The following is a 243,793-nucleotide window of genomic DNA, read 5'->3' as shown; positions in this document are numbered from 1 at the left end:
CCTTCAAAAAGCCACAGGGTGCTTCTTCCTTTCCACGTCCTGCTGTGTGTCCCTACAGAAGTTTATATCCACATGTGGGGTATTTTTGTGTTCAGGAGAAATTGTTGAACAATTTCTGTGGAGCAATTTTTTCTTTTGCCCCTTGTGGATGCCAAAAATTTGGGGAAAAAGTGCATTTTTGATGGAAAAATATTCATTTTTTCATGTTTCAGCCCAAATTTTTGAACTCCTGTGGGGTCCAAATACTCATTATACACCTTGATAAAATCTCTGAAGGGTGTAGTTTCCAAAATGGGGTCCTTTGGGGTGATTTTCACTGTTATGGTACTTCAGGGGCTCTCTAAATGCATCATTGCCACTGAAAACTATTTTGGTCCAAATTGCCTTCAAAAAGCCACAGGGTGCTTCTTCCTTTCCACGTCCTGCTGTGTGTCCCTACAGAAGTTTATATCCACATGTGGGGTATTTTTGTGTTCAGGAGAAATTGTTGAACAATTTCTGTGGAGCAATTTTTTCTTTTGCCCCTTGTGGATGCCAAAAATTTGGGGAAAAAGTGCATTTTTGATGGAAAAATATTCATTTTTTCATGTTTCAGCCCAAATTTTTGAACTCCTGTGGGGTCCAAATACTCATTATACACCTTAATAAAATCTCTGAAGGGTGTAGTTTCCAAAATGGGGTCCTTTGGGGTGATTTTCACTGTTATGGTACTTCAGGGGCTCTCCAAATGTATCATGGTAACATAAAAGTATTTCAGCTAAATCTACTATGCAAAAAACCTGGTTGTGCTCCTTCCTTTCTATGCCCTGCTGTGTGCCAGTACAACAGTATACCACCACATATTGGGTGTTGGCATATTCAGAAGAAATTGGGTATTAATTTCTGTGGAGCATTTTGGTATTTTAACCACTGAGGATGTGTAGATTTTTTGAAAAATACATTCATTTAGCTATAAAAAAATTAAATTTGATAATTGTACCTGATTTTTTTTTAACTCCTGTGAAACCATTAAAGGGTTAACAACTTTCATAAAAGTTGTTTTACATTCTTTGAGGGGTACAGTTTCTAAAATGGGGTCATTAAAGGGGGTTTTCTCTCATTTAGGCCTTTCATCGTCACATCAAACTTATCTAGCCCTGCAAAATATAGATTTTGTCGATTTTCACAAAAATCTGAAAAATCACATGTATAGTTATAAGCCTCCTATCTTCCAAAAAAAAGCATAATATGCTTAAAAAATCATGCTAACGTAAAGAAGACTTTAGGGTGATGTTAGTTAGTAAGTTATTTGGGGGATATGACAATCTGCTTGAAAAGTAGAAATTTCCAAAGTTTGAAAATAGCATTTTTTTCAAAATTTTCACCAAATTTCCATTTTTTTCATAACCAAACGCAAAAGTTAGCACCCAAATTTTTCAACTAACATAAAGTACAATGTGTCACGAAAAAACAATCTCAAAATCAGCGGGTTATGTTAAAGCGTTCCGAAGTTATAACCATTTATAGTGAGACAGTGCAGATTTGAAAAAATGGGCCGTGTCAGGAAGGTGAAAAGTGGCTTCAGCGGCAAGGGGTTAATGCAACTCTATTAGGACTGTAGATTACTACCTGCTTCTCATAATTTTTCATGTGGTTCTATTATAGTTTATGTAACTGTCAGAGAGACACATACATCTGGTGCAACAGACCCCAACTCACACCACCTATCATACATTTATGATCTTTATTTTATGGCAGAACTTAGATGCAATGTATAGTCCTTTTATGATGCCATGCCATACCCTGAGGCAATCACTGGATGAATGGAGTGCTAGCTATGAATTTTTGGTCCCAGTTATGCCCATTGCTGGGGATTCTAGACATTGGATCCTATTAATAAGGGTCAAAAACTTGAAGAAACTTGAGGGTCTTGATAATAAAAAAAGGTGCCACTGCCAATCTTGATACTGACTACTACCTACCTGCCAGGGGTGGATTAAAGCTGCCATGAGCCCTGGTCTGTATGAATATTATAGCCCCACAGGGCCGGATTAAAGGAGGGGCTCCCGGGGCTCGAGCCCCGGGGCCCCCACCACTTTCACTTTTAAAGGGGCCCCCACCAGTTTCCCACAGTCAGCTGAGTCGCTGACTGTCTCTGTGTGATGCGCAGCATCAGACATAGGGGTCTAGGATGTCATCTATGTCAGTGAGACACAGCTGCTATCACTGGAGGAGATCGCCGATGCACTGTTTACAGTGGCTATATACTTCCAAAAACATTATTGGAAGGGCCCCCACCAATTTGCGCCCAGGGGCCCCCACCACCCTTAATCCGGCCCTGTAGCCCCAACAAGTACAGCTATCACTTCCTACATATGGTACTTCTCGGGGAATGGAGGATGTGCCCCTTCTGCCAGCTTTCAATCTTTGGTTTCAGGACCTTTGGAGGACCTTATGTACATGTGTATTTAGAACAGGAACAGATGTAAGAGGATTTCATGTGTGAAGCCCTTCTCTGTATAGAATTTGGTGGGTGTTTTGGGTGGCTATGGGTCCCCAAGCTACCACCGATGTGCCTATATTATAATCCACTACTGCTACCTACAACGCTGCAGAACATGAAGATGGAGATGTATACCAGGGCCTGCCATCACAACAAATACTTTGCCTACAGACTACACTGACTCCTCGCCTGTTCGCCCCATCCAATTGATGACACCCCAATATACACTAAAACAAGAGCCCAGCTGGGAGGGGGAACATAGCAATTATAAAGGGACAGGGCAGAGGAATGAAGCTTTGGCTGAAGTAAATCCTATGTGGGTCTCTCTGTTGCCTGTCCACCTCCCGCACTATCCAGCGCCTGAATAGCCGATCCTCTCTTCTCACAACTCCTCTATGTAGACACAGCGCCCTCCATTCTGTACCGGGGGGCGCCGTACAAGACCGTGCTGCAGTAGACGCCTCAGCCATTACTAAGGACTATGAAGTGGCCAGGTTTAGTGTCTGTCACCGTCCAGCCCTATCATCCCGGGTACAGCGGAGGTACACGAGAAGCCTGTCCCCGCGCTGAGCATTTTCCTGCGTGTGAACTCCCCTCCCCCCTTTCCTGAGTTGTGAGGACCCTCCTCCCCTGTGGTGGCCATGTTCCCCCAGCAGTCAGTGAGGTTGTGTGCAGTATCTCTCTCTGCAATCCTTCCTTCTTCTCCTCCTCTAGCACCCGCAGGACAGCAGCATGGCAGTGGCAGTGGGCAGACAGACTGTAAGTTGGCACTTATTTGCATGACATCTCTGGACATGTTGCATTGTGATTGTATTTCCTCGCCTCATGTGCCTGTATCAGTGACCAGTGCTGCTCCCAGGGCTCCTTTGTCCTCCTTCCATCCCGTCTAGTAAATTCCTCCTTCCCCTCCATCCTGTCATGGAAGCCGCTAGGATGAGCAGAGATGTTATGTTCCTATGAAGCGTGGGAGTGAGTTATGTAAGGGCTGCAGCGGCTGGCATACACCGAGATGTGCTGCTAGGTGCCAAGGATCACATCAGTAACATATCAGGAAGGCTCGTGTGGCATGAGGATTTACCAATGACATACACTGTGGTGTGGTTCTGTATGTGAGGAAAATGTGTGTGCAAATTGCTGCATAGTGCTCAATACAACGACACTGAGCCCAAGAGCTAGCAATCTATAGAGCGCCTGCTACTGGAGCATGCACTGTGACAGAGACATCACCTGCCCCTTGTATTGTCTGTGTGCTGTGGAAAGTTCTTTTCTATTGTTATTGTTTATAAATACCTTATAACGTTATAAGACAACCTTCTGTATTCTGACTTGCTATCACAAATCTGATGCTTATTTACTATGTTTAGTATTTTATAAAGTGAAGCAAAATATCTCTGAAAAATCCAAATCCACAAACATTCCTGGTCGTGTCTTGGTGAGGGGAATATTTTATGAATGTCCTATGTTTCTATTCTCCCCTTTCAAACGTGACAAAAGATGTTCATAGTTGTAGTAAAAGGGTGTGGTTCTTTCTCCTCTTCATTGGTCCAAGACTTTGGAGTTTGTTAGAGGTCTCAGTAAGATGATAAACCCAGGACACAAGGGGCTCTTGTGATTTGGCATGGGTTTACCCGCTTGCATGCTTCTAGTATTACAGCCAGAGGAGGTGTTAGAGGTTACAATACAAGATCTGAAGGCATCTCTTTGTTGGCTGCAATGGCCGGATGGAGAGGCCTCACCCCATCCCGCTCAGCTTCCCCCCCTCATCCAGCCTTTGGACAAACAGTTATCATTTCCTCCCCGAATACAGTCTGGCTATCTCTGCAGTGTGGGCAGAGCAAGTAAATGGGCGCCAGCCAACAGATTCTCTTTCATTTCTACAGTGTAAAGTTTCTGTCTCCCGACTAATGCAGAGTCCAAAAAGTTTTTTCAAGCTGTCACTCCAGTTCTTAAAGGAGCACTAACCTTCTGCAGCCTATACCGTAACAGCTGGTTATATAATTGATGTGAAAATATTTCTGGAATAAGGCTGAAAAAATCATAGGACCTGTTAGACAGTGAACCAGTGAAAGGTGCCACTGTAGGATATCTTTTGCTTAGTTGGCCAAATAGGGAAAATTCCCACATGGCAGATGTTGAAAAATTTTTTATTGTCCCATTCATCCTAAAGGGTTTTTCAGGAGGTTGAAAAACCCCTGTTTGCTTTTTTCATAAACAGGACCACACCAAATCATGGTTTGCAGTGTTTTTGGTAGAAAGCAGACACTTTTTTCATCCTCCAAATACCCCCTATAGAAATCCATTTAGTTGTAGAAATAAATGTGTGGCATGTAATATACCCTAGAAATGCGCCTTCAGTGATGTAAGAACTGTGCATAAAAGGGCAGATACATCTAAAATTCAATGTGTGACTCATTCATTGTTTCAGGCACTTAGCACCGCTCTAGATGCTTTTGTGACAAGAATAGTTGTGGCTGCAGGACTCCTAAAACATGGTTTCTAATTGAAGCGTGACAGTTTTCTGGTACAAATAAATGTAAGTCAGCCTTGAGCAGCCAGCAAAGTATGTAAAATGTTTTAACTCTGTCACACAGATTGACCCATAGAGCACCCTTAGCAATGGCCCAGAGCTCATGGACTGGGGCACACTGACTTCCTCAGGACTCAAATACATATACAGGGCAGGAGGCATTTGGGGGCCCCAGGTATACTATATCAGGCTTTGCATACTGTGTTTGGTAGGTTCTCTTAAGACCCCTGTTAAATTTGGCTGTAGATGAGGGAAGCATTGATGTTTACATTCACCTTGTTTCTGTTAATATGTACTCTTAGAAACCCTAATGCAGGTGTGAACTTATTGATTAGGTAGACTTAAAGAGGACCTGTCACCACCCCAGACTTCCCATTGAATGGTGTCAGAATATTTTAGCATACTCACATCCCCCCACCCGTGCTGCAGCTCCTCCTTTCTGACGATACAGACCTCAGAATCGTCAGATCACGGGGGCATATCTTGGGAACGGAGGGGGCTAGAACAAAAATTCCAAGTGCCCCAGAATCATGATACTAGCGCCTACATGCCGGTATGTTCAGTTTGGGAAGTCTGGGGTGGTGACAGGTCCTCTTTAAATACGGTAGAACTTGCCACAGGTCCTTTGGTTTAGTGTCCTTAATCACCCATTAGTTTATTTCCCTCTGTTTCTTTTTAAAAAATCGCCCTGTTTGAGGTCTCTCCATGGGCTCTTTTAATCCATTTTCCTGAGGATTTTCCAACTTTTTTTTCGGCAATTTTTAAAAATTCTATTAGTAGTAATACGTAGTTGTAGTTTCTTTTATTATTTATGTAGTTCAAGCAGTTAGTTAGAACCAGAACAAAACTTTAAAACACTTGTTGATGGGTGACTGCCATTCAGCTCCATTTTCTTGAATGGGAATGAGCTGCAGTACCACAGTCCATACATAATCCATGGACAGAAGCGACACAGTTTTCCTTTTGAATTAGTTTTGGACAATCCCATTTAACTTAAATTGTTAGCACAGGAGCTGTGTAATGCTTATCTTGCGTCTCTGGGAGGCAGTTTCCCACACTAATAATGCACAGCTGTTATTGGTAGATTTCAGTTTGAGAAATTGCTTGTCACTTTAATGTGGGAATGTACAGCACTCCATGTCATATGGGGTGATATCTCTACTAATTTGTTTCTAATACTGTACATTTCCCAGCTGCTACATACAAGCAGGGTTGTCATGGCCACTTAGGGCTTCAAAGAGTGATGCAGTCTGGTCATGGAATCATGTAAAAAACTTCTTCCTTTCTTTGTCTGTTATTCTCTCTCCATCTTGTTATGAAGTTGGACACTTATGTTTAGAGAATACATAGAAGCTACAGTATATGGAGAGAGGCAGGAGAACAGAGAGTAACAGCAGCTAGGTCTCGGTCATTGAGAAGGGAGTCAGCAGTTATTGCCTTACCTGGGAACGTTTTTCGGCACCAGATGCACTATAAAATATTTTCTTGTTTCATTGTATTAAAATAACATACGATATGAAAAATGACCAAGGTGGAATGGAGGCTGGTCTACGTGTTTCAAGCGTTTGTCACGCTCTTAATCATGCCTAACATAGGTGTGACTAAACCTTTAACATATACCTTCTACCTCCCTCCGAACCTGAATTTGTTAATTCGGAGCATGTGTACAGAGACAACATACTTGTTTTCCACAGATCCAAGTCTGGGAAATACCATTCTCTGCACATGCGCTATAAGAGGGCACAGAAATACTCTCCAAAACTGGCATTATAAGCGGGGCACAAAATATAAAATCGAAAATTACTTTAAATTATAAAAATAGAATTGAAGTTAGCTATTTTAGTTCATTAGTTTTTGGAATTCTGTAACGTTAGTTCATGTCTTAAATTCATTCCAGTTGGTAACCTAAAAATCCAATAGGCTTCGTGATACTCAATACTAGGTTCCCAACTGTTATGAATTTTGGACATGAACCAATGTTCCAATATTACAAGAAGTAATGAACTAAAATAGTCCTACAAAGTTCTGCATTGAACCACTGCAGTCCGAATGAAATGACCTGCACCTATTATATAGGGAGACCGGTGAGCTGAATAGAACTTGTTGCATACAGATTGCTTTTCCTACCTCTACAGAGCATCTTCAGGAGAACAAAACCAGGAGATATCGGATGTTATGTTTTTTATTTTACATCATGCCTTACATTTTGGGAACAGTAAGGATACCCCCACATTGCCTGGACTGTAATCAACCAGAGTGACAAGTTGTGTATGAAAGATGGAAAATGATTTCAACTTATTAAGCAATTGTGCTGATAGCATGTAGTGTCAGAAAAGACTTTGATGCTAAGTAATACCATATATTCTCTGCTTTTGTAGTTAATCACCAAATGTATTTTAGTGACAGGAAGAGGGACACAGGGTTTGACAGGATGTCATTGCTGATGTCATCAGGCATGCCCGGAGCAATTTGTTCTTCCTTCCTCTGCAAATGATAGATCAAACAAGTGGGATGTGTGCTGTAATAGTTTTACCCATTTTTTTTTTAGGATTTTTTTAAGGATTTTGTTTTGTGTTTCCATGTGTTATTTTTTTTTATAACAATAGAGAATAGAAATGAGAACTATTATTTTGGAAGTTTTACCTTCCAACCTTTGATGCTTAGTAGCATCAAAATGTTGGTTTGCGTTTTTCATATTAAAGGGGTTGTCCAGGGATTTAAAAAAGTAATATATGGCTGAGGAGGCTTAAAAAATAATAAACTACTTATACTCACTTCATTTGGCAATTCCGTTGTCCTGCGACGACGCCTGTCACTACCGAATGTAATTTTCCATGCTGAGCCTTATTACTGTATACAGAGAACATTGTCACCGCATTTCACAAATACAACTAGGGAGAGGTTCTCTCCCCCCCCACTTCAACTTCTCCCCATGTCCCAGGCCTCTTCTAAGTATTCATGTCATGTGACTAGGTTGATATTGTCCAAGGTCCTGTTATATATGCAACGTCTACCCCATTGTTAAGGAAACCATGACGTTTCGGACCCCTCAAGGGTATGCAAGATCACTTAGTTATCATTTTTAGACTCAACCAGAACACACAGGTTCTGAGAGGTGCAGGAAGTGATTTAAAGTTATCCACACAACTTCCGGATATGACACAACAATAAATCACAGCCCTGAATGTCTATAAGACCCCTTTCACCAGACTCCGTGAAACTGAATCTTATCAAACCAGATAACCTGCCACCAATTCTCCTTTAATATAAGCCTGGTCCTTAACGTGATTATATAGGGTGAGGAACCAACCCAGTTGCATGTATATGAGCGAGACACGGACGTTTTGGTTCAAAATAAAAGAGCAACACAGATTAGATTTTATATTTAATTGCCTTAAGGTACACTAGACAAAACAATATGTACATTAGAGATGTATATAGTTAAACAAAGTACAAAATACAAAGGTAGCACTAAAAGTATCAGAAGTTCAGTAAGTTAGTTACCTTGTGTGTGGGCCTAATGGAACCTGATAGTCCACACCTTAAGATCTTCCTCTGCACTTGATGGTATAATGCGTTCCCAGACAAAGACAAGTGACCTCAGAGGTGTCTTGATTATATCAGGTGCAAACACACCTCTGTCCACCCCCAGGAAGGGTCATGGGTCCCTCCTACCTGGTATTAAATCCATAACTACCTACCTGGTATTAAAGTCATAGCTTTTCAAGGGAGAGGCGTAGGGTCAGGGTTCTGGTATCATCTGGTATCCATGCAGGCTGCTGTGATTTCATGTGATCATAAACATACATGAGGTAGACATTACAGATGTAACAGGACCTTAGATGACATCACCCTGGCCACATGATATGAAATGCCCATTGATGTAACAGAACTCTCTCTCAATGTTCCAGCAGCATATCATAACACTGAAACCTGTCAATCAGGAACAGGGAGAGCATTGAGAGAGAGAGAGCATTAGAGATCATTGCCTCTATCCCTTTATTGTCCCTCTACATGCCTGTAAACCTAAGCAATAAGGTCCTAAAGCTGTATGCAAATGACCTGTGAAGCATTAGCATATTCAAGCTGTCCACTCTATTCATGAGTGGGAGGCACAGCCACACCCCCAGTGCTTGACTGACAGCCTGTATAATGGAGTGAGGCTGTATAATGATGTGCTTCCTGGTTCTGGTGGCCACGCCCCCTGCAGCCTGTGTGTGCATGTGTGTGTGTATAGGAGAGATACAGCAGCTCCAGGCAGCCATGTTACAGCAGAACATGTCAGATTCATGTGTAGCTGATGTCTGTGTCTCTCACCTGTATATTAGGAGGATGCACCATGTCAGCAGATGCAGCACACACACTAGCCATGCTTTACTATACATTACACACAGACATGAGCAGGGGGGGGGGGAGGGGTGACATCGCTGCCTCTGACCATGTGACCAGACTCATTTACATGATAAAGAATAGATGATTTTATCATGAATAATGTATGAAATAACTAGATAAAGGCTGGGATGGGATCCTTGTGAGCTGCTCCAACAGGTAGTAGTGACAGGACAAGTGGCAGAGACCTGATGACAGGTGTCCTTTAACTTTTTTTTTTTTTAACTATCCCTATGTGTAATAAAAAAATGCAGAAAATATTTTTACGGTATTTCACAAAAAAGAAAGTTATGAAAATTCATTAAAAATGGTCCTGTCATTAAAGCCTTTCAAGGCCTGGTCACAAAGGGGTTAAGGGCAACCCCTTAGATCTAATGGATGTTTTCTTTTATTTCTTCCCAGACATTGGCCTAGATAACAAAGAGGGAGCTTATTATCCACATTTTATCTTTCCAGTGCACTTAACAAAATGGTAGTGGATTGTTAGCTGTAGGAAGCGAAGCAATTTTCTTTGTGATACAGAAGGCTTTGTATACAATACTGCATTTCAATTGCAGTAAAGTATATCTCACTTATTTCACTAGTATGTAACATCTACAGAGAGGTACAAGACCGTAATATATTCATTTCTCTTTATTACGCTCACATAATCTCCCTTTTATCTTGGAGTTTCTGCCCTGCTTTTTATGACAATTTATTTTACTTATAGAAGCCTAGCGTTGCTTTGCGTGCATAACGTGACGCTAGTGCACGAAGGGGTGGGTGGGGGATTGGTCCTCAGCCAGATCGCATATACATTTCCAGGAAAACGCATGTGATCGGTAACCAGGCCCCAGTGTCTTGTATTGTTTAATTACATGTGCCCCACCCCCCAGCCTAATTGTTCTGGTTGCAAAATCCCCACTAATTAGTCAAATCAGGTTTCAAAGAAATGGAAATGAAAGGATTTAGTGAAGATACCATGGTAAGAACCTTTAGATGTATGAATGCAAATGAGGACTGGGAGCCCTTGATTTAACATTGAGTTGATTCCTCTTAAATAACCCTCTTTTAGATTTATATTTTTCCCATGAATAATCATTTATGATCTTTTATGTAAATAGGTGTGCATATTCATCTGACCTTAGGAGTTCAGACTGTCTTAGCATAGCTCTGCCAAGTGTAACCTACTATACACGAACAACTGTAAATGCAAGCTTTTTATCATTTACAAGATATCTCATTTCCTGTACTGGCCATACACCTAAGGTATTAATGGCAAATCCTTCTGGGTTGTTGGGTGTTGAGATGTTTACTTGACCAGTAGTACACTTTGGATACATGCAGGATAAAGCCCTACAATTGCTGGATGTATCTCACTATAATTGAAGGGTCCCCCTCACCCCTGCCCCTAGCCCATTCTTGATAAAGCACCTTGAGGTTTTTTACCATCACTTCATATCAAACTATTACCATAGTCTTAGATCTTCTATACTTTTAGAGCTACAAACACTTGTCTGGTACTTGCAGTACTGTACCTCTTTCATATAAAGGTTAATTCCCAGTTGTGGACATTTATACAAACTGAATGAGCAAGTTTTCAGAACGATGAGCTTACTGGGCATAAACCACCTCAAGAAATGTCCAGACGCAACTTCCTCCGCTATGGGGACAGTGAGATGGGCAGGTCCACAGTGTAGTTCAAGGCACGTAGCTTTTGACTGCTATCTAATCCATTCTGTTCTGAATGACTACACCAACCAGCTGTCCAAACTTGTACAATGGAAAGAGGACCCTCCACAATAGGTAAAGGTAGAGGCCACTCACGGTAGTAGAGCAGCAGAGATATTATGTATTGTAATACAGTTTTGTAATATGTATTCAGGTTTTGATTTGTAATGCTATGCCTGATATGTTGAGACTGTTCCAGAGTTTAGGTGATGCACAGAAGTTTTTGAGACTTTAAAATTTACCATCTCCCATCGTAGCATTTCCAACAGCAGTAGCCTAAACCATAATGTTAATAGAGTCTACTCTATTAAAGAGTTTGGCCTGGGTGAGATTGTGACTTTAGTCACTAAATATATTTATTGTATATTAATGCGTGACTTGTCTTGTATAGCGACGTAGTGTAGACACACATTGTTGAGGCATTGCGCGTATCTCCAGTTTCCATGAATGAACAGTAGGTTTTCTACAAGATTTCGTGGTATTTGAGTAAGTTTTATTGTGCCTGTTCTCGATGCCAATTTTTTACATTAACCCTTTCTGGACGCTTTTCTTGTGGTCTGGAGCTGTAAGCTGCAGATGTGTGCAGGGATAAATATAACTGGTGAAAAGTGCAGGTTATTGATTTTAAAATCTCTGTTAGTAAATGACCTTCATGTTAATAGCAGAAGCTGCTCCCAATTATTCTGTTTAACCACTGCTAGGAAGAATAACACATCTACATTGCCATTATGTCTGACCGCATGACATGGTGTATCGCTGTTGGTGTTAAATGATTCAGCCGCTGGACACCATTAGCTCATGAACCCCAGATGAATTCAGGGTGAACAACACATTCTTTATCTGCCTCTCTTTAGTATTTTCTTTTTTTTTTTAGTGAGCATATAGCAATATTCTGAATTGTTGAAAATGCTCAGCTACAAAACCCTAACTTTCCGTGTTCTAGAATAGAATATGACTTAATTGACCCATAGGGGGAATTAGAAGTGTTACAACATCTGCTTTATAACCCAAGTAAAAAACACCTAGCACAAACAATTATACACACATGTAATATAAATATAATTTAAAATTTTGTGCGTTGTACACAAACATTATATATGACCATATTTTCATCCTGCTCAACATCGTAGATTCACCAACAACCACAGTACAGCACAATATGCGTACCCAGAAGTTCTAAAGGTCACAGTACAACAATTTATACTACCCTGGAAAACAAATTTGCATTCAGAGCAAATAATAATAGTGCTGGCGACTGCATAGCACGATTAAAACACTGGAGACCCCAGAGCATAAAATTGCAAACACTGGAGATCCACAGAGCAGACAGAAAATAAAAAAATCGTCTCCTGTCATGGCTCTTCCTCTGCAACCTTCACCACCCTGCAGCATCTTCTCTCCTCCATGTTCCACGCTGGTTGTACGCGGTGGCATGAGGACTAGGAGCACAACTGGAGCAGGAGAGGACCTGGGAACAGTACAAGTACTTGCTACTCCTGCGTACTCTCCTGCAGGGGCTTTGCTCTGTGTCCTGACCTTCACACATATGACCTATGTTAGAAGTCAGGACACAGAGCAGAGCGACAGGAGAGGACCCAGGATTAGTGAAACGTCTCAGCTGTACTTGCTTCTACCTGGCCTCCGGCACTAATGAATGCTTCCATCAGATATGTTACATCAATTATGGAAGTGCTCATTGGACTGTCAGCAGGGTGCAGACCACAACTCATGGCTTGACAGGCTGCATGTGGCCTGTCAGTGCGGCTTGTGCACCCCTGATCACCCTTTTGAGATGAGTGTGTGCTGTGCTTATGAACATGCTCCGTAGTGAAGCTCCTCTGCTATAGATAAGAATAATAAGGCACTGGGAAGGAGTGCCCACATTTACCCCCCCCCCCCCATGTGGAATTGAATATACATAACCTTTTGCGTCCAAACAAGCTTGTACTAAATATGATGATTTGCGGTTGAGGAATGTAAACTAGTACTATATTCCAATTGCTTTTCTTTTAAGTATGTTGTGGTTAATCTGTTTTTCTTGATTTTATTCATAGACTGTATTTATTTCACAGTAAATTTCACCAGATGTTTATATATTAGAAATGCAAGCAACTACATGGTCAGTTTTCAGCTGTGAATCCATCATGCTTTGTGTTGTGTACATATGTGTGAAGGGAATAACCCCTCTGCTTGCTTCAGCTTATATCAACTTGGTGTAAACCTTTCTTTGTGTACCTATCCGGCCTTGTTCCTGGTTCTAGTGTTACAGTGGTCTTACGGTTCTCTGGCATATCACACTAAGATGGAGTGAAGTAGCTCTCGGAACAAATGATTTAATTGATTTCGAGCTGGCAGTTCTAGAGAACCAAAGAACACTGGATCCAGGGCCTAGTGAGTCATAAGTACATATTTTTTTTCTTGCATCTGATCTGCCCTAGTTAATAATAGTATTGCTTGTATGTACACCTAAAATCTTCAGATAAATTAAAGTGAACCTTTCACCACAATTTTACTAATAAATATCACCGGTTCCTATAGCACTATACTACCTATCGTCCACACTGTATCTAGCTAAAAAATGCTTACTTACTATACCAAGAAAATTAACTTTTTAAGCTTCCTGGCACCCTGCCAGAAGGAGCAGCAAATCCAAAAGGTGTGTGTTATTCATGTTAGTCAGTTTGTGACTCAATCCACATCCGGTACCTTCGAAGGGAGGCGGGAATGAAGAAAATGCTGGAGACCTGGGCTGAGTCACACAGTGACTGGCATGATTAACACACACTTTTTGTGACTCGCTGCTTCTTCTACACTCAGGATGCCAGGAAGGCTTACAAAGTTCATTTTCTGGGGATAGAATCTATGCATATTTTTTTTAGCTAAAACAGTGTTGGCAATAGTTGGTATAGTGCTATGGGCACCTGTCGTTTTAAAGTAAAATCTTGTGACAGGTTCCCTCTAAGGATTGTTGCTGGAAGGTAGTAGTATTAATAGAAGTATTTTTATCGACCGCAGCTAACAGTGTTTCTGGGATTGATCAACAGTAGAACCTTGGAGATGTCTAGTGAATGAAAACACTTTTTGATTGTAACATTTTATGTGTTTGTACCAGCTATGAGATAGTCTTAGAATACCATCTTATAGACACCTGCATTAGCATCTTACATAGTAGACATTCAGGCCTTCACTTTGAGCTTGATAAAATGCATGTGCTGGCCATGGTTTGCGTTGCTTAGAAACAGCTTGAACATATTTTGACTGCTGCCTGGCAAATGGTGATTGCAGAAAATAATTCTTAAGGGAATAAAGATGATTCAATAACTAATAATTCTGTTGGGATTTGGCCTTCCTTGGAGTTTCCGTTCAATAGTAATTTATACACCTATTTACTACATGTAAGCAAACATTAGTTTCTGGTTGTCCTCTGTACAGACTCCTGTGTACTGGAAGGAAAGATGTAGAGTTGGCAGATCCCTTCTGTTTTCCCAACATATTCCTAATTCCAGTTGTTGCAGATTCCTGCCTATTGAAGCAGGGGATAGCTGGAAGTGACCTGCTGCCCACAATGAATGTGTATCCTGTGTCAGAATACAATGTGGGCTTAGAAAGGCTTTTTTCTTTGGTTGAGACAGTGTTGGTATTATTAGGTATTTATTTAAATTAAGGCCGGCCATTCTGTCTTAAATCTAGATTTTTTTTTTTTACTTAATCAAAAAGGTAATTCTGTATTGTGATTGCTATTTTCCTGCTTAACTGGTTGGTGGTGGTTTGTGGACAATAATCCTCCTGGCTTGCACCCTTTAAAATAGCATATTGGCCAAGACATATTGTCATTATATATCACATATTATGTAAATGGTGCTTGTAGCATATAACAGACTGGGTTGTCACAGTCTACATATCTTACCATTAGTTATTTATAAGACCTATGATTTGGTAACAGACATGGTTTGTGTGGGTGATGACTATAAGAGCATTTCATAAATTACTCTATTATATCATCTGTTTCTAGATTACATTTGTAGGCTGATCCAAGTTGGCAAAAATAGACTGTCTGGGTGGTTCTGAATTATAGCCTGCGGATAGATTGTTGAGGCTTCTAGGGAATCTTCGCCTCAGTGTTAAATGTCAATGTCAGCAAAATATGTTTAGTAAAATAAGATGTCATTGTGTATGGAAGTGCATATTAGTTGTACTGAGTGATTTGAATGGGTCTCATGAAACATGGACACATAAATGGAATGTAAAAAGTTCCAGGTGACAATAGAGCTTGGTGGCCTTTCAGTTGATGGATGTAGTAGGGTTCTCTTTGCCAGTCCTATAGAGGTGGCTAGAATGCCAGTGATCACACACAACCACTTCCCAATGCAAACAGGGGCTCACTCAACCCCCCATTGTTGCAGCTGGTTATCAGATTACTTCTATTAGGCGGACTATTTGGTCCAGACCAGAGAATAGAAAATTGAATACAGTTGTGTGGAGAATACTTTCAAGCATACGTCCAACTGCCACATGAGCTTTACTCTGCAGGATGTTTTATTAGAATGTTTTTTGGCATCATTTTAGGAAAATGTTTGTGCTTTAGGTTAATCATCCCTTCAGATCTGTTTTTCGTTTAGGTATGTACATGTTTGGTGTTATTTCAGGACATGCTATAATAGTTGGGCAGGATTTTTCTCTAGCTTTATATTTCTTGCTGATTGGAAGTAGGGCAGAGCTCACTCTACTGTAGCTTGGTGTGGTCTGGTATGTAGGCCTGTGTGTGTATGTAAAACCTTCACTTTAGTATGGAATCTGGAGTATTCTCCCACCCATTAAACATTGCATGCCTAAAGCTCATGCAGGCTGAATGCATTGCTGCATCATGGCATCAACTCACAGCTTTGTCTGCAGAAGAGATCATACACAACCATGTGTTTGGTATCCTTCCAGAGTGTAATTCCACTGTATTACTGTATTTAACTGTATGTTAATAAAACATTCTCTTTATTTACATATTATAGTATACACATACACACATTATTTTATTTCCCCATAATTGGCCTAACACTATTCCTAAACTACATTGTAGTGGAAAGTGTTTAAAGTTTTTAAAACTACCAGTTACTATACCAAAAAACAAACCAGACATGCTCCTGCACCAGAGAACTGCACTCCTCTTCATTCCGATCCTGGTGGTGGTTTATCATACTGGGAGAGTGAGATGGCGAGGGTGTGCATAATTAGCAGCCCAGAGTGCTGGACATCTTGTCCCCATGCTCTGGCCTGCTAATTATAAGTCTTTTTTTTCCAGGCAATCCCAGCGTGTCAACATTAAAGAAGACGCCCACTGGGTTCGGAATGAAGAGGAGTGCAGATATCTGGTTTGTTTTTTAAGCTATGACTGATATGCTGAATGCAGGAGGAGCTGCAGAGAGACAGAGATGACCGTTAGCTGAAGTACTGGCACCCTCAGCATATTTTGGTGAATTCTAGAAAGAAAAAACATGTAATTAAGAAAATTATCCTGATAACTTATAAGTCTCACATGTCATGTAATACATGTTATGATATAAAATTGACCTGAACATTCAGGTACCGATTGTCCCTGGTCATGAAACGGTTAATAAGGACTTATGTTTGACAGATGTGTTAAAGGTCTTTTCCATTAAAAAATGTTTTTCAATGACGCAGCAGAACATGCTCCCCATACCTTCTGTCAGTAGTGGCACTGGTCTGAGATGCCTATGAATATTAAACACAAATTATATAGATGCATATTTGAAGATCTATGAACATATATAGTGAGAGAGATATTTCCATATACCATTATTATATGCTTGTAATAAAGAAGATTTTATGAGGCTTTTAGACTATGAAAATCCACACTGCGGTTACAGGTTGTTTTGCTGCCTCCGATGCCAAGGGTTATGAGTTCAAATATTGTCTGAGAACATTATAAAATGACACTTCGATGCAAAGGCATCACATTGTCAGTGCTGATAGGAGACTGCCCCTGGGTACAGAAGGTAAACTTACTGTCAACATAGAGGAGGCAGAAAAACTCATGTAAGATGCCAGCATTTTACGAGAAAAGTGATTTATTTAGTTATTGCTATCATTTACAACCTTTATTCTTTAGCTGGACAAACCCTTTCCAGAAGGATTTATTGCAGCCTAAACACCCATGAACCTGCCATGTACCTCAAAAATACTATTCTGGGTGTCGTAGTTACAATGCTTTGTATTTTCTAAAACCAATGCATTTATAGGAGACTAGTTTGGTAAAACAACATGCAGTTGACCTTGCCCCCTTTTTTTTTCTCTGTTGGTTTTGAGTATAATGAAACTATATGAATTAGGAGGCATATAGAGCCGTAAGGCACTGTGCAGCAATAAGTCTCGGTGCTTTGTTGCAGCTGCGTTATACCTCCATATATATGAGGCCTACGGGTAGCCTGTTATATTTATTAAGACCGTAGCAACTATACAGGCATGAACTGCTACCAGAGGTGTAGGCAGCAGCAAATTCCCCTCTAATTGAAAACACTTGTACATGTATGAAAGATATTCATGCAACAGCCCTTTCTACACATCCAATGCTTTTGGACAATGCAATAATCTGTAATGAATTAGTGTACAATGAAATTGGTTGGTGCATTGCTCATTTACACTACTGTTGGCTTCAAGGAGATTCTACATCCTAGAAACACCTCTTTTAAGGTGCCTAGAAGATGCTGTGAGCCAACGGACTTTCACAGCTCAATCGTTTTGATCTTTTCAATATATACCTTGGCTAACAGTGGGGATATTTATGGTCCAATAATTGCTTTATTTGTAAGGCATATTAACAGGTGAAATGAGTAACCACAATCACATTATGTAAGTAGGAACCTGTATGTCGAGGGAACAGTGTGGATATTTAAAGGGGCCTTATGGTGTGTTAACATGTTTAGGCTTCCTGGTGCAGTTTTAAAAGACAAAATTAGATGTGGATCATAAAAGAGGAAAGGCCTTCAAAGGGATTTCTGGGAAACATTTCCATAAACTGCTCCACAACTTGCCATGGTTTGTGTATGGATTGCGACTTTAATGTATAGAAATAAATGGAGCTATATTGCAACTACACTATACTTGTTTCTGGATGACGTCCTTCCACCATGATGTGCATTACTCCTGCAAATACTTTTCTGACTGGAGGTCCGTTAGCCCAAACCTGTCTGAGACCACGTTCATACGCACCATTTGTAGGCAGATTAACAAAATTCAGTGGAGCAAAGGGTTGCGCGGTGCACTTTTGTTGGACCGTGCACGTTCTTCATGGCTAAAACTGCTTGCACAGGTATTTAAGTGTCTATGCTGGGATTGTGTCACACACAACCCTTTTGTGGTACAGCTGTGCAGGCCTCCATGCGATACAAATTAGGAGACCATGCCGTCGGACGGTCGAACTGATTCGGAGCAAGCGCTGTATTTAACTTTTAAATTGTGTTGCATGCCCAAAAAAAGGTGCACCAGAAAATAATTGGTAAACTCTGTTGGACCAGTGCAGGGAAGCAGCACATTCATGATTTCTGGCGCAGGATCTCAGGGATTTGGCGTGTGCAACATTCTAGATGGACAATACACTTTTAGTGGTCTCTAGTGACTTTGTAAGTGAATGTGCCCCAGTGTGTTAACATTGCATTTACAGTTACCAAAGGACAGAAAAAAACATGCAGTACACCAAGTTATGGCCTCTTGGGGTGCTGTCACACAATAGCATTTTAATTCTACTTTAAATCTAAATCAAAAAGCACCCTCAGCTTGTAATGGAGAGGAGAGTGTTAAGCGCTCTACCCAACTGTGTGCCACGCTTGGGAGATCGATCTGGACATGTGAATGAGGCTATCGACAATGTTTTATCAGTCAAAGGCTTTGTTGAACAATCAGTATACATAGAAACAAGGTGATGTCTCATACTATGATGTGGCATTAGTGAGATGTACAATGAGCAAGATGAGATCAAATATATCACCACAAACCTCCATAAGCATAGCAGCATATGCATACAAGGTAATGTCTTATACAAACAAGGTATCTTGAGCTATACTATTATGTATAGATAAACAACCCCTGAACGTGGAAAAGGGCACGGAAGGGGGTGGGGGTAGGGTGAAGGTGGAAGCAGTTGAAAATAGAAAATTTCATGGGAGGGCAATCAGACTCATGCATCTGGTTTCTACGAGGAGGTAAGTTCAAGACTGGATCTGGGGGACGCTGTGGATGTTGTATATCTGGACTTTTCCAAGGCATTTGACACCGTGCCACATAAAAGGTTGGTATATAAAATGAGACTGCTGGGAATAGGAGAAAATCTGTGTATCTGGGTAAGTAATTGGCTTAGTGATAGAAAACAGAGGGTAGTCATTAATGGCACATTCTCAGATTGGGTTGATGTTACCAGTGGAGTGCCACAGGGGTCAGTATTGGGGCCACTTCTTTTTAATATTTTTATTAATGACCTTGTAGTGGGTTTACACAGTCAAGTTTCAATATTTGCAGATGATACTAAGCTGTGTAAAGTAATAAATACTGAGGTCGATAGTTTAGCATTACAGAGGGATTTGTGGAAGCTTGAGGGATGGGCAGAGAAATGGTTGATGAGGTTTAATGTAGATAAATGTAAAGTTATGCACTTGGGCCATGGAAACAAAAAGTATAATTATGTTCTAAACGGTCAACTACTTAGTAAAACTGAAGCTGAAAAGGACTTGGGCGTATTGGTGGATGGTAAACTTAATTTTAGTGACCAGAGCCAGGCGGCTGCTGCTAAAGCAAATAAAATAATGGGATGTATCAAGAGAGGAATAGATTCTCATGATAAAGACATAGTTCTGCCCTTATACAAATCCCTGGTCAGACCACACATGGAATATTGTGTATAGTTTTGGGCACCAGTGTATAAAAAGGATATATTAGAGCTGGAACGGGTGCAGAGGAGAGCAACCAGGATTATTAGGGGAATGGGGGGACTAGAATACAATGACAGATTACAAAATTTGGGATTATTCAGTTTAGAAAAAAGACGACTGAGGGGAGACCTCATTACAATGTACAAATACCTGAACGGACAGTACAAGGATCTCTCCAAAGATCTTTTTATACCTAGGCCTGTGACCAGGACAAGGGGGCATCCTCTACGCCTAGAGGAGAGGCGATTCTACCATCACCATAGACAAAGGTTCTTTACTGTAAGAACAGTGAGACTATGGAACTCTCTGCCGCAGGAGGTTGTTATGGACGACTCTATGTACATGTTCAAGAGAGGCCGGGATGCCTTTCTGGAGAGAAAAAATATCACGGGTTATGGGGATAAAACATTTATTTAATTCTTGAAGGTTGGACTTGATGGACTTGTGTCTCCTTCCAGCCTTATATACTATGATACTATGATCTGACAGCCTGGAACGCCGAAGAGTGCTGACAGGGGTTTTAAGAAGTCAAAGCTTGTATAACAGGGCAATATACTGCAGTGAGAAGCAGAAAAAAATAACAGGTGGGGAGATTAAGGAGCAACAGAGGGATGGGAGAGGGGGATATAAAACGAAAGACAAGATACTGGTGGATGGAAGAGTCTAGGAACTCATCTGGTGCACACTTCGGTAAAGAGAAGAAAGGGCATTTATGTTGCATATTCAAACTCGGGAGATGGTTGGAAAAATATCCAAGGTTTCCAGCATTCTTGTTAGAAGTCATACGTGCTGGGAAGCTCAGCTGTTCTCCTCCGTTCTCTGGATACGGGAGAACTCCGCAAACCACTCGCCAATTGAGGGGCTTCTACTATCTTCCACCTTCTCAGGATCGCGGTCCTCGGCGCCACCATGAGGTGGCTAATCAGGGAGTTTACTGGTTTTCTAAATGGAAAAGAGAACAAGCAAAGTAGGGCTATCGCGGGATGAGTATCCAATTTGACATCCAATAATTTTTGTGTGAGGGCAAAGATTGTATCCCAGAAACCTTTTCAACAATGTTTTAACCAATACAGAGCTTTACTTGTCGTACAATTTATAATAATGTTTTTCTTTTTTGGTTCCTGTTTAATAAAAAGTTGTTTTTTAAGCCATCCCGCCCACCCAAGGGTGCAGGAGGAGCCATGTGAGCAGGAGGAATGATGGAATCCATTGAAATTCTTACACCAAAATATGAAATTAGTCCGCTGCTCCTGTGAATTTTAAAATGAACCCCCAAAGGATTGTAATGTGAGTCAGCCGGTTGTTCCTGAGCTGAGTTGGGCTGCAACATCTCCTTCCTCTTCCTGCACACCTTCTGCTAAGCTGCATTATAGAAAGGGGTGTGCATATGTGCAGGGAGCGTGTTTAGCATAGGACACGGGAGGAAGGGAAGTTACAGGGGGGTGGAACACCCAGCTGACTCAATTCACAGAATTACAATTCAGACATTTTATAATTCACAGGAGCTGCTGACTCATTTTAAATTTATCATCACGCAGAGCAGCTTACTACGGTAAATGAGCTAGGACTTTCAGTGTGGGGGATAGATGTGTCTGAGAGGTTTCCTTTATGCTCAACGCATTTTACTGAACTTCTATGTCCGATAAGGAAGCTGTAGAATAAATTGTTTGTATAAACATCAGTTGTGTTATTTTATCATTATGATCAGAAGATAACCTTGGGATGTATCAATATATTTTATTCCAGTAATTGCTATCCAATATCCCAAGCTCACTCTCCCAATGCTTTTGTGTTCTAAAACCAGTAGGGTCCCGAAAGTGATCCAGGTTTGTAGACTGTATGCTGCCAATCACTGGCTTTTGTTCATTAATGAAACAAACAAAATATTACCTATAGGTAGAAACCATATTGCTGTGTATTGGGCGTTGCTATGATTATAGTGAGTAATGAATAAATGATACAGAAGGGTTTCTCCTCAGTGAATGAGATCCATGAGTTCTGCTCTGAGGTAATGACAGCAGTCCAGCATTTTTGCGGCCAGGAGTTTTTGGCATGCATATCTGTTTATGACCAATACATTCTGCAGAATAATACCCAATAAACACTGGAGTCAGGACAGAGCGCTATTAAACAGATTAACTGCTAAGATTTGTTTCTATGGAGCAAAAATACCCATGGTTTTGGAGCGCTCCTGTCAATATCATATATTAGAAAAGAATATTTTCCCTCCAGAGGAACAGTACAAGAGTCCTTAAAATGCCTTTTAATAGAAGGCGATTGCTCTGGCACCTGACGTTTCTGGCAAACAGCTGATTTAGCAAGGACGCCTCCAAAGATATTAAGGGAGCAAGTGAGAGATGTACATGGAACATTGGGGAGATGTATGAATGTGTCCCACATTAAACCAGTGCAGAGTAGAACTAGACAGTACTCTGCTGCACCAGCTTTATCAATGTGTCTGAAGTTGGACGATAAAGTTGGACGTTGAGGTGTACTTTGCACCATCTATTAGAGGATCTGGTTCAATGTACCACATTTATTAATTTTTTGGAACACTGACTTTTTCCACATCAGGCCAGCCCCCTTTTGCCACAGCCATAAAACTTTTTCATTCAAGTCGAAGAAAGTGCCTAAAAATAATCTTGAACTGTTAAAGGAAATCTACCATTTACGTGGTAGTAATTTACGCTAAATAGACATACCGGTCGTTGTCTTCTCCCTGATGCCAAGACGTACCTTCATTAGTCTTGTCGGGCCGGAAATCCTGTATTAAAAAATGAAAATTGAAAATTAGCCTATCAAGGCTAATAATTATGTGCACCTCCAGCAGCGATAGTCACATCATCCTACTTGCTGGAGACATCACGCAGAATGTGTGCATAATTATTAGCCAATAGCGCAAAGCAACCTGTGTGATGTACACAGAGCGCCTGAGGCTAATAATTATGCTAATAATAAATACTGTTATTACAGTACATCACACAGGTTACCCGGCTCTCTTGGCTAATAATTATGCACACCTTCTGCATGACGTCTCCAGCAGAGGGGAAAGGAGGTAATTACCACAAAAGTGGTAGATTCCCTTTAACTCTTTAAAACTCACTGACAGGTATATCTGTCGTAAGACCCAAGGCAGTATGGTTTACTGGAGATTTGCTACAATGTGCCTGTAGCACATTGTAATGAATCTTATGTAAAAACGCTGTATACAGCAATACAGTAGTATTGCAATATATTGTAGGAACTATGAGAACGTTTAGGGTTAAAGTGCTCTAGATGGTCTAAAAAAAATAGTAATAAAATTTAAATAAATTCTTATCAAGGTTGTTCTGAGATTTGATGACCTGTTACATAGAGCCTGTAGTTTAATAAATGCTTTTCTAAGCATTGCATGATATACTTGCTTTCAGGGTTAATATCCGTTGGCTCTTTTCTTGCCCATATCACATGTTAAACATATGCTGATACAAAGCGTTAGACCCGGACATGCTGAACTAATGTTCAATAAATCCAGCCATTGGCAAAGTGACCTGAATTCACTGCTGTTCAGGGCTTACTGGGCCTGAAGGTCTGAAAGGTGCAGTGCTCTATCTGGAAAGAAACCTCACTTAAAGGGGCTGTCGATTTGACAAATGTGGGTTCACGTAGTGCTCTAGAGCAAGAGAAGCTTATAGTAACACTTATATCTATGGCTAATACAAGGCAGACAGAAATGGGGCTGCCGTCGATTATGCCTGTAGGGCTATGTGCAAGTCCTCGGAGTTGTTATCAGACTATTCTGACCCATATGAGTGGTGGATGGTGGTTTTGGAGCGATGGAAATTGGGTGAAGCTTCCACTGGCTTATGTTAGTATATGGGGAACATAAAACGTATACAGTTTAGTCAGGTAATTACCAAAATAGCACAAAAATTACTGTTTCAACACTGTATTTCTGGATAATGATGAATCTCTTGGATTGGAGAAGGACATCATTCTTTCTGTTGTAAGAATATTCTTGAGCTCTACTTAAAACAGAAGGCTGTAAAAATATACATCTTTATAGGTATTTAGTGGGATAAGGCTTCTTATTTAGCATGTCTGTTTCCAAAGGGTTGAGGGATGCTCTTTTGATATTAGAGAGTAGAAGTAAATGGACATGTTTAGTGTGTATGTATATATATATATATATATATATATATATATATATATATATATATATATATATATATATATATATATATATATATATATATATATATATATTGGTGCCTTCCTGGCCTACATGCTGAATGTGTCCAAAAAACAAGTTGCAAACCCAGGCAATATGTGTGCATTTTGCAGGCCTAATATAGGAGAATGTGCTCCATTGTTTGCTGCCAGTTTGACATCCGCAGTGTGACACTGCTGATGTCAATAGACGGAATAAGACAGACAGGAATTGGACCTGATAATATGTGTATTTAGATATTTTTGGCACAGACAATTGGTGTGCCAAAGCGCAGTAACGGGACCTTGTATTAGCTGCAAAAAAGGCTAGCATGCAGCCCCATTATGGATTTCTGTGCATGATGCCTAAGTCCTGGAATATTTGATCTCACAGGTCTATTACCTTGCCTCGTGGAGTGTTTCAGATTAGTATTCAGGATTTTCATATACCATACAGCATCCCTGCATTACTTTACAAGGTATGCACAGATGCTCGTATGGATGGATGTTTGGCACATGCCTTCACATTACTCTGTTGCTGAAGCTGTTGTGGACATGTAGTTTAGGCACATGGGTGAATGGGAGCAGTTCTCGCCAGGCGTGGAATGCAGAGCAGCTATCCGAAGAATACACAATTGTGCAGAAGAGGCAGCTATGATATTTGCAGATGAGTACTAGCAGAGGCTTGGCCCTGCACTTGGGGTTGACATATGTTTTTAGTTTGAATCCGCATCTCAGAATTCTTTTTTTTCCTTTAACTTCCTTGTTGTTTTGGAGGAAGTTTATGAGACGCCGAAGAATGCACAGATGTTCCTTGTCATTTGTGTGCAGTGTGCCTTTAGTGGACAACTGTCTTGAATTCCCCCTGTGAGTGAGATAGAGATGTTCTCACAAACTATCTACAAGGACGAGACAGGAAATGTCCAAATTAGCTTTTGGTGACTAGTAAGAATGGTCTCTCTGTCATAAGCAAAACCCAATCTTATTGTTTATTATCTTATTGTATTATTGTACTGTATTGACAGTTTTCTGTCTGTGTAGTGGAATCATGGATCAATCAGATCTGTGAGGTCAGTGTGAACAGTGCTTTGGTTCCCTGTATTTAGGTTCCACGGGTGTTTTTTTTTAAGTGTTTCAAAACTGTTTCCATAAGGTCTTGACTGATCATGAATATTAGAGATTAGTTCTCTTTCTGTCTCCTTTTCACGCATTACTCAAGCAGAACTAATTCTATAATATGGTCTCCTACACCCACGGGTTATGAAATCAATGAGCATCTTTTTTTTTTTTTTTTATCTTCGTCAGTGAAAATTGACATGCCCTATATTCCGAACAGAGTCTGCCTGGAATATGGGGCGTGTTGTCAAAAAGACTGACCACAGATTTGGAACTGGTATTTGAGCATGGTTTTCCAATGGAATACAAAAGTAGATCTGCTAAAAGAAAGTGTAGATCTGTGGAAATGGACATCTAAGTCTATGTAGGCACTGGCTTACAGAAGTATCACAATGATCTATCCTTATTGTATATCCCACAGGCAGCCATGATCCCAGGCTGTGGAATTGGTAGTGTCTGAGTCATAACTTTGTATGCAAGTGCTTATCTTGTGGCTAACCACACAGCACGCAGGAAGGGGAAGAGTAGTGCCATCTAATTTGGGGAAAGAGGAAGGCTTTACATAGTGGCCACATATTGGATTTCTGTGGGCAGGAAAGAATTTCATTATCACAATAAATATCACAGAATAAGCACATCAGAGCCAAATGTGAAAGCTTTCTCGTCCAATCCATGAAAAACAAAAAGGTAGAGTTATGCAAAAGTTTTTTAACATAGAAATGCAAGTAAATAGGTCCTCTTATTGCTTTTTACTGCGGTCGGTTTTCATATCTTTATTCCCATGGAAATAAAAATGCCCCCTGTAAAGATTCCCTGTAAAACCAAGTTTTAATACAACTGAGGAATTACATATTAAAGAGTGTTAAGTAAAGCAGACCTGTAAAGAGTCGTGCCCAGTCCTCATGTGAGTATATTTGTCAGTAGAACATGGTGCTGGTACCACAAAAATAGGTCTCTTAAACTTTTTCAACCATATTTTGTAATTTAGGGAAAATCATTGCAGTTTGCACAAACAATAATGCTACAAAATGGGGTGTCTGGCTGTGTCCCTGGCTGTCCTAATCTGACACTGTCAGGGGGAGATTCATCAGAGGTGCCTGAAAGCAGAACTGTCCCAGTTGCCCATGGCAAGCAATCGGAGTTCGGCTTTCATTTGTCAAAAGTTGTTTTAAAAAAATTATCTTAGCTCTTATTGGTTGCCATGGGCAACTAGAACTGTTCTGCTCTTTTCATAAATCTCCCCCATCAAAATATTTACCTGTTCCATTAATCCCAGCATACATTTCTTATTTCCTGCAGTGTTTGTGCATACAGGCAGTCCCCGGGTTACATACAAGATAGGGTCTGTAGGTTTGTTCTTAAGTTGAATTTGTATGTAAGTCGGAACTGTATATTTTATCATTGTAATCCCAGACAGAACTTTTTTGGTCTCTGTGACAATTGGATTTTAAAAATGTTGGGTTGTCATAAGAATCAATATTAACACTAAAGCTTCATTACAGACACCTCTGATAACTGTTACAGCTGATCATTGTAGCCTAGGACTAAAGTACAATAAATTACCAATATCCAGAGGTCCGTTTGTAACTAGGGGTCGTATGTAAGTCGAGTGTTCTTAAGTAGGGGACCGCCTGTATGCTGAGGCTACAGTTCCATTGATGTGTTGCACAGAAGGCTAGGTGTAGTCAGCTACTCCCACTCCAAAAAATGAACTTCAGCACCACCAGTGAGTCCCACATCACACACAATACTAGTGATGTGAAGTCCAGCTCTTCATAGTGAGCTGGATCATTAGGCTCCGCTCATTATAAAGAGCCAGCTCTTCTGGCTCCTGAACGGCTCCCTATGTAATTACATAGGGAATCGTTATTGGGCAGCCAGTCACCCATTCCCACTCCACTTTTAACCTGACATTTTCTGGTTAAAAGGGGGGATGTGGGTGTGGCATATGGGTGGTGTTATTTGAATCGGGCGGAGCGAAGTGATCCGTCGGGTCTCAGGTCAGAGCCGACTCCTCCCGTTTGCCTGAAAGAGTTGGCTCTATGTGCCAACTCGTTTGCGAACGACCGAACACTACTTCTTACCTGTGTGGTTTCCCAGGTAGTTCAGCTGCTTCTATCAGCCCAGTATCCTTCTATTTCCCCCATAAACTTTCTTAGCTAAAGACCCAGTTAGGTGAGCAGAAACAAAGAAGCATATTCACTATAGGGAATCCTCTATTTAAATTGAATTCTCCCTACATTATTTAGCATGTAACCCTGTCATATTGTGTAAATTGTTACATGCCACAATGTAGCTATTATATTGTGTTCCACCATCTAGTCTATTGTGAATACAGGCTGCTAGGTTTGATCTTGCACACACGTTTCTAATGCATCTGCACATCTGCTGTGGGCTTGTGGTTTTTGGCATACCAGACATTTTCTTTATAGTATGCAGAAGCTATGTAATGTGCTGGTCAGCAGAAACTGTTAGCTAAGTAATGACTCGCTTTACTTTACGCCTTCCAGAAACGTTACACTTTGTGTTTTCTGTTATGGAATGCTGTAGTGTGAACATAAGTTTTTTTTTGTTTGATCTTTTATTTTATTTGAGTGCAGATAGCAATAGTTGTAATCTTGATAAGCCTCCTGCACAGTTTTCTTATCATGTAATTGACTTGTGAGCCATAAATTGAGATTAATGACCTAGGCAAGATCTAAGCCAAATATTTTGTAACCTGGCATCGCTAGTTAATGGTATCGGTAGTCTTTGATTTTATGGCACAGTACAAGACTACTGCCGAGAAATTGGTTTTTAAAGATACATTTTGGTATTAAAATTTAAAATCTTTTATGTAAACTCATCATTTACAGACAAGGGTTTCTTTCTAATACTTTGTGTATCTCCAATATCAAACCTCAATGGAAGTTTCCTATTTGAAACAACAAGGAAAAGCTCACTTTAACTGGGTAGCCATTTTTTTTTCTTCTTTCTCAGTGTACAGTTTTCTGTACAGTTTTCTCCTTTCTCAAAAATACCATTGACAAATAGATGTGTCTTCAGCCTAAAAATGTATTACATGATGAGTATAACCCATATGGAACTCCAATGACCTGAGTGAAGTTGGCCCCCCCACCTTGTTCAAATCAAACAAAATTGGTGTCAAACGTTTGTGCTACGTTTGTGCTGGTTTGTGCAGCAGAAATTTTTGTTTGTGCTGCCATAGTTTTCGAGATTTTAATGAAAGTTTCCAGAGGTCATTAGAGGTCAACCAGCCCCCCCACATTGCCCAAATCAAACAAAACTGGTGCCGAACAATTCTGCTACGTTTGTGCTGGTTTGTGCTGCGCAAATTTTTGTTTGTGCTGCTTTTGTTTTGAATATATGAACAAAAATTTAAAGTTCAAAAGGTCAAGCAGCCCCCCCACATTAACCGAATCAAACAAAACTGGTGTCAAATGTTAGTGCTACGTTTGTGCTGGTTTGTGCAGCAAAAATTTTTGTTTGTGCCGCTATAATTTTTAAGGTATGTTCAGGTGTTTGAGGTGCTTAGGATGAACTGGTAAAAAACAAACCTAGTGACACTTCCCTGGTTTGATCACCAGGGGGAGCTGGCAAACACATTATACTTTGGAAGAAATGAACTCTGATGACCTCTGCAAAAAAGTATGAATATATTAAAAATGATAGCGGCACAAACGGAAATTTTTGCTGCACAAACGTAGCACTAATGTTTGACACCCGTTTTGTTTGATTCGGTTAATGTGGGGGGGCTGCTTGAACTTTTGAACTTTAATTTTTTATTCATATATTCAAAACAAAAGCAGCACAAACAAAAATTTGCGCAGCACAAACCAGCACAAACGTAGCAGAATTGTTCAGCACCAGTTTTGTTTGATTTGGGCAATGTGGGGGGGCTGGTTGACCTCTGATGACCTCTGGAAACTTTCATTAAAATCTTAAAAACGATAGCGGCACAAACGAAAATTTCTGCTGCACAAACCAGCACAAACGTAGCACAAACGTTTGACACCAATTTTGTTTGATTTGAACAAGGTGGGGGGGCCAACTTCACTCAGGTACTCCAATGTCATTGACGTGGTCCATTCTTTGTTATGGTGGTATAATTTTGCCAGACAAAAAAGGTTGTATGCAGAACTTATTGTCAGTGGTTTTTAACAGAATATTCGATGGCGATGCCATACCTTATAGACATCCTGATCAAAATCATAAAGCCAGAGCCACAATTTTAATGTAACTACTCTGTTCCTGGCAGCATTACACATAGTACATTACAGTACAGTAATACATAAAGGATAAGAAATCATGGTAAATTATGATTGAAGCTTTTCTGAAAAATGTGATAATTGATATAATTCTCATATCTAGATTGGCCATGGAGTAGATGAACATTTATAGATACATTAAGAAATCCATTTCTTTCTATAGTGAAAAGGGCCTGGTTAACACTACAGCCTTGGGGTCCTGGGTTCAAGTCCTATCCAAGTCAACATCTGCAAAGAGTTTGTATGTTCTCTCTGTGTATGTTTCCTCTGGGTCCTCCGTTTCCTCCTACACTCCAAAACATACTGGTAGGTTTATTAGGTTGTGAGCACCATTGGGGACAGGGACCGATTTGGCAAGCCCGGTGCAGCGCTGCATAATCTGTGTGCGCTATATAAAATAAAAAGAATTAAAAGAAAATGATATCTCTGCTTCCCAGATTCTCTAGATAGAGATGTGCGCTGACTATTTAGCATATAGTCTAATGTAGTGAATGCGTTGGCTTCAGATGTGGGCTTTGACTTGAATAATGGTCAAGTGTTTCCTTAATCTGTGTTTATAAAAGGATAATAAGAACAAAACCATGAGGGACTTGTACATTTCCTTTATTGTCGTTTCTAGTGTGTGAAGCGTGGCATAGAGTACAAATCGGTATCATCTAGAAAAATTATTTTTTTTTTTTTTTCTTTTTGTAATTCCACCACCTGTACTGTAAAAAAGAGGCCACATGTAGTCCTGTGAAAACCCTATCACAGGTCATAATGACTGTACTGGAAGAAATTGTACAGCAATACTGGTCCTGTATACCTAGGATTAGGGAAGGGTGGAAGATTTGTATGGTGTTGCAATGATTTGGCGATGGAATCCAATCTCCAGAAAGTGATTTGATTTGTAGTAGCTATGTAGCCATCTCCTTTTAGATCAGGAGCACAGGTTGAATAAGCAATACTTTGGACTTGGCATTCACTTATTTGGATCAACGTATCCAGCATCCTGCCAGGAAATTCTAGTTTATCTGGCTTGCCAGGAATCATTTTGCAGTAATAGCTTTAGTGTGTGGATGTGTACGCCTTTTAATTACTTTGAATTATATGGGTGACCAATGTTCCTTGCACAATAGCTGAAAATATCACACAAGTTGAAATATTTATAGCAAAAAATTGGCATAAAAGAGCTGTTTCCTTGTTGGATCCACTGACCGTGGAAAAATACTGGGATTTCTATTTCAGAATTGTGCATAATGCGTAAATTGGCATATAAATAATATTATAGAGGATTTGCCTGACTGTATCCTACAAAATAATAAAAGATGATTTTTTCATTTTTACGTGTACAGAGCTGTGTGAGGGCTTATTTTGTGCGTAACAAATTTTACTTTCCTGTGATGTTATTTATTATTCCATGCAGTGTACTGAGAAGCAGGAAAAAAATCCAAATGTGGAAAAAAATTTTAAAAACGCATGTGCGTCACGTTCTTGTTGGCTCAATTTTTATGACTTTCACTCTGTGCTCCAAATAACACCTCTGCTTTATTCTTTGGTCCGGTACGATCTTGTTGATACCAAATTTATACAGGTTTTAATGCCTTTTAATACATTTTCAAAAATTAAGTGAATGTTTACAAAAAAGAAAAAAAAAATCGCCATTTTCTGACACTAATAACTTTTTCATACTTCGATGCACGGAACTGTGTGATGTGTCATTTTTTGCGAAATGAGCCGATGTTTTCTTTACTACCATTTTTTATGTCATGTAAAAAGGTGTAAAAGTCTTGTTTTGGACATTTGGGCGCCATTTCCCGTTTTGGAGGTCACCGCCAGCAATAACTGTTTTCATATTTTGATAGATCGGGCATTTTGGGACTCGGCAATACCTTATGTGTTAGTGATTCTTACTGTTTATGATGTTTTATATCAGTTCTAGGGAAAGGGTGGTGATTTGACCCTACATTAACCCAAGATCGTCAGATTGTTCCTTCCATATACTGCAATACTTCTGTATTGCAGTATATTGTATGGTTCATTACGAAGACCTGACGAAGACCCGAGGCTGTCATGGCAACTGATGGCCCCCCCCCCTGATGACGTTCGGGGGAGCAACGATCTGAAGAAAGATGGCGGCGTCCATGGCCGCCACGTCTCAAGTGCCGCCGGCGACTTTGCAGAGAAGAGGTTAACACCCGCAATCAGTGCAAGCACCAACTGCAGGTGATTGCGATGGGTCTTTGCTGCAATATGCAGCAAAGCCCATCTCTGTATGAAGAGGGCTCAGCCCATGAGCCCTCTTCATACACTCTTCATAGCTCTGCGGCGAGCATGTCTGTAGCCACCATGAACATGAGTTCATTCTCTTAGTTATGCTTAGTTGTCAAATGAGACAGGATACCTTCACCCTGTTCCTGGGGAATTTTTGATGAACACGGCAGATAAGCTTTCCAACATCTTAGTGGAACAAAGACACAAATATGTGACTGCACCATAGTTATGCAATGATTTTCTGTTTTTCTAACTGAGTGACCTGGTATTACGTAGAGGCAGGAGTACAGAGCCTTTCATTTTGAGAATGTTAATGCAGATATTAAAGAAAAGTTTGGTAAAGATGGCAATATCTGATTTTAACTTAAAGGACATCTACTTTAGGTGGGTCAATTGCAGTCTTTTTTCTTTTTTTCTCCCTTGCGGGGGTCTGAAATACCAGGACTATAAATAACTTTATAAAAATATTTTTATGCCTGAGGCGGTCAGAAACAGTTGCGCAAAACGGGCAGATCGTCTCTTGATGACGTCTGCAGGGTTTGTTGATATGCTGGGTGATGGGCAGTTTTAGAAGTTTGAAAATGACACAAGGAGGAGCAGTTTCCTGAGGGTGGTGGAATCACTACTTTTTTAAATTTTACAAAGCCAGTTTTGCAGTGTATGTACTCTGCTCTATAGGGACTGGGGGGTGCTGAAAATGGGTCTTCCGGTAACAGGAAGCTGATATATGAGCTATGCTGTTTTACGTAACTCTGATTAACTTTTATGTAAACGCTATTACAGACTGTGAGCAGTGATGTAGAGCCATGGGTAGTGCTGCTTTATTTTAGATAAGGGTCCCAATGTTGGTGTACCGTCCAGTAGACATTTATGGCCTATGCTTGTTGATATGGGATGAGAGGAACAGCACAATGCAAAAAAGATACCCCGAGATTCTTATACAATTGTAAAATACAGGTATTTTTCCAAGTGGCAAATCAGGGGCTATAATGTTTCCGATTTTTGTTGCTGTGGAGTTCCCTTTTTTTTTATTGGTCCTTTTACAAAAAGATGTAGATTTACAGGCAAACACATGGAGCTCATAGCACTCTTAAAATACCTGTAAATGAAAATAATACACCTATGCCTATTAGCCTGTGGACCATAGTGATAAACACCTTTAAGCTGAATAACACTAGTCAGCTTTGTGTCATGAGTTTCTATGTTCATATCTCCTTATATCTCAGTATTTATGTTTTATTTTTCAGTCGCCCAATGATGACCTGAGAAATCTGGCCCTCTCCGGACATGTGGGTTTTGACAGTCTTCCTGACCAACTGGTGAATAAGTCCACCTCCCAGGGATTCTGCTTTAACATACTATGTGTTGGTGAGTGAACTCATATCAACCATGCTACTGTTACAAAAAAACTGAACAATATTTTTGTCTTTATCTAGGTCTTCAGGTTGGTCTTTTCGTTAAGTTTTTGTATCTATTTTACCAAAGTTTTAGAATGAGTAAAAAAAAAAACAAATGTAGCAATCATTACCTCCCATTCTGCTACTGCACACGGCTTCTTTTGGTCTCCTCTATTTTGTCCAAGTAAAATTGCTGTTTGACTGCAATAGTGATTTTTCATGTGTGAGAGGACAGATGGTATACTGACAAACTTTAAATAACCTTTTGCCTGTGACCTATTCTGCATTGCATTATATCTGAGTGATAGATGCATAAACACAGATGCAATCCTTTCTATTCTTCCTTCCATGCTGGTATTTATATAATGGACATAGACTGATAAATGCCTTTTGGATACACTTTGATCACTAATTTACAGCAAATTGCTAATTTGTGTACAGTATGTGACTTGGCTAGAAGTCAATTACAGCTTCCATATGGTAGTGTTTGACAGCTAGAACTAGAAATTAAAGGCTGCAGAGTATCTATTTTACAGGCCAAAAATGAAGCTTTGGCCTGGAATTTTTACAAGGGCATCTTCCAAGTTATACAGCTATCGTGCAGTACAAGTTGACACACTAGACCTGATGCCTTTGAAACCAGCAAAATCATAAAAACTAATTGTTTTTTTTTTTTATGCTCTCAGTTCATGTAAAAAAAAAAATGTACCCACCAGAGTTGAAAGCAGTGTACAGTCCAGTATTTCACAGGACTGCTCTGTGAACAACACCCAAGCCAGGATGTGTATGCTCTTGTATGCTTTTAGTTAACATGAATGTGTTCTATCTAAGTGATTTTGTTTTAGTGTAACGTATACACAATTCTGATTGCTGGGCAGAGTCCCAAATGTTTATGTGGTTGTTGATGATTCATTCGTAAGTTTACATTGAGAAACCAGAATTGTAAAGATCCCTTTGAAGTATGCTTATGAGACAGTTTTACTGCCTGTTTATTTCTCAGATCTGATGAAATTCAAGATTTTAGAGCTAGGTAGGCTTTACTGTACTTAAATATGTGCTTTCTGATCTTAAGGCATAAAATAGCAGTCCCATAAACTGGTGCCACTCCTCTTCCTTGAGTCTAAATCAAGCCACCTCGTCAATGATAGAATTGCCATTACTACTTGTACATATAACATAAATGCTATCAGTAGTACAAGTCTTATAACCAACACCTGGTTAAGTTGTTCACAGAAGGCCATACAGACATTATTGCCACTGATATGTGGCATGCAGATCAGAGCTTTGTACAGCTGGGAGGGGCTTATCCCAATCACATATGCGATTTAATGTAACACACCATATGTTTGCATTGTTTCAATGTTTTTATCTGAGACACTTAGTGGTGGTTGGAGAGTTACACAAACTGCTTAAATAAGGAAGAGAGGCAGGGAGAAAAGATGGACACAAGAACAGATTTCTTTAATAAACTATATTACAAAGTTTACTTTGATCATCTGCACTGATTTATAATATTTTGTTGAACGTATAGTTACGCTTTAAGAACCACATGTGAATTCCACCTTAAATGGTAATTTACACTGTAAGTGATTTCCATATATGTTTATTTTCAGGTGAGACTGGCATAGGAAAGTCAACTTTAATGGACACTATATTTAACACAAAATTTGAAAGTGAACCTGTTTCTCACAGTGAGCCTGGAGTAAGATTAAAAGCAAGAAGCTATGAACTTCAAGAGAGCAATGTGCGGCTGAAGTTAACCATAGTGGATACTGTAGGATTTGGGGATCAAATCAATAAAGATGATAGGTATGTACAGTGACTAAATTCATTACCATAAATGTGTTGTCTGTAAGCCATAATAAACCATCTCCCAACCAAGTTATCTTCAAATAGTTACAGCCTCCTTATCCTGACTTTTAAAATGTTCTGAAGTAATGTATACTTGCTTTGTTGCTAAAAGTTTACTTTTTAAGTATTCAGAGTGATACTGTAAAATTTGTGTCATGTGTCAAATTTATTGCATATAACCATTTAATGTTCAGTAAAGATCGCATCCTGTCAAAATCATATTGATACGAAAGATCCAGTCCCTGGGTTACATACAAGATAGGGTCTGTAAGTTTGTTCTTAAGTTGAATTTGTATGTAAGTCGGAACTGTATATTTTATCATTGTAATCCCAGCCAGAACTTTTTTGGTCTCTGTGACAATTGGATTTTAAAAATGTTGGGTTGTCATAAGAATCGGGATTAACAATAAAGCTTCATTACAGACACCTGTGATAACTGTTACAGCTGTTTATTATAGCCTAGGACTAAAGTACAATTAATTACCAATATCCAGTGGTCCGTTTGTAACTAGGGGTCGTATGTAAGTCGAGTGGGACCGCCTGTATATTCTGCACAAGCATATGGCACTTTTCATTCACATTCTTGGAAACGCTTGCCCTTTTGATAGGAGCTGATGGTTACTTGCGCCATCTAGAAATGGATCAGTAGAAAAACCATAGGCGGCTTTTATTTTCATAAATAAGTATGAATAGAATAGCGCTGTGAATGGTTATAACAATTCAGACAAAATAAAAACTCTCTAAAATTCTGTCTTGACAAGCGTCTTTGAAATACAGGCAGTCCTGGGTTACATACAAAATAGGGTCCATAGGTTTGTACTTAAGTTGAATTTGTATGTAAGTCGAAACTGTATATTTTATAATTGCAGATCCAGACAAAAATTTTTTTTTGCTGTAATGGGACCAAGGATTGTCAATAAAGCTTCATTGCAGACACCTTACAGCTGATTATTGTAGTCTGGGACTAAAGAAAAGCATCCAGAGAGCTTCACCAGAGGTCACAGTGGGCAGAGGGGTTAACTATGGGTCGTCTGTAAGTCGGGTGTCCTTAAGTAAGGGACCGCCTGTACTATATCAAATTAATTTTTTGAGTATAATTTTTTTCATGTGGTGTAAGGCAGAATGTGACCAAAGACTAAGCTTCTTTGCACCACAATCATTTCTTTGTTTAAGGCCTGTTGCATACGAACATGTGCAGCCTGTTTATGATCCATATGGTGGCATGATCCCTCGGGCTGCGCACAGGTCCTGCGCGGCAAGCAGAGGGAACATGCCTGCATTATATTTATGTATAATGCAGTGATTCCCGTCCACTGCACTTTGTGCAGCCCGTGGGATTGTGCCATCATACGGCACAGATACACGGGCTGCACACGTTATTGTGTAACAGGCCTACTGATGTACAGGCGGTCCCCTACTTAAGAACACTCAACTTACATACGACCCCTAGTTACAAACGGACCTCTGGATATTGGTAATTTATTGTACTTTAGTCCTAGGCTACAATAAACAGCTGTAACAGTTATCACAGGTTCTGGGATGACAGAACGAGGATAGCAGTGCACAGGTACTTCTTTCTTTATTAATGCTTTACCTAATCTCCATTAGAGTGATCGGGAGGGCCTGGAGGTGCTGGATCCTCTCGACCTTCGGACCATAAGATTTTTTTCTTGTTGAAAAGTGTGTCTATAGTCAATCAGGTATAAGCCGAGTTGGATTTTTTTCTTTAGTTTTTCAGCACATTTTTTGTGCTGAAAAACTCTGCTTAGACACAACTATAGACACAACAATTTTTAATTTGTAAATATGTTTTTATTTGTAAGATTATGAGCCGCGACCTGAAAAGAATGCTTAACCTCTTTGACCCCTTAAGACCAAGCCACTTTAGGGCTTCCGGATCAAGCCCGATTTTTTTAAATTTGCCCTCTGTTGCTATAAGTGGTTACAACCTTCAAATGCTTTAACCCCTTAAGGACGCAGCCTGTTTGCAGGTTAAGGCTCGCAACTTTTTTTTGAAATTTGACCTGCGTCTCTTTATATGGTTATAACTTTTGAACACTGTTACTTATCAAAGCGATTCTGATATTGTTTTTTCCCCACATGTTGTACTTCATTTTAGTGGTAAATTTTGGCTGATACGTTTTGCGTTTATTTACAAAAAAAAGAAAAAAGTGATGAATTTTTAGAAAAATTTGCCATTTTCGAAATTCAAAATCACCGCGTTTTCAGGCAGATAGATTTACCACCTAAATAACTTGCAGAATAACATTTCCCATTTGTCTACTTAACATTTTCATAATTTTTGAAATGTTTGGATAATTTATTTTGACGTCACGCGGCCTACAAATCGAATAGCGATTTTCCGTATTTTCGGAATTGACTATTTTGGGGATAAATACTGTTTGAAATCAAATTTTACATATTTAGCAACAAAACCCCCTATATAACCAACCCATTTTCAAATCTGCACCCCTCAAACTATCAGAAACAGCATTTACAAAGATTGTTAACCCCTTGAGATCTTCATAGTAATTGAATCAAAATGGCGGTGAAATTTAGAATGGTCAAATTTTGTCGGTTATACGTTCATCTAGCCCTAAAATTTACACATTTCCAAAAGATAAAAAGAGAAAACTCGCCATAAAATTTGTTCTACAATGTCTCCTGAGTGCAGCGACCCCCCACATGTGGACATTACTTGTGTTATGGGGGCACAGCAAGGCGCAGAAGGGAAGGAGCACCCTGCAGCTGCCAGGATTTTAGTTTCCTCGTTGCCCCCTTTTGAAGGCTATAACATTTTCGCTTTTCCGTTATTTGGGCCATGTGACGGCATTTTTTTTGCGGGACGAGATGCTTTTTCCAGTGTTACCATTTTGGGGTTGGTATCACCTATTGTTGAAAATTTTGGAACTTTTTTTGAGGTCATGAGTAGAAAAGCATCAATTCTGTACTGGATTTTTTACTTTTTTTTTTTTTTGTGTTCACCGTATAGCCTAATAATCATGTTATCTTTATTCTATGGGTCGATACGATTACGGGGATACCAGACATGAATATTTTTTCTTATGTTTTACTAAATTTGCCAAATAAAACCCTAATGTGGGGAAAAATCTATCATTTTTGCATCGCCGTCTTCCAAGTGGCATAACATTGTTACGTTTTTGGCTACAGAGCTGGTTGATGGCTTGTTTTTTGCGGGACATGTTGTTCTTTGCAACAATATCATTCTGGAGTACATATGTTTTGTTGATCACTTTTTATTGCATTTTTAGTGGGATATAATAGGTAAAAATCATAATTTTTGGCGGGTTTTTAACGTTTTTTTTTTACGGCGTTCATCATATGGGTTCAATAGTTATTTAGTTTTATTCTATGGATTGTTACGGACGCGGTGATACTATATATGTGGGGTTTGTGTTATGATTTAGACTTTTTTGAGTGTTATATGTCTCTTTATATGTTTTGGGGCTTATGGGCATTTTTAGTGATTTATAAAGTAATTTTTTATTGAAAAACATTTTTTTTACATTTTTTTACATGATCCACCATGGGATATGAACAAGCAATCATCTGATTGCTTGTTCTTGATAATACTCTGCAATACTAATGTATTGCAGGGTATTATCAGTGCCAGCCTATGCAGATGCATAGGCTGACACTTTGCCTTTAAGATGACGTCACAGACGCCATCTTAAAGGTAAACCCTCAAGGCTTCTCTGGGGTCCCGATCGGACCCCAGAGGTGGCAAAACAGCAATCGGCCCCCCCGAAAACGGTGCAGGGGGGCCGATTGTGATGTAAAGACCCCCAGAAGGCATGTTAAATGCCGCGGTCGCGTTGACCGCGGCATTTAACGGGTTAAACACCCGCGATCGGAGCCCACTCCGACCGCGGGTGTTAGCCGGGGATGTCAACGGTAGATTACCGTTGAAATCCCGCGGCTAACGATGCCGGTTCGGCTGCTATACAGCGCTGAACCGGCATCGTCTCTGCGCAGTAGCTGTACTGCGCTGAGCGCTATTCGCGGGACTCAGCGCAGTACAGCTACGGCGCAGAGCGGTAAGGGGTTAACATACCCAGGTCCTTTTGAGATTGTTTTTCGTCACACATTGTACTTCAAATTAGTGGAAATATTTGGATGATATCTTTTGCGTTTAATTATGGAAAAAAAATAGAAATTTGTAAAAAATTTGGAAAAATTTAAATTTTCAAAGTTCTAAATTCCTTTTTTTAAGTAGATAGTCATATCACCCAAATAACTTTATAAATAACATTTCCAAATGTCCGCTTTATGTTGGCATGGCTTTTTCCGCATCCTCTCGGTTTCCTAGGTTGTAATGGGACTTAGAATTGTGAGTGCATTTTATCACATTTTTATGAAAATCCCCAAAACCTATATTTACAGGCACCTGCTCAGTTTTCAAGTAACTTTGAGAGCCCTAATAATATTAAAACCACATAAACTACCCCATTATAGAAACGGCACCACTCAATGTACGAGAAACCAACTTTAAGAATTATGTTAACCCTTTAAGTGTTTTACAGGGGTAAAAACAAAGTGGAGGTGAAATTTACAATTTGTAACTTTTTTTGACAATACATTATTTTTGGCCCAAAATTAAACATTCACAATGGATTAAATGACTGAAAGTTCCACAAAGTTTAATACCCAATTTCTCCCGAGTACATTGATACCCCATATGTTGTGGTAAACTGCTGTACGGGAAGCGGCCGGGCACAGAAGGGAAGGAGGCGCCATTCAGAGCAGAGTTGCATTATTACATTTTACAGGCCATAAAATGTTTATTTTATCTTAACATGTTTATATGGGGGCTTATTATTTCCTGGATAAGATCCACTTTTGAGTTGAATCATTTAGAGTATATAATCACAGAATACCTTGAGCAGTTGCTTTCCAAGACCTATGAAATTCTGGGTGTGGTCACATTTCACCTGCAATGCAACCGGAACAGGGAGGGACTTGTGCTGATCACATCTATGTTTCCTCTGAATGCATTTAAACAATGCAAAACTTGGAGCTGATCCCCTGTAGTATACAGCCTGCCTGACCCCCTGTAGTATACAGCCTGCCTGACCCCCTGTAGCATACAGCCTGCCTGCCCCCCTGTAGCATACAGCCTGCCTGCCCCCCTGTAGCATACAGCCTGCCTGCCCCCCTGTAGCATACAGCCTGCCTGCCCCCCTGTAGCATACAGCCAGCCTGCCCCCCTGTAGCATACAGCCAGCCTGACCCCCTGTAGTATACAGCCTGCCTGACCCCCTGTAGCATACAGCCTGCCTGACCCCCTGTAGCATACAGCCTGCCTGACCCCCTGTAGCATACAGCCTGCCTGCCCCCCTGTAGCATACAGCCTGCCTGCCCCCCTGTAGCATACAGCCTGCCTGCCCCCCTGTAGCATACAGCCAGCCTGCCCCCCTGTAGCATACAGCCAGCCTGCCCCCCTGTAGCATACAGCCAGCCTGCCCCCCTGTAGCATACAGCCCCCAGCAGAATTTAGCCGTCCCCTGTGGAAAATGGCCACAAAATAATAAACTTGATGCTTACCTTACCTTCCCTTCCTGTGATCCCACAACGCTGGCTCTATGACATCATCAATCCCCGCCGGCATCCCATCACAACCTGCTGCCGCCAAAACAGTTCATCGGCAGCTCCCCCAGCAATGAAGCTGTGTCTCACTGACACAGCTGAAATCCTAGACCCCTATGTGCGATGCTGGCGGCCACGGGCTGCTGCGCTTCACACACAGAAGCAGTCAGCTGAGACAGCCTTAAAAAGTGAAAGTGGTGGGGGCCCCGGGGCTAGAGCCCCAGGAGCCCCTCCTTTAATCCGGCCCAGGCTGTACTGTGGTTGTTGGTGCTGGTAACTGATGTGGCCCCTTAAAGTTAAGCAGTATATTGCAATATGGCCCTTGGACCAATAAATGTTGCTCTCCCCTGGCCTAAATCCTTAGATCAGGAATAGAACAGACACTTAAAGTAAATGTCGACATTTTTATAATGTGCTATATGTTTGTGAGTCGGTCCATTTTATCATTAATCTGACTTCAAAATTGTCTCCAACTACACTGCCTTGATGCTACGTTCAGAAAATCTTTTTTTGTGATGCGCTGAATCTCCCAGAATATAGAAGAAATCATTGTGATCTGTTCACTGTCCTGCATAACAGGATGGTTATAACTCGTGGACCCAAATCCTCATGACAGGGTCTTTCTTGCTTTATTAGACCAATTAAGTTGGGCCATTTATCTTAGATACTTTTCAGTTACATGGATGTCCTCCAGAAATCCAATATGCATGCACACTTGACGAGAAACGGTGTAAGCTGTTCCCAGATGATCAGACTTGTTGATACCACATCCTCTACCTTTCTGGACTTTTACATCTACTTACCATTAAAGGGTTAATATTCTGGATGCCATTCAGTTGATAGAATGTTATGAAGTACGGTGGCTGGAGCTTCACCGTTGTTCTCTTGAGATTGTGGCTTTTACTGGTTTTCGGTAATGTAGACATGTGTTAGCCTTTATGCAGGCCCGGCGCCAGCACCCGGCTAACCCGGGCAAGTGCCTCCGGACACAGATCGCGATGAGAAAATGTGCAGTCACTCACTGCTTTCCCCGGCAGGAGCTGCAGCATCAAAGGTTGAAGGACCTGTGATGACGTCATGGTCACATGACCTGCCGGGGAAAGGAGTGACCACACAGAGAGACCTGCATCAGTAAGGTGAGGGGGAGACTTACAGGGGCCAGGGAATATACAGGAAGAGGGGGGGGGCAGAGTGTATAAAGGAAGAGGGGGGGCAGAGTGTATACAGGAGGGGGGGGTGCAGTGTGTATATAGGAAGAGGGGGAGGCAGTGTGTATAAAGGAAGAGGGGGAGGCAGTGTGTATATAGGAGGAGGGGGGCAGTGGGTATACAGGGGGGGGGCACTATGTATACAGGGGGAGGGAGGGCAGTGTGTATACAGGGGGCGCACTATGTATACGGGGGGAGGGAGGGCAGTGTGTATACAGGGGGGGCACTATGTATACAGGGGGAGGGAGGGCAGTGTGTATACAGTGGGGGGCACTATGTATACAGGGGGAGGGAGGGCAGTGTGTATACAGGAGGAGGGGGCACTGTGTATACAGGAGGAGGGGGGGCAGTGTGTATACAGGAGGAGGGGGGCAGTGTGTATACAGGAGGAGGGGGGCAGTGTGTATACAGGGGGAGGGGGGGCAGTGTGTATACAGGAGGAGGGGGGCACTGTGTATACAGGAGGAGGGGGGCACTGTGTATACAGGAGGAGGGGGGTGCAGTGTGTATACAGGAGGAGGAGGGGGGCAGTGTGTATACAGGAGGAGGAGGGGGGCAGTGTGTATACAGGAGGAGGAGGGGGGGCAGTGTGTATACAGGAGGAGGGGGGGCAGTGTGTATACAGGAGGAGAGGGGGCAGTGTGTATACAGGAGGAGAGGGGGCAGTGTGTATACAGGAGGAGAAGGGGCAGTGTGTATACAGGAGGAGGGGGGGCAGTGTGTATACAGGAGGAGGGGGGGCAGTGTGTATACAGGAGGAGGAGGGAAGTGTGTATACAGGAGGGGGGGGGGTGTACATGGGGATGGGGGGGCAGTGTGTCCATGCGGGGGAGGGGGGGGCAGTGTGACTACTGGCGGCCCATAAAGGGGCCCACTAGAGCTCTGTCGCCCAGGGGCCCACTAAAACCTGGAGCCGGCCCTGCCTTTATGTGTATACATATATAGATATATAGTAAATCTGTTTTATGGAAATTGTCATTACCATAAAGATGTCCCGCTTTCTGTTGTGTTCAGTCCTGCGTGAACGTTGGTTTTGATTTGATCTTTTTATGCAAAGTGGTTCAATGAATAGCAGAATAATGCTTACTCCTAACAATAGCATCGCAGGTGTTTGTGTCAAAAGCTTTCTGTTAGTGTTCCCAATAGTGTGGATGTATCGGCTGTATATAGGGTGTACATGTTTATTCGCTCTTGCAATGGTGGTTTAGTGGAGCGGTTTATGGAGATTCGCAATATCTTAGTCTTGTTCTTCGATACTCTTGAAACCATGTAATATGAGTAGTACAACAAAATAAGATCCGTTCACATACAGTAAGGTATAGTAATGTTCCATTATTTTGCTGCAACATTCATGTTCCCCTATAGCAGATGAGGTTACAATCAATGAGGTTTGTCGTCGGACAGTAAGGTCTACCATAAGATTAAATTTATCTTTTAACAACAGTGGTAAATTGACTTCTCAGGCCTACATCCCAAGCTTACAAATCAGATTTCATTGAATAAAAATATTACATTGTGCTCTTTTTTACTTCCTCGTGACATTCAGACCTTCAGTAACCTATTTTATCACTGTGTTCTCTATTTATGGGCAAAATGATCACACAAGGCTGAATCAATCACAGCCCTTTCTTCTACTGTGCACTCCCATGAGATTGAGCTTGTTGAAATATAGAGTCCATGAGGAAGTCTGGACAGGAAAAGATGAATATATCAAAGCTCTGCCGTATGACTGGACTGGTCATTTCTTAAACTTGGCACTGGCCATTCTCTAGTGAAAAAAACCTTGCGCCTGGTTAATAAAATGCCACAATCATACAAAAAATTCGGTTTGGTTAAACTGTACCCACACGTTTTAGTGTATTTTGTTGCTTTAAGGTCCTTGTTCCTTGATTTGAAGTTGCCAAAGTTGTCAGACGTTTATTTAGAAAGGATCCAGTAGCAAACTATTTGTAGCAAAATGTTGCAACCTTTATTTATTCATCTAAAACAATACATGGAAGCTGCCTCATCTTCAGCAAACTGGCAGTAGCAAATCAAAGTGTTTCAAATGCTCTTGGCATACTTACTCATGGCTTAAGCCTTTGCTATTGCTAAATGTTGTTGTGAAGATGTTACTAGTTACATTGTTTTACGATGACTTCAATAAAGATCACAAAGTTTTGCTCCTGATAGTTTGGTGCTGGTATCGCTCTAAACAAACATGGACACTGTGGATAGGGATTGGTGAGTACCAGTGTTTGTACTCTCAAGAAGAGTGGTGAGGTGATCCTTTTCTCTTATTTATTTGAAGTGTTCGAGCCCACATATCCGATATTGATGCTTTCCTGTGCATAGGTCATAAAAATCTTTAGGGTGATTTATCCCTACGTTGTCTGGTTTCTTTTACTATGTTTTGTCTCAACGGAAACAAAAAAAAATCTCAAAAAATAAACCCGACAAAGGGGTGTTAAATCCCTCATTATCTTTCAAATTTCTTTCAGTCCGACATTTTCTTAACAAGAAAACTCCCCACTTCCACCAAATCCAACACACGCTTTTTTTATTTGGTGTCATTTTACTTTTTTTCAGAATAGCTAGTATGTTTTTCTGGCCTCACTGTTTGTTAGTTTTGGCACCCAATATGCTAGTTAAGCTCCTTAGATGGGGCAGTGTCATGGATGCCAAGACTGCCCACCTAACTACAGAGTTTAATTAGCAGATTGGGTGCCAAAACAGCATGGATAGCTGAGGAACGCTGGGGGATAGAGAAATAATACATTCCAACTGCTCCAGCATCGGTGGAGTGACAATATTTATAAAAAAAATAGGCTCTCATTGAGGGAAGAAAATGCCCTCTTTAAGTGCGTAGGTAAATTTATGTGCTTTTTACAGTGTTCTTGGATAACTTGTGATAAAGAAAAGGCTAGTTTTAGAAACTTGCTCTTGCTTTCCAGGAAGTTTCTAATGGATTTCCTTATTTATTTATTATAGAAATGTTATATAAGTATGTCAGCAGTGAAGGTGAGAAATTCTTAAAAGGAACCTGTCACCAGGAGACCCATTTTTAGCACTCCCCCAGTCCCCACAGAGCATAGTACATACACTGCCAAAGTGTTTTTGTATAAAAAAATTGGTTTTACAGAAAAAAAGATATGTTATATTGTACCTTTCATTAGCATCTGCTGTGTGACTAGGCAGTTGGCAAAAGGGAGGGTCTTGAAAGGAGCAGTCCCCCCCACCCTTGGGGAACAGCTACTCCAAGTGACCTTTTCAAATATATGAAAAAAACCATCACTTGGCTTAGCGACGCCCCCTGCTCCTCTACAGCCAATCCCGAGTGTGGGGAGTTATTCATATATTTGAAAAGGTCAGATGTTTCCCAAGGGTGGGGGGGGACTGCTCCTTTCCAGCCCCTCCCAATTGGCAACTGCCTAGTCACACAGCAAGGTACAATATAACATATCTTTTTTTCTGTAAAACCAATTTTTTATACAAAAACACTTTGGCAGTGTATGTACTATGCTCTGTGGGGACTGGGGGAGTGCTAAAAATGGGTCTCCTGGTGACAGGTTCCCTTTAAAGTATTTGGATGACACATCCTACACTGACACATTATTACTGGGGTTAGTAGAGACCCTCCCATAATCACGATGAATGAAAAATGTCAAAGCATCTGTTCCAGTTATACTCAACCCTTTTGATTCATCATACAAGTTAAGGTTACTAGTAATAAAGCTGTACTATGGATATTTCCTTGCAATAAGGTTTCTCTTTTTCTAGTGGCTTGATTAGTTTCCCTATATGCTCAATAACATCAGGAAAAACCCTGCAAAACTAATTGAATGTTATGCCACTTATTTGATTTCAGCTACCGGCCTATCGTGGAGTACATTGATGCACAGTTCGAGGCATATCTACAAGAAGAACTGAAAATCAAAAGATCGCTTTTCAACTACCATGACACAAGGATTCACGCCTGCCTCTACTTCATTGCACCCACCGGCCATTCATTAAAATCTCTAGATCTGGTTACAATGAAGAAGCTTGATAGTAAGGTACTAGCCTAGAACTGACCAACATTAAATTATGTACAGCTTTTCTATAATGTGGCAAAGCACAAACAATACATGAAATCTCCAGGAGAGAACCTTATCTTTCAGTAAACTTTAAATGTTAAAAACATTGCTCGGCTCTTATCGATAGTATCCTTTTATTAAAACCAATACTTCTATATTTATAGCTGGCAAGGGAGTTTTGTGTCATTATTTTCATTAAAGAGTTACTGTAAAGGTTATTTTTTTTCCACAAATCAATGGCTCTTGGGATGTAAAACAACTTTGCCTATTATCTTTATTATCTATATTCAGTAGTTTCTTTGCTATCCCCCTCAGATTGCTGCTTCCTCTCCATGTGCTGACGTGGGCCGGCTCACTAAACATCGCCCCTAAAAGGCTCACAATGCCCCCTTTCACGCCACCTCTGCTGGAGTGATTGAACAAAGAAACGGTTTTTGTATATGAAATATCTGGGAGCTACTGCATGTCGCACAGTCGTCCTGTAGTAATGATTGGTGAAGCCAGGTGGTCAGGCAGGGCTCAATAGCACATGTCTGGCCACAGCTGCCAGAGTGCAGGGTGGTCGTATCCGAGGAAGCCATCTTGTTTAAGAGAAATTATCTTAACACAGAAACATTTTTTTTAATAACATCCAATTGAAGAAATGTTTACATATGGCAAATGAAGTAAATTAAATGTGGATGCCCAGATGGGAATACCCCTTTAACCCTTTATACTAAAGATCAGGAACAAGTAAGACATGTTTGGCCTGTAAACTATGCAAAATATGTGTAAGCCTCATTGTCAATGTTAAGACAAGGTACTTATTGAGCTCTTTTCTTTTTCTCTACTACTTTAGTACTAGGCTGTTTAACTGTCAGGCTACATACAATTTTGAAGGCCCGAAATGGAAGGTTATTATACAAAGCTTAAAATGCATGTCAGGAAAGTTCCCCTTTTATAAAAGCCAAAAATCTGAAAAAAAAACTGCAGTAAACCTTAAGCTGACATCGGTTTGTTATTTTTAGACTGGTGACACTACGTAAAACTTCTTCAGTTTAGGGAGGAGGAGAACATGGAATTTGTTTCCTGCTTTGTTATATAAATGACTGTACCACATTTCCTGACCGAATATTTGTACTTACTGAACTTGAAGAGAATCACATCTGTTGCTACTGTATGTGGACTTTTATATATCTAGCACCCAAATTACAAATTACAAAAATAATTTTTGTTAAAGTGTACTTTCTTAAAATCTTTAAAAGGTCTTAGCCAGTCACCTGAGCCCCTCTCACCGCTGCCCTCTTTTAATCTATCCCCCCTCACGGAGGCCGCCGCACTGATCAACTTGATGCACAAGGGAGATTCTAAGGCGCATGTGCGAGATTTACAGACAGCCGGGTGACTTCACTCTGAGTGCAGTGCAACAAGGCAAGCCTCTGAGAGGGGCGGCATGAATAAATTAAAAGATCGCTGCGCCAGGAGGGGTTCAGGGGACTTGAGCCGGAGCCCCGCTGCCTAATAAGCATATTTTTTAAAGTTTTTGGGGGGGGGCTAATTGAGGGCATTACTGCTTAAAAGAAACACAATTACACACACAAAAAGAATTACTGATTCTGATAGATTTCCTTTAATAATTTTTCCTTTAATAATCAACTTCTAAATAAGTTATAGAACTATGTAGAAGTTAATTTACAAAATATATTGTGTTTTATTCAGAGCAGAAGTTGTGTGGGGGCTATTGATTTGTTAGATGGCTTTTTCAAAAACGCAGTATTGAGGTGTGCATTGAGTGTATGTGATCCACAATACAACAATGCCACAATATTCTTCCTAACCAGATGTTCTCAATATTTAATTCTTTTAATAGAAGAGGGTCTTTATATCATCCATCTACAGAAGTAGAAATAGAGCAGTGAATGTTTGCCTAAAGGGATTGTCCAACTCAAATGTAAAACTCAATCCGGTGACAGACCCTGGTTCACTGTTCTGCATTTGTCATGCTACCGTTGTCTTTTGGCTTGCCATATGAGGGCAGATGCATGCTTCAGTCAGTGCTGCAGCCAATCACAGGTCTGAGTGTTGACCTGTACACAAACGCAAGGCACTTAAAACTACCTTAATGTTCTTACAGCAGTTATGAAACGGTCACTACTGTAGTCATGTAGACAGTAATTGAGTGTAGTACATTGCAATTGACGAAATGCTGGGAATGGTGTATGTACAAATTTTTGGATATGATGCTCCTAAATACTAATACTGAATACTAAAAACGTATAGGTCCTCTTTAAATTAATGTTACTCAGTTACATACAGCTCCGCATATACAGCCCACTATACAAAATTTGATTCCAATTACTTAATAAGTCAGTGCTTTTCATAGTTCAGTTTGCTAAAATGGTTTTTGAATTTTAGGTGAATATCATCCCCATCATTGCAAAAGCAGATACCATTGCCAAAAATGAGCTCCACAAATTCAAAAGCAAAATTATGAGTGAACTGGTCAGCAATGGAGTCCAGATCTACCAGTTTCCTACCGATGAAGAGACCGTAGCAGAGATCAATGCCACAATGAGCGTAAGTTTCTGTTTTGTTGGTGTAAACTTCTGCCCCTTTAAAGTTTGTATATTGGATTTAACTTTGTTTTAAACCTTTTGTTGTCTAAAGATTAAATGATTTGTTTCATAGGTAGAGAGGCTGCAATTTTTATTCATCAGGAAAATTTCAACAATTCTACAGCACTGTCGTGTGATGAACCTGATCCTTATGACTTAAAATCGGTTCAGAAAGGTTTTGTTTAATTAGAACCCTAAATCCCTGATATCAAAAGTACTAACTAATTCATAAGTCTAGTTGAAAGTATTTAGGCGATTTAAAAAAATAAATAAATCCGGGTCAAATGGAAAATGCAAAAGTGTGTATATATATTCATTTTGTATATGTAGCACAGTCTATGGCTTAAAATGCTTCAATTTGGCAGCATTATTTATAAATGCAGAAGAAAAAGCACTTTCAAGGCCAATATAGTTATTTCCTGGGGACTTAAGTTGCAGGTCAAAGGTGCAAGCAAACAGAAATGAACCAAAAGGTTATGAAGAAACCAGGGCTACACTGGAAATGCTTGCGGGCATTGTATTCCTCCCAGTGACCATGTGATTTATAGCCTGACGTCCAGCGGTGGTCTACAAATAAATACATTTTTTTTTCTCTGTGTTTAGAGCATTTCCAGTCACATCACTTTCTTACTGCTACCTCTATATTTGTGCATGTTCTTAAAAGAACAAAAAAATTATTAGCACTACTTCACTCTTTGACTACTGGTGGATTACCATGTCCACGTCACTGCTCCTCTTGTGTTTTTTTTGTTTTGTTTTTTTCTAGTATTTTTCTAACATATATTTCAATATTTTGATGCTTATGAGCTACTGTTACTACTACTTTTATTTTATTGTAGGTACATCTTCCATTTGCAGTTGTTGGAAGTACTGAAGAAGTGAAAATTGGCAACAAGATGGCTAAAGCAAGGCAGTATCCATGGGGTATTGTCCAGGGTAAGTTTCTTTCATATTACATAACTGTCTGTCTCACAGTTTCATGGAGGTGCCAGATCCTGCTAGAAAAATAACATTGTCAGTTGTCAGTGCACTGTTATTTTTTCAGGTTGTCACAGAATCTTTTCTATTGTCATACAGTTGAGAACGAGAACCACTGTGATTTTGTGAAGCTAAGAGAAATGTTGATACGAGTGAACATGGAGGATTTAAGAGAGCAGACTCATGCCCGTCATTATGAGCTGTACAGGCGCTGCAAACTGGAAGAAATGGGATTTAAAGACACAGACCCAGACAGCAAACCCTTCAGGTAAATCTGAATGTAATATGAATTTGGTAGCTCTTATTCACCCTTGTTCACACTAACATCTTTCTAGTTGCAGACTGATTGCAAGTATTTACTGATACTCGGATAGTACAGGGTACTATGTATTTGTAGAAAACTAATGCCCAAGTTGAAATGATACTGTATATACTAGTGCATAAGCAGAGTTTTTCAGCACAAAAAATGTGCTGAAAAACCTCACCTCGGCTTATACATGAGTGAATTAAAAAAACCTTATACTCACCTTCGAGTGGTCCCAATGTTTGGTGCGGCTCCCCAATGTTGCCGCGACTCCTCTTTGTTTTCTCCACGATGCTCCGGTCCCCGCTACTTCTCTTCTGTCTGCTGTAACAGCCAGCAGAGAGGCGGACATGAGGAGCCGCGGTGAGCATCTGGACCACCCATAGGTGAGTCTGTAAATTTAATTTTTTTAAGTGCTGGGAAAACTGGGGGGTGGCTGTATACTACTTGGGGCTAGCTGTATACTACTTGGGGCTGGCTGTATACTACTGGGGGTTGGCTTCATACTACTGGGGGCTGGCTGTATACTGGTAGGAGCTGGCTGTATACTGCTGGGGGCTGGCTGGCTGTATACTGCTGGGGGCTGGCTGGCTGTATACTGCTGGGGGCTGGCTGGCTGTATACTGCTGGGGGCTGGCTGGCTGTATACTACTGGGGGCTGGCTGGCTGTATACTACTGGGGGCTGGCTGGCGGTATACTACTGGGGACTGGCTGTATACTACTGGGGACTGGCTGTATACTACTGGGGCTGGCTGGCTGTATACTACTGGGGGCGGGCTGGCTGTATACTACTGGGGGCTGGCTATATACTGGGAGGCTGTGACAATGCATTTCCCACCCTCTGCTTATACTTGAGTCAATAGGTTTTCCTAGTTTTTGGTGGTAAAATTAGGGGCATTGGCTTATACTTGGGTCTACTTATACTCGAGTATATACCGAAAGTGCTTGGATGGGGCAATCACTCAAGTTAATGCATCAATTTGTGCATTGCTATGGACGAAGAAATAAATATTTAAGTTAAGCCACAGAGATAGCAATTTCCTAAATTCATTTGGTTCATGTGTCTATGTGAAATATATGTGGCATGTTGGCTTGGCTGTAACACCCCTATTATCTCACAGCGATCTTTTCTAAGTGAAATCACATACTTGTAATACAATCCTGTCAGCTGAGCGAGTGGCAAACCAGATGATTCGCTTCTCAGTTTACTCGAACAGCAGATTATACGTTGTTTTACCACAGCAGATTTTAGATATGTCTTTTCAAGTATTTAAGGAATTTCTGACTGACTTCCTGCATGCCTGAAGCCCCCATCTGTCCATATTAGGCCTGGAAGGAGATATAGCGTTTTTTTTGTTGTTTTTTTTTTTATAGTTGCATTTGCACAAGTACAGATTGATGTGAGAAATGCACACATGTGATATACAGAAATAAAGCAAAATAATGAGATGTAACGGTGTTTAAGTAGAGATGATGTAAAATATCTTATTTCATTTACCCAAACTATAGAAAATAAAACAGGATATCCTGTTCTTACAATTGTGGGAAAGTAGTATCTATGTCACACACCAGTAAATGTGCATTTATCCCCTCCTTAAATACTTCATGCTGAGACAATGCAGTGAAAAAGCATCCATTTTCTCAGCCATGTCCTCAACCGATCTAATCTGCTTTCTTTGTTTCTATGAGAATCTGAACTGTTCACAGGCTCCAGGCAAGGCTTTGTTATGTCTCATACATGGCCTTCAAATGAGCAAATTCTATCTTGGTCTTGATTCAGTCCCTAAGTTATGTAAGACACTGATATTTATTATATTTGGACTTGTAGAATGTTTTGGGGACTGTAAAATGTGTAATATACAAGCTGTACTATGGATACATTACACCTTGCTTCAGAATTTATCATTATTGATGTGAATCTTAGATGTACAGGCACCATAATGGTGTTTGTGTGATTTGAACAATGTGATTTTGGAGAAACCAGCATGAAGTATTAAAAAAAGAACAAATTCCATTACTCACCTGATAAATCCCCCACTCTTTTGGTGGTACTTCCTGTAGGGTGAGTCCAGTGCTTGTAAACAGCAGTCACATGGATGTGAGGCACATCACCATTGAAGCACAACGGAGACAGATTTACCAGATGATTATTATTATTTTATAGCATTCATTATTTAATCCACTCAGCGTTATCGTTCTGATTGAAGGGATGCCTTAAAAGGGCTTCCAGTAAAGTAGAATTATGTGTTAGAGGGCTCTGCTGGAGGCAGACGTTACTTACTGCTCCCTCCTGACTTTGCACAGCAGTTCCTTGGTGTCTCCCAACAATCGGTGGATGGAATGGTGACACGCCTAAGCCAGTGATTGGCTCACCGGTCTCCACTAGTGCTTCCTGTGGTGTCGGGGAAGGGGGTATTTGTAATTTTGGGGAGTGTAGAATAATGGGACCCTTTAAAATCTTCTTTTGGTTATTTAAATAATTTTCATTTTTTATTTTTTTAACTCTATGCAAATTTTACATTACCAGCCTTCAGGAAACCTATGAAGCAAAGAGGAATGAATTCCTTGGAGAACTACAGAGGAAGGAGGAAGAAATGAGACAAATGTTTGTCATGAGAGTGAAAGAAAAGGAAGCAGAGCTGAAAGAAGCTGAGAAAGAGGTAAGAGACACCAGTGTCATCCGGAAAATAGAGGGGACTGCCTGTAAGTAGTTAGGAGTATTTCTTTAGTCTTCCATGACTTCACTGTTAAATATTAAAGGGGCAGGGTAACACAAGAGCATACACTAGCTTCTTATCAAGCTTGCAAATAAGTTATTATAATTTATGCACCTTTACAACCGGACCATGTCACATACAGTGCCAAACTGTGTATGTTTACAAACTCTTAGCTCCATGAAAAATTTGACCTGCTCAAAAGAACTCACCAAGAAGAAAAGAAGAAGTTAGAAGACAAAAAAAAGGAGATTGAAGAAGAAGTGAACATGTTCCAAAAGAAGAAGGCTGCAACGCAACTTCTTCAGTCCCAAGCCCAACAAGCTGGATCCCAGCAAACCAAGAAAGACAAAGACAAGAAAAAGTAAGCAGCCTTGTGTAACTACTCCCTTTTCAGTCATTGGCTTATGGCATGCAACTACTTGCCATCTTCTCATCTTCATTAAGGGAAACTGGTCTTCTATTTTTGTTAATTTTTTTTTTTATTAAAATATAATAATGTGTTGTGACATCCTATAGTAAACGTCAGAGCTGTTTAGGTTTAAGTTGGTTTTTTAGCACAAAAGATTCTTTTGATACTTAAAATGTAGGTATAGAATGAGAAAAGGGATGATGGGTAATCATCTCAGTTGCAGTATTGCTAACTAGTCATACATATGATATTTAAAGACTTAAATTTCATTTTATTATTACATAGGAGACTCAAGAAACTTTGTGCAATGCACATCTTTGTTGTTTTTAAGAACTTCAATAGAAATATAATTTATAGGGGAATTTTAAATAGTCAATAATATAATCCAGAGGGGTGTGGTAGGGGATTGCATGATATATATTTTACACAGTAAGCCAATAGTGTAGTTATCCAAATACTCATTTAAATTATTTTGGAGATATCTGGTGAAAGTTTCAACTCTTAAGATAGATCAAGCAATATAATATAATAAATGATAGAAGCAGGGTTATATAACGCATTAAGAAGCTTAAATTATGAGCACATATTTATGGGGATGGAGGCCGTGTTGCGTTATTGCAGTATGTGGAGAAGACTCTTTGGACAGCTCCCCCTGGCTTATGCCTACAGGTCTCTAGTTATTTGTGTATAATAAGAGACCTACCAATTACTTCCTAAACACAAATAGAAGAAATTTTATTGACAGGATCCCTTTAATGTATGTCACTGGTAGTCTCTGTAGGTAATCATTTAATGGACACATTTCAGCCAAGTACCGTATATACTCGTGTATAAGCCGAGTTTTTCAGCACAAAAAATGTGCTGAAAAATCTCCCCTCGGCTTATACACGAGTCAACAAAACACAAAAAAACTTCCATACTCACCCTCCGGAGGCCCGATGGTCCGCGTTGCTCCCGATGTTCGGCGGCTCCTCTTCTGTCTTCCCCGCAGCTGGTCTTCGGTCTCCGGTCTTCTCTGTGTTGTATCAGCCGGCAGACACGCGTCCACGCGATCTGTCGGCTGGCGCACAATATCACGCGACGGTGTCGCCGCTGATGACGTCATCAGCGGCGACACCGTCACGTGATATTGTGCGCCAGCCGGCAGATCGCGTGGACGCGTGTCTGCGGCTGATACAACACAGAGAAGACCGGAGACCGAAGACCAGCCACGCGGAACGGAGCATCAGGGAGCCGCCTGTAAGTGAGTATGAAAGGTTTTTTTTTTAATGTGCTTGGCGAATGGGGCTGGAGGCTGTATACATAAGGGGGCTGGAGGCTGTATACATAAGGGGGCTGGAGGCTGCATACATAAGGGGGCTGGAGGCTGCATACATAAGGGGGCTGGAGGCTGCATACATAAGGGGGCTGGAGGCTATATACGTAAGGGGGCTGAAGGCTGTATACTTAAGGGGGCTGGAGGCTGTATACTTAAGGGGGCTGGAGGCTGTATACTTAAGGGGGCTGGAGGCTGTATACTTAAGGGGGCTGGAGGCTGTATACATAAGGGGGCTGGAGGCTGTATACTTAAGGGGGCTGGCAGGCTGTATACTTAAGGGTGCTGGCAGGCTGTATACTTAAGGGTGCTGGCAGGCTGTATACTTAAGGGTGCTGGCAGGCTGTATACTTAAGGGTGCTGGCAGGCTGTATACTTAAGGGGGCTGGCAGGCTGTATACTTAAGGGGGCTGGCAGGCTGTATACTTAAGGGGGCTGGCAGGCTGTATACATAAGGGGGCTGGAGGCTGTATACATAAGGGGGCTGGCAGGCTGTATACTTAAGGGGGCTGGCAGGCTGTATACTTAAGGGTGCTGGCAGGCTGTATACTTAAGGGTGCTGGCAGGCTGTATACTTAAGGGTGCTGGCAGGCTGTATACTTAAGGGGGCTGGCAGGCTGTATACTTAAGGGGGCTGGCAGGCTGTATACTTAAGGGGGCTGGCAGGCTGTATACTTAAGGGGGCTGGCAGGCTGTATACTTAAGGGGGCTGGCAGGCTGTATACTTAAGGGGGCTGGCAGGCTGTATACTTAAGGGGGCTGGCAGGCTGTATACTTCAAGGGGGCTGGCAGGCTGTATACTTCATGGGGGCTGGCAGGCTGTATACTTCAAGGGGGCTGGCAGGCTGTATACTTCAAGGGGGCTGGCAATGTACTACTGGGGGCTGGAAGGCTATATACTGGGAGGCTGTGACCAATGCATTTTCCACCCTCGGCTTATACTCGAGTCAATAGGTTTTCCCAGTTTTTGGTGGTAAAATTAGTGGCCTCGGCTTATACTCGGGTCGGCTTATACTCGAGTATATACGGTAACTGGTGTTTAGTGGTTAATGAACAGGAGTTCAGTGTGGAGGTCCTCTACTTGGATGATCTGAGTCGATGGCCGGAGTGGAGTGCAGGTATCGTTTATAAGGACGACAGGAGTGGATTGCCAGGATCCTATATAAGGACAGCCAGTGCGAACTGTAGGGATCCTTATAAGGACAGAAGGAGCAGAGTGCAAGGATCCTTTATTAGGACAGCAGGAGCGTAGTGCAGGAGTGGATTGCCGGGATCCTTTATAAGGACAGCAGGAGCATAGTGTGGGTGTCGTTTATAAGGACGACAGGAGTGGATTGCCAGGATCCTATATAAGGACAGCCAGTGCCAACTGCAGGGATCCTTATAAGGACAGCAGGAGCGTAGTGGAAGGATCCTTTATTAGGACAACAGGAGCGTAGTGCAAGGATCCTTTATTAGGACAGCAGGAGCAGAGTGCAAGGATCCTTTATTAGGACAGCAGGAGCGTAGTGCAGGAGTGGATTGCCGGGATCCTTTATAAGGACAGCAGGAGCGTAGTGTGGGCATCCTTTATAAGGACAGCAGGAGCGTAGTGTGGGCATCCTTTATAAGGACAGAAGGAGCATAGTGTGGGTATCCTTTATAAGGACAGCAGGAGTTGATTGCAGGAATCCTCTATATTTCAGGGGGTGTAAAGCAGGCCTGTACTCTCATGTCTCCCTCCTTCTTATATGGCCAGCACCCCCATCACCTGAAGCTTTTCATATAGCATGCACCTCCATATCCACTGTTTTACTTTTCACACAGATGAAACCTTTATACTTCCATTTTTACACCCAATGTCCCATTACACCCCTTATTTCTCCAGTCTAAACCCCTTTAAAAGAAATCTACCACAAGCATCACGGATTGTAAACCAAGTGTACTTGGTTTACAATTCTTGATTGTGGTGGCAGATTTCCTTTAAATATTGCTAAAAATGTACAGTTGCTAAAAAATCTTTTTCCTAACCTATACTTCCCAACTACTTGGTGGGTAACTGCTAGCTTAGCAGACAAATACTTTCTAGCCCCATGCAGCACAGTACTGGCAAAGCTAATCTGGATGGCTTTAAGTTTCCAAAATTATGCCCTGAGTACAGCATCTTTAATTTCTATGGATAATTTCTGACAAAGAAAACATAGCAGTGTTTAGTAGTTGGAAAAGATCCTGAATTATAATTAATTGTATGGAGGTGGTTTTTGCTAAAAATTATTAATAGTAATGAGGAGAGCCAGCGAAAATAGTAAGCCAGGCAAGCATTAACAATAAAACGTCCATTAGAACAGGGATCCCATATGCTATCAATAACACTCAAAGTTATCAAGTGCTCATTTTCTCTAGGCCTACAAGTTTCGTTGTAACTCTAAAAGTATTTTATTGTCCAGTCGGAGCAAATCAAGTAGAATTGAAGTCCTTGGTGCAGCACTGCATCCCTGCCGCCATCCTACTCCCACTGGCATTATTGACTTCATAGCATTTCACATCGGGGCTACAAAGAAACTTGATGATTTGTAATACGTGCATCCAGAATATACAATATAATATAATTATTATATAATAAGTCTGATTTTAGCCAATATGAATATTATTCTATATGTCTGAAAAAGCTGCGCTGTGCATTACATAATAGTTAGCCATCTTTTCCAGACTAATGAATAGCAAAACTGAATATTTTTACCAATTGGAAACCATCTGAATTGTCTCCCTATAACAAATAGTCTGTTGCCCCCTAGTGGTTATTGTCTAGTACACATTCCCTAAATGCTGATGCAAACATTGTTTCTCCCAATATATATAAAACTGGCTTAATTTACTGGTATGCAGGTGTAGTCAGAAGTCAGTGTTCTTTTTCTTTTATACACCAAAAAGATTTATGTTCTGTGCATATGTGCAGTTGGCTAATTAATTTTTAGGTTTACTTGCTAACTCTTTGCTCTTTAAAATGGTCTGTGTGTCTATAAGGTACATTTAAAATAAATGACAATGCATCTGAAATGTTTTATTTTATTTATTTGTGTTTTATGCTAACCATAGGCCATGTTTTACACTATTAATTTTACATTGCCTCTAAAGACCTGTCACTCTTTAAAAAAAGCACTAGGAGCTGCTTACTAAAGTAAGCCTCTCCTAGTGCTACCCCATTTTTAGCAGTGTTAAACTGCAGAGCCATAGCCTCAGAACACCAGACCAAGCTCACAGCGGTCTAGGATATTCATGAGGGGGTGGTCCGAGGAGGCGGTGACTGCCGCGTAAAACCCAGCAGTCACCAGCAGCCTATGGCATGGGAGGGGCAGTTCAGGGAAGAAGCAGCTCTTTGGACTGCTCCCTCATGAACAGCTTATAGCGGTCCGGCGTTCAGAGGCTATGGCGCTGCAGTTTCTGCTAGATTTATCTGGGAATTCTGATAAAGCTAGCAGTTCAACAGTGCTAAAAATGGGCTGCTTACATTAGAAAGCGGCTCCTAATGCGTTTTTTAAGGGTGACCGGTCCTCTTTAATGTTGTGGTCTACTTTAATGTTTGAAATGGTTGTGCTGACATCATGATAGTTGATGTATCATTTCCACACCTACATTTTTATATGTGTGTGTCCATGTTTAAGTGTCAAGCTTCTTTATCTTGTACTAAAATTCTGTTCTGTACATTGTTTTGAGGCTGTCACTGCTAACCCCTCTGAAGAGAATTCCTAGGGGAGTGAAGAGGAGCAAAGATGATTTCTCTTCACAAAGCCACTTTCAATCCCTCCTTCCTTAGAGAGTGGTTAATGATGTAGCAGCGCCAAGTCGCACACAACCACTGTCCTACTTTTTTTATCACAAGGTTCTAGCAAGGCATTGTGTAGCATTTCCTGCCCCTGGGAAAGTAAAGGGAGCTGTATATGTCTGTAGTTGAATATTGGCAGACAGTCCCTAAGTACTAGTTCCCTACTGGCAGCATGTATTAGCATTGAGACCTATCAATCAAGAACAACAAGGCAGGACAGTGCAGGAACATGATGTAGGATTCACTTACTGTGATTTGGATTTACCTCAGGTGAGTTGCATGTAAGAATAGAAATGCAAAACACCAGGTGCTCATTACATGGGTTCTGTTGAAATCGATATGCAATTGGGCCGGGCCTCTCCCCTTTCCATCTTGATTGCATTTTGAAACGCACTCCAGGTCGAACGTGTGAACTCAACCTCAGGAATAAGGGTGATGCCACACATGGCATTTTGAACCCATTTTTGGTTTGTTATTAAGCAGTCTGTTAAAAACGCATCAGTTTTTTTAAAACGCATCCATTTTTGACCATTTTCAATCAAGATAATTGGCAAAACCTGTAAAAAAACGCATGCATTTACAAAAAACGGATGCGTTTTTTTTTTTAAAAAAAAACATGCGTTTTTTAACGGACTGCTTAAAAACGGAACAAAAACGGGTTCAAAACGCCATGTGTGGCATCACCCTAAGGGCAATGCTTTTTAATGATAGTCCTCTGTTTTCTGACATTGTCCAATTGTCCAGGTACGGACAATAGGGCAGTTTTTCCCCTGATTTTCTTGGCTACTGGTAAGAAGAAAAGTAATGCGCCTGAATGGGCAACTGGGGCTTGACACATAAACATTGGTTGTTTTTGGATGAAAATGTACCATATGCTTTGCGTTCATAAGTATGATGATGGCAAAAACATTGCTTCTATGGATATTTTCCTATTTTTGTTTTCATCTTTCATTTGCAGTTTTTCATGGCTAATGTGAGTGTTGTATGTTTTCTCCCCCTGTGTGTTTTGTGTGTTTTTTTTCTTTTAACTTACAGTGCAAGCTTCACATAAAGTGTGCCGAGCCAAGGATGTCCCAGCATTCACCTGCTTTTTGCAGCAATGTGTCCCTGCCATTTGTGTTTCCAGACACAGATCATTTATAACCCATATAACGCATCATGTTTGGCTGCCCTTGGGGAGACTGCGTGCACTCGGACCTTTTGTTTTGTTGCTGGGAAGTGAATGTTGCCAAGCCTGGCCTCCTTTGACTGGCAGGAATGCGTGCCTATCACAATCATAATAGTGTTCCTGCTGGCTAAAATCTATCTAATCCTTGAAGACCTTGCCTGCATGTATTGAAAATGGACCAGTCACTGACGAGAACTGTTATACAGACATCACATGGTTACAAATAGTCATGACTCTTGAGCAGTGTGCACATGGCATTAACCTGCCATGATTCCTGAAGTATTAATGATATGGCTATATTATGTTCCTCTGTCACATTTCTTTAAACTGTTGTATTAAAGTTCTGAAACTTCGCTTTGGATACCAGTGTGAACCATTCCCCTCTGCTTTGCACATCTAATTTGCAGAAACCTTTAGCATCTCCGCCATAGAAAATGCTTCACACTGGTAATGATGGAAAAAAGGCAACCAAATGCAGAGAATGATTGCTGCTATCTGACACACAGGTCACCATGAAGAACACCCTTGCTATATAATAAGCTTATTTTCTGTATATTCAATCGCTTGGCAGAGGTAAAGCTCTCAGCTTAAGGCAGCAGCTTGATACTTCTGAGCCTCTGACATCAATTCGGGGTTCTTTTGTTTGGCAAGGCAACTGGCTTACAAAGCAGCAAGGCCCTTCCTTTTTATTACTTAGTTCTAATAAATGTCACTTTTAAGTAACCCTCATCTTTGTACATTTACTTCAGAGAGCAGGACATTTCTGGATATGTGTGTGATGGAGCTCCTTGACCATGCACATTACCTTTTATGTTTTTTTTTGTTTTTCATAAGTAAGCTTTTAATCCTGACATCCAAAGTCCATCTAGTGTTGGCATACGTGGTAAGAAAACTGACTAAACTGTGTCTTGTATTCTCTTTCTATGCGGTTCCTTCCTGGACAGCAACTTTCCCTTTATGATACATTCCAAGAAGTGGCGACCCATGTTGACCTTTTGACTCCTGGATTTCTTTCTCTTCCGATGCTGTTTTGCCTGATCCCTCTTTGCTCATAGCTAGGTAGCCTCTCTCTTCTTGTTTGTAAGCTCGCCTGGGTCATGGCTCACCTAATACTGCACCTCCCGCCATGCCTGCAGCTGACCCCACTCAATTGCCAGAATGCATCCAATGCGCATTAATGCTTGATATTGCCTTGATGGAGCTTAGTATTTATTTTTGCACTGCCTAAACATGGCTCTGGGTGGTGGTAAATATAGGAGGGGCCCACTATGCAAGCAGCAGTATACAGCGACCTTGGTATTTACGGGTGTAGTAATGGTTAAAGCTTTAGACAACAAATCAGAAACCAGTTTCCTTGCCATTAGTTGTGTCTGGTCATTCATGATGCTCAGGCTCTTCATTTTGTGTTTTGTGGTTTATGTACAGTTCATGTACATTTTTTGTATACATTCTAATACATGTGGCCTGTCCTATTTTTTATAGTATTTTTTTACAGTAGCATTTTGACTAGTCATCAGGAACATTAAACAAAACTGTATTTTATTTCTAATATTTTTCACTTACTAAGCAAGTGAGATTACCAATGCTGGAATGCCCAAAGAGAGGGGAGCAATCCAAACCAAAATTGTTGCATTATAATATGTAGCTTGTTTACTACACTCTTATGGCATCTTAATTTTACAGTTAGTGTTTTTTTTATAATTAGATATAGTTTTATATTCACTTTAAAAAATATTTAAAAAATCTGAGTGTTTGTAAGTTAGTGTCTTCTGCTAGCCTAAATTTAATGACATATCCCTGGGCCATGTTTAGTACAATACCGCTGCACCTGTATGTCTTTCTTTCTTTCTTTCTTTCTTTCTGTGTCTATACTTTTTCCACAGTAGTCCTTGGCTGTGCACGGAGTAAGTGGCTACCTTCCATCTGTTTGGATGTGCTTCCGCTGTCCACATGTAAGTATATCAGAGGTCTGGATTTCTAATTTGGACAATTGCTGTTGAATGTGGGCTTGTTTGAACAAGCATAAAAAACATCAAAAATGCAGCCAGCATGAGAGCATGGGGAGAAGGGTCATATTGGTTCTTCCACTCATACATTGGCCCACATTTATCAAAACTAGTGTTAACCGTACTTTGTGCAGTTTGCCACACGTTCTTCATGAATGTAGCGCCCCCCACACTTCTCCGGCAGAATGCATCGTTTTTTTTTTCAGGTGCACCATCCTCGTGCTTTAGAATTGTGGTGCACGTCAGACAGAATTGTGACGCACAATCCAACAGGGCAAATAAACGCCCCTTTTTCTTTCTAGTTGGACACAGTGCAGCCGCGACACAAAACTGATGCAATCCGTTTGCACGTTCTTTCTAATGAGACAGAAAACTGGTACAAACGCTTTACTAGATGTGGGCCATACAATTTTTCTCTTTAGGATTGATGGTAGCCTTTAGGGTGCTGCTGTGAAAATGTTAACACAGCTGTTTACACTTCCAGCAATGAAGAAAAATGCATTCAATGCAGGCAATGGCATGGTAACATGTAAAACGCATGTGTTCCAAAAACTCTCAAAACTGAATATTTTTTATAAGTAGAAAAAAAAATTATACTTTTCGAGCCTCTGAATTATGACTGCTGTTAACTAAGGCTGTTTGCTAAAGTGGTTGTTCTAAGTATTTAAAGGGGTTATCTGAGCCTAGCAATAAATTAAGTCTGTCTGATCTGTGCCCCCTGTTTAATTACAGGGGCACTGAAGCTGTGCTTGGGGGGCTTCCGGATGGCCGGAATCACACGCACCAGCCAGTTCCAAATTTATTGCTAGTCTCGGATAACCACTTTTTAAGTTCGGGGATAAACGATTTGATGAGGATCCAACTGCCACTAATCACGGGCACAGTACTTCCAGCTCTCCAGAGAAAGGGGGTTCCCATTCTTACTTATTGTTGCAGCTGCAGGGCAAGAATGAGCCCTGCTGCTCCATTTAGGGTGCTGTCACACATGGCACTAGAGTTGTGTTTACCATCGGTAACCAGTAGCCAGTGTCTTGGATTGAAACAATAAAAGACTCCGGGTGCTGGTTAGCCAACGCATGGGTTTCACTCAACACACATATGCAATCAGGTCAAGGCCTGCCCTCTGGGTGCTAGTGTTGTGTTGGTTAATGCAACTTTAGTGCCACGTGTGACCACACTCTTGGTTGTATGGGAAAGACTGAAATAGCTAAGCACACCACTTGGCTATCTTTGATTGCTCTGATAGGGGAATGTAGCGGCAGGGCACATGCTAGTCCTCTGGATCACAGGGTTCTCGTGATCAGTGAGGGTCCCAGCAGTCAGATCCTCACCAATCAGCTAAATATCCTGCAAATAGGGGATAACTAAAATATTTAGGATAACCCCTTTCCTTTAAGGTAAATGCACACAATCCAGATTACATGTGGAAAATCCGCTGTAATTCATTAGTATTTGAGACTGCATTTGCCAACCATATGATGCCATTTATAAGGGTCATTTAACCCCCAAAAAAGTTTGTATGTCAGAAACCTAAAATTGCTTTAATGTATTAAAAAAATTCAGAAATCCAGTTGGTTATTTTGACCTGCAGCATTTTACCAGGAATGCCATTATTGATTTGCATGGCAATAGTAAACTTACTGTATATTAAACATCAACTACTGTGTGTATTTTTCTTACCCTCCTAATGCATTGTCCTAGTTCTACTATGCAACTTTGCTTGCTTTTGCTTCATTTCTCATCCGCTTTTCCTTACTGCTAACGTCATAACCATGGGTCGTCACATCCTCATTGCAAATATATGTCCATTGTCCTCAGCGCATCTTGTTTTTATCCACAGTGCATTTGGGTTAATGCCATCTGAAAAGCTTATGGATGCAATTTAAAGCTCGCTGTTACTCCTTTTTTTCTATCCTGAACATGAAGCTGTGAACAGCAATAGGAATAATGTAATGTTATACTTTAAATTTTGATACATGAACTATACCATTTGCCTTAAATTGTAGTTTTAGGAGTTTAAATACCAGTGTTTAAAATTGTCTTTTTTTCCGTTATGAACCCTTTACTTTGCATCCAGTGTTTATGCAGTATTTTAGAATTGATGCATATTGTAGGCACTTGTTATGTGTTTATGAATTTTTAATGGTGTTTGATCAGTTTTGTGTATAAACTATAAAATTGCGGTATATAACTTTTTGAATACCATTTTGTATGTTAGACAGAGGACATGAAAATATTGCCAGCACATAAAATATATACTTTTACCCCACCTTCAGATGTGTTTGTTTTTTCTTTTGCTCATGTATAATATTCTGGATGGGTTGAATAAGGAATATATTCCAAGTTTAGTTATACCATTCATAAAGTGCCTAAAGGCATTTCCTAGCAAAAGTTTTGAAACTTGACCTGTATAGATCATGCTTTTGATAGTTAGGTTGGCGATTTGGTCACAAGCATACTGTTGCTGGAGGCTCTAGTACAAGCCCAATACCATATTTTTCAGACTATAAGGCGCACAAAAATTCCTTGCACTGCCTTGAACTGAGCACAGGTCTGCCACCTGCTGGTCATTGATCCTTATAATCAGGTGCGCCTTTAAATACGGTGCTTCTTATATATAAACCTAGATGTTTTAGCAGGCATTTATTGATGGTGCGCCTTTTAATCCGGGGCGCCTAATAGTCCTAAAAATACGGTACTTATATTGGTGCACATTAAAAGCAGAAAAACATTAATTGCTTACACATTTGGAGCATATGTTCATATCTGTTTACATGTCAATGATGCTACAGTGCACTCCAGGATCATAGGTAACCAGCTTATTGAACTGTGCACCATGCATAGCATGTATCCTTGTCTGTAGCATGGAGTACTTGATGTGACCCAAAGGTTTGTAGAACATTTTAGAAAACAAATGCGCTATATGACAACAAATGCACCGTTATACATTTGTTATGCCTGTTGTACCTGTATGTTTCCATTGTTATGTGCACTCAGACACTTTAAAAACATTGCTATCTAGGTACTGTACGTATTTCCCCAAAATAAGACTACATCTTATTTTCAGGTGATGTCTTATTTTTTCATGACCAAGAATTCTAATTTATTGTTGAACACAAAAAAAATGTATCAATATTCTGTAGTCATTCCAGCATATACATCAGCATGTACATTACAATATAGTCACATGACTCTATTGAGATGGTTAACAATCTATGGTACATTTAAAGGGAACCTGTCACCAGGGACCTCATTTTCACTGAAGACAGGTTCTGGAAGGCTATTACAGCTGCATTGGAAATATGCTTTCCTGCCTTCTCTAAGCATTTACATTACGATATAATGTGTGTTATAACTTACCTTGCACCCTGACAGAATCCCCTGTGTAGTCCTAGGGGTTAGGCTTTGGGGATAGGCCAGCTCCTCTCATCCGTCCCTATCTCTTAGCATTGTAGGGCACTGGGAGATGGTGTAAGCTCCCTGTGCGCCCCTGTAAACTGGGGCACATACCGCAATGCGGGACATCAGCAGCGCCGATGGAGGTAAGTACACATTTTTATTTTCTAAATAGCCCGTCCCAGCCCGGCCTGAAGTTATTTCTTAAACTGGGATAACCCCTTTAAAGACTATAATGTCAACAACTTCTCTAAAATCCTTGTGACTCCATTTTTATTGGAATCATTGGCCCCAATCTCTCATGTCTAGCAATATCATGTTCCTTTAATGCAACTTCTTGTCCCAGTAGCTGCTTGGCCTAAAAAGTTTTTGACCTAAAAGTTTCACAGGGCTTCTGTGCTGAGCAGGGCAGGTGCTTGGCATGTTTTGTGACAGCGGGGTATTTGCTCTAACAGTCTGGTTTAGAGGGAGATTTGGACTGTTTAACCTGTTAGATCCCTCGGTCAAAGCTGACTGTGAAATCTAAATGGTTTCTGAGGAAGGGGAACCCTAAGGATGAGATTGCAGCGTGCTGAAAAATGGCAACTTGAGGCCTTTCTATGGCCTCCAGTTCTTCTAAGCTTCCTGTCAGTGTATAGTACACTGCAATATAGAAGTATTGCAGAATAATATATAAGCAATTGTATTCTACAAGCAATAAAAAATTTTTAGTAAAAGTTTTTTAATGTAAAAAAAAAAAAAAACTAAAAAACATATACATATTGCTATGTCTGCACAACCAAACCAAATAGCCGTATACAGTGAACATTAAAAAAAAAAATGAGAAAAGTAATTGGCGTCAGAATATGGGGAGTTGAGAGGGTTGTAATTTTTTAAATCTAATAAAACATAATTAAATCTATATAAATTTGTTATCGCCATGATCGTACCAACCTAAAGAATAAAGGTGAGGGGTTATTTGGACCACACAGTTAGAGCTCTAAATACCGAGCCCAAAAGAAAATTCTTTTCTTTTTATTTGGTAAATGTACACTAGATGGAATATTAAATACAGACACTATGAGAAACTATTTTGGTGTGCAAAAATAGCCCTCATTTTTACAAAATAGGGCTTTTGATATGGGGAGTAAAAAGCTAGTGCAAAAACAGAAAAAGATCCTGTAGAGTTAAGGGGGTTGTCACAGTGCAGATTTTTTTACATACATATGTCTGGGTAACTTGAAGAATAATCTACTTTTCATATCTCATACTTTTTTTTTTTTTTTTAAACTGAAACACAAATATGAAAAAGGGCCTTGGCGGTAAATGGTTAAGCATGACTTTCTTGGCAAAATCTGCCTAAATCTGATTGCAGGAACAGTTTAATTTATTCTTGTAGTTGAGCGTTTCTATGCCCAATAGGCTTGACTTCATAGTCAGCGACAAGGGCATGGTTAGTTTATGTGACCAACGAGTTGACAGGTTTTCCTTTATCTTTCATCCTCTTGTGCATTTTTAACCTGCAGCATGTAATCATTGCTTCAGATTTGGAGTGTGGAATCCAGATTTTTCAATGCTGAGGTTGAGCTCTGCTGCTACAATCCAAGACAGAAGCCAAGTTTCCTGTGAGTCTAAAACAAAGTGGAGAGAGAGGGGCGCTCCAATGGTGTAGTACCCTCCTTAAATGTATAGAAAGTAGAAGTAGTATGGAAGTACTAACCTGACAAAGTTGTGCTGACAGGCACAATTCTGGGATTCACATGTATCTCGGTAGTTTTCCATTGGCGTCTCCCTGCAACCGCGCTCTAGGAGTGGATCCTTCCCGAAAAAGGGATTAAACTCCTTCGGTAGAGACTTTCGTATGGTACTTAGTATTTAGTGCTTTGTTGAGCGGTCTGTATGACGCTGGAGGATGCAATTTTCTCTATGGTTTCAAATCCAGTTTCATTTATTTATAAAATTCCATATAAAATGATGAATAAAAGATATAAATAAAAATAAAATTACTGAGATGAACCAGATGAAGCGCTCGGTCTGAGCGCAAAAAGCGTAGTTCTATCAGTAATTTTATTTTTATTTATATCTTTTATTCATAATTTATATGGAATTTTTATAAATAAATGAAACTGGATTTGAGCCCATAGAGAAAATTGAATATTCCAGCGCCATACAGACTGCTCAAAAAAGCACTGAATACTAAGTGCCATACGAAAGTTTCCTGTGAGTTCCTGCTTCAAATGTAGCTGCCGTGGACATGCAGATGATTTGAAAACAAAAGGATGAGGAATATATATCTCCCAACTGTTTTGCTGTGTCCCAACTGGCCAGAATCTGCTGTCACAAAAAACTATTCATGTATAGATAAGAAACAGAAAGTATATACTTTGTTAGATGTATTTATTAGTTTCTTAATAAAGATGTATATAGTCCAGAGAAGTTACAGAGCATCTCTACTCTTCATCTAATAATAGCAGTTTGCGCATCTTAGTATTCGGTTGAATAAAGACACAGGTCCGTCAAGTTCTACCTATAATTCTACAGTGTTGATCCAGAGGAAGCCAAAAACCACCGATACCAGTTAGCCCAAATTGTGGGGAAAAAAATCCAATCCAGAATGGGTTAACACTTCATCTTTGGACACATTCAGGTTGTATGCTAGGGAAGCTCCTAATGTACACACTAAATATGTTCTTGGGGGTCCACTGTTAGTCAGTGGCAAAAAGCGGATGCTTTTTGCCTCCATCTTGTCTGTATACCTCTGCACACAGATGTAAACTGGATGGAACAGTGTAGTCAACTCTACTAGTTCTTCTTGCTGGTTGCTGTAAGCAAATATAACTGATTAACAGAGACCATAATAGTCTTTCAGAGACTATTTCAACTGTATGGCCATCCCCTGCCACCTTTACACAAAGACCTTGAGTGTGATGAAGCTGTCATTTCTCCACCCGAGCGGCCAACTTCCCTAAATCCCTCCATATTTACGGTATTTTTTTTTACACAGCTTCGTATCATCTGTAGCCTGTGAATTTGGTACTCTTTAACACCATCAACTTATACTACTTTAACAGCTGTTAAAAAATTAAAGAAAACAGGAATGCAGCTATTGCAACTAATGCAATTCAAATGCAGTTATTAAAAGGGATTGCTATAAGCTATAAAATGCTTTCTTTGTGGACACGGTGATATTTGTAAGTAGAATTTTATTAAAGGGAGTCCTTGGGTTACGAACAAGATGGGTTTTGTCGATTTGTTCTTAAAGTGCATTTGTATGCAACTCGGACCAGGTATATTTAGAAAGTGGATCTCCAGACAAAATTTATTTTGTCCAAGTGACAAATGGATTTTCAAAATTTTGGGTTGTCATAGGAACTAGGATTAATAATACTCTTACAGTTGACTATTTTTTAATACATTTCCAGCATTACAAAGGGCAGAGAGGTCTGTTTGTAGCTAGAAGTGGTCTGTAAGTCAGGTACCCTTAAAGGGAACCTGTCACCACAAATAGAGCTAGTAACAGATTCCCATGGAACCCTGTAAAAAATTGTTTCCCTCACATCCCCATAATGACATATCTTCTATTACCTGGCATCAGAGGATACATGTCCTGCTTGGCCAGCCCCTCCCATCTAAAAATCCCCATGTCCCATGCTTCTACGCAGCATGTCATGTGACCAGGGTGATGTCATGTAAGATCTTATACCAGTTATGTTTGCAACATCTATCCCATGTATGTATATGATCACATGGCAGTTATCATGGTATGATCACAGCATGCCTGCATGGACTTCTACTCCTCCCTTATCCTCCATGGAGCCATGTTGTGATTTCATGGGATCCGATACATACATGGGGTAAATGTTGCAAATGTAAAAGGACCTTAGATGACATCACCCTGGTCACATGACATGGGGTGGCCAATGATGTAACAGAACTCTCAATGTTCTACTTACCAGCATGTTTTGTAGCAGTGAACAAGGAGGCGGGACAATGCAGTAACCACTGAATATACATGGCCTCATTGGACTCACTTAGGCCCCTTCTACACTAGCGAGTGTGATGCGATGAACTCGCATCACACTCGCAACGCAAGCTGCCGGGAACGCACGGCCCGAACCCTGCACCGCGGGAGTGAACTGACATGCTGAGTTCACTCCCGCGGTGCAGCGTTCGGGCCGTGCGTTCCCGGCAGCTTGCGTTGCGAGTGTGATGCGAGTTCATCGCATCACACTCGCTAGTGTAGAAGGGGCCTTAATGTCATTGACTCACATCATCTTAGTTGTATATAAGTTTACAAACTGTTTTTTTTTTTCCAATGTGTAACACTGACTGCAACATTTCACCACAGTTTGCCCCTCCTTTCCATGCAACTCATTCACAATTGTGTTGCTGAGGTTGTTATTCTTATTTTACTTGAGCTTTAACCTTAATGCTGGTTCACAACTGGAGGCTCAAGTTTATTGTACACATACTTCTACAATCCATGTTCATCAAAATTGTTCTCTTTCCTCTTTTCTGTAGCTTCTTCTTTCAATAACCAGCCTGTTGACAGTCCTACGTCTACCCTGTAAATGGACAGTAAAGGGACCAGAAGAGCAGCAGCATAAGGGTACAATACACCCTTTGGAAGATTTGCCTTTTAACCTGTGCCATTGTTCTTCCTTACCTATACTTTTTGTGGATTACTTGTTCCTGTGTTTTGGGGAGTGCATTTGCTTGTTCACTGAAGTATATAATGGTTTTTGCTGATAAAGTGATGAAACTGTTGCATTTCAAGACATCTAGAGACACATTAAGCCGTTAATATCCAGAGGCCAAATATCTGAGTAGCTTTTAGATCACTTCGGTCTCTAAAGATGATTTTCACAGCATTACCTGGAACGGGGGAGTAAATGTGCCTGGAAATTGTATGGACAATCTAAAGAAACTTTCAGACTGAGTTTATGGGTGTCTTAAGTGGCATGTAAACTGTGCTCATGTCATTCTATACCCTGCACTAGATGGTGGTGAGTTGCTATGACATTGGTGCAAGGTGGCACCCGAGACCAGTGTTAGTATTTTATTTTGTTACTAGTGTTTCACTTTATATTTATGCTAATATCTATTATTTTCCATTATGTTTATTATACTATTGTTTCAATGGCAAAGGACATGCTTAATGCTTAAAAGAATTTCCCTATCCTATGCCCCTCAACACCTTCTTCCAGAATAGTGAATCACAAAAAAGGGAAAGTTAGAAATTTGGTTCCGCCTTTAAAATGGTTTTCTAAACTAAAAGCTTTGATGACCTGTCCATACAATAGGTCCTCAATATCAGATTGTTGCTGTAACAAAACCGAGAAAAGAAGGTTAGCTGCATCAGCTGAGTCTGACCACTATGAAGCAAATGGAGTTGTCCGATAACTGGTTCATTCTCTATTTATCAGCTAACACCTGACATGTTTGGGCGCTGGGCTTTGTATCCCACTGGTCTTATCTCAGTATAGGACAATATTTTAGCCCATAAAAATCTCTATATTTCACTTTGACAAATGAGAGTCAAATGGCATTAGCCATTAATCAACACAAATGCCAACGTTAAAACAATATTTGCGTAATATGTTTTATACCATTGCTTACAATGCATTTTTATCTTGGTCTTCTAGAGATAGATTTGTACAAATTTCAATAATGTTTTTTTGTATTTCAAGTCAGGTTGAACGGTAAAGTATGAAATTAAAGATGTATTTATTTCTTGGACACTTCTTAAAGTGTCCCATTAAGGATAGTATGCCAGAGCCTTTAATAGTGCCATTTCAAATACTATATTCTCAACGTAATGGGGTGGAAGCCATTTGTGTGTTAAAATAAAACAGGGTAATATGTTTGTTGTCTTCAGGATAGAATTCCAGCTGGGTCCTTATGTTTCTAAGATGTTCTGTGAATAAAACTATAGAGCAAAGCCAATCAAACACTAAAAGTCTTCCTGTTGTCACAACAGAGGTAAGGCCAAATTCTGACATTTAGGACTCTCATAGTACAGCAGTAAACCTTGGTCATGCGGTTCCTTACTATGACGATTTACAGTATTCATGTGTTGCTATATAGGCTTTGTTAGTCAACACATATGGAAAGTTCACTGTCAATGGCTCACTTATCCCCACCCCGAACTGGGTCACCACGCCCCCTTTAACTCAATACAATCAGGTTGAAAGTGGAGCGGTTTGGGGTGATTGACTGGCCTGCGGCTCCCTATTATATATTTTAATAGGGCGCCTTTCAGGAATCAGAAGAGCTGTAATTCCCTTCACTAGAGTGGGCACTGTCTAATATTGAGACACTTTTAATTAATCTCCCTGATGGTGCCAATTAAATTTGGCACCTAAGTTGAATGAAGGTGGATAGCTGCTACCAGATAGTGAGTGGTTAAGAGGGGCCCAATATTTGGCCTGTATAAAAGTGCCTTTATTACCCTCTTAAAAGTTTGTAGATGGCTACACGAAAAGCTTAAAAGGGTATTACAGGAATCAGCACAATGCATATACAAATGGGTCCTTAAAATATAAGCTAATATGTAATTAGTTGTTATTTAAAATTTAGCTCTCCTTAGCAGAACACATACACTGTAAAGAGAAATAAAAATGCTACTGGCCCTTTTAAGTTTGTTGATTTTCTCCACAAGGAGTAGACACAGGACAGAAGATGGCCGCTGGTTGCATGTCTACATCACATGTCCTGCACCTGCCGGGGCAGGTCATGTGATCACCACTATATTTAGCTGTAGTTCGTTGGTTGCAATGCATCCAGTATGGCCAGTGTTGTGGTGAGACCCATCTCATTGAGGGAATGTGCAGTGATGGCAGTTACACATCATTACTATGGTAATAGAGCAAGAAAGTGTGTTAGATCATCACTGGGAGAAGAGTATAAGAGGGAGGAGCTGTTACTGAGAACTAAAGGATCATGGGACTTGTAGTTTCTAGTAGCAACCATCGTGGTGATAACTCCACCTACTTAAGAAAGCCCATAAAATTTTGTGTATCATAAAATCAAACTATTTAAGCTCCATTTTGTGATGAATGATATTGATTTTTGTTATTCTTTTATTTATAGCATTATTGGTTTTTGTAACAGGCGTTCATATTCCCAGAATACCTCTTTAAAATTTAAATGAACTTTCGATAGAACAATCATAATTTTGGTCACTGTTTAACAATTTAAAAATATTAAAGGAGTTATGCTAAAGTTATCCCCTATCCACAGGATAGTGGATGACAAGCTTATCGGTGAGGGTCCAACCACTAGAACAGGACCCCAGCAATCCAGATGTCAGAGATTCCATTTCCACTAATGGCTGGAGCAGCTATGTCCAGCATGCGTCATATCTCCAGCACTCTCCATTCAAGGAGAGGATTGCCGGTGATAGCTGCGCACTGTTCTCTGAAAATTTCCAACATTCCCTTTGTATTGGATGGAACAGCTGGACACATGCTCGACCTGCCGTTCCAGGTATTAGAGAGAAAGGGACCTCCTTTTCCTGGATTGATGGGGTCATGTTTTTATGATCAATGGAGATCCCAGCAAACCGGTCAGCTAGTGTTTTGAGTTGGACACTAAAACGTGGCGCTTTATCAGCTTTTCAAAATGAGATGTAAAGATTTATAAATCTCATATAATCAGGTTGCCTTTTTTCCACAGCTACTTTTCAGCTTCTGACTGAGGTCTTTGTCAAGGCTCTTGATGTTGGCTTGATGTAGCTCTGGAAAAAAGTCCACCTGATTTTGTTCACTATTTTTGTAGTGCTACCGTTTTTTGCCTTTTTTTTTATCTGAATGTGAGGTTTTGGCTGGCACCTAAGATTTTTATGTTTACTCTAAGTAGTGCAGCTGTAGACTTTTACTTGATGGCGATAGAGATTTATACAGGGTCTAACAAAAAGCTTGGGATGGTGGAATATTTCACGAAAATACCATATATACTTGAGTATAAGCCGAGCTTTTCAGCACAAAAAATGTGCTGAAAAACCCTAACTCTGCTTATACTGGAGTCTGTACTCACCTTCCGACGCCCCCTTCTGTCCATTGATGCTTTGGCTCCCTCGCTCCGTGCGGTGCCATTGCTCGAGCTGTGATGTCAGCGGCTCGCTGACATCATAGTGTGTGCCGATGGTGGCACACACTAGAATATCAGCAAGCTGCTGACCCCACAGCTCGAGCGGCGGCACCGCACAGAGACCGTAACATCGATGGACAGAAAAGGACCTTAGGGGGGGCGTTGGAAGATGAGTACACTTTTTTTTTTCTTATAGGCTGCTCAGGGGCTGTATACAGGGGGCTGCTGGCTGTATACTAGGGACATGGGCTGCTGGCTGTATACTGGGGGGCAGGGGGCTGCTGGCTGTATACTGGGGGGCAGGGGGCTGTGTTAAAATTAGGTACCTCGGCTTATACTTGTGTCGGCTTATACCCGAGTATATATGGTATATGGACACCCAAATTTCTAGTCATTCAAGTCTTTGCATTGAGAGATGGCGCTGTAATCACCGAAAAACAAAATGGGTAAATCCAAAGTATACACTTTGGATTGAAAAACAAAAAAAGATGGTAGCGTGGGAAGCCGGGAGTGACCGCAAGTGTGGGTATATGTTTAATGTTTAATTTAAAGGGAAACTGTCAACAGAAATTGACCTAATAAACCACTTCCAGTATGTTGTCAAGAAGCTGAACAGTTTCCTGATCATGTTCCTTTCATGACTCGGCTTTGTGGCAGCATCCAGAAAATTTACTCTGAAGTAAGAGGTAAATTGTTTGTATAAAGTCAGGGAGCTGGACCTCTTCCCGTTTCTGAACACCTGCTCTCCTATGATTGACATTGCGTGCCGGACTTCAGAAGATCTGGATCATCAAATACAGTGAAGGAGGCATTCTGAGGTGGGGAGAGCTTGACTTCAATGTTTAACCTCTTAATGACCAGGCCCTTTTTCGTTTTTGCGTTTTTCATTTTTCACTCCCCACTTTCAAAAATCTATCATTTAATTTTTTTTCATGTAAACAGCTGTATGAGGGCTTGTTTTCTGCATAACAAATAGCACTACATAGTGATGGTATTTAATATTCCATAGAGTGTACTGGGAAGTGGGGGAAAAATTCCAAATGCTGTGAAATTGATGAAAATATGCATTTCATCCTTCTTCTTGTGGGCTTGGATTTTACGGCTTTCTCTGTGTGCCCCAAATGACATGTTTTCTTTATTCTTTGGGTCGGTGCGATTGCGGGGGATACTAAATTTATATACCATATATACTCGAGTATAAGCCAAGACCCCTAATTTTACCACCAAAAATTAGGAAAACCTATTGACTTGAGTATAAGCCAAGGGTGGGAAACGCATTGGTCACATCCCCCTCACAGTATATAGCCAGACAGCCCCCTTTAGTATATAGCCAGCCCCGTTTAGTATATAGCCATCCCTGTTTAGTATATAGCCAGCCAGCCCCCAGTAGTATATAGCCAGCCAGCCTAGAGTAGTATATAGCCAGCCAGCCCCCTTTAGTATATAGCCAGCCCCCTTTAGTATATAGCCAGCCCCCTTTAGTATATAGCCATCCCCTTTAGTATATAGCCAGCCCCCTGTGGTATACAGCCAGCCAGCCCCCTGTGGTATACAGCCAGCCAGCCCCCTGTGGTATACAGCCAGCCAGCCCCCTGTGGTATACAGCCAGCCGGCCCCCTGTAGTATACAGCCAGCCCCCAGTAATTTATAGCCAGCCAGGCCTGTTTAGTATATAGCCAGCCAGCCCCCACTTTGCCCAGCACTTAAAAAAATCACCTTCGGGTGGTTTCGATGTTCGGCACAGCTCCTCTTCTTTCTTCTGTCTGCTGTAACAGCCGGCAGAGATGCGGCCACACTATGATGAAGCCGCTGATGACGTTATAGTATGCGCATGAGTGTATCGCCTAGTCTCTGCCGTGGGGACCGGAGCATCGTGGAGAAGAAAAAAGAGGAGCCGCACCAACATCAGGGAGCCGCGACGAACATCGGTGGCACGGAAAGTGAATATGTACATTTATTTTTTTTATTGACTCATGTATAAGCCGAGGTGAGGTTTTTCAGCAAATTTTTTGTGTTGAAAAACTCGGCTTATACATGAGTATATACGGTAGGTTTTAGAATGGTTTTATACATTTACAAAAATTAAAAACTCCTAATAACTTTTTCATACTTTGGTGTACGGAGCTGTGTGTGGTGTAATTTTTTTTCCACTTTTGATGAAGTTTTCAATGCTACCGGTTTTAAGACTGTACATCTTTTGATCACTTTTGATAGATTTTTTTATATTTTTCAAAATGGCAAAAAAGTCCCATTTTTAACTTCGGGGGGCTATTTTTCATTACGGGGTTTAAATGCCAGGAATAGCCATTACTATATTTTAATAGATCGGACATTTTGGGACACGGTGATACCTAAAATGTTAATGATTTTTACTGTTTATTTATATCAGTTCTAGGGAAAGTATCAGTACATGGTGAATTTTTAGTTTTTTTTTTTAAATTAACTTTTGTTTTATTTTAATTTTTTTTTTTCACTATTTTTCAGACCCCCTAGGGTACTTTAACCCTAGGTCTGATCTTACCATATATTGCCATACTACAGTATGGTAGTACATGGGGATTTACCACATCATTTATTACAATGGGCAAATTGGACAATGTAATGAATGAGTTAAAATGAGACAGCCTCAGGTCTTCATATGACCCAAGGCTTTTATAGCAACAGTTCACCGTTCCCTGATGAAGTCACGGGGAGCGACGATGCACCCTCTGGCCTTTTAATTTCGCCGGCAGCTTTGCTGGCTGCGATCGAGGGTTTAACACAGGTATTACTGGTGGGTGTTTTCTGAAATATGCAGCAAACACTTGCCTTGTATAGAGAGGGCTCACAGCCTGGCAGCTGATGTGTGATGTACCATTAAGTCACACGACGGTAAGGGGCTAACTCTCCACCTCCTTGACTTCCAGAAAATCAACTTTGAAGTGAGATGTAGATTGGATGATGCCACCACATCAGGCCATGAAAGTAACATAATCTAGAAGTTGCTCAGCTGCTTGAGAACAGACTTGTAGTGGTTTACTAGGCCAATTTCTGATGACAATTTCTTCAAATTTTCAAATATTGAATGCTCTACACTCTATTTTCATATTTTTGGATAGGATATGTATTTATCGTAAAATCCCCCCTCCCCCTTTCAATGTTTTTGCACATATTTAAACTTTTGTCAATTTACATTGCCATCTGTTACCAAAATTGGAAAAGAACAAGAGTTTGGTATTGTTGGATAGATTTTTGAAAACATTTTTGACACATCTTTTAGTTTTTCAATCCTATGCAAGATATTCCAATGTCCCAACCTTTTTGTTACACCGTGTACATATATTTATATAATATAAGAAGTTTTATCTGTCCTGGGGGGGTGTATCATTACACTTGATTGCATTTGGACATATTTCCAATGGCAACATTAAGGGTAAATAAAATCACATGAGGTATATACATAGGTACTTTTCATGGTGCATAAGTCAAAGTATACAGTAGTCACCTGTTTTATTGCTTTTTGTAAAAGATAGTTGAAGTCCTCCTTGAAAAAGTTCCCATGTATTTTTCATAGGCTAAAGCCCCTTGCACATGATTATGGCTGTATAGTAGCCATACCTTACCATTTTGGTACAGGTAGCATAGGTAGAGTGCTGCTCACCACTCCCATTCCCCAGCCGGACATATGATATGCCCGGCCCTGGGTGTAGCATACATTGTGTGCAAGGGGAACAAGATATATGTTTACAAGTAGAGAACATTTAATAGCAAAAATAAAAATGCATCATTGAGAACTATGCATTTGTAATAGATGAGATGAAAGTCTGATGTAAATATTTGAGCCAATGTTCTTGACAATTTTAAGCTTGTCTCTCTGTTTTTTTAACATCCACTGTGGGCCTTTTAGGGTGAAAGTGGCATTCATAGTGGTAAGCAGAAAGAAAACAGACTTGCGGGTTCTTTTACATATTTTATGGCTTCATTAAAGTATTTATTACAAAGTCTACAGAAGTCAGTTACTCACAGGACAGTTTAGTGGTTTGCTTTATATTTCTACTTATGACTGTGCGCCACCATTTTTATTGTAAGTAAATCTGCATTGTTGTTTTTACCAACTTTGTGAACCTTTGTGATAAGTGTGTATGTTAAACCTATGGAATGATAACGCAATGTACAGCTCAGGTACGTGAATCTTATAATAAATCTATTATCATATTTCAAATGTTTTCCTTTTTGTTCCACAGGAGATGTAAAATTTCAACTTCATCAGACATGTTATTTTTGCAGTGGCAGAAGCTGAGTATGTGTGCCCATCTTTACTTGATCTCTTCAGCTGTACACATGAGAGAGAAGCTGTTTCTTTCCTCTCATATGCATTCTTGTATCGTCCACATTCACCACATGCATGCTATTCATGATTCACCCATCTTTGCCAGAGATGATAAATAAAGGGATTGGGCAAAGATTAGAAATTTGAACATAACATAATTTGTGTGAAAACAGCCTTAAATTAATTTAAATAAAAACTAATTGCAACCTGGTAGATCCTAAAAGCTGGCAAAATGTACAACAGAGTAAAAACTCATTCAATAGGAGTATGTATGCTTTAACATATGTATCTTAACAATTTTCCTCAGAGGCCACATGTCGGTAGCTGCTGTTAGCACTTACAACAATTTCTACTAACAGTCGACCACATTATCTCATTAAACAGACTTGCAATTTATTGGTTTGTCTATTTTCCTACTAGTAATATTATGGTAAGGCAAGTTACTTATACAAAGTTTGCCTTCCACTATATTAAATCTATTAAATGGTTTTGTTTACGTTGAGAGGAGAAGATCGGGACATTGTACAATAAAGTTGCAATACACAAACAGTTTCCTTATTGTGTCACAAGGGGGAGACCGTTTGCTTTATAAGACATCTGTATGTAATTTTCATTGAGTAATAAGATCCTCTTTCAGGAATGTGAGCGGTTTCCAAACTGGAAGTCCTCTAACCAGGGGTTTAACTAGGATGCTCTGGGCCTCATAGCAATCCCTTTAATTACCACCCTTAATCCCAAAGAGGTGTAGCTAGGCTTTTCTTTACCTCAGGCAAAAAAACAAGTTGGGCTACTCTCTCCCATACAATCTAACTGCATTTGGGGCTCTTCTTAAGTGGAAACTAATAATATATACAGGCAGTCCCCGAGTTACATACAAGATAGGGTCTGTAGGTTTGTTCTTAAGTTGAATTTGTATGTAAGTCGGAACTGTATATTTTATCATTGTAATCCTAGCCAGAACTTTTTTGGTCTCTGTGACAATTGGATTTTAAAAATGTTGGGTTGTCATAAGAATCAGGATTAACAATAAAGCTTCATTACAGACGCCTGTGATAACTGTTATAGAGGTTTATTGTAGCCTAGGACTAAAGTACAATAAATTACCAATATCCAGTGGTCTGTTTGTAACTAGGGGTCGTATGTAAGTTGAGTGTTCTAAAGTAGGGGACCGCCTGTAACCTGTTTGTTTTAACAACATAAACCGCAACCATTCTTAATCGACTCCCCCGTGGCACTTTACATGTCCAATGGTCATGTAAAGTGCCACAGGTGTCGATTAAGAATGGTGGTGGTTTATGTTGTTAAAACAAGCCGGTTATATATATGATAATATATGATAATAGTGCCAGGTACTATAATAAATCTTTGTGGGGTGAAGTAAAAACCTGACAGCGCCCAACACAAAGAAGCCGAGGCATTGGGACCAGGAAGAGGTGGGACAAAGCACGTCAGTCCACTCGTATCTTTTTAGCAGACATTTGTGAAGGTAGCTCCTCGCCTTGGTTGACCCAGCTCCTCTCCCCTGACTCTGCATAAGAAGCGGAAGCCGGACAGGGAAAGGTAAGTAACACAGTTTTCTATTGTTTAATACAGTTACTGGAGTAGGCTGGGGGGCCACAATATGAAGGGGATAGAGGACAGGAGCCCCCACTATTAAAGGGATGGAGGATAATAAGCCATAATATGAGGGGTATAGAGGATAGGAGTCCATACTATAAAAGGGTTTGATGGAAAAAGGGGCTCAATATGAGGGGCATGGAGGACAGATGCCACAATATGAGGAGGATGAAGGAGAGGCCACAATATGAGGGGAATGGTAAACAGGAACCCACATTATGAGGGGGATGAAGGACAGGAGGCTACAATATAAAGCAGGGGTCCCCAAACTTTTTACATAGGGGGCCATTCACGGTCCCTCTCAGATCGTTGGAGGGCCGGACTAAAGTTTAAAAATTAAAAAAAATAAGAAATTCCTCTGTACACTGCTCATATCCTATACTTCTCCATCATTAATTATTTCCCATAATGCCCCTCTACCATTAATTATTCCCTATACTGCTCCTCCATCATTATTTATTTCCTATACTGCTCGTCTATCATTAATTATTCCCTAAACTGCCCCTCCATCATTAATTTTTCCCTATAGTGCTCCTCCATCATTAATTATTCCCTATACTGCCCCTCCATGATTAATTATTCCCTATAATGTTCCTCCATCATTAATTATTCCGTACACTGCCCTTCCATCATTAGTTATTTCCTATGCTGCTCCTCCATCATTAATTATTTCCCATACTGCCCCTCTACCATTAATTATTCCCTATACTGCCCTCCATCATTAATTATTCCCTATACTGCCCCTCTACCATTAATTATTCCCTATACTGCCCCTCCATCATTAATTATTCCCTAAACTGCCCCTCCATCATTAATTATTCCCTATACTGCCCCTCAACCATTAATTATTCCCTATACTGCCCCTCCATCATTAATTATTCCCTAAACTGCCCCTCCATCATTAATTATTCCCTATACTGCCCCTCTACCATTAATTATTCCCTATAATGCCCCACCATCATTAATTATTCCCTATACTGCCCCTCTACCATTAATTATTCCCTATAATGCCCCACCATCATTAATTATTCCCTATACTGCCCCTCTACCATTAATTATTCCCTATACTGCTCCTCCATCATTAATTATTCCCTATACTGCCCCTCTACCATTAATTATTCCCTATACTGCTCCTCCATCATTAATTATTTCCTATACTGCTCCTCCATCATTAATTATTTCCTATACTGCTCCTCCATCATTAATTATTTCCTATACTGCTCGTCTATCATTAATTATTCCCTATACTGCCCCTCTACCATTAATTATTCCCTGTACTGTTGCTTGGGTGCCTTGCTCCCCCTTACACAGCCATGCTGGTTCTAGGTTCCCAATACAGGATTGTTATTGAGGTTATCATGCCTTGGTTGTGTTGAGTATACCTTGGGGTGATTTGCACTTATTACATTGACTTGAGCACTATTGTATTTATTTATTTATCTTTTGTACTGATTTGTGCAGACTAGGGACTTTTTACCTTATGTTGTATTTACTGGTGAGCAGACACCTCTAAGATTGGTGCAATCAGGGATAGGTGTTGGTTTTTGTTGTGTTGAAATAATAAAGCATATTTGATAATTACTTTTGGGTTGTTATGGCACATCTTTCTTGTGAATAAATATGTACTGCTAGTGCCCAGATACCCACCGTTTATGTATGGTTGTGTAGGACCCACATCTCTTCGTATCTCTCCCTATACTGCTCCTCCATCATTAAGTATTTCCCAAACTGCCCCTCTATCATTAAGTATTTCATATGATGCCCCTCCATCATTAATTATTTTCTGAGGGCCCTCCACCATTAATCATTTTATTTAATGCCCCCATAATTATTTTTGTATATTAGGGCCCCCGATCGCCAAAATATATTTGCTACTGGTTAAAAAAAAAAAACCCTATACTCACCTCTGGCAGCGGCTCCCGTGTCTTCTTTCTTCGGGCTGCTGTCAGCCAGGAAGGGGTGCGCAGTGACGTGATGACATCATCACGCGGCCGCGTATCCAGGTTCAAGGAGCGATGTGCGCCGGGGTTGTCTTCCGGCCACATCGCTCCACCTGTAATAATAGTGCTCGAGCGGCCACATTGAGCACTATTCAGTGACGGGCAGGAGCTTCCTGTCTGGACGGACGGAGGCCCCTGCCCAACTACCGCGGCCTGCCGGGGGCCTCAGCAGGAGCTGCTGGCGCTCGGCGGGCCGTAGTTTGGGGACCACTGATATAAAGGATAGGAGTACAGACAGCTAGTGCAATATAAGTATGTGGGGCCACAGAAAGGGGGGAGAAAATGAAGTTCATATGCGTCCATAGGGAGGTTGGCCACAAGAAGGGGGCATTATACTATGTGGGTAGCCCTTAATTTAATAGCATACTATGCTTGAGGGTGGGGAAATAGGAAGGGCAATGGGTATTCAGCAGAATAGACTTCAGCAGAATATGTGTACAGTATATGTAAATATACTCGTATATAAATTTAAAAGCCATAGGTGAATGGCATTAAATCATTCAGTGACACCTGGCAGGTAGGATAAATTGGTTAGCAAGTGAGTGAATCAGGTCTTGATTTTAAGGGAACCTGTCACCACATTTGCACATACAGCTAGTGACAGGTTCCTATAGAGCCCTATTAACTAACTTACACCCTTCTTTTAGCTAAAAATTGTTTCCTTCACATCCCCATAAATCAATTTTATTTTATATAACCTAGAATCAAAGGGAGGCGTGTCCTGCTCAGAGGGCCCCTCCCATCTACTCCTCCCCATCTCTTATGTCACCTTACTATTAAGGACTTTATGTCCTGTGACCAGGGTGATGTCATCAAAGTCCTATACCCTTTACATTTGCAAAATGTACCCAGTGTATGTTTCTGATTATTACTCTACATCCTCCATTGAGGATGCTCTGATTTCATGGCATCACATACATACAATACAGTTTCCAGATTGAGGAGGCTAAAAGACCTGAGATGATGTCACTCTGGTCATATGACATGAATGTAACACAACACGCAATAGAGACTGCACACTCTATTTAGTGGTGCTCAATGTCGGACTCTCAATCTGGAAATGTCCGTATAGAAAAACATGGCACACACATGGAGTAAACGTTTTTTTTTTTTTTTAGTGCAACAAATTTTATAAAGTATTAACCTTCACCATTGGTGAGGCGCTCATCTTGTTGGAAATACCACAGAGAAACGCCAGATCTAACTTGACAAAGGTCGCCATGACCGAAACATTGTAAATAATTTGATCTGTTACACTTATCTCTTTACATGTATGCATTATGGTGAAGGCTTATACTATATAAAATTTGCTGCACTAAATAAAAGAAGAAAAAGTTTACTCCGTGTGTGCCATGTTATTCTATATGAATGTAACACAAGGCAGAGCGTTGGAGAGAAAAGAGTCACAGCCAGCAGACATGAGTCAGTAAAGCTAATTTGCATATCAGAAAAATGACTTATTTAAGGTACAGTGCCCCACTGGAAGCTAATTTTAGGTGATATGGGGAGCACTTATAACCGTTTATCAGCAGGCTAATCACAATTGTAGTACCCCCAATGATATTCAGAGACAATCTGACCTCATAAGAACAAAGCTGTCCAAAAGAGGTTATTCCTTTTGGACACTTAACGTCTTTCTTTGTGTGTGTTACAATAAAGTAACCAGAAATAAAACTGATCATACAAAAATGCCACCCTATCCGTAATGATGAAAAACGAGCATCCTTCCTAAAAGAGGTATTGTCAAAAAGATCAACCCTTATAATGTGCAATTTTGTTTAACCATCGAAGAATTTTAGTGATTCTAGTAATATCAGATTTTTTTGCTTAACTTGTGTAAATTTCAGTAGCGACTTCTTTGTATACATAGGTGAATGCACATTATGTAAGAAAAAATTTATAGGGTCTACAACAAGGAGATTAAAAACTATAATGAAAGGGCACAAATCGTGAGGGGGAATTTCTGTTGTGGGGACATGGGAGAAAAATTAGTGTGAGGGTATTACTGGCATGGAGGTCTCCACTATTTTATGCTGCTCTGGGAAGTCTCCCATATTATAAATTTGCTTTGGGGGTCTCCCGTATAATAAATCTGCTCTAGCGGAAAGGTCTCCAGTATTTTCATTTTTTGGTTTGTGCATTTGTAGTCTGCTCTGGGGTCTGTATAACTCATTGTACAAATGCAGTATTTGGTTTCTGTGGTGGCATTGGGCGCCGTACTGTGGTTTTTGGTGCATTTAGGGTGCTGGTTCCTAGTTCAGCCACATGTAGTTGAGTGGTCTGTCAATGCTTGGAACCAAAAAGGTTGTTTCTTATAGAGGATTCTGTGAGAGGAGGCGACAAGATTTCCTTTGGGTCTCGATAATAAAAACGAAATAATATTCCACTGTTAAACTTTAGTCTTCCACACATACTTAGTAAGACCAGAGAGGTGTGAAAATTGAAGTTATATTGATCTGGGTGATCTAAAGTATTATTCAAATCCAAACCTTAGTATTTCCAAGGAAATGTAAAGTTTCTCTATGGAAGTTGCTGACAGACCAGTTTTCTGTGCAAAATTGGCCAGTCTGCTCAAAGAGGTTTCACAGAATATGCGTTTTCAAGATTAGCACACATTTTCAAAGTTATATCACGTACAAATTGTTCATATAGTGGGGACGGTTTTCTTTCACTTCCGCGTTACTTTGATGTTGAATTCCATTCTCCGTTATATGGATGTAACCAGCGTCTTCAGATTTTTCAACACCCGAAACACGTTAATCTGTTAAGCTTGTTGAACAACTGTTTTGGAGATATTTTTAACTATAGATATACCACAATAAAGGATGTTTAATGAAGACTAGTCCCTTGTGCTGTATTCAACTTCAGTACAACGTGCCAGGATCCACAACTTGATGTGCTCGAGAAAAACAGTTTGGTCAGGTCAAATATTTAATTTTTATTTCTGTTTTTTTAGTTTTTTTTATCATTCCTTACACCACTTGTGGTCGGTACTATCAGTGAACTAGTGGCAGGAACATAGTCACCAAGAATTACTAATGCACATTGGTAGGAAAAGCTAGCCCATGGACAAACACACTACCTAGCAAACCACCAGGCATTGCAATTATTTTACCCTTTACTCCACCTCAGGGTGTGTAGGGGGGCGTTCCTGACCCATGTCTGCACAATAGCTATAGCTGTAAAATATATATGGCTGCAACTTAGGGGCCGGGCCTTCATCATATGCTGGCATAAGATCAATATATATATTGGTATGCTTTTTTAAATATGTTAGTTTCATTGACTGAAAATCAGTCGTGTGTACTTTTGTAAGTCATTGTTTTGCCAGCCAAGCCAGTAGTGGGCCCAAAACCTTAACAATATTCTAAATACTGACCAAATTATACAAGTATAGGAGTTCTGAGGTTTATGATAAGAAGAGAAATAACTGCTCTCCTGGGACACATACAGGAATTCTTTATACATTTATTATAGTTGATTGCTATCATAGGACTTTTTTTTTTTTTTTTTTGCTCATTATGATTTTCGCACATCTTGTTTCCTTTCAAGTGAACATTTTGCTTAAAAAATTGAGAAAAGATAAAACAAACAAACCAGAGAGAAACTGTTAGGGCAATTTACTTTATTGCAACCAGGAAAAACTTACATGGGAGTCAGATTCCATGGCCATGCCTGCTCCAGATGGAGCAGTGATCTTTATCTAAAGAAGGTTGTTGTGAAAGACGGTTTTACAGAAAAAAGAAAAATGCATGCTGGGACATAAGAGACTGTATTGCTAACGGTTTCATCAGTGTTAAATTAATGAACTCTATATAAACATTGTCCCAGTGGAGTGCAAAAGTTACATACAATCATGCCTAGTTTGGAGGAATGTTGTATCACAATGCATTTGGAACACAGCTAAAGATTAAAGCCAAGTTTTATTATTATTTTTTTTTTTTTATATTTTTATCATTTGAAATGATTGCTCCTGATGTGGTAAGTACAGAACTGCAAGGAAAATTACGCCACACTGACAGCAAGAATCCACATGGTCAGCTCACTACAAGCAGAGAACTGCAGGGTCCAATGCCTGTAATGGAAGCAAGGACGCAATTTCTAGACATTATTAAAACACAAATTACTCTGTGTGGTAGTTGCCATAAATATAAACCCAAATTATACTGAAAATGCCAAGGAAATTGAGAATTGGCATTGAACTAACTCAGTTCCTACCTAATATTTTGTCTGATAATTTGAGAAGAATGATAATCTTTTAAGTGCAAGGTCAGTTTTCAGAAGAAAGAAATAGCACAAGACAAAATAGTAAAAAAGAGGTGATGAAGTGGCCAATATATGAGCCTCTAGTGAAGGACAAGTTGAGAACACAAGATAGGAAAGGCCTGCAGAGAAATGTCAAGGTGCACAAAATACAGTAGATATACCAGAATACAATGGAACTGACAACACTAGAAAGTTAAACAATTCTGCTAATTTTTTTGTCAATATTTTTGGTAGTTTTGGTCATTTTTTTGTACTTTTTATTTCTGTTCTTTTAATTTTTATATGTATATATATTTTAAATGGCAGAGATGAGACAAGAATCAGCAGCATGAGAAATCAGGCAAGGCTTGTAGACCCCTGTCCAGAGCTGGTAGGGCATGGCCTTTGACTAAACTTTATAGCTAGTAGTGTGGTTTGAACACCATTCCTGCTTAGGGGGCCACAATGCACTGCATAGACTACAGCACCCCACCACATCTGAAGGTGTCAATGGGGAATCTAATCTAGCACGTGGCTTTGCAATGTTTAAGTGTTACTATTACATGACAGACACTGCTTGCAACTGGGGGCAAGGGGATATGCTGCCCTCCTGCTTGGACAAACCACCATTACATGCAGCAATCTCCATGCCCCCAACCTCTACAGTGCCATCTTCATTATAAAGCCTCTTGATTCCATCATAGAAGTCATCGACTTCCATCTCCTCCACTTTTCTCTTAGTGGAGGCCTGCTTGCAGGCTCCAGGAGCTGCCAGACGCTGGTAGAAGTAGGTTGCTCCCTTCATAAGAGATCCTGGTGTGCTTTTGCCCTTTTGGTTGACTCTGGGGCCTGGGACAGGGGAGGGACGGAATTGGTACTCTCCTCTATTACAGGTCACCAGTGTCCGCTTGAGGGGACTGTAGACATATACAGCATTGGGAGGCAAGGAAGCCTGAAGAGGAGAAAGGTGCCGTGATGCTTCTTCCCGACAGAGAAACAGCTGAGTGCTATCCATCTACGAGAGAACACAACACACGTTTGATCAGTGATAAAACACAGCATAGAGGAACTTTTGGTTCTTTTAATGTTAAAGTATTTACAAACCAATAATTAATATTCATGAACCAGGAAGCGGGCAGAGACCTACCATGTGATTGGCCAATAATTTGTGCATGAAGAATCCCACTGTAATGTTATGAAACATAATCATATAGTAATGTTTATGTCCTTATTTTTAGTCTAAACAAACAAAAGGAAACGAGTATCTGTGTACAAAGCAAATTTCAGTATAGCACTACAATAATCAGCAAGCTTCAGAGGATCTCACAATGACTGAGCCAGAGAAAAGCACAACAGTCCCTTAGTTGTTCAAATTCAAAATACACTCAGAGTTTTATGAAGGAGGTTTTACATGTTTTAAAAGGTTTTACATGTGGTGAGTATAATAAATACTTTTTAATAACTCAGATACAAATGGTGGTGCACTGGTGTTGGTTATTTTCATTCGGAGTCTGCGATATCTAGAAGTAGAAGTTGATGGGGAGCCTGAGCACTGTCTTCTTCTTGTCTTATTTCTGCATTCAAACTTCCACAAATACACAAATTTGTCTACTTTCAAACACAACCAGCTCTGCTACATATCATTCCTGCAGCAGTATAGAGACTTCCTCCTTGCAATTGGATGACCTGACGTATGTCATCAGTCACATGCTTGCGCAAACACCTTAAAGAATTCGTTTACCTACTGCCAGCAATAACGAGGACTGATATTCTCCTGCACCCAGCAGCTACAGATAGTCTCCTAGTGACCTTTTCAACAAGATCCACCCACCCAAGAGTACAGATACAGATCCCCATGCCAACCAATATAAACAAAGTGAGAAATAGCACCCACGAGGACAAAGTAAAACCCCTGCAAGCAGGCACACAGCTGCTAATGGGAGTAAATTAGATACTTTTATACTTACACAATTTGTAATACAGTACTTTATACGTTTTACTGATGGTAGACATGTCCTAATAAGAAGTTTCTGAGGGACTGCAATTATAGAGTTATAACATTATGCTAATTAGTCTGGGGTGCTCCGGCTATGTCCCCAGAGTGCCTCATCTTTTAATTAATTCACTCCACCTGTTCCGATACAAGTTCCACTCGTCCATAGCGCATAGAGAAGGAGAGGAAATAGTATATTAAAATATGTGAATAAATTAAAAGTCGAGACACTCTGAGTCGCTCCGGTGACATAGGCAGCAAGTTATTAAAAGTCTATATCAATCCCTTGCCACAAACTAATGTAATAGTATGTCTGCATGTGGCAAGGCTTGTATGGAGAGTGATCATGGACTGATCCCTTTCTGTACAGACCACCTGCATATTGAAGCAAACACCCTTTACATAATGCTGACAAAGCTACAGGCAGCATGCAACAGCCAGTAACGCCTGTCATCACCTTTCCATGTGATGTCATTGGGGAGCAACGATCTATCTCCATTACAATGTGTCGGTCTGCATAATAATAATTTACAAAAAATTAACTAAAGTTCAAATCACCCCCCCTTACTTAGAACTGATGTAAAAATATACATATTAGGTATTGCCACATCCCAATCTATCAATACATAAAACAGATATTCCCAGAGGTGAACCCCGTATTGGAAAATAATATATTCGAACCTCCACGTTTTTGTCATTTAGCAATAAAAATTTAAAAAAATTAAATTAAGGTTATAGTTATATAGTGCATCATGTCCTGCAAAGAATGCCACCTAAGGGTGCGAAGACACGTGACACTTGCATTGCCTTTACAAATGCAGTGCAAGGTCACAGGGAAGGGGGGCATATTCGACCCAATTGCATCTGTGTTGCCATGGAAACGCATATGTGATCAGGCCGAGGCCCGCCATCCGTGCACTTGTATTTTTAAAGTGGGAGGGTGAGATATATTCTGCTTGTTGTAACAACCAGTGAAAAGACATCACTGAGGGGCTCTCATAACATCCCCAGAGCACCACAGGCTTATTGGCATAATTTAAAAAAATTATTTTAAAAGCAAGGAGGCCATGAATAAGAAATATAAAAAGATTTCCTTATGGTGCCTGGATCCATAAGTGTACCTGGTTTATCATGATGGATTTTGATGGTACGGTGGGTATGGAAAGGATTCAGACCCCTTTACATTTTTCACTGCAGCCAATTGGTAAGAAAATAAAGTTCTTTAGTTTTTTCTCATTAATGTACATTCTCCAACCCATTTTGACAGAAAAAAAACACAAAAATGTAGATATATTTGTTAATTTATTCAGAAAGAAAAACTGAAATCTGACATGGTCATAAGTATTCAGACCCTTTGCTCAGTAAAAGTACCTTTTGAGCTAATACAGCCAGGAGTCTTCTTGGAATTGATGCAACAAGCTTTTCACACCTGGATTTGCATTCTTCCTTGCAGGTGCTCTCCAGTTCCCTCAGGGTAGATGGTGAATATTGGTGGACGCCATTTTCAATTCTCTACAGAGATACTTAATTGGGTTTAGGTCAGGGCTCTGGCTGAGCCAGTCAAGAATTGTCACAGAGTTGTTCTGAAGCCACTGCCTTGTTCATTTAGCTGTGTGCTTAGGGTCATTGTCTTTTTGGAAGGTGAACCTTCGGCCCAGTCTTAGGTCCAGAGCACTCTGGAAGAGGTTTTCATCCAGGATATCATTGTACGTGGCCACATTCATCTTTCCTTCAATTGCAACCATTCGTCCTTTCCCTACAGCTGAAAAAAACTCCCATAGCATGATGTTGCTGGACCACCGCGGATGATGACGTAAACCAACACCTGGGACCAGAGTGACACCCAGTTTTCACCAGAGCCCGCCGCAAAGCGGGTTGGATTTGCTGTGGCGTGGTACCACCAGATCATTCCACAGGTGTTACTTTGTTTGCGGTGGCAGCCAAGGCGAGGTACAGACATGGAAGGCAGGTTTGTGGTAGGGGACAGGCAGGAGGTCAGGACAGGCGGCACAGGATCAATGTCAGAGGCTAAGCAGAAGGTCCAGGGTCACAATGGGAAAGCAATACACAAGCACAGGGCAACAATACTAGCTTTCTCAAAAGCATATAGCACAAAGATCCGGCATGGAATGCTGGGAGAAGCCGGCTTTCAACAATTTCCTGGAACTGGCCAGTGTCAGCGCCCTAGGAGTCGGGGACGTGCGAATATAGCCGCGGGAGCCGGAAGAGTTACGGGGACAGATGAGTGGAGCGGGCGCTCCACTGAAGGGGCACGGGTGAACTTTCTCCCATCTCCCTATTGCATCACTGGAGCTGAGCCACAGTGATCTTCTCCCACAACTGTTTAGTTTGGCTGGATGGCCAGGTCGAGGAAAAGTTGTGGTCATCCAATGGAGGACACTATGCTCTTAGGAACCTTGAGTGCTGCCGAAATTCTTTTGTAACCTTGTCCAGATCTGTGCTTTGCCACAATTATGTCTCAGCTCCTTGGGCAGTTGCTTAGACCTCATGATGTGCTCTGACATGCACTGTGAGCACTAATCAGGACAGGCGTGTGCCTTTCCTAATCAGGACCAATCAGTATAATTGAACACCGCTGGATTCCAATGAACGAGTAGAACTCATGGAGGATCAGTAGGAAATGAACAGTATGTGAATTGAATATGAATTGAATATGAGTCTAACAACAAAGGTTCTGAATACTTTTGACCATGTGATATTTATTTTCTTAAATTAGCAAACGTTTCTACATTTCTGTTTTTTTCTGTCAAGATGGGCTGCAGAGTGTACAGTTATGAGCAAAATAAAAACTTTTTTCAATTAACCAATTGGCTACAATGAAGAATTACAAGGGGTCTGAATAGTTTCCGTACCTACCATAGATTTTCTTTAATTAACAGATGTTCACCTCACAACACTATTAACTCTTTTGTTAGATTGATCTTTTATAACCCAGAACATATTGCTCACCTGTGCAGATTGAAGCAGTTTGATAGTAAGAGCAAGCCAATCAGGAAACAGTTTTTCCATGTCTAAGCTGAGAACAGCCAGTGCCAACATGGAGCCCTTAAACTGCAGAAGCTGGTGAGAGGCTATGCACTGCAGGAGCTGGCGGGTCAGCAGAGCTACGTGCTGTGATGGGTTTGCTTCTGGAATATTGTCTAGCAATTGTGGGCTGGTGGTCAGCAGCATGGCATGGAACTGGTAAAAGAGGGAAAAAAAACAAATTTAACTGACAACATCAGATATAAAAAAGGAAACGTTAGAGGTAATAATACTCCACATTAGATGTTACTACAGTGGGAATGCAGGGTATTAGGTCTTGTGAGTGCAAATGCACCCTGTCTGTACAATACACTTTAGTTGGTTACACTCAATCATTAAATGTATGTGTGAAGAGTATTACAGGAGACCCTCTTGATAGCACTGTTACTGTATTTAGGGGTACAATGTTTGGGATAACAGGGTGACAGTGTTCGTGGGCATGAATAGAGGGGATGATGGAAAAGTAAAGAACATGAGATGTCCGTTGTGGCACAATGGGGGAGACTTATTATTATTTATGAAATTATGATGTATCTGGATTTATCTGCTGGTTGAGCAGCACAGCCTTCTATCTGATATAGATATATGAGCAGCATGCAAACTTTCATTTCTGAAAATTCGATGGCTTCAGTGAGTGTGCAGGCACGGGGCAAATACGCCCCACGTCCCCTTCACACCCCTCAATGCCCTCTTGGAGCTCTCCCCCTTGATTATTGATTTCTTAAAGGACATCTTCCACCAGGATGAAGGATTGTACACCAAACACTCTTGACATGCTCGTTTGTGCCCCCTATGGCAGGACCTGCTCTTCTTTAAGCTTCCTATGCCCTTGTTTTAAGAAAAAAGGCTCTCCATGGCCTAGAGCCCTTCAGACTAATTTGCATAATTTAAAAACCTTTCATTGTAAAAAACAGGGTGTAAGAAGCTAAAAGAAGTACAGATCCTACCAGATGGGGCATATACCATTATGTCAGTGTGCTTGGTTTACAATCCTTCATCCTGGTGGTAGATGTCCTTTAAAGAAAAGTGGAGCCTACAAAAAATATGCCAACTAATTAAAATATGGACTCTATATTCTAAAATTTGCATTAAAATAGTATCTTAAAGTATATTTACAATGTGAAGGAAATCCAGAGGTGTAGCCGTATGAAGGTCCCAGTTCAGCTTGTCCAGAATTATCCTCTCCATCCTGAGGACCTCAGCTGGAGAACAGCCACAACAACTTCCTTGTGTCAAGACCTTCAGAACAGGAATGCGCTACAAAGGAAACAAATCCCAAACTGAATATATAATTGCAGTTAAAAAAAAAAGAATTATTTACTATGTATAGCTAATTCCAAACACCTATGAATGATTATTGATGCAACCATTTACATTATTGTCAGCAGCAGTTTATTATTTAGAGATAATCTCACAATTTTTATGGTCCATGCTATATGTGATCGGCCAAAAAAATCTGCATCAGCTGATTAAGTAAAGAACGTCTTTACGAAAACTCATTCAGCCTATTGCCGGATCATTTAAAGGGAACCCAGAACATAATTTTTAGGTTCCCCCATAATCCCACAGTCAATACCAAACGATAACTTATATAAACTTTACCTGGCTCCCTGCCTGCTCATGTCCCCAGAGCGTGGTCACCCTGACTCAAAGTCAGCTCGTCCTGCTTGATTTTGAATTAATAAACCCGCCCCCCCTCTACATCTCTCCTTGACCAACCCCAAGGGACACAGAACACAAGCAGGCAGGGAGCCAGGTAAAGTTTTATATAGCTAAAAAGGCAGAATTCTGATAAAAACTGTCAGAAGGATATGCTTGGTATTGACTGTGGGGATACAGGGGAGTATAAAAACGCTGTTCTGGTGACAGGTTCCCTTTAAGCTTTTAGACCCCATGATGGTGTCTGCTCTGCTCCTTCAGGCAGCAGGCCTGTTTAACCTACAGCCAGCATTATGGTCGGTGAATAGAAGCACCTTTTGACCTAGTACAGCCATGAGTCTTCTTGGGAATGATGTAAGTTTTTCTTCCTTGCAGATCCTCTCCAGTTCCCTCGGGTTGGATGGAAAACATTAGTGGAAGCCATTTTCAAGTCTCTCCAGAGATGCTCTATTGGGTTTAGTACAGGAATGGTCAGAGTTGTTCTGAAGCCACTGCTTTGTTATTTTAGCTGTGTGCTTAGGGTTATTGTCTTATTGGAAGGTGAACCTTTGGTCCAGTCTGAGATTCAGAGCACTCTGGAAGAGTTTTTCATCCAGAATATCTCTGAGGTTGGTCGCATTCATCTTTCCTTCAATTGTAACCAGTGGTCCTGTACCTGCAGCTGAAAAACACCCCATAGCATGATGCTGCCACCACCATGTTTTACCATCAGTATTGTATTTGGCAAGTGATGAGCAATACCTGGTTTTCTCCACACATACAGCTTAGAATTAACACCAAAAAGTTCAATCATGGTCTCATCAGATTAGATAATCTAATTTATTAGGGGTTCTTCTTTACCTCTCTCTTTACCTCTCTCACAAGGCTCTTCTCCACGATTGCTTAGTATGGCTGGATGGCCAAGTCGTGGAAGGAAACCTACCACTTTAAAATGACATTATAAGCCAAAAATACCTTGCAACAGCTCCGGAGCTGATGCCGGAGCATATCTTCACTATTTGCATAAAGCGCTGTAGTCCGTGTAAAACAGTTTTAATCGTTATATTCAAACCCCCCCCTTCGGCACACCATGCCGCACCAGCCGTGCGTGGCCTTACTATGAGGTGCCGGAGAGCTGGTGACGCCACCAAACTCTCGGGCACACTCACGCCTGCGCAACTTCAAATTTTTAAATGTCATTTTAAAGTGGTATGTTTCCTTTAAGGGTTATGAAGGCCACTGTGTTCTTAGTAACATGGAGTGCTACAGAAATTATTTTGTTGGTCACATCTGTGCCTTACCACAATTCTGTCTATAAGCTCCTTGGGCAGTTCCCTAGACCTCATGATTCTCATGTGATCTGACATGCACTGTGAGCTGTGAGGGGTGTGCCTTTCCTAATCAAGTCCAATCAGTTTAATTAAACACAGCTGGACTCCAATGATGGAATAGAACCATCTCAAGAAGAATCAGAAGGAAATGGACAGCATGTGAGCTAAATATGAGTGCCATAGGAAAGGGTCTGAATACTTATGACCATGTGTTAATATATAAATATACATATATTTGTTAATATAAAATAAAATATATTTATATATATTTTTTTCCAGGTCAAGATGATCTTACCGATTGGCTGCAATGAAACAAAGACTGAAAAATGTTTCTTTACCCAACATATATACATAAGTTCACATAAACCCCTTAAATACCGTACTTAAAAATAAGGTCAGGAAGTATAAGAATTTTCCAATTAAAGCCACATTTTGGGCATTTGGAGGCTTAAAGTCATTGATGCTCCACTAGGGGATTCTGTGAAATATGCAAATGAAGTTTTCCAAGGTGGGAAATGGAAAACCATACTTCCTGAAAATAAACAAACACGTTAGGTATCCCCATGTCTGAATATGCCTAATTAAAATAATTTTCCCATATTGTAAATGCCGTAGTGCAAAAAAAGTCAAAATGGCTGTTTTAACAATTTTGTTCCACACATACAAATTTAAATTAAAAGTTAGCAAAAGTAGCCAAAGTACTTTAAATGAAAACTACAGCTGTTGTCTCATAAAATGACTTCTTACACAGCAGTGTGCACAAAAAGTGTTGTCAGAATATGGCATTAAAAAAAATATTTTCACAAATATCTGTTTTTTCTTAAAGTTAATTACATAAACATAATTATGACCAGATATAGTTAGAAATTAATCAGAGACACTTACTTCATCCTCCTCCACGGTTTTGGTAGCAAGGTAGAAGCAGCTGATTGCAATGCACCTTAGGTATTTTGGATGAGCCTGTCAATAAAGATATAAATAAATATATTTATTACTATCTATGTTGCTTTCTAGGTTTTGGGTGCATCCAGGTTTTTTTATTGCTTCATGCATCTACGATGGCCAATAATTACATCATGCCCGTTTGTTAAAGCGAATCTGTCACCAGGAATGTCATTTTTATCTGGTTCCAATTGCTTATGCTTTGATGATTTTAAAAATACCCTTTTCAGCTTTCTGAATAGTTTTAGTACTTTATAAAAGTTTAATTCATTCTGGCTCTTTACCAGCAGCGTTTGATGAGTCCTGGGGGAGGCATCTGCAGACTGTGTGTGCCTGTATCTCCTCATACATTCTTCCTCTCCTCCACACCACCCCTCTCCCATAACCACCTGCAGAGAGCCGGGTAATGGGAATCAAACTTATAAATATAAACTACTGAAATGATTCAGAATGCTGACAAATGCATTTTTACAATCCGCATAGCAAAGGCTAATGGAACCAGCTATAAAAATGACAGTACTTGTGTAAGGTTCACTTGAAGTAAATGCCTCAGATTTAACAGAGAGTCATACTTGCCAGGTTACACAAAAGTCTCTTGATCACGGTACGATGCCAGGTCCATCTCTGGTAAACACGAGGTGAGCATTTTATAGTTTTTTGAGAATAATCAATTTTCCTTCTAGTCGGAGCTCCAGAGTTCTTCTAATTCTTCTCCTATAGTGTTATATATCCATTCAATAAAATCCAGCATTAGTAATGACCGATCCTTCTGATGAAACTATACCTATACCCTTTCGTCTCTTAACTGATTCTTGTCAGATTATATTGCTGCGAGGAACATACAGGCAGATGGTGTAGTGTGTTACAACAGGTTAAGAATTTATTCGGGCAGCTTTGTTGAGCTAGCGTCCCGGTATTAATTTTGATGCACAATTTTACTTATGTTTGTGAGTATGTTTTTTAATAAATTCTTACCTGGAACCCTGGAGCTCCGGCTTGAAGGAAAATTGATTATTTTCTCTCAAAAAACTGCTTTATCATTGAGACTTTGTGGATCAGTCTTGTACTCCACAACAACAATTATTTTATAGTTTTAGCATGACTGGCATTATACAAAACATCTGAATGTAGACCGTGAGAATTCTTTCATTTAATACACTTTATTTCTGGTTTTGAGAAAGAGTATTACCAGCTTTTATTTTATATTCTGCTCTGAAAGATGAAAGCTGCAGGCAGCACAGACAGTATGTCTTTGAGACAGTTCACAAATCTACACCATGTGTTGAGAATCTCTGGTTTTGCTAGTTTTCCTTCCCTTATTGTATCAAAAGCACATAGCACAGAGAATTGGGCAGCATGGCCAAATGTCAATGAAATACAAGTAATGTGTCAGGATGACCTAAGGTCAGGTACAAAAAAAACATTGGGCAAAAAATGCAAGAAGTTGTTTGGTCAATGCAAGACTGAGCATGTTCAGTTCCTGTGGGGTCTGGAAAATGAAGTCACCATGAATCAGAGCATTTAATTCAAGATGTGGGGAGATATTGGGAAAGATACAGTAGCTTTACAGTGTAGGGAACCCATCAAACAATACCCAATAGCTTAACTCCTCTGATCATCTGATACTTAAAGGGGTGTTCCCATCTGGGCATTTACATTTAATTGAATTCATCTGCCATATGTAAACATTTCTTCAATTGGATGTTATTAAATAAAAATGTTCATGTTCCTGTATCCTCTGATATGACCACCTTATATTTTGGCGGCGGTGGCCAGACATGGGCTATTGAGTCCTACCTGACCACCTGGATTCAGCGTACATTACCACAGGACGGCTGTGGGACCTGCAGTAACTCCGGGACATTTCATATACAAAAACCTTTTGTTTCTTTGTGCACTCAATCCAGCAGAGGTGGCCGTATCCAAGGAAGCTATCTCGTTTCTAAGGGACAACATGGCAACATTTATGAGAAATTATCTTCACATAGGAACATTTTTTTAATAACATCCAATTGAAGAAATGTTTACATTTGGCAAAAGAATCCAATTAAATGTAAATGCCCAGATGGGAATACCCCTTTAAGGATAGCAGCAAAACACTGCTACAATGAGCCGCCAATAGTAGAAAAAATATGGCTGCATATATTTTTAGATGAAACTTGCAAACTATTTATACAAAGTTTTTCTAGAAAAAAAACCACAGAATATTATTGAAGGGTGGTGTGAGATATTTCTCTTTAATTTTAGATAGCCCTCCCCCATTGTCCACAAATAACCAAATAAAACTTTACCTTATGTATGAGCTGTGATGTTCCAAACACACTCAAGCTATTGTTTTTTTCCGACCATTACTTCTCAGCCACTGATTGGCTGATGTGTAGATGTGCCTCCCAAATAAACGAGAGCATCACAGTTCTAGATCGGCTTTTACAACATGACATTAGAATGTTTATTATGTTAATTGCGCACCATAGGGTCACGTAAAAGAAAAAAAATCTCAGACATTCCCTTAACCTCTCTCAAATTCTTCAGTGGTTCACAAATGTGTAAATGATTACCTTTACACAGGCCAGAAAACGATCCAAAATACTTATGGCCAGAGCAAGGGTTTCTGGGTAAACATGGAACTGGTGTTTCAATTCTGTCAACCAGTGGATCACATCATCTCGCTGTTGTGGAGAAATAGCTGCATCCTATAAAAATATAACAACAAATGAAAAATACATTAACCACATCAAGAATTTCTGTATAAACTATTGAGTAAACTTAGCACAGCATACACTCACGGCTTGTACAAATATAAAAGAACATAAGTTGTAAGGTAACTGTTTTGTTAGTGTACCCTTTTCCATTAATGGCATGTGTCCTGAATGCACAGAAAGGGGTCGGAATGTTGGTGATCCAACTTTTAAAACCCCCCGGCCATCATAAGTTCAGGGGTCTGCAATTCAATTGATGTGGGTAGGAGCTTTTCCTGTTGATGTGTTCACATTGCGATCACAAACAACACATATTCGGACTGTGCCATTCCTGACTGCAAGAATCTAAGTCAGAACCCTACCCACTTCAATTGAATTGCAGCAGAGCCTTGAACTTATGATAGAGAGGAACCAGGTGATTCATGTCACCTAGCTAGGAGGGCCTTTGAAACTATAGTTCATTGAAGAACCACAAATTCCAGCATTATGTAGTGGAGTGAATATTAAGGACCAAAAGTTAAATTCGTTTGGAACTTTAATATATATATATTTATAGTGACTGTCTAAGAACCTGTGAGTTTGAATGACGACAATGGGCATGGTATGTCGGACTCCAAGAAGTGTAGCATATTTTAATGGAATTGGATTAAAGATTGACTTGGGGGCCTCATTTATCAAAACTGTTCTACTTGCTCAAAGCAACCAATTGGAGCTCAATTTTCATACTACAAATAAAGCTGATAGGCTGTAGTTCCATACTTTACCAGTCTTGGCAGTGATTCAACCAACTGGTGAGCATTATATCAGATAATATCAGTTTGTATGTTTTCTTTATGATTGTTTTCTCTTAAGTTCAATGTCCATCTTCCCCCATGATGGGATTATGGTGTCAGTCTGACCCCAATGCATTTGTGATGATAGACATAGGTTGTATTTACAGTGTGTTCAGCCATGCGATGCCCCAGCCTCTGTGCATGCTATAGTTGAACACACTATGTAAAACATTCTCACAGATCCCTATGTGCTTTTCCTTGTTTTACACATACAGAAAGGAAACCTAATAAGCCTCAGAAACTGAAAAAGTACTTACATATGCACTTTCTGAGTACAATGGCAGTCATGCCCTGGGATTAAGTAATACAGTTATAACTACTAGTTCTATTAAGATGATACTGTGTGAGAAGAAGGCCTCTGATACACTGGAGGTTCCCATCATAACACAAAAATCAGTTTATCTGAACCAGCAACTTATAATACATGCAAGGGAAATTACTGGATGTCATTTTCAGCACTACATGAGCCAATGAGAAGGTACATAGACACAAAACTTGTTAAACTTATAGACCAGAATCCATTTTCTTCCACAATGCATGGAACACTATTCCTCTCATTGTAAGTACCATGTGTTGTTTGCCACTTTGTAGACCAGCGTCTCCAGATAGAAAATATCAGAAGTAGCTTGGATTGAGGCAAACTGTCTGGCCTGAATGAGGCAACAGTAGTGTTTGTTCACTGTAAATTGACATGCATGCCACCCCAACGGAAATGCCACACAATGCCATATCTGTCTCCTGTGCCACTATCTTCTGTTGCTGGCTATTGACTGGATGCTTTACTATGCAACTGCACATAGCAACAATGTTACTGACTCCAGGAAATGTTTGTTCTTCACACAACTCATTTATGACTAGATAGACGCTAAAACTAAATGTTTGCCTGACCCATCCCCTTATCAGGGAGCTAACATAAAAACAATACTGACTAGATTGCTCAATTTTCCATAAGGGATAGTCTGTTTGTTTGTTGGGCAGGCAACAATGAAGTAACCCACTTGGGGATATTAACCAAATATTTAGCTTCAGGAGTGTGGGAGTGAGACCTCAAAAGTCCATGCCCCTAATTCGACTACAACTCAGGATCATAAGGAAGTGTCTACACCGGAAATAGACTGCAACAAAAACAGAAAAAACTGAGAAGGAACGAGGTCCCCGTTATGTGCATACTGTGGGATACATGGCGAATCCTCAGGACGTATCCCTGCAATGGATGGAAACACAAGATGTGAATGAAGCCTTAATGTTGCATGTTTCCTCACTAATAGCTTTAATTCAATAAATTGGGTACATATGATCCATAAATGGTCAAAATTATCCATTATGATAATGCCTCACAGTAAAACAACTTACACACATTAACTTATTCTTTATGTGAAGGAAAGGAGTGGATATTGGCAGGCATTTATTTTTTTTATTGTACATTGGTAATCATCAGAAAAAAAATCCCTAGATATTGCAGCAATACTGTATATTAAATCACTGTCATGGATCTCAGCTATAACATCACAAATGTCTATATGATCTTATAATAAAGTCCCTCTATAGTGAGCAAATACGTCTATATCTTGTGTGGTTAATATTTTGTCTCTAGGTTGACAAAAAGACGTGCCAAAAACATAGTGAGTATATCTTTATCTGATGTTGCTTGAAAGGACAAAGACTATTTGCTATAAATTTGGAAAGCAGAAACATTCAGTTCATAGTGAAACTCCCCTCAAGATTATTAAATGTCTGCATGGAGGGGAAAATGTCAAGCATTAGCCTTATCTTATCATTCACAGCCATAGTGATTGTACAGAGTCTGTGTTAGCAACTTATTGGAATATACAGATGATGTCTCTTGCGTCACCAAGTGTTTCAAGGTGCAGGATGTCTCCCGTCTCGGAGCAAAGGTCGTTACAGTCTCTCAGTGTTCTCTGCTACTAACAGAGTGCATTTTAGTTATTAAAATACAGTTTCTACCGTTACAGTGCTTGCAATGGGGAAGTGGTCATTTTGGCATATATTAGTTAGTTATTCTCCTCAACTATGAGTGACACCACTAAGAGAATTGTATTAGCAATTCTGAACTATGATTGACACCACTATTGAAGAGAATTTCAATCCCCATAAAACTGATGCAATAAGTGTTGGATTCTAGGAGTAAGGGCAATCTAGATCTGAATGAAAGAAAAATAAATAATAGCGTAACATTGTATACTTAGGGCACTGACCCATCAGCTTTGACTTCAGAGTCGACTTCAAAAAGAAATGAAAAACATTGTCCTCCAATTCAACTTTAAAGCCTCACATGATCCAATGATCAACGTGGGAAAAACAAAACTCCAGGTTCCCTTTCCAAATGAGTTTCAAAGTATAAATTACATGCAAACTGCATAATGAGAGGCACAGCAGTGTCCAGCCTGGGCAGAGACCCCACAGGTACACAACAGTAATCTGTAGGGTGATGTTATTTTCTCTGCAGTTCCATTTCTACTGCAATAGTGAGTGTGAAATATGAAATAAATTATATATTAAGTATATAAATATATATAGTGAGTGTGAAATATGAAATATATTATATATTACGTAAAAATTTAAAGGGGCAGTCCAATAACAACAAGTTATCCTCTATCTACGGATAGGCCACAACTTGCTGATTGCAGAGGTTTCCAGTGGTTGGACCTCTACAGATGCCAAGAATGGGGGTCCATTTCAACACCAAATGAATGGAGGGGAAGGTCAGACATGCACACTGCTATCAGTTCTTTTTCTATGGCATTTGCAGAGATAATAATTACTGATAATTATATCGACTTTTTGACCATATTATACCCTTTCTCTAAAACCAATGAATGGAAGAAAATAAAAACAGAAAAAACTCAGTGGCTACTTGCTGCAATGAAAACCTTAAAGAGGACACATAGAAATTTGGCACTAGGAGCTGCTTACTAAAGTAAGCAGCTCCTAGTGCTAAAACAAACACCACAGTGTTAGAATGATAGCATTATCGGAAACCTCAGCATTTATGAAAACTAGTGCAAATTGCTTCACTAATGTGCAGATTGCACCAGATAATTCAATAGTCGCACACGTTGTTTAATTATCTGGCGCAATTAGCACTGCTATGGGTAGTTTGGTAACAGTAGCACCTTTTTCTTTTTGGTGCACTTTCATTATACAGCACGCAACACAATTTTGTCGAGTTGCATTAATAAACGTGGTGAAACTAAGCACTACCAGACCCCTTTAGACGCACAGTTTTCTAAAGTGTCGGACATAGTGCAAACCAGGATTGATAAAATGGACCAACTCCAACTCTACAAACATATAATAATAAAAAGATGTTTCATTTAAATGTCTGTTCTATTCCTGATTTAAGGATTTAGACCAGGGGTGAACAACATTTATTGGTCCAAGGGCTTCACAGTCAAGTTTAAGGGGCCACATCAGTAACTAATACCCTAGATCCCTCAACAACCACAGTACAGCACAAAATGCCAACCCAGAAATTATAAATACCACAGTACAGCACAGTACACATAGCAAGCTTAAAATTCTGAAGACCCCATATCATACTAACAAGGAGAAACCCCAGAATAGACAAATACTGATACTAAAGACCTTCAGAACATAAAATTAATACTGGAGACCTCTAGAGAATAAGACTAATAATACGTAGACCCCAGAGCAGTCCAAAAACATGGTCTCCTTTACCGTCTTCATCTCCTCCCTGCACCACACTATAGCCTCTTCTCTCTACCATGTGCTGTGCCCCGAGCTGGTTGTATGAGAGAAAAACTGAGCCAGGAGCAGGAGAGTACCTGGGAGTAGTACAGTACTGCTGACAGGACTTATCACTCCTGGTTCCCCTCCTGCGGGGCCTCTGCTCTGGGTCCTCACCTCAACGCATAAAACTTTTGTCAGGACACACTATGGAGTGGCAGGAAAGGATCAGGGAGCAGTGAGGACTTCTCACCTACACTCACCTCTACCTGGCCTCCGGCACTAATGAATGCTTCCATCAGATATGTTACATCAATTATGGAAGTGCTCATTGGACTGTCAGCACAACCACAACTCATGGCTTGATAGGCTGCATGTGGCATGTCAGTGAGGCTTGTGCACCCCTGATCACCCTTTTAGTTTATAGATGAGAGAAATAAGGCACTGGGAAGGAATGCCTACATTTATCTCAGCACTGCTAGAGGCATGTGGAAAACAGGACTGTGGATTCGGAGTCAAAGTTTGGCTTACCAATTCCATAGCCCTGGTGCAACTGTGACATAAAAGTGGTACAAACACCTCATAAATACATGTGCAAGCTCCAAAAACGTTCTTTTTAGTGCAAAGATAGACAAAAGACTGGCGCAGACACAATGATATCTTGGCCATTATCTTTAAGCAAGGCAAAAAGGACAGAGATGGAGAGCATTGATTCTGTCAGACAGTATAGTCAACCACAATGCGTTTCTTCCAAGAATAACTGAAATTGTTACGAGTCTATCATCACCTCATCACTGCGTCATCTGAATAACACTTTTCTCATTTATGTACAAGACTCAGAATCCAGGGAGCCAAGTAAATCCAGGACTCAGCACTATTAGATTTTCAGTCCATGAGGAGCTCATAGGATAACTGTAATAGGCATTGCACCCTACAGGGATATACAAGTCAGGATGTTGACACCAGAAAAACAAATAACAAATGGTTTCCAGAGTAGCCTTTGCAACAAACAAAATACCATATATACTCGAGTATAAGGCTAGTTTTTCAGCACAAAAAAAATCTGCTAAAAACCCAAACTCGGCTTATACTGGAGTAAACGCAGAGTTTTACCAGGTTTTTGTGGTAAAATTAGGGGTTTCGGCTTATACTTGGGTCGGCTTATACTCGAGTATATACGGTACCCTAAATTATTATTCCAGATTATAGGTTACATAGTATATTTTACACCAAATCCCACATTATGATAAACACTGTAGTGAGAAACTATTAGATTCTTGTTCTCAGAGGTGAAATATATGGGAGGTGCTAGGTTGCAGTTGTACTGAGACCTGGATGCCTAAGAGGTTCCGGAAACCCTTCTGCAACTTTAGACAAAGTAGTAATGGTACATGTTCAAGATTTTCTATTTGGCTCCATGGGGGAGATTTGTCATTAGGCATTTTGCGCAGTTGTTAGACTGGCAGTTTTCCAACAGTCAGATTTATAGTTCGGTGTATCAGCTGTGTGTGCTCTATGCGAATAGACTCCACCAGTCGCACGTATGTTTAACTGCTCAATTTCTGCCTTTTTGCAATGTTTTTGCACAGGAAATTCTCAGATACCTCAAATATAAAATTGAACAAAGACTTCAAAATTGTGCATGTTTGAGATAAATCTCCCCCTGTAGTAGCAATGGACCCACATACACCATCTCCTATGTGGTGTAGTTTTGGGATTAAATTTGCGTTCTTTTCTAAAAAAAAAAAACCTTGACAAAACGATGTTTGCACAAAAATTTGTGACAATTATATGCCAAGAAGCTACATAGGACTAATGATAAATCTCCCCCCATGAGTCTATAAGGTCACACGCTGGCCACTCATTGGAACTTCTTGCCACAACCTGGAAGGTCTGGAGCAGCACAAGAAGCAGGAGCCCCATATGAGATTTCTGAAAAACATTTTTAATAAGACATAGGGCTAAATAAAATATTGAGACTTTCTAATTCTGTATGGGTTCTTTACATCACAGACAAGACAGACTGGATTACAATAGAATACACTTTTCCACTACACACAATAAATGAGGCCACAGCTTATCTAAAAAAAAAAATAATTTAAATAGCACACACAGATTCCGCAGTGCTGAACAGAACTTGCCAACTCACAATCTAATCAACCTACCAGTATGTTTTGGAGTGTGAGAGGAAGCCCATGCAAACACAGAGAGAACATACAAACTCTTTGCAGATGTTGACCCTGGCACTTGAACCCAGGTCCCCAGCGCTGCAAGGCTGTAATGCTAACCACTAAGCCACCGTGCTGCCCTATCTGCACGGAGAATACATAGAAAACTCTCCACAGACCTTCAGACGATCATTGCCAGAATGCTGCTATAAAGCATATCACTAAATGTTGTTACTAAAGTTCAGGAAAGATGGCATGGAAAGAGAATAGAATTAAAAACAAGTTATACATTTTATTTTCTGGTTTTAATGAGTCAAAAAATGTAAATTGGTAAAACATTCCCTTTAAATGTATTGTGAAAATAAAGAATTCCTTCAATGGACTACAACATTCCAAATACCTGGTTAAATTCTGTTCTACCTGTGTATACAACAATAAACCTTTCTGTAGACACAAAAACAGGGGCGTAACTACAGTGGTAGCAGCCATAGCAACCACTATGGGGTCCACAGTGTTAGGGGGCCCCAGCAACCAACCTGACACACTAAAGAGTGGAAGATGTGTTTCATTATATCCATATTATGCTGCATTGTGATTATGTGATTATGACTTTGCTATGTATACGGTGTATGGCGTCTGCATATACTGTATGTGTGTATATATGCTGTGTGTTTGTATATGTCACTGTATGTGTGTGTATATGCTCTATATGAGTGTGCATAAGTGTATAAATGTGTGATTGTAACTTGCATGTGTGAGTATACAAATATGTATAATTTTTAAGTGGGAAGGGGGGCCCCAAGCCGAAGCCTGCTATGGGGCCCTGCCACTCCTACTTACGCCACTGCACACAAAGCAAACTTCCCATAAGCACATAATACAGATATATTACAGCAAGGAATGGTTTAGGACATTAAACAAGGAACAAGATGTTCTACAAACTGAACAATATGAAACCAACTGTTCCAAATGCAACACAACTGTGACTGCTAAAGAATGCACCAATGTCGTGCCAACATTAAAAACAGCTACTGGAATATTGTACATGTTTTTCCCCTAGACTTTAGTATAAAAGTTCCAGAGAAAAGTGTTTATAGGCACTGTAAGCCAAAGGCGTTCATGTAGACGGTTATTCCATTAGATCTGGTGAAGCTTCTATGATGAAGATTTGTTTATGTTATTTTATTTTATTCTCTGTTTTTGTGTGGAAGGCAAAAAAAAACCTCATGATCCAAAAAGTTGTGGTGTCATGTTCTGTGTGCGGAGATTCTAGCCAAGCACATGGCTAATAAATTCTGCATTGCAGAATGCAGAAGACCAGTGGAGATCAGATGCTAAAAGTAAACTTAAGTTGTTAAAAGGGAACCTGTCACCAGCTTTTACCCCATTAACCTCTTGCCACTCCTTCACGTAGTGCTGCAAGGAGCGCTGTAACGTAGCGCTCTATCCAGTAATAGTATGTCATAGAGAAGGTCCACTGCTGACAACCCAGTGTAAGAGCACGACCGTAGCATTTAAATGGCCTTGTGTGGGTTTTAGTTTTGAAAATTGAGCAATATATAGGGGTGTCTAATATTATATATATCCTTTGTTGCCCGAAAGCGAGGTTATGATGGCGCTACGTATAGATTCCACGCGGGGGTCCAGTGGTTTTAAAAGGATACCGCTTTATTGATACAACTTGAGATGCTCGAGCATCTCAAGTTGTATCAATAAAGCGGTATCCTTTTAAAACCACTGGACCCCCGCGTGGAATCTATACGTAGCGCCATCATAACCTCGCTTTCGGGCAACAAAGGATATTCATTCACCGTTCCTGGATCCTGGTCCATCAGTGAACGTGGAGTTTCGAGGTCGGCAGCTATGTCCTTCTACTTGCTCATTTCATCTAAACTAAGGTGAGAGTCGCTCCTTTTACTCCTACCATTGAACCTAACTTTATCACACGATTGTTGCGCCTTCTTTCTTCTTGTTTTCTTTCTTGGGCACTGGGGATTCTTTCCCCACCACCTTGATCCCAGGTCAACCTAGCTAATATTATATATATATATCAGACACCCCTATAATATATATTATATATCTCACAAAGATCATTAAAAACAAAAATGATCCCCCAAAAAATGAATTCAGAAATCTCCTTAAAAATACAGAAAACCGATGTTCAATTTGTAAGATGCGTGACATCCAAATTAAATATCAAGAAATTTTATCTCCCTCTATTAAACAACAAATGTATTCAACTTTATGTATTCCATCAATGCTGCTTGACTCCGATACGGTTACACAAAATAGGTCGTATTACATCCCCCAGTTGCCATAGATACACCAGCCTCCTTCTGGCACATGATTTGGGCCTGCCCATTCCTCCAAACATTTTGGAAGGAGGTGATCAATACACTACAATACACCTCATATCATAGAATCCCCCATCGCTCTAACGCCTGCAATCTGCCTATTTGGGCTTTTAGATGAAGAGCTACAGCTGCATCATACTAGGATCTCCCTCCAAGAGGCGCTGTTCATGGCCCGCAAAGTAGTAGCACTCCGATGGGTGCACCCAAGCACACCAAGGTGTTCTCAAACCCATGTCAACTGTATAGTACCATATGAAAAGGTAACCTTCCTGTATAGGCAGTGGCCTGAGAAATTTACGAGGGTGTGCGGTAAATGGTGCGACTCACCCCTGACCCTATACCCTGCTCCAGCTATGTCCTCCTCGCTTAATGCCCTTATGTGAAATGCACTGTGTACGTTGCTTCTGTATAAATTACTATCCACTTGTTACTACTGGGTGCTTTGTATCTTGCTAATTGGTCGTATCCTGCCCGAGGTGCCGTCTGTGACAGGATTGGCTGCCGTGTGTGCATCACTCTGTTTTTATGTTAGTTCCATACACACCTTATATGTGCACATAGGTTGTTTCAGATGAAACTAAATATGTTCATGTAAGCACTGTCAATGTGATGTGAAACCTGTATGTGCCTTTTATGAGTCTTTTATTCTAAACGAGTTTAAAAAATATCAAGAAATTTTAAAAATGATGAAAACTGAAAAGCAGGCAGATTGGAAATGTTAGTAACTAATTTGGGTGGTAAAGCTATCTGTCTGAAAACAACATCATTTTGAAATGATGGTGGGAAATGCATTGGTCACAGCCTCCCCCCAGTATATAACCAACAGCCCCCCACTATATAGCCAGCCCCTGCCACCTAGTATAAAGCCAGTAGCCCCCTTGTATATAGCCAGTGCCTGCCCCCGGTATATAGCCAGCAGCCCCCTTGTATAAAGCTGGTGCCTGCCCCCCAGTATATAGCCAATGGCCTCCCCCACCTTTCCAACGTCACCTGCGTCCTCTTCTGTCTTCAGCTCTGGCTCCTCGTGCGGTCCCCGCTTGCTGACATCATACACGGTGTTCCAAATTATTATGCAAATAATATTTTCTCATATTTTCCAAAATTACCTATATGAATTGCAGTCATCAACTATTTTGAGTATAATGGAAAAGTTTTTGAACAAACTGCCTATGATAACAGTATATTATAAAAATAAAATAAACACTCATAATGCATGTTCTAAATTATTATGCACAGCAGAGTTTTAAACCTTTTCATTTTTATTAAGAACAAAAAAAAGTCATTTGTGACATTATAAGCATTAGCAGGTTATTACAAACTGAAAAACAGTTTTCAAGTCAAAAATTTACTCTAGGTGATGTTTCATATGCACATAGGACCGCTTGTTTGAATGGAGCTTCTGAACTCTCTCTTCCATTGATTTGTCAGTCTTTGGATCGTTTCTTCTTCAATTGTTTTGCATGAGGACAGAATACTCTCCCAGAGCTGTTTCTTAGATGTGAACTGCCTCCCGCCATCATAGACACTCCTTTTGATGATGCTCCAGAGGTTCTCAATGGGGTTGAGGTCAGGGGAGTATGGGGCCCACACCATAGGTTTGTCCCCTTTTATGCCCATAGCAGCCAGAGATGCAGATGTGTTATTTTCAGCATGAGACGGTGCATTATTATGCATGTAAATGATCTTGCTGCGGAATGCACAGTTCTTCTTCTTGAACCATCTTCTTCTTTGAGAAACTCCACATACATTATGGAGTCAATCTTTACCCCTTCAGGGACCCTAAACATTACTCCACCTGTTTTCATGGGGTGTCCATCAACTAGCCATCCTCCACTCCATCTATCTGGACCATTGGTGAACAAAACAGTTTTGAAGTCACTCTTCATGTATTTTTTGGCCCGCTGGAGCTGTTTCTGCTTGTGTGCAGTGGATAGAGGAGGTGGACAGGATGGCTTATGCACAGCTGCAAACCTCTGAAGGACCCTGCATCTTGTTGTTGAGGGGACGTTGGAGGCAACAGCAGCTTCAAAAACTTGTCTGCTGCTATGACAAAGCATTTTTGCAGCTGCTCTTTTAACCTGACGTAATCGCCTGTTGGAAACACTTCACAATTTGTTGCTTCTCAGCAGCCTACATATATCCTTTTTCTTTCCCATTTTGGCTGAAAATGTAAGCTGCTTAATAATGTGGGACAGACTTCTTAAGTTGTCTGCAATTGCTTTGAGTGATATAAAGAGCCCTGACACACATCACCATCAATGAGTTTAACAGACAAACAAAACAATTCTTACCTTATCACTCCTAAACACTTTTTGCATAATAATTTGGAACACAACGTATTGTGTGCCGATGGAAGTGCACAAACTATGATGTTGGCAAGCGGCTGTCATCATGGTTTTGTGCAACAAGACCGCACGGGGAGCCAAAGCTGGGGCTGACAGAAGAGGACCTGTGGGGGGCATCGGAAAGGTACAAAGTTTTTTTTCTTTCAATGACTCGAGTATAAGCCGACACACTGAGCTCTGCCATCTCACCTAACCAATAATAAAGAGCTTATGTCTGTCTGTAGAGTTTGTAGAGCTGGTCTCCTACACGCTGTCTTCTGCCTCCCTTACTGCTCTTACAGGAGAGCTTACTGTAGTACAGAAGATGTGTGTTCAAGTGAGAGGAATCTGACCAGACAGAAAGATCTGCAGGACCATAGGACTAAATTTATGGTCAAATGCAAGGACAGCCAAAATGTAAATCATCAGGATTGATAGACAGGTTTGAATTGTATCTGTGAAATATTGTATTTCTGTTGATAACGGTGAATTACAGAATGTGTTTTTTTTGCCCTCCTGAGTATATTTAAGGATTTTGTCTTTGTAGGAATACCCCTTTCATTTCCGTGACAGCTGGGACTCTGCCCTATCTATAACAGTGTGGCAGTATTGCAGTATATGGTAGAAGCGATCAGACCCCCTAAAGATAAAGTTATAGGTAAACTCCATAATATAAAATGGTGCCCAAATGTCCAATCAGAATTTTTTTATTGGTACATGATTGTACTAAGCCAAAGACAGGAGGGAAGGTGTCATTGGATTGCACAGTTGTAGCTGTAAAAATAGAGCCCACAAGGAAATGGCCTAAAGCGCGGCATGTAAGATATTGACGCCAGGAAGTTACGCAGAAAACAAACCTCTATACAACTCTGTTCACAGAAAAATAATAAAAGTTATGGATTTTTAAAGACAGAGTAAAAAATGGAAATGCTGAAATGAAAACTGACCTGGTCCTTAAGAGCTTAATAAATAAAAATACATAAACTTATATAAATATAAAACATAGATTCTTCAATGTTAGGAAAATTGAAATAAGTACCTGATTGGCTGGTGCCTTATGCACGTACACCTTTCTCATCTGGGCTTCTCTAGAGACTGCCCTTTCTAAAAGAAAGGACAGTCTCTGGCTCTCCAGGGGCCCAAAGTACTTCATGGTACCCCTCGGATACGCCTGCCACCCAACCGGATACAGCTACCTGCAAATGAGAAGACAGGGAATTTGTTGAATAGTGTAAACAGCACAAAAAAATCAGACAGGGTTTGATTTTGATTATTCTGTGTCATAGAACAGAGCATTTTAAAGGCCAAATTTAAAGGGAACTACCAAACCTTATTTTGATACTTGTATACATGCTTTTCTTATGTTATCTATAGGTCTTATTGCCATGTAACAGTGACCAGTAAGTGTATAATGACCCACAGCACCTACTTACTCTTGGTGCTATCATCACATGAGTCATTTTCGGTCATCAATCATGGCTTCCCACTACCAACAAACATAATCATCAGATGGTCGACATGCTGCTTCATCAGTTGTGGTGGTGTCACACGTGGAGTTTTGAACCCGTTTTAAGTCATGCGTTTTGGCAGTTTTTCCCAATTATCTTAATGAAGATAATTGGGAATGACGGACAGAAACGGTTAAAAAACGCATGCGGTTTTTAACGGACTGAAAACGCATGATTAAAAAACGGGTTCAAAAAGCAACGTGTGACACCTCACTTGGTAAGAATGGAACCCTTGTTCTCGTGACCAGTGGGCTCCGTTCTCATGATCATGGCAGTTCCAGCAATCGGGTATTTTACAGCCCAAAAGCATCAATAAGTATTTAGAGAGAACCGATCAGGTCCCTCTATGTTCCTGTAAACTTAAACAATCCGGTACTAAATCTGTATGCAAATGACACGGGAGAGGTCCAATGAATAATTATCATATTCAGGAGTCCAACTTACTCATGAGTGGGAGGCACAGCCACACCTCTCCCCCCATAGCGCTTGACTGACAGCCTGTATAATGATGTGGCACACCTAATGCTGGCTCCTCTATGTGATTCCTGGTGCTGGAGCCCCCTGCAGCCTGTGTGTGAGAGATACAACTGATCCTGGATGCAACCATGTGTATAGCAGAACATGTCAGGTACTTGTGTAGCTGATGTCTGTGTCTCACACATGTGTATAGCAGAACATGTCAGGTACTTGTGTAGCTGATGTCTGTATCACACATGTGTATAGCAGAAAATGCCAGGTACTTGTGTAGCTGATGTCTGTATCACACATGTGTATAGCAGAACATGCCAGGTACTTGTGTAGCTGATGTCTGTGTCTCTCACATGTGTATAGCAGAACATGGCAGGTATTTGTGTGGCTGATGTCTGTGTCTCTCACATGCGTATAGCATAACATGCCAGGTACTTGTGTAGCTGATGTCTGTGTCTCACACATGTGTATAGCAGAACACAGCATGTCAGCAGGTAAAGCACAGAAACTACTAGTACTTTACTATACATTACACACAGACAACCAATCCAACTGTGCAAATAAAGATTAATAAGCAAGTCAATAACTGAATGATTTCTATAATTGCAAAAAATGAAGAAAAGAGATGTGCAATTATGACACATATAATTTTATTTATAATTTATTATATGTGTCATAATTGCACATCTCTTTTCTTCATTTTTTGCATTCATATTTTTCAGATGTGTGACATATTACTAATTGTTATAGTAATTCCCCATTTTTTTCAAAAGACTGATTTCTATAATTATTAACTTTGACACTTACTTAAAAATTTGTAAAATGGGAACATAGAATCTGAATGGTTGCTATGGAGAACTATTTTTTCTTTCAATGTCAGTCAAAAATAGATTACAAATCTGATTGCCATGGGTCCCAGTTTGAATACATTTTCTCCATTATCTCCAATACATGCCTCCCACTATTCCAGATAATTTAGATTAATAAATGTGTGTTAGCATTTGTGAGGAATTAACATGTATTGGCTATGCTGTATACAAGATATGGGCCACTTACATGTACTGGCTATGCTGTATACAGGATATTGGTCACTGACATGTACTGGCTGCGCTGAATACAGGAAATTGGTCACTGACATGCATTGGCTATGCTGTATATAGGAGAAGGGTCACTGACATGTATTGGCTATGCTGTATACAGGATATGGGTCACTGACATGAACTGGATATGCTGTATACAGGATATTGGTCACTGACATGAACTGGCTATGCTGTATACAGAATATGGGTCACTGACATGAACTGGATATGCTGTATACAGGATATTGGTCACTGACATGAACTGGCTATGCTGTATACAGCATACAGGATACAGTTGGTATAATGTAAATTCTCTTTGGAATGTCAACAGTTTAACCCAGGAAGAAGTACGGCGGCGCCTCACAACCACTAAGATAGATAAATCACCGGGGCCAGATGGCATACACCCCCGGGTTCTGCATGAACTATGTACTGTGATAGACAGACCGTTATTTTTAATATTTGAAGATTCACTGAGGACTGGTTATGTTCCACAGGACTGATGAATAGCAAATGTGGTACCAATATACAAAAAAGGATCAAAAAGCGATCCTGGAAACTACAGACCTGTGAGTAGGGAAACTTCTGTGGTAGGGAAAATATTTGAGGGGTTTGTTAGAGATGCTATCCTGGAGTATCTCACTGTGCATAACCTTATAACCCAGCGTCAGCATGGGTTTATGAGAGATCGGTCCTGTCAGACTAATCTGATTGGTTTCTACGAGGAGGTAAGTTCAAGACTGGTTCTGGGGGACGCTGTGGATGTTGTATATCTGGACTTTTCAAAGGCATTTGACACCGTGCCGCATAAGAGGTTGGTATATAAAATGAGACTGCTGGGAAAATCTGTGTATTTGGGTAAGTAATTGGTGATAGAAAACAGAGGGTCATCATTAAAGGGAACCTACCACCACGAATCTACCTATAAAGGTAGATGGGGTGGTGGGTGGATCAATAGGACGTGAGGATCGCCCTTTTAAGGGCTAATACTCACGTCCCGCACTGTTTTGTGAACTTATATTATCGCTTTACGCTAATTTTGTTATGCGGCTACTGGGGCGTGGAGTAGCCGCAGCTATGGCTACACGGCACGGCTACTCCACGCCCCAGTAGCCACTTTACCCCTCCTACCCACAATCTTCGCCGTGCAGCTGCTTGAAGCTGCGCGCCCTCGTCCAACGAACCTGCCTTCTGCGCAGGCGCAGAACAGCAGGCCCGCGCCTGTTTCGGAGCAGTGACTGCACAAGCGGGACTGCTGTTCTGCGCATGGTTCGTCCGACAGGTTCGTCAGGTTCGTCCGACGAGGGCGCACAGCTGCAAGGAGCTGCGCAACGAAGATTGTGGGTAGGAGGGGTAAAGTGGCTACTGGGGCGTGGAGTAGCCACGCCCCGGTAGCTGCATAACAAAATTAGCATAAAGCGATAAGTTCACAAAACAGCGCAGGGACGTGAGGATTAGCCCTTAAAAGGGCTATCCTCATGTCCTATTGATCCACCTACCACCCGATCTACCTTTATAGGTAGATTCGTGGTGGTAGGTTCCCTTTAATGGCACATTCTCGGATTGGGTTGACGTTACCAGTGGAGTGCCACAGGGGTCAGTATTGGGGCCACTTCTTTTTAATATTTTTATTAATGACCTTGTAGTGGGTTTACACAGTCAGGTTTCAATATTTGCAGATGATACTAAGCTGTGTAAAGTAATAAATACTGAGGTCGATAGTTTAGCATTACAGAGGGATTTGTGGAAGCTTGAGGAGTGGGCAGAGAAATGGTTGATGAGGTTAAATGTAGATAAATGTAAAGTTATGCACTTGGGCCATGGAAACAAAAAGTATAATTATGTTCTAAACAGTCAATTACTTAGTAAAGCTGGAGCTGAAAAGGACTTGGGGGTATTGGTGGATGGTAAACTTAATTTTAGTGACCGGAGCCTGGCGGCTGCTGCTAAAGCAATTAAAATTATGGGATGTATCAAGAGAAGAATAGATTCTCATGATAAAGACATAGTTTTGCCCTTATACAAATCCCTGGTCAGACACACATGGAATATTGTGTACAGTTTTGGGCACCAGGGTATAAAAAGGATATAGTAGAGTTGGAACGGGTGCAGAGGAGAGCAACCAAGATTATTAGGGGAATGCAGGGACTAGAATACACTGACAGATTATAAAATTTGGGATTATTCAGTTTAGAAAAAAGACGACTGAGGGGAGACCTCATTACAATGTACAAATACCTGAATGGACAGTACAAGGATCTCTCCAAAGATCTTTTTATACCTCGGCCTGTGACCAGGACAAGGGGGCATCCTCTACGCCTAGAGGAGAGGCGATTTTACCATCAACATAGACAAAGGTTCTTTACTGTAAGAGCAGTGAGACTATGGAACTCTCTGCCGCAGGAGGTTGTTATGGCGGACACTATGTACATGTTCAAGAGAGGCCTGGATGCCTTTCTGGAGAGAAAAAATATCACGGGTTATGGGGATAATTTGGGGATATTTAATTCTTAAAGGTTGGACTTGATGGACTTATATACTATGATATGGGTCACTAACATGCATTGGCTATGCTAAATACAGGATATGCTGCATTGACATGTATTGGCAATGCTGCATACAGGATACGGGTCAGTGACGTGTTTGAGCTATGCTGTATTCAGGATATGGCGCACTGATATGTATTGGCTATGCTGTATACAGGATATGGGTTACTGATATGTATTGGCTATGCCGTATACATAAAATTGGTCACTGACATGCATTGGCTATGCTGTATATAGGATACGGGTCACTGACATGCATTGGCTATGCTGTATACAGGATACGGGTCACTGACATGCATTGGCTATGCTGTATACAGCATACGGATCACTGACATGCATTGGCTATGCTGAATACAGGATACGGGTCACTGACATGCATTGGCTATGCTGTATACAGGATACGGATCACTGACATTTACTGGCTATGATGCATACATGATATGCTGCACTAACATGTATTAGCTACGCTGTATACAGGATACTGGTCATTGACATACATTGAATATGCTGTATATAGGATATGGGTCATTGGCCATGCTGTATACAGGATATAGGTCACTGGCATGTATAGTCTATGCTGTATACAGGATACGGGTCACTGACATGCATTGGCTATGGTGTATACAGGATACGGGTCACTGACATGCATTGGCTATGCTGCATACAGGATATGCTGCACTGACATGTATTGGCTATGCTGTATACAGGTTATGGGTCATTGGCCATGCTGTATACAAGATACGGGTCACTGACATGTACTGGCTATGCTGCATACATGATATGCTGCACTGACATGTATTAGCTACGCTGTATACAGGATACTGGTCATTGACATACATTGAATATGCTGTATATAGGATATGGGTCATTGGCCATGCTGTATACAGGATATAGGTCACTGGTATGTATTGGCTATGCTGTATATAGGATATGGTTCGCTGACATGTATTGGCTATGCTACAGGATACGGGTCACTGCCATGTATTGGCTATGCTGTATATAGCATACAGGTCACTGGCATGTATAGGCTATGCTGTGTACAGGATACAGGTCACTAGTATATATAGGCTATGCTGTATATAGCATACAGGTCACTGGCATGTATAGGCTATGCTGTATACAGGTCACTGGCATGTATAGGCTATGCTGTATACAGGTCACTGGCATGTATAGGCTATGCTGTATACAGGATACAGGTCACTGGCATGTATAGGCTATGCTGTATACAGGATACAGGTCACTGGCATGTATAGGTTATGCTGTATACAGGATACAGGTCACTGGCATGTATAGGTTATGCTGTATACAGGATACAGGTCACTGGCATGTATAGGTTATGCTGTATACTGGATACAGGTCACTGGCATGTATAGGTTATGCTGTATACAGGATACTGGTCACTGGCATATATAGGCTATGTTGTATACAGGTCACTGGCGTGTATAGGCTATGCTTTATACAGGATACAGGTCACTGGCGTGTATAGGCTATGCTGTATACAGGATACAGGTCACTGGCATGTATAGGCTATGCTGTATACAGGATACAGATTACTGGCATGTATAGGTTATGCTGTATACAGGATACAGGTCACTGGCATATATAGGCTATGTTGTATACAGGTCACTGGCGTGTATAGGCTATGCTGTATACAGGATACAGGTCACTGGCGTGTATAGGCTATGCTGTATACAGGATACAGGTCACTGGCATGTATAGGCTATGCTGTATACAGGATACAGATCACTGGCATATATAGGCTATGCTGTATACAGGTCACTGGCATGTATTGGTTATGCTATATACAGGATACAGGTCACTGACATGTATAGGCCATGCTGCATACAGGATACAGGTCACTGGCATGTACAGGTTATGCTGTATACAGGTCACTGGCATGTACAGGTTATGCTGTATACAGGATACAGGTCACTGGCATGTATAGGTTATGCTGTATACAGGATACAGGTCACTGGCATGTATAGGCTATGCTGTATACAGAATACAGGTCACTGGCATGTATTGGCTATGCTGTATACAGGATACAGGTCACTGGCATGTATAGGCTATGCTGTATACAGGATACTGGTCACTGGCATGTATAGGCTATGCTGTATACAGGATACAGGTCACTGGCATGTATAGGTTATGCTGTATACAGGATACAGGTCACTGGCATGTATAGGTTATGCTGTATACAGGATACAGGTCACTGGCATGTATAGGTTATGCTGTATACAGGATACAGGTCACTGGCATGTATTGGCTATGCTGTATACAGGATACAGGTCACTGGCATGTATAGGCTATGCTGTATACAGCATACAGGTCACTGCATGTATAGGCTATGCTGTATACGGGATACAGATCACTGCATGTATAGGTTATGCTGTATACAGGATACAGATCACTGCATGTATAGGTTATGCTGTATACAGGATACAGGTCACTGGCATGTATAGGCTATGCTGTATACAGGATACAGGTCACTGGCATGTATAGGTTATGCTGTATACAGGATACAGGTCACTGGCATGTATTGGCTATGCTGTATACAGGATACAGGTCACTGGCATGTATAGGCTATGCTGTATACAGCATACAGGTCACTGCATGTATAGGCTATGCTGTATACGGGATACAGATCACTGCATGTATAGGTTATGCTGTATACAGGATACAGATCACTGCATGTATAGGTTATGCTGTATACAGGATACAGGTCACTGGCATGTATAGGCTATGTTGTATACAGGATACAGGTCACTGGCATGTATAGGCTATGCTGTATACAGGATACAGGTCACTGGCATGTATAGGCTATGATGTATACAGGATACAGGTCACTGGCATGTATAGGCTATGCTGTATACAGGATACTGGTCACTGGCATGTATAGGCTATGCTGTATACAGGATACAGGTCACTGGCATGTATAGGCTATGATGTATACAGGATACAGGTCACTGGCATGTATAGGCTATGCTGTATACAGGATACAGGTAATCCTTGGCAGTCTCCCCAATACACTGCCTGACATGGTGATGGTGGTGATGTCACTGATTCTTCCCTGCTGCTGAAATCTGCTCAGCTCAAAGATCAGAATACAACCCCATGAGCTTGCAATCAATTCAAATATTGATACATATAATACAGAAATGACAGTGTACAAATCTAGATGCTCCCGCATACCCAGTGCCAGAGAAATGCAGTAACAAAGGGGACACCCGGTTACACAGTGAAGGATCTGCTGTAAATGGATAGAACAATGGAAATGACACAGGAACATGATCTCTAGCTGTCACTGCCATCGCCAGAACTTACCTCCCCTGCAAAGCTGTAGGTTTCACTGTTGCATTTGGAGATCATCCGGTCCATTAAAAAATCAAATAAAAAAAACAATATATCAGTTTATAAAATAATGCCCTCCATGTATTTATATAAGGGGTTGTCCTCCTGACTTGTGAAAGCTGGAGGGGCTCATGATGACTGCCTCTCCCAAATATGTTTTCTTGTCCTTCTTCTTATGGGGGTGAGATGGTGGAAGGTGGATGGGGTGTAAAACCAGAAGAATGAGGGGAAAAAGAAAGAAAAAGAAAGGGAGGACTATTTTACTTCCTAAGGGGGTGGGGAGGGAAAGAGGGACCGGTAGGAGGAGGAAGGATATAGCTGCTGTGAGAGAGTCATGGAGGGGAGGGATCTGTCCCTATAAACATGACTATGGGCGGAGGAAGCTCCGTTCAAGAATGCGGAGGTGTACAAGGCACTAGATGTGAATATACCGTCTGGAACAGGAGCATACACAATGTACAGGCCTGCTTCTAGGAGTGAGTGCTCGAAACATGGACGCTGGAGAATTTCTGCTTGTCCTCTCGCCGTTGTGTTTTTGTACATAACCCTCGTCCCCATTAGAAGGTTCATATAACATGAAAGCCATAGTGAGGGGTATATACGCGGTGGGTCATACCTACCTTGAGGTCATGAGTGCCCAAGGCAAAGCTCTTGCTCTATGGGCCCAGATTTACTAAATCCCTTGCGCCAATTTTCTGTCTGACTTTGCAGGTTATTTTAGGTGCAAACAACTTGCACATGTATTTCTAACGTGTCCAAGACATGTCTGGCGCATGCTGCACTTATACCAGATGCAACACAAAATTCTGCACTGAAAGGGGCGTTCCAGTGCACAGTCGGACCGTGTGCCACATTGATCACGTATGGTCCGACAGAATGGTGATGTATGCCATGGGCCCACAGTTATCAGAAATATTTGTCTGTGCAGTGTGCGCCAGATTAATGATTCAACTTTTTTAGCGCACCTTTAACATAGGGCGTGCAACAAACTTCTGTCCGACTGGGCAGTGGAACGCCTATTTCATTGCAAAATTTTGTCGGGTATAGTGCAGCCTGCACCACAAATGCTCGGACACTTTGGGGCACAATTACTAAGAACACTGCAAACTGCATTTAATTCAGTTTTCCTGTGTAGTGTGCAGGGTGCTGCTAATTCCGAATTTCTTGTGCACCATGAATCTGGCGCCCCCTGCACAGCTCCAACTTAGTGCACCATCTTTCTTTTGGTGCACCTTTAACCCCTTCCCGACATGTGATGTAATAGTACGTCACATGTGGGGTCCCGGTACATGGAGAGGGCTCGCGGGCCGAGCCCTCTCCACAGCCGGTAAGTGTTTGCTGCATATTGCAGCAAAGGCTTACCGGTAACACCTGTGATCAGTGTGGCTTCAAAAAGACGACGGCACGCGGGTGCCGCCATCTTTCTGAGGATCGTCGCTCCCCGTGAAGTCATCGGGGAGCGGCGATCCGTCACCATGGTAGCTTCGGGTCTCACGAAGACCTTAAGCTACTTTGGGTTAACCCATGCATTACAATGTGCTATCAGCACATTGTAATGTATTAGTAGTAAAATCCCCATATACGGCCATACTGTAGTATGGCAGTACATGATAGGATCCTACAAACACCCTAGGGTTAAAGTACCCTAGGGAGTCTGAAAAATAGTAAAAATTAAAAAAAAGTTATAATATAAAACCTAAAAATTCAAATCGCCCCCCTTTCCCTAGAACTGATATAAATATAAATAAACAGTAAAAATCATAAACACATTAGGTATCGCTGGTCCGAAAATGCCCGATCTATCAAATTATGATAACGTTTTTTCACTGCGTTTAACCCCGTAACGGAAAATAGCGCCCAAAGTCGAAAATGGCACTTTTTTGCCATTTAAAAAAAAAATTTAAAATTCTATAAAAAGTGATCAAAAGGTCAGAAAGTCCTAAAAATGATAACATTGTAAACGTCATCAAAATCCGCAAAAAACAGCACCACCCACAGCTCCGTACACCAAAGTATGAAAAAGTTATTAGCGCCAGAAGATGGCAAAATCCCCCAAAAATTTTGTACAGGAGGTTTTAATTTTTTTAAATGTATGAAAACAATATAAAACCTATACAAATTTGGTATCCTCGTAATCGCACAGACCCAAAGAATAAAGTAGATATGTCATTTGGGGTGCACAATGAAATTCGTAAAAATCCAAGCCCACGAGAATACGGCACAAATGCGTTTTTTTACCAATTACACTGCATTTGGAATTTTTTCCCGCTTCCCAGTACACGCCATGGAATATTAAATATCACCATTTTTAAATGTAATTTGTTACGCAGAAAATAAGCCATCACAGAGCTCTGTACATGGAAAAATAAAAAAGTTACAGATTTTTGAATGTGGAGAGTGAAAAATGAAAACACAAAAACGAAAAAGGGCTGCGGCGGGAAGGGGTTAACATGGGGAGTGCGACACAATTCTGTCAGACTTTGCATGTTAAATCTGGCGCATGGTCTATGTTATGTTGCTTGGAGGCTAGCGCAGCTGCATATTTTGAAATAACTATGCAAGCAGTTTGCAGACGGGTACAGGATTCATGGTATTGATATAGGATGCTCTGAGTTCATTTTTCCCCACTGTTTTCATGATTACAGTCTAGCGCTGCTGTTTTGTGGCAGAAGGGACTCCTTGCATCATATTTCACTATGAAGCTTGGAATCCCACCCCAGAGATGTCAGTCAGTCAGTGAAATCCGACCACCTCACTGACCATGATTCACAATCCAGCCATTGTTGTGTGCTGCTGGAAGGGTGTATCTTTTGCTCTAAATGTATCCTAAATATCTGAACAGTGACAGTGTCATTCTTCCCATGCACACATGATATTAATTATATAATATATTTGATCTGATTTGGAACAGGTGATCGACACATTCTGAGTGACACACAGTTTTTAGTGTGTCATTTCCAGCAAAAATCTGCAGATTTGCTGCAGATTTTCACAAGCTTATATATTTCAACTTGTGCAGATAGTCTTACCGGGATGAGAGCAAAGTCAAGATTCCTGTACAGCAAGCCAATATCGGTAAGCTACACCCTTACCCCTGAATAAAGTCATGATGAGTGTATAATGTGCTATAAAACAGGGCAACACAAGAAATGCCTGCAGCTCTAAAGTAGAAAGCATTTAGCATTCCTTTTCTACTTGACTGACATTGCATAAAAAAGTTGCAATTCCTGGTGCATGGCCAGGAAATTGCTTTTTTTTTGCCCCTTTTGTCAACTTTGTGACATTATTTTGCATAGAGGGTATGTGGGGGAGGGGCACTGTGGCAAATTATAGCTACACCCCCCCCCCCACCTGTAATTTGTGCGGAGGATTTACTAAGAGGACGAGAATTCATAGTAACCTCTGTGAGTGGTGCAGCTACGTGGGCACCTTGTTAACCTCTGTAAAAGTTCTGTGTATGCAACATGTATGAGACACTATACTAAAGCTAATAGATTCTTTGTACCGCGTTATCCAGTGGTCAAATAGATAAAAGCTGAGAGTCCTCAGTTGTTGATACCTATTATTGGGTAACTAAAAAGGATAATGTTAGTTGCAAGATTCATGAGTTGTGTCACACATTGGGGCTCATTTTGTAACTATATGTAGTCTATAACCAGATTCATCATTTGTGGCCCCATTCTTCATGAATCTGGCCCTCGCTGCACTGCTCCAACAGAGTGCACCTTTAACATGGGCCGTGCAACACATTTCCGTCAGACTCTGCATGTTAAAACTGGTGCATGGTCCGATTGAGCACTGAAATGCCCCCTTCAGTGCAGAAATTTGTGTTGCATGAAGAATAGTGCAACGTGTGCCATAAATGTGTCTCGGACACAGCCAGGAAATCTTATTCTGGGGATATTACACTAACGGAGGGGAACACAGATGCCATTCTGACTGTTATGTAATGTACTCTGCATCTGCAGTGCCTATTGGGACCTGTCACCAGTGAAATTCTGCCTTCTGGTGACAGGTTCTCTTTAAATACCAATGCAGACCTTTGGCGTTACATGTTACAGTAAAGCAAAGTGTCATGTAAACAAGGTACGGTCAGTACTCCAGAGGAATACAGAACTAGCATCTTTAGCATACGCCAACATAATAACTTTTTTTTTTTTAGTCCACAGCGGAAGGATCAGGCTTGTGTGAGCTGTGTGTTACATGAAGACAGAGCTGCGCACACACCCCTCACTAGTCCCATAGCAAGAGCGCAGAGAAACATAGAGGTCACAAGAACCTATTGTACTGTCAGCTGCTCAGGAGGTGTGTCTCTGCAGCCAATAGGAGGCCACCATGTGCCATGCCACACCTACCACCACTTACAGCATCACAACACTGTGTGCTTATACACAACAACAAGTACATCAGGGAAAACAAACCTCCTCACAAAGCTGTTAACCATTTGAAGACTAGAACATCACCATGCAGCAATATGAGAGAACTAAGTATTCTACATGGGGCAATATGTTTGTTGATTTCCTCAATAAATTATCAATCACTTTCCAGAATAATCGTGTAGATGACATATTCTAAAACATTAGATCAGTTGATTTCGTCTGCCCCACATAGGAAATACTGCAGGGGATGGATCTGTCCAGCGTCATTCGTTAGAATAGGCAGTGCTGTAGTACATTTAAAGTTTTGATTATTTTTATCACATATTGGACAATTTATTAGTAGTAGTAGTAGCAGTATTACAATATTCTACTTCATATGCATTCATTTGAAACAATTTTTTTTCAGCAAAAAATATGAAAATGTTTTTAATTATAATTTAATTGGAATTTGGTTTTTATTAAATGGGTTTTCCAAGAATCTGGAAAAATCCAAAAGGGTCAGGGTAGGAGCATAATAACCCTGAAAGTGACCTCCCTTGGCCCATGGTTTAAGGACAACTCCATCAAACTGTAAAAACAACTGAGGACTCTCAACTTTCATCAATATATCTTATCCATATTCCAGTGACTTGCCGAAACTGCAAGTTATGTTTCCACCCTGTCTCTGCCTAAGCCTACATGCACACTAACTTTGTTGCTGTCCATGTGTTAGCTGTTGTTTGTACGCTGTTTCAACCCTTTACTACAGTTTTTCTGCATGTCAGTACGATTCAGAAGATACCTAATGTATATATGTAGATGTGTATATATATGCCTTATTTTTAGACTAGACCTTTCCTATATGATTCACCCCAGATTTAATCATCAAACAATGGAAAACATATTTGACACACACAAGCACAGCATTGCTGCATTCTTTCACTTATATACTGAGGTCTCCTACATCCATTCACTTACACACACAGCTCTTCTACATAATTTCAGTAACACAAACAGAACTGCTCCATCCATTCAATCACACACACAGCTCTGCAACATCCATTTACTCACACACAATCCTGCTACATCCAATCACTCGAAGCACACACAACCCTAATACATACATATATTTCACTCACACAAACAGTATTCCAACATCCATTCACTCACACACATAGCTCTGCTGCATCCATCCTATAACTTGTATAGCTCTACTGCATCCGCTCATTAGCTCATTCATAGCTTTTCTACATTCATTAAGTCACACAAACTGCTCTGCGACATACAGCCATTCAGACACAGCTCTCTTACATACATCCATTCATACAGAGCTTTTATCCATACTTAGCCCCAGTGACAGTTTAAAGAAAACTTTTATTCCCATCCCCTGGCTCTGTGCTGACCAGCAGCATGAAAATACTTAAAGAACACCGGTCATCAGGTCTCTGTCACTAATTCTGTCACCACTACCTGTTGAAGCAGCTCACAAGGATTTCTATCCTAGCCTTTATCGAGTCAATTCATACATTAATCATTGTAAAATAATTTTTTATATCTTATGTAAATGAGGGTGGGCACATGGAGAGAGAAAGCGATGTCACCGCTGTTACCCATCCTCTCTCCTCCCCCTGCTCATGTCTCTGTGTAATGTATAGTAAAGCATTGCTAGTGTCTGTGCTTTATCTGCTGACATGCTTTGTTCTGCATGTCTCACACGTGTGAGACAGACATCAGCTACACATGAATCTGACATGTTCTGCTATACACATGGCTACCTGGAGCTGTTGTATCTCTCCTATACACAGAGGCTGCAGGGGGCCTGGGTGCCAGCACCAGGAAGCACATAGAGGAGCCATTACACCATTATATCTCACATCATTATACAGGCTGTCAGTCATGTGTATAGGAGTATCTCATACACACAATCTGTAGGGGCGTGGCCGAGCAAACCAGGAAGCACATGGAGGAGCCATAACACCATTATACCTCACATCATTATACAGGCTGTCATTTATGTGTATAGGAGTATCTTATTCACACACAGGCTGCAGGGGGTGTGGCCGCCACAACCAGGAGTGTCACATCATTATAAAGGCTGTCAGTCATGTGTATAGGAGTATGTCATTCACACACAGGCTGTAGGGGGAGTGGCCACCAGCACCAGGAAGAACATATACAGGCTGTGTATAGGAGTATCTCATACACACACAGGCTGCAGGGGGCGTGGCCGCCAGTAACAGGAAGCACATGGAGGAGACATTATACAAGCTGTCAGTCAAGCACTGGGGATGAGGTTGTGCCTCCCACTCATGAATAAGCTGGACAACTGAATATGATAATGATTCATTGGACATCTCTCAGGACATTTGCATACAGCTTTAGTACCTGATTGCTTAAGTTTACAGGCAAGTAGAGGGACAATGAAGGGATAGAGGCAATGTTTTCTTTCTTTTTTTTTACTTTTTTTTATTTATTAAAGGAACAAACAGTTTTATACAGATAGCAGATCATGACATCACAAATGTGGTATAAGCATATACCTTGTGCTAATATGTAAGGAATTATCTGGGTCTCGCAGGACCGCTAACATTGGTACGGAAAGTAAGCGAGAAAAGCGAGTTAGATATCCAGATTGCATGTAAATATATTTTCAAAAGTAATAAGGTATAGGAGCTATAACATTAAGCTTCTCCTACGTATTCCTCATTCCACCCTCTGCAATTGGTATAGAGAAATAAAAGGAAATAAAATATAGAATAATAACACATTAAGAAAAATAACAAAAACATGTCCACGGATCTCTTCCAGTCTTCATATCAAAGTCTGAGTTTGGACTCGGATAGGTTATCTCTGGCAACATCCCAGGGGGACCAAACTCAAAGGAACTGCTCTGTTTTGTCGTGTATCGACGCTGTCATATATTCTAGTGATCAATATGTCTAATATGGGAAAGTAAATCCAGCATGGAAGGTGGAGTAGGACGTCTCCAGTGTGGTGAGATCAAGGTCTTCGTCGCGCACAGGATATGGAGGAATAACTTTGCTTGCAATTTTCCCAACTCGGAGGGTGGAAGTCCTAGCAAGAACGCAATCGGGTCTATGATCAATTCCACCCCTAATACCTTTTCAATTGTCACCCGCACCCCCTCCCCAAAAGGTTGTATGCCTGTAAATTCCCAGAAAATATGGTACGTATTGGCTCCCGGGGCGTCACATCGCCAACAGACATCAGGAATGAGAGGATTACATTTATGTAAGAGTGCAGGGGTATGATACCAATGCATCAAAATTTTGTATTGGTTCTCCTTATATGCCCCTTCGGGGCATTATCCCATATTTTTCTCCAGTCTGAGTCTGGGATTGCCTTACCGAACCAGTCTTCCCATTTGTACACATAGGCATGGTAGCCAGAGTCAGGGTATGTCTGGGCCAGAAGTAGTGTATATAGATCTGAAATGAGCCAATGGAGGCTGAACCCTGGACAAATATGTTCAAACTCTGTAAGGTCTGGTACTGTTGGGGAGTCCAGTATTGTTAAACAGTATTGGTATATCTGTGGGATGGTACTAGCGGCAGGGGCAAATAGATCCGATAAATTGTTAAGATCTAGTAGCGTTAGAAGGCTTTTTGTTGTTGGCTGCAATTTTTCTTAACATGGATAGGTTCAGAGAGCGCCTGGATTGTAGATGCTTACGCACGTCTTGGATCAAAGGGGGAAAGTTCTCTTTATAGAGGGAGGTAAAGGATGTGGTAAGCTTTATCCCCAGGTATTTTATGGAGGTCAAACTCCAACTATAATGGAAACTATCCTTCAGAGATTGGAGTAAAGTGGGGGGTAGATGTAGTGGTAGTACTTCTGATTTAGTCTGATTAATTTTATATCCTGAGATATAACTGTATTCTGAAATAGCTGCATGTAGATTTGGCATTGATATGAGTGGATCGGAGAGAGTTAGCTGTACATCGTCGGAAAATAAGGCTATTTTAAACTGTTTGTCTTGTACTTTTATCCCTTTAATATTTGGACTATGCCGAATATGTGCTGCTAGGGGTTCTAGACTCAAAACATAAAGTAAGAGGGATAAGGGACAGCCCTGACGCCTACCATTGTAAATTGTTAAGGGGTTGGAATGGGCAAGCGGTAGTCGGATTTGAGCTGTAGGGGAGGAGTATCAATTCGACAAGGTTCTCAGAAATGGTCCACGAAAACCAAAGTGAGTCAGCGTCTGAAACATATAATGCCAATTCAGGCGATCAAATGACTTTTTGGCATCCAGACTCTAAATAAGGGCTTCTGTCTTGGTTTTCTGCACTTGATCTATCAGATCAGTTGTGCGACAGGTATTATCTCCCGCTTGCCTATAACGGACAAACCCAACCTGGTCCTTGTGAATCAACTGTGGGAGCCAGTCACCCAATCTATTAGCCATGAGTTTAGAAAAAAGTTTCAGATCTGCATTCAGCAGGCTAAGGGGCCTATAACTAGAACATTATCAGGGGTCCTTACCCGGTTTAGGGATCACAGTGATATGTGAGGTTAACATCGTCTGAGGAATTGCTTCGCCTATAAGGATCCGTTAAATAGGTCCACCATATGTGTGTACAGATCGGAAAACCCACCTGGGCCTGGAGCCTTGTTTCCCGGTAACTCCTTTATGACTTCCTCTATCTCTTCTGGAGTGATTATTGCATTTAACTGAGCTAAGGCCTCCGAAGATAGTTGGGGGAGAGAGCACTGGAAGAGGTATTTATCTAATTTAATCATTTGGAGGAGGAAGAGGGGAGTGTAGAGGTCAACGAGTAAAGAGTGGAAAATCTATTTTAGTGGGGTGATATTGTAGAGTACCAGTATTATCCTTAATAGTATACAGGGTTTGACTAACTATTTTGTGTCACAGTTGGCGTGCTAGCATTTTGTCTGTTTTATTTCCGAATTCGTAAAATTTATGTTTAGAAAATTTAATCATACGTTCAACATCTAGAAGATCAAGTTCTCTTATTCTGGAACGTAGCATCTGGAGTTTTCTAAGCAAAGGGGGCGTGGGATGAGAGCCATATTCCCTTTTCTGCCTGACGCAATTGTCATTTGTATCTGGAATAGTGTAAAAGTCTATCTTTTTTCACTTTAGAGGCCTCTGAAGACTGTCTTGTGTGTCTCCCAAAGGATCGGCACCGAAGGCGCTGTTGGAGTGTTTTCTTTAAAGTAGTTAACAAGAACTGTACATAGGGAATCTTGGGAAAGCGGGGACGTAAGGAGGGTATCGTTTTAGAAAGGGCGTCTTCCAAATGCATTTCAATAGAAATTGGGGCATGATCGGACCATGTAATGTGTCCGATGGTGGCCAGATTTATGGCTTTCAGGGCTGGGTAATTTCCAAAAAAGTTATCTATCCTAGAATGGGTTCTATGGGGTGGTGAGTAAAAAGTATATTCTTTGGCGGAAGGGTTATTCACTTGCCATAAATCGTATAAGGAGTGTCCTGCGCCGCTGCCCGTCGGAGCCGTGCCCCCTAAGTTGCCTATGTCCGGAGACAGGTGGGCATGCCAGCCGCAGTACACTGGGAACGCTGGAGATATTGTCACTTAAAGGAGAGCATAACAGAGCTGCAAAAATTGATCCAGACATTCAAGCATCAATGACTATTGGTCACAAGAGGGTTAAAACATGTTTTGGACTTTGGAGATTTGTGTCCCTTAAAGGGGTATTCCAGGAATCAGCATAATTCATATACAAGTGGGCACTCAAAATATAAGCTAATGTGTAATTAGTTGTTATTTAAAATTTTGCTCCCCTTAGCAAATAATGCTGATGACATACACTGTAATGAAGAATTAAAATGCTATTGGCCCTTTAATCATCACATGTCCTGTACTTGCCTGGCCAGGGTCATGTGATCACAACTACATTTGGCTGTAGTCGGTTGGTTGCAGTGCAGCCAGTATGGCAAGTGTTGTGGTGATGGCAGTTATACATCATTACTATGGTAACAGAGCAAGAAAACCTGTTAGATCATCACTGGGAGCAGAGCATAAAAGGTAGGAGGAGTTACTGAGAACTAAAGGATCATGGAACTTGTAGTTTCCAGTGGCGGCCATCTTAGTAATAACTCCACCTACTTTAGAGAGGCCATAAATTTTGTAAATCATAAAATCATATTATTTTAGCTCCGTTTTGTGACTAATGACATTGAGTATTGTTGTATTCATTTATTTATATCATCATGAGTTTTTGTGTCAGATGTTCATATTCCCAGAATACCCCTTTAAAGCCCTTAGCCATTGGGGGATAAGTTATTATAATAAAAAAAGGAGAATTCAGGTCAATGATTTAGACATGAGAATAATGTTTATGTAACATTACTTAGGAACAATTATAGTTATTAAAATGTAATAGTGTGTCCTCCCATTAAGTACTTGATGTATCTATTGCAATTATAAATAATTTAATAGTTGGCATATATTATTATCATTTAAATAATATGTAGATTATTGCCTCTAAATATATAAATTACCAAATTAGGCCTATACTTCATGTATGTAAGAGAATGACAGTGTAAGCGTGAACTGATCAACATTAACTTTATACTTGCCACAAACATTTTGTAAATGTTACCAATATTGTGTAGAATTAAAAAATTGAGCTTTGTTTTGGGTATAATGCCCCCCATGGGCATGGAGTAAGAAATTTCATAATAGAGATGCAGTAGCATAACTAGAAGGAAAGTTTGAAGAATCTGGGTACCTATGTCACATGTATACCCCCAAAGGAGTGAAGGTCGATAAGTTACACTGCCAATGTTAGGGGTGTTGCCCCAGTGATGTCACGCTCCTTTTATGGACAGTGCCCTCCCTCATGCTGAGCAACTTGTCTGCTCAGCAGAGGCTGGGAGGCATCGCTCCCCATAGACTTCTATTATCATTGCTGAGCAAATTATGGGGCTCTTAGCTTCCTACATCTTTCCCTCCTGTCTTTTTAAGTGGATGTGTAGTATACTGAGCAGATGAAGGCAACGACTATGCCTCTGTCTGCCGGTATATATAAATGGGTACACTCAGCATATACAACAGGAGCTTTCCCAATGTATACTCTGAGTGTATACTTAAAACAGGTGAACCTAGCCTTCGGCTATATTCACACGGCTGTAGGGGGTGGATATACTTCCGCAAGCTTGCGGCCCCCATAGGCCAGCAATGGCCGCATTGAGCGATAAGGTGCAGCACCGAAATGCTCCGTACACAGGAAAAAGATAGGACATGTCTTATATTTACCCGTGAAACGGCGCTGTGTGTCATGCATTTCTTTGGAGAGGGGAGGGGTCACCACTCCTCTCCATCGCGGAGAATGTAGCATGGCATGCATATTTTTGTTTGAATGTAGCCTTAGTCTGTGCACATTAGATAACAGAAAGGTTATAGAGATACACTCACTGGCCACTTTATTAGGTAGGGGGCGTGTCCCTCGAAACGTCACAGCAGGTGGACGATACCACTCTGTCCAACAGTCTCAGCCCTGGGGCCTCCAAACATGTGAGTGTTGCGAAGAAAAAAACTACTAGAACGCCAAATGAGGTGAATTTCTTTATATCTTTAAAGTTCATGTGATAGCACACTCACTAGGACGTACGTACACTAGCCGAAAAATTGTTATAATATATAAGAAGATTTAAGAAAATGAAAATGAATTGATGTAAATACATGTATATATTTGAAAGAAGTAAAACTTGAGGAAACAAAAAAAAGGTTTCAAATGGTTGATTTATAGGGCACTATTCATAGATGCGTTTATTTGGTGGACCAGGAGATCCCTGAAGCCCTAGACCTAAGATTCACTAAAATACCTCTGTATCTTATTATCAAATACGTCTGTCCACTTTATTAGGTACACCATGCTAGTAACGGGTTGGACCCCCTTTTGCCTTCAGAACTGCCTCAATTCTTCGTGGCATAGATTCAACAAGGTGCTGGAAGCATTCCCCAGAGATTTTGGTCCATATTGACATGATGGCATGGTCAGCAACAATACTCAGGTAGGCTGTGGTGTTGCAACGATGCTCAATTGGTACAAAGGGGCCCAAAGAGTGCCAAGAAAATATTCCCCACACCATGACACCACCACCACCAGCCTGAACTGTTGATACAAGGCAGGATGGATCCATGCTTTCATGTTGTTGACGCCAAATTCTGACCCTACCATCCGAATGTCACAGCAGAAATCGAGACTCATCAAACCAGGCAGCGTTTTTCCAATCTTCTACTGTCCAATTTTCGATGAGCTTGTGCAAATTGTAGCCTCAGTTTCCTGTTCTTAGCTGGCACCCGGTGTGGTCTTCTGCTGCTGTAGCCCATCTGCCTCAAAGTTCGACGTACTGTGCGTTCAGAGATGCTCTTCTGCCTACCTTGGTTGTAACGGGTGGCGATTTGAGTCACTGTTGCCTTTCTATCAGCTCGAACCAGTCTGCCCATTTCCTCTGACCTCTGGCATCAACAAGGCATTTCCGCCCACAGAACTGCTGCTCACTGGATGTTTTTTCTTTTTCGGACCATTCTCTGTAAACCCTAGAGATGGTTGTGCGTGAAAATCCCTGTAGATCAGCAGTTTATGAAATACTCAGACCAGCGCTTCTGGCACCAACAACCATGCCACGTTCAAAGGCACTCAAATCACCTTTCTTCCCCATACTGATGCTCGGTTTGAACTGCAGGAGATTGTCTTGACCATGTCTACATGCCTAAATGCACTGAGTTGCCGCCATGTGATTGGCTGATTAGAAATTAAGTGTTAACGAGCAGATGGACAGGTGTACCTAATAAAGTGGCCGGTGAGTGTATATACATAGAAATAGTGCATATTACTGCATAATAGTTGGACAAAAACTCTAATAAATCCCAGAAGCCTGTGCAGGTTTCTGTATACAATCCTATTTACAGTATATATTATTGGCAGCTTTATCACATTGCATAACGTAACAGCTTCTAGCACGTAAACACTGCAAGTTTCAGTCAGTGCTAGTAAAATGCAGAAGGCATGTAAGACATCCCTGGATTTAAAACAGTGACACAGTTCAGTAGTGGGATCATATTTCCTTCCATCAAGCTGTGTGGAATGTTACTTTGAATAACAGGGAACTTGAGACTTCCCATATTCTAAAACTAAGGAGCAGATAGCAGCTTCAGCACTCTTGTCAAGTTTGTCTGGTTACAGTAAAGAGCTGCTTTGGAGCCAATGTTATCTGCTGACATGAAAACGTATTTTTATGATCTAAAAAAAACTGCTTGATTTGCAAGAGCCAAATAACCTTTTGCCATCTGTGGTAATAGTACAAAATATGGTCATACCTTATTGTTTTCAGTCCCCCATCCACATTTAAAATCAGAATAGGGACAGGTGTCAGCCATAAAACCATTTTTTCTAGGACCATATTAATTTGCAAAACATAATTGCACATGATCTATCATAAAAAACTTTGGTCTGGTGACCTGTAACCTCAGGGGGCAATTGAGTTCAAAGGACTCAGTGAAGAGTTTGTCTATGCACAAAGTGTAGTGGTTCTCACCTTTCAGACCAATGTGTATAGGATGAAATAGTATGCAAAGCCTGGTCTAGATTTGTTCCTGCCAAAAGTGTACAGAGACAATAAAATTTAAGCTAAAGGAAATAATATATTTAGAAATAAATTGGACATAACCCGTAGTAATGACCCCGACTAGCAGGATAAGTTCAATAAAAAATTTCCACATTCCTCCAAAATCTCAGGGCTGAATCTGTTTGTGAACATGGTCACTTAACCCTCCAGAATGCCTACCCAGTCAGTGAGATAGTTGCATCGTTGTAACCATTTTCTGTGAAGAGTTAAGAGTTTTGATCACAATTCACTTACAAAATGTGCCTCACTGAGGGGGTTGTAGCAGCACATGAACATCCCTTTCTCAGTGATGTTCCCTCTCTAATGCCCAATGCCAGTCACTTTGAGACCATTTTTTTTATCTGGCAACTGTATTTTTATGTTTGCACTTCAAATCCATGTATCAAATCTTTAAAACTTAAATAACCTAAGTTTCCTTAGAGATGGCATTACCAATATAAATTTTAAGTAATCTTATAACTAATTGGGTGGCAATGAACATAGCAGGTTTGAGTGAGTGTCAGGGCTAAAAGCGTGGAATTAAGAAGAAAGGTGGCATATTACAAAAGTGGGTGGGGCTTTATGGACTAAATTTTGAGGCTCTCCAGCATAAGTGCACCCTGTGACGTGACCTGGGAGTGGGGGTTGGTCCATGTAAGCTTCATTGACATTAGCAGAAGTTCTATTTCTTTTGTGTGCATTATGTGAATTTGCAGCAATAGGCTGACAGGCATCACATGTGTAGGCATTTTGTAAGCATAAATTATAACCTTTATTGGCCCTACAGGTTTATTTTTGGAACATCTTACTGGCTGGATCTAAATAAGAACATTGCAGTATTTTAATGAACTAGAACCACTAGTCTATCAATAAAGTATTGAGCCGAGTCTACACAAAGTGCTTGTATTCTTTTTGGAAACATATTTCAAGTGCATAAGAAGTTACTCCTCATGAACACATTTGTGTTTAGACCTTACTGGCAAAAGACAAGTTACTGCTTACCGAAAGCAAGAGCTAGTAATTCCCAATGCAATTGAAATGTATTTCAAAAGCAATGCACCCAAGCATATGAAATGAAGGACCACAGGTCATTTTTTTTTTCTTGGCCTTGGAGCGCTGTTTATTTCTTTGAATTTTTGAAGCACCTATTTCTTAGATTTAATCTGCCTGAATGGAAGGATACGGGCAGCCATCAAAAGAGAGCCTTGCTGTGCTACTGGGCAGCCTGTTAGCCAGGCCCCTTTTTCCTTTTTTTCTGTGACCAAACCCCTTATAGGAGTACCACTAGTTTAGTGCCCTGATGGCCACCTAGGGGTTTTGTTTTTTTAACAATAGAATTTTTTATTTTATTGAAAACTTATAAGAATGGATGAAGTTGAGCACTGATCAAGGTTATAAATAATAATGAGGCAATCAGGGCCAGATTATAAAGTGGGTATATGGGGAGCGAGCCCCCAGGAGGAGGTGATGCCACCACACTGCCTGCCCTGTCTCCTTCTGCATTATCAGCGGTATCAGTGTGCTAGGGGCACTGATACTGCTGCCTCCCATAGAGGATAGGGAGTCATGCATTCCCTCTGCTACCCTAGTTCCTGGTCTTGGGGCTGACCTGAGGGGGTGGAGGGGAGTGTCCTCAGAGGTACTGTGACATTGCTGTGAGTAGTAACCTGTTCTGTGACATCATTGTATGTGATCTCCCTATACTGTGAAATCACTGTGTATTATCTCTGTACTACAATCTCACTGTGTGCATCATGCTGTACTGTGACATCACTGTGTGCATTATCCCTGTACTGTGACATCACTGTGAATTATATCTGTGCTATTACATTACTGTGTGTAGTATGAGGTTCTGCAGTGGCTTCAGTGCGTATTATGAGATTTTGCAATAGCTCAGATGTGTATTATAATGTTCTGCCACAGCTGTGGTATATATAATGTTGTGCAGCATCTAAGGTGGATATTTGGAAGTTCTATATTTGATAAGTTGTGATTTTTATTCAGTATCTGTTTAAGTTGAATTCTGTTATCTGGGATCTTTGGGGAAGCGTTATTATTCATGAGGAGCAACATTTAATTTATTGCAAAAAATTGTGGGAAGGGCTACCCTCAATCCGGCCCTTCCAACAATTGAAAAGTGGAGTGGAGTGTACGAGTAAGAGCAGTACGTTAGCTCCATGTTTGGATGTGGATGGTGATTCTAATCTATGTTGTATCCCAACATCAAACTTGTCAGAGCGCAGGACAAGTGTTGCCATGGGGATAAGGACATTTATTCTAGGCTTTCAATATCTTGACAAATACTGTATATTCATACTATTAATAGTATTTGTTCATAGTTCTCACTTCTACAGCCTGGGGAATTGAGAAACATACAATATTTAGATTAGGTGCAACACTTCACTTACCGTATCCAGAGGAACAATGAAGGAAGATCTGTGGAAGCAGACACATTTGGAAAGTTGATAAATTATGGCAGCAAGCAAGAGAGGAAGAGAGTCGTTGCTCTTGAAAACGCGTTTGGTGCAAGTTCACCTTGTCCCTTTGCTTCATCCGTACTCTATAGTGACGTCACTATCAACTTCGTACTCAGCGTGTGTTACAGCCACCGGCCAGGGCTGCCACGCCGAACTGCTTTTTTCTTTTGGATATCAGTTGCAAATACGGAGCATATCGAGGGGATTCTATACAAAGGACACCTACTTTGCCGTGTGCAGGACCAGAACATTTAACCATCCCACGGGATAAGTCAGGTTAGTTCTGATCTACTCACACATCCTGTATACATCCGTGTATCTATTGATTTCCATACATGTTAGTTCTAACAGTTAGCACGGGTATATAATTATTTATTATTGCAAATCATTAATAGTTATAGTATAGGTATGTCAGACATACCGTATATACGTATAAGCTGACCTGAGTATAAGCCGAGGTACCTCATTTTCACACAAAAAACTTGGAAAACCTAATGACTTGAGTATAAGCTGAGGGTGGGAATGCATTGGTCACAGCTTACACCAAGTATATAGCCAGCCAGAGAGAACCTATGGTACCCCTTGCATGAGGGGACAATGGAGGGCAAGACTCGGTAAAGACAATGTACCAAATCAATAAAAATCCAATACTTTATTGTTACCAAGTTGATAAAACATGATATGAAAAATCAAAGACAATGCAGTAGCAGTGACACAGAAATGCCGTCAAACCGGACAGAATTAGAGGAAATATAGATAATATCAATTTAAGGGATAAGGAGAGGACTTTTGAAGCCTAGTGTAATTGTAACCAGATGTGTGATCTAGGAGAGTGTTAAGGAGGTCACATAAATGGCTAAGTCATATAGTAGACCAAACCTAGGCTCCCCATGTGGGGAATGAAAAATCCTTACCAGTGACAGAGTGGGATCCTCATCTGGCGATGACGGCAGCCCTAACGCGTGTTTCGGCTCTGATTGAGCTTTCGATTGTACTTTAGTAAGTGTTTTTGTAGGAAAGTGACCTTTTAGGGGCTTATATTCTATTTTTTAATTTTAATGTTTTAAGCTTATTTCTTTTAACATATTTTACTCTATACAAACTTGAAGTTCACACATGCTCTGACAGTTTACAGTCAGACCCGAAAGGAATCTGACTGTAGGACAGCTAAGGCATCCCTGGGGCACTTGACAGACCTTGAGGCTGTATAGAAGAAGATTGGATCCCCCAGTAAGCGGCGTCCGATCCTTAGAGGGAACACCCTTACACGCCACAGTCATGGAGTTAACCCTAGTGATCGGAGCTGGCTCCGATCGTGAGTTTTGTAGCGCCATGTCAGCTGTAATATTCAACTGACACCCACTGGTACTGGCTATGTTTGTGAGCCGGTGCTAGAAGATGGGCAGAATAGAACGTCCTGGTGTGGGAAGTATGTTCCCGCAGGCACATGCTATTATGCCCAGGTGCGCGCAGGGGTTAATCAATTCTTTCCTTATTTATTTATTTTTTTAAATTAACAAGTTGGGTATCCCCGTGTCCCAAAATATCCAATCTATAAAAATGAATATGCCATCCTGTGAACGCTATAATGGAAAATACTGTACAAATGTCTGAATCGTCACTTTTTTGCCATTTGTAGATCCATAAAGATTTGAATAAAATGTAATCAAAAGGTCATATAGATCTCAAATTGATATACATGTCATTGTTATCTCGTTCTGCAAAAAATGACACCACACACGTTTTCCTTGTACAAATCATTTACATTTTTAAAAATGCTCTGAAAAACATAATTAAACCTATAAAAATGTAGTGTCTTCATGATGGGTCTGAAAGAGAGAATATAGGGGAGGTGTCATTTGGAGCACACAGTGAAAGCCATAAAAAAAAAATAGATTACTGTATGTTGCAACGGTTTCCCTCGTTTGGATTTTTTCCAGTACATTGCATAGGATATTAACCCCTTCCCGACGAATGGAGAAGGCTCGCTGGCCAAGCCCTCTCCATAGCCAGTAAGTCTTTGCTAGCTGCATTTGCTAGCACCGATCGCAGGTGTTTTCCCGCCGATCGCCGCCGGCAATGCATGAGCACCGCCATCTTGCCGCGGATCGTCACTCCCGGTGACGTCATCGGGGAGTGGGGATTTGTCGCCATAACAGCCTCAGGTCTTACGAAGACCTGTCTCCTTTTAACCCATTCATTACAATGTGCTAATTGCAGATTGTAATGAATGAGGAGGAAAATCCACTGTAGTATGGCAGTATATGATAGGAGCGATGAGACAACCTAGGGTTAAAGAACCCTAGGGAGTCTGAAAAATAGTAAAAGTAAAAAAAAGTTTAAAAAAAAATTATAATTAAAAAACCTAAAAATTCAAATCACCCCCTTTCCCTAGAACTGATATAAATAAACAATAAAAATCATTACACATTAGGTATCGCCGCATCCAAAAATGCCTGATCTATCAAAATATAATAACTGTTTTTCACTGGGTTTAACCCCGTAAAGGAAAATAGCACGCAAATTCGAAAATGGCACTTTTTTGCCATTTTGAAAAATTTAAAAAATCAATAAAAAATTATCAAAAGGTCGTATAGTTCTAAAAATTATAGCAATGAAAACGCCATCAAAATGACACCACCCACAGCTCCGTACACCAAAGTATAAAAAAGTGATTGGCGCCAGAAGATTTGTACAGGAGGTTTTAATTTTTGTAAATGTATGAAAACATTGTAAAACCTATACACATTTGTTATCCATCAACACAAAGAATAAAGTAGACATGTCATTTGGGGCGCACAGTGAAAGCTGTAAAATCCAAGCCCACAAGAAAATTTGTTACTCAGAAAACAAGGTGTCACACAGCTTTTTATGTGGAAAAATAAAAAAATGTTATAGATTTTTGAAGGTGGGGAGTGAAAGATGGAAGTGAAAAAACTAAAAAGGATCGTTAAGGGGTTAAATAGTAATTTTAGGAAGTACCATTTGTCCTGCACACAACAAGCCCCCATACAGGGGAGTGAAAAAGAATGGCAAAAGGAAAAAGGGTTGAGTATTGTAAGGGTTAAAATGCTAATCCATAATACCGCATGGAGCTTTGCTGTTCAGTCTTGTTCATTTGAAGTTGTATTTAACTCATTTTTTGACCTTCTAATGGTCACATTTTTAAATTCTCTCGCTTCCTCTAAATATACTTCTGTATGTGTGCATTAAATATATCGTTCTACTGTATATATGTACTATGCATATTGATATCTTAATGCGGATCTGAAATGGATGTATATTCATCTTGCATAGCCATACAGCAAAAGCGCTGCCATGGCAACACTCCCAGGTGTAAACACGGGTCCTAGGTGTTGAGGTGACATACGAGTTAAAACCGCGCATGTGCATAGATTGTCAGCAAACTCCTGATCTTTCCGATAAAATCTGTCCAGCAACAAGATCATAGAGTCCACCAATCAGCGCCCATCCAATCACTCCGGTCTTTTTTATCATCGGCAGCCAATCAGGCGCGAATCATTCCCTCCGTCCAATCACGTCTTTAGACAATTCGGGCGGTCTTTTCAAACTGATAGTGACAGGGGGCGGTGGGCAGGGATTTAAAGGCCAATGACGTATTAAACTATTTCATGTATACATCCGCCGAACTATTTGTTCTATTTTTGCTTTTCGTCCGCGATCTTTGTCTGTCCTTTTTGAAACTCATTCATGTTTTACTACAACTGACAATTATTACATCTTCAGTGGAGGAAATCGCTACAAAATTACTGAAGTATCCGCTGGGGACTATTTTCCTGTCAGGCCGTGTTCTTTGTGTTGATTTTGGTAAGAAATTCCTCCGCCCTATGACGTCTGAGGCTCCAGGGCGTTGAAGGAGCAGAAACAAAAACAAGACGAAGAGGGAAGTAGCAGAGTCCTGGCGGAATCCATCTCTGCTTCTGGACTATTATCACTGATCAGTACCATGACAGGATTGTGTGGACGCGGGGACTGCTGACCTGCTCCGGGCTCTAACCTGCGTCATCCAGGATTATAATGTCCCCACTGTGAGGTGACACAAGCTCCATCTACCTGTATGAGCCCGCGGACCCTGTGTGCAGGTGAGCCCTATCACTGGCCTGGGTCTATATAAATGTATGTGCGTATATGTATATATATCTTGTCTGTGGGGCTCCACTGTTGTTGTCTCTGTGATCCCTGCGGTCCGTGTGATCATATATGTGGCGTATAGAGATTAGATATATCGCGATCCGTACATGGTGTAGTCGGTATGGATGCCTCCTATCTATCACTGTGCACTAGGGTTGTATTCTGGTGTTTGTTGTTGTGATGCTGTTCCTAGTCTGGAATGCAGGAGCCGATGTCTTGTCTGTATTTGGGGAGGGGGGCTGGTGACCCTGGAGAAAGGTTAGGAGTAGCAGATCTAGTTTGAGTGTAGGGGGCTGTTTGTTTTCATGTGATCAGCTGAGATAAGTGTCAACTTGTTGGTACACAATAGAAACCCCCCACCCGATGGGTATTTCCTGCACTTTGTGGACGTGACTGTTGAACTGTAACTAGATGGAGCCTGCTGCCCCGCCCCTTTCTGTAGCCCCGCCCCTCAGCAGCTGATCGCTGGAACTTGGAGGGGGAAAGCTCTAGTTGTTTACTTCTATTTTCTTGATTCTTAGATCCAAGATGAAGGATTTGTCAGCAATGGATAACACCAGCAATGAGGCCTTCAGGCTCCTGAAGCAGCTCAGTGTACATCTGGAACAAGAAGACAAGTACCAGCCCAGGGAGAAGGGCTTGATCCTTATAGAATCCACTGCAGAGGTGAGAGGGGGCGGGGAGGGTAACTAGGTGTAGTCAGTCATGGTAGATGTGTTTGTGTATAGTAAGGTTATGTGAATACAGAATAATCAGCACTTGTTCATATCATAAATTGGGTAATTTTGTACTTTGAGCGCTTGGATGAACATTTTTCAGATTAAGGTCAGTTATAATAAAAGAATAAGTTTTATTTAAGTTTTAGCATATATCTCTGTTTAAAATTTAGAGCCATCTATTAATTGTGGTTTAACTTGTGTTCATTTCTATATTTTTATAACAGAATGACAATACAATCTGTCCAAAGTCCAGAAACTTAAAAGTTGAAGATTTATGGAGTCTTACTAATTTTTTTGGCTTAAGTATGGAGACCTTCGTCTTGGCTGTGAACATCTTGGATCGGTTTTTGGCCATTATGAAGGTAAAGACTGAGGATTTGTGAATGCATACATGAAAAAGTTCATCTTCTTTACTTAACACTTGTAATTGTATAGGAACCTATCTAATATATGGTTCTGTGTTTGCATTAAGGTGAAGCCAAAACACCTTTCCTGCATCAGTGTCTGCTGCTTTCAATTGGCAGCACAAGTTGTGGAAGAAGACTGCGACATCCCATCCATCCATGATGTCATCCGCATCAGCCAATGTAAATGCACTGTGTCCGACATTAAACGTATGGAGAAAATCATTTCAGAAAAATTGCACTTTGAATTTAAAGCAACCACTGCCTTAACCTTCTTGCACTTATATCACACAATAGTTCTCTGCCATTCCTCTGAGAGGTGAGTGCAATGCAGAGCCACCCTTTTATCCTATATTATGTGTGTAAAACTTTGTGGGCATTTTCAATAATTAAATGAGTGGGGCAGATCTTTGCCTTAAATCTCCCTGATTCATTTGAACATACAGGATTGTATTATGGCCCTCACCTCACTTGTAGTACATTAAATGGCCCCTAGGGTAGTACTGAGAGCAGTGAGTTGTTGTGGCACTACTTTCCAGTACTTTGCACTGTCTACAGGTGATATTGGCACCCTTGATTCTGAGTATTTATCTATTCATCACAACTTGAACTCAAATCTCTTTACCGTAATGTGTATAAATAAGTCTTTATTCTGCTTTTTGTTTCTGGTCCATGAATGTACTAATTTTAATATGATGGTTTTCTGTTTTGCAGGAAAGAAGTATTGAGCTTAGAGAAACTGGAAGCACAGTTAAAAGCTTGCAACTGCCGGCTTATTTTTTCCAAAGCAAAAGTATGTTAAAGTTTTTATTTCTGAAACTCGTAGACTGTGCGATAAGGTTTACCAGACTTACATTCTATGCTTATTTCTTTCTCCAGCCCTCAGTGTTAGCCTTGTGCCTTCTTACGCTAGAAGTTGAAACCTTGAAGTCTCTAGAACTATTTGAGATAGCTCTTCGTGTACAAAAACATTCAAAGGTAATAGAACTGGATTCAATGTAGCTGTTTTGTAATATTTTCTGAAATGAAAGGTTAATATTACATGTATTTATAAAGAACCTCTAATTACAGTAAGGACAATTTCAGATGAGCAGGAAATGTTAGCAGTGAAGTAAAACACTGATTCTACACATTAAGATTTATTCTAATATGATGCTACTGTTTGCAGTGGCTAAATGCTCTGGAAAGAGGGAGTAGGATTACCCAACTCGTCTCAGGCTATGGCCTTTTGGATGCAGGTGTATTCAGAAATGCAGACTGTAGGATGTAGAAATGGGGTGATGGCTTTTGTTTGGATGATGATTTGGTAATGTAATTAGTGCTAGATTGATATTTATTTAAAAAACATGCTTTTCCTTACAGGTTAATGATAAAGATATGCTTTACTGGCGGGAGCTGGTATCAAAATGCCTAGCAGATTATTCCTCTCCGGAATGCTGCAAACCTGATCATAAGAAGCTTGTCTGGATTGTTTCAAGACGTACAGCACAGAACCTGCATAACAGTTACTATAGTGTTCCAGAGCTGCCAACTATTCCCGAGTACGGCTATATGAATGAAAGTGAGAGGTAAGTGCTGCTAAGCATTGGCATTACTCAACAGAGCACAAACTGTGTATCCTCATTTGTAGGGCTTTTATTTCTGAAGTGCAGATCTCCTTATGTAACCTGGCAGGTTGAGAGAACGGACGGCAAATGCATATAGAAGCTGTTATTCCTGATTTTCCTTGAATACAAAATGTATAAGTAAAAATTGGATAACCAGCCTGTTTATAAGGTTTAAGGCTTAGTGCATAAGAATAGTGTGTTCTGTGGCTGTAATCAAGCTATTAAGGATTTGTTATATTACACTTAACTAAAGTATTGATAAAACATATTTTTATTTAACAAAATCATCAACTAAATGGCACATTTTAAGCTATAATATGATGGCAGGGTATCCTCTATGGTGTTTTCCGTAATTTTCCTTATTGCACCTGGTGCCTACTGAATGCAGAGAAACCCTCACTGATGAACACTTCTGACTTGTCAGAGTTTTCTATTACTGGAGATACAGCAGCACTCCTACTCTCTCTGCCTGTCCACATGAAATGCCAACTGCCCAGGCCTGGGCTCTCGCCAGCTTGTTTAGCAATCAGACTCCTTCCATTGGGAACCATCTGTTACCCAGCCTGAGAGTGGGGGCGGGGGGGACCATAATCATAAATAAATCGGCAAGATTGTTGGACCCTATGTAAGACGGTAAGTGTTCATTTGTAATAATTGATTGTATTTTCTATTTCTAGTGAGGATTCGTGTGAAGATATGAGTAGTGGGGAAGACAGTCTGAGCAGCTCCCCACCAAGTGACCTTGAGGTGTCTTTCTTCTTTGACGATTACAAGCCAAAATTGAAAAGTCGTAGTCGACGCCTCTACCCTTTGTAGCAAAGGATTATACAATCTGTATGCATGTAATATCGTTGTTCTGCAATATGATGTGGATGAGATTGAGTTTAATTTTTTTTTTGCTTACACAAGTTCTTCAATATATTTTCCCTCGTATCACCCCCATGTTTTATAACTTCTCAAGTTTTCCCTTTTTAAAAACTGAACCTGGAAAAACTTTAATCACCTGTTTCAGTTAGCACTGTTGTTAGTTTGCTGAAATTCCATAATTATATGTTTTGTGTAGATCTGCAGTTGTGTTACTTATACATTCCATATTTTAGCTGTTTTCCATGTTGTATAGTTTAAACTCAGAATGTGTTTCTCTAGATTTTATTTCTAATCCATAAGTTAGGTTTCACAGTTAGAGCAACACTATTGGTATCTAATTCCCAAATAACAAGTAACTAGTAAGAAAAAAAAAAATGCATGTTTTTTTTTTTTTTAGCTTGTTCATAACTGAACCCCCTAATTTTTCCTTTCTTTTATATTAGCTATAGAGATCTCTGGGTCTTTTGACCTATAGTAGCCCACAAAGCACACCTGGAATTTAGCTGGCCACAAACCGTTGTAGAATTTTATCCAACACATTGTAGTCCTGGATTAGGGTGTGTAACAACGTGTAGGCTTACAAGCCTTGGTAGTGGCTAGTGGCATGCGGATGCGTAATTTTGCAGGTAAAACAGCAGTTTTCTAGAAAATTGTGCAAACACTTGTGTCAAACAGGAAAGAAAACTACAACTGTGCTGCTCTGTGTGGCACTTACACAAGATTCTACTGTCATATCTTATGGAATATTAAAGCATAACATCACATTATATGTGGCAAACAGATTTAAAGCTTTGCTTAGTCTTTCATTTGCATGCTTTTCTTTGTGAATGTATTGTTAAGTAAGTATTTCCACCCAGGAGTAAGTAGTCTGGCAGTAGAATTCTACTGTTTTGCTGTATGTATTGGGCAAAATATCAAAGCAAGATCATTATAAGCAAAGAAAATATTCGCAACTAGTAGGTACATTTAATTTTTTCCGTATAAAAATACACTAGTAATCATTACCGTGAGGCGTTGGGATATAGCAATATATAACATTGATTATGATTTGCTGTCATGTTGCCAAACGAATGGGTCCCAGTGTATGAAGATGAATGGTCTGATGGGGAAAAACGGTTCTAAAGACGTGAAAAAGAAAATACTTGCGTTCTGTTTAGTTAAAAATGTGAATTGTGAAGATGTTTGGTTTCTACATGTTAGTTCATGTAGGTGTGTGAAGGTGCAAAAGTGAATGGTGCTGTTTGTTTAAATCTATTGTACATAAAAAAAAAAATGTAAATTGAAAAAAATGTACATAAAAAAAATGTAAAAATTTAAAACGCACAGAAAAAATATTTTTGTACATGTATGTAGCATTTTGTTAAAAGGCATGTAGATATTTAATTTATTCCATATGGCATATATTGTTTATAAGACTGTTTTGTTTTATTACAGCAGTCTTAACAAATAAAAAAAATCTTTTACAAACTTATGTCTCTGCCTGTGATTTTTTTTTTTTGTTTATTTGGATACAATTTAGGTTAGATGTAGTTGGCTACATGTGGCGTTTGTATTGCAATTACAACCGCAATGCAAACGTCTGGGGCAGGTCTCGGCTGAACATATGCGTTTCCACTGAAGTGCAATAATAGTTTTATCAAGGAAATCATCCCAGCTGCTCTTGTCAATAGACTCTGCTATTGCAGCCCGAATGCAGAGCAAATATTTCATATATCATTATATGCACGAAGATACCATCCTTTTCTAATTCCATACACCCCTTTAAATGCTACATTACACCGAGCCATATGCATTAAAGGGGAACCTGTCAGCAGAAAGTGACCCAAACCAATATGATTTGCTACACACATTCCAGAATGGTTGTTTAAAGTCACAGGTGTACAGAGTTTAGCACTGAAGTCAAGTACTCCTTGATTGGTATTGCTAAATTCACTGTAATTGAAGGTTCTGTATCCAGGGACCTAACTAACTTGTTCTCCAGAAGTTTGTTAAGTGATGTCCATCACAACTGATAGGTAATTGTGAAGTAGGGAGAGCTTGACTTCAGTGCTAAATTCTCTACCTCTGGTTTGATGCAACCAATTTACATCTCGTGGGTGATGCCACCACACAGGACCATGAAAGAAACATGATCTAGAAGGTGTTAATCTTTCTCACAACCTAAGGACTGTGATTTATTTGGTCAGTTATTTCAGACAACTGTTCATACTATTAGTTACATTATCTGTGTTGTGTATCAACCCATTTTTACAGCAGATTTCATCCTTCAGGAGCAGGGTGTATGCCAGCAGTTGTTTCAGTGGAATACATGCCCACATTTAATGGACTCCTATCCGTGTATGTGCCCACTGCCTGAGACTGGGAAACTGCGCTTGTCCTCATTCTCCCCCAGTGTTTGTCTTGGGCAGTCCCTTCTCCTGCCATCAGCCTATGACACAAAGCTCCTTGGAAAAGGCCTTAAAGGGGTATTCACATTCAGTTTCATTAATCTTCCATATATGAACATTTCTTTAATTGGATGTTATTAAAAAAAATGTTCCTGTGTGAAGATAATTTCTCATAAATGTAGCCATGTTGTCCCTTAGAAACTAGATAGCTTCCTCGGTTACGACCACGTCACATTTAGGCAGCAGTGGCCAGACATGCGCTATTGAGCCCTGCCTGACCTCCTGGATTCAGCGATCATTAGCACAGGACGGCTGTGGGACATGCAGTAACTCTCGGACATTTCATTTACAAACACCTTTTGTTCCTTTGTGCAATCACTCCAGCAGAGGTGGCCGTATCCGAGGAAGCTATTTCGTTTCTAAGGGACAACATGATTACATTTATGGAAAATTTTCTTCACACAGGAACATTTTTTTTAATAACATCTAATTGAAGAAATGTTTATATATGGCAGATTTATCAAACTGAATGTGAATGTCCAGACGAGAATACCCCTTTAAAAGGTTGAGATCCTTGGCTGAAAGCAATATCCAGTGTCCAGGTCTCCTTCCTGTTGTTATATCTAACCACTTGTAATATTGTTGAATTGAACCTAAAAAGAGAAAACTATAAAGATTTTCATTTTTGTTTTCACTTCTAGTTTTGGTTTTACAAATATTTATAGAAAATACTGACCAGAATACTGCCGTCTGAACGGGGCCCAAGGCTCATCTAATATAGATTCAAACTGCAAAGGGGTCTGGGAATTGTGGCTAAATATGAAGATCAAAATGCATTAATTAGCATGACAAAGTCCAAGGTTTGCCAATATCTTTTCAAAACTCATCACATTTTGTTTTGTTTTCATTTTTGGGTTTACAGATGTTTTATTTAATCCAACACTTAAAATAGTACCGATTATGACTTCATGACTGGGCTCAGCTCACCAACCGTGTACACGTATCAAAGGGAGAGTCCTCTCGATGTCCCAGGATAATAGATGAACAATCCCTCAGAAGAAAGATCAGCACTCCCAGGTCTTTTCAAAATCTGCATCCAGCTTTATTTGTCTCATAGACAGGATTAAAAGCAGTACATGGCAAGCAATCTGATTAAAGGGGTTGTCCGAGAGTTCCAAGTTTCACTGAGTTCAGCTTCTGGCTATGCCCACCCATCCCCATATTTCAGTACATCATACAGCGCTGAGAATTAAGAAAAATGTTTCATGACAATGTTTTTGAAACTATCGAGACATATATGCCTCTTTTTATGGCAATGAAATAATTGATGCAGGGCAGCATGGTGGCTTGCAGCGCTGGGGACTTGGGTTCCAGTTCTAGGGTCAACATCTGCAAAGAGTTTGCATGTTCTCTCTGTGTTTGCATGAGTTTCTTCCGGGTCCTCCAGTTTCCTCCCACACTCCAAACCGCCTCTTTCCAAAGAAAAACACTATTTTAACTTGGAGGCAATGCAGCTCTCAAAGGTAGTCCTCACTCTGTCAAGTATGTTAGTTACATTTTGGCATTCCTGGCGGTGGCCAGGATTTGACTTTGCAGAGAGCAGGCCCTTATAGTTGGCCAATTAGAATATTCACATTTTGCTCTTCACAGGGTAAAACTTGAAAGGTGGCTAATATTTTTGCTGCAGACATAACTGCGGTGACTGTGGTGCTAGTAACGGGGAAAGCAGTAGATTTATTTGAACAGACTAGGGTGCCTGCTAAAGTTCTACATATTGGTGAGGGCAATGGAGAATGAAGACACTCCGGAATAGCATCCCCCACTTTGTCAGACATGGTGACATCAGGTAGTATAAGCCTGTGGGACTGGTGAACCTTTCAAACTCCATTGCTATGGGCAGTGACTGGCAATGGGGTCATTGCCTCTTCAACCCATTGCCCCAAAATGCTGTACCAAGTACGTAATAGTCTCCATGGACACCGGTTTGTCTCCCTTGGAAATCGCTTCAATTTCCATTGCAATCAGGTCATTGCTATGGCAACCAACCCATCCCCATGGTAACTGCTCAGTCAGTATGGCAACCATTCCATTTCTATGGCAACTTTGCCATTTTCATGCATACCATGCCGTCTCCATGGCAACCAATTCATCCACATGGCAACAGCTCAGTCACTATGTCAATCGCTCTGTCAACATAGCAACTATTCAATTTCCCTGACACGCAGTCTGTCTCCCGTGGTAACCAGTGAGTCAAATTTATGCTTAGAACCTATAACTCTGCCCTCCATCTCAACAAACAGGTCAACTTCACTCCTCTCTCTCCAACAGTCTTTAAAGACTTTTCGATACTCTTCCTTCCTTACTAACGCCACAGATGCAGCCACAGATCTGTCATTGTACTATAAAGATAAAATTGATTTCATTCGCCAGGAAATAATTTCCCAATCCACTCCATTACTCCCCTTCCCTCCAATACTTCTCCCTGTCCGCTCTCTTCCTTTGAGCCAGTCACAGAGGAATAAGTGTCCAGGCTCCTCTCCTCTGCTCGAGGCACTACCTGCATCCCCAGCAGTCACTTCTCACCTCACTAAAATCTTCAACCTATCTCTCTTCTGGTGTTATTCCCTTTTTCTTCAAGTTTTACTAAAGACACCTTTCCTGGACCCATCCAGTGTTACTTACTATTGACCAGTCTCTAACCTCCCTTTCATCTCCAAACTCCTGGAACGCCTTGTCTATTCTAGACTGACCCTCTATCTCTCAGCTAACTCCCTCCTTGACCCCCTACAATCTGGTTTCTGCTCTGTGCACTCTATCGAAAATGCTCTTTTTAAAGTCTCCAATGATCTCCTCACTAAATCCAAAGGTGACTATTCTCTCATTCTTTTGGATCTCTTGGCAGCGTTTGATACTGTGGACCACCAGCTCCTCCTCAGGAGGCTTCGCTCCATTGGTCTAAAGTACAATGCACTCTCTTGGTTCTCTTCCTATCTCTCTGAGCACACTTTCACTGTCTATTTCTCTCTCTCTCCTCTCCTTTGCAGAGTGTATATACAATCATTTGCATGTTCTTGTTGCATGCACCTTAACAATATTTCTAGAATCCGACCTTTTCTTACAATAGAACCGCTTATTGGCCCTCTGATTCACTCTTGTTTAGACTACTGTCACTCCCTACTAATCAGTCTTCCACTAAACTTTGTTCTCTACAATCAATTCTTAACCCAGTAGCTAGGCTTGTCTTTCAGACGAAGCAGAACACAGATGCCTCAAGTCGGTGTCAGTCACTGCACTGGTTTGCCTGTCTCCTTCTGAATCCAGTTTAAATAAATCACCCTCATCCACAAAGCTCTGCACAATACTGCACCTCCCTACCTTTCATCTTTATCGCCTCTCAATCTGCCAGTAATCTGAGATTATTCTCTTCTCTTATTTAAATGTCCAACTGACATTTTTGGAATGTCAAATGTACCCCAGTCTATCAGACTAATTTCTAACCTTAAAAGCTTCAAACATGCTCTTAAAACTCATCTCCTTTTACTAACCCATTCTGTGTACCCCTCCCATCTCCCATCTGGCAGCCTTCTCTGCAGTCCCATGTACTCTGTATATAAGATGGCGGCTGATGACTGGTTCAAGCAGCAGCATTTATAGTTATGAACTTCTTTTGTTCCATTCCCTTATAAAGAATGGCTGGACTATTATACAAGCTCTTATACCTCTTGTATCACCCCCTCATCCTCATAGACTGTAAGCTCTTGTGTCACCCCCTCATCCTTATAGACTGTAAGCTCTTGTGTCACCCCCTCATCCTCATAGACTGTAAGCTCTTGTGTCACCTCCTCATCCTCATAGACTGTAAGCTCTTGTGTCACCCCCTCATCCTCATAGACTGTAAGCTCTTGTGTCACCCCCTCATTATCATAGACTGTAATCTCTTGCGAGCAGGGCCCTCACTTCTATTGTTTCATATGACTGTTTTCTGTTATGTCTTATTTTATGTTCCCCAGAATCTGTAAAGCACTATGGAATTTGATGGCACTATATAAATAAGGTTCATTATTATAATATGGCAACCTCTCTGTCTCCATGGCAACAGCTTTGTCTCCATAGTAACCAGTCCATTTTCCAATTACACACCATTCAATCTTCAAGGCAGTCTGTTTTCGTGGTATCCTGTTAGTTTCCATAGCAACCAGTCAGTCTCCCTGGCAACCGCTTTATCACCTTGGCAACAGTGCCATCTCCATGGTAACCTCTCAGTTTCCATAGCATAACTATTTCCATGGAAACCGCTCAGTCTCCATAATAACCAGTCTCCCATTGTACTCAGTCTCCATGGCAAACAGTCAGTTTCTATGGCAACCAGTTAGTCTAGTCATCTCCATGGCAACTATGCAGTCTCCATGGCAGCCGCTCAGTCACCAAGGGAATTGATCCTTTTCCACTTCAACCATGCCATCTCCATGGCAACCGTTCAGTCACCATGGCAACCACTGTTTTTCCATGGCAACTATGCCGGTTTTATGTACAACATGCCGTGGCAGCCGCCCAGTCACCATGGCAACCACTGTTTTTCCATGGCAACTATGCCGGTTTTATGTACAACATGCCGACTCCATGGCAACCAGTCCATCTTCCATGGTAACCACATTTGTCCTCAATGATGGCAACCACTTGTCTCTATGGCAACCGTGCAGTCTCCATAGCAACCACTTGTCTCCACGCCAACCATTTTATTTGATAGCAACCAGTCTATCTCCATGGCAACCGCTCAGTCTCCATGGCAAACAGTCAGTTTCCATTATAACTAGTAAGTCTCCATGGCAACCATGCCATCTACATGGCAACAGTTTAGTCATCATAGGAGCCACTCCATATCCATGGCAACCATGCTGTGTCCAAGGCAACCAGTCTCCATGGCAAACAGTCTGTTTTTATAGTAACCAGTTATTCTTCATGGCAATCAGTCTGTCTCCATGGAAACCGCTCCCTTACCTTCACAATCATTTTGTCTTCATGGCAACCATGCCGTTTCCATGGCAGCCACTCTGTCTCCATGGCAACCACTCAGTCACCATGGAAACCAGTCGGCCACTATGGCAACCGTTTAAATTCCAGGCAACCAACCCATTTTCATGGCAACAGCTCTTATAAGATCTTTTGGTTCTACACTGCAGAGAGTTGCTAGAGACTGATAAGCTCTGTGCAGCTCTGTGGAATCTATATAAAGAAAGGAATAAAACAAATTTCTAGAGAAGGGTGTCCTCCACCAATAAATAGTGGATTATAGTGTGGGTGATTTGGGTGGTCGCAAGGTACAGTAGCCAGAGGCAGACCCAGTCCCGCCCACATACTGGTCTCCATGGCAGAGCAACACCAGTGGCTTCTGGCTCAGCCACTGAGGGGCACACTAGATTAGTGTCCTGTTGCAGGTGGAGCAAGCGGTGACACACTGCAACACCTGTGTCAAATGTCTGATGGAAGAGCAGGATGTCATGGAGTGTCAATGGCTGTAGGTCTCCAAATGCCTGCAAAGCCGCCTTAACTGTAAGGCAAACTTCCTGACCCTGGAGTGTCAATGAGTAAGTCTTCTTTCAAAATATGACTCGTCTGCACTGTGTTAGTAGTCAGTATTTTTTGGTTAGTGTTTGGGTCCTGTTTAGGGTTTGCCTGGGAAACTTGCTAAACATTGTGTAAAAGGCATAATAGGCTGCATCTCTGTATTTAAAAGCTGGTAGGAGAAACAATATTATTTCTGTGTAGCAACATTTACTTTATTGTACTTACTTTACCCTGGGGATAAGTTTGGAAGAGAGAAGACTGACACAAAGGCAGAGCTGCGATAACACTCTCATACCTGGCAAACGGGAGTAAATGCAAAACCTGGTGCGCCTAAAATTTAATTTTATGGTACATATCAGGCTCTACACAGAAAATTAACTAAAGCAAGATTTTACAAAGCTAAAAAGCCAAAATAATAAATGTGTCAGACAGAGGAGCTACAACGACCGTAGCAAAAAGCTATCTTAATGATAAATATCCACCATATTTCCTATTTGCACAAAAGAAACACTTACCATTGGTCTGATAAATTGAAGTGATATGGACAGAGAAAGGTTGATGATACCAAGGACCAACAGGATGTCTTTAACTGTTTACCCTACAGATAAATACTTTAAAAACTAAGGCCATTTAAGTGACAATTGTTTAGATTTACTAGTACTCTCTAAAAGTTAGACAATTTTTTTTTTTAAGTTACACAAAAAGTTTTTGGGTTAAACAAATAACCAACATCCCTGTGGAGATGTACGGCAAGAAACTGAAGACACCTGGCTAGCAAATCCTACTGTGACAGTTGGGAGAAGTCATTATGAGGTGCTATCCCTGATGACAGACTAGGATGGGCCAGGTTAGTAAGAGGCAAAAGGCAGAAGCTGCTACCGATTTAAACATGTCTACATCTGCTATACTGTATGTATCCAGGACTTGTTGCGCAGTACATTTATTGCTGCTACATTTATATGCACAACATATTAAATGCTGGTATATATTTATGTGTTTCTGTGTGTAGTGTTTATAAAGTATATGTTTATGCTCAAGTATAATGTGTGGGATGCAGACATCGTTGGGGTTTTGGTATGTGGTTCCCCAATGCAAATGTCACCCCACTGCTAAATATTGCATGTTCTGCTAGCGACAGTCCTTGTGTAGTTAAGCTGAGAATGTGTTACTTTAATTTGATGGTCACAGAGGCTCCTTCTGTTAATTATTGGCTCAGTCAGGTAAGGGGCCTTTGTTCTCCTGATCAAGCAGCTTTATGAGAAAAAACTAAAGGTGTGTTGTTCTCTGCCTATAACATTCTGAAATGTCACCGGGGACACAGCAATCAGAGACTGGGTAAACAAAGAGATTCACTAAATATTAACCTTGATTTCAATGCCGTGATAATGGAAATGTACTATATTAGTATTACTTGGTTTATCGCTAGTTAGGTAAGAAGGGTTTTCCACTAACTAAAAATATATATATTTTAAAAGACCACAAGTAGGATACCTTTGATTCTCCAATAAAATACATTCTTGAGGCCCATCACCATACAGCAACATGCAATATTTGCATGTCACAGATTTGGTCACCACAGCTGAGCTGGTTGAGGAGAGCTTTCTGAGACAAATTATTTGATGCATTTTAAATGCACTAACTGAGATGCTTTTTTGTTTTTTTTTACTGATGTTTGGATGACAACTACAGAGTCTAAAGAAGCTGAGTTTTTGTGCCAATTGATTGGGTTTGTTAATGATGTTAGAAGATGCAGGACTTACATGGCATTCTGGATCATGGACCACCACACTTTAAAATTATCCCTATTTCTTAAAGTATCTTCATCCTGGTGTTCAGAATAATATACATGTGCTTATCTACAATTAGCTCAGATAATTCAATTTGCACAGGATGAAAAAGTTAGATTTGTTGGAAACTTTATTTATTAGGAAACTATGTTGATGTAGATTAACTGTAACATTCAGAGGAGACATCAAAAGTTCATAGGAGTATACATTTGATATGCTGTGCTGTCAAAGTAAGTTGTGATTAAAGGGAACCTGTCATTAGGTTTTTACATTTTAACTTAAAGAACATCTACCATGAAATACAGTATGCAAATGAGCCTGAGGGGCTCCAGGCTCCATTAACTCCTATGGAGCCTGGAGCCCCTCAGGTTCATTTGCATACAATCCTTCATCCTGGTGGTAGATGCTCTTTAACAACAGGTTCATGTAGCTATTTAGATCCCAATATTATTTTTGTACAAATAATCTTTTGTTCCATTTACCTAAAAACACAATTTAAAAGCCTACCTGGTTCCTTGCCAGGAAAGAGTCATGTGGTTGTCTTCATGCGGCCTCCAATTCATTGTATCATCCTGGAAATGCTCTGAAACACTCCCTCCTTGCCCCTTTATGTCCAGTGACTTCTAAGAGTTTGGCAGTCTTTATTGTGATCATCAATGTGTGAGCGGACCTCAAATGCCAATGGAACACAGGCCACAAACATTGGCGCTGTTTTTCCCAGCATGAGAGAACGTCACGGTTGTGTGCCTGTAGCCTTCAGGTACAGCATCTGATGTATCTAGAGAAAAATATACACCTCCTCCTTGGATCTGGGGGCATTATTGAAAGTTATTTACGGCTACTAAAATCACTGCTTGATAGACTGGTCATTTCTCTTCATGATAGACCAGTGATTGTTAAATTGTAGGATGACAGAAAATTTTCCATGTTGTTGTTCATCCTGTAGCATTACCATGTAGTTGTTGATAATTTATAAGGACATTTTTTTGCATGGTGAAGTGCAACAAGATCCACTGTCTAATTCCTCTACATATATTTGCATTCATCTATTGGGAATCCCTTGTACTGCCTACTTGTCCATTATTATGTTTTAGCCACCAATTACTTTCTGCCTGTTCGTTTAACAAATGTCAGACATTTCAGCAGGGCAAACACGCAGATAGTGTTAGTCACATTTATGTATGCAAATATGAACTCAGTGACTGAGGCAGAGGCTACATGGTGGATAGTATTTCACTGCTTCTAGATAAAGATCAGTCTGTTCATGGATTGGCCCACGGCTAAAAGAAGGCTAATATGTCTAACCTGAAAGTGGGACAGTGCTACATTTACAGTATGTGTGCACTTCTGAGGTCAAGGAGATAGGAGACAACTTCTAAACATAGTCACCGCCACTCTGCAAAACTACTAAAAATAACTTGTAACAGGAGAGTTTGCAGCAGTGAATACCTGAGGAGTAGACCGGCCAGACAGCACTGAAAGACATTGTTGAACATAGACATGACAAATCAACATTGATCAAATGCAGGATTTCCTTTTGTAAGATGTTGCACATCCTTGCTAATGAAGAAAGCATAAAACCACAAAATGACAAAGGTGGCATTGCCCAGCAGTTTTTGATAAACTGTACGGATGGAATAACATGCATCATGATTGAGGGAAAAAAGGATCAAATACAGTAATGATAAATATGCAGCGGACTCTTTATTTCTCTTCTGACTCCTTTTTGTTATAGTTTTGTTTATAAAAAATGGTTGGGTGTTTTATGTGATATTGTTCACCACAAAAAGGAAATTGTATCCAATATATCTATATGTATGTATAATCATACAAAATATTACAGAAATATTCAATTGTAATCAAATGTTCCTGTTTGTAGTTATATACCCGCTATGGCTACAAACCAGGGCAACTGTTATTATTGCAGATCAGATCTGCTGTTACAGTGGGAAGCATCTTATATCACTATGATGCACATAGTCCCGGTCTCTCCGCTGCCACTTCAGATTTGTGATTCACAACCTTATTGGAAATGAAAGCAATGATTCACAAATGAAATCTACCAATAGGGTGAAGGATTGTAAACTTAGACCATTTCTATGCTGCTGTGTGCCTCCCTATTAGGATCTTCTCTTCTTTGGAAAGTGCAATTTTACCAGGAAGCTCATGGCAGCTGCAGTTTGTAACCCCCTGAGGCTTCTACCAGAGCTGGAGGAGGCTCATGTGATGTGTTCTGCAATTTTGTATGACCTCCACAAGAAGGATATCTCTGGAGTCAAGGATGCCACCTATTGACCTCTACATTGTCTGATTGGATAAGGTGGTCCAAGGATGGCCTGTGTATGAGCTGTGTGTGTGAGTGTTTGGCTGATATGTAAGATTGTACAAAGATGGCTAGCCAGATACTGCTTTCCCTACCCTCCACCTGTATATTCCCTGTGTTTCTGTCCTTTAGTTAGTTTGCCCTTTATTTATATTTCACTGTTCTGTACCCTTAATAAATCACCTTTTAGAGATACAGTTGTTACTGTAAACTGGTACCCCCAAAACCCTGCAGATTCTACATACTATAAATTTACAAAACTCGTTTCTGTGAAATCACTGGGTTATTTGTGCGTCTCTCTTATATCACTTTGTTTCCAATACAGCCCACTTCCTCTGTCCTATTTGTGACCACACACTCCAGTACTTCACACACCAGAGATGTAGCACATACCTATCAACTTTACATTTAATAAAATAGGGTTCCTTAAATCCCAAACCCGGACCGACTGCTCCAGCACTTAACAAATAATTATGGGGTGTGCTTTTCTAAGTTTTACCTCCCTTTCGAACCTGGTCATGTCAGATTTCCCAGGATTAGCACATATAAAGAGTCATACATAAGTTAACAAAAAAGTGATTGATATATCCGTTTATATCCGTTTGGTATGGTTTATTTCTGATTAACAATAAAAATAGGTGGCATCTGGCTATAACTGGTAGAAAAATAAAAAGATTTCCTGGCAATAATTGAGAAAAAAATAGACAGCACAAGGATGACTTTTTGCGGACCCTTTGACTTCCATGGAAGTTTATAGTCCACATGTGTGAAAAAGTAGAGTATACCATATGGTCTGTGAAAAAAGGACATCTGAATAAGGCCATTGAATCTAAAAAATCAGCATGCATAAGTGATAATAACCAATAGAATCCCATCTGAGTATAGATTTGATTATGGATTCCCTTCTGAATACGCCATTAGACACGTGGCCATCTTTTATATATAAACACACTTAGAAATGGCCTTATTTTTTAAAGAAAAGCTCATTTTATTTCAACGAACGTAACATTAATGAATAATAAATACACTATATACATTGCGGGACCGGTGTCTTTGCCAGAGCCCGCCGCAAAGTGGGATGTCTTGGTCCAGCGGGGTGCCACCAGGTCGTTCCACGGGTGCGACTAGGCCCGCGGTGGCAGCCAAGGTAGCAATGTAGGAACAGTCCGAGCCTGAGGAAACAACAGGAATACAGTGCTGGAAGCAACCTTGGGCCTTTAAATCTTAAGGAGCCAGCGGGCGCTCCCTAGTGAGCGGGGACGCACGCGGCCTAGTCAGGCAGCTGGATCGCGGCCTAGATAGGACCGGAGCAGAGCCAGGAGCCAGGAGAGGTAAGTCCGGGCCGGGGGGTAACCACGCCACAGGGAAGGGCACGGGTGTACCAGTGATCCGTACCGAGGATAATTTGGTAACTTGCATTGTAGTAAAGATTTATGGAATGCCAAATCATACTTTCTTTCAAGAGTTCTGGATTTTTTTGTCACTTTTTAATTGTGCTTACAATTTTCATGGAAAGTTGCACTATTTGGTTTACTGATGGTAGATCACACTTACCTGCTCGTTGTCATGTCTGGGGGACTGTAGTGTCTGATGTGCAGACAGCCAGTGATGTCCCCCCAGCTGTTCTTTTTTATATGGAGCGCACAGATTGCGCAGTGCTACACAGAGCTTGCCAAATCAATCTGCGAGGCTTGCTGACAGCCCAATAACGTCACCAGCTGTTTGCACATCAGCAGGCGGGACAAAAAGGGAACATTGAGAAATGGAGGTGTGCATAATTTATGAGCTACCGGAGCCAGGAGGTAGCTCCTCAGGCTCATTTACATATATTAATAATTTTTCATTAATACAGCCATTACCGAAATTAGAAAACACTATTATTCCCTAGACATGAAAGCGAGCAGATAAGAGTGGGCAGTCTACCAACACTAAATATACCTTTAAAGGGGTGTACCATTTCCGCAAGTAATTGATATTGTTTGAATAATGAAAAGTTATACAAATTTCCAATATACTTTCTGTATAAATTCTTCACAGTTTTCTAGATCTCTGGTTGCTGCCATTCTATAGAAAGCTTTTTTTCCAGAAATCTGACTATGGTAACACAGGTGCATGGCTTGGTATAACCCACAGCTCTGATTACACTCTGTAATACTTACGAGCTGTGCAAATTTCTGTCCACTGGAAATAAACATAGAAGCTTTCTATAGAATGACAGCAAGCAGAGATCTAGGAAGCCGTGAGGAATTGATACACACAGTATATTGGAAAATTGTATAATTCATCATACAAACAATAACATTATTTTGCCTAAGTGAGAATACCCCTTTAACCCCTTATCACCGACACTAGTTTTCAGCTCAATGACCAGACTCGATTTTTCAAATCTGACATGTCTCACGATAATTGGTTATAACTTTGGAACGCTTTAACATATCCAGGTGATATTGAGAATGTTTTCTCGTGACACATTGTACTTCATGTTAATTTAAGTGATAAGTTTTGCGTTTCGTTCTGAAAAAAAGTGAAAATTTGGCAAAAGTTTGTAAAAATTCTTCATTTTCCAAGTTTGAAATGTTCTGGTTTCCAGACAAGATGTAAAACTACCCACAAAGTTTGATAATTAACATTTACAGAATATCTGCTTTATGTTGGGATGATATTTTATGCTTCCGGTCATTTTTCTAGGATGTTATGAGGTGCAGAACTTTAGGTGTGATTTTTCTTATTTTCATGAAAATTGCCAAAACTCACATTTTGAGGGACAACTCAGCTTTCAAGTGACTTTGAGAGGCCTATATAATATTAAAACCCCATAAATTACCCCACTATAGAAAGTTCACCCCTCAACATATGTAAAACAACTTCTATTAAGTCCATTAACCCTTTAAGTGTTTCACATGGGTTAAAAAATATGGACTTGCGATTTAGAAACTATAGAATTTTTTTGGAAAATACATTCATTTAGGCCAAAACTGGCATTTTCAGAATAAATTAAATGATGAAACGCACTGCAACGCTTGATGCCCAATTCCTCCCGAGTGTACTGATACCCCATATGTGGTGGTAAACTGCTGTACGGGCGCACGGCCGAGTATAGAATGAATGGAGGCGCCATTCAAAGCAGATTTGTATTGTCACATTGTACTACCTATACATTTTTATTTTTTTTGGTAATGCGAACATATGAGGGCTTATTATTTATGGGATGAGATACAGTGTATAAATAATTTATTTTGGGAGTTTAAAGCTTATTCATGAGATTTTATTAACTATTGCAAGGGGGACACAAACAAAATCATCAATTTTTATTTTGGATTGTTAGCATTTTTTTCCCCCGCTCACCGTAACGTAAAAATAATATTTTATCTTTATTCTCTGGTTCACTACGATTGCGGTGTTACCTCATTTATATAGTTTTTCTTATTTTTGCTCAATTTTCCTGAGCAAAACCAATATTGGAGAAAATCGCATTGTTTTTACTATTGACAACTTTTCAGGGCCATAACTTCTGTATTTTTCTGTTGTCAGATCTGGTTGAGGGCTTATTTTTTGCGAAAACAGTTGTTCTTTTCAGTCGTATCATATTAGGTAACGTAACTTTTTTTGATCACTTTTTAGAACATTTTTTGTGATGGTGTTTGATGAAAAATTGTATATTATGGGAAGTTTTTCGAGTTTTTTTTTTACGTAGTTCACCGAGCGGGTTCAATATTGATTTAGATTTATTGTACAGATTAATACGGACGCGGATACCAAATATGTACGTGTTTTTGTGTTTTATTTACTTTATTTGCATTTTATGTGTTTCTGGGGAGATTATGGGACTTTTATTTTATTTATTTATTTAATTATATTATAAAAAGATTAAATTTTTCTTTTTTTACTTTTTTACATTTTCTACTTCTTGGCTTGAATAAGCGATCATCTGATCGCTTATTCAAGCCTTTACACTGCAATACACTTGTATTGCAGTGTATAGTGTAAGTAACTGAGCATGCCAGAAAAGGCAGAACCCGGCGGGGAGAGAAGCTGGAAGCCCCGGGTCACTCGTCGGGACCCGGGGCAGCGGCAGGAGGGATCGGATCCCACGGTAAGCACACCGGGGGGGGGGGGTCCGATCCACGCGGGACACACTTGCACGCCGCCGTCATGCTTGTAAGGGGTTAAACACCCGGGATCGGAGTTTTTCCGATCCCGGGTGTTAGTGCCGGGTCTGGGCTGTGATATCACAGCCCGACACCGGCACCAGCGAGACCCGGTGTCCCGAAATCTTCTTCTGACGCGCCGCCGTAGAAAGGCGTACGCGTCAGAAGAAGTACCCTTAATGACCGCCGTAAAAAGCCGATACGGCGGTCATTAAGGGGTTAAGGATTGGTATGAACAGTCTGAATCCTTTCTTTTTTGACATGTATTCAAAGAACTATTATTGCATTTCAGGAAGACTGATCACCACTACATCATCAAAGCTACACCTTCACTGAGTCACCCCTGGAGCTTGAGGTTTGCATTAGTAATGTACCTATTTATGAAACACAGATGGGATAAGGTGTTGAACAGAAGGAAGAGGAATTTAACCATGCCCTAAGACAATTTAACCATGCCCTGAGACAATGGGAGGCTTCAAAACTATTATCACAAAATGAATCCTGTCATAGATACAGAGGCACAATCCACAACAGCATGACATAGTTAGAAACCAATTATTTCTTAATATAGAAATTACATCAATAGATGTAGCAGAGCTGAATTTATAATTTTAGGTATACAGCATTTGAGGCTCGCACCTATCTGCCACGAGGTGGGATGAAGCTCCTGCCTCAGGCGGAAGATTGCGGACACGCGGCTGATCACCGTTAGTACAGACTTACCTAGTCCATACTACATAATAAATCAATTACATCGGTGCCTTTAAGTTGCTGACGTAATTGTAAGGCAGAGTGGTGCAGCACATCACAGGACTAATTTATTAATTGACTTTGCCCATACTTCTAGCAAAAACTGTTGAAAATGCACAACATTCAGCACCCAAAAAATAAGACACTAGGCCACATAGTGGAGCACACACCAGATCAACTATAAATAGGTCTGGGGGGCGTGGCCTGAAGCTGATGCAGCAGACCAGGAGCCGAATTAGCCCTTAAAACAGCAGGTCCGACTTACCCCACCATGGGAAACCAAAAGGGCCCATCCATCAGACTCTCCAGGAATCAGGAGAGACTGCCTCCGCCACAATCTGCCGCAGATTTTTTTAGAAATCATAGCGCTGAGGTACCGGTCGAGAAAAACAAGATGGCGCTGGACGGCTCAAAGTGGTGAGCCCAGCTCCTCCCCCGCTCCCTTGCCACAGCACAGCTCGTAACCGCTACAGGAACAGGAGTCGTGGCGGTAGGCTGCTGACGGACAACAGCTGCCGATGGCGGGCCTCCTACAAAGGGAATCAGGTGCGGCACAACTCGACCCTAGATCGCCCGAGGATCAGCCGCAGCCAAGCCAAGTGGGAGATCACAGACCAGGGGCACTGTCAGGATCTCACCATACTGCTCCTTTCCAGCAGCGGAGTTTTCCCACCCCCACCTTAACCCCTTCTTCATCGAACAGATCGCTGCAGATGGTGGAAAATTACACCTTATCACCTGCACCAGACGGGGGGGGGGGTCCTCAGGTTCTCCAGCCCTCACTCCCTCCATCCCACCCCCCCCAAGGAAATCCTGTGAATTCCCCCATCTCTCGCAAGATCTACAACAGAGCTGTGCTTCACCTACCACCTCACCACAATACAACTCTTCTGCTCCTTCACAAATCTCACTGCTGATACACGATCCTTTGTGGCTCTATCTTCAGCAATTGCCCACTAAGCAGGACTTTTGGGGAGTTGATAAACGAAGTCCTGTAGGCAGGAAATCGCTGCAGTACATAAAGATGTACAACAGGTGGCGCAGATAGTGGATGTACTGGAGGATGATCATAATGCGGCAAGAGCAGTTGTATCTACTCTACAACAACAAGTGACAACACAGGCCTCTACTATTAGAGGCTTGAGACGCCACGTTGAAGAACTTGATAACAGAGGGCGTCGCCACAATATTAGGATCCGAGGCATTCCAGAGCAACAAGGTAAAGAGGATTTCAAGGCTACTTGCTTGTAAACACTTGATTGTGTTTAACACAATCCTGTATAGGCCATTGGACACTCTGCTCAAGATGGATCAGGCTCACAGATCACTCTGACCTGAAACTGGCCCTCCTAGAGATGTCACTTGTCATGTTACCAATTTTGGGATTAAAGAAGAGATCATGAAAAGATCGCGCTTGCTGAAAACAGTGTCCTTCATGGGCTTCTGTCTCCAGCTATATCAAGACCTTTTTTGAATTACAAGGGCTCTGAAGCTACTTCTCGGGTTACTGAGAACCCAGGGTATACCCTACCATTGGGGTTTCCCCTTCAGCTTGACAGCGAGAAAAGATGGTTATCTAGCCATACTACGCTACCCAGAAGATTTATCCACCTTCTGCGACACTTTTCAACTGTTCTTTCCAGAGCTACCTGAATTGCCTCAACAGCTCCCTACGTGGCACTGAAAAAAACTTCTCAAACTCTCTCAAACGCTCTCAAACTTGATCGCAGATCTCCAAAAGGGCGATGAGTATAGATGGGGAGTATTCTCTTCTTGCCCTTTTTTTCTTCCTCCATCTCTAACTTCCCTATCCTAACCTTCTTATCTGGGAAATGTAACATGAATGTATTTACCACCTGTCGTTACCATTGCTACTCTATGCCCTGGTGCATTAGGATCTTATGACTCCACTTGCTAGATTAATAGGTAATGACCCTACTCAAGGGCTCTTGGGGGTGCCACAGACTGGGTGTTTGGGTTCTGCACTCCTATGGTTTTCCTGTACATTTTTTCCCCTAGAATGAATCTTGCTGAATATCTTTGCTCCTGTATAATGGAGTGGTTACTTTTGGTGTGGTGGTGGATTATTCACTGGAAGATTTACTGTGAGAAAAGCTATGAGCTACCCTCGCTATTTCACAATGTTCTTTTTCATGTTTTTTGATTACCTGGTTTATACTGTTTAACCCGTACACCCATGGGTCTCCCTCTAGGTTGTTCTCCACCTTTCTTCAGCCATGGATGGAAACATTATGCGTCCGGGTTAGTTTCGCAATTTTTCTACACAGCCAAATGGTTGATTTATATAGATTATGGTTAATCTATTCTCTCGGAACACTAAGGGACTTAATTCTGATGTTAAAAGGAGTCTAGTTCTGAAAGAACGGTGCCACGCTAAGGCTATATAACCTTCCTTCAGGAAAATCATAGCTTCAGGGTCTTTCCACTTTGCTAAACACTGGTGCCTGACAGCATATATGGCACACGCTCCTACTAAAAAGGCATGAGTTGCTATCCTTATATCTCGACATTGTACATTTTAAGTAGCAGAAACTGAAATTGACAACCAGGGTAGATACCTTATACTTAGAGGTTCCATTTTAGGTATTCAGGTAATACTGTGTAATGTCTATTCTCCTAACTCACACCAGCTCCCTTTTCTGTCTAGGGTCCTCTCGAAACTGTATTCAGAACATAACAGACTACTGATAATAGGAGGGGATTTTAACACAGTTTTCTCAGAAAATATGGATTGTCTGACATTATCCTCCCCTCCTGTTGACCCTCCCAAGGGGTGAGAACTCTTTCTCTAGGATTCTGCAGTTTGATCAGTAAATACTCTGTGGCGGGTTAATAATCCAACAGCTAGGGAATATACATTCTTCTCTCCCCCACATAGAACCCATACGAGGATTGACTATTACCCAGCTCTGCGGCGCCTAGCTGAGGCAACTACAGGCCACGTAACATGGTCAGATCATGCACCGATTCTGTACGCCGCAATGACGTTTGAATGAAACTCTCCTCACATCTCCACTTTCAAGGGAATCTATACAAAAAGTTCTCACCAATTACTTTGCAGAAAATACCCCTTCTGCACCCACTGTTCCAATCCTATGGGAAGCACAAAAGGCAGTATTTAGGGGAGAGGCAATTTCTTAGCTACTAAGCGTTATTGGCGCATCCGCAACGGCGACTCAGACTCTATATGCCATTAAGGATAAACAGTGCACATTACACTACTATCCCTTGAAGGTACCTGAACTTTTCCACACTTTTTACTCCTCTCTTTACTCCCTCCCATCGGACCTACCCACCTCTTCCCCTGAACGGAACCAAGCTAAACCAATATCTTTCCCAATGTTCCCTCCCCCGACTCAAGATGAACCAAGATATCACATTGGAGGAAATAGAAGAGGTAGCAAACGCTCTCCCAGAGGGTAAAGCCCCTGGACCAGATGGCTTCACCTATCTTTACTATAAAACTTATCTCCCCCTTCTGCTTCCCCATATGGTTACATTGTATAATAGGTTCTTCCAAGGTGAATCAATTCCACAAACAATGCTTGCTTCTTATATAACAGTGATCCCGAAACCAGATAAGGATCTGTCAGAATGCCACAGCTATAGACCCATTCATTTATTAAATGTTGACCTCAAACTATTGGCTAATAGACTAAGTAAGTGGCTCCCACAGCTAATTGGGTTGCGGGGACCCTTCATGGCAGCCTTGAGGGGTCTATACTGTGTACCCATAGTGCAAATTCTCCCATTCCCTCCCCTTATCTGTAAAAAATGGGATGCGACAAATGAGTCACCTCTACTTTACATATTAAGTATAGAACCAATGGTGGCACACATCCCTAGTAATCCTGTTAAAGGAATCACAGTGAGAGATAAACAGTTTAAAATTGCTTTATTTGCCGACGATGTACTACTAACTCTTACTGACCCTGCCATCTCCCTACCAAACCTCCCGCAGTTATCGCAGCTTATAGTGAAGTGTTGGGGTATAAAATAAATCACACTAAGTCAGAGGCCTTACCGCTGAACCTGTTGCCCCCCCCCCTTGGTATCAACCCTTCAGAGAAGCTTCAAATATTCTTGACGCTCATCCTCTCTTAAATACTTGGGTATATGACTTACCCCCTCTAGCTCTTCCCTCTGTAAGGTAAATTATCCTCCCCTGGTTCATGACATAAGGAAACAACTCCTCTATATCTATCACTGCTAGGAAAGATAGCAGCTATCAAAATGTCAGTTCTTCCACGATTCCTCTCCCTATTTGAAACTCTCCCAGTGAGGGTCCCGATAACGGCCCTGAGAACGATCTAAACTCTCTTCTTAGACTTTATTTGGAATTCTAAGAGACATAGAATCCCGAAAACGGTTTTAGTAGCTCCAAAAGAGAATGGTGGTTTGGGTCTACCAGACTTTATATTACTATGCAACATATCTATGCCATATAGCCTCCTGGACATCCCCGTCGGCTTTTAACAGGTGGACAGAAATAGAAAAACTGTGGTTAGCACTGATACATCCCAGTTCACTAATTTAGGGCCTGCGGTGGATATTTCTACGGTGTCTCTTCTAACCCCAATGGCTTTCACGTGAGATATATGGTGCAGATGTCGGATATGCTTTTCTCTGGCAACACATACCGTATATACTCGTGTATATACTCGTGTATAAGCCGAGTTTTTCAGCACAAAAAACGTCCCCTCGGCTTATACGTGAGTCAATGCACAAGTAAAAAAATACTTAAAAAATAATAAACTTATATACTCACCCTCCGGTGGCCCCGATGTGCAGCACTGCTCCCCCGATGTGCGTGTGGCTCATCTTCTTGCTTCTGCGCCCGTCTTCTTTCTTCTGCTGGGCACCGCCAATGCTCTCCCCCGGCCGCCAGGCGCATAGTATGACGCACCGCTGCTGACGTCATACTAGGCGCCGCCCGGGGGAAAAACATGGCGGCACCCAGCAAAAGAAAAGACAGGCGCGGAAGCAATAAGACGAGCCGCACAGACATCGGGGGAGCAGTATATAAGTTTATTTATTTTTTTCATGCTGGGCAGGCTGTATACTACTGGGGGCAGGCTGTATACTACTGGGGGTAGGCTGTATACTACTGGGGGTAGGCTGTATACTACTGGGGGCAGGCTGGGCTGTGCTGTATACTACTGGGGCAGGCTGGACAGTGCTGTATACTACTGGGGGCCAGCTGTATACTACTGGGGGCAGGCTGTATACTACTGGGGGCAGGCTGTATACTACAGGAGGCAGGCTGTATACTACTGGGGGCAAGCTGTATACTACTGGGGGGGAAGGCTGTATACTACTGGGGGCAGGCTGTATACTACTGGGGGCAAGCTGTATACCACTGGGGGCAAGCTGTATACTACTGGGGGGAGGCTGTATACTACTGGGGGCAGGCTGTAGCTGTATACTACTGGGGGCAGGCTGTATACTACTGGGGGCAGGCTGTATACTACTGTGGGCAAGCTGTATAATACTGGGGGCAGTCTGTATACTACTGGGGGCAGGTTGTATACTACTGGGGGCAGGCTGTATATTACTGGGGGCAGGCTGGGCTGGCTGTGTACTACTGGGGGCAAGCTGGGCTGGCTGTATACTACTGGGGGCAAGCTGGGCAGGCTGTATACTACAGGGGGCTGACTGGCTATATACTGGGGGGGTCTGTGACCAATGCATTTCCCACCATTTACCATTTGGTGGTAAAATTAGGGGTCTCGGCTTATACTCAGGTCGGCTTATACTCAAGTATATACTGTAAATTCCCAATCACTCCCTTTTTATATACACCACATCTACCTCAGAGTCTTAGGTCAGATTTTGCAGAATTCTGGAAACCAATTCATATCTTTCAAATTAGAGATCTCTCACAACCAAATGCTTACTTACTGTTACTGATCTCTGCACAGCGGCAGAGCAATTTACCCAGGTGGCCAATACCTACCCCCAGATTTATCAATTTGGTATATCCACCCCTTACGGAATTTGAACGGATTAGTCTCTGTAGTTCTTCCTCAAAAGGATTGATTTCAGATAATAATTGAATATAGGGCAAAGGCACACCCTGACAGCGAGTAATGAGGGATATATTTTCAATGGTCCTTTTTCTGACATTTCATAATGACTGCTTAAATGTTTTTGTCATTGCCTGACATTTTTAATGGTCCTGCGTGACCTAACTGAAGTTGGATGACATATGTGCTCTTACTGTTTATACTGATACTACAGTACTAATGTTTATTTTATAAATATTTATGTTATTAAACCTAATAAAGAATGTAAGTTGAAAAATAAAAAGAAATAGGTCTAAAGTTATCAATGATAAATCTGGAACCACAAAAGACTGTTGTCTAACTCTGAACTGGTGTACCATGTAACACAATGATATATTTTCACCAGTGTTTTTTATTGAATATTTTTATGCTAAGGACTTTTAAACATCATGATTTCTTAATCTTGAGAATAAAGCTATCCCTTGACCACTCTGCAGCTCGGGGGCCAATAAGCTGGTGACAGGTTCCCTTTAAAACACATTGCAGACACATTTGAAAAAAACACACCTGCATTTTTACCAACACCTGATGTGTTTTGGGATCCATTTTGTCTGATGCATTTCCTGTGCCTTTCAAAACGCAATCTTTAAACATGACCTAAGAATATACAGGTAATATTTACTTGTAGCATTAGGTGGGCCCCCAGAATCACTTTCACTGGTAGGCACTAGGTCATTCTGGTCCTGCTTTTACCTCATGTATGTCCTGCACCTCAGCATGGGTTCACTGACAGACTCCTTTTCTCACCATCGCTTTTATTTTATCAAATATTATTTCCTCACACTTTGTCTTTCATTCTTCTCTAGTAGATGAAACTTTATTCTCTTTCATCTCTAGAGCTTATTATTATTATTCTGGTGGTGATGTGCTCTTAAACAATCCATAAAACAGTTTACAAAGATGAACAAAATCAACACACAGCTGCACAGAGGCAATATACACACATGTGGGGAACAGAGAAGGTACAAATAAATAAGTTCATCTTGAGACAATCACTTTAATGCATGTATTATTTAAATGAAATATTAGGTACAGAAGTTTATAATGGTGACCAAGGGATAAACTCACAAAAGTAACTTCTGATGATAAATAGAGAAGAAAGACAGGTCCTTGAATTGTAACAAGAGGCTAACAGTCTACATTTGTTTACCAGCCAGCCGGTCTTCACAAAAGGCAACCAGCACACAATGGAGAACACTAAAGGAGATCCAACTGCCATGGATTAGATTTGGAATCAATCAGTGGGTTTGTTTTGAACACAATAGGAATGCAATTCTATCCCAGGATGCATCAGCTCTCACACAGACATGTTTCATGTTTTCAATCTCTCCATTTTATACGGTTCTGATTCACCTGCCAACCATTGGTTATTCTAGCAGTGTTATTTAAAAATGGATCAATTATCTTAATAGTATTAACAGATAGAATATTGTAATCACTACCCGCTCTTACAACCCAGAAAATCCTCTCATTGAGCTCTCAGCAAATGAGGCATGACTCATTCCATGTCTTGCCAAGTAGGCAAATTTCCCATAATTCTCAGCTGGTCCATTGCAACTACAGCCAACTTCATGTCACAGACATGTTTCATGGTCAGAATATCTAACACCTTAGTCTAAACTTCTTCTTCTGTTATGTAACCAAGCATATTAAACCTTTGGGGTAGTAGGACACCTTACTAGAAGTGACCAGTTTACAACATTGTGTATCACTACGCATTCATAGATTTGCCATAAAGTACAACTTTAAAGTATAAAAACTTTGCCTACTTCTACACTTAGCAAAAATCTGCCATTCTCTAATTTACTCTAAATAGCTATCCTCAGGTGTTTAGCTGCTAGCAGAGGCTTTACCTTGTCCCCCCAGTCTAATATCCATTTGCCATGCTTTCTGGTCATCAAGGGAAACAGTATTGGATAGCTAGAGATAAAATGAGGCTTGTTGGGAGGGGCAGTAGTAGAGGAGTGCAAGAAAATAGGTCCTGGAGTGATTTCACAAGTATGTGACTCATCACATGCTTCGGGTCTTCCAATTACAAACATGCTGTCCTGATTCATGTGGAAGGCTTAGGAAGGCTTAGTTGAGTGATATCACAAGCATGTGACTGATCACATTTGATTAATTTTATGCTGCACCAGATTCATATAACAGTATGATGCAGTGCCAGTGTTTGCCTATGCATAAGACGATCACCTGTTCAAGTCCCAGAGGTGGGCAAAAAAAGTGTGAAATGTCCCCTAAATGCCCTATCTAGTATAAAAATCCCAAACCACATAAAAAAGTGAAAATCACCACACAATCCACACATATCAAATATTGCCACATCCATAAGAACTCATACAATAAAATAAAATCTCTGAACCCTTATGGTAAAAAAAGCAAAAATTTGGATTTTTGTGCACCCAACCAAACAAAAAATACCATAAAAGGTGATCAAAAAGTCACATTTACCCCATTGCTATACCAATAAAAAGTACAACTTCAATCATTAATACTGTTCTCGGCCCAGCTGTTTTATATGTCTATGTTATATAAAGAGTGCTTGTTCTGAAACACAGCAATGTCTCAAATACTAATGGGATGAAACTGCTGACAGGTTTCCTATATCCTTTTCTCTACCAATGATACCATCAATAAAAATGGACTTTATGGCTTCTGAAGGAGATGCTTAGGGTACCAAACTGCCTTGTCCTGGAAGTGCCATATCTTCCACAAAACTAAAGGCCCCAATAATTACCTCAAGAAGAGATGGCAACAAAAGTAACCATAAAAACCAACCAAAAAATTGAAAGTTTAACCCCTCAAGGACACCTTTAGGACACAGAATGATTTTCAAATGTGCCATGTGTCACGATATGCAGTTATAACTTTAGAACGCTTTAACTTACAGAGTTTATTTTCTCATGACATACTTCATATTAAAGCTATATTTTGGTTGAAACACTGGCATGTCCAGTGTTTAAACTTTCTATAAAAAAATATGTGGTGGTATAAAGCTCAATATAACCCTGGGTGGTAAAGTTTCCCAAATAGGGTGATTTGTGGGCGGGGCTCTCGTTCTGCTGCCTCTGAAACTTTGTAAATGCGAAATGGCACCTGAAAACGACATCATCAAAATCTGCCCAAAAGCTCAATGGCTCCTTCCATTGTATGCTCTGCTGTGGGCCCTAAAATAGTTTACATTCATATGTGGGGTATTGCCCTTCTCGTAAGAAACTGCACAACAAAATCTGAGATGTTTTCTCATTTTATCCAGAATGAACGTGTACATTTTTAGTCTTGAGGTGATTATTGAGGCCTTTAGGTTTGTACAAGATATAAAGTTCCCTCATAACATAAAGGTACCTAGGTAGGAATACTTCAGGGATCGTTGTTTATGTGCAAGTTAAAAGATCAGATTCCTTGCCCCAGTTCTTGTGCATTATGTATCATTCCAAGACCACTGCAGACAACAATCTGACGCGATAGAAAATATTGTGACTCGCACTTCTCTTCAAGTGTGGCTTGTGAAATCATGTAATTCAATGTAAATGGATGTTGTGGCAAATGCATTCGTAGTTACTAATAACAAGATGGATGAAAAGGCGGTTATTCCATCAGTGACATAATTGACCTTCCTGGACCCTCCTTACTTCCTGGACAAGGCATTTTGGATTCCTAGGCTTCCCCTTAGAAGCCATAAAGTCAATTTTTATTGATAGTGTCATTGGTAGAGAAAAGGAAATAGGGAGACTGTCAGCAGTTTCATCACATCAACCCATTGCAGTGTTTCAGGGCAAGCATGTCTACATACTTGGTAAAACTATAGCTGAAAAGGACTTGGGGGTATTGGTGGATGGTAAACTTAATTTTAGTGACCAGAGCCAGGCAGCTGCTGCTAAAGCAAATAAAATTATGGGATGTATCAAGAGAGGAATAGATTCTCATGATAAAGACATAGTTTTGCCCTTATACAAATCGCTGGTCAGACCACACATGGAATATTGTGTACAGTTTTGGGCACCAGTGTATAAAAAGGATATAGTAGAGCTGGAACGGGTGCAGAGGAGAGCAACCAGGATTATTAGGGGAATGGGGGAACTAGAATACACTGACAGATTACAAAATTTGGGATTATTCAGTTTAGAGAAAAGACGACTGAGGGGAGACCTCATTACAATGTACAAATACCTGAACGGATAGTACAAGGATCTCTCCAAAGATCTTTTTATACCTCGGCCTTTGACCAGGACAAGGGGGCATCCTCTACGCCTAGAGGAGAGGCGATTTTACCATCACCATAGACAAAGGTTCTTTACTGTAAGAGCAGTGAGACTATGGAACTCTCTGCCCCAGGAGATTGTTATGGCGGACTCTATGTACATGTTCAAGAGAGGCCTGGATGACTTTCTGGAGAGAAAAAATATCACGGGTTATGGGGATAAAACATTTATTTAATTCTTAAAGGTTGGACTTGATGGACTTGCGTCTTTTTCCAGCCTTATATACTATGATACTATGATATACTATGATATAAAACAGCATCATTATTAATGATAAGTCTAATGTTGCAAACAGGAAGGGACCTTTTCAGTGTCAGACTTGGACTACCTTGGACTCACCAGGAGAATTAATTTTTGTGGTCCACCCTTCATACGAGACTACTCCTAATTGAAGCATAAAACATGCAAATCACGTTGCACAGAATTAAACATTCTGTGCAATGAGAGTTATCATAATCATCTAACAGTACACAATAAGGCCCTTGCACACAGACATTTTTATTCTTTTGTGTGCTTCCTGTTTAAATACGAGTAACATGCGGCCTCATTCACTTCAATGGGCAATTGGTCAATCATTTGAATGGCTGCACTGCCCCCCATATCATATGCGAGCCAGGCAGCCGTACTGCAAAATAGTAACGTTGCTCCCACAGTAGCCAATATAGTAATAGTGTACCTGCACAGTAGATAATATACTAATGGTGCACCCGCAGAGCCCAATTTATAAACCGCGCCCCCACAGTAGCCAATATAGTAACAGTGCCTCCACAAAGGCCAACAAAGCAATGGTGCTCCCGCTGTAGCCAATATAGTGTAGTAACAGTGCCCCCAACATAGTAACAGTGTACACGCAGTGTAACAGTGTCCCCATAGAAGCCAGCAATGGTGCCCCCACAGTAGCCAATATAGTAACAAACCCCCCTTCCCTCACAGAGGCCAACAAGGCAATGGTGTTCCCACTGTAGCCAATATAGTATAGTAACAGGGCCCCGACATTAGGCAATATAGCAACAGCAGCCAGTTATATAGGACCCCCACAGTAGCCAATATAGTAATGGTTCCCCCAAAGTAGCCAATATAGTAAAGATGACCTGTTTTAGGCAATTTAGTAACTGGGCCTCCACTGTAGCCATTATAGTAACAGGCCTCCCCCCCACATTAGAGTAGACTAGTAATAATGCTCCCAAAGTAGCCAATATCGAAAAAAGGACCCCATAGTAGCCTTATAGAAAACGGTGCCCCCCACAGCAGCAATATAGTTACAGCACCACCACTGTAGCCAAAATAGTCACATGATGCAATGACTATATAGTGTCTGCTTGTGGTGAAACATAAACCACTCAGGACAGGGGCCTGACTCTCTACTACTGCTGGTAGTAGTCAATGGGTTTGTAGGCAATGGGTTAATGCACATATATATGAGTTCTGTACCTGAACTCCGTTGGTTACCTAACTGCTTAACATGCACCTCTGTCTATGTCCAGTTAGAGGTCTAAAAGTAACTGCGGGTAAGGAACGTCTATACTTAGGGGACCTGCTACTTGCACTTCAATCTTCCCTGCCTCCTTCTAATACAATTTTACTCCATTGTCCCCCTCCTTCTCAAACAAGCCAAAACAACCCCACCCAAAAAAAATGACAGGCGCAAATTTCCAGAATCAACAAACACGACCCCCACGGACACCAAAATGGACCTTTAAATAGTTCCTGCTACAATAGCTATTGAAGAACAATAGCAGAGAGCGAGAAAAAAAATAAGTCCCAATAAGTCACTCAATGAGATATGGATTTCTGCCTGCCCTTTTCATAATGTTACAGTAGATTTACGTCACAGCTGATGCAATGTATTTCACAGTATCACTATGCAACAGGCATGCAACCTGAGGGAAATTTTTTGTTTCTACAGCATACTGTATACTGTACACAGCACGCCTTAAAATGAGCAAACAGCATTTGTGCTAAGACAGGGACAGATTGCTAAACTGTGAGTAATGATAATAATACCTAGTAAATTACGTTCCAGACTTGTTTATTGTAAATACAACCAAGTTACATACTTTAACCCCTTATCACCGACACTAGTTTTCAGCTCAATGACCAGACTCGATTTTTCAAATCTGACATGTCTCACGATAATTGGTTATAACTTCGGAACGCTTTAACATATCCCGGTGATTTTGAGAATGTTTTCTCGTGACACATTGTACTTCATGTTAGTTATAAAATTTAAGTGATAAGTTTTGCGTTTCGTTCTGATGTAAAACTACCCAAAAAGTTTGATAATTAACATTTACAGAATATCTGCTTTATGTTGGGATGATATTTTATGCTTCCGGTCATTTTTCTAGGATGTTATGAGGTGCAGAACTTTAGGTGCGATTTTTCTTATTTTCATGAAAATTGCCAAAACTCACATTTTGAGGGACAACTCAGCTTTCAAGTGACTTTGAGAGGCCTAAATAATAGTAAAACCCCATAAATTACCCCACTATAGAAAGTTCACCCCTCAACATATGTAAAACAACTTCTATTAAGTCCATTAACCCTTTAAGTGTTTCACATGGGTTAAAAAATATGGACCTGCGATTTAGAAACTATAGAATTTTTTTGGAAATACATTCATTTAGGCCAAAACTGACATTTTCAGAATAAATTAAATGATGAAACGCACTGCAACGCTTGATGCCCAATTCCTCCCGAGTGTACTGATACCCCATATGTGGTGGTGACTGCTGTACGGGCGCACGGCCGAGTATAGAATGAATGGAGGCGCCATTCACAGCAGATTTGTATTGTCACATTGTACAACCTATACATTTTTATTTTTTTTGGTAATGCGAACATATGAGGGCTTATTATTTATGGGATGAGATACAATGTATAAATAATTTATTTTGGGAGTCTAAAGCTTATTCATGAGATTTTATTAACTATTTCAAGGGGGACACAAACAAAATCATCAATTTTTATTTTGGATTGTTAGCATTTTTTTCCCCCGCTCACCGTAACGTAAAAATAATATTTTATCTTTATTCTCTGGTTCACTACGATTGCGGTGATACCTCATTTATATAGTTTTTCTTATTTTTGCTCAATTTTCCTGAGCAAAACCAATTTTCCTGAGTCTTTAAAAAAAAACAAAGCTGTGCTCAACTCCTCCGTCGCTCCCGATGTCCCGCAGGATACCCACCCGTCCATATTCCCAGCGCTGTATCACACACTGGGATATGGGGACGGGCGTGCGTGGCCGGCCACCTTGGCCAATTGGAAGCTTGTCCCCCCCTAAAAACAAACTGGGGCCCAGCCAGGCTGGGATATGGAGATGAGTGGGTGTAGCTGTCACCTCGGACAGCCGTAAGCTGCACTCAGCTTAGCCCATGCCCCGCGAGACGGTGGCGGGGAACACAAGGAGTGACGGAGGAAGTAAGTACAGCATTGTTTTTTTTAAAACCCTCCCCAGCAACCCTCCAGTTAAGTACTGTCGGTCAACTCCTTTAACATTTATATTATGTTAAAAGTCCCTTTTTGAAGAAGAAAAGATATTTCTGGAATATCTAGTGGCCCATATTTATTAATAGTGAGGCAAAGTCCACTATGTGCACTATGAAACACTTCATAAATCCATTTGCAAGCCCTTTGTGCATGTATTTATGTACAGACTGCGCCTGAACATAATAAATCTTGGCCAGTATTTATTATAATGGAACAAATAAAATAAGCACATTCATATTGACAATATGGCTGCAATTTGATGCACATAGATACTCTAGTCTCTATGATGTCATTCTACGCAGTCCTTTTTGTTCTTTATAAAATGTAAATTTTAATGTAACTTAATTTACATACATTCATATTACCGTAGGGCCATATTACTAGCTACCACTGTTCACATGTATCCAGGTGAATGGGATCATTTGCAGGGATAGCCAGCCTTGCAGCTATTTATCTTGTTATTATTGATGGTGTAGGTCACCACAGTATGCCCCGGAAGAAGCTGTTTTGGGCGAGTGGGGTTAATTCATTAGGGCTTTTGGGTCTGTTTTACTGGTCTGGGGTGTGACCACCAAATTATCACTCCAGGGTGCCAGAGTAGGCCACAGTAGGAAGGTATGTTGGCTCAAGCAGCACAGGAAGAGGAAGCTGTCCATATGTGCCTCTCTGCCTCCATTTTCATATCTCAACGTAGACTCCAATCTTGTGTTTTGTGCTCAATCCAAAACCCTCCATTACTGTCAAGGGATGAAGCAGTGTCAGGGCATTCCTGAGAAGACTGTATGCCTGACAGATGATGCACAATGGATAAGTATATGTGTAAAATGCATGTGTAAATAAATTAACATACAACATATGGACTTAAAGGGAACCTACCACCACACATGTACCTATAAAGGTAGATCTGGTGGTATGTGGATCTATAGGACGTGAGGATAGCCCTTTTAAGGGCTAATCCTCACATCCCCACAACTTTTATTCTCCTAATATGTAAATTTTCTAAAGAGGCTACTGGGGCGTGGAGTAGCCAGAGCTGCGGCTACACGGCGTGGCTACTCCACGCCCCAGTAGCCTCTTCAATCCTCCTACCCGAAATCTTCATCCGAGAAACCTGCCGTCTGCGCATTCACTGCTCCAAAGCCATAGCTGCGCAGATGCAGGCCTGCTCTTCTTTGCATGCGAAGATGGCTGGTTTCTCGAACGAGGGCGCGTCGAAGATTTTGGGTAGGATCGAAGGGCGTGGGGCGTGGAGTAGCCGCGTTGTGTAGCCTCAGCTCCCACTACTCCATGCCCCAGTAGCCTCTTTTGAAAATTTACATATTAGGGAAATAAAAGTTATTAAAAATTGCTGGAATGTGAGGATTAGCCCTTAAAAGGGCTATCCTCACATCCTATAGATCCACCTACCACCCGATCTACCTTTATAGGTAGATCCTTGGTGGTAGGTTCCCTTTAAATACATTTATATACGATAAAGTGCATGCATGTGTCTGTATGTATGTGTGCATGCATGTCTGAACAGTATGTCACAAAAATAACTAAAACCCACTCACACCCATAATGTTTTATATTTATATTTTCATGGGACAAGACTGCAGATAAGACACGTTGATAAATATAAAGTAGACTGTACACAGCTTGTATTCCAATGTACATATGGTGCCCCCTAAAAATGCTTAACACAAAGTCATGTCTAAACCCCTTGCAATCTGATTCAATGCATCAGGATATGGTTCCAGTAATCAATGTCCTTAGTTTGCTTGTCTTCAGCCAACTGTTTGCAGGCTCTCTTCTGCATCATCTTTATAAGAGTCTTTATTCTTGGACAACAGCCATTTAGCCTGTGACTTTCTAAATCCAGAAGGGTATGCAAGGTCAATTAATTACTGTTTTTTTTATAAACACATGGGTTCTGGGAGGCACAGTTACTGAGATAGAGTTGTCCACACAACCTCCCATATGAAACAACACTTGCTCATAATCCTGAATGGCTGAAAGTCCCCTTTCACTAACCTCGGTGAAACAGATCCTTATCAGTACAGTACACTGCCACCTACTTCTCATTTGATATAACTCATTTGGTATAAGCCCGGTAAGTAACTGAATTATATCGGTCGAGGAGTCAACCCAGGTAGCATGTATATAACCAAAACACAAACATGTGATATTTGATCAGATTTGTTAATCAGTTAAATTTATATATTTAATTCCCTTGAGGGCATTAACAAAACAGTACACACATATGCAACATCTCCTACTGGGGCCTGACCTTTTTGGGCTTGGGGGCAGCTGGATTCTCTTGGGCACCTGAGTAGCTGGCAGAACATGGCCTGGGTCACGCTCGCTGGGTACCAGAGGAACAGGCCCCGTCCACCCCAAGCAGGTAAGAAAAGATGGAGATTCTGGGGATGGCTGATAGTTCTCCCTGGGGTATTCCCGATGTAGGTGTAGGAATCCCTTGCTTGATGGGTGCCCTTCATTTTATGCTGCTTTAGCAGGGATCACTTGGAGACAAGGGATGTCAACCATAAACTTATAGTTCCGTTTATACCAGAACATGACAACAACAGCAGGGAACAGATCAACTGGTTCAAGGGGCCTGGTATAGGTAGCTTCAGGCTGAATATGAGGAGCTGCTATGCAGTGCTCCAAGGCAGGCTCTGGTTTGGGTTCAGAGACCTACAGGCCTTAGTTTTAGGCTGTGTGTCTGGGCAGCAGGCCTCAAACACATGTGCTTCTTATTCCAGGCGGAAAGAGACCAGAACTTTGCATCCCAAGGGTTAATGTACCCTTTGGGATTGTTCAGCCCAGGTGTATTATTCAACCAGCAACTTTGTTCAATATAGTAATAATAAGGTATTTTATTGTCTAATAATAAACATTACTCTCATACAGATAATAAGTAGCTGCGGTAACAAATGGGGCAGGCAGATGGTGATATTGCTAAAGCGAGAACATATCTCTTTAAAGGAAACCTACCATTTGTTTTCATACATTAAAAAAAACACACATACCTTGAGTAGGCTGCACTGATGCAGAAACATATCTTGTTTAATCCCTGAATTGAGTGGTTTTGCGGAAAAAACTATTATAAAATTATGATAATGAGGCTCTGTCGCTCCTGTGGCTGCTCCGGTGTTCTCTTCTAACCCTAATTATGCACTGCTCCAGCCTTGTCCTGCTGAGAATATGTAATCACTGTGTTGTCCCTGACAAGCAGAGGTAATCAATCGCTGCACCATCCCCTAGCTGCTGTATTTGAGTAATCCAGCTCAAGTTGATTAGTCTTGTCTGGACAGTTCAGGAAGATCCGTGTAATGTGTTTATGAACGGCAGCATGCATGCAACCCAGCTTTCCCAAGGTTTTAAATTTTATAAAAATTTTTTGAGAAAAAACAAGATATGTTTCTGCATAATTGTCTCTACAGCATTCTCAAGGTACGTTTGGTTCACAATACATAAAAAAAGGTAGATTTCCCTTAAGGGAAAATATTCTCAAAGGTCCTGTCCTATATAACCTATGCACACTATAGGATTAGTTGGACATACCTCTCCTACATCTAAAAGGCAGGTTCATAATTTTGCAATGTAACCCGTCCAGCAAAGTACTACAAGTATAAGTAATTCAGTGAGTCAGTTACCCGTGATGGCCTAATGGGGAAAAGGGATAGTCCACACTTAAAGATCCTTCCTGCTTTTGATGTGATGGTGAATAATTCCCCAAGGCAAAGACAACAGAAAGTAGGGGTGGCTTCAGAGAACTTCACCAACTTGGATCAGATCCTATACCTTGGTTGAGTTCTGACTTCTCAATGGGAGGTCACAGGTAATGTTAATGATATATTCCTCTACAGCAGCCATTTTGGACCAAGTGAACCAAACAGACGCCATTTTGTAGATCAAGCTGACATTTTAGTTTTAGCAGGGGGTGCTTTTAACCTGTGTACAGACATGTCAAGGATTCAGACTTCATTTTTGTGTGAAACTGTTTAGAGACTACAGTGTCTTCATAATAGCTCTTATCTTCTCTGTAGCTTCTCTTATTGAAGGCCATGTTGTGACTTATACAGAGCTCACACAAGGACAATTAGTATAAACATATGTGAGAACATGGAATAGTTTAATTCATTATGGCCAATAGCATTGCAGTATTTTATCTTGTCACGTCCCCTATGCTGATCTTTCTGTGTTGGATATATGCGGCTATGGACTAATAAACAGGGAGTTTTTTCTGCATCTTCTAAGAGACTAGTGTGTCTTAGTTTGTGACAAGGATAAGGAATGTTTGAGTCTTAGATAAAAAAATCTCTAGCATGGTGTACTGGGAAGGTGGGAGAAAATTATAAATCTGGTGAAATTGGCAAAAAAAAGCATTTGCGTCACTTTCTTGTGGGCTCAGTTTTTATGGCTTTCACTGTGGGCTCCTCAATGGTTCCGTATAATCACGGTGATACCAAATTTATATAGATTTTATTGCTTTTTAATACATTTTCAAAATGTAAATGAAGGTGTATGAAAAAAATAATCTGACGCTAACTTTTTCATACTATAAGGTACGGAGCTGTTTGAGGTGTCATTTTTTGCAAAATGAGTTGACATTTTCATTGCTACCATTTTGCGGACTGTGCAACATTTTGATCAAATTTTATTACATTTTTTATTTAAAATATAATGATGTATAAGTAGCGTTTCGGACATTTGTGCGCTATTTTCCGTTATCGGGTTCACAGTCGCCAATAACCATTTTTATATTTTGATAGATTGGGCATTTTAAGACGCGGTGATACCTAACGTGTTTGTGATTTTTACTGTTTATTATGTTTCATTTCAGTTCTAGGGAAAGGGGAGATTGGACTTTTAGGTTTTTTACATTTTGTATTATTTCTAGGGTACATTTGCCCTAGATGGTCTAATGCAATACTCCTGCAGTCTATGGCATTTTTGCACAGTATTCATTACAATGAGCTGCTGGCTCATTGTAATGAATCTGCAGACACTAGACAGCCTCGGGTCTACCGTCATGAAGACTGATCGCCACCCCCCAGTGACGTTTGGGGAAGTGACGAGCGGAACCAAGATGGCCATGCGCCGCCGTCTTTTAAATGCTGGTGGCGGCTTTGCTGCCGGCATCGAAAGGGTTAATACCCGCAATCGATGCTAGCTCTGACTGCGGGTATTAGTGGTGGGTTGCATGTTGCAGCAAACCCCACCTGTGTATGAATAGGGCTCAGCCCATGAGCCCTCTTCATACACTCCCCGCACCTCTGTGCCATAACGTGAAAGGGTTAAATCTCCTTTACTAAGGACGCCAGAACAAAATGAAACCTAGGTCCCAGATATGTATTTGGCCTCCTGCTGGGATGGACCATAACCGGCATATTGGTTGGATAAGTTATTGGTTTTTATAACTCTAAGGCTACATTAACACTGCCATTGCCTGCTGTACTGTAGCATGGCAGGCAACGGCAGCGCGCGGGGAGAGGAGGAGGAGGTGAGCGTAGCTCACCCCGCCCCTCTCCATAGGAACATATGGCGCACGGCGGCGTACTACTGAGAAAGATAGGACATGTCCTATCTTTTTCCGGGGTACGGAGCAGTACGGTGCCGTACGTGTGCTGCACCGTACTGCTCCCGTATGGTGCTGTGCGCCCATTGCCGTCTATGGGGGACGTATATCGGCCATATATACGTCCCCCTTGAGGCAGTGTGAATGCAGCCTTAGGCTACATTCACACGGACATATGAAAACGGCCGTATAAGTTCCATACCGTACCGTTTTTTTATGGGTTACATACAGCCACATTAATTTCAATGGACATTACGTCTGACCATTTGTATTACCGTTTTGGACACCGTAACGTACCGTACTGTATACTAGCTGTATAAAAATAAAGAGCATGTCCTATTTTCTCCCATATTTCAGTTCCGTTTGCCCTAGAAGTCTATGGGGACGTATAAAATACGGGTGACATACGTGCTGCATACGGATGAAAAACGTCACGTATATACAGGCTCATACGGCCCGTAAATACGGGACTGGAGAAATCATACGTCTGTGTGAATGTAGCCTTAGAGTAAAAAGTTGAGGAAACTCCGGTGCCGCTGCGTCTCCTCCAGGACGTTGTAGTATACCTTCCAGAGAGTACTGTCTTTCTATACTTTCATCACACAGCCCAATTTGAGGAAATGTGCTGCTAACAGGCTAACCCCTCATGCCTTTACACTCTTCAGCAATGTAGAAGCACTCATATGCCCATTTTGAAAAGACTACCACTGTACATGAAGTTACCATCTACCTGGATGAATTTGTAGGTATATTTTTATATGTATTGTGGGTTTTCTTCTATTAGTCTGGTACTACCATTAGTCTCCTTTTGATGGCTGTTATTCTGTGGACTATGATGAAGCCCTGTATATTTATATTCCTATATATGTAATTTTAAAAGGGTTAGGGTTCTCTTTTTTACAGGCTCTCTTTTAAAATGTACTATGGTGAACTCAGTCAAATAATAATAATCAAATAAAATTGATTATTTTTCATATTTCAAGTGGTTTCTCTTTAATGTATTTCTCTCTCAAAATGTATTTCCGTATTGATTGTTAGTTTGTATGTATCTTTATGTAGAACAACCTTTTTTTCTGATCACCAGAGAGTTCTTTGCCACAAGGGAACTTGTTAAACTTATTGGCTACACAGCGTTGCTACTCCATGCCCTTGTAGCCTCTTTGGATCCTTCTACTACGAGATCTTCAGCGCCCAGCTCCTGGTAGCTGTGCGCACTCATTCATGCTCTGCATAGATTCTCTATGCGGAGCCGAATGCTGCGCATACTAGGCTGCGAAGCCAGTACTACTGTGCATGCTTAATAGCTCCAGTTCCGGAGCCAAGTACGCGCAGCCGCCAGCTCTGCATAGATAGTCTATGCAGAGCGCTGAAGATCTCATTGTAGGAGGATCCAAAGAGGCTGCTAGGGCGTGGAGTAGCCGTGCCATGTAGCTCCAGCTCCGGCTACTCCACGCCCCAGTAGCCACTTTCAGATATTTGCAAATTAGGTGATAAAAGTTACAGGCTGTCACGGGCACCCCCGCGATCCATACCACGGATCGCGGGTGCACCCGTGCCTCCGTTGCGGGCACCCCCGCGATCCATATCGCGGATCGCGGGTGCACCCGTGCCTCCCTCCGCTGCCCCAGTGCTGCTCCGGTGCACTCACCTCTCCTGGCTCCCGCTCCCGTCCGGACTGGGTCTCGCGCGCGGCCCCGCTCCCTAGGGCGCGCGCGCGGCACTGCCTCAAGATTTAAAGGGCCAGCGCACAGGTGATTAGTATTGGTCATTTCCTGTTTTGTATATAACCCTTTGTTTCCCATCATTCCCTGCCGGATCTTTGTGCCTCTTAGCCTTAGAGAAAGCTTCCTAGCGAGTATTGCTGTGTTCCTGCGTATTCCTGTATTCCTGCGTTCCAGTGTATTCCTGTGTGTTCCCGTTCCTGAGTCCTGTGTTGCCGTGTTACCTGTGTTCCTCCCTGTTGCTGTGTGCCTGTGTTCCCGTTCCCTCCTGCCTGGACCTCCTGTTGCTGACCCCGGACTTGAACCTGACGTTGCATCTCTGCCGCCTGCCCTGACCCTGTGCCTGGACCCGACTACGAGTTTGTCATCCGTTAAGGTACCTCGACCTCGGCTGCCACCGTGGGCTAGTCACACCTGGGAACGACCTAGTGGTATCCTGCCGCAGCAAGTCCAACCCGCTTTGCGGCGGGCTCTGGCGAAAACCGGGTGCCGCTAGGCTCCGGTTCCGTGTGTTGGCTAGTTACATCTCCCGCGGTGGTCCAGAGGATCCACTGATCCTAACAGTAAGATCCGGCCATGGATCCCGCCGAGGCTCCTTCTCCCAGTCAGCCTGATCTCGCCACCATCGTGATCCACCAGTCCCGGCAGATTGCAGCACAGCGGAATCAGCTAGAGCAAGTCACCGCCATGCTCCAACAACTACTTGCTACCCAACATCAGCAACAGTCTCCTGAAGCGGCCGCTGCGACCCCTGCTGCCCCGGCTTATCTTCCTGCTGCTGAACCCAGGCTACGCCTCTCTTTGCCCGGCAAGTATGATGGAGATCCAAAGATGTGCAGGGGCTTCATAACCCAGTGCTCCTTGCACATAGAACTGATGCCGTCGCAATTTGCCACAGAGCGGTCCAAGGTGGCATTTGTCCTCAGCCTTCTTTCCGGGAAAGCCCTGGCCTGGGCTACTCCGCTTTGGGACAGAGATGACCCGGTTGTGTCTAACCTCACTGCGTTTCTGTCAGAGTTCCGGTCAGTCTTCGAGGAACCAGCACGAGCCTCCTCTGCGGAGTCTGCATTGTTGAACTTGCGTCAGGGCAACTCATCGGTGGGAGAGTACGCAGTTCAATTCCGCACCCTGGCTTCTGAACTTGCGTGGAACGATGCAGCCCTCATCGCTACATTTAAGAAAGGGCTCTCTGCGCAGGTCAAGGACGCACTGGCAGCTCGGGATCTTCCATCTACTCTGAGTGACCTCATCACCTTGGCCACTCGAATTGATGTTCGGTTTAAGGAGCGAGCTGAGGAACTACGCTCCGAGTATCCCCAAGGCCGTGTTAGACGCATTCCTCGCCTGGCGCCAGTCTTCCAAAGGCCGCTCCAGGGTCCGCCTGAATCTTCTGCTGAGGAACCCATGCAGGTTGACCGAACCCGGCTCACTCTACGAGAGCGTTCAAGACGCCGACAGGAGAACCTCTGTCTGTACTGTGCCAGCCCTGAGCATTTCATCGGTTCCTGTCCTGTCCGTCCTCAACGTCCGGGAAACGCCAGCACCTAGGCTTCTTGGGAGAAGCGTCCCTAGGTGTAAATACAGCTTCTCCACGTCTGACTCTTCCCGTGCTCCTCAGCGTTGGCACCGGTACCCAGATCCAGGTTACTGCCTTCCTGGACTCGGGCTCTACAGCGAACTTCGTGGATGCAGCCTTGGTCTCTCGGCATCACTTCCCGGTGGTTCGTCTCGAGAAGCCATTGTCTATTGCCTCGGTCAATGGTCAGATTCTCTCCGTACCCATCTGGTTTCGCACGGAGCCCCTGCTTCTGCAAGTTGGTGCCCTACATCAAGAGAGACTTTCGTTTTTTGTGCTGCCCCAAAGCACATCTGCTCTACTGCTGGGTCTCCCCTGGTTGCAGCTTCATGCCCCTGTACTGGACTGGTCCTCCGGGCATATCCTCCGTTGGGGTCCGAACTGTGCTTCACGTTGTATGCAGATTCCCCGTCCGCTACCTGTGAGGACTTCGACTCTGGCTCCCAAGTCTCTGGAGGGTCTGCCAGCTTGTTATCGGGACTTTTCGGACGTTTTCTCCAAGAAGCAGGCGGAGATTCTACCACCACATCGTCCCTATGATTGCCCTGTGGATCTTCTTCCTGGCGCCACTCCTCCCAGAGGTCGTGTCTACCCTCTTTCTGTACCTGAGTCTCTAGCCATGTCCGACTACATCAAGGAGAATCTGCAGAGGGGTTTTATACGCAAGTCCTCCTCTCCGGCTGGCGCAGGTTTTTTCTTCGTTACCAAGAAGGACGGCTCCCTGTGTCCCTGTATAGACTATCGTGGGCTGAATAAGATCACGGTAAAAAACCGTTACCCCCTGCCGTTGATTACAGAACTCTTTGATCGCCTACGTGGTTCCAAGGTGTTCTCCAAGCTGGACCTCCGTGGTGCTTACAATCTCATCCGGATCCGCAAAGGTGATGAGTGGAAGACGGCGTTTAACACCCGTGACGGGCACTTTGAGTACCTAGTGATGCCCTTTGGACTGTGTAATGCCCCTGCTGTTTTTCAGGAGTTTGTGAACGACATTTTTCGGGACCTTCTTTATACTTGTGTCGTGGTCTACCTCGATGACATCTTGGTGTACTCTCCAGACCTTGAGTCCCACCAGGCACACGTACGACAAGTTCTAGGTCGACTTCGTGCCAATCACCTCTATGCCAAGTTAGAAAAATGCCTGTTTCACCAGCACTGCCTTCCCTTCCTTGGTTACATAATTTCCAACATAGGCCTCCAGATGGACCCCGCGAAGCTGTCTGCAGTTCTTCAGTGGCCACGTCCAGAGGGTCTCCGAGCCATACAGAGGTTCCTGGGGTTTGCGAACTATTACCGTCAGTTTATTCCCCATTTCTCCACTCTGGTGTCCCCCATCGTGGCGCTCACCAAGAAGGGTGCCAATCCACGTGCCTGGTCTCCAGCTGCTGAAATGGCCTTCTCCAAGTTAAAGTCTGCTTTCTCCTCGGCTCCCGTACTCTCTAGGCCAGATACGGACAAACCCTTTCTTCTGGAGGTGGACGCATCCTCCATAGGAGCTGGAGCGGTGCTCACTCAGAAAGGGCCCAAGGGCCAAACTTTGACTTGCGGTTTCTTTTCCAAGACTTTTTCTCCAGCTGAGAGAAATTATTCCATTGGAGACAGAGAACTATTAGCCATCAAACTTGCTCTTGAAGAATGGCGATATCTTCTGGAGGGAGCTCTCCATCCTGTTTGTGTGTACACTGACCACAAGAATCTTCTGTACCTCCAGACAGCCCAGCGCCTGAATCCCAGGCAAGCCCGGTGGTCTTTGTTCTTCTCCCGCTTTGACTTGCTGATTCATTTTCGTCCGGCAGACAAGAATGTCAAGGCTGATGCTCTGTCCCGTTCGTCAGATGTTGTTGGAGATGAACCAGTTCCTCGGCACATAATTTCTCCTGATCAGCTTGTTGTTGCAGCTCCGGTGGACCTTCGGCAGCTGCCTCCTGGCAAGACGTATGTTAGACCTGCTCTCAGGAAGAGGATTCTGTCTTGGGGACATTCTTCTCGTCTGGCTGGGCACCCTGGGGTGCAGCGCTCCTTGGCCCTCATCTCCCGCTATTACTGGTGGCCAGACCTGGTCAAAGATGTTCGGGAGTTTGTGGGATCCTGCTCCTCCTGTGCCCGCAATAAAGCCTCTCGTCTCAAACCGGCTGGACTGTTACTCCCGTTGCCGATACCCAGTCGCCCGTGGTCTCACGTGGCAATGGACTTTGTCACTGATTTGCCTGTCTCCTCGGGCAATACTGTCATCTGGGTGGTGACGGACCGGTTTTCCAAAATGTCCCATTTTGTTCCCCTTCCAGGTCTTCCGTCTTCTCCACAGCTTGCCAGTTTGTTCTTCAAACATATCTTCCGTCTGCATGGCCTTCCGCTTCACATTGTGTCCGATCGAGGAGTCCAGTTTGTCTCTAAATTCTGGCGTTCTTTATGTAACCAACTGCAGGTCATCCTTGACTTTTCTTCTGCTTACCACCCTCAGTCGAATGGTCAAGTAGAGAGGGTGAACCAGACTTTGGGCTGCTACTTGCGCCACTTCGTCTCAGCCCGTCAAGACAATTGGACTGACCTTCTACCTTGGGCTTAAGGCTCTTACAATTCTCTGGACTCGGGATCTACTGGTTCGGCTCCATTCTTCGTGGTCTATGGACGTATTCCTCGCCCACCTCTCCCGCTGTCTACTCCCTCTGTTGTCCCTGCGGTGGAGGATCTGGTGCAGGATCTCAAGGCTGTTTGGGACCAGACCCGCCAGTCCCTTCTACGAGCTTCAGACCGTACCAAGACCCAGGCTGATAAAAGACGTCAAGCTCCTCCTGTCTTCTCTCCTGGTGACAAAGTATGGCTATCCTCCAGATACGTCCGGCTTAAGATACCCAGCTATAAACTTGGGCCCCGGTTCCTTGGCCCCTTTGAGGTAATCAAGCGCATTAATCAAGTGGCATACAAGCTCCGCCTTCCTCCATCTATGCGCATCCCGAACTCCTTTCATGTATCCCTCCTGAAGCCAGTCGTCTTGAACCGCTTCACCCAGCAATCCCCTCCTCCGGCTCCTGAGGCTGATTCTCCAGATGTATATGAAGTCAAGGAGGTTCTGGACATGAAGTTCGTAAGGGGTAAGCGGTTCTTCCTTGTAGATTGGAAGGGGTTCGGGCCTGAGGAGAGATCCTGGGAGCTTGAAGAGAATATTTTTGATCGGACTCTCCTCCAGAGGTTTCTTGGGACCAAGAAGAAGAGGGGGAGGCCGAAGGGGGGGGGGTACTGTCACGGGCACCCCCGCGATCCATACCACGGATCGCGGGTGCACCCGTGCCTCCGTTGCGGGCACCCCCGCGATCCATATCGCGGATCGCGGGTGCACCCGTGCCTCCCTCCGCTGCCCCAGTGCTGCTCCGGTGCACTCACCTCTCCTGGCTCCCGCTCCCGTCCGGACTGGGTCTCGCGCGCGGCCCCGCTCCCTAGGGCGCGCGCGCGGCACTGCCTCAAGATTTAAAGGGCCAGCGCACAGGTGATTAGTATTGGTCATTTCCTGTTTTGTATATAACCCTTTGTTTCCCATCATTCCCTGCCGGATCTTTGTGCCTCTTAGCCTTAGAGAAAGCTTCCTAGCGAGTATTGCTGTGTTCCTGCGTATTCCTGTATTCCTGCGTTCCAGTGTATTCCTGTGTGTTCCCGTTCCTGAGTCCTGTGTTGCCGTGTTACCTGTGTTCCTCCCTGTTGCTGTGTGCCTGTGTTCCCGTTCCCTCCTGCCTGGACCTCCTGTTGCTGACCCCGGACTTGAACCTGACGTTGCATCTCTGCCGCCTGCCCTGACCCTGTGCCTGGACCCGACTACGAGTTTGTCATCCGTTAAGGTACCTCGACCTCGGCTGCCACCGTGGGCTAGTCACACCTGGGAACGACCTAGTGGTATCCTGCCGCAGCAAGTCCAACCCGCTTTGCGGCGGGCTCTGGCGAAAACCGGGTGCCGCTAGGCTCCGGTTCCGGGTGTTGGCTAGTTACATCTCCCGCGGTGGTCCAGAGGATCCACTGATCCTAACACAGGCCACTCAAGGATTAACCCTTAAAAGGGCTCCCATGTCATTCATTAGATGAACCTGCCCCCGGATCTACCTTAATAGGTAGATCCGAGATGGTAGGTTTCCTTTAAATTTTAGAAGATACTACTGGAAGCAGGTAGGACTTTTATTAGATCAGTTTTCACCTAGCATTGTTATGCCTGAATTACAATCCTGGACATGAATGCTAAACTGGTATAATTGAACAGTGCACAGCTTGAATGATCAGCCAGTGTTTCCCAGCAAGCATGTACAAATGGTCATTTTCCTCCCTCTAGTGGTAGCTATGTGCAGCAGAGATGTATTTATACTGTATTTATATTTAATTGAGTTTTTGTCAAGTTCAGAGTACAAGGTTAGATAAAATGGCAAAATCTCCGCCAGATAGGGATTAGATAATTGTATTTCATTAAATAATCTAGTGGGTTGCTATGGTTTGTGTTAAACAACCACCCATAATAAAACAAATAAAAATGAGTATGTAACCAAAAATTTTACAATTGTGAAAACTTTCAATCTCCCACAATCTCCGATAAAAGGAATAAACTCTATCAATTTGATAACCAAAAAATCTAAGTACACAATGCAATTAGGGAAAAGAGTTAAAAGACTCTGCATTACATAAGATGTTAAAATATAGTGAAACTTAATCGAAATAATAATAATTCCTTTATTTATATAGCACACACAGATTACGCAGCCCTGCACAGTTTGCCAAATCAGTCCCTGTCCCCAATGGGGCTCACAATCTTATCATCTACCAATATGTTTTGGAATGTGATGGATTTTATATGAAATTGGAGACTCACTTTCACCATGCCAGTGCCTTAGCCCATCCTGTTTTTCTGTCCACTTAGGGTACATTCAGATGCTCTTCTAAGGGGATATATATGGGTCCGCAAATTTGCGGGCGCTTATATACGTCCCCATAGACGGCAATGGCGGCTTGGCGGCAGTACGGTGACACACATGTGGCTGTTTTCCTATGGAGGAAGGAGAGTCACCACCCATCCTCTCCAGCACACGGCAGTATGCACCCGGTGTGAATGCACCCTTAGACAGCCCACTAAGGAGCCAAATCTAGCTGTAATTTAGTATTTATTTCTCATGTCTATGTGCACTACTGTTTCTCAAACATTAACCACCTCATTGTGATCTGGCCTTTCTGGAAACCAACTTATGACTATATCAGTAGTCTAAGTTTGGTGGAAGCTTATCCAGATAAGTCAAGGAGGGTTCTTAAAATTCCATATATTGATGCCAGTCCATTTATGGTATATAGTATATCCTACATCTTACATGATAATAAATATGAATGTCACTTGCATGGTATACATATCATCAACTTGCCTATCACAAACTCAGCCTTTTAATTATTGTCCAGGGAATGTTTACACTTGCCGCACAATCCAGAGGCTGGTGGCAGCATGTGCAGATGTGCAGAAAACAATTAGAGCAGACAGAACGCTGGTACATGTAAGTGGCAAACAAGGGTTAGAGGAAACAGCAGAGGTTGCAGGCCTACTTTGGGGACCTAAAGACTTTAAAGTATAAATGTTAAATATATTTGAGATTGACAATACACAGTCAGGTTTTGTTGAGGTTTTATGATGCAATTTTTGATGCTAAAATTATGTTCAGATCCTGAATGGCGTGATAGTTGCAAGGAAATATAAAGCAAAGGGAGTGACAGAATAAGTGGAAATCCCCTTAAATGATAGTTAAGTTACTACACAGTAGGCTTACAATACAGCATTACTTAACAAGTTTTTACAGAAGTATTTTTTCTACACAAGGCACACAAAATTACAATAGCTTCCGCATAAAATTCACATCAATATAGGAAGTAAAGCGTAATCTCATACAACTTCGGAAAGTCATACAACTTTCCGAAGAAGAATAAAATAACAAAAATAGGGATTTCATAAATTGATGCACTGTACAACAAAGGAAGGAAGGTCAAAGGAGATGAGATGAGGGTTCTTCTTAATAGTGTGTTAGTGGAAATATGGCTTGGTGTAAGGCAAATGTTAGTGTCGGGTTTGCTGAATGGGAAGGGGAGGGGCGTAGTTATGGGAGAAGTAGATGATGGGGCACATTTACTAAGAACAAAGTGCACTTACAAATTGCGTGCATTTTTGCAGTGTGCGCCAGATTTATAATTTGTGTTTCACATTCTTCATGAATCTGGCTCCCTCTGCACTGGTACGACAGAATGCACCATTTTTTCTGGTCTACCTTTAAAATGGGGCTTGTGACACATTTCTGTCAGACTTTGCATGATAAATGTGGTGCAAGGTCCGACTGAACATTGGAATGCCCCCTTCAGTGCAGAAATTTGTGTTGTATCGGGTATAATGCCGCATGCACCACAAAGTGTTGCATGCACCACAAATGTGTCTTGGACACTTCTTAAATACATGTGCAAGCAGTTTGCACTGAAAGGAACTTGCAAAGTCCAACAGTAAACTGGCGCAAGACCCTTAGTAAATGTGGGTGATATGAATGAATGTGTTGAGTAATGTATATAGTTGTATTACTGCGCAGTGGATGGAGTAAGGTCGTGATAATTGTCTGAATGAATGGATAGTGGGGAAACTTCAAATGCAGTTATGTATAGGCAATAAAATATACATATATGGAATATATAAAAATATTATGATGATGATTGCTAGAATGCCTAACCTTAGTCTAACACAATGGTTGGATGATAACGTGAAAATGAAAATGCATGAATATAATGATAACATAACATGGGCATTCCAGCAGGTAAACAATGTATTCAGAGTGGCAGTTGAGGAAGGACTTTATTTTAAAGGTTTCACTTGTGGAGGTGGAGTAGAAGGTCTTCTTTCTTTGCTGGATGTTTAGGCATCTAGGGGGCCCAGAGTTGTAGCCCCCACTTAATGGTGAGGAAGGTGGTTGACGTGTTCTTGGTTATTGATTAGGTTTTCTCAGCGCTTGTTCAGCGCCAGGGAGGGTCACTGAGGATTATTGGGCAGTGTCTTGAGAGGATCTGTTTTCTGATGTTTCACGTTGTATGTGGTAATGAAGTTGAGATTGGGTGGTTTATTGGATTTGGATGGGGAGGGGTGTGGCAATAGGTTGAGGTATTGATTTTGAGAGAGTTGTAATGTTTTTCTGAATGTATCCTGGACAATTTGTTTGGGGTAATGTTTGGCTTGTTGTCAAAACAATGTGGTACTGGAGCAATTATTTCATATGCGCTTGAGTTGGCCGTACGTTATGTTTCGAAGGCAGGGTTTGTGATGGCAATGTTTAAATTGAGATAACTATTGACATCCTGGTGGCCAGTGTTTCTAATTGGATGGACAGATCAAGGAATTCTAGGTTGGTTGAAGAGTAATTGTGGTTGAAGGATAGGCCCATGTTATTGTTGTTAAGGTGGCTTATGAAATCTTCAGTTAATTGTCAGAATACACAATATTTTGTTGGAAAATGGTTTCGGCCCAAAATGTGGGGTGCTTCAAACGTCCCCATGGACAAGTTTGCGTAGGATGGAACAAATCTGGTGCCCATTGCACATCCTTTCGTCGTTTGTTGGAAGATACTGTTGTTGAAAGAAAATCTATTGTTCTGTAAGATGAAATGAATACTGTCCAGAAGAAACTTTTACTGTAGGGGGGGCACCTTGTTAATTTTACTGAGGTAACTATTAATAAATTTCAAACCAAGGTCATGTGGGATATTGGAATATAGGGCAGATACGTCAGATGATAGGTCAGCTAGAATGTGGTTGGCTTCTAGAAGATAGTGCTCATTGTCTTGGATCATGATTCTCCCTCCATTGTCTGCTGATCTAATGATGATACAACTGTTGTCTCTGAGGGACTTAATGGCCTGTTTCTCAACTTTAGTGAGGTTGTATTTAGTGTGAATAGATTCAACTGGAGATATGTTGATGAGTTGGAATTCCTTGGAAACTAGGGAATTGAAAATTTCAATAGGCTGACCTTTGTGGTGTAAGTGATAGAAATTGGAAGGGGGTGAACTGGGACTGAAATGGGAGTGAGGTAGTTGGAGGTGCTGGGAGGGTTGGGTGGGGGAGATGTTTGTGATGCATCATCTCCATGAGATTGGGAGCCATTGGTTTTTTTGAGAGATTGAATCGAGAAATCCTGTTGAGGGTCAGTATGCGTATAAAGGTATTAAGGTCCAGTAATAGTTAGAAGTCATCAGGAGATGAGGTGGGGCAGAAAGAAAGGCCTTTAGAAAGTAAATCTAGTTCATTATTTTGGAGGGTGTATTTGTACAGGTTAAAAATTACTGTTACTGTTTGGGGGCAGGTAGTTGAATTCTCCTTTTGTTTTTTTGCTGGTCCTTCTTCTATTAGTTCCTCCTCGGCACCCCCTTGGTCTGCTTTTCTTTTTAACAATGTTGTTGTTTTGTGGAATTGCCAGGGAATTGGGTTATCTGAAGAGATGAGTGGGAAGGTCTGAAAAAGACCTAGTGGAGGAGTGTCTGGAAGGCAGTGTGGCATTGGGTTGTGAAGTATGAGGTAATAATAGTTGGGAGGATGTTGGAGGATCTTCATGAATGCTGTGGATAGAAGTGTTTATCATTAGAAGATTCTAATGAGTCAGCTGCGTCAGTAGTGGTCATTTCTGAGATTTACCGTATTTTCCGGGCCATTAGGCGCACCGGAATATAAGGCGCATTAGTCCGATGCGCCTTATATATGTAATAATTCCATATATAAGGCGCATCGGACTATAAGGCGCGGGTCGGGGCGTGGCGGAGGTCCGGGGGCGGAGCGGAGACCCGACGGGACGAGACGCGACGCGACGCCGAGACGCGACGCGGAACACGGGGAAGGTGAGCGGGGAAGGTGAGGGGGAGGTGGAGGATGGCAGCGGACCATACTTACATAGGTCCCCGCTACCGGAGACAGCAGATCTCCAGCGGGAACTGCAGACCGACGTGGCAGAAGTTGTTCGTGCCGCATGGTCTGCAGTTCCTGCTGGAGATCTGCTGTCTCCGGTAGCGGGGACCTATGTAAGTAGGGTCCGCTGCCCTGTGCCATACATAGGGCGCACCGGACTATAAGGCGCACTTTGGATTTCCAAGGAAATCCAAGGCTTTTATGTGCGCCTTATAGTCCGGAAAATACGGTAGTCTGCTGAAGTGAACAATGCTAAATGTGATTCGAGTTTCGTGGATTTGAAGGCATTGAGAGGAATGGACCCTAGTTGAGGAAAAGTGTTGGTCTCTTGTAGTGTGGATGTGACAGGACTGATGGATGGGGTGGTTGGTCTATGTAAATGTTGAGATATGTGGAGGGGACTTGGATATTGGGAATGGAATCTACTGAATTTTTTTTTTCTGTGCTCAGGTCCAACCGATCACCCAATACCCTTGAGGACTATTAGGACTATCATCATCCATCTTGATTATTTCATGTTATGGTTTTTGTGTGTTTTAATTTTTATGTTGTTGTACCATATACCCAGGTATTCCATAATTTTCTGTGTTTTACAGATTTTGCATGTCATTTTATCATTATTTTTAGTTCTTATTTTCATTCTTTTTTTTCCATGCAATTTCATTTTCAAATTATTAATTCATTCAGACAATTATCACGACCCTACTCCATCCATTGCGCAGTAATACAACAATACACATTCATACATATCATCTACTTCTCCCATAACTACACCCCCTCCGTTTAATTGCTCCGTTAATAAACTGGATAATCCCCAGCCAGAGGTAGAAGCAGCAGCTTACCTTCTTTTATACATCTTCATTCCCTTCAGCTAAGTTGGTATGAACACACATACCCGGACGCCCTGTTCAGAAATCTCTCAAAATGTTTTTTTTGCAATTCTCTCTACCCAACTTCAATTAGAGGAATATCAAATAATAAGAGGGTGAAATCACCCCATAAACACAAAGAAATTGAGCAGCTACAGGATTAGAAAGCAGTATTTCCATCTAAATTAAAATTCTGCAGTTTCTCAGCTATTCCTTTCAGTGTGTCCAATTTTACAGTTTTATTAAACCACCACCGAAAATAAACTAAAGGAATATGGAAAACTTTGCCAATAAAAACTTTGAAAAAATATATAAAACCACATGAAATACAGCATACTTATCACATTTGTCCTGTCATAGAACATCATTCAGAGGAACACTAAATAATCATCGAGGAAAATCATCCTAGGGAAAAAAAACAAAATGGAGCAGTTGTAGTATTGAAAATATTATATCCACCTAAAATCTATTTTTCAGATATGTTTCTCAGCTTTTCCTTTCATAACATCCCCTTTCTTTGTACTTTATCAGATATGTGGCTACCGCTAACTGGGTGAATAAACTCAGCAAGTGGCAGGTCACCTTTCTGAGAAATACCATGTTTCAAAATGTTAATTTCCCTTGCTTCCAAAATGGTCATATAGGTTACTTTTGAAACACATTGCATATTTTCTGCTTGAAGCTTTAGCTATGGCCATCTTTTGCTTAGTTTATTTTGTTATTTTTTGAGATTACAATTTGCTGAACAAGTATATATTTTGATAAACATGTATTGTGAGAAAGTGAGAGGTGTTGTGTGGGAAAACCGCTATCTGTCTTACAGGCAGATGAAATGCTGGTGGTAAAAGCCCTGGGTTTGTCTGCAGTAACCCAAGGGTTAATGCAGACATGATAAGCAGGAATAGTCTGTTTTGTCTGTGTTGGCCTAGCTAACACAGACACATTTGTAATGTCCGTACTGGGCCTGCTTATTATGGAGTAGGGGTAGGCTGGTAGTGGGACTCCTACTCCACCCGGGCTTCGGTCCTGGGCTTTTGTATAGCCCACAGGTGCGGGTCACAGGCCTCGTTAGGGTCTGATTTAGTCTGCAGGCCAGAAGCAGTAGGAGAGGCCCTACCTGGAGAGCTGAAAGTGAGATTGCATTCTCACAGCAAAGGTAACTGAGGGTCTCCTGTCTTGCTGCTGGCCAAGAGCGTTTGCCAGGCAGCCTGGTACCCGGATAGCTAGGGTCCTCCAAATGTATTAGACAGCGCCTAGCCGGGCAGGAATTACTTTTGTAATGTTTTTGCATGTGCCTAAGCCAAGGCTGAATTTGTGTTCTGTTTTGCAAGTGTGAATAAACACTTAAGTTGGACTTTTAAACCTGCGTGTGTCACTGCTTCCTGCACTGCTACCTGTCAACTACCAGAGCAATTCCCCACATATGGTGGATTGGAGCGGGCAAAGTGCAGTGAAGTATACACTAGTGCATGTCCTGGAAGTTGACAGCACTGAAGCTGCAAGCCACAGCCATGGAGGAGTTAATCAAGCAGCTTGTCCAGTCCAACATGCAGCAGCAAGAGACAAACAGATTGCTGCTCCAGCAGATAACAGCCCTGACCGCTGCTCAGCAAAGGACTGTCCCAGCAATGACGGTGAAGGACGCCAGGAAAGAGGTCCGCAAAGCTATGACCAAGATGACCGCCGAGGATGATGTGGAGGCCTATCTGACAGGCTTTGAGAGGGTGGCCACCCGAGAGAGGTTGCAACAGCAACACTGGGCAGAGGTGTTGGCCCCCTTCCTCGTCGCTGATCCCCAGCAGGCATACTACGACCTGAGCGAGGAGGATGCCCGGGACTACTCCAAGGTAAAGGCAGAGATCTTGGCCCGACTAGGAGTGGATCAGCATCTACGCGCTCAAAGAGTGAATAGCTGGAGATACCAGGAGGCGCTACCACCGAGGGGGCAGATGCACCAACTTGTTCACTTGGTCCGCAAGTGGCTTCAGCCGGAGACATCAACCCCAGCCCAGATGGTCGAGAAGGTTGTTTTGGACCGTTTCCTGAGGGCCTTGCCGGGTGAGATCCAACAATGGGTGGGACACGGGGACCCGTCTGATGCCGATGCGCTGGTGGGGTTGGTGGAGAGGTTTTGTGCCACTCAGGCCCTAACAAAGAAAGCCCCTTATACCAAGACAGGCCTTAAGGCACGGAAGGTCTTGTCACCCACAAATTCCCGGGGCAGGACAACGCCCAATGTCCGGGAAGTACCCCAGGGGAGGAGGAGGAGGGAGGCTCCCACCTGTTGGACCTGCCATGAGCCAGGTCATATTGCAGCCCATTGCCCCAATTCCTCAGAGCCCATGGACTGCAGTTCCGCCAGAAGGGTTTCTCTCTATGCTGCCCCTGTCTACACAGCTACTAGCCCCGACTCTGCTGATGAGCGCCACCTGTGCCGGGTGACTGTGGCAGGGCATCCAGCGTTGGCCCTGCTGGACTCAGGCAGTCGGGTGACCTTGATTAATGGGTCCCTCACAGACCCCAAGGCGGTCACAGGGCGCACAATTGGAGTCCTGTGCATCCATGGGGACGTAAAGGACTACCCCACCACAGTTATTAACTTCCAGATGTCTTGTGGAGAGACACTACATGAGGCAGCGGTTGTCAAGAACTTGCCCCATGACCTTATCTTGGGACGGGACTTCCCCATGTTCTGGACTCTATGGCGTGGAAACCAAGAGTTGGGGGGTTGTTCTCCTGTGTTGTCTGGTCAGATCTCTGAAGCCGAGCCTGATGACCCAGACTCTGGAGTTCCTGCCGTAGGGGTGACCGCCACAGAAGATGGAAGTGTAATGTTTCCCCTAGATGTTATGGCAGGCGAAACTGAGGAGGTAGTGACAGGACCGCAGATGTCTGATTTGGAGGTATCCCGTGACAACTTTGGTACTGCCCAACTCCAGGACCCCATTCTGGTCCGCGCCAGAGAAAATGTGGTAGAAATTAATGGCGTACCTCAGCACCCAGGTGCGGATAAGTTGTTCCCTCGTGTGGTGGTAAATCAGGAGTTATTGTACCGCATTGATAAGGTCCACGGTGAAACCCGGGAGCAGTTAATGGTGCCTCAGCCATATCGTCAGATGGTGTTAGACCTTGCACATAAGAATGTGATGGGAGGGCACCTAGGTACCACAAAAACTCTGGAACGCATCTTGCAGCGTTTTTACTGGCCAGGAGTATATGATAGGGTAAAAAGGTATTGTGAAACTTGCCCTGATTGTCAATTGCATGCTCCCATGGTACACTTTCGAAGTCCGTTGGTACCTCTGCCCATTATTGAGGTACCCTTTGAAAGGGTCGCCATCGATTTGGTCGGTCCTTTAGTTAAATCTGCTCGGGGGCATAAGCATATCCTGGTAGTCATGGACTATGCTACCCGATATCCTGAGGCCATCCCACTGCGGCACACCTCTGCGAAACTAATTGCTAAAGAGTTGTTTGCCATGTTCTGCCGGGTGGGACTTCCCAAGGAGATCCTCACAGATCAGGGGACTCCTTTTATGTCAAAAGTCACCAAGGAGCTATGTCGGCTCTTTAATATTAAACAGTTACGCACCTCTGTGTACCATCCTCAGAGGGATGGATTGGTAGAACGGTTCAACAAAACTTTAAAGAGTATGCTAAAAAAGGTGGTAAACAAGGATGGGAAGGACTGGGATGTACTATTGCCATATTTAATGTTCGCCATCCGAGAGGTCCCACAAGCCTCTACTGGGTTCTCACCGTTTGAGTTAGTGTATGGCAGACATCCCAGGGGTCTCCTGGACATAGCCAAGGAGACATGGGAACAAGAGCCCACCCCCCACAAAAGTGTAATAGACCATATCGCAGATATGCAGGACAGGGTGGCAGCCGTCATGCCCATTGTCAAAGAGCATATGGAGGAGGCACAAAGAACTCAAAGCCGGGTTTATAACAGGTCAGCAAAAGTAAGGAGCTTTAGTCCCGGTGATCGTGTTTTGGTGCTAGTCCCCACTGTAGAAAGTAAGTTTCTCGCTAAATGGCAAGGACCGTATGAGGTTATAGAGAAAATAGGAGAGGTGAACTACAGGATACGTCAGCCCGGACGGAGAAAACCCGAGCAGACTTATCATGTAAATCTGTTGAAGGCCTGGAAAGACAGAGAGAGTCTGCATACAGAGATGGTTCTGGCTAGTCCACCTCCTGCGATACCCTCACCGGCCGCAGATAAGCCTGTGCCGGAGGCAGAACTGCGAATAGCCGATACCCTTACCAAAGAGCAACAGCGAGAGGCTCGAGAGTTTGTAGCAAGAAATACAGATGTGTTCTCAGAGTTGCCAGGCTACACATCTGTAATTAAACATGATATTGTCACTGAGCCAGGGATAAAGGTAAGATTAAGGCCGTACCGAGTCCCTGAAGCTCGTAGACAAGCCATATCAGAAGAAGTTCAGAAGATGCTGAAGCTAGGGGTTATTGAGGAGTCCAAAAGTGAGTGGGCCAGTCCAATTGTTCTAATTCCCAAACCGGATGGGACGTTGCGATTTTGCAACGATTTTAGAAAATTGAATGAGGTGTCTAAGTTTGATGCCTATCCCATGCCCCGGGTGGATGAGCTTATTGAGAGACTAGGGGGTGCTCGGTACTTCACCACCCTGGATCTAACTAAAGGATATTGGCAGGTACCCCTGACAGATAGGGCTAAAGAAAAGACAGCCTTTATCACCCCTGAGGGCCTTTTTCACTATGTTGTATTACCGTTTGGGCTTCATGGGGCCCCCGCTACCTTTCAACGGTTAATGGACATAGTGTTAAAGCCACATAGGAGATACGCCTCCGCCTATCTAGATGACATTATCATCTACAGCCAAGACTGGGCGAGTCACTTGGCCAAGGTACAGGCCGTAGTGAACTCTCTAAGGGCAGCGGGCCTGACTGCAAACCCCAAGAAGTGTGCGCTGGGAATGGAGGAGACACACTATTTGGGGTATGTGATCGGTCGAGGTATAATTAAACCTCAGATCAACAAGATTGACGCTATACAGGGTTGGCCTCAACCAGTGAGCACAAAGCAAGTCAGGGCATTCCTGGGCATTGTAGGGTACTACAGACGGTTTATACCAAACTTTGCCACCATGTCCGCTCCTCTGACAGACCTGCTGAAGGGTAAAAGGCCTGTCATGGTGCGGTGGAATGAACAAGCAGAAGGGGCTTTTCAGGCATTGAAGTCTGCGTTGTGTGGATCTCCCATCCTCATTGCGCCAAACTTCAAGAAAGAGTTTATTGTGCAGACGGATGCGTCAGATGTAGGACTGGGAGCTGTCCTGTCTCAGGAGGTGAATGGCGAGGAACACCCCATTACCTACCTGAGCAGGAAGCTCACGCCAGCAGAGAAAAATTACAGTATCGTAGAGAAGGAATGTCTGGCGATAAAGTGGGCATTAGAGTCCCTACGGTACTACTTGCTGGGACGACAGTTCCGTCTCATAACTGACCACTCTCCTCTCACGTGGATGAGTAGAACTAAGGAGAAGAATGCCAGGGTCACTAGGTGGTTCTTGTCCCTCCAAAATTTCAGTTTCATGGTGGAGCACAGAGCCGGGAAGCTACAGGGCAATGCGGATGCCTTGTCCCGAACGCATTGCTTAATGTCAGGAGTTCGCCCCGGTGGGTCTGAACTGAGGGGGAGGGTATGTGAGAAAGTGAGAGGTGTTGTGTGGGAAAACCGCTATCTGTCTTACAGGCAGATGAAATGCTGGTGGTAAAAGCCCTGGGTTTGTCTGCAGTAACCCAAGGGTTAATGCAGACATGATAAGCAGGAATAGTCTGTTTTGTCTGTGTTGGCCTAGCTAACACAGACACATTTGTAATGTCTGTACTGGGCCTGCTTATTATGGAGTAGGGGTAGGCTGGTAGTGGGACTCCTACTCCACCCGGGCTTCGGTCCTGGGCTTTTGTATAGCCCACAGGTGCAGGTCACAGGCCTCGTTAGGGTCTGATTTAGTCTGCAGGCCAGAAGCAGTAGGAGAGGCCCTACCTGGAGAGCTGAAAGTGAGATTGCATTCTCACAGCAAAGGTAACTGAGGGTCTCCTGTCTTGCTGCTGGCCAAGAGCGTTTGCCAGGCAGCCTGGTACCCGGATAGCTAGGGTCCTCCAAATGTATTAGACAGCGCCTAGCCGGGCAGGAATTACTTTTGTAATGTTTTTGCATGTGCCTAAGCCAAGGCTGAATTTGTGTTCTGTTTTGCAAGTGTGAATAAACACTTAAGTTGGACTTTTAAACCTGCGTGTGTCACTGCTTCCTGCACTGCTACCTGTCAACTACCAGAGCAATTCCCCACAGTATACAACGAGCTGTGTTCTGCAATTCATTAGTTACATTTAAAATATGTTTTGTGGTATTTATTCACAGAAATTAAAATTGTTATATTGAGAATTATACAATTATGTCCCTTGTGAGACACTGCATGGACAGCCAAAGTAAGCAGTCAGGAATTAATTTATGTAAAATGTATACTATGGTAGGCAAAAGGTATAGCTAATAGTGCATAATAAAGTATTCTACAGGTGTATCTGGCAGTATCCCCAAAGCTGCTAAGTGTCTAGCTAAACATACCCTGGATGCTGCCCTTCCCTTCCTTTATTTCCATATAGGTTTTATGCCGCTCATCTAGTGCCTCATCTCCCATATACAGAGTCTTCTTCCATTTGTTCTAGATCACTGTAGTTTTTGCATTTTGTTCTTGTCTTAATGCAATGTAAATTCAAGCAGAGTATAGATCCGCACAGGCAGCTACAGTTCACAGCCTGCATTGTTACAAGGAGTTCCAACAACAGAATCACAAATCATATGAATGTTCATAAGAATTAAAACGTCTTCAAGCCGATGGTTAGAAGGTAAACCACATTTGTTTTTAGATTCCTACTTACCATAACTTACTCTACACTACTGAATTAAATAATTAATGGCAATTGTAGTTAAAGTAGATATATTGTAATTTAACTCATGTTGTCACCTATATCTAAGCTGAATGGTAGCTTTAGGCCAGGGTCAAAAGGACAGTAATCATAGTCATCTACAGTAGCTCTGAATTGGATGAGGATTATTCAAATCTCATTCACATTCTGCAACTAAAACACTGCACAAAGTGAACTGCATTGCTGGCTTCAAACCCATTCAGTAAATTTTTGCAATAGTTTTCACTTGCAACTTTTATCCTTTGGAAATTGTAAATGGAGTAGAATGGTTGATACATTTTGTGAAGTCAGCTAAAGGTCATTTCACTGGTTCTTCTTAAAAATTTAGCAGAGCTGGATGGATATATTAAAAATCACAAAGGTAGAGGTCCCCAGAAACTAATTATCCACATTGTTTTAAAGGACATCTACCACCAGGATAAAGGACTGTATGCAAATGAGCCTGAGGGGCTCCAGGCTCCATAGGTTAATGGCTCATTTGCATACTGTCTTTCATCCTGGTGCTAGATGCCCTTTAATGCACAAGGGTCTTTTTAAAACAGCACAGAAGATTAAGTTATTATTGGTATTGGAGGGTAACAGGCTAAGTTTTTTTAGGTTATAAGAGGCAAGCAATTCTTCTCAATTGTCATCTACATAACTTGTAACTTCTGCCTGTGTTTCATCAGCATTGGAGTCACTGACAAACATTTGAGACAACTGAGCATGTGTGTTATCATTCAGTGTGTGAGCCTTTCAGATATTTCTAACAACAGGAACAACACAGCAGAAGATAACAGTTGTCTCCTGAACTTTGAACTTCGTTTTGTAGAATACACAGCTTTTAGTCTGACCGTAAATTTCTTTGCTAAGCATTTCCTACATTTCCCTATTTTTTTTCTCTTTTGTTTCCACTACAGTATTCCTGTTATTTTTTACATTCAATTTTAGAATTACTGTATCTGAACATTACATTTTTTTACATTAAGGACATCTATCACCACATTTAGGGGTGGAAGCCTATCCCCAAACATATGCTCATTGCCTTAGGGGTGACAGGGGATTGCTGCTGTCATGCTCCTCGCCATCTTCTATACTGAAATATGCATTTATAAAGTTTATGCAAATGAGCCAGAATCTCTCACCGCATCACACCACCTGGGCAGTTGGGAGAAGATGGAGTACAGGAGGCCATAGGCAGAGGAGGCTGGAAGAGAGGGGACCACAGGAAGAGTAGGATGGAGGACAGGGGGGCCACAGGAAGAGGAGGATGGAGGACCTAAGGCCACATGAAGAGCAGGATGGAGGAAAGCACGCCACAATATGAAGGGGGTGGAGGACATGATACCACAATATGAGAAGGATGGAGGATAGGGGCCACACCATGTAAGGCGGGTGGGAGTATGAATACAGATAGTATTATATATAAGTTTGGGGAGATAAATAAAAGTGAAAAAACAAATGTAAAGGAAGGATGAAACTAAAGACGGGGTATTATAAATTGCCTAGTTGCATTAGGGGGTGTTATATGAGTCCATAGGAGAGTTGACTACAGTAAAGGGGCATTATACTATGTGGGGGCCATTTAGGTCAATATTATAAAAAGAAAAAAATGTGCTGTAGCTTCGCCAACCTCGCCAAAAAATGTGTCGCGGAGCTTGCACTTACCTTCACTAGGAATAGGCCGGTCAACTTGAGTGCGTTCCGATGCTCTTCAGCGCAGCAGCACCACCTGGTGGACGTCAGAGGAACTGCCTTAATGAATCCCGGCCGGACCCGAATCCACCACAGAGAACGCGCCGCTGGATTGCGAATGGACAGGGTAAGTAAATCTGCCCCATTGTATGCTATGTTGCAGTAGTTGGGTTAAGGTTGCATGTTCGTAATTTCTCTGTATTTTCTAGAATATTGTGTGGTGAAAACAAGTCGGATCTGTTTTTTGTATTGTTCACTAAATAATGGGATTGACTATGCATGTTTGTAATTTGTAAGGCTCTGTTACATGAGCCTTGTCGATACCCTCCTTCCCTTAGTCGTTTTAATATAACCTGACATTCTGATTGATATCTGTCTTCTGTGAATGATGTTCTTTCAGCTGTTATAAACTCACCAATTGTTAAGTTTTTGATCGTATGGCTTGGGGGGGAACTGTCTGATCTCAGCATTGTTTTTCCTGCTGTGGCTTTGTGGAAAAGGTTGGTGTGAATTGAGCCTTGTGCAGGAAAAGCATCCAACTTTATGTTGAGAAAAGTAAAGGTGTGTGATTGGTGTTCATATTTGAACCTTAGATTAAAGTCATTTCTATTTATGTAAGAAAGGAGATCGGCGACTGCCTCCAGGCATTCTTGCCATATGTAGTCGTCAATGTACCTACCACACCATGTTATGTAAGATGTAAATGGATTATAGAAAGAAAAGAGAAACGAGAATTCATAGGACAACCTATTTTTTGCAGAAAACAAATGATTGCAAAACATAAAGAAATTGTTGGTAAGTAAAAACGTCAATACATCTATCATAAAGTCCTGTAATTATGGAGGGAAATTACTGTATTTTTGTAATGCCACAGCCCTGCATTCCCCATTATGTGGAATGGGGGTATACAGGGTCGTGACATCACGTGTGAACCAGCTTTCTTGGTAAGTCGATGTTCTGTCTTTAATGGCATTTAATACAGCCTTACTGTCACGTATATAACCCGGCAAGCATGTCACAAATGGTTGCAACAGATTATCGAGCCAAGAGCCCAATCTTTCAAAAAGAGTAACCCTTGACATGTTGGTATGGGGTTACAGCAGTGGTCATCGTCTGCATGCTGTGCATGCACAGAGCTTCCGAGAAGAGATGAAATTTGTTGCAAATGCGTGGGTAGGAGCTGAAGAGCCGAAGAGAGCTGCAGGGACATACAGGGAGGTAATACCTCAGAGGCTACATCGGCGTGGAGTAGCTTTGGCTCCCAGAGGTCTACTGGGCTACTCCAAGCCATTGTAGCATCTGAAGTTAATTTACATAAAAGAAAGTTAAAGGCTTTGTACTGAAAAGAATGTGGAAATTGCTTTGACGTCACAGTATTTTTAAGTAGTATTTTCCAGGCCATTTTTAAGTAGTATTTTCCAGGCCATTTTCCTACACCATAAAAAGCCCTCTTAACGATTCCTGAGCTGTATAATACCCCCTTCCATCAGTGTGGCCCCCACAATATAAAATGCAGGACATTGTGGCACTATACTGTCCTGATTTTGGCTTCCAAACTTAATAATGACCCACAAGCATTAAAGGGAACCTGTCACCACCTTTGCACATATACAGCCAGTGACAGGTTTCTATAGAGCTCTAATAACTTACTGACCATTTTTTTAGCTAAAAATTGTTTGGCTTACATTCACATAAATCACCTTATGACTTCTATTACCTGGCATCAGAGGGGGGCGTGTTCTGCTCATCCAGCCCCTCCCATCTAATCCTCCCTATGCCTTATGTCTCCTTACTGGTCATAGTTAGTGTCATCTGACCAGAGTGACATCATCTTAGGTCCTTTAGACTCTTAACAATAGCAAACTGCATCCCATGCATCTATCCGACCACAGGAAGTCACAGCACCCTCCATGGACTTCTACTCCTCCTCATCCTCCATGGAAGCTGCTGTTAATTTCCTATCCTAGTGTATGGTCCAATATATTACATTACCCGTCTCTCTTGTGTCACTTGCACTTAATAATGACACCCATTGTGCCACCCACCCAATAAATGTTACATAAATGTGGCCTATGTGCTATAATGCCACCCACTGAATCCCTGTATACCCCACTAATTCTCTCTCACTGTGACTCCTAACACTAAAGAATGCCCTCTCAAAGACCCTACACCTTACCCCCCATAATTGTGGCCCTCTCCCCAATTGGTTTCTCCTTCCTAATAATTCCCCTTCCCCGATTGTGGCTCCTGTCCTAACATTGCCCACTGAAAGGAACCAATACCTAAAAGTGCCTCATTCCTTAGTCCACATTCCTTAGTGATGCTCCCAAACTCCCCAATAATGCCCAGATTATTGCCCACAGTCAACCTAAAATGCCCACCGTAATTCCCTGCAGGGTACAGTATTACCCACACTCTACATTAATGCCCCCCCTAATGCCCCCATATAAAGTAATGCCCCATCTACATTAATGCCCCAATATAAAGTAATGTCCCCAGTCTACAGTAATGCCCCCAGTCCACATAATGCCCCTTGTTCACAGTAATGCCCTTTATAAAGTAATACCCACACTGTTTACTAATAAATCAAAACCCTCACCTCTGTCTTCCCTGCTTATCCTATCTTCTGTGCAGGACGATCGGTGGTGACGTCATCACATCACGGGAAGCTGACGACAACGTGCACCATTACACTACCCATCTCTATCTGTGTCCTGATGACACAAATAGGGATGAGAGTGGAAAAATCTCCCCGGACAGTGGGACCAGAAACTGGCTTACCTGGGGCTCCGGCCAAAAGATCCGGGGCACGTGCCCCGAATCTTTTGACCTAGCTACGCACCTGCCTGATAATATACTGAGATTTATTGATATATGCACACACACTGTTTGGAGCCTAAACGTTGCTCTTTTACGTGGAATAAATCATTCTAATTCATTAGCTCAAGTTCCCCTTTAATAATTCAAAAGATAGGGTCCCACTATTAAGTGGGGGTCCGTGCCTTTTGCATTATTTAAGGGAGTCCTTCCTAATGAATTAAGGAGGGCCCTGCATATTGAATTACAAAAGGGGGACCCTGCCTAATGAATTACTAAGGGTCGTCCCTGCCTAATTAATTACTAAGGGGCGTCCCTGCCTAATGAATTATTAAGGTGGACATGTCTTGAGACTTGTGTCCTTGATCTATTAAGGCCATAGCCAAACCCCTAAAAGTGCCCTACAGCTTAATAATTGTGTTAAAGCACAGTGCAAAGCATTTGAGGCGCAATTTTTTCTTTTGTCCAGGCGTCACTTTGCGTAAAAAACTAGTCCTGCACATCATCACTTCCTTATTCTATTGATATGTGTCAATTGTGATACAAAGCTTTGTTCTTTTCCGGTAGGTACTCTATTTTGATATTTTAGCGTAGAAGCAAAATTGGTTCCAGTTACTCTTAAATGAAACTAATTATGATCAACAAATTAATGAGTATTTCTTTTTCCTTCATTGTAGGAAACATAAAGAGAAACTTTTGACAAAGAAAAAAGTACCTATTTCATCATCTTCATCTTATTTTAGTTCTTTGTCTATTGTAATCCCAAAAAAGCCCTAGATGATGAAATAAAGTAAAATGCTATTCCAGAATACAATCTGAAATGAAAAACTTTATTGTCTGCAAAAGTTAATATAATGGGGCACATTTACTTACCCGGTCCTGCACGTTCCCTGATCCGGAGTGTCTGACGAGAATGAACTCTGCTCAGTCTGAATTGTCCGACGGCCCACCCCCCATTTCTGTTGCATGAAAGCCGGCACTGATGCGCCAAAATCCGATCATGTGTGACACAATCCCCTTCTAAATCGCTGTCCCAGTGGCGTGATCCCCGAAAACCTGATGGAAATGCGGCCGCGGGACCCTTAGTAAATAAGCCCCAATGTGTTACAAACTGCCAAAAATGACCATTAAAGGGGCTGCTTGACTAATAAAAGAGAAATATGGTTAATGCAGCATAAATAATCAAATGTACTTTTACTTGGTAGCCACTGTTTTCCACCAGAAAATTATTGAAATTATGAATGTTTTGTTTTACAATTTGTTTTGTTTGTGTGTTTTGGACAAAACACTGAGAAATAAGGTATATTGGATATAATTTTATGCAATACTCCAAAAATGTGCCAGACAGAATTGCGGTCACCTTTTAGAAATATTTTGGAGCTTAAATAGTTTTCTTTTCTGATTCACAACATTTTTCTAAAGTAGGCAGAGTTATCTCCAAGATGGCCACCACAGGATGCTACAACTCCCATGAGCCCTCAATTCTCAGTAACAGCTCATGCTTTCTCATGCTCTGCTCCCAGTGATGATCTAACACACCATCCTGCTTTGTTACCATAGTAATGATAGGGGAGATTTATCAAAAAAGTAGAAGAGAACAGAACTGTTCCAGTTGGCCAAGGCAACCAATCAAATCTAAGCTTTCATTTTCGCAAAGCTGTTTGTAAAATTAAATCTGAGCTCTGATTGGTTGCCATAATCACCCTCAATGTGTGTATAAGTCCCATCACTGCATATTGCCTCAGCCCCACTGAGATGACACCTCACCACAACAACGACAATACTGGATATATAGCATATTGTACTGGTGTACCATGCACCAGTGAGTGATAAATCCCCCTTATATCAGAATGATTTGTCAAGTACTGATTGCCTCCATGTACATTGTCAAGTCCCCTGTATGTAAAAACCATCTCTCTCCTCCAACAAACAGTGCCATGTAAAAAAAAAAAACACTCTCCTCCCTAAAAAAGTTCTGTCTGGCATTTGGCGTGGTTTGTTTCTTCCACAAACAGCGGAACATCTGGATACCGTTTGTACTGTACAAAGTTTAATGTAGTTAAGCTGCAATATCATGTATTACCTGATAATGGAAGGAAGCAAACATGTTTTTCAAATCCAAAACAATCCACCAAAACCTAAGTTAAATCACCTGCCCAATTCCCAAGTAAAGACATCCCTCCTGTCCCCTCAGCCTCTTAACATGCAGTCCTATGTAAACGCATACCTTCTGTCTAATGAATGACATGGATATCATCCCCTTGCATATACAGGTCTGCCCTGCCTCACACATCTTCGCTTTTCTCCTTCATGAACTTACCCCTCAACACATAACTGAGGCTTCCCTGCTACTTGATGATGGCTCCACCCCCGTACCATGATAAAAATTACATCATACTCATTGCAAGCAACGCACTACAGACAAACATAGTGATGATCATTTGACCTGCTCAGGCAGTTGCAGGACATGTGATGTGGACATCTTCAGTGTCTGCTCAACTGAGACAAAATCACCAAACTTGTCAAAGAACACCAAACTTATAGTTTGTATGGTTGAAAAAAGACACTTGTCCAACTCGTTAATTCTTCATTACAGTGTCCACATACTAGTGTCCACATTGCATATTAACTTATGTTTGAATGACCCATGAATATTAATTATGCGTATTCCCAGAATACCTTTTCAATGAGGACCCTATATTAATGGTATTCATGAAATCACTATAACTAGGTGTTGGATGGAGAAAGAATGTGGAAAAACAGAGGTAGTGATTGATTCTCAGGTACTGAAAAAAAAAAAAATCAAATAGTGGTCACCTATTGTATGTAAAGTTATCCATAATATAGGGTATGCAGCCATACAGTATATATAAAAATAATTTTTAATAACATAAATATATTGCTAGCACCAAAACAGATCATGTTTGAATAAAACAAAAAAATCAAATACATAAACATGTCACTTCATCTGCCCTTTGTTCTGCTTATTATTGGACTTTAATAGATTCGAATACATAAACGGTAGATTTACATTAAAGCGTTATGCATTAACAATATAGTGTATAACGATAAAAGTCATGTCAATTCTTACACACTGAATTATAATTAGAGCCAGACCTGGAAAGATGAAAAATGTAATAATAGCTGGGGGCCACTTCACATATCAGATGGAAAGAAGGAAGTTTTGTCTAAAACATGGATGTCCCAACATTTGGTAAATACTAGAAACAGTCAATGGCGCTTTGCAAGTTTTAATGTTTGTTATAATAATAGTTCCTTTATTTATACACTGCACACAGAGCTTGCCATATCAGTCCTTGTCCCCAATGGGACTCACAATCTAATCAACCTATCAGTATGTTTTGAAGTGTGGAAGGAAACCAGAGGAAATTCATGGAAACACGGAAAGAACATACAAACTCTTTGCAGATGTTGACCCAGGTGGAACTTGAACCCAGAACCCCAGCGCTGCAAGGCTGTAGTGCCAACCACTGAGCCACCAAGCTGCTGAATTCATTGGTCGATGTTGTAAATACTCATTAGTTTGTGGTAGTGGGCATCATTGTTATTCTGTGCATATAGAATAAACAATTCATAGACATTGATATTGTTGTAATATTATCCAAGTGTAGTTGTCTTGGTAGAATAGTTCATATCACACTCTGTGCCAGTTGAACACATATTTAAATCACACCCTGTATGTTGCTTTGCACACAAACTTCTTGTATATTACACAGCTACATAAGAAATATTCTTAACAAGTTCTATCAGTTGTTATTCTCCTTACCTGATGTTAAGGTAGGAAATTATTACTGATTGTCAAGCTGTCATAGAAAAAAAGTGCCTGACTGAGCATGTGCAGTTCACAGCTCGCATCCATTACCCAGCTTACCCATCCACCTCAGCATCTGTCCGCTTAGTCTGCACAGGAGTGAAGAAACACCTGGGGAGAGATCTTAAAGGGCATCTACCACCAGGTTGAAGAACTGTATGCAAATGAGCCTGAAGGGGTCCAGGCTCCATAGGTTTTAATGGAGCCTGGAATCCCTCAAGCTCATTTGCATACAGTCCTTCATCCTGGTGGTAGATGCCCTTTAAATGTCTTTTGGGAGAAGGCGCACTTCAAATATGAGAGACCTGGAGCAGTTTGTAAAATAAGAATAATCCAAAATTCCAGGTGAGAGGTGTAAGAAGATTGTTGATGGTTTTAGGTAGCAATTTATCTCAGTTATTTTTTTTTTATCTCAGTTATATTCCAAAGTATATGTTACCAAATATTAAGTAGAGGTTGTCAGTAAATTTTTGGAGTTATGAATTTTGATTCAGTTTTTGTGTTGCTCCAGTACACACAAAGGAAATAAACATGAACATGAATAAAACAAGTGTAATTTCAATTATTTTCTGGTGAAATTTCAGTGGTGATAACACTAGTGGCCATGACGGTGACCCCGATGAAGTAAATACTTGTTCATCAATAAGTTTTATATCCAAAAGTGATGTCACTTAAAGTAGAAATAAAAAAAAAAACATCCAGCAAGAAAAAATAATAACAGTGAACAGTGAAGCTTTGTGATTGAGAAATGATTGTCTATGAATAGGCATTGACACAATTAATGAGAAATGAAACTGTGATAATACTCACACAAAGAGAAACTACACATATAATTTAACAATTTTTTAGTGGTAGCTGTGAGTCATAAAGCAACTTATAGCACAGTGGTGGCTAACCTATGGCACTGGTGCCAGAGGTGGCACTCAGAACCCTTTCTGTGGGCACTCAGGCCATCACCAGAGATGACTCCAAGCATCTTCCTGCAGATCCAGACAGCCCAGGACTTGCTGTGCACGGAGCTATTTTAAAGTGACCGTGCTACCTGGGACTACTGGAGGAGTGGGAAGGTGTGGACAGATCTGGATTATCATTGTAGCTCCTGCTCTGGCCCTGACAATTCTTCCTGTTTATGGGACCCTGGAGTGAAGCTACAACAATCATCCAAATTTCTTCTATTTTCTGTTTTATTGGTGTCCTCAGGGGCTGGTATCAATGAAAGCTGTGACAGAGCAGGGAATGTAAATCACTAATTAAATTTCTGTGTTGGCACTTTGCGATAAATAAGTGGGTCTTGGTTGTAGTTTGGGCACTCGGTCTCTAAAAGGTTCGCCATCACTGTTATAGCACCTTATCAAGTTTACTGGTAAGACACTGGAGGACATTTTGTTTTTCACTTCTCAGTTCATTATTTCTGTGGGAAAAGTTGTTGGATTTAAGAGTCTAAATCCCATGTTTTAGAGAAAACCTAAAAGACCCAACCGAGGTGAGTCTATTTAATTTAGGGCCTCAACTTGAATAGGTTGCTTTGTTGAAACATGTAAGTTCAAGCCATCAACACTGTACTATGCAATACATAATTCTGAGTTCTAAGAAAGATGCCCCAGAAGCGTTATTTTTTTGAGAATGTAGTTATTTACTAAAACTAATAGCTTTTAAATGCTGCCAGGAAGTGCCTTAAGAACAAGAATGAATCATGAATGAAAGCTCTTACCCAGCCCGTAGCCATTGAGAAGTCGCAATATGTTGACACCAATATATCAAAGAGAGGGCTGACTTTTGTACCAACACTGAAGTATAAACCATTCAATTGTATCAAGGATATGGGTCTCTTTTTGCATAAACTGTATTGGTACAAATCCTTTAAAGCACAGGATAAACGGTTTTGTGTAGGGCTTAACACAACAGATATCCTGGCAGTCAGAACTCTAGCGGATCTCTTGGATTCTAATGAAAGAAACCACAACACTGGACCTTTAACAAATTTAAAACTGCACAAAAGCACAAAGTTGCCGCTTAGGCCGACAATCCTTATTTAGATTTGTTTGAGGAAGCTGTAAACAAAGACCTTAAACATTTGACTAAGGAAAAGTGGAGGTCCTGTAATCTGACAGCTAGGGCAGAAAGGTCCTGGAGTCGCTTGAAAAGGATAACAGGATTATCATTTTGACCTAAACATACCTTTACCTTGGGGTATGTAAGCTGATGCTGGAGGTGGTCTTGTGAAGGCAGATAAATGCGCAGTTTTGCCAAAAAAATCAAATCAAATTACCCCATTCGGCGCACCAGAAGTATCGGCGCTTGGTCACAATCATGATAATGCACGTGCCGTGTGTGTATGAAACTGCTGGAGGACCAGTGCTTTCCGAGAACTCGGTGACGTCAACGGCTCTCTGGAGTGTGGTTGGGGGGGCAGTTTCACAAGCAGTAATGACCCATGCAGCCCTCCCCCAATAAAGAAATGCTCCATGCACCCCCCCCCATGTAATGAAATGCCTTGCAGCAGCCCCCTAGTAGTGAAATGCCATGCAGCCCCCTAATATAATGGCTGTCACAGTTCGGAGGGGTTGAACTGTCTGAGGGTCTCTTTGGGAAGAGTCTGTGGACTGGTCACTGGACCACCGCGGGAGGTGATGGAGCTAGCCGCAACCCGGGACCGGAGTCTAAGGGGCACCTGGTCTTCACCAGAGCCTCTTTTTCTCCAGAGCCACTTTTTCCACCTCCTTCATCTTGGTGATGGGACACCAGAGGAGGAAATCTGGAACTGTCCTACTTGGAGATACTGTAATGACACCGAGGGTGGTCACTCCCAAGACCCCAAGGTGTTGGCGTCTCCTGGACGAGGGAGGACGAGCTCTCTTAACTTGCATTGACTGCCCTGCAAGGAGAATGGCTGGAGGCTGGTGTGGCTCTTGGCAAGCCGGAACAGCACTGGGAAGCTGCAGAGGCTGTAGTGGCTTTTGGTAAGCTGGAACTAATGGAGGCAGACGTGGAAGCCGGCCTTGTAGTTGTTGGCAATCAAACAGCTGCTGAGGCATGGAGACAGACTGGAGTAGCTCTTCCAAAGCAGGAGCAGCACGGGGAAGCTGCCAAAATGGAGCCTGCGGCAGCCGGGAGTCAAGCAGCTGTTGAAGCATGGAGGCAACTCTGTCAAGTTGCTCTTCCCGATAAGTAAAGAGTTTAGTCAGCTGTGCAACCACGCTTGAAAAATCCGCCAGAAACAGATACAGATCCTTGGCACAGTCTATGTCCTTGATGGGACCCATGGCTGTGGTGGGGTCCGTAACCTTGGCAGGGTCCATGGCCGGATCTTACTGTCACAGTTCGGAGGGGTTGAACTGTCTGAGAGTCTCTTTGGGAAGAGTCTGTGGACCCTCTGGACCACCGCGGGAGGTGATGAAGCTAGCCCCAACTTGAGTCCGGAGTCTAAGTGGCACCTGGTCTTCGCCAGAGCCTGCCGCAAAGCGGGATGTTTTTTTGTTTTTTTTCAAACACATTTTATTAGGTTTGTAAACATATGCAAAATAAAAACAATCTTACATTACAAGACTGTTAGTCAATCAACTATCAAGAGTGTAAGAGAGCAATGAAAAATGCAAAATAGTGCAGGAAAGGTAGTATGGCAGGAAATGAAGGAAACAGTCCAAATTTGAGATGACAGCAGGAAACACAGGTAATGCTGGCACACAGAGGAACATTGGTAATGCCCTGCAGAGCCCTTATTCATAAAATGCTCTGCAGCCCCCCTATCTATGAAATGTCCTGCAGACTCCTTATTCATGATATACCCTGCAGCCCCTCAGTGTTTAAAACAATATACTTACATACTCACCTTCTGAAGCTCCCGGTGACTTCTCTTCCTTATTCTATTTACTTCAAACAGAGCGGGCAGAGACTTGTCCATGCGCTATGCCTGCTAGTGATGTGTCGTTTGTGAACGACCTGGCTACAAGAACCAGCTATTTTACGTTAAATACAAGGGCTTACTCCCTGCAGTAAGCCGCTGGCTCAATGAACTCCACCCACAACTGACTCACCACACCCCCTTTAACCTGATACAATCAGGTTAAAAGTTGTGTGGAGAGGGGTGACTAACTGGACTGTTCATGAGCCAGAAAAGCTGGCCCTTAGTGTGAGGAGCCTAATGATCCGGCTTGCCAAGAAGAGCCGGAATTCCCATCACTACCGCCCACTTACACTATGACATCAGCAGCTGTGACACCACTGCATCATAGTGTGCGCCAGTGGGCAGAGCGCATAGACGAGTCTCTGCCCGCTCTGTTAGCAGTGAGGGAAGGAAGAGCCGTTACTAGTGGACACAGTCTGCATCACTATATAGGATTGCAACCTCAGGAGAGCATGGTTCAGTGATAACCACATACAATATACACTCACCGGCCACTTTATTAGGTAAACCTGTCCAACTGCTCGTTAACACTTAATTTCTAATCAGCCAATCACATGGCGGCAACTCAGTGCATTTAGGCATGTAGACATGGTCAAGACAATCTACTGCAGTTCAAACCGAGTATCAGTATGGGGAAGAAAGGTGATTTGAGTGCCTTTGAATGTGGCATGGTTGTTGGTGCCAGAAGGGCTTGTCTGAGTATTTCAGAAACTGCTGATCTACTGGGATTTTCACGCACAACCATCTTGAGGGTTTACAGAGAATGGTCGGAAAAAGAAAAAACATCCAGTGAGCGGCAGTTCTGTTGGAAGAAATGCCTTGTTGATGCCAGAGGTCAGAGGAGAATGGGCAGACTGGTTTGAGCTGATAGAAAGGCAACAGTGACTCAAATCGCCACCCGTTACAACCAAGGTAGGCAGAAGAGCATCTCTGAACGCACAGTACGTCGAACTTTGAGGCAGATGGGCTACAGCAGCAGAAGACCACACCGAGTGCCACTCCTTTCAGCTAAGAACAGGAAACTGAGGCTACAATTTGCACAAGCTCATCGAAATTGGACAGTAAAAGATTGGAAAAACGTTGCCTGGTCTGATGAGTCTCGATTTCTGCTGCGACATTCGGATGGTGGTTTCAGAATTTGGCGTCAACAACATGAAAGCATGGATCCATCCTGCCTTGTATCAACGGTTCAGGCTGGTGGTGGTGTCATGGTGTGGGGAATATTTTCTTGGCACTCTTTGGGCCCCTTGGTACCAATTGAGCATCGTTGCAACGCCACAGCCTACCTGAGTATTGTTGCTGACCATGTCCATCCCTTTATGACCACAATGTACCCAACATCTGATGGCTACTTTCAGCAGGATAATGCGCCATGTCATAAAGCTGGAATCATCTAAGACTGGTTTCTTAAACATAACAATGAGTTCACTGTACTCAAATGGCCTCCACAGTCACCAGATCTCAATCCAATAGAGCATTTTTGGGATGTGGTGGAACAGGAGATTCGCATCATGGATGTGCAGCCGACAAATCTGCGGCAACTGTGTGATGCCATCATGTCAATATGGACCAAAATCTCTGAGGAATGCTTCCAGCACCTTGTTGAATCTATGCCACGAAGAATTGAGGCAGTTCTGAAGGCAGAAGGGGGTCCAACCCGTTACTAGCATGGTGTACCTAATAAAGGGGCCGGTGAGTGTAGAGTGTAAGAGCAATCGGCAAAGAGATATAACAATGCTACATGCCAATAGGAACCAAGATATTATAGTAATCACAAGACCTATATGGCACAATATGGTGACTATAAAATATCCTAAACTACTAGGAGTAAGAAAATGCTGCCTATAATACCTTGCACTACCTATACAATAGTAATAAACAAACAATCACATGGTATGCCAAGGGACCCACAAACACAGGATTATAAATATGCAAAGTTACCCTGAGTCATGGTAGACATGATGGAGACAGGCGCCGAGGAGAGATACACCTCTACCCGAGTTTAATTCTGAGGCCTCGTCAGGAGGCATATAATATATTCTTGTGGGTTCTATATTATATATTCAGAGGCACAGTGTATCTTTTATTCAGGTGTCATATTCTTTTTGGGATGTATTCAGCATTCGCAGTATATCTTTTCTATGCTAGGCACAATGGGGGTCATTTACTAAGGGGCCCAAATCGCGTTTTTCCAGCTGGTTATCCGAAAATTTCCGATTTGCGCCGATTTTCCCTTAATTGCCCCGGGATTTTTGCCCACGCGATCGGATTGTGGCGCATCGGGGAGGGGGGGGGGTATGGTACAAAAACCCAACGGATTCGGGAAAACCGCCGCATTTAAAAAAAAAAAAAGTGTCGCTGGCTTGGTGAACTTCGTTGCATTCCGATAAACTTCAGCGCAGAGGCGACACCTGGTGGACGTCAGAGGAACTACCTTAGTGAATCCCGGCAGAACCTGAATCATCCACAGAGAACGCGCTGCTGGATCACGAATGGACCGGGTAAGTAAATCTGCCCCAATGTATTTGGTGATATATGAGGAATGCACAGCATGGTCTGTGGTGTGGAGCATATTTTGTTTAGGAGCACAGTGTGGAAAATAGTTGGAAATTCTGTAGAAATAAGTCACATCCAAGAGAATTTGTAATGAAGTTCTGGACCCAAGGGAGCAGATTGATAGGTTGTTAGAGCTTATTTACCCTTAAAATAGTACAGCTTTGGACAAAAAGCAAATAAAATGAAGTTGAGTTAGGATCATATCTAAATTAAAGCGAACAAAAATTACCAAATTTATTTAAAGTGTGAAAAGTAAAAATTACTGCAGACTTTGCCTCATTAATGAAAACATTTTGGTGGGATGCTGGTTAAGCATATTTTGGAAAGTTTTTGCATACTCACTTCTCCTTTTAGGGAGATAAAATGTAGGGAGAGTTGTGGAGCAGGTTCACAGAGCAGGAGAGCTGACCTCAGTTATAGAGACAATATAGAGAATTGAAAATGAGAGGAAAGTTTCTGCCTATAGTCTTCCTGCTGGGGCTGCACTTCTTTATACATGAAGTAGCAGGTAAGTAAATCATTGCATTTTCTAAAAAGAAATCAGATTTTATAGTTTTACAGGAAGACAAGTGTATATATATATATATATATATATATATATATATATACACTGTATATATGTACACATATATAATGTATTATATGGCTCATTCTTACTGTAAGTGAATGTATCATTAGAATGTTTCATAAGATGTAAGGTTTTTATTTTTTTAAATTAGTTTGAAACAACTATTTATATTTACCATGGTAGCATGTCATTTTTGGGATATATGCTGAAGTCCTACATCAGGGATTAGAGAGCCACTATCCACACAGGTAAGACTCTATATGCATCCCCCATATCAATACCTGGACACAGAGGAGAAGGGCTATACTCTAGCACAGGGGTCCCCAAACTTTTTACATAGAGGGCCGTTCACGGTCCCTCTCAGACCGTTGAAGGGCCGGACTAAAGTTAAAAAATAAAAAAAAATAAGAAATTCCTCTGTACACTGCACATATCCTATACTGCTCCTCCATCATTAATTATTCCCTATACTGCTCCTCCATCATTAATTATTCCCTATACTGCTCCTCCATCAATAATTATTCCCCATACTGCCCCTCTACCATTAATTATTCCCTATACTGCTCCTCCATCATTAATTATTCCCTATAATGCCCCACCATCATTAATTATTCCCTATACTGCCCCTCTACCATTAATTATTCCCTATACCGCTCCTCCATCATTAATTATTCCCTATACTGCTCCTCCATCATTAATTATTCCCTATACTGCTCCTCCATCAATAATTATTCCCTATACTGCTCCTCCATCATTAATTATTCCCCATACTGCCCCTCTACCATTAATTATTCCCTATACTGCTCCTCCATCATTAATTATTCCCTATACTGCCCCTCCATCATTAATTATTTCCTATAATGCCCCACCATCATTAATTATTCCCTATACTGCTCCTCCATCATTAATTATTCCCTATACTGCCCCTCCATCATTAATTATTCCCTATACTGCTCCTCCATCATTAATTATTCCCTATATTGCCCCTCCATCATTAATTATTCCCTATACTGCCCCTCCATCATTGATTATTACCTATAATGCCCCTCCATCAATAATTATTTCTCATAATGCCCCCCCACCATTAATTATTCCCTATACTGCCCCTCCATCATTAATTATTCCCTATACTGCCCTCCCACCATTAATTATTCCCTATACTGCCCCCCCCACCATTAATTATTCCCTATACTGCTCCTCCATCATTAATTATTCCCTATACTGCCCCCCACCATTAATTATTCCCTATACTGCCCTCCCACCATTAATTATTCCCTATACTGCCCCCCCCACCATTAATTATTCCCTATACTGCCCCTCCATCATTAATTATTCCCTATACTGCTCCTCCATCATTAATTATTCCCTATACTGCTCCTCCGTCATTAATTATTCCCTATACTGCTCCTCCATCATTAATTATTCCCTATACTGCTCCTCCGTCATTAATTATTCCCTATACTGCTCCTCCGTCATTAATTATTCCCTATACTGCTCCTCCATCATTAATTATTCCCTATACTGCTCCTCCATCATTAATTATTCCCTATACTGCTCCTTCGTCATTAATTATTCCCTATACTGCTCCTCCATCATTAATTATTCCCTATACTGCTCCTCCGTCATTAATTATTCCCTATACTGCTCCTCCATCATTAATTATTCCCTATACTGCTCCTCCGTCATTAATTATTCCCTATACTGCTCCTCCGTCATTAATTATTCCCTATACTGCTCCTCCGTCATTAATTATTCCCTATACTGCTCCTTCGTCATTAATTATTCCCTATACTGCTCCTCCATCATTAATTATTCCCTATACTGCTCCTCCATCATTAATTATTCCCTATACTGCCCCTCCATCATTAATTATTCCCTATACTGCTCCTCCATTATTAATTATTCCCTATACTGCCCCCCCACCATTAATTATTCCCTATACTGCTCCCCCACCATTAATTATTCCCTATACTGCTCCTCCATTATTAATTATTCCCTATACTGCTCCTCCATTATTAATTATTCCCTATACTGCCCTATACTATATTTAAGGCCCCCATAATTAATTATTTTTTTTATAACCGGGCGCCCCGGCCGCCAAAATATATTTGCTGCTGGTTAAAAAAAAAATCCTATACTCACCTCTGGCAGCGGCTCCCGAGTCTTCTATCTTCGGGCTGCTGTCGGCCGGGAAGGGGTGATGACGTCATCACGCGGCCGCACACTCAGGTTCACGGAGCGATGTGTGCCGGGGTCGTCTTCCGGCCACATTGCTCCACCAGTAATAATAGTGCTCGAGCGGCCGTATCGGCCGCGTCGAGCACTATTCAGTGGCGGGCAGGAGCTTCCTGTCCGGACGGACGGAGGCTCCTGCCTGACTGCCGCGACTTGCCGGGGGCCTCAGCAGGAGCCGCTGGTGCTCCAAGGGGCCGGATAAAAACGGCCGTAGTTTGGGGACCACTGCTCTAGCACCTAGAGCAGTGGTGGCGAGCCTATGGTACAGGTGCCAGAGGTGGCACTCAGAGGCCTTTCTGTGGGAACCCAGGCCTTCAACCCAACACAGAGGACTCAAGACTAGGACTCAAGAGGACTTTTCCTGTGATCCAATACAGCCAAGAAAGTGCCATGCTCAGCGCTATTTTAAAGCAACATCCTTGGCTGTCAGGACTACAGGAGGCAGGAGAATAATAATAACTTTATTATCCCAAATGGAACTTATAGTGTCACATCCGCAGTCACATACACAGTGCAAACAAAAAGATAAAAAAAATAAGACGTACATACAACCACGTGCACAATAAGAAACACAAGTTACACATAATTAGAATATACATATAGGTATATACAGTAAATAAATAAATCCCCCCAGGTTACCTTTCTAAAACACGTTACACACAATCCTGACTTGGTCTAACCTTCCTCATATTGTTCGACAATTTGAGAGCAGCCGGTATGGAGAAGGTATGGATATAGATGGATTGTCATTGGAGCTCTTGCTTCTCCCTCTTCAGGGAACACTGGAGGGAAGCTACAGTCCAAATTTCTCCATCTGCCTATTGTATTGGTGAATTCAGGAGGCCAATATGACTAAAACCTGTGCTACAGCAAGGAGCAATAAGTTACTGCTTAAAATTTCATGTTGGCACTTTGTGATATTTAAGTGGGTTCTAGTTGTAGTTTGGGCACTCTGTCTAATGGGACAATGGGAGCATAATGTAATATACTCTTCAGTATAAATTCTCATAAATTTAAGCCCTTTTATTTCAAATGATTCATTCAACGATTATAATCTGTGTATGAATAGAGGAGTAGGTTTTAACTTTTACCGAGCCGCTGTGTACACAAGCTATGATGGTTATCAGCTAAAACACAACCTTGAATAATAACATCTAAAAACTTCCAAAAGACAGACACACTGGCACTTATAGAGAAGGGGGGGGGTATAGGGGTTTTTATATTATTTTTGTGTTGTGATTGTAAAATTGAAAAATGTTCAATAAAAAAGATTGGGTTAAAACAAAAAACCTGTGCATGGGCAAAAGATCATTGCAGCAAAGAACATAACTGCTGCCTGAGCCCCTGAAAAATCTCAGTAGGCCCAACCTTCAAAAGATGACACTATTGTATATGTTGGCTTCATATGGATAAGAAACAAAGGCCCCATGCAAATGGCCATATGGGGTCCTATGATATGGTTGCAAAATTTGCGCAGTATAACGGCACCATAGAGGGCTATGGCACCCGGTCATGATGTGGTGGGCACATTGGGGCAGATTTATCAAGCTCTCTGAAAGTCAGAATATTTCTAGTTGCCCATGGCAACCAATCATGGCTCCCCTTTAAAATATTCATGAGCACTGGTAAAATTGAAGCTGAGCTGACCTTCAGACATCTTGATAAATCTTCCCCATTGTGTCTCACTGTGACTGATGCGGATGGCTGTTCGCCATTCTATGGAAAGGGAATGGGTGAGGAGCACTCACCCCTCCTCCCGCTATGTGCTTGTCTGAATTACGGCCCAGGAGAGCACATGATTCTGTGCATGAAGCCAAAGTTTAACAAATAAAAATGTAACCTATGCAAAGCTGGGAAATTCTGCTAGTAACTAAACATTTTAAAATCGGGTGGCACGGTGGCTGAGTGAGTAGCACTTCTGCCTTGCAGCACTAGAGTCCTGGGTTTGAATCCCACCCAGGTCAACATCTGCAAAGAGTTTGTATGTTCTCTCTGTGTTTGCGTGGGTTTCCTCCAGGTACTCCAGTTTCCTCCCACACTCCAAAACATACTGGTAGGCTGTTTAGATTGTGAGCCCCATTGGGGACAGGGACTAATTTGCTTGCTTTGTGCAGCGCTGCGTAATCTGTGTGCGCTATATAAATACAGAATTATTATTATTAAAATCGTATAGCATACTTAAAATTAGTTAGTTGAATAACATGTACACCATTGTATGTAGAATTAGCGGTCACAACAACTATACAGTATTATATAAACTGTCAACCACTTATAGCACCCTTCCTCCTTCCTAATTCTGAATTTTCACATGTCAAAACTTATACTTAACTTATATTTATATTTGTTTACATACAGTATGTCATATGTTAGTATTGAGATTTACAAGGAAGTATATAAAGATACATATTTAACAAATCCATATGTGATTCCAGGTGCCCAACTAGATCCAATACTGCCAAGGGGGGAATGTAGATGTCAAAATACGACCATGAATACTGTTGAAAAGAATAAGATTAAGAAGATTGAATTTATACCTTTACGACCCTATTGCCAAAAGATAGAGATCGTGTAAGTGTATCAATTATCAGTATAAGGATTTTTAGTTCTTCTTCAAATCTTCTATCAATCTGTATACCACACACTCAGCACTCCTAAGCGGAAATGAAAATGTTCTTAGTCAAGTACACCTGTTGGCAGGTATTGGTAGTTTTCAGCACCGGAGATACCTATGAAACACATTTGTATAAATGATAGGTACCTTTTAAGAAGGAAGTAATAACATAGCTCTGGCCACCATTTCATGGGGATCCTATTGTTATCTGTCACATAGATATTTTGTTTAAACAATGGTTACATGATGATTACAATACAATTATAATACAATTTTCAGCATCAAGCTACATGGCCAGAAGTGTTCATTGATGTATAGTGCAAGTCGATCTAGTCTCTTGGGTTACACAAGTCAGCTATGATAACCTCAAGTACTATTTCAATCATGATTGCATTGTACACTCCATCTATTGGGGAACCAACCTGTTCTTTAATAAAGTAGTCCATTCTTGTATCTAACTATAAAAGGTACTTTAATGAAAGTTTGTTTGTGCCACAGTAGAGGATTTCTGTTATATTCCTGTTTTATAATATTCTATGGTCAAATATTATGAGATCAGCCCTGCAGAATAATTATATGTAATCTCTTGTAGTGTAATAACAAAGACTGGCGAATCTGTGTGCATTTATCCAGAAACAAAGTTGTATAAGTACTTGATACATTATCTGATAAAGTAAGTATAGGTCTTTCAATGTGCATCAATTTCAGAAAAACTCACTACTAGAAGTTTTAAGGACCTTTAAAAGAATCTAGAGCGCATAAAAAATATTCCTTGTAAAATATTAAAATACTACAGCCAAATATTTGATAAACAAATCTAAATTGATATAATATAAAATGTATGAATGCTGCCCTCTATGTATATAAGATAAGATGTATGCAGATACTTGCATATGACAAATGATAACCTCTAACTAAACGAGGGGTGCACAACCATTATTGGTCCAAGGGCCACATTGTCAGACCCAGTGGCGTAACTTGAAGCATGCCGGGCCCCAGTGCAAAGTACGTGCCAGGCCCCCCAATCATAATGTATTGATTATAGTACTAGTCATCTCATATAGTAAAGATCCACCATATGGGCCCTCTAGGCCTCATGGACTCGGTTCTGGCTGCACCCTCTGCACCCCCTCAAGTTACGCCCCTGGTCACACCGCTCAACACTGTCACACTAGGAACAAGCACCCTAGATGTGCCAAAAACCACAGTATAGCACAAATATCACCCCAAAAACTAAATACTAAATTTGTACAATAACTAATAGATCTCAGAGCACGAACAGACAATAATAATGATGATAATCATTATGATAGAAATTGTCAGAAGCAGATAATAAAAATGGATTCTCCCATAGAGAAAGCACTTACCCTTTATAATAATGGAGACCCCTGGGATAACTTTAATGAAAAGCTGAATTTAATATAGGAGACCCCCTAACAAAGCTGACCTATAATACCGGAGACCTCAAAATAAATCAGCCAGGGACATATGAATGTCCTCTAGTCCCTCTCCTGCTGATTGCCTGGCTGCCTGGGAAGGGAAGGCTCACTCACAGTGCGGCAGGGGCTGTCAGTGTGCAGTACAGCCTCAGTACAGCTGCGGAGGAAGCACCTTCCCTGAAGAGGGTAATAATTGTCTCTGAGACCCCAGTATTGTGTCCTGCATACAACGAGTAATTTATACTTATTGGGGCACATTTACTCAGGGCTTTGCACTGCACTTCTCTCGGACTTTCCACGTTCTTGTAGGGGAAAAGGGCTTGCATAGGTATTTATAAAGTACGTGCGACGCTATGTTCCCAAGCGCAGTTGGACCGTGCGCCAGATTTAACATGCAAATTGTGTTGCCCGTCCTATGTTAAAGGTGCACCACAAAAAAGTTCGTCAACTCTGTTGGGCCAGTGCGGTGAAGTGACAGATTTATGATTTCTGGTGCATGGTCTTAATGAATCGATTGCACCCAGCATTATACACGGAAAGAGCACTTTTAGTGAAGTTTCCGTCTTTCTTAGTAAATGTGCCCCATTATCTGCTGCTCAGGACTAATTCTAGCTTTTGTGCTGCCTGAGATAAAAATTGCAATGCTGCACTCCTCCCCTCCCCCATCATAAGTTGAAATCCTGGTAACTAGCCTTAGTTAGAATTTCCCCACTGTGGGACTAATAAAGGATTATCTTATCTTATCTTAGCAATGGCTAGATGATGTCGCTACTACTATAATACCACTCATATGCACAAGAATATAACTACTATAACACTGCTCTCTATGAACAAGAATATAACTACTATAATACTCAGCCTATATACAAGAATGTAACGACTTAAATACTGGCGCCTTTAGGGCCTTTAGCCAGTCCATTGGTTAAATACAGTCTCTAAAACCTGAAGGGACGCAGAGCATCTCTGCCATATCAGAAGCACAAGTATTATTATTGGCACCTCTGTTAGAGGAGTTAAAACACAGATAAATGCTTAATACTACTTCAATAGGAAAGTGTATGTATATCTATTTGTATGTGGTCTGATTATTAAGTCTTTCTTACATTATTGCACCATTTGCCTAAAAGAGATATCTATGGGACTAAAACATTTGATGACCCCTATGTTTTTTTCCTTTGACAGAATGAAAGAACTAAATCAGAGGAAACAAAAAACACAATAATCAATTGTGTGAATTCGTTTTCACAATCAAGAAATATTGATTATTATGGATAATGCTGAAGATTTGGTGCTACAAAGAAGCAGATAATATTCTGTTAAAAATCTAACTCAGTTTCTAATTTTTAGTTTGCGTAGTTATAAATTCTTCATGGTCTTAGGCTACACAAGGTCTTTTGTCAGTCATCAAAAAATGTGAGCATGATAAGGCCACAAATCAATTAGATCAAACAAGCTTATTGTCAATGATATGTAATTACTTCACTCCTCTACAATTAACTCACTATACAAGCCAAATATAGAGTGTTAGTAAGTGATTAAAACATTCATTTTATTCATTTTGGTTAAAACACAATCAAGTGTACTGTGCTGCAGTGTCAGACTATGATAACCAAAGATAAAGGCATAACACTGTTAAAAAAAGGATTAAACATCATCATCAGTACAGCTCATATTATTAGTGGGTCCTGTTCTGAGTCAAGGAGTCTGATTCTATTTCTCAGTGTCCCACAAAATCAATCCCGCCTTTACAAGGGCAGTTCACCCGTGAAGTGCACCCTCCTGCACTTGCCCTGCACTTCCTGAGTGAATGATGCAGGGCAAACAGAAAACAAGGCGTTAATAACCAATTTCACAGCATGAGCAGATGAATATACAAAAGATAAAATGACTCAATGTGATTTTGTTATCGTCATTTAGTGCCAACATGGTCTCCGTGTATATAGCTAGTTTACAGCATAAGGTTGGTTTCACAATGGAATTTTTTTTTCACATCAGTGATTTTTCTCCTGACCCATTTTGGCTTGACACATTGAGACACATTTACTAAGGACTTTGCGCCACACGTTAGTCGGACGGTTCAAGTTCCTCATGGCTAAACCGGCTTGCACAGGTATTTAAGAAGTGTCTGCGCTGTGATTGTGTCGCACGCAACGCTTTTATGGCAAAGCTGCGCTGGCTTCCATGCAACACAAATTAGGGGGTGTGCCGTCAGACGGTCCGACTGATTCCAATCTGTATGTGTCCTTTAGCCAAAATGGGTTCAGTGAAAAATCACTGATGTGAAAAAAAGATCGCTATTGTGAAACCATCCTAATTGTTTACACTGCCCAATTATCCTTCCAATCTGTTTATTCCTGTGATAATAATTGTTCAGCGTAGATTTTTAAAAGGCCACTACACAAATGTATCACCTTCACCACTGTTTTTGATAATTTATGCTGCTATAAAATTAAATTTTGGGGTATATATCAATTCTATAGAAACATATTGCATTTAAGACTGATCACTAAACAACAATAATGCTCCGTATGCTGATGAAAATGACAATAAATCACAATGCTGATTAAAATAGAGCCATAATATGTGGGCGTTTTTATTTGTACTTGTGTCATTCAATAGTTTCTAATTTTTTTTGTCCATTCTGTCCCTTCCCAGGAAGTATAGTTGCTGAGAATTATCAATTAAGTTAATCTCAAAAACCATTAATAAAATATATTTGTATGTCCTGTACGTGTTAGGCTGGGAAGGCAGCCAACATATATGCTTAGCGTATACATTGATAAATACCGTATATTCCGGCGTATAAGACGACCTGGTGTATAAGACGACCCCCCTACTTTCCTGTTTAAAATATAGAGTTTAAGATATATTCGCCGTATAAGACTACCCCTTTTCCAACGCATACAGTAGTATACAGCACAGCCCCCAGTAGTATACAGCACAGCCCCCAGTAGTATACAGCACAGCCCCCAGTAGTATAGCGCACAGCCCCCAGTAGTATACCGCACTGCCCCCAGTAGTATACAGCACTGCCCCCAGTAGTATACAGCACAGCCCCCAGTAGTATACAGCACAGCCCCCAGTAGTATACCGCACAGCCCCCAGTAGTATACCGCACAGCCCCCAGTAGTATACTGCACAGCCCCCAGTAGTATACAGCACAGCCCCCAGTAGTATACAGCACAGCCCCCAGTAGTATACAGCACTGCCCCCAGTAGTATACAGCACTGCCCCCAGTAGTATACAGCACTGCCCCCAGTAGTATACAGCCCAGCCCAGCCCAGCATTAAAAAAAAAAAAAATAAACTTATATACTCACCCCGATGCTCCCCCGATGTCCGCGCCGTCTTCTTTCTTCTGCCGGGCGCCGCCATTGATCTTCCCCGGCAGGCGCCTAGTATGACGCGCCGCTGCTGACGTCATACTAGGCGCCGACCCGGGGAAAGACATGGCGGCGCCCAGCAGAAGAAAGAAGACGGCGCGGAAGACTGAAGACAGCACAGCGCGGACATCGGGGCCAACGGAGGGTGAGTATTTCCCCCCCGATGCCTTTTTGAGGCTGCCGGCAGCTTTTTGAGGCTGCCGGCAGCCATCGCTGTGCAAACACCCGCAATCGGTGCTAGCACCGATCGCGGGTGTTACCGGTAAGCCTTTGCTGCAATATGCAGCAAAGACTTACCGGCTATGGAGAGGGCTTAGCCCGTGAGCCCTCTCCATGCACCGGTACCCGCCGTATAAGACGATTACCGGCGTATAAGACGACCCCAGAGAAGACAGAAGATTTTTCTGTCTTCAAAAGTCGTCTTATACGCCGGTATATACGGTAGTGTCAGAAGGAGGCATAGTTGTAGCCTCCATCTGCACACTAATCCTGTACGTCCAAAAATGCAGGATGGAAAGATGTAGCAAGTTATGTCTCTCCATTCTGCAGCCTCCACCTGAGCGATGTACAGTATTCTCTCAGCAGAAGCAATGGCCTGCTATGGGGAGCAGATTCAGCGTATTGCATCTGTCCCCACAACGTATGTGCTCGGTAGGATGAGGACACGGTGATGACACTGTCCAGTGATATCACTAGGGAAACACCCCGTTCATCAGCAACAGCCAATCGCTGGCTGCTGCAGATGTACACTCCCCCCCCCCCCCACACACACACACATTCAGTGAGAGGGGGGTCCCCAGGCGACATATCCCACTGTATAGGTACACAGTGGGATATGGCTGTGGCATACGTTGTAAGGACACGTTGGAATCCCTTGGATGTGTCTTTACAACGTATGCCAGAAAAACAAGGTGTGAACCCATCCTTATGTCCAAGCATTTTATTTTATTTTCATTGCAGGATTTTTATCTTTTTTTTTTTATTTTCCAACAAAAGCTGAGGCATGAAGGCTTTATTTATGCAGAGCTATTTGTACTTTTGAACTTTCACTTTAAACCCCAGTATAACACGGAAGGAACCTTGAGCTCAGTACAACATTTTATTGTATTTGCATCTCAAGGACATACCGTAAATAAATTTGAATTCAAGCAAGTGAAGCTGCTCAGGAGCACACAGCACCAAGTATTCACTCTCTGCAGCTTAGCACGTATACAATCATACAAGCTGAACTTAGTTAAGGACAGCATGTATGTCAACATACGTAAGCCAGGAAACAATAAATGTAAAAGAAACCTTTTATTAGAAATCTAGCTATTAAGGTACATCTGATGGTAGGTTCCCAGTAAGATTATAAATCCTAATATATCTTTAGCTAATCCTAGAATATTTTTTACATTGAGCTACAGTTTATCTCACTAATATGCAAATTTATGGAAGAGGTTACTGGGGCGTGGAGTGGCCTCTCCGGGCAGCAGGAGCAAGGGCTACTCCACGCCCCAGTAGTCTCTGACAGAAATTAGCATAATAATTAGATAAACTGTAGTTCAGTGTAGAAAGTATCCTAGGATTAGCAGTTAGCATAAGGTCATTGGGACCCTATAATCAGATATACCGTAATAGGTAGATTTCTGATGGTAGGTTTTGTTTGAAATGTGCTTATTTTCTAAAATGGTTGTCGTAGGATTTCTTAAGGTGTCTGCTTTCCAGAGGGTCTCTTTTGGGTCAAATAGTGTAACCCTATGAAGAACTATTTACAGAGTTAAGTTCAGTAAGTTTTGATAAATAATAAACATTATATAGCTGTCTAGTCAAAGAATGTTCAAAAATTTCCTGATGGGTGATGGCTAGATGGGCTTCCCATATTGCCGTATATGCTGCTCTCTACTGATGAGATGTGAGACCACTGATAAAGCTGTAAAGCTAACCCGGGAAACCAGTCTTTCTGTGAGGAGAGATGATCTCATGCCACTAAGGTTAAAAAGGATTAGACACTGAGATAAGGTTTAGTGATACAAGTAAGTAGGAGATGCATGTGTTAGAGAAATTGTCTCTATCTCTGATGTCCAAGATGCCTCCCAAGATGATTCCACTTTTTTTGCACTGGGAGTGGCTTTTTATACCGTCTCAGACAAAGAGTTAAAGGAAATCTACAATTTTTTTATGCATTGTGAACCAAACATACCTTGAGAATGCTGTAGATAAACTGATGCAGAAACATATCTTGTTTAATCCCTGAACCTAATGGTTTTGCTCAGAAAACAATTATTTAGGACCTTGGGAACCTTGGGTGCCGTACGTAAAAGAATTGCCTGTACTATCCAGACATGACTAATCAACCTTACTTAGCTGGATGACTCATACAGAGCAGCTGGGGGATGGTGCAGCTATTGATTGCATCTGCCTGTCAGTGATGACATATTCTTGGCTTATGCTAGGCAGTACAAGGCTGGAGCAGTGCATAATTAGGGTGAGAAGGACGTTGGGGCAGCCAAAGGAACAAAAGAGCCTTATTATCACAATTTTACCATTATTTTTCAGCAAAACCACTCAGTTCAGGGATTAAACAAGATATGTTTTTATACGGTCTATACACAGATGTAGATTTCAGATAATACATGGAGTGTGAAGACAAAATGGAAATTGCATACAGAAAATTAATTCTGTTCTCTCTGTTTTTCACCATTAATTACATACAGTTCCACAGTTAAATATAATTTTTGCTACAAATTAGCTGAAAGTTGTTCATAGCCATTAACAGTACGTTTGAAACATTGTCAGCAGGGCTGTATTTGGCTCTAGGCATCGGTGGCACAGTCAGCTTGCGCTGGGTCAGTTCCATCCATAGGCCTTTTAAGCCATCATCATTTGCATTCTGTGCTATAGATGTGAAGAAGACGCTGGTAAGATGTTTTTATTATTTTTTATTGGCTACTGGGGGCAAAACGGACTATTTGGGGGGTAGCACTGGCTATTGGGACATGGGGGCAACCATGTAACTACTAGAAAGCAGCACTGGCTACTGGAGCATGGGGCAGATCTGTGACTACCTAGGGGCACATTTGGCTATAGGGGCATTAGGCAGATGTGTGAATACCTTGGGGTAGCAATGGCTACTGGGGCAGTTTAGGCAGCTTTTTCAATACTTGGGGGCAGCACTTGCTACTGAGGCATGAAGGAAGCTCTGTGACTTGGGCGCAACATTGTGACTACTTGGGGAGGCAGGGCTGGATACTGGGACATGGGGTTACCACAAAAAAGAAAAAAAATAGCTGCAGGTATGGGCACAAGACAAAAATTGTAATACCCACAGCAGAGCATAAACTATCCCCAAAACTTGAACTTGTAAAAAATTAACAAAAAGCTATTTATTAGTTTAAAAAATATAAACTTCATTATATACTCAGTACAAATAACATTTAATGGTAGCAAAACTTAGGAACAACACATAAAAAAGTGTGTGTTCTTAATATGTATAAGAGCAATATCCACTGGTAACATCCATCCTATAAGCCAGTGATGGCGAACCTTTTGGAAACAGAGTGTCCAAGCTACAACCAAAACCCACTTATATGTTAATTAAGCAGTAACTTATTGATCCCTGCTGTATCACAGGTTTTAATCGTATTGGCGTCCTGAGTTCACCAATACAATAGAACGATGGATAAATTTGGATTGTAGCTTCCCTCCAGGGTCCCCTGCAGAGGAAGAATCAGGTGACCCAGAGCAGGAGCTCCAATAACAATCCATCTCTATCCACACCTTCTTGCTTCTCCTGTAGTTTTGGCAGCCAAATAGCGCTGAGCATGGCACGTCCTGGGCTGTATTGGATCACAGGAGAAAACCTTGAGTCCTAGCTGGCAAACTCTGTGTTGGGGTAAAGGCCTGGGTGCCCACAGAAAGGGCTCTGAGTGCCACCTCTGGCACCCGTGCCATGGGTTCGCCACCACTGCTATAAGCAATAGATAGTAGAGTATACATACATATGTGGAAAACCTATGGTTTGGAATATAATTACCATACCAAAGTTGATGGACACACACTGAAGGACACCAACATGTGTTTCACAGATGGCTTTTTCAAGAGGAGTGTTTGATGGTAACATGCTAAGTCTTATATATAAACAAACAACCAATCACAGGAAAGCACAGTTATTTTAATTCCATACACATGAAGCCTACCTATAGATGGAATATACGGAGGCATGCACGGTCATCAAGGGCATGATCCGTAGTCTCGCGAGACTCAGAAGTACCCAGCAAGCTCAAGGCACTGCGAGAAGATGAACGAGAGCCAAGTCACGCATGGGGACAGTACATGCGCGGGGCTTATCGTCCGTCGCGAAAAGCTACATATAGATGAACATGTAAAATGAGCTACAGGGCATGCTTCTTCTCAGCACTGAAGGTGCATATGAAGGTAAAGTATATGGAACAAGCCTAAGGACCTACGATTTCTGTAGTGAAAGCACTGTAAATAAAGTGAATATGTCCACAAATGTATTTCATGTATTGTATAAAATATTATTAAATAAAGTGCTATCATGCTACAGTTGCAATACTAAGTTGCTAGTAAAGTAAATAAATGCCCACAAAAATTACAAAATACACAATTATTCACTTCTAATATGAGCAGAAGAAAAATATATTACTTATATGTGAGACATAATCTGGGACATGGGGGCAGCACTGGGTACTGGGAGCAGCACAGTGACTCCATGGTGGTCGTACTCTGGCTACTTGGGGGCAGCACTGGCTACTGGGAGCAGCACTGTAACAACGGGGGGCAGCTCTGTGGCTACCGGGAGCAGCAACGTGACTACATGGGGGTAGCACAGTGGCTACTTGGGGGCAGCACTGTGGCAACTTGGGGGCAGCTTTGTGACTACCTGGGGCGGCACTGACTAGTGGGGCATTGGCACAATACTGTGACTACATGTGGGGGCATCACTGTGACGACTTGGGGCAGCTCTGTGACTACTGGGGACAGCACTGGCTGATAGGGTCAGGTGCTGTGACTGTTACCAGTGCGGGAGCATAATTGTGGCCTCTAGGGAAACAACAGAGCACTATTAAATTTGTCATAAGAACATGGAGGAGATGATAAAATGAGGAATTTAACCTTCAGGAAAAAGCTGATATCATCCAAATAGAAGAAGATAAAAGAAAATTCCTCTGACCAAAAGATGTTACGTGAGAGTTGCTGGATTTAAATTAAGTGCTCATATTACCCCTCACAATTATCTCACAATTCTGCACTCAATACATGACATTTTATATGTTTGTATATATATATATATATATATATATATATATATATATATATATATATATACGTATAGTGCCTTGTGAAAGTATTCGGCCCCCATGAACTTTTTGTGGATTTTTGATGAATTTAAATGGGAAAAGTCTTTTTTTTTTTGGTACATGTGACGTCGTCAATTTATATTCCTGCATTCCTCGTGCCCTGGCCATCGATGCCATTCACTACCACCTGAATAAATATAGTCAATTTGATTCAGATTTTAAAAATTTTCTAATATCAAGTGTTGAATATTTACTGAACAATAATTTTTTTATGTTTAATGGTGAATATTTTTTACAAGTTTGTGGTACCCCGATGGGCTCAAAATTTTCCCCATCATCAGCCATATTATTTGTGGCTTGGTGGAAAGAAAAACTATTTTTTCCACATATAATCCTTTTTACAGAATATCATTTTCTATGGCAGGTATGTGGATGACATACTAATGGTATGGCATGGGGAAGCAGAGTCATTTTCAGAGTTTGTTGCATATATCAATAAAAACGATATTAATTTAAAATTTACATCTGAACAATACACTTTTTGGATATTGACTTAAAAGTCACACCTGATGGCGAAACTGTCATTACTACCATGTTTTCCAAACCTCTAGCAGGCAACTCTATTTTGTCTGCATCCAGTTGCCACCCCCACATACTGTACATGCGATCCCATACGGTGAATTTCTACAAGCGAGACGCATTTGTTCTAACGATGTGGAATTTCATGCACAGGCATCCAATATTGAAAGTAAACTTAGGAAGAGGGGATACTCTCTATCTATGTTAAAAAAATGAAAGAGAAAAAGCCGAAATAATAATTAGAAAAAAAATTACTAAAGAGAAGAGATACTCCCATCTCTGATCAAACAACTACATATATACCTACCTTCAGCACCCCTTACAGTGGACAATTTAATACAATTAAAAATATTATTCAAAAATATGTCCCCATACTCAATCAAGACAATATATTGTGTGAGATTATGAAGGATAGAAGCGTTGCTAAACGCGGTAAAACTCTTGGTAATATTCTATCACCCAGTGTTTTCAACACCAGTGTTAACCCTCGAAGTTGGTTATCTATCACAGGCTTTTTCAAATGTGGAGGCAACAGGTGTAACATGTGTGTATATGCAGCCAACAGAACGCTAGAATTTAAAATTGATACCGACACAAGCATAAGGATAAAAACTTTTATTAACTGCGATACGCAATATGTGGTGTACATCATTCAATGCACATGTTGCTCTGCCATTTATGTTGGCTGCACAATACAAAAATTAAAAACAAGGATAGCACAGCATCTTACAAGCATTAAAAACGGTGACTCCAATGCTTCAGGAGCTGCTGAACACTTTATAGAGATGCATAACAAAAATCTCTCCAGTTTTTCCTTCTTTGGTATCGAACATGTTAATCGACCATTAAGAGGAGGAAACTGGAGAAAACTCCTCCTAAGAAGGGAGGCTTTCTGGATTCTTGCCCTGAACTCTAGGTATCCCCGCGGCATGAATTCCAAAAATGATTTAACATATATTTATTAACAACCTATATGCACATAATGTTCTTTATATATGCTTTACTTTCTGTATTTTGTATTTAACAATATACATGAAAAACAGACTTGACTGCGTTGATGTAACGGGATGTGACGTTAGAAGCCTTTGATTGTTCAGGTGTACCACAGTGTTTAAAGTGCTGCTTTTAACTTTGTTATACATACCATGACTAAGGCTCCGTAGCGAGCTGAAACGCGTAGGTTTTTTGCCTTTACAACCTGCACCGTTCATGCACAAGTTGTGTGCTTTTTTAATGGATACTCAATAAAGTGATTTTGGATTTTACATGCATGTGCTCCGGCTATCTTAGTCTTTCCTTGGACATGAACTTTTCTACTTTTGCCACATTTCAGGCTTCAAACATAAAGATATAAAATTGTAATTGTAATAAATCTCCGTCCCAATCTCAAGTCTCACCCCCCCCCCCCTTGCATCGTTTGTGACTCGATCTAGTGCCCCACTTCTTTGCTTTTTGGTAATACTAGCAGTGGATCAGTGGGGAGACTCCTTTTGGGTGAAGCGGTGCACTTTTATAGTAACGTGCTGGGGGTCATGGGCAGAAGTGTCTGCTTGACGGCTACAATAGGGAAAAAAAGCACTCAGAGTGCCTTGGGCAGCACCAACACTAAATATGGTGTCAGATTTTCAGAGTTTATCAATCTATCTGGAGCAAAGTGTCAGTGATAAATCGCTATCAACAGGGGCGTAACTACAGTGGAAGCAGCCATTGCAACCGCTATGGGACCCACAGTGTCAGGGGACCCCTCCATCCAACCTGATACACTAATGAGTGGAGGATGTGCATCATTATATCCATATTATGATGAACATTGTACATCATAATATGTATATAACATCTGTGATGTATATATGCTGCATCTGTGATGTGTATATGCTGTATGTGTTTATGGTGTCTGCATATACTGTATGTGTGTATATATTCAGTGTGTTTGTATATGTCACTGTATGTGTGTATATGCTCTATATGTATAAATGTATCTATGTGTATAAACGTGTGATTGTAACTTGCATGTGTGAGTATACAAATATGTATAATTTGTAAGTGGGAAGCGGGGCACCAATCAGAAGCCTGCTATGGGGCCCTGCCTCTTCTAGTTACGCCACTGGCTATCAATTACATTTATTGAAAACAGTCACAGAATTGAATGAGTTATATGTAATAGAAGTTTTTTTTTTCATTACTGCAATAAAATTACAGCCAATTTGAATCTTTTCATTGTATTTGAGGAGCCAAAATGTTTATTACAGCATATTACCAAAGATATCAACACTGACCTTTCTCTGAAGGATGTAATAACGTGCAATAATGTAGAAGTTGACAACATCCACAATGCCCCATTTTGATCAGCACTAGAGATGAGCGAACATACTCGTCCGAGCTTGATGCTCGTTCGAGCATTAGCGTACTCGAAACTGCTCGTTGCTCGGATGAATACTTTGCCCGCTCGAGAAAATGGCATCTCCCGCCGTTGTGATTTTTGGCGGCCAGAGTCAATCACAAGCCAGGAGACTCTGCACTCCACCCAGCATGACGTGGTACCCTTCCCACAGTCACAAACCACTTGTCCGGTTGCTGCTTAGCTATATTTTCCGATGCCCAGGTTTTCCACCGATCGCAGTCTGTGGGTGATGATGACATTATTGACGTAGTGGAAGAAGTGTGTAAAGAGGTGTCGGACGATGAGGAGACACGGTTGTCAGACAGTGGTGAAGTTGTTGTCAGGGCAGGAAGTCCGAGGGGGGAGCAGACTGAGGGATCGGAGGATGATGAGGTGACAGACCCAAGCTGGGTTGATAGGCCGGGTGAACACAGTGCTTCTGAGACGGAGGCGAGTCCTATAGCAGAACAGGTTGGAAGAGGCAGTGGTGGGGCCAGACGGAGAGGCAGGGCCAGAGCTGGTGCATCAGCGCCAAATGTTTCCCGTAGTCAAGCTCCCGTGGCGAGGGCTAGATTTTCAGAAGTCTGGAGGTTCTTTAAAGAAACACCGGATGGCCGACAGACTGTGGTGTGCAACCTGTGCCAAACCAGGATCAGCAGGGGTTCCACCACTACTAGCTTAACTACCACCAGTATGCGCAGGCATATGAATGCTAAACACCCCACTCAATGGCACCAAGCCCGTTCACCTCCGGCCGGGCACACCACTGCTCCTTCCCCTGTGTCATCTGCTAGTCAGCCCCCTGCCCAGGACCCCGGCCCAAACACCTCCCGTGCGAAAACCCCATCTTCGCCTCCACGATCCTCCACAGCATCCACCAGCGTTCAGCTCTCCATACCCCAGACGCTGGAGTGCAAAAGGAAGTATAGTGCAACCCACCCACACGCCCAAGCCCTCAACGTCCACATCTCCAAACTGCTTAGCCTGGAGATGCTGCACTATAGGCTGGTAGAGACCGAGGCCTTTCGAAACCTTATGGCGGCAGCCGCCCCTCGGTATTCGGTCCCCAGCCGCCACTGCTTTTCCCGATGTGCAGTCCCAGCCCTGCACAAGCACGTGTCAGAGAACATCATCTGTGCCCTGAATAACACCGTTTCTGACAAGGTCCACCTGACCACGGACACGTGGACGAGTGCTGCCGAGCAGGGTCACTATATATCGCTGACGGCACATTGGGTTAACTTGGTGGAGGCTGGGACCGAGTCTGACCCTGGGGCTGGTCATATACTGCCGATGGCGAGGATTGCGGGGCCTACCTCGGTCCAGGTCTCAAAGGCCTACTATGCCTCCTCCTCCTCCCACCCCTCCTCCACCTCCTCGTTTTTCTTCATTGTACATATCCGAATCTGCTGTTGCACAAATAAAGAAGTTTTTATACCGTTTGGGACGTGCGCTGGAATTCTTCTTCTCTACCTCCTCCACCGAATTACCATCCGTGGGCATGGCGCCATCAGTCGGTAGCTCTAGGCACAGCAGCAGTGTCATCGCTAAGCGACAGCAGGCGGTGCTCAAACTGCTGAGCCTAGGCGATAAAAGGCACACCCAAGAGCTATTACAGGGCATCATGGTGCAGACTGATCTGTGGCTGGCACCACTGAACCTGAAGCCTGGCATGGTTGTGTGTGACAACGGCCGTAACCTGGTGGCGGCTCTGCAACTCGGCAGACTGACACATGTGCCATGCCTGGCCCATGTGTTAAATCTCATAGTTCAGCGTTTCCTCAAGACATACCCCAATCTGTCTGATTTGCTCACGAAGGTGCGCCGCATCTGTGCGCATTTCAGGAAGTCCAGCACAGATGCTGCCACTCTCAGGGCAGCGCAGCGCCGCCTCCAACTGCCCGCTCCCCGACTGTTGTGCGACGTGCCCACGAGGTGGAATTCAACATTAACCATGTAATCCAGAGTTTACCAGCAGCGCAGAGCGATTGTAGACTGCCAGATGTCAACTTCCACCAGAACTGGTAGTCAGGTCAGTCAGCTTCCTCAAGTCTACAATGAGGAGTGGACGTGGATGTCTGATATCTGTCAGGTGCTGAGTAACTTTGAGGAGTCAACACAGATGGTCAGTGCCGATGCCGCCATCATCAGCCTCACCATCCCGCTGCTTGGGTTGTTGAAAAACTCTCTGGTCAGCATGAAGTCGGAAGCTTTGCGCTCGTCACAAGAGACGGGGGAAGAAGATTCCCTTGTTGATAGCCAAAGCACCCTTAGGTCTGTTTCTCAGCGCATATCGGAAGGTGGAGGTGGAGGAGGATGAGGAGGAAGAGGAGGAGAATGTTGGCGAGACAGAAGAGAGGACCATTGTTCAGTCCTTCACTGTTCAGCGTGCATGGGCAGCAGAAGAGGAGTTGGAGGAGGAGGAAATGGAGAGTCAGGCCAGTGAGGGGAGTGAATTCTTGCGCGTTGGGACTCTGGCGCATATGGCAGATTTCATGCTAGGCTGCCTATCCCGTGACCCTCGCGTTCAAAGAATTTATTCCAGCACCGATTACTGGGTATTCACTCTCCTGGACCCACGGTACAAGCAAAACCTTTCCACTCTCATCCCTGGAGAGGAAAGGAGTATGAGAATGCATGAATACCAGCAGGCCCTGGTGCACAAGCTGAAACAGTATTTCCCTTCTGACAGCGCTAGCGGCAGAGGGCATACTTCTACGGGACAAGTAGCGAGGGAGAGTAGGCGAGCAGGCAGCTTGTCCAGCACTGGCAGGGGTACGCTTTACAAGGCCTTTGCCAGTTTTATGTCACCCCAGCAAGACACTGTCACCTGTCCCCAGTCTCGGCAGAGTAGGGCTGATCTTTACAGAAAGATGGTGAGGGAGTACGTAGCTGACCATACCATCGTCCTAAATGATCACACAGCTCCCTACAACTACTGGGTTTCAAAGCTGGACATGTGGCACGAACTGGCGCTGTATGCCTTGGAGGTTCTTGCCTGCCCTGCCGCTAGCGTGTTGTCCGAGCGGGTTTTCAGTGCAGCTGGTGGCACCATCACCGATAAGCGTACACGCCTGTCTACTGACAGCGCTGACAGGCTGACTCTTATCAAGATGAATAAAGCCTGGATTTCTCCGGATTTTCATTCTCCACCAGGTGAAAGAAGCTCAACCTGAATAATGTATGCACTCCTCCTCCTCATTGTCCTCCTTCTCCTCCTCTTTGTACACTAAAGCAGAGGAAACTGGCTATTTTTTGCCAACTGGCTCTAGCTATAGTACTCTATGTATTTAATTTTTCTGGAGGGCCACCTACCCGGTCCTCTGTTTTAAACAATTTTTGGGAGTGCCACATACAGGCACTCAATCTATTTAATTTTTCTGGAGGACCACCTACCTGCTCCTCTGGTTTGAAAACTTTTTTGGACTGCCACATACAGGCACTCAATTTATTTAATTTTTCTGGAGGACCACCTACCTGCTCCTCTGGTTTGAAAACTTTTTTGGACTGCCACATACAGGCACTATCCAAATTAAATTGTCTCCATAGCAGCCTCCACATGTCGTCTTTTTAGCTGCCTCCACACGTTGTCTCCATTGCTACCTCCACACGTCATCGCCATAGCTGCCTCCAAAAGTCGTCCATATAGCTGCCTCCATACATGATCTTCTTATCAAACGAACTGTGTCAGGCAGAATTTTGGGTTGTTTTCATGGCTTCCACATCAAACTTGTTAACTTTGTCGCCACCCTGCTGTGTAATCCACAAAATATACTGGCAAACTTTTATCATTTACCGATATTATTTCAGCGCTTCTTGCGCATCTGTTTACATTCCCCTCACCCGCCATAACCCAAACTTATAAGAACACTACTACGCTTGATCTTATACAAAAGGTTCTTAGAAGTGCTGTTTGGGGAGTAGCCTAGAGACAGGGGCTTGGATTGGCGAAAGCTCGCCTGGCAGCAGAGCGCCAGCTCCATCACAAGATCCAACTAACATAGTTTTAACTGCAGCACCTTTAATCTACTACTAGTTCACTGCCTCCATACATGGTCCCCTTATCAAACGAGCTGTGTCGGGCAGAATTTTCAGGTGTTTCACCAGATACATAGTGGAACTCGGACCATCTGTCGCCGCCATGCTGGAGACCTGAAGTTGCAGTGCAATATGGATGCCCCATACTGTCGCTCTTAATCATGGAACCATTTCCATAAAAACAATTAAAAATAGAACCACTATGCTATTCCATTATTCCTAGGTGAAATATTCAAACGACCCGGCCTGCTTTGAAAATTATAATTTTTTCAAAGTAAACGCTTCTGGCCCCCAGGTCCATTTTGGGTGGGGAGGAGCCGAGAGACAGGGGCTTGGACAGGCGAAAGCTCGCCTGGCAGTGGACCGCCAGCTCCATCCCAAGATTAGGCAGCCTCAGAGGCATCCATGCATGCTGCCCCTGCTGTTTCCTGTCCATTTTGCCTCCACGATCCTCCACAGCGTCCACCAATGTCTCTATACCCCAGACGCTGGAGCACGAGAGGATATGCAGCACATCATCCCCTTATCATACGAGCTGTGTCACGCAGAATTTTCAGGTGTTTCACCAGATACATAGTGGAACTCGGCCCATCTGTCGCCGCCATGCTGGAGACCTGAAGTTGCAATCATAGCAGCGCAATATGAATGCCCCATACTGTCGCTCTTAATCATGGAAGTCGTCTCCATGGCTGCCTCCACATGTCGTCCCCTTATCAAAAGAGCTGTGTCAGGCTCATTTTTCGGGTGTTTCACCAGATACGTTATGGAACTTGGTCACTATGTCGCCACCATGCTGTGTTATCGGCTAAATATACCGTCAACCTTTTGTTCACATAAGAAATCATTTCAGCGCTTCTTGCTCACCTCCTTTGGTTCCTCTCTGCCACCCATTGGTTTGAAGCCTGAGTCCATTTAGGGTATGTCGCCATGACACTCTCTAGCCTGCCGCTGCCTCTGCATGCCGTCCCCTATAGTGTCAGGGTCAATTATTGCATGTTTTAGATGCTATCTAGCCTCATTCGGACACTCTGTCATGGCCATTCTGTGGCCCATTATTTTGGCATAATTTTGCCATGCATGCTGCCCCTGCTGTTTCCTGTCTATTTCCGTGGTGTTTCCATCCTTTTCTGAGGTTCCCAGGTGTTTGGCCAAGCTTCCCTGTGCAGAGCCTTGGTCCCCTTGAAAAATTCTTGAGTCTCCCATTGACTCAATGGGGCTCGTCATTCGAGATGAGCACTCGAGCATCGGGAAAAGTTCGTCTCGAATAACGAGTACCCGAGCATTTTAGTGCTCGCTCATCTCTAATCAGCACTCATCTGCTTCCTCCCTTGGAGCTGTGGGAAAGATCAAAGATTCTTAGGGAAAGAGTGTGGTTGTGGTTGGATTTTATGCATTTTTTCTTGCATAATGAGTAAACATCTGAACCCATGATCAGATGGAGATTTGATGGCTGCAGTTCTCTCACAAGCTCACTTACCAAAATCAGGTCATCACCTCAAGTTGAAGTTATCTGTTAGAAGTCAAGATTTTGTGATATGTGTTGTTCATATGGTGTTATATCAGAAAGCCAACTTTATAGTATAAAATTCTCAAACTTGCTTTATGTCAAAGCGTAGCATAGCTTTGTACATACAGATTATATGTCGAACATATTCTTACATTTGGTTCCAATAAATTAAATTCCACAGAATGCCAATAAATGAATTCTTAGCTTTGAAAGATTGGCGCCTCAAAAAGAGTGGTGTTACCTTAAAGGATATCAACCATTATAAATTTAGTAATTTACACTAAACTTACTTACGGTGTCTTCTCAACAATTCTGGCACGCCGGGTACCTGTAAAAATATAGGTTTAAAAATATGCTAGTTATCCTGGGGACATCTGCATCATTAAAGGGTATTCCCACGAAGACAAGTTTCTTATATGTACTCAGGATAACAAAGTAACACATTCTCTAATTCACTGTTATTAACAAAAATACAACATTTCACAGATTTAAGTCCAACCTGTCTCTATCACTCCTGGTTAAAGGAGAGGATGCATTAGTCTCTTTTTAAATCGGTGACTTGCAACTCCGGGCTAGAGGAGAATGTTCAGCAGGGTAAGGGCAATAGGGGTGACCCTAATTGGGTATTACACTTACCCTGCTAAAATTTTTCATATGTAGCTAAGTCCTTTAAAATGTTAGGAGTATAGAATATAGCATATTATACTTATATTTATGTTGATATGGAGGGGTTTGACTTTGTAGCCATCCCTCTAAATCAGTGGTGGCGAACCTATGGCACAGGTGCCAGTGGTGGCACTCAGAGCCCTCTCTATGGGCACCCTTGCCATCAGCCCAGTGCAGAGCTCAGCAGACAGGACTCAAGGCCTCTTGCAGTCCCAGGCAGTCGAGGACCCTAGAAGGAAGCTACAATGATAAGCCTAAATTCCTCTCCTTCTTTCTACTGTGTTGGTGTCTTCAGGTGCCATTACAATTTAAACCTGTGACCAGGGAGTAATAAGTTACTGCTTAAATTGTTGCATTGGCACATTGCAAAAAATATGTGAGTTTTGGTTGCAGTTTGGGCACTCGGTGTCTAAAAGGTTTGCCATCACTGATCTAAATCCTTTAGTGAGCATCTTTTTGCAATGTCTAGCTACCAAGTGTCACTCCTCCTTGGCCTCTTCTTGTCAATCATATTGTTTGGCTAAGGCCTAGGTTACAGCCAGTTATCAAGTTACTAGCAGAGCTGATGAGACCACAGCAGTCCAAGGACATGGCTAGAAAGCAAACTACCATTTGCTTTAAAATGTAAATGTAGCTGCCCTACGGTGGGTCCCAAGAACAGACTAGTAGGTCCCTGGCATGTCAGTCTGAAAATAATAAAACGGTAGGCCCTTAATATTATATATGCTTATATAAAAATAAAGATATATATTGTGTTATACAATAGTTTTACAATAAATAAGACTCATTTTCCTTCCTCTCTTGTTAATTTTCCATAAATTCCTTCCCCTTTTCATGTATAAGGGAGATTTTCTTCTATTAATAAGACTGTTTGTTCTTTTGTTGGAAGATCAATAGACATCTGTGTGTATTTGGTACTAAACAATATATCTTTATTGAGTGATTTCAGTTATTTATGCCGTAACTTCACTTACCCTCATTATTTTCCCTGTGTTTTGTGATTGTTTTATATAATTATCCTGGCACAGAATTCATTATAAAATCCATACCTCTCATACCACCACAACTAAGGTCTATTTACAGAGATAGAGAGGCGTAGAGATGAACGGATCCGTTGGTCGGGTTTGGGTTCAGCATTCACTGTTGGCTGCCTGACCTGGACATACAAGTGTTTCTTAATACGTTAGAATAACAAAAAAATTAATATTATTTGAGGCCAACTGTATCAAATCTTTTGAACACAGAAATGTAGGCCAAATTAAAAGTATTTACAGTAAATGTACTCAATACTTGGTCAGGGCTCCTTTTGCATGAATGACTCCATCAATGCGGTGTAGCATGGAGGCGATAAGCTGCTGGCGCTGCAGAGATGTCATGGAAGCCCAGGTTGCTTTGATAGCAGCCTCAGGTTCATCTGCATTGTTGGGTCTGGTGTCTGGTGGATCTTCTTCTTGACAATACCCCATAGATTCTCTGTGGTGTTAATTTTAGGTGAGTTTGCTGGCCATTCAAGCACAGTGATACTGTGGTTATTAAGCCCTGCTGGAAAATCAAAAGGCCATCTTTAAAAAGCTTGATGGCAGAGGGAAGCATGAAGTGCTTTAAAATTTCCTTGTAGATGGCTATGCTGACTTTAGTCTTGATGAAACACAGTGGACCTACACAAGCAGATGACATGGCTCCCCAAACCATCAATGATTGGGGAAATCTCCACTCTTTCTTCAGGCTCTCGGACCTTGATTTCCAAATGAAAAGCAAATGTTACTTTCAACCTAAAACACCTTGAAACACCAAGCAACTTTTTTAAAAAATATTACAAAATCTATAAAAATTGATCAGAAGGTCTTACAGTCCTAAACATGGTAGCATAGAAAACATTAAAAGTCACACAAAATGAGACCACAGCTTTTTCTACACAGAGCACTTAAAGAGCTCTGTGACGGCTTGTTTTCTGCGTAACAAATTGTACTTCAAAATGCACAGCAAAAATTCAAGATGCAGTGAAATTGGTGAAAAAACACATTTGCAGCATTATCTTGTGGACTTGGAATTCACAGCTTTCACTGTGCACCACAAATGACATGTCTACTTTATTGTTTGGGTCAGTGCGATCACGGGGATAGCAAATTTGTATAGGTTTTGTAATGTTTTCATACATTTACAAAAATTAAAGTTTTCAATGCTTCCATTTTTAAAAATGCATGTACTATATGTGCAAAATAAATTTGACAAAGACTAGGTCAGTGGTGGCGAACCAAATCCTGCAGTCCCATAATGTTTTTAAGACATTTCATTTGCTGTTTGTAACTGCGGGAAAAGTGAGAGGCTGTTGACAGAACTGCAATGTCTTTGGAGGTCATCCTGCTGGACCCACCATTCTCATTCTACAGAGAGACCCCAGAGAGAAGCTACAATGAAAGTCTGCATTTGCCCTTCTTTCAACTTTATTGAAAGAAGGGGGTTGATACGATTGAAAATTGAGGAAGAACAGGTAGGAATAAGTTACTCCTTAAAAAGCCATGTTAGCACTTCACGGTAAATAAGTGGATTTTAGTTGTAATTTGGGCACTCGGTCTGTAAATGGTTCGCCATCACTGGACTAGGTCATGAAAAATTGCAAAAAAATGCTAAATTAATAAAAGATGATAATTTGATTTTTTAAAAATATATTATGTATTTATATAATGAAAAAATGTTAAAAATGAATAAATGTTTGCACAAAACACTACAACATGTGCCAACAGTAGACCACATATCCCAAAAGCAAATCAATTAAATGAGCCAGATCGATGTGTCCATGTATGTGTCAACACCGATCCACACCTACAATCATATAAATCCATACATACATACGTGTAAACAGCCGCATTCATCCATGTATGCCTGTTCATGTACATCTATTTGATATCACTCATACACCCACACACCCATAGACTCAGCCCTTAATGCCAAATAATCATGTATCCACTCCAAGCTAAACCAAAGTTCCTCTTAAACAATCCTCCCACTCAGCTCCTATAACAGGAAGAAACCACCATGCCCATGAAGTATTACCTGAAACTGAAAAGAAACAAGCATAGATTGTATATGTAACAATACAGTTAAACATACAAGACAATACAGAGGATATGATTAAAACCAAGGCGTCACAGTATGGGGCACACTTACGCAAAAAGGAGGATGGCTTTGGACACCTAGGTACAGAATTACAAGAACGCCAAAGTTTTCATACAGGCCAGAGTGTACATGCATTCATTTATACGACATCATGAACTGATATGTATAACAAAAATGTATTTGTACTTAAATGTACTTTATTGACACTGTGAAGTCTCCACTGCAATTCATTGCTCAGTCACTACCTATACAAATATTTGGTTTGCACCCTATATTTGCTTGACAAAGGCATTGTTGGGAAACCGAAATGTAGCCATGGAATAAACCACCTGTTTTTCACCATGAAACACTTCTGGAAGGCTGCCTTTTTATTTTTGAATGTATATGAAGTTTACCACACTTCGTTGGCTGGCACCCATTTCCACCAAAGGATCACAGTTGGTTGCAGTGCTGCTCTGGACTCGTGATATATAAACAAAGCTATCTACTGTGATTGTTTGTGGCAAAGATCTTTAGAGTGAGCCAACTCTATGATAAATAAATGATTTTTCTCCATCGTTTTCCAATTACATCATTTCCCTTTTCCATGTCATCACTACAGTATAAAAGGATGCTTTAGGATCATTGCCAACATCACAACAGATCTGAAGTCAAGATGAGAAGCAACTTTTTTTTCCTGTGGATCATTCTATCCCTTTATTGCTGCTTTACCACATTTGGTGAGTTTAACCATTATTTATGTTTTCAGTATATTCTTCATTGACAGATACACTTCAAATGGTTTTAAAAATTGGCAGAAAATAATTATAATTTAGATGCTTTCAATGACACTTTAATTTAATACAGGCAGTCCCCGGGTTACATACAAGATAGGGTCTGGAGGTTTGTTCTTAAGTTGAATTTGTATGTAAGTCGAAACTGTATATTTTATAATGGAAGTTCTAGACAATTTTTTTTCTTTTGCCCCAGTGACAATTGGAGTTTCAAAATTTTTGGTGTAATTGGACCAAGAATTATCAATAAAGCTTCATTACAGACACCTTACAGCTGATCATTGCAGTCTGGGACTATAGTAAAGCATCCAGAGAGCTTCACCAGAGGTCACAGTGGGCAGAGGGGTCCGTCTGTAACTATGGGTTGTCTGTAAGTCGGGTGTCCTTAAGTAGGGGACCGCCTGTATTTCTAATAAAGTTGACTGAAATAAGTACATATGTTTTACCTAGGTGTTTTCATAACATTAAACACAAAAAAGTAATTTTAACATAAACAATTGTTGACTGCTAATAGAATAGAAAGATGGATTCACCTCAAACCAAAACATGTAGTATGAAATTATAGCCTTATAATGATTTTATGTTTTGTTTCATTTAAAAAAAATTTTAACTGTATTACCCATATTAGACAGTGATTGGGAAATGTCTATAGAAATATCAATATTAAATGCTGAATAAACCCTTAAGTTTTCTTAATATAGAATTGTATTCTCCATAGATGAATCTTTCATCTAACGTATATGATTATATATTGAATATGTTTGGACAGTATACATCTGCATTGAAACCTGATAATAAGAATATATATTTTAACATAAGCAAACATCTGCTCTATATATAAATTAGGGTGTACATGTGCATTGAACATTCAGATACATTTTCAGGTTCCAGATATAAACAACACTACAGCAAACTATGGTGTGAATCAAGGTTCACTGGCAGTAGCAACTCATTGCTTCAAAACCTATATGGGAATAAAAGGGAGCATGCTAAAACATAATGCAAAACAGTTACACCTTCAACAAAATAATAAAATGTCAATTTGATGTCTACATAGGTAACTTTATAATGCAGCTCAAAGCAGTTAGAATACATCTACATATAATAACATTACACATCAATAATATAGAATAGTGGACACTGATTCATGTACCATATTTTTCGGACTATTAAAATACATTTGATACCCATTAAAAATCTCCTATTGGTCAAACACAATTGCTGTACACACAGCACTGCTACACCCATTCACTCACACACAACCCTGCTACAACCATACACTCACTCAATGCTCTACTATATCCATTCATTCTCGCACATCTCTTCTGCATAAATTCACTCACCTAAACACACTTAGCACTGCTACATAAACCCACGAAGAGCAAAGACGTGGCACTCACCGGTACAGATAGACAGCTTTATTTGGGCGAACACAGGACAGGGGCGATGCACGCCATGACTAGGCGACGGGCCGTTTCGCGCACACGCGCTTCCTAAAGCCTCAGACCTCGCAAGACCTCAGGGTATGGGTCAAATACCCGTACCCCTGGCTTGCGTAGTCTTGACAACAACGCAATCTTAAAAACATGTAACCTATGTCTAAAGTGCAGTTAGGTTATATCGCACTATAACACATACAAAGTGGAATTCTACATTAAAGTAATAGCTTTAACAGACACAAATATTACAATAGCTACAGCACGGCTAAGCACAATTTAGGATATATAGGGCCGAGATGGAGAGCATGGATCCATGTGACTTTTAAACATTAACAGCGAGAACCAACCTAAGGGGAAAAAAATTAATTAATTAATTCAGGAAACAGGAGAACGGAGAAGGCATGACACGGGGTATAAATCAAGCGAGAACTCTAAGTCTAAGGTCTATTGTACACGTTTAAATGCGGAGCATATACTATAAGTCGTTATATTGATGTGGTGAATGACAGGAAGACGCTCATGTCATTCCTGTCATTCAATCCCATCGGGCCCAACGCATTATATTTCAAGATAAGTCTCCCTTCTAGCTCCCTTCTCGCCTCTTCTGGGATCAACCTCTAGCTTTTCAAGCCCCATAAACTTGAGTACATCGGGGTTCCCCCCAAGTTTTTCTCTGACGTGGTTGATCAAACGGGGGCAACCTGCTACATAAACTGCTACATAAACTACCACTCAAAAGTTAAGGGTCACCCAGACAATTTTGTATTTTTCATGAAAACTTATACTTTTATTTTTCAGTTGCAAAATGAATAGAAAATATAGTTGATACATTGACAAGGTTTGAAATATATTTTTTCATTTGAAATAATAATATTCTCCTTTAAACTTTGCTTTAATGAAAGTATGCAATTACAGCATTGCAGAGCTTTGACATTCTAGTTAGCAATTTGCTGAGGAAATCTGGAGAAATTTCACCTCATGCTTCCATTACTTTTTGCGTACCATATAGTCAAGCTGTTCCCACAACAGCTCAATGGGGTTGAGATCTGTTGACTGGGCTAGCCACTCCATTACAGATAGAATACCAGCTGAATGCTTCTTCCCTAAATAGTTCATGCATAATTTGCAGGTGTGCTTTGGGTCATTGTCCAGTTGTAGGTTGAAATTGGCTCAATTCAAGCGTTGTCCACAGGTTATGGTATGATGTTGAAAAATTGAGTGATAGCCTTCCTTATTCAAAATCCCTTTGACCTTGTACAAATCTCCCACTTTACCAGCACCAAAGCAACCCCAGACCATCACATTACCACCACCATGCTTGACCAATGGCGTCAGGCATCTTCCAGCATCTTTTCAGTTGTTCTGCATCTCACAAATGTTCTTAATCCAAACACCTCAAACTTGGATTTGTCTATCCATAA

General features: G+C 41.5%; 5 protein-coding genes and 1 long non-coding RNA gene across 14 annotated transcripts in view; 4 read left to right on the top strand and 2 right to left on the bottom strand.

The window, feature by feature from the left end:
- The first annotated feature begins 2,965 nt into the window (after positions 1-2,965).
- On the top strand, positions 2,966-77,870 carry SEPTIN11 (septin 11). Of its 8 annotated transcripts, none has more exons than XR_011848834.1 (11): positions 2,974-3,241; positions 33,114-33,234; positions 34,877-35,072; positions 45,777-45,963; positions 48,379-48,540; positions 49,418-49,514; positions 49,656-49,824; positions 52,389-52,521; positions 52,752-52,939; positions 60,217-61,224; positions 69,175-72,794. XR_011848834.1 is itself a non-coding variant. In XM_072115701.1 (11 exons), the coding sequence occupies exons 1-10, from the start codon at positions 3,215-3,217 to the stop codon at positions 61,178-61,180; spliced, it is 1,302 nt and encodes a 433-aa protein (XP_071971802.1). In that variant the 5' UTR covers positions 2,975-3,214; the 3' UTR covers positions 61,181-61,224; positions 69,175-72,794. The 8 variants fall into 8 exon arrangements, 7 of the variants coding, with proteins under 7 accessions (XP_071971760.1, XP_071971769.1, XP_071971802.1 ...); XM_072115701.1 differs by having other exon boundaries at positions 2,975-3,241; positions 61,159-61,224; XM_072115680.1 differs by having other exon boundaries at positions 2,975-3,241; positions 61,156-61,224.
- Positions 77,871-84,275: 6,405 nt separating this feature from the next.
- On the bottom strand, positions 84,276-117,210 carry CCNI (cyclin I). The gene is made up of 7 exons (XM_072115647.1): positions 116,876-117,210; positions 108,990-109,146; positions 96,423-96,557; positions 93,808-93,882; positions 91,070-91,210; positions 89,879-90,109; positions 84,276-85,930 (listed from the first exon to the last, which is right to left on the bottom strand). The coding sequence occupies exons 2-7, from the start codon at positions 109,101-109,103 to the stop codon at positions 85,475-85,477; spliced, it is 1,152 nt and encodes a 383-aa protein (XP_071971748.1). The 5' UTR covers positions 109,104-109,146; positions 116,876-117,210; the 3' UTR covers positions 84,276-85,474.
- Positions 117,211-117,356: 146 nt separating this feature from the next.
- CCNG2 (cyclin G2) lies at positions 117,357-142,537 on the top strand. Of its 2 annotated transcripts, none has more exons than XM_072115624.1 (8): positions 117,357-117,378; positions 138,033-138,177; positions 138,455-138,592; positions 138,703-138,953; positions 139,349-139,427; positions 139,514-139,612; positions 139,997-140,202; positions 140,919-142,537. In XM_072115624.1, the coding sequence occupies exons 2-8, from the start codon at positions 138,040-138,042 to the stop codon at positions 141,055-141,057; spliced, it is 1,050 nt and encodes a 349-aa protein (XP_071971725.1). In that variant the 5' UTR covers positions 117,357-117,378; positions 138,033-138,039; the 3' UTR covers positions 141,058-142,537. The 2 variants fall into 2 exon arrangements, with proteins under 2 accessions (XP_071971725.1, XP_071971716.1); XM_072115615.1 differs by lacking the exon at positions 117,357-117,378 and adding an exon at positions 137,054-137,462.
- Positions 142,538-144,058: 1,521 nt separating this feature from the next.
- LOC140069672 (uncharacterized) lies at positions 144,059-149,842 on the bottom strand. The gene is made up of 3 exons (XR_011848832.1): positions 149,576-149,842; positions 144,232-144,308; positions 144,059-144,148 (listed from the first exon to the last, which is right to left on the bottom strand). It is a non-coding gene; the product is annotated as an uncharacterized lncRNA (long non-coding RNA).
- Positions 149,843-212,733: 62,891 nt separating this feature from the next.
- On the top strand, positions 212,734-221,736 carry LOC140100153 (alveolar macrophage chemotactic factor-like). Its single transcript, XM_072126595.1, has 4 exons — positions 212,734-212,843; positions 217,571-217,706; positions 218,342-218,422; positions 220,371-221,736. The coding sequence occupies exons 1-4, from the start codon at positions 212,777-212,779 to the stop codon at positions 220,408-220,410; spliced, it is 324 nt and encodes a 107-aa protein (XP_071982696.1). The 5' UTR covers positions 212,734-212,776; the 3' UTR covers positions 220,411-221,736.
- A 19,031-nt stretch (positions 221,737-240,767) lies between these two features.
- The window catches only part of CXCL13 (C-X-C motif chemokine ligand 13), a 14,491-nt gene continuing 11,465 nt past the window's right edge, over positions 240,768-243,793 (top strand). The window contains exon 1 of the mRNA XM_072126594.1: positions 240,768-240,879. Within this exon, the coding sequence (XP_071982695.1) occupies positions 240,816-240,879 (64 nt within the window). The 5' untranslated portion in view covers positions 240,768-240,815. The remainder of the gene's footprint in view (positions 240,880-243,793) is intronic.

Source organism: Engystomops pustulosus, chromosome 1 (genome assembly GCF_040894005.1).
Source record: "Engystomops pustulosus chromosome 1, aEngPut4.maternal, whole genome shotgun sequence".
Classification (NCBI taxonomy): domain Eukaryota; kingdom Metazoa; phylum Chordata; class Amphibia; order Anura; family Leptodactylidae; genus Engystomops; species Engystomops pustulosus.
This window is presented reverse-complemented; position numbering and strand designations above follow the sequence as displayed.

Excerpts from the sequence above, each read along its gene's own strand:
- CCNI (XM_072115647.1), bottom strand. The coding sequence starts at position 109,103 with ATGAAGTACTTTGGGCCCCTGGAGAGCCAGAGACTGTCCTTTCTTTTA. Across the intron at positions 91,211-93,807 it reads AAACCGTGGAGGAGGATGAA|CGCATTCCTGTTCTGAAGGT; the intron begins GTAAGTGTCTCT and ends TTTCCTTTGTAG. Across the intron at positions 85,931-89,878 it reads AACTGCTTCAATCTGCACAG|ATGGATAGCACTCAGCTGTT; the intron begins GTGAGCAATATG and ends GTTCTCTCGTAG.
- LOC140100153 (XM_072126595.1), top strand. The coding sequence starts at position 212,777 with ATGAGAGGAAAGTTTCTGCCTATAGTCTTCCTGCTGGGGCTGCACTTC. Across the intron at positions 217,707-218,341 it reads TGCCAAAAGATAGAGATCGT|TGTAATAACAAAGACTGGCG; the intron begins GTAAGTGTATCA and ends AATCTCTTGTAG. Across the intron at positions 218,423-220,370 it reads TTGATACATTATCTGATAAA|AATGAAAGAACTAAATCAGA; the intron begins GTAAGTATAGGT and ends TTCCTTTGACAG.
- SEPTIN11 (XM_072115659.1), top strand. The coding sequence starts at position 3,215 with ATGGCAGTGGCAGTGGGCAGACAGACT. Across the intron at positions 3,242-33,113 it reads TGGCAGTGGGCAGACAGACT|TCGCCCAATGATGACCTGAG; the intron begins GTAAGTTGGCAC and ends TTTATTTTTCAG. Across the intron at positions 48,541-49,417 it reads AGATCAATGCCACAATGAGC|GTACATCTTCCATTTGCAGT; the intron begins GTAAGTTTCTGT and ends ATTTTATTGTAG.
- CCNG2 (XM_072115624.1), top strand. The coding sequence starts at position 138,040 with ATGAAGGATTTGTCAGCAATGGATAACACCAGCAATGAGGCCTTCAGG. Across the intron at positions 138,593-138,702 it reads GGTTTTTGGCCATTATGAAG|GTGAAGCCAAAACACCTTTC; the intron begins GTAAAGACTGAG and ends GTTTGCATTAAG. Across the intron at positions 140,203-140,918 it reads TATATGAATGAAAGTGAGAG|TGAGGATTCGTGTGAAGATA; the intron begins GTAAGTGCTGCT and ends TTCTATTTCTAG.